This window comes from Fundulus heteroclitus, chromosome 1, assembly GCF_011125445.2.
Source record: "Fundulus heteroclitus isolate FHET01 chromosome 1, MU-UCD_Fhet_4.1, whole genome shotgun sequence".
Lineage (NCBI taxonomy): Eukaryota > Metazoa > Chordata > Actinopteri > Cyprinodontiformes > Fundulidae > Fundulus > Fundulus heteroclitus.
In genome coordinates this window covers 28,676,032-28,964,389 of record NC_046361.1, presented here as the reverse complement: position 1 = coordinate 28,964,389, position 288,358 = coordinate 28,676,032, and the positions used below count along the sequence as shown (strand labels likewise).

At 40.5% G+C, this 288,358-nt stretch overlaps 11 protein-coding genes and 2 non-coding genes across 54 annotated transcripts in view; 8 read left to right on the top strand and 5 right to left on the bottom strand.

The window, feature by feature from the left end:
* The window catches only part of LOC105928564 (acid-sensing ion channel 1), a gene marked incomplete at its 5' end in the record, with an annotated part of 80,733 nt that extends 40,257 nt beyond the window's left edge, over positions 1–40,476 (top strand). Inside the window, 8 exon segments of the mRNA XM_036140032.1 lie at positions 33,266–33,416; positions 33,532–33,659; positions 36,204–36,354; positions 36,481–36,537; positions 38,302–38,455; positions 38,610–38,701; positions 38,796–38,875; positions 39,610–40,476. Of these exon segments, the coding sequence (XP_035995925.1) occupies positions 33,266–33,416; positions 33,532–33,659; positions 36,204–36,354; positions 36,481–36,537; positions 38,302–38,455; positions 38,610–38,701; positions 38,796–38,875; positions 39,610–39,726 (930 nt within the window).
* Positions 40,477–48,195: 7,719 nt separating this feature from the next.
* Positions 48,196–57,723, top strand: LOC105928565 (glycerol-3-phosphate dehydrogenase [NAD(+)], cytoplasmic). Of its 2 annotated transcripts, none has more exons than XM_012865881.3 (8): positions 48,196–48,333; positions 50,586–50,763; positions 52,179–52,319; positions 52,475–52,613; positions 52,873–52,985; positions 54,869–55,105; positions 57,108–57,214; positions 57,306–57,723. In XM_012865881.3, the coding sequence occupies exons 1-8, from the start codon at positions 48,290–48,292 to the stop codon at positions 57,400–57,402; spliced, it is 1,056 nt and encodes a 351-aa protein (XP_012721335.2). In that variant the 5' UTR covers positions 48,196–48,289; the 3' UTR covers positions 57,403–57,723. The 2 variants fall into 2 exon arrangements, with proteins under 2 accessions (XP_012721335.2, XP_021173883.2); XM_021318208.2 differs by lacking the exon at positions 48,196–48,333 and adding an exon at positions 48,384–48,572.
* A 1,436-nt stretch (positions 57,724–59,159) lies between these two features.
* On the bottom strand, positions 59,160–82,136 carry g6pd (glucose-6-phosphate dehydrogenase). Of its 2 annotated transcripts, none has more exons than XM_036140011.1 (14): positions 82,071–82,136; positions 70,999–71,079; positions 70,505–70,623; positions 68,031–68,068; positions 67,801–67,909; positions 67,482–67,699; positions 65,208–65,366; positions 64,659–64,784; positions 62,581–62,674; positions 62,314–62,500; positions 62,000–62,235; positions 60,850–60,926; positions 60,124–60,216; positions 59,160–60,015 (listed from the first exon to the last, which is right to left on the bottom strand). In XM_036140011.1, exons 1-14 carry the CDS (start codon positions 82,093–82,095, stop codon positions 59,925–59,927), a joined length of 1,653 nt encoding a protein of 550 aa, XP_035995904.1. In that variant the 5' UTR covers positions 82,096–82,136; the 3' UTR covers positions 59,160–59,924. The 2 variants fall into 2 exon arrangements, with proteins under 2 accessions (XP_035995904.1, XP_012721378.2); XM_012865924.3 differs by lacking the exon at positions 82,071–82,136 and adding an exon at positions 81,874–82,034.
* Positions 82,137–85,310: 3,174 nt separating this feature from the next.
* Positions 85,311–98,418, bottom strand: LOC105928587 (polypeptide N-acetylgalactosaminyltransferase 6). The gene is made up of 10 exons (XM_036140003.1): positions 97,888–98,418; positions 97,594–97,766; positions 94,384–94,533; positions 93,972–94,206; positions 90,858–90,975; positions 88,316–88,516; positions 88,098–88,229; positions 87,856–87,957; positions 85,941–86,090; positions 85,311–85,762 (listed from the first exon to the last, which is right to left on the bottom strand). The coding sequence occupies exons 1-10, from the start codon at positions 98,307–98,309 to the stop codon at positions 85,640–85,642; spliced, it is 1,806 nt and encodes a 601-aa protein (XP_035995896.1). The 5' UTR covers positions 98,310–98,418; the 3' UTR covers positions 85,311–85,639.
* A 1,903-nt stretch (positions 98,419–100,321) lies between these two features.
* Positions 100,322–103,084, top strand: LOC118563195 (testis-expressed protein 49-like). Its single transcript, XM_036137361.1, has 4 exons — positions 100,322–100,520; positions 102,496–102,633; positions 102,716–102,839; positions 102,921–103,084. The coding sequence occupies exons 1-4, from the start codon at positions 100,430–100,432 to the stop codon at positions 102,967–102,969; spliced, it is 402 nt and encodes a 133-aa protein (XP_035993254.1). The 5' UTR covers positions 100,322–100,429; the 3' UTR covers positions 102,970–103,084.
* A 4,093-nt stretch (positions 103,085–107,177) lies between these two features.
* Positions 107,178–176,403, bottom strand: LOC105928589 (adenylate cyclase type 6). Its single transcript, XM_012865926.3, has 24 exons — positions 176,156–176,403; positions 169,803–170,045; positions 168,764–169,703; positions 133,618–133,767; positions 129,564–129,685; positions 128,890–129,001; positions 126,464–126,591; positions 126,221–126,379; positions 124,673–124,814; positions 120,181–120,309; positions 120,055–120,083; positions 119,809–119,956; positions 119,250–119,347; positions 117,339–117,426; positions 115,669–115,785; positions 115,421–115,579; positions 115,096–115,271; positions 113,332–113,352; positions 112,855–112,884; positions 112,612–112,744; positions 112,191–112,454; positions 111,882–112,086; positions 111,660–111,784; positions 107,178–109,996 (listed from the first exon to the last, which is right to left on the bottom strand). The coding sequence occupies exons 2-24, from the start codon at positions 169,820–169,822 to the stop codon at positions 109,868–109,870; spliced, it is 3,624 nt and encodes a 1,207-aa protein (XP_012721380.2). The 5' UTR covers positions 169,823–170,045; positions 176,156–176,403; the 3' UTR covers positions 107,178–109,867.
* Positions 176,404–188,176: 11,773 nt separating this feature from the next.
* cacnb3a (calcium channel, voltage-dependent, beta 3a) lies at positions 188,177–217,135 on the top strand. Its single transcript, XM_012865955.3, has 14 exons — positions 188,177–188,265; positions 191,498–191,590; positions 203,980–204,099; positions 206,380–206,502; positions 206,588–206,703; positions 206,792–206,871; positions 206,994–207,013; positions 207,554–207,631; positions 208,400–208,458; positions 208,546–208,646; positions 208,730–208,881; positions 208,974–209,069; positions 210,435–210,605; positions 216,667–217,135. The coding sequence occupies exons 1-14, from the start codon at positions 188,185–188,187 to the stop codon at positions 217,084–217,086; spliced, it is 1,710 nt and encodes a 569-aa protein (XP_012721409.2). The 5' UTR covers positions 188,177–188,184; the 3' UTR covers positions 217,087–217,135.
* A 7,740-nt stretch (positions 217,136–224,875) lies between these two features.
* On the bottom strand, positions 224,876–236,447 carry ddx23 (DEAD (Asp-Glu-Ala-Asp) box polypeptide 23). Of its 2 annotated transcripts, none has more exons than XM_012865936.3 (17): positions 236,295–236,447; positions 235,109–235,263; positions 234,858–234,977; positions 234,265–234,358; positions 233,949–234,014; positions 233,729–233,867; positions 233,505–233,638; positions 230,576–230,688; positions 230,348–230,491; positions 230,035–230,260; positions 229,786–229,931; positions 229,502–229,679; positions 227,346–227,588; positions 227,117–227,268; positions 226,924–227,032; positions 225,565–225,739; positions 224,876–225,467 (listed from the first exon to the last, which is right to left on the bottom strand). In XM_012865936.3, exons 2-17 carry the CDS (start codon positions 235,258–235,260, stop codon positions 225,244–225,246), a joined length of 2,415 nt encoding a protein of 804 aa, XP_012721390.2. In that variant the 5' UTR covers positions 235,261–235,263; positions 236,295–236,447; the 3' UTR covers positions 224,876–225,243. The 2 variants fall into 2 exon arrangements, with proteins under 2 accessions (XP_012721390.2, XP_012721391.2); XM_012865937.3 differs by having other exon boundaries at positions 235,109–235,260.
* A 16,585-nt stretch (positions 236,448–253,032) lies between these two features.
* Positions 253,033–261,543, bottom strand: rnd1a (Rho family GTPase 1a). The gene is made up of 6 exons (XM_012865942.3): positions 261,434–261,543; positions 261,219–261,343; positions 260,453–260,540; positions 254,748–254,857; positions 254,518–254,652; positions 253,033–254,399 (listed from the first exon to the last, which is right to left on the bottom strand). The coding sequence occupies exons 2-6, from the start codon at positions 261,336–261,338 to the stop codon at positions 254,154–254,156; spliced, it is 699 nt and encodes a 232-aa protein (XP_012721396.2). The 5' UTR covers positions 261,339–261,343; positions 261,434–261,543; the 3' UTR covers positions 253,033–254,153.
* Positions 261,544–266,712: 5,169 nt separating this feature from the next.
* prim1 (DNA primase subunit 1) lies at positions 266,713–275,485 on the top strand. The gene is made up of 13 exons (XM_012865842.3): positions 266,713–266,932; positions 268,671–268,828; positions 268,929–269,035; positions 269,139–269,212; positions 269,310–269,446; positions 271,740–271,798; positions 271,900–272,009; positions 272,161–272,252; positions 273,809–273,938; positions 274,029–274,098; positions 274,176–274,288; positions 275,002–275,100; positions 275,196–275,485. Exons 1-13 carry the CDS (start codon positions 266,824–266,826, stop codon positions 275,213–275,215), a joined length of 1,278 nt encoding a protein of 425 aa, XP_012721296.2. The 5' UTR covers positions 266,713–266,823; the 3' UTR covers positions 275,216–275,485.
* Positions 275,486–276,604: 1,119 nt separating this feature from the next.
* naca (nascent polypeptide associated complex subunit alpha) lies at positions 276,605–287,204 on the top strand. 39 transcript variants are annotated; one of them, XM_036139914.1, is made up of 12 exons: positions 276,605–276,708; positions 277,251–277,325; positions 281,035–282,365; positions 282,399–282,479; positions 282,627–282,662; positions 282,729–283,263; positions 283,678–283,763; positions 283,998–284,075; positions 284,157–284,303; positions 286,046–286,174; positions 286,269–286,391; positions 286,607–287,204. In XM_036139914.1, exons 2-12 carry the CDS (start codon positions 277,256–277,258, stop codon positions 286,619–286,621), a joined length of 2,631 nt encoding a protein of 876 aa, XP_035995807.1. In that variant the 5' UTR covers positions 276,605–276,708; positions 277,251–277,255; the 3' UTR covers positions 286,622–287,204. The 39 variants fall into 39 exon arrangements, with proteins under 39 accessions (XP_035995807.1, XP_035995801.1, XP_035995735.1 ...); XM_036139908.1 differs by having other exon boundaries at positions 282,399–282,519; positions 282,634–282,662; XM_036139842.1 differs by having other exon boundaries at positions 282,399–282,557; positions 282,639–282,662; positions 282,696–283,263.
* LOC118564846 lies at positions 283,842–283,914 on the top strand. The gene has a single exon (XR_004932065.1). It is a non-coding gene; the product is annotated as a small nucleolar RNA SNORD59 (small nucleolar RNA).
* LOC118564844 lies at positions 286,455–286,527 on the top strand. Its single transcript, XR_004932064.1, has one exon. It is a non-coding gene; the product is annotated as a small nucleolar RNA SNORD59 (small nucleolar RNA).
* Positions 287,205–288,358: the final 1,154 nt, after the last annotated feature.

Sequence of the window (288,358 nt, the reverse complement as noted above, 5' to 3'; positions counted from 1 at the left end):
ACAGAGAGAAAGTCTTACTCCCTACAAGTTTTATGTGCAGCAGAAAATTTCCCCAGAGCTTTACCGAACCATGTTTCTGAATATTTCCAACTGTTGCCAAGTGCCTCGTTTGTGTGATTTATTTACGGATAAAAATGCTCCTCCACAGAGAGATTATAAAAACACACAAATCGGTGCAATTGGTTCTCTTTATGAGAATAAATAATGTAAAATATTTCAATTTCAAAACATGTTTGTGTAGCAATCTTCTGCTATTTTAACTCCATTTAATATGCGACAGCAACCATATTGAACCTCTGACTTCCTGGTTTAGGGGACGTTCTTTATCTTTTTCCTGATTTGCAACTTGGGCTTCAGACTTTGAAGAACAAGAAAAAAACGCAGCAGTGAGATCTTACTTTGGACAGTGTTTGGGTCTTTATTTGGTAAAATTAAGACACCCACGGATGGATGGATGGATGGATGGATGGATGGATGGATGGATGGATGGATGGATGGATGGATGGATGGATGGATGGATGGATGGATGGATGCATGGATGGATGGATGGATGCATGCATGGATGCATGGATGGATGGATGGATGCATGCATGGATGCATGGATGCATGGATGCATGGATTGATGGATGGATGCACAGACGGATGGATGGATGGATGGATGGATGGATGGATGGATGGATGGATGGATGGATGGATGGATGGATGGATGGATGCACAGACGGATGGATGGATGGATGGATGCACAGACGGATGGATGGATGGATGGATGGATGGATGGATGGATGGATGGATGGATGGACGGACGGACGGACGGACGGACGGACGGACGGACAGATGGATGGATGGATGGATGGATGGATGCACAGACGGATGGATGGATGCACGGATGGGTGGATGGATGGATGCATGGATGGATGGATGGATGGATGGATGGATGGATGGGTGGATGCACGGATGGACGGACGGACGGACGGACGGACGGATGGACGGACGGATGGATGGATGGATGGATGGATGGATGGATGGATGGACGGATTGATGGATGGATGGATGGATGGATGCACGGATGGATGGATGGATGGATGGATGTGACTGTGAAATGCAGTCTAAGAACAGACCAAGACTAGAGTTTCGCTTCAGCCTGTGGGACCACCTTACAGGGATTTTTGCAGAGTTATCATGCTAACCATAAAGTTCTGGCTCTGGCTCATTGCAGAGGGGAATGGGAATCACTGCAGAAAGAAGGTCCAACAGCTGGGAGCGTGCAGTTCAGCCAAAAATCTCAGGATAACCAAGGAGCATATAAAATATTTCTGACAGCCTGGAGAGGAACATGTTACATAAACCAACAGGAATCATGACAAAAGTGGCCTTAAAAACCAAGGCAGTGACACAAAAGACCCAGTGGTGACTGCTTATCCCGAGAATCCGAACTAGGCCTTTATAACCTGACAATATGGAATCTGCTATTAAATTACTGCTGTACGGCTGTATCTCTACAGTGGATAGGAAGTATTACGGTGGGAAATAAATACGGCCTAAAGATCTGACCTTTGCTGCCTTCTGCTGCTAAAAGGACCTGCAACTCAAATAGGCAAGATCAAAGAACCCTCACATCATACATAACCTGTTTGACAAGATGCATATAACTTTATAGTTTTATACAATTACAGTTATATATTTATCTTTATTTCAATGAGCACATCCCAAAATGTGCTGCTGGAAAACTGCTAGCATCAACAAAACCACTTTAGCTTAATACAACGCACACTTCTAATATTTATCTAACAATTTCCCTTCATTTGGTAGCAAATAAATATTGATACATTTCAAAATAATGTCTTTGTCCCAGTGGACGGGGAAAAGGAGATCTGATTTTCATTGGATTTCCAAAGCGTGTGTGCTGCCGAGATTCTCTGTGATGTTTCTGTGGTCGCCTGCTGTCCTTTTGTCTCTGACAGCGCGCTGCAGGGAAGCCGAGTCTGCTGTCACAGTAAACACAAAACTCTTTCCTCCCCGCTGGCTTAAGCACACAAAGAAACATGCATAAAACGTGGCGGATGAAAGAGAATTGATTCTCTGAAAACTCTGCACAAGACAAAAAAACAAAAAAGAAAACAACAACTCAAGCTCCTTTTTTCCATAGAGTGCCACTGTGAAACTCTCTCTCTCTCTCTCTCTATCTCTCTCTCTCCCTCTCAAATCACAAATTATAGCTTTTTAGGTGGTATGAACATTTTGGAAACAAAATAAATCATTTCCTGAAAAAAAGCATTTCCAACTTTAATATATGTCATGGTTTGTGGTGAAGGACCAAAGATGCAGCAAAGCATATTGGAGACAATAGTAGTTAATGGAACTGAATCACAGAATCACACCAAACTTAGGAACTGGGATGGAAAACAGACCACGCAACCAGGAAGGAACAAAAACCCAGAACTTAAATACAACTGGGAATCATTGGAATAAACAGGTGAGTGGGATTGTTAAGTAATTAACACAAACACCCAAAGGTCATGACGATATAATTCATTCTGAATTCTGCTCAGGCTCTGCGTTGGTAAAAAGCACAGCAGAATGAAATAGGGTGAACCTGGACCCACATAAAGCAGTAATTCCCCTCGTCTCCTTATTGTTGAATCCATTTTAATTAAATTCGTGGGTTTTTTTTGGAAAGTTTAAATTTTTCCAGCCATGTCCGGACCTGATTACTGCCAATAACTGTAAAGTCAATCCCCTGCTTTAATAGAACCTGTTTGGCAACACGAAGTAGGCTAAAATATCATAAGGAGCAACACATGCTCCCAACTAACGGAATTCAAAAGCAGATAAGAAACAAAGTTTCTTATATCTATGTCTTGAAAGGATTTCAATACCTTTCTGAGGCGTTGGGACTTATTCCGAAATTGTTTGGTTGTTCATCACAGAACAACCTCTGAAGTGCTGTTGTCGCTTTATGCTGTGGTAATGTAATGGTCTGGGGCTAATTTTGTCACGATCTGCACCTGTTTGTGTCTTTGTTACGTCACCTGTCTTCTAAGTCCTTTCATCTTGGTCGTATTCGTGTCTGTTCCTGTTGTCGTCCCTGACTTCTGTGCTCCTGTGCTTCTCATTAAAAATACATCCACCTAACATGCGCCTGCTGATGTCCTGTCGCCGCCCTGGTCCCTCATGTCCACAAAATGCGACAGCTTTGCTTTAATTGGTGGCTGAAGTGAAGCAACTTCGAGAGGAAGAGCGGGCCAAAATTCCTCCACAGGGAAAGCGAACGACAGATTGCAAAGTTATTGCAAAAGCGTGAAGGCCGAGCGCAGCACAAGCAGGTATTCGCTTTAGGGGACAATTACCTTTTCATGGCTATGTCCGTCGGGAAAGCTCTTTTCCCTTAATAGATAAAATCATCAAGAAAGAAAAACATATGTGGAATACAAAAGACACAGATAATGACGCTCTTAATAATCCTCCTGCTTAATGTTCATTGTAAGCGTTTTAAAGTCGTACGGGTGACACATTTAAGGGCTTTCGATGATTAAAAACATGGCGACAGGATTATCTTGACAGTGTACAACACCTGTGTCAGTCTTAGAACCGGGTATTTCCTGCCACAGTTCGAACGCCGTGTGCTGCCTGTTATCTTTCCTCCCAGCCTGAACTTTCCACGCTGCTGTGGAATCGGGCAGGTGAGCAACGTTAGTTGTTAGTTTTGCGGGTGGGGTGCGGGTGGGCTGGAGTTGCTTACATGCATTATCTGCTAAACGGATTTATCTCTCAGTATTCGGCGAAAGCATGCGACAAGCCGAGATATCCAAAGTCTCGGCGGATTTCTCTCGGCAGAGTGTGAAATTTGTCACGCGGAGGAGGCACACTCCAGGGGTTAGAGCCGCGGGGCCTGTTTTCCCTCCTGACAGTTTCCCCGCCCTCTAAACTGCACCAAAGAAAGTAAAAAGAAAAAAAGTGTCAGGATTTCCCCCCCTCTACAATACAGGCGGCGTTTATTAATTGTGGTTCGTCCCACCTTTGGCTGGGTGGTATTTTAGGAAAGGCAAAAAAAGAAGAAAGATGTTTGATGAAAGGAGGGTTTGTCAGCTGCACGGAAGCGGAAAGGTGCTCTTCTCCAGCGCAGGGAGAAAAATGCTCCGGGAGCGCCTCTCTGTCTGTTGATGTTTTCTTATTAATGAGGGTGATGGCTTCTTCCTCCGCTGCTGGGGTACAGCAGTCCCAGGTGATCAGTTTCTCCGGTAAACAGGCGCTTGAGACGCTGCTCTGTCCGGCTCCTAGTTCAGTGCAGATCCACTGTACGAGCTGGTCACAGCCCATCTCCCCCCCCCAACGGGAGGTCATCTACTTCTTATTACAGCCACTCACATGTTGAGTCATCATGTTTTTCCTAAAATAGGTCTACGAGTGCAGCTGCACTGTGTGTTATGAGCGGTTTTCTGTCAGAGATGAGAGTTGCATACATATAAACCCTGTAATTCGTTCCTTAATATATGGTTTCCTTTTTCTTTTTTCTTTTTTTTTTACAAATAAAAAGCTGAAAATTGTGATCTTTGTTTGATACCCCAAATAAAATCCAAGAAATTGTTGTCAGCAAAGTTTAGTTTATTTCTCCTTTATTTAACCAGGTGGAACCCCATTGAGATCCAGATCTCATTTGCAAGAGAGACCTGGATAGATCTGCAACACAACAACCTGATTGCACAAAAATAAAACAACTCAAGAAATATACACAAGGTTAAAACAAGTTACAAAACAGTTTAAAAGCAATGACAGATTAATTGAATCATGTAGCTTTTTATAGCTAATCTCAGTATGAATACAGTTGTTCTCTAAAGGCCTGAGAGGTTATTTTTTTAGTGATTAGTGAACAATAAAAAAAATGGAAACCAAGAAACACAGCAGACGAGTTAGGGATAAAACTGTGGAGAAGTTTAAATCATGAAAAAACATCGCAAGCTCTAAACATCTCATGTGCCGCTCTATTAATCTTGAGGAAAGGAGAGGGAGTAACACACCTGCAAACATAACAAGACCATCCACCTGAACAAAGGGGAGGACAAGCAGAGTATTAACCAGAGACACAGTCAGGAGATTAATGGTAACTCTGAAAAAACAGCAGAGATCGACACCTCGGATGGAAGAATCTACCAGTGGGAAAGTTATTAGTCTTAGCAAGAATAAAGCTGTTGTTCAGGGACAGTCCTAATAAGTGCTGAAAAATAATCAACACGTGGAGAACAGTAAATGTAACTTTTTGACTACATCAACCAATAGCTATGTGAGAAAACGAATCTGTGTGTCACCCAGAACACAATACTTCTGGGTTAAACATGGTGGGGGCAGCATTATGCTGTGGGGATGCATTTCCCAGAACACCTGTTCAGAGTTAATAGGAATATAGAAGGAGCGAAACACAGAGAAATCCTGGTTAAACCTGTTAAAGGCTGCAAAAGACCTGAGAGCAGCACAGATTTTTGCTTTCCAGCAGGTCAACAACTATAAATATACAGCCAGAGCCTAATAGAATGGGTTTTATCAAAGTATGTTCATGTACTGCAATGGCCCAGTCAAAGTCCGGATCTGGATCCCTTTGAAAGTGTGTGACAACATATTAAATCAGATGTTCACTCTCTCCATCTAACCGACTGAATTTCGTCTGTGTTGCCGGATGTGCAGAGCTGGTGGAGGCATTCCCCAAAACACCTGCAGCTGCAGAGGGTGTTGAAAAGAAATGACTCAGGGGGGCTGAATTCAAATGCATGCCACATTTTAGATTTTATTTGAAAGGGGAGAAAAAAACATGCATTATTTTTCTTTCTCTTCACATTTATGCAGCTCTTTCTGCTGGCCTAACACATAAAATCTTAATAGAACAAACTGAAGTGGCAAAATCTGAGAAGGTTCAAGGGGTGTGAATAATGGCGTCATGCATGATCCTTCTTCAAGTTGCAACTATCTGTGCCCACAGCACTAAATGGCCATACTTACCTGGAGCCCTCTTCTCACTGGAGTGCTTTGTTTGACTTATTTATGTGGCTTTGCTTTACCATTTTGTTTGGCTCCGGGTTGCACATCATGTGCAGATTCTGTCCTGTCTGCACAGCATTTGATTCGGAGTGGCGTTGATACTCGTCCACAATGACATTAAAGGGCATGGATTGCTTTTATTTTATGACCCTTGAATAATTTTTTAAAACGACATGAAAGATTTTATGAGGCAAAAAAAATACACGGGGCTGCGTATGCAAATGGAAACTTGTGATTGCAACAGCCGCCCCGTGGACCATGAGGGGTTAGCGTCAGCTGTCAGGTGAAATACGACGTGACAGCCTTCTGCAAAATGAATTTTCACCCGTGCTGCTGAAATAGGATCAAGGCTCATCATTACACCGCATATAATTGAACACGCATAAACAGGATGGGAACACACATTTGGAAGATTCCAAAACATGCAGGCATAACATACAATATCTATCAATTCAGAATATATATATATATATATATATATATATATATATATATATATATATATATATGGCATATACTGTATCCAGTTCAGGTTAGACATCTACCTCCGCTTATGATCAGTGTAAATGTTTTAATTGTGCAGTTTAAATTTTGCTTAGAGAACTTTACAGTTTGCATCGTTTAGACTTTCAAAGTATAGTTTATAGATTATCATCATAAAAACCAAAAGACAATGTACTTGATTAAGAGAGTAACTTCGATATTACTAATGGCACTAAAGCTGTTCTTTAGTAACAACTATGCTGCACTTTCAAAATTAGACCTAAACGTATTCTGCTAAATAAAAGCCTTGATTTTGCCGCTTTGGGCTTCTCACTAATGCGGGAACTCAACCAATATTGGAGACGGGACTGCTTTTGCCTTTCAAAAAGAAAGCTAAGTAAAATTTTCAGAATAAAAGCCTCGGTTTTAAGCTTGATTTGGGGATAACAAGTAGGTTCCATATTACTAATGGGACTAAGCCTCTCCTGTAATGACGACAATGCAAGACTTTCAAAATAAGACCTCAACATACTCAACAAAATAAAAGTGTTTATATTTCACAAAGTTTTTAGAGAATAAAGTTTGACAATACTGCTGGAACTCAAACAATGTTGGTCTTTAGAAAATAAACCTACTGATATTTCAAAAATAAAAGCATCAATATTTCATAATCAGTATTTCAACTAAGGGTGGTAATAGAGAATGTGGTTAAGTAGGTTCAAAATTACTAATTAAACTTAATGTCACAATCTCCAGGTGTTTGATTTATTAGTTTTAGTTCCTGGGATAGTGGATCTTCTACATAACAACAATAAAAGTTTACACCTTTTATTGTTGATAATTAGTCTGTAGATTTTGTTTATTTCTTCTTTTTGTTGTTTAGATTTCTGCATATTATGGATTTAGTTATTTCTGTTTTCTGTTGGATCTTTGTTTCCCTCTCTGCCTGTTTTCAGTTCACTTACTAGCGGGATTATTTAGTAAAGCTTTCATATTTTGCAAAGCAGATTATTGCAGAATTAGGATATACAGTTCATCTGGAACCCAACTATTGATGGAAAGAAATTAAATTTTTCCCTTCAAAATAAAGTTTATATATATCATTGTTACTATTTGCACTCTAAGCTTATAATAGCAAGTAAAGTGATTTTAGCATAGTTCTTACATTTAACCTTATGCAATTTGTGAAACAAGACCAGTTCTAGGGGGAGGAACCATGGAAGTTTTCTAATTCACATTCAGAAACAAATGTGGATGATATTTGCCTTGCATTAACAGACAGCTAAATCAGACTAAAACAGACAGTTATTCATATACAGGGGACCTCTGACACACACCAGATGGTATAGCAGACAGATGGGCTTTCATGACGAGCTTATATGACACAAGAATAGCTTTTTTGGTGATTTTGATAGAACTGACAGACACGTACACAAACTCTGTGTTAATTTAAGCTCTTCAAGCATTTAAGGTTAAACCTGACGCACACTGGGACTAACTCAGCCACACAACCTTTGGCTCTAAACCCGGGAACAATGCACCAAACAGCAGCCACAATCAAAAATGTCTTCAGGATTTTTTTCTAGTTTATTTATTTAATCCAAACAGGGTCAACATTTTAAACACAGTCTCAAATACAAACACGACTAGTTAAATGCCCCTCGGCAGGTTACAGGTAAATCTCACACCTTTTGTAGCCATGTAAAAGCTCCTTGCATAATCATGACAGGATCTTTCTTTTCATGAGAAATGGTTGTTCATTTAACTTTAACTTAAGGTATTTGTTCTAAAAGTAGCTCTAATGGTTGGCAGCAGATTGCTAAGGGACATTTATCCACTTATTGGAACCTTTATGTATAACTTTAACCTTGTGTGGATCACTATAAGTTCAAACTTGTGCAGCCAGTTCTTTTATTTTTTTCCCCCAAATCATTACAAATGTGCAGCAGATTATATAATCGTTCAGGCTTGGGGGGGCGGGGGGAAAGGCAGCTGAGAGCCATCGTCAAAACCCCCAAAACTGAGCGGTTGCCCATTGGTGAACGAACGTCTGACCAGAATGAACCCCCATCCATAACAGAGAGTCGTGTTTTACACAAAGGTAGCGCTCTGTTTTGATCTCAACAGCCAGGCGGTCACGCAATCATCTGACTATGTGGACTATTTTGAACGCCGCAGAAATAACCCGTCATTATCGGACTCTTTCTGGCCGATCGTGTGCTGCAGCGTTGTGCAGAACAGAGTTTGTTCTGACAGCAAAGCGATAAAACCGGCAGGAGCACAAAATCAACCAGCGTCGCACAAATCGACAGGGTTTCGTTCCCATAAGTAGCATAATGTATTATTCAATGTCCGCTTGAGGCCAAATATTTTGAGGAAGCGGTGTGGTAGCGTTGAAACAAAACAAACACTTAGTTTCAACTCCCTTAAGGAACCTTGCAAAAAACATAAGCATGTATCTGTGTTCGTTTTCCCCCGTGGATGCGTGGGATTTTTCTCCTGCGGTTCACAAACGTGCATGTTGGCCCATCAGTGAACTGGCAACCTGCCTGGGGTGTTCGCCTCCTCTAACCTGGTGGCAGCTGGGATAAGCTCTAACAACACCCCCACGCACCCCGACCCTGAGCAGGACTGAGAGGGCATGTGGGGGAAAAAAACGGATAGCTGGAAGATCTTAGTGCGCCTTACATATCTCTGCACAAACATTAAACACCTCGATGGGAGTTATTGAAAGCATTTTGATTACTAACATAAACACGGGATACAGACTGATGGTTTCAAGGCCTTTATGTCCTTAACTATGATGATTTTCTGCTTACAGCTAATGGAAACCATACATTTAAGACCAAAGTATTATAGCAGACCAATAATGAAAACATTTTAACACAGAAATGTGAGGAAATGTTTGTTCAATACCTGCTTAAAGGTTTTTTTTAAAAGGTACTTTTAATCTGAGCCTCATCAGGATACGGTGTGTAAATTTAAAACCCGTCGGCAGAAATGCGGTTTGCACTTTACAGCAAAAATGGTCACTTCTCTCTGTAGAAACCAAACAGCAAGACAATAAACTCCCGTGAATGGAGATGCAAGAAAATGGTCGTCACTGTGTTTCCTTCGACATGGAACAAACAATTTCTTCCCCGTCCTCCGCCGTCCGCATGTTTGCTCAGACGACCGGTAGACGCAAACCAAACAGTGGCTCCGAGGCAAGCGTTTTCACAGCCAGCGGAGCCTAACAACTACGTAAGGGGACGTTTACAGTTGGCCGCGGTCTGCATCTGCTGCACCAAAAAGAATAATTTACACTTCTCCTAAATGTAAGCACAACAAGTTGGCTATTATGTAAAAACTGTGACAGTTCAAGAGCTACAAAGTCTAAAACAGCAAAATGTTGCTGCCCGCATTTATTAGCATCTCTTTTGAGAAATATATGAAAAAAACGTACATTTTCTTTCATTATCATTATTGCTGAAGCAAAATTTCACACGGACACATTTAGAAAAATCTGACTTATAAAATTAGGACATTTATTCATAAAAGAGAAACACATTTTTCTAGTGTATTTTACTTTTAAGTTAGTCAAAGTGTCTAGGAACTAATTAGTAATTTAAGACTCTGTTTCTCCCAGTTTAAATATAGTGTGACACAAAGCCCCTTTTCTTTCAAGCCACTGTCCATTAAACTCGGTAAGGACCCACATTTATTTTGCCACTGTGCACAGTGAGGAAGATGGTGAGGGAAATAAATCTGTCGAGGAACTGCTGCAGAGAGCGGCATCTTGGGGTCATCAAGTTGCCAAAATAACTCCAAGATGCTATCTACCTACTTTTTGGAACAGATGGTGGGAAACAGGCTTTTTTTTGTCCTAACCTCACAAACATAAATGTGAGGAGGTAGGAAACTCGTGCAGGACTTTAACTGGAACCAGCCGTTATGGTCAAATAGGAGTAAGATTGAGTCTTTTAAGTGACAAACACTCTAGGCGGGTGTAGTGCTGAATATGTATATTAGTAATTTGTGTCCACCGTTAAGCAAAGGGGGAAATCTGTGATGCTGTGGGCCTGTTTCTCTTCCAACGGTCCTGGGAACCCTGCTTGAAGAGTCCAAGTTGCTACAATAGGAGGTTTTAAAAAAACAATTTAGTGGCCTCTGGGGGGGAAACTGAAAATGCTTCACCAGACATTAAAGGGGGCCTATTATTCTTCCTTTTAAACATGTTAGGATAGCTCTATGGGCTACACAGCACATGCTCATTACATTTTTGCACAAAATCATTCTCAGATAATGGGAATTCACAATTTTGCATAATAGGTCCCCTTTAAATTAGCCTTCTTCTTAGTCTTCAGACATAAATCCTATAGGCATCATGTGGGGAAGAGAGGAGAGCATTAGAGAGGGTCCATGATTGAGGATAATTTAGGTAGCCTGTGCAGACACAAATGGTCAAAGAAGACCCTCTCCTCTTTATGCACCTATGTTAGAGGAGAGGCCTAAGTGCTTTCCTGTTGACAAAGAGGCATTGTAGAAAATATCGACAGCACGGATACTAATAATTGCGCTACTAGTAATCATTTGAACACTATTATTTCTTCAAAAAGGATTTTTTTCCTCATTGAATCAATGTACTCATCAGACCTAGGACTTTCCATGAATGATTATACTACTGTAATAAAGGATGCATTTAGTCTTTGTTGACTATTTTAAAAAACTGCTAAGACGTTCTCGTTTCAGCAAGGCGTTCTGTTGAATGTTTCTCTCTGTGGTGGGTTTTATTGAGTTATTTTATCGTTTTTATGGGTACTTAATTGTAATAGTGATTTCATTGGGTTTCGGTAGTGTTTGTGATAATTGGATCTGTGAATCGGGGCTTAAAAAATAAACTTTACTTACTTGCTTTTATGGCTATTTGCACATCTTCGCCAAGGATGCCCATAGGTGCATGCAGTGCAAACTATGCAAACTAGACGCAAAAAAACAAATAAACAATGAATTCCTGGTACTCCAAGATAAACTAGTCATAAATCAAATATGAAATCCGGATTATGTCGTAGCAAGAGAATGTGAAGTTGTTGTTTTTTTTGGGTTTTTTTTACATGAAATGCGTTTGAGCTCCTTTGTCATCTAAGTAGATGTAAGCAGGCTGATAAGTTAGACTTAAGGAGTGAATGAGAAATCAAGACACATATATAATTATAACTTGAAAAGTCTTATGATTGAAGGTGTAGTGTCTTCCAGGATTTACTCTCTTATTGTAATAAAATAAATGTTACCGCACAATTTGTCTACATCTAGTGTTGCAGCAGACAATTTTTTTTCTCTCACTTCTCAGCCTGAAACAGGCTAAACTTCGGTATCCATCACTCATCTGATTATGCCGATTTCAAACTTCACAGGGGAGTTTTCTTCGCGCGTGGCGGCTGTCAGGGATGCAGAGAAGACATGAGTGGGCTGAGGATATTAGCAGAGTGGACTGTGTGTGCCTGGGAAATGGGAAACCCCCTGAGGTGTGATGGGGAGGCTCTCACAAATCTAACGCTGTTTTTCTTCTACTCTCACTGCATTTTTGCACTTATGTTATTTGAAAAGCCTGAAAGGGGTTTATTCAGACCGATAACTGACATTACCATTTATTCATTTAATTTTTTTTTAAAGTGAAAAGCTAAATCCTATTTTAAAAATACTGGCTTCACTTAATGCACAGTTAATTGAGTAAAGTTGGCACATCTCCAGTCAGCCACAGCCGCCTTAAAATGTTGCAAGTTTAAACTCTCATTCTCTTTCATCTTTTGAAGAATTTTATTTTTTCCCAAATATCTAGATGCGTTCAAAAGGAACGAAGGGCCGCACGCCAGCCACCTTCACAGAGTCATCTTTGCTCTGCCTCTGCGGGGGAAGAAGCCCTGGTGGCGCCCAGAGGGAAGCTTAGTGGTGAAAGCGACTGGTGAAGGCGGCGGTCCTCCTTCCCGCTTCCCTGCCATTTCTCTCGCTGCAGCTTGTGCGCGTGGGATGCGTCGCATGGCTGGCTCGAGCAGGCTGACAGGAGATTTGTAGGCAGTTGTAGTGATGATTGAGACGTGCAGCCCGGAGACAGGCAGGGGAGGTTTCAGCATCCCATATGGATCGGCTCATCGAGACACGCTGATTGGGGCCGGGGTGGGAAGTTCCTGACCAGGATTAGCATTTGCGTGTCACAATTATCTCCGGTAGGCCGTGGCTGTTTAATTCAGCAAAAAACAGTGCGTCTTTTTATTCCACTGACGGGAGGGGGACAGGTAAATGTCTCAGCACTTTGGTTCCATTCTTGACGGCCATTTTTAAACAAGTCGGAAATGAAAGGATGACTTCTAAATAAAAGATCTTTAACTTCTCCGGGTGAATGTGAGCAACATTCCCAAGATCATAGTTTATCTTCATCTCATCGTCGGTCCTCTGGAGATGTGTCAAAGTAACATTTTAACACCTTTCAGCGAAGATCTAAAAGAAAACAATTGTTTCATTTAACAATAGAAAATGATGGAGAAAAAAAAGTATGGGACTCTTACCTCTGGGCTTTACTTCCTCACAGGTGTTGGGTTTGTGCTGCTGCACTCCATCTACCATGATTGCTTTAAAACATCAATTAGTTCTCCTCAGAGACTGGTAAAAGTCTGCAGGCTCCGCTCGATCGGTTATGTTGGTCTGTTGCAAATTTCCTGTTTTGTTTTAATCTCTCTTTAATTACTCCCTGACTTATACGCCATCTTTTATTTTCACTGTAAAGAAACTTTTTTTAAATTGTCTTAACAGAAGTACTGTAGATCAGAAAAGAAGAAAACGAATAGAATTACCCTTTAGTGGTCCTCAGTGCGGAAAAGCAAGTGTACCAGCAGTAAAGTGACAGGGAAGTCGAAGTATGCAGATTCAATGCAATTAAATTTTACTAATACAGCCCCAATTCACATCACATGTCATCTGAAGGCACTTTACAAAGTCAAATTCAATCATATCATCCATGCAGATTGGTCAAAAAGTTTTCTATCTAAGGAAACTTCTATTTCTGTGTTTTTATCTTTGTGTGAATGCATGTTCAGTATGAGGGATTGCTGCAAAGCCATTGAAAATGCAAAGTTAGATTAAATACAATCAGGGCAAATGTGCTGTATAAATGGTCAATGGCTTGCACTTTTATAGCGCTTTATTGAGTCCAAAAACCCCTTAACACTACATTCACACCCTGACGGTAGTGAGCTAGTAGCCACAGCTGCCCTGGGGCAGACTGACAGAAGCGAGGTTACAGGACAACCTCTGTGACGTTTACGCCATCGTCGCCCACGATATAAGAACAAAATAGTGTGGACATTTTAAAAATAGCATATTCAGGTATATTCAGATTTTTAAAAAAGTGCAGCTGAGTGGGATCATTTAAAAATGGACAACATGTCCATGTATATTTGCCAATGTTATGTCATGTTTTAGCTTTATTCAACTTGTTTATCGTGTGGTTGTTTGTATTGTTTATAACTATTTATGTGTTTTACACTGTTATTTTCATGGCTACTACCTTGGCCAGGTTCCCTTTGTGTGTCAGCTTTTAATCTTAATGGGACATCCTGGTTAAAGGTAAATAAGTGAGATAAACAACAACAGACAATTTACAAGACGTGAAAAAACTGGGAAAAACAGCAGGGATGTCGACACTTATTGAGATTCTTGGGAGCAGTGATGGTGATAAAGTCCAACAGCTGCTGGGAGGAGGATAGCTTAATGAGCCAAGCTATTATTTTTGAATTAAAGCTTTATTTGGATACTTAATTGGAAGAAGCGCTCATCCCTGCTTCCCGGTTACAAAGATGAGACGTGGATGCCGTGTTTTTCCGTGCCCATAATCACATTTGTTAGGTGTGAAATATTGTGAAAGCATGACGAAAAATAAATGTCTCTATCTTAGATGCCTATAGACTCTTTATAGGTTACAGAGTCGTACCATTCTTATTTATCAGCCTGTCAGTTTTAAACGCACTGGAGGAAAACCTCAAACTATTGCTACGTTCACTAAGGTCTATTTTATTGTATCTACCGCATTAATTTGACATATCAAGTTATTTTGACTCCAGAGGAAGTATTTTCATCTGGATTGCTAACAATTTTTTTTATTAACATTTTCTAAAGTCATTTATTGTTGTGCACAAAAACAATTTTACGCAAAACGAAAAGCTGAAATACATTTTTGCTCTCCGGTCATTTGAATAATTGCTTAACAAGCTGAAAATATAAAATGATGACTGAATGCTGAATTAAAGAAAAGCACCATATTGGCTCATTGCTGTATCACAAGGTTTACACAGTGACTCTATCTGTAACTTTTCTTTTTTTGTTTAGGGTGTATACTTTGTCTTGAGGAGAAATATAAAGAATAAACATTCACAAAATGTAGGGCCTTTTTCAAGTATTGAGCAATCTTATTGAAAGGACATGAAACTGTGGGAACTGTATGAAAGAAGCATTCAGCAGTTTTGGCATTTTGAACCCATGATGCAGAAAACCTGCCTGTGTTTAGTTGATTATTCTGTTGCTTGGCTTTGATTTGATGAGTACAAATTGTTGTACAGACATCCATCATGTTTTCTCCATCCTAGTGAAAGGTTATTAAAACAGTCTTTCCCTGTGTGACAAGTCGTTGGAGCTGTACGGTAAGTATACTGATGCAGAAGCCTACATGCATTTAAGCGCAATAGAAAATGAAATAATCTTCTTCACATAATCTTTTTTTTCTGATGCATATGTAATGCATTTATTTATGTTAATAAATCCCTTTCTTTGCAGAACTACTGACTTTATATTTTTTACTATCATATTTCTATTTTTTGTCGCGAATGTGCTGCACCACGCCTTTGTCGATTCGTAGGGATTATAAAGGTTTGCTCACCTCTTCTAACGGACTTGGTGTTGTTTTCTCGTTCTACAGTGTAGGGCTGATTTTATATTCGCTCTGTCATGCTCAAATAAAGCTAAGGTCAGCACAGTCCTGACTTTGAGATCAGGCCTTCGCTGACAGCCAGATATAACTTAAGTGAACACATAGTTCGCTCCTTTTCTTCCTTTTTTATTGTGCTTTTTGGCTTCCTGCGGTCTCCCGGGATGCCCCCCCCCCCCCCCCCCCACTCGGCACTATGATTCTATCGCCTCCGAAGGTGATAGGTACCGAGAGCCGGACAGGTTTTCTGGGAAAAGGATGAGAGAGGAGGCGGCCCGTCTTTACTGGCCTGTGAAATATTCATCAAATGAGGCAGGGGTGGGCGGGGAAGTGGGACACGAGCAGGAGCGGAGTCCACTGGGAAAAGAACATCATAGTTCAGGCAGCGCATGGGGAACCAAGGGAGAACAGTGTTAGCCAGGGAGGAAGGAAGAGTCTAGGGAGAAGAATTACTTTTATTGTGCAGGAGCCGGTTGCTTTAATCCCACATAACGAAAAACAATCCTATAGTTGGGAAGGCTTTACGATATTCATTTATAAAGAAGAGACTGATGTCGGTGTTCTCGGGCACCGGCATTTTGACATTTAGCAATTTTCTTCAAGTGATGAAGAAGTCGGCTTCTTTTAGATTTCTCATTACTGCTCGGTTGTCAATAAACATCAGGTGGGCTGGTTAAGTGATAAATAACGCAGCGCTGCCCTTCACCCCGTGCAGCAGCAAACGTGCGATCCACAAGTCAATGCACTGAACCGCTTGATTTACATTATCAATTCTCATTTGTTATTCTGACTCAGAAAAGAAGAGGAAAACTGTTCATTCTCTTTTGACTTTTGCACCTAAAATAATTTCTCTGTACAACTGCTGCCTTAAAAGGCCAAACCTACACTACCAGTCAAACCTTTGGAGACACCTTCTGTGGATCAGTGGGTAAAGTAGCTGTCTTGCAAATTGGAAGGTTGTGGGCTTGAATCCAGCTTCCTCCTCCACATGTCAATGTGTATCTGGGTGAGGTAATTAACCCCAAGTTGCCTCCAGATCTGTGTGACTAGAAAAGTGCTTACATAACTTCAGTCCACATTTGGACCGGTAGAGTATTCCAGTTAATTAACCATTTAACTTTTTGTTTTCAGTAGATTCCTTTTCACTTTTTAACATAAACTGGACTGGGCATGCACTATCCCAGTCTTTGGTCGATGCTCAGTTCTGTTGATTTTCCTAATATGAGAACCACTGGTTCAGGCGGCGTTTTATTCAAAAGCACTTTTTTTTTTTTTTTTACAAATACAAATCTGAAAAGTGTAGAGTGCTTATTTATTTATCGCTATTTACTCAGGTGTCTCCAAATAAAATCTGCATTAAACTGAAGTGCATTAAACTGAAGATGAAACCGCAGGGTATAAAAGTTCACCGCTCACGATATCTGTTCTTACACTGTGCGGCCCGACGCTCCTAATGCGACTGGGCTGCTCACACTGTACATTCAGGACGCACGATCAAGCTGAAACTCGGCCCGCTCAAAAAGATTCTCACATGACTAAAGAAAGTTTTTCCAAATTTTGCTGTTTCCATCAACCTTTTCAAATGCAATACTCCAAAATGTGCACACAGAAGAAAAAAACATTGATGGAAACACGGCTAGTGAGAGGATGGATAGAGATAAATGCAAGATAATGCTGGAAGACAACCTGTTTCAGAAGGGTTGAAGCTGGGGCAGAGATTCATCATCATGCAAGACAAAATGAAGCTGGGATGAAATGATTGAGATCAAAACATGTTTATGTGTCATAAAAGGCTATGTCAAAACCCAGACCCTAAATCCAAATGAAGATTTGTGACGGGACTTCTAATGCAATGCTCAGAAAGTCTATCCAATCTGATGGAACCTGAACTATTCTGACAGGCTGAATGGACTGGGATCTAGATGAACAAAAAATGGTTTTATTATGTAATGATTCAGCAGACTGAGTACAAATATATGCCATATTGTTAAGATTTTTATTTGTATTAAAAAACAGGAATCCACCAATCTTCTCACTTTACAATTACTACATAAAATCTCATTAAACTACATTTGAAGTCCTTTAGGGCATATGAATGTATTTGCAACAAGGCACAACATTTGCCCATCTAACTAATATGGATGATTTTAGACAGTATGTACTACTAAGTGTGATTGCAATGCAACAAGGGCGTCTTCATGAATAAACTCTTTCACTGAACTGAATATGTTTTGTTCCTGGCTGTGCGTTTACCAGCAATTGATTGCTGGTGATTATTTTCTCTGTGTGGCACATTTGTCTTCTACACGATTAATGGCACGATAAACCTTGATCACTTTGACAAATGGCTATACTAAGGTGATGGCTCTTCCTGCTGGCAAAAACAAGGGAGCATTAGTAATGCACCAGTGATGGGGACGATGCCTGTCTGGTTAAATTGTGCACATAGTTTTTGCTTTTTCAAACGCTTTATGTTTGTATTTCTCTGGCTCAATGCGCAAAGCATTTGATATAAAACTTCTGTTCTCAGCCCATTTGAAACCAGAGATTTTGTGCATCCTGGATGAGAGTCGACTCCTCAGGGACTTTGGTTTTCGACCAAAAAACACAGATTACTCCTCCAGACAGAAGTCTCTCCAAAGGCTGTGGTTGTTGAAGATTTTTTTATAATTAAACACTCTGTTGAATAATCCCCCAGATAAGTGACTAAAATGTTTTACATTTACTACAACAGACTTCCACAATATTGTTTTCTCGAGAGCTCCGACTTAAAGTAGCTTTCATAGTGTGCACACCCCTGTTAAAAAGTCTGTTAAAAAAAAAAGATTACTAAAAAAGATCATTCCAAATCCGGTTCTGTTAAGAGGAAAATATATATAAAAAAATAAACATGCAATAACATGGTTTTCATAAGTGTACAAACCATTAAACTAATACTTTGAGCCACTTTTGAATTTAGTTTTAATTTCAATTGTAGTACATCAGATTAACGCGAAATAAAGCTCAGCTGCTGTACTTGAATTTTCCTAACCTTTCCATTATTTGCATCCTTTACCCAAAGCCATAGTTTGCAGACTGGTTACAAACAATCTAAAGGATTGGAGAGTAGAACAAGGTACAAAGAAGACAGTCATCAGTGACTGGAGAAAATAAAAACAAACATAGGAATACTGCTGCAATAACAATACCAAAACGTATGTTTGACACAAACACAACACTGCATGCGACCAAAAGAACACAATACCCACAGTAAAACATGACAATGGCAGCATCGTGCTATTCAAATGGACCAACAGAAACATTTGGATAAAATTATAGACGGTTCCAAATATCACAACATCCTCAGGTACCAGCAGAAAAAGTGGAATATAAAGATGTGTTTTACTTCTCAGCATCGCTGTGAGTCCAAGCATACATTCAGATGCACAGAATAATGACTACATGAAAGTTTTCAATTAGCCTGGCCAGAATTCAGAGCTAAATCTGATAGAAGCTCTTCTTGGTCACCTGAAGCAGGAACTTTGCAAAGCCGAGCGGGCAAATGTTGTCATGCCAAGAGGTGGGATGCTGATAGACTTCACCCAGAGAAAAGTGTACGCTGATATTAAACCAAAAGTGACTTTCAGAAAGCATTCGTTTAAGGATGATCACACTTATTTTTTTGCAGTTTTGTTTTTCCTAACAAAGGATTTGCAAGATTTTGGTCACATCATTTAGATTTAGGTGTAAAAATGAAGGAATAATTTATCCTGTTTTATTTTTTTTAACATCATAAAAACCTGGAGGTCTGTAGAAGACGCTTACCTGAGAGCTTTAACAACAGCCTATTGTTCCCATTGCCACCCTCAGGCCCCAGCCTCTCCCCCTTCCTTCAGATTTTATGTTTTAATTTTGCTCTCCACAAAGCCATCAAAGTATTTCGGGAAAAAAAACATACAGATGTGCTTTGTCTATTGGTAATATAGCTAATTTGTGAAAACACCTTCCTATTTTCTTTGATCTCACTTCAAAGAACACCACGGTTATCATAAAATGTACCATATTGGATCACAGCAGTTTTTCAGTCCATTAGTCTCGTACGTAAAACGCACATCTGAATAAAACCTCTTCTCACAACACTTTTAGTCCGACCCCCCCCCCCCCGACGCGGCTCTTCTCGCTGCCCATCTGTGAAAGGAGAGAAACATGAACGAGGTCTGCAAACATGGAGCAGCAAATAAAGACATGCCGCCTGTTTGGCATGTTTGTGTGAGGTGCGGTATGTCCTCCTCATCAACCCCAGTCTTTTTTGAACACTCACTGATTCACCTCGGAGTTACCTTTGTTGGAGGAGGAGAGGCAGCCTATTAGGAAGTTTCTTTTCATGTCACGATAATGCAGCTGATATTTTATTCTTTGATATAATCAAATCCCCCCTGTCCTTGGTCTCTACCCACTCCTTCATGGTTTATCTTCTTTATTTTGACACACGGTGACTCAGGGTTACTCAGACACTGGAAATATTCCACGGTCTCGTCATTACTAATACACAACAGCGCACACAAACATCCGGCCCCTGGCTTCCGATTCTCTGCCAGTATTTTATTTTCTCTTTAGAGCAGCTTTCGGTTCCACCTGGTTATTAGTGTGGTGAGTCAGCTATTCATTCAGGGCCTGTTGGGGGAGGAGTGTGTGCTTTGGCTCCGAGGTTGTTGTTTTTTTTGTTTTTTTTATCATTTTATTTCTAGCTTTGTTCTGATAACACAAGCGATCAGAATGAGGCGGCCTTCAACAGTGCCTGATGAATACCACAACCAAGTCAGAACGCTGTGTTTACTACACCTTGTTTTCCACCTTGTTTTTAAAAGTAATATAAAAAAAAATAGATATATTTTTTTACATTGAGCATAGGCCGCCTGATGGAGTTGTGTGCTCTATAGAGAAAAATACAAATTTGAAGGATTGTCCCAATGACGTCTTTGCTGATTAGGATGATGTAGGAGTTTTATTTTGTTGGTGAAGATTCTCAGTCATCCAGGTCATGATCAATCCAAAAAAGGTTAAAAAAAAAATAAAACAACTGGACTTCCATTCTGAAAATAAATCTCTATTCTGAAGCAGAAAAGATGTTTCGCTTCCCCTCCAGGAAGCTTTCTCAATGCAAACAAATAAAAAATTGAGAAAGCTTCCTAGATGGGAAGCGAAACGTCTTTTCCGCTTCAGAATAAAGATTTATCATGCACACAAACAAAAGCAGATTAATACGTAAATATTCCTACGGATCGACTTGAAGGTGTCTAAAATTGCTCCACTGGGCACCTCTAAGAAGTCTCATTGACATTATTTTCAGAAGGTGGTCCATCAACTAGCCCCATGACACTTCTTACTGCCGCTGTCGTTTTGCCCCTTTATGTCCCTATTTGAGATTTGTTAGAGAACATAAGAGAACAAACAGCATAACTGTATACAGACAGCTCGGGGATAAAGTTGTGAAGAAGTTTAAAGTTTACCAAACAACAATGAACTTTACTTGAACAAAAAGTAATCTGAGCCGCCAGGGATGTGACTTTGGTTGATAGGCATTCTGATTTAATCTGATTGGATAAAGAATGATAGGCCACAGGCACAGGAGAGCTGAGGAGAATCTTTAAGTAACCAATTAGAGACCAGCATGAAGTCACATGGACGCTAAAAGGTTACACAGACACAACACCCTCCATCCTTAGCCTGGTGTTAACTTAGCCATTATTTAGACAAAAAGCCACCTTGTTTGATTCATTTGGAAATTCAACATTTAATCTTTTTCTTTTATATTTCTTAGACCATAAATGCCTATTTATATTTCTAAAAGGGTAAATATATCATTTGATCAATTTTCAAAATAATATTAAACCAGCCTTAAGCAGATCTTTGGATGTTAAACTGAATGTTAAATGATCAAAAAATAATTGTTCATACATATTAAAAGACTGAAAGATCGTTATTCAATGTTCATTCAGTAAGTTAGTCCTAAGGACAAAGAGTACACGTTACGGCTCCAAACTTGCAGTGAATTTGTGGATTTGATGAGAAAAATGTTTATTTTGTCAGTACACTTGAGGCTTCACTCTTAACTGGGGCAAAAGACTTGCAGACTTGACTTGGAAAAAATAACTTGTAAAAATCAGCAAAGTTTGTTAAAATAAATCCAAAAGCCAGAGCAAACACAAGGTCATCCTAGAGTAGAATTCAGATAAGCGTAGAATTGTACATTTTTTGCCTACATGTTAAGCGCTTGTTTGGTGGCAAACTAACAATGTGCATCGTTCAGAGCACATCACCCCCATAGCAAAAACATGGTGGCAGCATCATGCAGTGGAGATGCTTTTTTTCAAAGAAAAAAAGGGAAACTGGTCAGACTCGATGAGGAGTTGGCTGGAGATAAATGCAGGACAACATCAAGATCAAGATTTTATCAAGATATCAAGATTTTTATAAACAATATTCAACACCATTTTCCTTCCACTTCCCAATTATTGATTACTTTGTGTTGGTCCCTCCAAATAAAATCAGAAGTAAAAAAAAATAGTTTGTGGTTACAAGCACAAACACATGGATATGTGTGTGGTGATTAAAATGTGAAAAACATAGATACTTTTGCAAGGCACTAAAACCAAATTGTAACTTTTTTGCTCAATTACCTTTTGAAGGATGAAAGCGAAAACTAATGAGTGCTGATAAGAATGTGCCTGTGACAAGAAAAGCAGGAATATACTTAGAAAGTAGGGAAAATGCAGCTTGAAAGGGAGTTTAAAATGACTCCGGATCAAAACAAAGAAGAAAAGGTCGGACAAAGCCTTGCGGGCCCAGAAAAATTGTTTTCCCAAAGAGACAGCAACGAAAATATTGCACTAATTCAATTTCTGTCACATTCATTGCAAATAGAGGCTGTTTTTGTTTCTGGAAATCCTTTTTTTCACCAGCCAGATACCGTCTAACAAACAGCAAAGTAAAAAGTGAGACAAGCATGTTTGCATATTTTATACTAAACAAGAGAACAATTATCTCAGAGTCTCTGATTTATGATGCCCCTGTAAATATTTTATTGTAGTGTGCAACCAAATACCGCAGACATGGTCCCATTAGCAGTCAGTGCTAACTAGCATAAATACATTGAAGTGAATAGACCTACTGTGCATAAACATACAGACATTCTATGCAAAAGTGTGTTTGCACCATAATATTAGGATATAGCTTGGCTATTTTACGAGTTTTGATATAGATGAAGAAAAGCAGAAAAGCTTTATTCTTTTCCAGGCTTTGTGCAACTTACGTTCTGTTTTGCTTCCTTAAAGCTCTTTTTTTATAGTTGCTTTGGTCACTGCTGACTGCTCTTTGCTTACCTTTCCCAGCAGTGGGTGTTTAAACATACAGCTTAATAACAGGGAAAGTGTTTGCACTTCACAGAGCCAGCTTTCAAGTCTTTAAAACCATCCCTATTAAACAGGGAGAACACTAATGGACTGAACGTAGCCTTCTGAGACATCTTTTAGCCAGTCACAGATTGCAAGGCTGTATTAAGACCTTGCTAAATGGATGGCAAAGTGCATGGATTAGCCTTTTAGAGATTCTTTCAAAGCTTGACGTGGGTACATAAAACAGATATGCATAATTATGTGCATAATGATTTATTACTGCTCAGCTCTGTTGAGAGCTTTTCAATGCATGAAAAATTACGCGTGAGTGACAGTTTTATAGCGCACAGAAGTCTGTTTAAAGTATAGTAGGCAGTTAATTAAAGTATGTCTGAAAGGATTGATTTGAAGCCTATACTTTCTTCAGGTTGAAACGGATAACACATAATCAGACTTTCTCTGTTGTAAAACATGGACTCTCTTATTTTGCCGATCCTAAAAAAAAAAAAACATTCTGCAGAATTGAAGCTGCGCGGACTTTGTTTGATGTCGGCCTGCCCGCTCTTAGCGCACAGCTGAGACCGAGTGTTATCTGAAATAAACTCACATCTGTGGATCGATCACGCTGCCGGAGAACGTTCTGCACCTCTCATATACACCATTTAACATTTATGCAGTGATTGATTTGTTTATGCTGTGCAGCCACAGGACCGGTCAACACATTTTTCCTCCGATTGTAGGAAAAAAGGGCAGAGTCCTTCCTCTCTTACAGATGTTCAGCCCGCCATCAGGCTGTGCGGGATCAATAGGTGAAAATGAGTGTGTAGAGGGTGCCAACTCCAGCAGAGTGTAGAGGAAACGGAGACGAAGACTGTTTTTCTTGGATTTAAAACTGAGAAGACAGCAGTGTTAAGTCCGTCAATCCTCCACTTATATCCAGACTGAAATGTCTCAGCAAGCGACAGAGCTATTAAAAATATTACCTTTGCATTTTGTGCTTGGCCCTGTGGGGCATTAGATCAGGTAAATGAATCCATTAATTTTCATTTTGTGTCATTTATTTCCCCTCTCTTTGTGTATTGTGTGTGCAGTTAACGCCTTTTTGAGTAGTTTCAACAGGACACAATGACTAGCGTGTGAAATCCCACCTGAGTGCATAATTCATATGACTGCTGGGAATGTATGGGACTAATAACTAACCTGGAGTATTTATGTTGTGGCTTCCTTCCTCTAGGTGGATTTGTGATGTAAATGCAAACTGCACATACCTGGCTGAAAAATATTTTTTGTCCATTTACAACACTTTTATTTCTGTCAGTTCATAAATGCAGGAGAGAAACCCGTTCATACTGAGTTATGGCGTCTACTGACAATGCTCTCCGTTTTCTGGTCTTTTTTGAGGCGCCCGTCATCTCAGACTTTTAACACCTACATTTTTCCACAACACCAAACCAGTGTCACTGTAAAAAAGCACGCTTTCAAACTGTCAACATTTTATTTTGCATTTTCGTTTTTTCTTTCGAGGGCGTTCAGATGGGAATCCAAAGCAATTTTTTAAAAGTTAATATTTCTAACTATATGCTATGTGTGCATTTTACTGTCTTTATAGAAGAAATAAATATTAGTTTACTGAGTAAATAATTGATTGAATCATTTCTGGCCATTTCTTTAAACAGTTTTCATTCCTGTCTGTGTGTGCTGTCCATTTTAATGAAACAAAGGCATGCGTTGAATCTTAAATTTGTCAATACAAATTTTTATAAAACTGTTTTATTTTCACTTTAAGGCTATGTTGGGTTTTTTCAGTTTAATAGAGCATGAGTTGTTTAACAAAAATATTTCAGCAATTTTGCTTGCCCTGAAAAATTTAAATTGTCAATTTTGATTCTGGATTTTTCAAATTTTCTCGATAGTCTCAGCTGTTTTTTGAACAACGTTAAACTTTTTAAACATTCCACATAAGGTTTTTATTTGGATACTAATGGACATATTTACCAATCTGTTTGCATGTACGAAATGTGCACCAACATGAGTTTGCACATTTTTCTAAATCTAAATCCAATTCTTTTCATAAAATAACCGTCAATAAATGGCAGTTGTTTGCACTAATGCAGTTTACCCACATTTAAAAGTATTATGCACGCATTTAGAGAAAGGTCTGCCTATATTTTGTACTTTTACATCAACTACTGCTAGAGCAAATAGTATTGCATTCTCAAAGGCCAGTTATTTGTGTTATGCAGATTGTACAAAAAGGTTGCTTCTTTTCCTAAAGGTGGTTCTTATTGTTCTACAAGAGAAGACGAGGAGAAAACAGTGAGCTGTTTTATTTTTATTAAACCCTTATTTTACCAGGAAGATCCTATTGAGGTTAAAAACCTGTTTTTCCTGGCCAACCTGGCCAAGATAGGCAGCACCGTAAAATAAAGTTACATAGTTACACATAAAAAAAACCCATAAGAATCATAAGAATATGAAATACATTTAAAGGACATAACTCAGAAAAACAGACATATTAAGTAGAATTAAGCTGAAATCTCCTCGGTATTAATTTTAAAAATGTCAGAGGTTTTGAAATCTCTTAATTTCCAGTCATTCTGCAACATGCTCCTTGCAAAAAGTTCAAAATAAACAAAAGCCTTTTTTACCTATTTCAGTACAGGCAAATTGAACTGAAAGCAACATAAAATCACTTGAACAGAAAGGGCAGGGAACTATAACTTTTCTGTGCTATTAGGTTAAATCTGTACAGCACAGTATAAAGGCAGTAAACCAAGTGTTACTTTACGTATACAAAGTTGTCCATCCCACATGTGAGTATAACTCACAATGATGTGGTTTACAGTTGGCGATGAACCGAGGCGCAGCATGATCAGCAGAGTTAGCCATGAACACCGTGAGCAGAAGCATTCATATATAAAAGAGCTGCGTAATTCAAGACAAGTTTTTTAAATTAAGACAATAACCCAAATTAAGCGTACTCACAAGTTTCCCCAAATTGGGTTAAAAGGGAGGGAGTCGTCAATCGAGACACCGAGGTATTTATACTGTTGAACCACTTGATTGTATTTCCATACAGAGTGATCACTGAAGTACATGGTTTATTCGTAATAATGATTTTTTTATCACTTCAAAGGCTTTCTGCATTGTATCAGTAGCCTGAACAAGAATTGATGCAACAGCCAATAACTGTGTCATCAGCACAAAGATGTAAATTGGTATCCGACACATTCAGATCTTGTTAGAATTAATTGCATCCAGTCGAGCTCCCCCCAGGTTCTTTACCCTGAAAGAAGTGAGAGCAGCGGAGGTACAACGAACGGCTAACACCAAAACTATCTGAAGCTAATCGAAGCTAATGTATTGACTACTGTCAGGATGCAAGGACCATTTCACCCAGTATAACAAAAAATCTTTCTAAACAGGATTACCAACTATAGCTTTAATGCATGGACTACAAAAAACTAACACCGGGCAGAAAAATATGTTTGTCACCTTCCAACACTTTTTATTTCTCTCATTTTATACACACATTGTGACACAGTGGGACTGCCTGAAATGTTCCTATCTTTCTCATCTTTTCAGACATCGTGTCAGCACACAGTCAGAAGAAAATCTAAAAAGCTATTTGCAAGTATACTAAATCAGTGCAAATGCGGGTTTGCACATCTTCTAATCCAGAAACAAGATGCAAAGGCAGGTCTGGCTCAAAAATAGCATCACTGAGTATATTACGCCATTATGCAATAATATAGTTTGCAAGAAAAACTTAAAATCAATTAAATAATTAAAATGCCATCTGTTTTATTCCATGTTTTAGAAGTTAAGAAGCTGCCTATTGAGCATCTTCATACCTTATGTTTTTTTTATATATATTTTTTTTTTATTTTCAGGGATGTCTACTGTGTAGAGCTGCAGCAAAAATTTCCCAACAGGTACTAATAAAGAAACCTGAACCTGAGATTTAAATAGGGTATTACATATTTAGAGGAAAGTTTGCTCACATTTATGTAAACATATTGTTTTCTCAGAGACAAATGCATTATGCGGCCTTATTCATTTCTGTTTAACCAAGAACTTGACATGAGGAGGCATTCTTCAAAACTTTAAACCTCTTAAGACCAGCCCCCGCCCCCTTTAATTAGAATATTTGCTCAAAATAACATGCTTAAATCTAATCATGTTAAATCTAATCATAAAGCATTTTCAAACTCCATTTAAATAATCTTGGTTTAATCTTAGACAATCTGTTGATACTAAATTAGCCAGTTTTAAACAAAAGGGAACTTACAGTAATGAACATGGGAAAGAAAGGAAGAAAAAGAAGGTTTCAATTCCTCCCCCAGAACTGGGGGCTGCTGAAACATCTGACAGGAGGCATTATGTTCAGCAAGGAGTTTCTTAATCAATAAGTGATGCTGCAGATTGTGTGGTATATTTGAAGGATGCATCATAGCGTAAAGTGGTTCATCTGGATATTAAAAGCATTGATTGAACTTGAAATAATATTGCAAAAGCATCGCTCACTAGTTCTGTGATTTCTTTTGCTGTTGTGGTGGCAACAGAAAACGTGAATTGACACAGAAATATCTGAAAATTTCTCCCTTTGGCAAGACCAATGGGTATATTTGTGTCTGTGTGTGTTTTGTGCAATCTGCCTAAATTTGCAAAAACTGGGGGAGTTTGTATTGTTTTAGGGATATCCCTTCTGGGTATTTTAATTTGGAGGTTGCATGAATATTTTAAATTTTCTTGGTCATTTCCCTTATCACCATCCAACCAGCGTCTCCTTGAAGTGCCTGTGAGATAAATGGTAAAAAAAAAAAAAACACTGAATGGAAAGATTATATTGACAAAACTGTTTTGATATAAATATTATACAATTAAATAAAGGGTTGTTGAGATATATGCTCATACATCTCTCTAAAAATAACTTTTTGTGATTCTGTTGCGCTCCTTTGTGACGTAAAAGTGGAATCCTGGCTTTAAACTGACCGCTGCTACAAAGGCTGACAACGTAGAAAGTCGCACTCACTTGTGCAGATTCTGAGGCAGCTGATTTGCATCTGCATGATGTTTATTTGCGCACTGTACGCAATGTGCAGGTCCCAAATGTCCTAAAACACGTGCATTGAAGCATCCAGAGAGAAAGTGGGGCCCTGACTGGATTACACACAAAATGTCATCACTTCCAGTGAGTTTAACCCTCTTAGGGGGTCCATGAAGCAGCGGCGGGCCGGGGCGGGTCGTGAAGCTGTGCTCAATGCTGATTGCTGCAGCGTCGCTGGCGTGATAAGTTAAGTGGGGCACAAAAACTCAAAACCTATTAGCAGGTTGATTGGCAGAACATGCTAAAAGATTTTTGACTGGGTGGTCAAACAGAAGGGAGGTATTCCTCATGAGACTCAGACGAGAAAGGTAAAGGAGATTGTTCAGTCAGAAGAGTTAAGGCTGTGCTGAAGTCTTCTGACTTTTTTTATTTATTTATTTTCACAACAAAACATAAAAACAGAATCATGTTTCACTAAGAAAGAAGAAAATGTGATGGACAACTGCTGTAAAACCCTCAAGGGGCTTAGTGAGTGGCAGTCTCCATAATAACAAATATATTTCAAAAACAAGAATATTTCAATATATAAAACAATTTAAAATATCATTTAGACCACAAATCCATATGGAAAATTCAGACAACTAAGTAGCAGCAATTTTACTCTCCGTTTAAATTGTTCTTCAGAAAGATCTGTCAATGATGTGGGAAGACTGCTCCATATCTTTGACCCTCTGTATAATACACTAAACTGTGTTTGAGTTGTGTGAGAGTAAGGAGGCCTGATAAGACAACTACTATGAGTTGGATACTGGTGAAATTCATTATTAAAAGTAAAAATATTACAAAAGTGCTCAGGAAGTAACTTTTTTATAGAGCTATAAACAAATAAAGCTATTTTGAAGTCGATTCACTTGGTAAACACTAAGAATACTTGTCTGAGCAAACAGTGGTTGCGAGGGGTGTCTACGATTTACACAAAATATTAGCCTTAAAGCTCGCTTCTGAAGTCGAACAACAGATTCCAGTTTAGTTGGGTGGGTGCTAGCCCAAGCAACATTACAGTAATAAATATATGGATATAACATTGAATAATATAACATAATTGCAACTTTTTTGTTAATCAGGTGGCAGATTTTTCCCAGTATACCGACCACTTTGGCTAGTTTTGTACCCCTAATGTGGGGTTTCCAGGATAAAGAATCATCTAGATAACACCAAGGAAACGAGCAGATCTAACATTATTGATGGAAGTGTTGTCAATTTGAATTTTCATTGGAGGTTTAAACGTATTAAACTTATAACCAAAAAATATATAACTTGTTTTTTTTATTATTTTAGGTGACAGTTTGTTGGTTTATTGCTGTGGTTTCTGGAGTTTATTATTTTTAGAGCGCTTCACAACAGCTATTTTTACCCGTTGTACCGACAACATTGTAAATAAATTACAAAATCCCAGCTTCATTGCATCATCTTGTTAAGGTTTTGGTCGTCCTCGTAGGGAAGCTACTTGCGAGCTAGCTTGTTGTTAGCCCAGCCACGACGGAAGCAGACAGTGTTGCTGCTAACATTGTGGACACGCTTTTAGGAAAGACACTTGATAGTCTTCCTTATTGAGGAGAAACTTAGAATTAAAGAGCAGGGCAGACCAGCACCAAATATTAGCTTAGTTCCAAAGGAGGGAAAAGGAAACAAGTCATTTCATCTCTTCTGGTACAATAAGGTTAATTTCAACAGACTGTGGCTTGATGGGTTGCGTAGTCATCTGGCAATCAGGTATTGCTGACCATGTCTTTTGATGAGACCATCTCAGAGGTGTTTTGTTTGGTCAAAGATGGGTTTTTCAGATCTGAATAATTTTGAAAGAGGATACAAAAAACACGAGCAGAACAAAGAACTTGAGGTTTCATGTGCAAGGTTAAGTTGTTTGGGGAAGGTCGGGTTTGAACATGCTATCAATGAAGGTGTATGCATTCAGGTAGCATCAACTTATTGGTGTTATTCAAGAGCTGGCATTCAGGGGGGCATGATGAGGGCAGTGAATCAGCCAATAAATGGGGATTACAGAGAATTTACAGGAACAGCTAAATATGACTCTGTCGGCCTCACAATTCCAATCACTAGCTGTGTTTTCTGGTCATTCCACCCAAAATGATTTCTGAATTATCTGATGTCTGCTATTGGTGCTGCTGTTTCTGATGAGATCAAAAGTGAAATCCAAAGTGCCCCATTTTTTTTGGATGGCAGGTGGATGAAACTACAGATTTATCATGCCATGCACAGATGTCTGTCATTGTTCGTTATGTGGATAGTGCAGGCAAAATACAGGAACGTTTCATTGGATTCTTTGATGTGTCAGAAGGACGAGATGCTCAGTCTGTGTTTGAAGTTTTAAGCCACAACATGGTCGAAGCTACAATTTCAGAGAAAAACTAGTGGCCCAAACCCATGATGGGGTCATTGATTCTTCACTCTATGTCCTGCAGGCCAAGGTTAAAGAAATAGCCCCCAGTGCCACATTTGTGCATCGTTATGCACACAGGCTGAACCTAGTGTTGATTCAGGGGGCTAAATACTTGCCTCCGTCAAGAGTATTTTTTTGCAACTCTCACTGGGTTTGCCTCTTTTTTTCTAAGTCTACAAAGAAAATGTCATTTCTTAAGTCTGTAGGGTGTTTAGAAATTATACCCTGCTGCAGGTTTTTAAAAAGCTTGTATCTGGAAGACAAAAAAAACATTTAATGATAAGCAGGGGCGGTTCTAGACAGGGGCCAACAGGGGCCCATGCCCCTGTAGAAATGGTCCCGGCCCCTGTTATGGCCCCTGTACTAAAGACATAACATTAAATACACTTCTCATAATTATTTGCAATGGCAAAGAAACCATAACTGATTGGTTACTTTGACCAATTTTATTTTTTACCTATACAGTTTTACTCTTAGAAGGATTTAAAAATTAAGATGTTTCACGTTTAGCTTTAGCCGTATTGAGCTGGGGGACAAAGTTTTCAACTGCTACATCAGGGGTCCGAAACCTGCAGTTCCAAAACCACAAGTGGCTCACTTAATATTATTACACAGTTAGATATTGCCATTTTATTGTTTAATTTTGTTGTTCTGTGCCCCTGTAAAAAAAAAAAAAACACCGGCCCCACCTTGGCCCCCCTGGTAAGTTTGGTCTAGAACCGCCACTGATGATAAGACAACAGATTGTGCCAAAGGATAGATAATGAAGATGGACTTTGAGTTTGTTTTCCTTTGGTACACATACAACCCAATCTTTAGTGGAACTGATGTTGTTTTTGACATCGTCCAGCAGAGGGCTTTGGATGCGGGGTTTTGCCAAACTAAAATTTAATATCTCCTGGCCTTTGTGAAGGAGAAAAGGTCAGAAGAGGCTTTTCAAATTCAAAAGCAGCAAATCTCTCAACAGACCTTTGAGATGAGCACATGAGAACAAATGCATGACCCTCAGGATCACTACAGAAAGCTGGACATGGTTATCGCTGACAATCTGACAGAACAGGTTTCAAGACGTTTGTCAAACTTACAAAAGTCTGCAGATTCTGGAACTGGTCAATCCAGGGAAGTTTGATGAAATTAAACAAGTGTTTCCAGAACAGGCATTCCCAAAGCGTCCTGAAACTATATGGTCATTTATTTGATTCAGGGAGACTAAAATCTCAACTTCAAGTTCTATATTCAAACTGTGACTTACAAGGGAAGAGAGGAAAACGGTGATACTTCTTGGTAGTTTTTTAAAGACATGGAATTAGATGGTGCAATGTCATAGCTGTACAAGCCTCTGTTTTGTTGCTTAAAAAGAGTCAAGTCATACACACGCAACACAATGGGCCAAGAGCATTTTAAGCAACCTTGTTCTACTGGTCATTGAGAGAAAACTGGTCAAATCAATGGAGAAGACAGTCAGTTGGTCTGACAGGGCCATAGACCATTTCCTGGAAAAGTAGAGGAGTGCTGATTGTGTTCATAAGTGCCGTAATGTGTTTTCTGTGTTTCAACATTTGTTGATGCAATACCTTACGTTTGGATTTAATTAACGCCATCGAACCTTCCCCGTTTCAGAGACCAGCAGCTGCTACTGCACCTTTTAGAGGAGATATAATTTTCCACTTAGATTTGACTTTGTTTTATCCACGACTGCAACTCAGAGCATAAAAAACTATAAATGTGCTACAAACTAAACGCTTTAAGCTCTAACACCGAGCGTGGTGCATTTACAGGATCATTTTGGAGACGTGCACATTATGTATTTTGTAATCGCCGTGAAAATTGCTGCACTCAGCTGTTTGAATCCAGCGTGAGCTCGGCGTGAACACTGAGATGTTTTCTAAAAAGACACAGAAAACAGATAAACTCCAACAGCCTCCAGTCCTGCCCTAAAGCTCCTTTCGCATTTTAATTATCGCCTGTCCTCACTCTGACACGCAAGAAAAGTACATATAGGAGCCTAACGTGTGCACAACTTTTATCCTCCGTGCCTTCCTATTGCCTCGTGCAAAGCTGAATGTGTTCCTCCGCCACAGATTGATGTCAGCGCCTGCTGCAACCAGCAGCAGTCCCTTGCTGACTTTTCGTGATAGATGGCCCCGAATGTTTAAAATGCCTGCAGCGAGATCCAAACTCTTTCTCGGCAATTACTTGTTTGGCTTGCCGACTCTAAACATAGATATGTCAGCCTGTGCCAAGATGCCGAAACAAAAGCTCGCTCGGAGCGATGAAGGCTAAATTCCTTCTTTACTTTGCATCCCGACTCTTCGTCACTCCATGCCTGGGTGTGTGTGTGTGTGTGTGTGTGTGTGTGTGTGTGTGTGTGTGTGTGTGTGGTTCTCCCGGCACTTAACGGTCCAATTCAAGAGTCCTGTAAAGCTTTATATTGTTTGGTTTCTGTGACGCCGGTCGTTGTTCTTATTTCACAGAGGTTCAATTTCCACATCTGTGTCTCAGCTTCCCGTGGAAAATTAAGGCAGCGTTCTTTCCGGCTGGGATGCTTGGTCTCCATGGTAACATCAGGTCCATTATAAGTGCCATAAAAAGCGAGCGAGGGAATGTTAAATCACCAGACCGCCAGTCTCCATCACCTCACTGGGTTGATTGTGTAACGTACACACCTACGGGGAGAACGCCGCCCGTTTTAGCGTCTTCTCCACCGCTCTCGCTCGTGCTCTTCTTTCTGCAACACCTTTTCCCTCCCTCTGTTTCTGTCATGCTTTATCTGTCACATGCATATACATGTCATCCCCAACACCCAAACACATACAAACATAAACCTCAGAAAGTGAGTCCAACACTGACACCCAGTGGGGGAAAAAATGACAGAGTCGTGTAAGAGAAGTAAACTCTGAACATCCTTTGTCACTTAGGTCTTCACTCGCTACGGGAAGTGCTACACCTTCAACGCCGGTGGAGATGGACGCCCCCCGCTCATCACCACCAAAGGGGGCATGGGCAACGGGCTGGAGCTCATGCTGGACATTCAGCAGGATGAATACCTGCCAGTCTGGGGAGAAACGGGTGAGAGTTACCTTTCTTTTGGTGTGCGCGCAGGAAAAGGTGTTTGGTGTCAGCGTTCGTGCCTTTTTCTTATCCGTTATCTCACGCTCGCTTCACCTTTGTCTCCCCCCCTCAGATGAGACTTCATTTGAAGCTGGGATCAAAGTTCAGATCCACAGTCAGGAAGAGCCATCCTTCATCGACCAGCTCGGATTCGGTGTTTCGCCCGGATTCCAGACATTTGTGTCCTGCCAGGAACAGCGGGTACAGGCTCTAGATAAGAATGTGGAACCTGGAATTTAGTTACATTTGCCTCCTTTTCTCAAAGTTCTCCAATACTTTATCATGTACATTTTTTGTGGGGTAAATCACCAGCTTTATGACGATACGATAATAAATCGTTATGTTTGGGTGATGGTACAATATTTGCCGATATAACAAAGTCTGTTACGATCGATATGATGCGATATCATCTGCCCGTCTAACACCATTATTTACAGTGATATCAATGCATGACAAAAACAAACAAATATGATTTGATTTGATTTCTAAGCAGGCATTTAATTGAAAAGCAGTATCACCTGGCGTACATTTTATTTTGAAATTCATACCTTGTGAATTTCAAAATAAAGGTGCTTCTTAAAAAATGACGACATGGATCGATATTTTCATTTTGCATTGATGTAATGGGATTGTTAATCCTTCAATTAATATCTATCGATGTGGATCAATGTATTGTTATGCCCCTAGTAAATGTATGTTGTATGCACCAGAGGAGACATGAGGCGGCATCGCTGATTACCAAAGGGTTTCGGATATTACAGTTTGTAAAACGCTAATAATTTCCAATCCTACGGTTTAGAATCTCTTTTAATGACACGTCAGAGAAAGTATTGTAGTGGTCTAAATTATTTCCAGGTTTATTCAGAACAGCGTGAGACAGTGCTGCCCCCCACCCCATCTGTTACTGTGCACTGCTAGTCAGCTGGTTGATAGTATAATGCTAAACTTTTCTGATACATACAAGGAAGAGAAATTTATTTACTTTCTTTTCTCAGCTATCACATTATACATGTCAGTTTAAATAATAATACATATAATTTAGCAATGGAATGAAGGAGTTACTTTATTGTATCTGCTTTACTATATCCGTTGGTTGTGCTGTTCTTTTTACATCTCTCTTTCCAGGTGATGAAGCAGACTAAAGACGTTTTATCATTCTTTCCCTTTTATCTCCCCTTTCTTTCACCTCTTTTCTTTCTTTTTTTCCCCTTCTTGTTCTTCCTTTACTCTCCTACTTTTCCATTGTAGTGTCCACATAATTTGAAATTCTCCCCGCAGGAATCACAATAAAACTAACTACATGCATAAATCAAGCGGAGCACTATGGCGAAGGCTGATTGCTCCACTTGGGAAAGTAAAATCTGTCGAGCTCTATTTGGCATTAAGACGTCAATTCTTATTGCCACATTGCTAGACAGGACACTGGAAAAACAGAAAAAAAAAGAAATTTGGAGTCAGTGTGTGGTGCAATGTGTGACCCACAAACATGGAGGCTGTCAGTCCTCCGTCTCAGCCGTCTGATGATTCGATTCCCAACCTTCAGACCTTTACTCTCTGCCCATTTTCTGTTATATTACAGTAGAGAAGGACAACTAGTGCCACAAACATGTCTAAGAAGACCCAAATTTGGCTGTTTGTAATTAATTCTGGCAAATTTGGACTGTCAAGGTGTGGCTGCTAATGGATCGTCACTCATAACTCTTATTTAGGTAATATTTAATGTATTAAAAGTACAGTTTGTAAGCTACAAACTGGTTGGAAATATTTTTTTTCTTTAAAATTTTCTAGTTATTACTATAAAACTTTTTTTCATGAAGATTACTATACCTTAGTCTCATTCTGGCCCCATGGTGACACCAGATAAATTGAAGAGACCCAAGACTTTTGTATCTCAAACACAATCCTAAATTAAAGATAACTCGTATTTACTTCTCTTTTAGTATAATCATATTCTTTAATACTGATTTGAAAAATAATAACCAATAAGGTGTTACTTGTTTGACAAAATCCTAATATTCATATTTTGTCAGATGTTTTATTCTTGCTCCATAAACTGGTAAATACTGTCTGGAAAATTCAGTTTTCAAATGTCAGCGTTTTCAACAATAGTAAACATTACCCATTATTTCCTGTCAGTTTATGTTTGGAGGTCCCAATTACAGACATTGTTTGACTGTGAGAATAAGAAATAGAGGCAAAATGCTGCAAAACTGGTTTCTGCTCCTCTGCTTTGGGGGGTTTCATCATGAGTTAAGATTTAAAATTTGATGAATAAGCAAAGCATCTCATGTTTTTTTTTTTTCCTGCTCAGACTAAATCATCAAATGAATTTATAGCATTTAAGGGGATTTTCTTTGAAAAATAGAAAGTTTATTTTCTTTAAATTATTAATGTATTTTTTTTTTATTTGTCCAACAGTTTCTTTTTTATTTCATTTTATTTTTTATTATGAGATTGTAGATTCACAAATTCACAAATTTAACAAACAACAGTACTTAAAGAACATAAAAATAAACATTTTAAATCTTGTATTTCTAAAGAAAACACAGCACAGTTTGTATTGCTGTCGCACTTTCTTGATTTTTCATTTTAATGGATTTCTGTAACCTGCTATAAATTCATACCCCATTTTTCTTTATATGCTATTTAATCTTCCCCATATATCAAATCTAACAGCACTTTATTTTCAGCTCTTGAAGGTTTTATTCTGCTTATGACAACTTGGCGTGCTTGCTGTCATTGCAGCTCATCTATCTGCCCCCGCCCTGGGGAGACTGTAAGGTGACGCCCATGGATTCGGACTTCTTTGACACTTACAGCATCACAGCCTGCCGCATAGACTGTGAGACCCGCTACCTGGTGGACAACTGCAACTGCCGCATGGTGCACATGCCCGGTAGGACACAAATATCTGCTGCCTTAGAGTCATATCAATCAGGCTGAAGCCAATGCACGGCTAAAGACACTCAGAGCTGGGGAAGGAAAGCGGAATGCATTTATGTGTGTTCTGCTTGTGCTGCAGGCGACGCTCCTTACTGCACCCCCCAGATGTACAAAGACTGTGCTGACCCAGCTCTCGGTAAGAAAGGCTACCTTCCTCCAGAAATATATCAAAACAAGCTCGCATCCTAAGATGTAGGGTATTAAAATGCATTTCAGATGCAGATTTTCTTCTATTATTAACTCTAATTCTATTTTATTAGACTTTTATAAGATAGACACACACAAAAAAACTAGTTTATGCATTTATCGGGATGTTTACTTGATTTGTTATTACAAAAAAAACAGTATTTGCATTCAGGCCTGATGAGTCAATACTTTTTAGAGCTTCTTTTTGCTGCAAATTTAACTTTAAATCTGTTGAGGTATGCCTCATTTAGAAACTGAAATAGTTTAAGGTCAGTCCGGTTGGAGGGGATGATGGGTCTTGCATCAGCTTCCTGATTGGATTTGGGAGTTGATTCTATCTGGGTCGTTCAAACAAAAACTTCATTGAAATATCGTCTTGTATGTCTGGATAGTAGGTTTAGGGTGTTTGTCCTGTCTCTAGTTAAACCTCCATCTCTAGTCCTTTCAGCCTCTAACAGGTTTTCTTTCAGGATAGCCTTGGTTTCTTTCTCTGTACTTCTTCCCAATAACTCTAATCAGCTTCACTGTCCCTGCTAAAGAAAAATGCCCCCACAGCATCATTCTGCCACCACCATGTTTCACCTTAGTGAGAACAGGTAATGAGCAGTGTTGCGTTTTTGCCATACACACAGTGTTTTACATGCAGGACAAAATGTTAAACTTTGGTCTCGTTTGATCAGACCACCTTCTCCTTCATGTTTGCTGAGTTAGGAGTTCCCAAAGTGGGGGTCGGGGGCCCCCTGGGGGGTCGCGGGACACAATGTGGGGGTCACGAGAGGATCCAAATGATGATCCAAAATTTGTGACTCTACAATGTCGGAGATAAACTTGCTTTAATATAGCAAATGTATGCCTTTAATCGTGGGGAGAAAAAAATTGCGAAAATGTACGACTTTTCGACATCAGAAAGCATCCAAGTTTCTTCTTGCAAATATGGGAAATAAATCTCAAAACTTCTGAGTTTTTGTGGGGACATTTCTTTCTCAGTGGACAATCATTTAATCTGCAATGACTGTAATACAAAATCATTGATTTTTTTGTAATTTACATATTAGGTGTAGGAGAATAAAGAATATTATGACAATAAAGTTAACCAACCATTGTTTCAAAGGCCTGACACTAATAATCAAGTGATGCTGATTTGCTATCCTTCATTGTGAAACCGATACAAATCCCCTCCTCTCTGCTGCTGTTATTTTGGGGGTCACAGGTTCAGAGGTTTGGGAACCCCTTCTGTATGTGGCCACTGCTTTCTTTTAACAATCATTTTCTTCTTCTTCTTTAACAATGACTCAACTGAGCTGTGGATCTCTGCAGGTCCTCCAGAATTACGACGGCCCTTTAGGCTCCTTTTTCTGATTAATGTTCCCACGGCCATTAATTTAGGTGGACAGCCATGTCTTACTAGATATACAACTGTGATATATTTTTCTATATTTGAATAATAAGTTGAACTTTGTTGCTGCTTTAAACCTTTCCGAAACTATTGTTTTTGGAATATAACAAAATAGGAGAAATCCCAAGAGGTGAGATGCCGAGGTCTGTATTGAGGATTTGCTTTCTGCCACAAGAATGTGGGACGCCCCGCCAATTGTAGTGCTTAAGAGCAGGAATTTCACCAGTACACCCACACGACTCGCACAACGTATCTTTAAGTCCCAGCTGCACTGGTCTAAAGGTCAAGCTGAGCTGTGCCTTCCTTCCCCCTCCCCAGATTTCTTGGTGGAACAAGACAACGATTTCTGTGTGTGCGAGACGCCGTGCAACATGACCAGGTACAGCAAGGAGCTGTCCTTCGTCAAGATCCCCAGCAAGGCCTCAGCCAAGTACCTCGCTAAGAAATACAACAAAACAGAGCAGTACATAAAGTAAGCCTAAACTACAAATACTGCTTTGGATTTCTGAGTTCCCCTTTTAATGTCAGACTGCTGAAACCGATTCAATGATATTCTGATATTTCAAGGTGTATCAGCGTATTCCAAAGATGATTAATGTCTGCACTTGTTCGTCTCGTCTCAACAGGGACAACATCTTGGTTTTAGACATCTTCTTTGAGGCTCTCAACTATGAAACCATTGAACAGAAGAAAGCTTACGAAGTGGCCGGACTTTTAGGTATTTCTGTGTCCTGTCGTAGTGTACGTGTTGCATGTTTTATGTGCAGTCTTGGTATTAGTACGGCGAACGATCCCCTTTTCTCTTGTTACAGGCGACATCGGTGGTCAGATGGGCCTCTTTATCGGGGCAAGCATACTGAGCATTCTGGAGATTTTTGACTACTTGTACGAGGTGAGAAAGCGTTTACAGAAGCATGCGAGCCTCTGATGCTCAGTGGGAATGCTGGTTGTAACAAACGAAAGCAAACTGCGTAAACTATAAAGTTTGCTAAAGTAGAGAAAAAGGTCTGCTCTTATTACACTGCAAAAATAGAACTAAAAATAAGAAATTATTTCTTGAAACGAGAGAATGTTTCCTTGATTTGAGTAGGTAAATAAGATTATTTAGCAATGCAATAAGATTTTTGCACTTAAAATAGGAACAATTCATCTCCATCATCTTATTTCAAGTGCAGTATATCTAATTATTCCAAAAAAAGTAAAAAAAACAAAGCAACTGGACTTGTTTTCTGTAGTTGAAGACGTTTCGCTTCCTCTCTAGGAAGCTTTCTCAATTCAAAAGGTCTAGAGTAATGATGAGTACCAAGCTTTATACTACTGCCCAAAACAAAAGCCTTGTAATGGCTTAGATAACATGCAAATTCAATCCAATATCTAATTATCTTTTTTTAGGGGTAAATATGCTCATTCCATTGACAAATAATCTTATTTACCTGCTCAAATCAAGGACAAATACATTTACTTCAAGACAATTTTACTTATGTTTAGTTCTCTTTTTGCAGTGTAGCATTAAAAACCCCTTGAAATAAAACAGATAAAAATAGCATAAATATTGAAAAATATTCAAATGTTTGAAAGCTCTGCTGGTGCCCCCGTTGAGACTGTTCTTCGTTTTGTTCCTTTCAGGTGATTAAGTACAAGCTGTGTCGCTGCTCTGATAAAAAGCACAAGCACAACAGCGGCGACCAGAGAACGGTGCTGAGCTTAGACGACGTCAAGTGTCACGTCAGTAACTTTCATTAAGCCTCTGCCGTCCGGAGGAAGGGAGCCTCTGCCTGGACTTTGCTGCTGCAGCCGCAGAGGATGTGTGAGGATGAATGAACCGTAGCTGCTTAGGCGTAACTTTCTCTCAACATGGTTCCTGCGGCCAAAGGACGCGGACGGTCACACACGCGGTCAGCGAGCTGCAGAAGCCAGAGAGAACCCTGACCTGATGACAGATCAACTGCATGGTCATCTGTAAACATCTTTTAAAGACATAGAAGGAGATACAGCGAGATGGGCACCAGCTACATGAAGGTTTTTAACGTGTGCTGCGCTGTTTATCCGCCGCCGTGATTAGGCTTCGTGTAAACTGATTGTTCCTTTGCAAGAGTTCTGCACTGGCCCTGTTGCCTTTGTTCTCCTATTTATTTCTCCTGTTTTTCACCGGGATGAGAAATCACTTTTAGATTCCTGTCCTCCATCCTCAGCTTAAGCACGTCTGCCCTCGTTAAACTCGGTGCGTTCTGCCAAAAACACTGGACTACCTCAGCCTTCAGTGCAACAGCACCACTGAGAATTTATAGACCAAGCTAAACTGACCGTAAGTAAGGAAATTTTAAAATCAACTTAAAAATGGGTAAAACATATGTGGCTATAAATCTGAGAGGAGGTGCAGAAGACACGTGTTAATGTCCTTCAGTTTCATAGTTTATCGCTGTCCTGGAACTTAGTTTGATTCAAACCTTTAGATGTTGGGTTATGTTTTTTTTTCTTGCCTCTAAAGTCAGGTAGTAAGCATTTTTTTCCCACTTTTGTGATTATTATAAAACAAATAAACAATATTAACATAGTCTTAGTGTTGATAAATTGCATTTTTGACCCAGAGAACTAAAAAGCAGAGGCGTAAACTTGGGTTCGATTTCTCTATGAATGTAATTGAAATAATGTCCCTCAGCCTAAAATTAGCTCAAAAGATCTAATTGTGAAATAAATGTGTGAAATGCAACACAAACATCCAGTAACAAGTCACTATTTTCTTGCAGCCGTTTCACAGTTATCAAGATCAACACACCTCTGCCTCTTTTGTAGGGCAAGTTCTCTTGGGTTTCCCATTTTGAGGAGTGGCTAAACCAATTGGTGCCATATTTATAGGGAGTGTCAAGAAAGTGAACTATTGCTTACAAATATGCTTAAGTTAAAATTATTTTTATTAGAATTGTTAAGGACGCCAATAATAGTTGCCTCGGGGATTTGTTTAAAACAACTAGCTGTTAATGTGAGCGCTTTTTCTCCCCCTCACTATACATGTAATCAAATGAAAGGTCGGATTTTTTCTCATATTTTCAGTTTGTAGATTATGCTACTGCAATCAAAGAGTAATTTATTTAAAGGCTTTTTACACAACTTTACCAGAGAGCCAACAGTTGCGTGGTAGGATGTACAGAAAAAGAAGTCATTAAATGCATTCATCTAATACTTTTGAGCTGTGGTTCTCACACTTCTGACAAGCAACCCCTCAGCGCAAAAGGACTGGACTTTTCCATTTTGCTTTGCTTTTTAGAAAAGAAGAGGAAGAAAAAAATGCAGCTCTTATCAACAACCGTTGTATGTTTGGAAGCAGATCAGTGGTGCGTAAAATTTTTACTCAAATGTCAAACATTTCAATTTTCCAGCAAGGTATTATAGCCAGGATGTCAACATTCTAAGTAGGGAAGAGGAAAATTTCTCACTAATCCGCCTCATAATCCAGTATGGCTGCTGCCTCGTCAAAACAGAGTAATAGCTGCTGTGACAGACAGTTTACCTGCATGTCTGACAGTTTGCATCTCATCAGATCTGTCACACGTATAGTACTATAGCCCACCTGCGTTAGTTGGTGTGTTCCTTTAGTGTTTGAATAAATAAAAAGGAAAGAAGTATTCTGTTGTTAACCTTTGTTGCTAACAGTAGTGAGCTTGTTAATGACCGTAGCAGTTATCATATCCAGACTCGCAGCTGGAACATGTTTAAAATGGGTTTCAGACGTCAATAAGTAGCTACTAGTAGTTGCTGGTAGTTCAGCATAGACGGCAGTCAGCTTTGTGTTTGTAAACAGTTGATACCAAAATCTATTGAGTATTTGTTTATCTATTCATTTATTTCAGCCTCAATGCTCGTAAATCAAGGTATGCATTTAAATCCAGGTCCAAATTTTAATACCACATATTGCTATACACTGTTTGGCTGCAGGAATGAGGAGCCAGGACTGGCTAAAAGTTTCCAGATTAGCAGCTTATATTTTTTTGTCAAGGGAAGCCTCAAAGCAATCAGCCTTCTATTGAAAGAGGTCAAATATGCCCTCAGTTTAAAAGACAACTTCCAATTATACCCCAGGACTTTTCTAACTGCAGGTTGTAAGGGCACCTGCGATCTCAGCGCTCATTTATTAGCACAGGGTTGTCCCAGAGATTGTTTTTTTTTTTGCAACATGGCCTCTGTTGAAGACAAACTGGTTGCTTTCACATATAAAGCCACATATCATTGGCATCTTACCAATACAGCACCTATAAAATATCCTAACTGTACCCTTAATTAATCAAACTGCATCGGCAAATTAAATTCACAATAAACCGTATAAAGGATAGGATATTATTTAGACGTCTGCCAATTTTAGTCATTTTATAAACGTCTTTATTGTACAAATACAATATCAAATATGAATCACATCTCCAAAATTCAGCAAAAAGAGATTTGCCATTCATGGCACTAAACATTCAGAAAACGAGCCGAATTAAGCCCGGTTAGTTTGAGGTTGCCACATATTGTGAGAATTCCCGTCAAACCCGAGTGTAACTCTGAAGCTCCAAACAACAACGAAGCATCTTATTTGGGAAGGTTGAGATTCCCCATGCTTGTATTTGTCATATTACTCCTCCTTCAGTCAACGTAGCACAGAGCCATCACGTCGACGGGGATGAGTAAACTGAATGTGCTTTTCCATCTTCTAGGGCTCTGACTTGCATGTATCCGTGCATAGCAGCAGGTGTCTTAAAAAAAAACAAAAAAAAAAAGCGTTGTCCTCGTCTATCTTTTGTGTCCTTTTGTCTGCTTGCAGCGTGCTCGGCGACGTTTGTACAGCGCGTGCTGACATTGTTTTAGGCCATGTAAAGGGAGGCGGGTAGACGCTGCCCTCTGTCAGCCTGTAAACACGGCAGCTCTGCGGGTGCATGCTTTCTGTTCGCTTCACATCTTAAAGGTTGCATCTCTGCCGAGCTCTCTGTTGGCGTGAGCAGGAGAAGGGAGTGTGCTGTGGTAGCATCCAGCACAAACATTACCATCGGCTGTAACTTGATGTAAATACTGCGGTGACCATGGTTAATAGCCCTGTTCTAGTGTTGTTTGCGCTGGGTTTATTTGGCACAGGCTAGCTCTGCGGCTCAGATTTCTGTACATATGAGTCTTGCTGATTTATTTCTCTAAAAAGTATATATGGAATAGAGAAGCTGTGCTTTTTTTTTTTTTTTTTTGTATTTGCTTTGTAACGATCGAAACAGCTCTTTTCATCGGTGTATGTAAATATATTGACTTTTTTTGAGCTGCATGAAGTCTTGAATCTCGATGCGAGTTCACAGGTTGACACGTTTACTGCTTTTCTTCCAGCCTTTTACTGTAAACTTTAGGTTTTCTTGTTTGCCAAGTGAAGGAATGTCGTTTTCCGTTTGTAGATCTATGGGTGAAAAACAGATTTGCAGCAGTAGATTTATTAAAGATGATATGCTAACTTTATATACCTGTTTTGTCATTTCTTGCGTCCCATTTTGCACAGTTATTTTTCCACGCTCGTGTATTATATTGCGATTGTATGTAATGGATCACCACAAAGCAGCACTTTGTTGTAAAGAGGAAGAAGGATTATGGTTTTATTTTTATTTTATTTCGGGGGGTTTTTGCCAAATAAAATCCTGAAAAGTGTGGCATGCATTTATATTCAGCCACCTGACTCAATACTTTGTCAAATCAAAAGGTTGCAGGTATTTTCAGTCGTGTCTTTACCAGCTTTGCACATTTAAAGACATTTCTGAACATTTTTGCACAATCAGCCACATTGGATATATGTCTTTTTTAAGTCTTTCTAAGGATTCACAAATGGATTTAGGTCTGGACTTTGACTAGACGCATGATTTTACCCGTTACAGCGCTGGCTGGATGTTCAGTCTCTTTGTCCGGCCGGATGGTGAACCTCCACCCAAGTCCCAGGTCTTTTCCTGCTTTCAACAGGTTTCCTTACAGGACTACACCGTATTTAGCTTCATTCATCATCCCAAAAACTCTGACCAGCATCGCTGTCCTTGTTGAAAAACAAACAAACATTCCCTCTGGATGGTGCTGCCACCACCGTGGTTAACCATGTCTATTTAGCGTGATGGGAAATGTTGGATTTTACTTCACACAGCATTTTCCACAGACACAGAAAAGTTCAACATTGGTCTAATCTGACCAGAGCAACCTCTTCCACATGTTGGCTGTGTGCTCTACATGGCTTATGGGGAACTGAAAGCAGGAAAGTTTTTTTTCTCTCTCTCTCTCCAAACAATGACTCCCTTCTTGTGTTAGTCTGTCATAAAGGTATAAGACATAATGAGAGATCATAAACCCTTCTATGAAGGCTAGATTTATGGAGTGCTCTGCTGATAGTGGTTATGTCTACAGGTCCTCCCACCTGAGTTGTGGATCTCTGCAGCTCCTCTGAAGCTACCGTGTGCCTCTTGGCTGCTTTCCTGATCGGCTTGTCAGTCTATATAGAGAGGCACATCTTAGCAGGTTCGCTGTTGTGTCATATTCTTTCCTTTTTCAGATTAAGGGTTGAACAGAACCAAATTAGATGCTCAAAGCTTGGGATGTTGTTTCAGAACCTGACTGGGTTTTAAATTCCTCCAGAACTGTATCCCTGGCCTGTCTGCTGTGTTCCTCGCTCTTTATATTGTTTGTTCATTATTGTTCTGCAGCAAACCTGACGTCTTGACAGAACTGCCGCGTTTATGAAGTGTTTAAAATAGAAACATGTAGACTCTTTTACCTGGATGAGCTTAGAAGGCAGTTGGTTCCATCATGTTTTATTTAGGGGTATCGGAGTTAAGGTATAGCTGAACACCAATGTAGTGCATTTTTATTTCCTTGCATCTATAACTAACATAACATATATAACTATATAATATTTTATCTTGGCTTACCACATACAATCCTAATAAAGGACATAGAGCTTTATAGCTGCACTGTTAAAAAAGATAAATGTATATCAATACCTTTACAAGGCACTGTATGCCTTAAAAATTACACTTTTAGTCTCGTATGGTTGTTTAGTTACATTTTTTTTGAATAACCTTATACAAATTTTCTTTTCCAAGAAAACTACATCCAAATAGATTTAAAAAAGCCTGGGTAAAGTTGAACCAAACTTCTCCAAATGACTGTAAAGAGGAAGTACTTTGACATATTAAAATGTGACTGGGTTTGTGGTGCTCTGATCAGCAAAGTCAGCTGGGTTTTTGTTACTTTGCTGCTGTTCTCAGGAGCCAGACTGCTGAGTTCAGTTCCTTCCTCTGTGGCCTCCTCTGTTTGCTGTCCAGACCTTATGCAACAAGGTCCTCTTTTGTTTGAAGCCACTGGACCAAGTATTTCATCCCACAGAGACGTTTCTGACTTCAAATGGGCTCGCTATGTTTTATTTAGGTATAAGGTCAACAAATGCTGGAAGTCCCGAAGAAAGGTCCGTTGTTCAGTGAACGCACGTTGGAGAATTGAATGAATACTGAGATGCACTTTCAACAACCACTTCAAAATTATATCTCACCAAGACTTGTTTACCACAGGTTTTTATAATGGGTTCGAACAAGGAATTTGCTGAAAATATTTTGGTTTAAAATAAGTCTGTTGGTGCTCTTACGAGTCACGCTTTTACTGCTGCTGTAACACAAGCCCGAATGTTTCCCACAGAGTTTGGCTTTCAACAACACCAAACCGTAGTTACACTCATATATTCATTTCTGACAAACACTCAACACAGGCAAATGTTTCTAGTTTTTATCAAAAATGCCAAACTCTGGCATATCATTTGATGTTTTTGTTCAGCAACATACATGTTATGTGACTTTAGGGCTCTCTAGGTACCAAAACACCGTATTTTCATCATGCCAATATGTTAAGAAGAAGAAGGAGAAATCTTTATTTGTCATTGCAATTGTACATTCCAATGAAATTTGTCTTCCCTTAGGGAGCAGTGGGCATTAATCACAGCGCCAGGGGAGCAATCTGGGGCTAAGGGTCTTGCTCAGGGATCCACAGTGGCAGTCTGCGGGAATCGAACCGGGTACTTGCAACCTTCTCAGAGTGCAAACACGCTGTACTAGGCCACCACCCCCACATTGAAGTGAGAGAAAATTCATTCAAATCCAGGTAAACTGGTAGTAAGATACCACAGATGTTTGGTGGGAGCAAAGGGTAGAGCCAAGAGGGTAAAAACATCCATTTTTTTTAATGGGAAACAGGTAATCAATACAATTAAAATGGATAAAAGTCAAAGAGAGGACATGATAAAAAGAAGGACTTTGGTTGATGGCAGATAAAGCCAAATCTAAATGATCTAATTGATGCATTCCATTAAGAATCAGGAACTGAAAGAGGATTCCAAGATGACCACAGTCTCACTGTTTAGTCACAGCGCTCCTGCATCTGCTGCACAGCTTATACCATCATCTTCATCATTCCTGTTCAATTTTAAACAAAAGTAAGAAAAATAATAGGATCACAACCGTTAAGTCGGGATTTATTATGGTTTAGTTCTGAATTAATTCACGGTGGACCAGGATTCAGTCGTTCGTGGCTCACAAAGAGATTGTGTCCGTTCTGCATACTTTGTTGGCTTTCACTGCACTATAAGACTTTGCTGGCACCGTATTGGAACATCATGTAAGTAGTCGAGGCTGTACGACGAGGAAAACATGGCATTTAAGGGTTGTGGACACGCACAGAAACAACAAAACGGGAAAAAACCCGAACAGGAATATAAAAAATATTCGGCACGAAAAGGAAGAAGATTTGTGTTTGGACGCTCTTCTGTGAAGGCCAGATGTCATGTAGTCCTACAAAGTGCAGCTCCTCCAGAGACACCACGGCTGTCTTTTGTCTGCTCCTGCGATTTCTGCCCTCCTTGCCTGAAACCTTTCCACCGCTTCAGCCCTGATCTGTCTTGTTTGTTCACTAATGTCCTGATAACCTCTGAATCCATCGCCGAACGGCTGCCTTTATGCTAAATTACTTTTTGGGTTACTTCTGAAGGCGGCTGGTTGCCCTGCATGTTTATTTTCCACAGTTACCAATGTACCATCTAATATAGAACAGATTACTGGATCAAAATGGGCTTCTGTGCTAGTTTGTCTCTCTTTTTGCCTCTGCTCTGTCTTTTCTAACCCCCAGTCGGTCGAGGCAGATGACCGTTCACACTGACCCTAGTTCTGCTGGAGATTTTTCCTTCCCGTTAAAGGGGAGTTTTTTCTTTCCACTGTCGCTTCATGCTTGCTCAGTATGAGAGATTGCTGCAAAGCCATGGACAATGCAGACGACTGTTCCTGTGGCTCTACGCTTCTCCAGGAGGAGTGAATGCTGCTTGTCAAGACTTGATGCAATCAACTGGGTTCCCTAAAATAGGATTTTTATTTTCAACCAATCTGTATAATCTCATTGAATTTGACTTTGGAAACAATGGCGCCACCAGTGGGGTGGCCACCCTGTGTCATGTCCTGGCCACCCCACTGGCCAGTGTAAATTGCAGTAGCGTCAGTTTAAGATTTCATCCCATCATGCACAGCCAGCCAGGCAGCCGCTCTTCCTGACCTTCTGTCGCGCTTTTATTTGTATCTGCCAGCATCTACTTTCCTCAACTAATTGTTTTGTTTTTTTAATAAATGAATAAATGTACACCTTATTCCTAATATAATTACACAATGAAAAAGAATTGTTGTGCAACTCAAAATGTTAACTGTACTGTTACTAGTCTATGCAGATTAGATCATTAGTAACATAAAAAAATCAAGCAATTGACCAAAAGATATTAGTAGGCGTTTGCTTAAGTCTTTGAGAAAGTTTTCTACAGGCAGCTTTACTACAACAGTAGAATGAAATCCTGAAATGATGGCTTTTAGTTTCAGTGTGCCACCCCCCATGAAACATTTCTGGAGGCGCCACTGTTTGGAAAGTGCCTAGAGATGACATGTTTTATTAATTGGTGCTATATAAATAAAATTTAATTGAATTAAATTAAGGGGGGGGGGGTGCATATTTTTATTTGCAAGAAAAAAAATTACATTCCTTTATTCTAAACCCTCACACTGAAAACATTTGCGCAGAGGAGTTTAATATAATAAATAATCAGAGTCGGGACCTTTCATCTGGTGACCTCTGCTCCCGAAATGAAGGAGCAGGCTCAGCCTGGGCATGAACGGGGCGGGCCGGCGTCTCTCCCCCCGAGAACAGGCCAATAAAAGCGGAGTGTTGTTTCATAACAGGACTGCAGTCAGGGCAGCTCTCACCTCCTGCGACTCGCCGCCGCCGCCGCATCTCCTCGCAAATGGCAGCTCCGAAGAAAGTCTGCATCGTGGGCTCCGGGAACTGGCAAGTTGACGCGTTTATGTGGCGAGCTGTCAGGACGCGTCAGGTTTCACGCGGGCACGTCACAGCCGACCCACGCGCCCGTGGCGGCGTTGAGTGGCAGGACTCCGCAGCCGTGGAGGTGCACGGAGTTGGAGCCTCCTCTGCAGGAACCTGCCGCCGCAAACCGCTTCATTAGCGGGACACAAACGGGGCAGCTTTACGCTGATGAACCGGCCGAGGGTTCAGAAAACTGATCACACGTCGGTAGCGATTCCTGAGTTCTGTTTTTTTTTTGTTGTCCGCCCTTGAAGTTAGCCATAACAAGTGTGCTTTAGCTTAGCTTGTCCTCAGCGCCGGAGCTCTATTCATAAATCCTGGAGATTAAAGTCGCCGCGCAAATTTGGCTGTTTTAAAGCGATAAAACACAATTTAAAGCAGAGGCTGCAAATGTCTGGAATTAACCGAGAAAATCGGCTCGGACGTTTAGTGAATTTTGTAAGGCGAATTAATTTTATTATTAAATTATTTCTGGAAATGTAGCACACTTTTTTTTTTAAACGAGCCCAATTTAAAATAAAACGTCATGCCGAATTCTGATGTTCATCCAGATCCAGATAAGTAGAATAAATGTTGCTTTAGTACAATTAATCTGTTATTAATGAAAAAGAAAAAAAATCTCTTGAATTGGAATTAGTGGTCCAGAGTAGTAGCTTTTACCTTGCAACAGAAAGGTCCTGGGTTCAAATCCCAGTTTGGGGTCTCTCTGCATGGAGTTTACATGTTCTCCATGTGCATGCTTAGGTTCTCTCCGGGTACTCCGGCTTCCTCTCAAACATGACATGAGAGTCATGACTGTTATTCGGTCTCTCATGTTAGGTGTGATTGTGTGTGTGTGTGTGCGCACATTTGTTGTCTTGCCCGGTGTGCCTCAATGTTGCCCTGTGTTGAATTGGCAACCTGTCCAGGGTGTACCCAGCCTCTCCCTCAATGGACGCTGTAGATAGGCACCAGCCCATGTCCCTGCACAGATGAACGCATAGTATAGACAATGGAGGTTTGAATTAGACCTAATGAATATCAAGTTTTCCAAGTGTGACAATTTGAATCATATTCATATTTAAAAAAAATAAAAATTAAACCAAATCTTTGCCTGATCAGTTGGCGGACCCTGTTTTAATTATGGATTCAGTGTTTCTGAAATTTGCCAGTTAGAAGTGAAGCCTTAACGGGTTAGAAGTTGAAGTCGAAGGCTTTTCATAAAGCCTGACGTCAAAATCCAACATAGCTGCATTGCAAATAAAAGTTAGTTATAAATGAAGTAAAGATTCTTATGTAAAAAAAATAAAAACAATCTTTCTTATTCATTGGCACTGAATTAATAGTTGGAGGATGTGGTTTTAATTGTAAGGTCAGTTTTTACTCAGAGAATTAGAACTTTAGAACAATTCCTAGAAGTTAAAATCAGTGGGAAATTCAGAGGTTTCTTCCCAATCTTGACCTAAAAATCCAATATGGCAGCCTTGTGTATAAAACTGTGAGTTTGCATTAGGGCTGGACGATACAGGGGGGGAAAAAAGCATATTGATAAAATAGAAATCATATTGCTTGATATCGATAATTATAAAAAAAAAAAAAGAGTGGAAGATTGGGTTGGAAAAATTTGGGATTTCTCACCAATTTTAGCCCCAGCTGACTTGAAACTTTATGATATCCCAAATTAACAATATACATTTGTATTTCTGAAAAGTTGTATCTCATTTAATGCTTTCCACTCAGAAACATACAACTCTTTTTGTAAACATGTTGCTACAATCTTTGAAAGAGCAAAACTTTATATTTTTGCTCATTTTGGACAGGGAACAAGGTTAGATTGGGTGTGATGTTCCCAGATCTGAGTGCTGACTTAAGAGCTAAATGAAACACGGCACAGGTAGACATACGGGTCACCCACTTCAGTTAATACCAGGTGTTCCTTAAAGTTTCTGTTAATTTGCATAACGGGTTATGCCTTCATATTTACCTGGCAAAAGATTAATGCCAGAGTTTATACTGAGAACCACCAAAGGCAGGCCAAGTACAACCAGAGGTACTTGTACCACATTTTGAGAACCATGGGACTAGAACAAAAATCGTTTAATCTTTTGGTCCGCCTGCAAGTCTGTGCAGGTCAGAGAACATCAAAGTGAAGTCCAAAGAGAAGCCATAAATGTTTTATCTGGAATTTAAAACACCATCCACATCAAACACTAACTTGTAATTGTTTAACCGCACAGGGGCTCTGCCATTGCCAAGATTGTAGGTGCCAATGTTGCTCAGAATCCCAAATTTGACAACACAGTAAAGATGTGGGTGTTTGAGGAGATGGTGAATGGGCGAAAGCTGACCGAAATAATCAACACCAGCCACGAGAATGTGAAGTACCTCCCTGGGCACAAGCTGCCGACAAATGTGGTAAGAAACTGTCAGTTTATAACGTCTTTGTGTTAGAGGGCCAAAAGTGCCACACTCCCTAACATGAATGGATTATTACATGATTATATACATGGCAAAGTAAACACATATACGACCATAATTAATTAATGATATTTTTTCAACACTTTACCCTGAAACTGTCACTGTAACTCACCTGAATGGCTCTAAGATATGATTGGTTGCCCCTACGCAGCAATTCTACCTTGGACCAATCATCTTGGCTGGAGCAAAAGCGTTGTCCGCTCATTCACTTAGATGGGTAAAGCTGCCAGATGTAATTAACCCATGATTTGCTGCAGCATTGGACCAAAACATGATTTCACACTGAGACTTAGGCTCTTTTTTTTTTTAAATAAGATGCATGTTAATTTCAAAGTAACATAGCATTGTATTAAATTCCATAAACATTTAGATATATATATGGCTTTATTTCTGTAATATCTACATTTGTATGTAAAGGGGGGGCAGGGGGGGGGGGACTGGGGTTGTGACTTAAGTGAATCATTTTTTGTTTTATTTTTGACATTAGATCCAGCAGTGATGATCATGCAAAATAGCATTTGTGATTGTTTTATAGTCATTCGAGCTGCAGGGACTTTTTTTTTTTTCCTGTGTCAAACAAGTCGTTGACGAGATTAACATTTAGCTGTGTTCATGCTCCATACGCGCCACAGACACATTGACTTTAAGCTAAATTAAAATAAGAAAATAAATGATTAGCTTTTGTCGAAGAAACAACAGCACACGTTTGATTGTGAAGTTATTTGTGCACAAAAATATGGAACCACAATCGTCATCTTTATGTATCATCATTATTTGCAATGCTGGAATCACAAAGGACTGTTTGCAATGCAATAGTTGAATATTATATTTTAGCCGCCATGTATTCTCTCGTTGCATGTCAGTAATATATTTGGTTAGTTAGAGGGTCTCTAACCCCTCTTGGCCCACACTGGGTATATTTCCATAAAAATGTTGGAAGTTTTAAAGATGGAAAAGAAAGCTGGGGGGGGGGACTGTAAAATATGGGTTTGTCACAGTCAACGTCATCAATGCAATATTGACCAATAGTATTGCAGTTTAATGTTTCCTGATATTCCTAACTTTAATATACATGGTCACTGATATTTATTCACTATATTTGTGGCTGTGTTAGATGTTTAATGCAATTAAAGCTAACATGGATATGCTTGATGTTAGTTTGAAGGCCCACAGATCATATTTTGATCAGGCCCCCATAAAGCCTTGGACTGGCTCTGGTTATCAGTTATATAATTTGTCGTATCGAGTTTACTGCTGCCTCATGTATGCTTGTGTCTGATCTTAAGCGTGTCTGTCATTTTACATGTGCACGTCTGTTTAATGTAAAACGCTCTACTTCCACTGCCTCTCAGCTGGCGGTGCCGGACCTGGTGGAGGCGTCCAGCGGCGCGGACATCTTGGTGTTTGTGATCCCGCACCAGTTTATCGGCAAAGTGTGTGACACGATAAAGGGCAAGGTTAAAAGCGACGCTCTCGGAATATCCCTCATCAAGGTTTGACTTTGCTCGCTGTGCACGGATTTTTAGAATCAGATATACATGTTTCACCCTTGATCGCAGCACTCCGGCTTGGCGACGCCCCTTTGTTGTTGTGCAATGGCATCTTTGACCCAGATACAAACTCTCTTGCACGTTTTTCATTCCTCTAGGGCGTGGACGAGGGGCCCGATGGACTGAAACTCATCTCTGATGTAATCCAGGAGAAGCTCGGCATCACGATGAGCGTGCTGATGGGGGCCAACATTGCCAATGAGGTCGCCGACGAGAAGTTCTGTGAGACCACCATCGGTGAGCACGACAGGCGGCTGGCAACAAGGCTGTGTAGTCTCAGCTCAAGCCTTTCCGAAGTTTTTTCTTTGTTGCTTTGTCATTTCCTCTCTTTGTGGGCTGGAATTCCTAATAGGATTTACTGTCAGCAAACCTCTTTAGGCAGAATTAGTGCTTGTGGGAATATTCAGTCTGGGGTGGTTAAGTTCAGCTCATGTTGTCGCATTTTAACATAGCCAGTTGTTGTTGTTTTTTTTTTCTTTTTCTTTCATACTTGCAGGCTGTAAGAACAAAAATCACGGTACCCTCCTGAAGGAGCTCATGCAGACCAACAACTTCAGAGTTACTGTAGTGGAGGAGTACGACGTGGTGGAAATCTGTGGAGCTCTGAAGGTGAGCTCTTGGAACAGGCACACTGAGTCAAGCTGAGGTCTCACTATGTAATATGAACTTTATATTAAACACAGAGTCTTCCTTCTTAATCTATTCTGTTACTTTGAGAAGAAGGCATTCACGATGTCTTGCAAAACTGCTCAATATTTACCGCATTTACTGGATCAGAATCCGAATCAAGTTTAATCGGCAAGTAAGTTTGCACTTACAAGGAAATTGACTTGGTATTGATGGTGCAGACAAAAAATAAGAATACAGTAAATAAGAATTAAAAAGGATATATACATGGAAGCTGTATACACTCAGCAGACTTTACCCAACCAAAGTTACCGAAGCTTTTTGCTGTATAGTAGTTCAATAATATTATATTTATATAGCGCCAATTCATGATATATGTCATCTCAAGGCACTTTACAAAGCTGTTTCAGTCAAATCATCCAGAAAGATTGGTACATTGAATCAAGTCTTGACAAGCAGCAGTTTGTACTCGTAAACGACTCTGCTTTTTCCAAATCTAAGACCAATGGTTTTTAAACATTGAATTCTAATGGAACGTGCAACAGCGACTCGAGTTACGCTGATCGGCCGCATATGAAGGATGTTTTCTTCAAGACTGCCAAGGAGAAATGTGTGCGCTGGGTTCACCGGGGCGGTCGGCCTACACATGCAGCAAGCATTTTGTCGGAGGAAAGGGCACAACCGAAGAACATCCTGACCCAATTCCAGCGACATCAAGTCAAGGTAAGAGTATTTTGGTGGCCGACATGTTAATAAAGTAGCGCCTGCTACCATGACAGCATATAGGCTGTCATGGTAGCAGGCGCTAACATGATACCCTGCTACCAGGAAAGCCTACTCAAAAACATTTCAAATGAGACAAACATTAAACATATACCCATTCCTGGACGGTGATTGCAAACAACAACAAAAAAAACGGCCGACGCTGCCATGATCGCCGCGCAGGAAAAAAAAACAAAGCTTACCGTTCATCAACTCGGCCAGTTTTCCAGTCTTTTTAAGCCCTCGAACCTCAAGCCATCGTTTGAGCTGAAGGTTGGTGTGTTCTTCGACAGCCACTCCTCATGAAAGAGCGTAGAGCCACAGGGAGAATCGTCTGCATTGTCCATGGCTTTGCAGCAATCCCTCATACTGAGCAAGCATGAAGCAACAGTGGAGAGGAAAACTCCCCGTTAACACGGAGGAAAACTTCCAGCAGAACCATCTGCCTCGACTGACTGGGGGTTCAGGAAGACAGAGCAGGGACACAAAAAGCACAGAAGCACACATTGATCCATAGTAACAAAGTGTAGAGATCCAAAGGCTTCTGGCACAACTTCACCAACTTCCAAGGTGCATGGAGGAGGTCAAAGATCCGGTGAAGTGACGACTGCAGCAACGCTTGAAGTACTGGGAAACAACTTTATTTGCTGACCAATTCTTGGCCTGCCTTCATCAGCGTGACCCTAATGGGGGCGACGAGCGCATGTGTGAGCTCTGCTTGCTTAGCAAATATTTCTAAAGACAGTCGGTAGGTTCTAACAATGTCTGTGTCTACAGGGCCCAAACAGTCATGCACAGCTTTTGTTGGAGGAGGGGAAAAAAAGTGTAGGTTTGCGTGTGGATAAGAGGAGAGGAGAAACCCATTTAGCAAGAGCGAGGTTATAATCTCTAAAAAAGCTCAGAGGAATAAAGGGATGTGATTAATGCTCTGAATTTAATGAGAAAGATGATGGAGCTCGTTCATTCACTGATGGGACGGATTAGTTGAATGTCATTAATTCTCCAGATTGTCTGCGAGGTTTGCAGGTGTGTCTCCAGCTTTTTATTTCCACCTGCGGTGTTTGCTTACGCTCCCCCCCCCCCCCTCTCCCTTTGTTGTGCAGAACATCGTTGCGGTGGGCGCGGGTTTCTGCGACGGTCTGGGCTTCGGGGACAACACGAAGGCAGCGGTGATCAGGCTGGGGCTGATGGAGATGATTGCTTTCGCGAGGATTTTCTGCAAAGTGGGGCCCGTTTCCTCGGCGACCTTCCTGGAGAGCTGCGGCGTGGCCGACCTCATCACAACCTGCTACGGCGGCCGCAACCGCAAAGTAGCTGAAGCTTTCGTGAAGACGGGGAAAGTGAGAGCCTTCTTTTTTCTTTTTCTTTTTTTTTTTTTTATTAGGTTATTGAAATCACCTTTTTTGAAGCAGAAAAACATTTACTCAGAAAAATAACTGTATTGAAAAGGTGCACATAGCTGCCGCTACTATAATGGACATTTGCACATTTAAACTGCATATATTTAGTCATATTTTGATATTTTTTCTTAAGAAAGGTAATAACTATACATCATAATCTTAAATCAAATCCGGATTCTAATCCAATTTTAGTTTTTAGGAAGTTCGAATTCAAAATTTCAAAATGCTGGAGAAAATATTAACGTATAGACTACACCACTGCGATAATTACTCCTAACTTGACAGTTGTACATCATACAATTATTGACATCCTCTATGATTAGGATTAGCCATAAAAGGTCATTGCTCAAGATATTTAGTGTTATATCCAAGCAAATTAAAGGTGTATAGCCACGTTTTATGCTTATAAAAAAAATACCAAAACCCGTTTGATCGTGATAAAGCAAAGCTATATACACCTAGCCTACATCTTGATGGTCCTTTTTGAGGTTATTTAGAATCCAGTGCTGGGCACCATGAACAGATGTAAGCAGACGTGGCACCATCTACTGGCAGTATCACAGAACTGTCACAATGCTGGTTTGCTTAAACAATAATCACTTGGAAATAATGCCAGACCTAGCCTGACCCTCTGCAATGCCTCGCAATAAAGCGGCAGCTCAGCGTGATTGGAGACCAACCATTATTAATTAAATGCACCGATCTACAGCCTTGTATCAGAACACTTACTCTTGGCAATCAACTCTGCTGTCACATCTTAGCAATTGGCAGGTTTAGCGTCCGCTTCAGTGAACACAAACGTTCATAGTGTATTCCCAGTGACATTCCAGTCTTTTCCCTCTTGGAGTCATATTTTTTATTTTATTTTTTTGTGGAACTGGGACCATTCTGCATTGTTTGCCTGGGAGATGCTAATAGCCGTTAGCTGCTTCCTTGTTTTATCCCCTGCTGCACAGACGCAGTGTTGTACTACCTATGTTATTATAAATAAACACAAACTGCTTTATTTACAAATAAATTGAGCAAAAACGAAGCTTAAAATGTGATAATCTTTCATAAAAACTGTATACAACCAGAGTAAGCTACTGACGTATAAAGTCAAATAACATGGCTAAGCACCTTTTAAATGGAAAGTCCCTGAGGAGATTGCAAAGCCCATTCAAGGAGATTTAATAATGCTACACGTCTCCATCTGCTGATGAACTTTGAGGTCTATTTATACTCAACAAAAACAAAGTTACATTCTCACAGCTTGTCTCTGACATATTCTCAAGGTAGAACCTCTTTCTTGTGTGTTGTCTAATAACAAATACATACCAATGTTGTAGCAGGAGGCAACTTTCAGGAAATCTTGCTAACTGAACTGATCTGCCAGGAAGGAATTTTGGCCTTTATGGCGATACTAACTTAATTTTCCTGCAGTACTTGGTCACACTGCCAAATGAATGCTTTAATGACCAATCTGCTTGATAGATATTTATATATATTTAATTTATTTTATGTTTTTTTAAATAAAAACCTAAAATAAATGCATTTCTATCCATTTCTTCCATCCATTTTCTATACCGCTTAGTCCCTCATGGGGTCGCGGGGGTTGCTGGTGCCTATCTCCAGCATTCACTGGGCGAGAGGCAGGGTACATATTAAAAATAATTTTTTATGGTTCTTACATAATACAAAAAAATGTCCCAATAAACAGGATTTTGGGTTTTCTTTAGTTATGGGCCATAGTCATTCAAATAAATGATTGAAAATGTTATTATATAATGTAGATATACAACTTTAAATTTTGCAATACTAGTATGTTTTGATAATATTAATTTGTTGAGGTGCACCTGCAGCCGACACTTTATTTCATATTGACTACCATAATGTAGGTTGATGCAGCGTAGGTCTCGTTGCTCTTTTTAAACAAACATTTCCTGTTGTATGTTTTGCTCAGTCCATCGAGGAGCTGGAGAAAGAGATGCTGAACGGGCAGAAGCTGCAGGGACCAGCAACAGCTGCTGAGGTTTACCTCATCCTCAAGCACAAAAACCTGGTTGATAAGTAAGTCAGGAAGCCCGGCGGCATGAACCCCCGGCAGCGTCTGCTGAAGGCTCGGTAGAGATGAGCACTAAAAGCCTTTGTCCGTTGACAGGTTCCCTCTCTTCAACGCGGTGTATCAGATCTGCTTCCAGGGCCACCCGGTCTCAGAGTTCATCAGCTGCCTGCAGAACCACCCGGAACACATGTGACGAGCTGAACCTGGCAGGGTGCCTTCTCAGCGGGAACACGGCCACTTTTCTGTTCAAACTCAACGGAGCATGACCCGTCGCTTCCTGGTCGTCGTGTTGACTCCACTCGGCGAATCCACGTTGAAGCCGCACAAGTGTTTAAAAGTCTATTTCAGACATATCATTTAGGGATGTCATCCCATTTCCAGATGTGTGGTGAAACTTGAAGGATAACTTTTGTCCCCACATGGTGGTCAGACAACCGTTTGTTTTGTTTTGTACGCTTGATTTTAATCGGATTTTACGGCGTCCGTTTAAAAAAAAAAATTACTACCGACTGAAATCCACAATTTGTATGACATCTACAAAAAAAATGTGACATTAACTCAGTGTTTATATGCTATTATATAATGAATCCGCTGTTATTAACAATCTTTATAATAGTTTTAATGTTTCCGTCCAGTGAACCACAATTAATTATTAGATTATATATGTAATACCTCACTTTAATTTTTATTTTATTTTTTAAGTGATTCTAAAAGTACTGTAATTGAAAGATGCTTTTAACTTACAAAGCTAATGTGCCTTATACTGCAGGGTTGGCCTTCCTTAGTGAAATATGTGAAGGTGAAAAACAAACTCCCTGCAAGAGAGACCTTTGATTTAAAACAGAAGCGGAAACATGTTCAGTAATTTGGGTAAATTACTCTTCGAGGCAGCCAATGATCTATTTGTCAGAAGCCAGAATAAGATTTATTTAGGTAAAAAGAGTAAGTTAGTTTGTGAAAATGTACAGATGTGGTATTAGTTGCTGCTCTATACTTTTAGATCCATAATGAGGGACTTTATTTTAAAGCGCTGTATTTTATTGCCAGTTAACATCCATCCACTCTGTCATTTGTTACTGTGATCCTGCCTCAACATGCTTTTGCTTTGAGATGATATGTTAAGAAATACCTTCATCTGTCACTAATAAATCACTATTGGTGTCAAGTCCTGTTTGAGGCCATTTCTTTTAGCGCAGCATTAAAATACACAACCTATGCATCTTTGACCTTAAGGCACAAACTAACAGGCTGGATATTCTTCAGGATTTACAGAGAGCAGAATCGACGTGTCCATTTTACTTTTTCATTTAACCTTTTTTGTTTTTTTTAATACATGCATTATTGATATCCATGATTTAATTTAAGAGTCGAACCATCATCCTTTCTTCTTTCCATTCATTCTTTTCTCCCAGCATCCAGCCATCTTTTCTTCCTTTAATCCTTTCCTCCTCATTTTCATTTAGCCATCCATAGTGTATTTTGGCGTATTTTTGGCCGGGCTAGGGCTTATCTCTAGCCGTTATTGGGTGAGAGGTGGAGGTACACCCTGGACAGGTCCCCAGGACAAACATGGTGGCTCATAGCTGTCCAAACAAGCAGCCCCTACATCCAATCAGCACTTAAAGAAGGAATTTTGTACCATTTTCTTAAATTTGACTTTGAATCAGTTAAATGTGATTTTTGAAACAAGCTAAAAGAAGAATTCTGTACCTTTTCACAGCAGTAAAGGCTCTAAAAAACACTTTTAGTCCTATTTTTAAAAACAGTCATGTACAGAAAGCTCAGTGGGCTGATTTGTGATGTGGATCGCTCAAGATCTCAAATTTCAGGATATATTTCATCCTGTGAGAATGTTTTTTATGTTAATAACATTAATATAAAATCATTCAATTTGAAATTTGTCCAACTGTATTTGGTTTTGAATACATCAAGAAACCACCGGCACAGCAATAGAAGCAAAACTAGTTTATTGAACGTAATGGAAGTGTAGCTACCTTTACATAAAGTGAGCAGCAGCAGCAGCGTTCAGTCTGACATTCAGCTGATTTGTAGCCAACGCACCTGCTGCCTGGATATGTTAAAATATGGAATCAATAAAGGTTAAAAAATCAAAAATGTAAACACAAAATGGAATGAAGCTCTGAGTTGGCCCAATAAAGCCTCCGCTGGTATTCCTTGTCCTGGACAAAAGTTAAGACTCCTGCTAACTTAAAGCATTTATCCCAGACAGGAAAAGCAAAATAAAACAACAATCCTATGTATGTCACTATCTTTGCAGTGCAAGCATAATAGCATTTATAGAGAGTATAAGACTAACAGCTGGTGTGCACGCCGTTCCTCGGCTCTTGTGACCATCCCGTTCCTTTTACTTTTCAGTCTTAATTCTAACAGACGGGGAAATGTAACTAATTCAGCTTTCATTGCTCTTATCTAAAAAAGGAACTTTGTCTCGCCATAAAATAAGACTAAATTGTTCTGTGTGTATAAAAAGTACCAACCAGCGCAGCTGTGGCACCTAATATTAACTCATAATCCTCATGCGGGTGTTTCTGAAAGCTCCTCGGAATAATAACGATACCTGAGAAATGGTTTTCAATTTGTTTCTTGCTCGCGTCCCTCTGAGACTCTTCCCTGCCGGGATGGCTCGCTTTTTTCTGCAGCACCCCTCCTACTCCTTTACGTCTACTCCTCCCTAAGCCCGCATCTCATTACTATTCAGAGTTTGTGAGGGTTGACCCATTTGTAAGTGCCTTCATAACGAAATCCAACTTTCTGAACCAGGTCATCTGCTTCTGAGGGCCCACGACTGAGAAGAAAAAAGGAAAAAACAAAACAAAACAATTTTTTTTTACAAATTTTGGTTTATGGTAAAGAAAACTTTCCTCCTATTGAGGGCAGATTTAGTATTTATTACCTTCCATATTTATAAGGAATAGGCTTTGGCTTCTCTTTGTCTATCTGATGAAGAAGAGGTGTGAAGATCCTCCAAGCTTCTCTCAGTTCATCACTGCAGATAACAATAAAAGTCACAGCAGTTAAAAACAGTGCCATTAACTTACATAGGGTACTTTTTTTTCTTTTCTTTTTTAAATCAGAAATGTGGTCAGATGAAAAAAGAGAGATACCTACACTGATAGCATAAAAGAGATTGTTTTACTAAAGTGTAAAAAGGTGCTCTTAGGCAAAAGCTTTGAAATTATTATTTATATATATGAATAAAACTTAAGCTCCTCCTCCTGCTACTTTCTTGATATTTTACCCGCAGCTTTCTTTAAGAACGTTTGGTGTGTCACAAGTTTGTCAGGAGTTTCCCCTCAGGCATTAAAAACAGCAAGTATCAAACCAATGGTTCAAAAGGACAATCTGGACCAGCTTCTGTTGCAAAGTTACAGGCCCATTTGAAATCTTTTCCTTTGCGGATCTTATTATACCACTGCAACATACTTTTATGTGTTCTTCATCTAAAGCACTTGTCTTGTTGCAGAAATAACTTTCCCTTGCCTCATTTGCAACTCAGATTTCTCTAGTGATCAGGAAGAGCGCTAATGCACTTTGGTGCCATCTAGTGGAGCTCGTGCAGGACACCAGCTTTAACAGGCTTGTGTGGTTTGGAAGCAGTGAGTTGAGACTGGAAACAGACCTGCGTACAAAATGCATTTGGCTACCGCAGAACACATCCAGGATGAGTCGTTCATAAGCATCTGGGAGCTTCACATCCTGGAAACAAGAAGAACATGTTGGCTTCATTTTCCATGCAGTTGTTTAAAAGACCTTTAAAAGACACCAGTAAAATACAGTTGATGCTGGATAGTTACGTAAATTGCACACAAAAGAAAAGCCTCATAACCTTATTCCTTTCTTATGGTGTGACGTTAAATCAGATAAAAAGCATTTTAGGTCAGTTAAGATGAAGAAAATTAAGTGCCAGACTCAGGATTGTAGGCGGTTTGTTTCAAACACCTTTTCAGCAATGCCTGCTTCAATATTTCCACATATTGTTCTTTTCTCATGATGAAAATGATTTTGTGAAGTGCACCAGTCTGTCCTGCAGCAAAACACCCCCACAACATGATGTAGCTGACATCATATTTCACGGATGGCGTTCTCCGGCTTGCAATCTCTGCCCGTTATCTTCAGAAAATATCATTTTGGTTTAATCAGACTACATGCTAAAACTTAAGGTCTTTGTCCTCGGGTGCATTTACCTTAAAACTAAACGAAGGCAAGCCTCTAATTCAGATTGTGTGAATGATTACAATTCCATGACATCATATAGGTTTTCCCCAAATTGTTTAAAGGCACAGTAATCATAGTGAATGTAAACTTCTGTAATGACAGACAGCGGGGAAGAAAAATGTTATGTCTTTTTATAAAGCGTGTGTAAATATTTAGTTTTAACTGCACTGCAAAAAGAGAATGAAAAATAAGTAAAATTGTCTTGAAGTGAGTGTATTTGCCCTTGATTTGAGTAGGTAAATAAGATTATTTGCCAATGGAATGATATAAGATTATTAGATATACTGCACTTGAAATGAGATGATGGAGATTAGTTGTTCCAGTTCTAAGTGCAAAAATCTTATTCCATTGGCAAATACTCTTATTTACCTCCTCAAATCAAGGAAAAATACTTTCATTTCAAGAAAAAATTTCTTATTTTTAGTTCTATTTTTGCAGTGGTATTGACAGCTAACATTACAGACTTAATAATCTTTAACGGAGCAGCGGATGGGTGGTGACCGAATCGTTGCAAACTTTAAAATTAAAAGACAAATAAATTAACTGGAGCCTGCCTTGTATCTACTCTTGTAGGTGAGGTCCAGCTCTGTTTCTTCAGGGCTGAAGTAAACTCCGGGTTTCTTGCTCATCATCTTGGCGTAGATGGCCTCGTTGGGCTGCACCCGAACAACCAGCTCGTTCCTCTGACACTTGGTCTCAAAAATGTCTCCCGGCACATCCGTGAACTGCAGCCGCACCTCGGCTTTCCTCTCATTCAGAGCTTTACCGCAGCGCAGGATGAAAGGGACACCTGTGCGGGGACATTTTCGAGGCTTTACCAAAGAGAGGACTCAAGTGTTGCATTGTTGACATTTTCAATTCTCTTTACCATCCCAGCGTTCGTTGTGCACATAGAGCACGGCGGTGGCAAAGGTTGCCTGAGTCGATCCTTTGGGTACAGTCGGATCATCAAGGTAACCCAGCTTAGCTTCTCCTTCCCCCTCAGGATTCCCCACGTACTGGCCCAGCACCACATCGGACATGGTCACTGGAGCAATACACTTCAGCACCTTCACCTGCAAGACCAACATATATTTCACTGAATGACGTGGTGATGAATGTGAAACTTTTTGTTTGCGGCAGACGAATCCAGCACCTTTTCATCCCTGACGTCGTCAGAGCTGGTGGAAGCTGGCTTCTCCATGGCCACCAGGCAGAGCATCTGCAGCAGGTGGTTCTGCATCACGTCTCTGATCGGGACACAGGCAACAAACGGGTTGTCACACAAAAGACACAATGACGCCTTTGATCACAGGGGAAATTAGCATTGAGCATTCGGTAGGATGAATGTTACTTTAGATCTGGATACTCATTAAGCACATCAATGCAACTTTATTTTATGTTTCCCAATAAAATAAAGTAAATGCTGAAAATTGTAAAAAAAAAAAAATCCCCAGTAGCAGATTAGGATACCCAGGCAAAGTAGAAAAGTATCACCCTTAATTTTAGTGCATCTATTCATCAGAAAATAGATTAACATAAAAATAAAAATAAAAAAATCATAAAAATATGGGCCCAACAACTATTGGTAGCCTCATAATTCAAAGCATTTGCTTTACTTTTTAGATCAGAGTCTCTTTTAATAAGTAATGGATGTATTTCCCTTTCTCTGGGTTAAAAATCTTAAATGCTAGTCACTCTTCCAAATGGGAAAGAGAAGAGAAAATGTCAATTAAGTGAGGTAAATCTGCTTTATAAAGGAAACGGTGACAGGAAAATACCTTGCATATCATCAAAATGAGCCCCCATCTACAGTTTGTATGAGATTGACTGCAGATAAGAAGAGTAGATTCCTGTGGTCACCAAGTCATACCAATATTATATCTACATGCCAACCAGTTTTTTTGGAGGCATATAAAAAGTCTTACATATGACAAACTGTGGAGTTTGTTAATTGCTAGAGACGTTTCCTGGGACAGGGTGGTTTGGTCAGATGAAGCTAAGATTGAGCTTTCTCCACCAGGCAAGTCTGATGTGAAACAAAGAATAGATATGTGGAAAAGCAAGTCCCGTCTACTGTAAAGTCAGAGTTAACGTCTGAAATATCAGAAATCCTCAATACAGATTTGTGGCATTTGCCAGAAAACGGAGTCAAAAAAAAAAAAAAAAAAAAAAAGGGAAATCTTTGCATCTTTTAGCAGGATAATGACCTGAACAATATGGCGAAATCAACAACAACAAAAAATGCTCGGCAAAACAAAAAGAATGTGAATTAATAAAAAAACAACCTTCTTAAATGACAATTTCAGTCCCAAGATCTAAAATCTAAAGAAAACATGTGGAGTGATCTAAAGAGAAGTGTATCCACCCTGGTTTCTGGATGAGCTACAGCAGGGATGTCAAACTTATTTCTATATTAGGCCACTTTGGCAACATGAAGTCATAAGGGCTGGTTGCATCTGTTTAGATAATACTTTTGATTGCTTGATTGATTTTGATATTTTAATTTCAGTTCACACAACAATATAAAAATTGTCAGTTAACATAAAACTAGCACCCCTAGGCTCAGTTTATACAGTTTATACAGTTTAGTAGCAAAAAAAAAAAAAAGTTCATATTGGGGTTAGTTACACTTTAAACTCATCATTCTGCATTACTTTTTCTCTTTTTGGACCTTTCTGGGTTGTGGAAAAACTGACATCTAGTGGCAGGATGCTGTTACTACACCAAATAAAATAAAAAAACAATTTGTTACAGGAGGCCCAGTTTTAACCATTTTATATACTTTGAAAGAATATATGCTTCTACTTTATGACACGATAAGCCTTTTTATTGCTCAAGGGCCGGATAAATTGCCACGACGGGCCGGATTCGGCCCACAGACCTCGAGTTTGACATGGGTGACCTACAGAGATTGTTCTAAGAGGAATTGTTAAAGGTCCCTAAATGAATCCTTGTAAAATGGCAGAAGTGAGTGTTTACACAGTATTAGCAGTAGAGGGGGTGATATTTGTGGTGCCACTGTTTTTCTTAAAAATGAAAACTAAATGTACTAAAATTGAAACATTAGATTATTCTAAATTGTCTATATCGGCAAAAGGTTTAGTCAACATTGTATATCAATTATTCCTTAGTATAGTATGTTTTGTTTGAATTAAACATAAAACAAGATTATTCCAAGACAGTCATAAGGAAATATTTGTGCATTGGAGGGATTTTTTTTTTTTGCTTTACCGAATGATGCCAAAATCATCAAAGTATCCTCCTCGTCCCTGAGTGCCGAAGGGTTCTTTAAAGGTGAGCACAACACAGGCAACGCTGTCTCTGTTCCAGATGGGCCCAAAGATTCGGTTCCCAAACCTGCAGGGGAAACACCGCCTTAATATTCCAAGCTCAGCAGCAACACAAAGCAAGCAGACAGCTGTTCGTGGCAACACGCACAAACATTTATATTCAGCTTAGTTCTTGGTCGCAAGCCAGTTTCAGTTCAGACGAATCACAGAAAGCTTTTATTAAACACAAGCCCATCGGAAAATGTCGAGTAACTCGATTCGACCCTGCTTTTAATCAGATAGTTGTTTCAGCATCAAATTAAAAAACACAGAAACTCTGTGACCGTATTGAGTTCTACTGAAAGGCTGCAGGTCGGTCAGACTCTTTTGCTCCAAAAGCAAACTAATAACAAGAGCAGAATAAACTTCATGGTTATTTATGTACAGTTTTGGATAACAGAAAAGAAAATGAAGCAATAAAACAGGACTATACGCAGATGGGTGTTCCTACCTGAGGACCATGAGGTTCTGCACCATCTCTTTGCCCAGATAGTGATCGATACGGTAGATCTGGTCCTCGGTGAAGAGAGAGGAGAGGTGTGTGGACAGCTCCTCTGAGCTCTGAAGGTCGTGTCCAAACGGCTTCTCAACAATCACTCTGGTCCAGCCCCTGACCAAGAAACATAGAGAGATGACGAACAGATCTACATTTACTGAACCCGGCGTCGTGGTGCCTCAACAATTACGTTTAGAAGTAAAAATAAACTACAATTCCCCTTTTGTGCCTTGAAAAGTCACATTTCCAAACACTTCCCTTTATTTGTTTTCATGTTCAGGGTCACTGGCAAGCTAGAGACTTTCCCACAGACACTAAAGCAGACTAAATATCACGCGGAAAGCTGTGCTTAGCTGAGATTAAGAGCAGAGGCCTTATTGGTGTCATCTGTCAGTGCTAGCCACACAACTACGCTACTCCTGAGAAATAAATAGATCGAATTAAATAGGATTTAATGACAAAGAAAAAGTGGAAGGGAAGCTGAAACCAGAACACAGCGATTATTTTTCTTTCCTTCGTTTTTGCTTGAAATTTAAAATGATCAGGAGCTTCTACTGAGATAAAAAAAAAGAAGAAATCCTTGTCTGCTCACTTTAGCTTTACTTGAATACAAAACAAAACACTAATATTTAGCATATAAAACTTGATACGTGTGTCTTGAATTTGTATTCAATGTCCTTTACTCTGAGACCCCTAAATTAAATTTGTTGCAATCACTTCAGAAGTCAAGTAGTAAGTTAATAGAGACCAACTACGTGGGATTTAATCTCAATATTAACAGAGGGAGTGGAGGCCTAGTGGTTAGAGCAGAAAAGGGACCCATGGTAACTCTGGAGGAGCTGCAGAGACCCACAACTCAGGTGGGAGAATCTGTCGAAAGGGCTTTTTGGCACTGCATCTTTTTCAGGGTAAAACGTTGGGGTGGTAGCATCATGCTATGGGGACGCCTTTCTTCATGGTCACATTTAATAGAATGGAGATAAATTCAGGGTAATTAAAAGCTGCTTTCGATGCATGACTGCAAGGATAGCCGTGACTTTTTTTTTGTCTCTAGAAAACAGAGCAGGTGTTACAAAGTTTAAACGGCATAGATAAATCCTGCTGAATGTGACAACGCCACCATCTGCTGTTTAGTCTGTACCTGCAGTGAGTACTATGAATAGCAAGGGATTCTGGGTAATCCTTAGGGCAAGGGCTTCACTGTGAGATCTGTGGTCCACTAATATTATTATATCCTGAAGTTTTAAACTTCATGTAAATGTTTCTTATAGTGTCTAGACATTATTTTTGCCTTATTTTCAGCGAGTCTATTTTAGGTCTTTTTATTTATTTTTAAATACGATGAGGTTCATGGCTACTTAAAAAAATAACATGTGCTGTACTTCCACAGAGAGGCCATGCTGTATCAGACTAAAATAGTTTTATACTGACGTTAAAAGTATGTAGCTTATAAAATGTGGCAATGTCTGAAAATGTTGTTAGAAACAATTATAAACTGTATTTCACTGTTATAAAAACGCCAAAAGGGATTCTGGGTAATCCTCAGAGCAACAGCTTCACTGCATTAAGAGAAAGAACAATAAAAGTAAAAATCTTAATCCATTTCGTTGGGAGGGGCTGAACATTTTTTGCATTCCTCAAGGGCGGGGGAAGATGGGGCAACAGAAAATGATTAAGAACCACCGCCTTATACCTACGACCAGAACAATAAGATGGCTTAGATCCATGTGTTAAAACGGCCCAGCTAAAGTCCAGACATTAATAATTTGTGGTGAAATCCATTCATTGTTGTTCTTTACCTGTACATCTAATCTGGCTGAACTTTTTTGCAAAGTGGAATTAACCAAAAACAACAAAAAATCTAAAATAAATCAAATGGGTCTGTAGGTCTGCAAAGATGGTAAAGACATACCTGAAGAAATTCTAGCTATAGTCATAGCAAAACGTGGTATAACACAGAACTGACCCAGGCCGGTTGAATACAAGTGCATGCCACTCTTTTTAGATTTTAATTTGCAGAAGAAACGTACATAATTTAATTTTGACTCATAATTCATGATTGAATGCTTCATAATCACAACTAAGCCTTTGTGTTGGTCTATCACGTAAAATCCAAATAAAATACGTCAAAGTTTGTGGTTTTAATTTACCACTTATTTAAACTGTGTTTTAGAAACCATCCAGTGAAAACAGCAAGAGAAGCCAGTCCTGAGGCACGTTTATACTGACTTTGTGCTCATGCATCGAAGCCTGATGTTCTTGGTGACATCGTGGTAGACGGTCGGCGGCAGGGCCAGGTAAAAGAGACGGTTAGCCTCAGGCCCCCCCGGCAGAGACTCCATGTGCTCGTTGAGTTTGGAGAAGGAGGCGTCGTCTCCGTATTTCCCGCTGATGTAAGAGTTTCTGGCAAAGAAGGCCGCCAACCGCTCCACTTCCGTCTCCGTCACCTGGGTCAGACGGCACAAACATGAACGCACGTATGAGTAGGAAATGTTTAAATAAATGTGAAGATTTTGTGCAGCTAGATTTCAAAAAGGCCGAGTTCCACCTTCATGTGCGGCATGCAAGCAGTCTTGATGGCGTCGACTGTGAGGTCGGAGCGAGCGAAGCCTACAAAATACGTCCGCTCAGGAAGGAGGCCATCTTTGAACAACCACCTGGAAGAGAAGCAGGAGAACAGTTTTCATTATAACCCGCCTCTAAGATTAGATTACAGTTTAAGGAGCTTTTTTTTTTTCTTCCAATCAGGCTCTGTTATACAACAAAAGCATCACTTACCACAAAGTTGGGTAGATCTTTTTCTTTGCCAGATCCCCCTGCAGGCCCAAACGCATCATTAGAAATATTGTCAGGTTGAATCATGCGATTTAAAGCCTTTAGCTGGCAGAATTGATCCGAGACGGATTTTCCACTACACCGAGATCTCAGAATGCTTTAGCATTACGGGTAATCCCATACCCGATAAATACACGGCTTTGTCTTGTTCAAGAATTGCGCAACCTTGACAATCCGACCAGAACAAAGACAAAACAGACTAAAGGCGACAGCCTGCTGCTTCCCGGTGTGATCCTGAAGAACCTGTTGCTTTAGTTGTCAAAAGTAAAAGGCATTTGCACAACAAATGCTTTGTCTATCAATGCCAGCTAATCAGTGCAGAGCTCGGAAACCAGGGATGAGTTAAAGCAATTCTGGTCAATAAATTGACATCATCAAAAAGGCGGATTTATTTCAATTATTCTATTCAAAAAAGTAAAACTCGTAGATTATATAAATTGAGATAGTTCAAACTTTTGTTTCAGATAATCCAAAATGCAGATTCTTAGAACATGAATCTGAATGAATTTTGCATGAATTACTGCTCAAATGCAGCGTAGCATGGAGCGAATCAGCCTGTGGCTCCACTGAGGAAACCCCGAGTTTCTTTTGATAGCCACCGTCAGCTCCTCTCATTGTCAGTTCTCCCATCTCTGATCACCCTCCAAAGATTTTCTGTGGGGTTTAGGTGCGTTTCCTGGCCAATCGACTGCAGTGATAGTTTAATGTCAGGTATTGGTACTTTTGGCAGTGTGGGCAGGTCTAAAGTCCTGCTGGAAAACGAAATTCCCATCTCTATGGAGCTTATCAGCAGAGGGAAGCAATAAGTGCTTCTGACATGTAATGGTAGATAGCCGCACTGACGTTGGACTCGATCGAACACCAGAACATGACTCAGCACCTCAAATCATCACCGACTGTTCAAACACTGGACCAGAAAGAAACTTAGAATCTCTGCCTCTCGACACTCTGGGATGGCAGTCTCTTTCTCTGTAGAAATGCTTTTTCTGAATTCACACAATATTCTAATTCCATTAGAAAAATATTTTAGCTTTTTAATTAGCTGTACGCAATAATAATAATAATATCAATCAAAATTAACTGAAATAAATGCATGAAATATATGGTGTTATACGAGTTAAACTAAATGTCTGATTCTAGTTTATTAAAATGCAACTTTCATTAAAGTGCAAGGTGTGTCCCATGCATGGTTGTAAGAAGTCAACTTAATTAAAAAGCAATTCCCATAACCACGCACTTCTGACCTCAAATGCAATCTAATAAGCTTAAGCGTTCCTCGTTGCTCTTTAAAACGCTAATCCTCATCTGGGAGCTCCCCAACTTCTAACCCCGCCACTTTGTTTAAGGTTGTGCGCTTCCAGAGAGAATCCACACTCTGATCAACAGTCTGTAACGCAACACTTCGAGTCTCCAACACGCCACGAACAAGCAGGAGGCAGTCAGAGGAACATAATCGTGCATCCTGGCTCACTGAAAGACAAGGAATCCCTCACGTTGGGAACAAACATTTGGAGATAAAGAATGTGTTAAATGTCAAACTCGCCATTTGACCTAGTAGTTTACAACACATCCACAAACGCACATCCATAAAAACTGGCACAACCAGAGTCCAGCTGAACACAGCCCAGCCCTGTGCTGTCCTTGATCTGCCTGCGGATCACGCTGAAAGAAAAACGCTGACAGACAGTGACGATGCAAAAAAAAAAAAAAAAAAAAAAAAGCAAAAAGGGCCGCTCTGTTGTACAAAGAGCAAATACTGCGGGAGAAAAAGAGGCACACAATGGGTTAACAGCTGAATAGAAAAACGCCTCTTTAAAGAAATTATTTCCCATCTTTGTGTATTGACCTGCTTTTATTTAACATAAACAGCTAATAGAGAAGGAGAACCTGATAAAAAGGAGAAAAAACCCCACAAGGAAGATGAAGCAAATTATTATGTAAGAAAAAAGAAGGAAATGCACGCTATTAGATTGCATGATATGAAGCAGTTCCTTAAACTACATTTGAAAAGCAGGAGGAAGCTCACAGGTGAAAATACAACCTCAGTCGATGTGGTGGCCAGGAAATTTACTGACAGCAAGATGTTTGTGAGGAACAGCAAAGACAAAAAAAAAAAAAAACTAAAGAATGAATTTCATTTGTGAAAATAAAAGAAAAAAAGAAAAAGAAAATCACCAACTGTGTTCGAAAACGTTTGTGCCAAAACACAAAAGAGGAACCGTGAGGTTTCCCTAAGCGGGGGTCAAGCTTGTTGAAATCACCTTCCGACACTTCACCAAATCTCACACTGCGCAATTATTGCGCTCAGACCAATTTCAAAACACTTTCCTCGAAACAGTGGCCAAAGGTCCAAGCCCAGAAGCGGAACTACACCGCAAACGGACACGGCGGGACAGAGAGAAGAGCCGAACGCTCACCGACGCGCCCATGATGATGAAGATGTGCACGTCGGACTGATGGAACTCTACATCGTCGTAGAGCTCCTGGCGCAGCTCCCCAAACACCTCCGAACGGGACAGAGGAAGGCTCATTTTCTCTGAAAAGCAGAGCAAAAAAAAAAGTTTAGTGCAATCTTTCTGCGCGCACCAATGCCAATCTTTAGATGATGCACATCTGAGGTGGAATAACAGGTATTTAAAGCTCCCAAATCAAACCTGGTATTTAACAACACGTGTTATTATTAAAATATGATATAGTTGCAGCACTATGCAAAAAACACTAGTCGCTAAAAATAAAGAGCAAGCCAAAAATGATGCCAAGGTTTTATGTTTTCAGATTCCTTGATAGCTTTGCTTTTTTTTCCTAGAAGTATGAAGGAAATAAAACAGATCCCCTCCAGCCTGGTTCCTACATGTAACAAGAGAGCGACCCCGCCACATGGAGGTCAGCACTTCATGAAGGCCATACATACCGTCTGCTGCTGTGCTCCTCGTTCTGGAGTCTGAAGGCGGTTCTTGATCAGCTGCTTTCTCCTGGCGGCGACGTCGGCGCTCTGCAGAATGACAGAGTCAATACGTACCCAGAAATATACAAGCATATCCATCCGATCAAGCAGACATGTTAAAATTATATTAGATACATTCTTATTATACCCTAGTTACAATACAATGTGGGCAGCTTCCGCTTATAATAGCACCGTGTCATGGCTTGTCCTGGAGAAGGACGCTGAATTGGGAAGCAATGATTCTCGTATTAAAGAAGAGGCTATTCTAAATTATTTGGAAAGAACTGCTTTACCCACAATTCCCTGATGATTCTATATACTGGAGTTGGAGATGTATTTTCTCTTATTCCAGGTATGGATGTCAGTACTGCTGACATTAAATTGAATCTGAACAAATTAAAAAAAAAAATGTAATCCTGTTGCCGACATGTGCCAATCCAGCGTTTCTTCCGTTTACCACCACACCTGAAAGGTTTCAGATTATGGGACAAATTTAAATATGAGACAAAGATTGCCTCAGCAAATAGCACTTTTCAAATGAGGATCCAAGTCATGAAAACCAGTGTGAAAATGTAGTTTTCCCTCGTTAAACTGTGATTAGCCAAACAGAAAAAAAAAAAAAAAGTCACTGAAGTCAACCTCTCAGGGCTGCCGTAACGACATGTAAGCTTCTGACGAGGACACGTAGTGAGACACGAAACAAATGCTATGAAAGAGAACTGTATAAGTCCTGATAAGGGTAGAAATCCAGGAGGGTGTGGACAAAATGACTCCAAAGCTAAAGCACTGCAGACCTCACTTCAGGTCGGTGTACAAGGGTGAACAACACGACGGAGACTGGGCAACAGTGGCGTCAATGGGAGAGCTGAGCAAAAACAATACATTAGCTACAAAACATCCTGATGACTGAAGACGGTTGAGAAAATATTCTGTGGACTGCCACGAGGTGCGCGTCCCGTTCGGTCTGGCCTAAAACTAGCAGCGTCACAGTAAAGGAAGATTCTGCCCACAGTTTGACGTGGCAGAGGTAGCTTGGTGGTCTGAGGCTGCTTTACCATTATGGAACCAAGGCAAGGCAAAAATTATTTATAAAGCACATTTCAGTACAAAGACAATGCAAAGTGCTTTACATGATTAAAATATAGGACAATAAAACACAATAAAAGCAAGTTGGAATAAAATGTAGAAACAAAATAAAAAAAAATGGGAGAATAGAAACTAAAAGCAAATATTAAAAAACAGTTTGACTACAAAGTTGAACTAATTATGTTTAAAAGCAGCTTAACTAGAACAGTCGAAGGCAATCCTAGACAAATGTGTTTTTAATCTCAATTTAAAAAAGGAACTCGGGTTTTCAACACTTTTACAGTTTTCTAGAAGTTTGTTCCATCATTTATCGACATCTCACCATAACTGATGGAACCGTGAAGTGAACGCTGAACCAGAAACAATTATAGGATCGTTTCTGGCCATCAGTTCACAACATAAAGCCAGAACCCAATTAGGTTATACATGCAGAGTATGTCACAGAATTGCTTAAAAAAAAAAAAAAAAAAAAAAAGGTTTCGAGGACGAAGGTTTTGGAGTGGTCTTCTCACATTCCAGACTGTGATATGCTGGTAAAGATTTTCAGTCATCCAGGTCATGATCATTCCAAAAAAAAGTTTAAAAAAAACAAAACAAAAAAACAACTGGACTTTTTCTGCAGTTTGAAGACGTTTCACTTCCCATCCAGAAAGCTTTCTCAATTTAAATGTCTGGAGTAGTGTGGAAATCCAACCTTTATATTATTCACCAAAAAGGCCTTGTTATGGCTTAGATAACATCCAAATTACGTTTCGGTTTAATTTGCATGTTATCTAAGCCATAACACGGCCTTTTTGGGCTATAATATAAAGCTTGGATTTCCACACTACTCCAGGCATTTAAATTGAGAAAGCTTTCTGGATGGGAAGTGAAACATCTTCAAACTTCAGAAAAAGTCCAGTAGTCTTGTTCTTTAACTTTTTTGGAATCCAGACCGTAATCCAACTGAGATGACCTTTAACCCCTTAAAACCTTGCAAAACACAGCCAAATCAAAGCAATTCTGCAAAGAAAACGGGGCTGAAAATCCCCCCAAAGCGATGTAAAAGACGTGTTACTAGTTAATGCAAACGTTTGCTGGCAGGAGTTGCTGTGAAGGGGAGGGCACAACGAGCTGTTGGGTTGGGTGAGCATTTACTCTATAACATAGGGTTGGTCTGGATAACTTTTTCCCCGCATAATAAATGAAATGATAATTTTGGATTAACTCAGGTTGTCTTTGTCTGATATTCAAATGTCTTTGATGATCTCAAAACATTCAAGAGAGGGGAAAAAGAAAAAAAAAAACATTTGTAAGAGAGTAAACACCTTTTTCCCCAGCACTGTTGTAAAAAGGAAACTAAGAAATGACTATAATGAAGATTTTCTTTCATTTATGAAGGTTAAAGAAATCTGTTGCTGAGAGAATCCACAATAGTAAAGGATCCCATCCACAGCCATGTCTCATAGTAGAACTGACGCTTTTAACAGTATGCAAAGCAAACAGAGACTTTTTATAGACGCCTGAACAGCAAAGAAATTATTCTCCTTTCCTGATAATTTCCCTGTCGCTACACGCTACAGATCTATATTAAGTCCACGCTTAAACGTGTCATCTATTCCTCTACATTACTGAATAAGTAATGCAGCTAAATGAAAACTGTTATGATATATTTTTCTGGGATGAACCCGGACACAGCACGCACACACAGAGTCAGTTCTTATGAGTGAGTTTTATTGAATAGTTTGGAAGATGGAGGATGAGACCAGAGTCTTTCAACGGACGGAGGTGAAGGGTGTAGAAGCTGGCTGGCAGGAGGAGTGTGGAGAGACTGACCGGGAGGAACTCTGGAGCCGAGCACTGGAGAGCAGGACATCTGAGCAGAGCCGTGGAGCGCAGAGCATCAGAGCCGAGCAGAGCAGTGGCGAGCAGAACGTCAGAGCCGAGCAGAGGCGAGCAGAGCATCGGAGCCGAGCAGAGCATCAGAGCCGAGCAGAGGCGAGGCAGAACGTCAGAGTCGAGCAGAGGCGAGCAGAGCATCGGAGCCGAGCAGAGGCGAGCAGAGCATCGGAGCCGAGCAGAGCATCAGAGCCGAGCAGAGCCGAGCTGATCATCAGAGCCGAGTAGAGGCGAGCAGAACATCAGAGCTGAGCAGAGGCGAGCAGAACCTCAGAGCCGAGTAGTGGAGCACAGGACGTCCGAGCCGTGCAGTGGAGGGCTGAACGTCCCAGCCGAGCGGTGGAGGTCTGAACGTCTGAGCCGAGCGGTGGAGGTCTGAACGTCTGAGCCGAGCGGTGGAGGTCTGAACATCTGAGCCGAACGATGGAGGTCTGAACGTCTGAGCTGAATACTGGAGGAAACAAAACTGTCGGAAAGTCTATGGGCTGACTGTAACAAGACCAGGTGAACGGAATCTTCAGGCTGACGGGTACAAACGGAGCTGACAAGAAAAACTGGCAGGGACTGAGCGGGAGTGAACGCTATGGACCGGCGACGGGAACAGAAAGAGGTGAGTCTGATAAAGCGGTGGGAACAGGTGGAAGCAGTTGTGGGTTAATTGCAGCCTGCCAGGTGAAACTGATCAGGCTGCGCAGGAACAAGAGAGAGGGAGAGAGGCTCAGCATGCAGCCAATAAGCTGCATCCTGACAGTACCCCCCCCCCCCCAAGGCCGGACACCGGACGGCCCAGAATCCCCACGCCGGGCGGGTGGAGGGGGCCCAGGAAGGCGGGCAAGAGTCGAAACCGAACACTGAGGGACCAAAGAGCCTGCAAACACAAAAGGGGCCAGAGAATACGGGGAACCAAAGGGGCCAGAGAACACGGGGAACCAAGGAGCAAGAGAACACTGATGTGCCAAAGCACAATCAGGGGGCGGCACATCAGGGAAAGGCACGAACGCTTGACTGCGCCGGGGGAAAAAGCGAGTGCTTGACAGCGCTGGGGAAAGAGCGAGCGCAACACAGCGCCAAAGGGAAGGAACGGGCGCAACACAGCGCCAAAGGGAAGGAACGGGCGCAACACAGCGCCAAACGGGATGGAACGGGCGCAACACAGCGCCAAAAGGGAAGGAACGGGCGCAACACAGCGCCAAAAGGGAAAGAACGGGCGTACACAACGCCAAAAGGGAAGGATCGGGCGTACACAACGCCAAAAGGGAAGGATCGGGCGTATGGAAACGCCAAAAGGGAAGGAACGGGCGTATGGAAACGCCAAGGGGAAGGAACGGGCGTATGGAAACGCCAAGGGCAAGGAACGGGCGTGTGGAAACGGCAAGGAGAAACAACGCCGAAGCGTGAGAGGAGCGCTGGGGCCCAAGGGGCGAGATCGCCGGGGCGTGAGGGAAACGCCGAGGCGAAACGGACGCATGACAGCGTCAAGGGGAAAATATAGGCGTACGAAAACGCCAAGAGGGAAGAACGGACGTACTTAACGCCAAAGGAAAAGAACGGGCGTACAAAACGCCAAGGGGAAAGAACGGGCGTACTTAACGCCAAAGGGAAGGAACGGGCGTACTAAACGCCAAAGGGAAGGAACGGGCGTACTCAACGCCAAAGGGAAGGAACGGGCGTACTCAACGCCAAAGGGAAGGAACGGGCGTACTTAACGCCAAAGGGAAGGAACGGGCGTACTTAACGCCAAAGGGAAGGAACGGGCGTACTTAACGCCTAAGGGAAGGAACGGGCGTACTTAACGCCTAAGGGAAGGAACGGGCGTACTAAACGCCTAAGGGAAGGAACGGGCGTACTTAACGCCAAAGGGAAGGAACGGGCGTACTTAACGCCAAAGGGAAGGAACGGGCGTACTCAACGCCAAAGGGAAGGAACGGGCGTACTCAACGCCAAAGGGAAGGAACGGGCGTACTTAACGCCAAAGGGAAGGAACGGGCGTACTTAACGCCAAAGGGAAGGAACGGGCGTACTTAACGCCTAAGGGAAGGAACGGGCGTACTTAACGCCTAAGGGAAGGAACGGGCGTACTAAACGCCTAAGGGAAGGAACGGGCGTACTTAACGCCAAAGGGAAGGAACGGGCGTACTTAACGCCAAGGGGAAGGAACGGGCGTACTTAACGCCAAAGGGAAGGAACGGGCGTACGACAACGCCAGAGGGAAGAATAAGCGTACGACAACGCCAGAGGGAAGAATAAGCGTACGACAACGCCAGAGGGAAGAACAAGCGTACGACAACGCCAGAGGGAAGAACAAGCGTACGACAACGCCAGAGGGAAGAACAAGCGTACGACAACGCCAGAGGGAAGAACAAGCGTACGACAACGCCAGAGGGAAGAACAGGCGTACGAAAACACCAAGGCTCAACAACTCCTGCTGGAACACGACTGGTGTACAGAAACGCCAGGGGAAAACCCGCCGGGGCGTGAGGGAAACACCGGGGCTTGGGGAAGAGAACGCCGGGGCGTGGGGAGAACGCCGGGGCGCCAGGAAGAAGAATGCCGGGGCGCAAAAGGAACGCCGGGGCACAAGGGAAACAGGAATATCTAAAACACCAGGGAACAAGAACGGAGGGCGTACTAACACGCCGAGGAACCGAGAAAAGAGGGCGTCCTAACACGCTGGGGAACCGAGAATCAGAGGGCGTCCTAACACGCCGGGGAACACTAAATCTAAACGCCAGGAAAACAAGACCTAAACACCAGGGAACTAGAGGGTGTGCTAGGCAGCAACAGGCCAAGTGCGCCAGAGGGCACAGACAGCGACTAAAGCACTGGAGGGCTCTGGCGGCGACCTGCGTGCGCTGGACAGCGACAGGTTGGCGCACCAGAGGGCTCAGCCGGCGACATAGGGGCGCCGGAGGGCTCTGGCAGCGCCTAAACAAGGGAATAACAACAAGAGGGTGAGCTAGGCAGCAACAGGCCAGGCGCGCCAGAGGGCACAGACAGCGACATAAGCACCGGAGGGCTCTGGCGGCGACCTGCGTGCACTGGGTGGTGACAGGCTGGCACACCAGAGGGCTCAGCCGGCGTCATAGGAGCGCCGGAGGGCTCTGGCGGCTACCTGCATGCACAGGGCAGCGACAGTCTGGCCCACCAGAGGGCTCAGCCGGCGACATGGGTGCGCCGGAGGGCTCTGACAGCGACCTGCATGCGCCTAAACAGGGGAACAACACAGAGACACTAGGGCAAGACAGAACAAAACAACTACGGAAGGGAACTAAACTAACCTAAACAGGGCAAAACATACAACGAAAACAGGAGAAGGGTGTAGGGACCTAGAAAGCGCAGGGCCCAAGAGAGCGCAGGGACCTTAAAGAGCGCTGGACACCATCCAACGCAGGAACCCATACAGCGCAGGAACCCATAAGGCGCAGGAACCCAGACACCTAAATACTAAGGGGGGAAAAAAAAAAACAACAAAACAAACAAAACTAAAATAAAGAAAAAACAAATACAGAACAAGACTAGAACTACCGGGCTAGGACAGAAACTACAGAGGCTAGACTGGAATTACAGGGGCTAGACAGGGACTAAAGAGCTAACGAAACTACAGGGCTGACGAAACTACAGGGTCTCAAACTGAAAAATCAAAACAAGACTGGTAAACTAGGAAAGGAACCAAAAGCTAAAGCGAAACTATGAAACAAAGCAGAACCGGGAGATGAGGGCAAATACAGCTGAACTGATGAAAAACTAGATAACTAGAGCTAGAAATAACACAAACCAAAACAGGAAGTCTAAGGTAAAAAACTGGAACTCAAAAACAAAACTCAGAAGACTAACCTAAAAAATAGAACCGAACTGGATAAACAAAAGCTAAATAAAACTCTAATTCTCAAAAGCAACCTAAATCCCAAAAAGTTCTAAGTAAACCAAAATCTAAGGTTGAGCCAAAACAAAAGAACAGAAGGTGGAAATAATTCTTCTAAAACAATAAAAAATATACAAAAAGACTAGAAATAAAGCAGAACTAGAACACAACAAAACCTGAATAACCTTAAGAAATCTAAGAAACGTTAAGTAAATAAAAAATAACTCAAAAACCAGGACCCAAAAATAACTTTAAACAAAACAGAAACCAGGACGTGCTGGACAGCAAAGTCTTAGTATGCTGGGCAGCGGCAAAAGTCAACGCTGGGCAGCGACGACGAGGAGCGCCGTCTTTAACGGCTGCGCAGCGTAGGAGGCGGAACTTGCAAAAGACGAACCAGGAAACAGAGTCAGAAGCGGGGCGTCGCGGATGCGACCCCGGCAGACGAACCAGAAGCGTAACGTCGCAATCCAGCGACCATGGCGAAACAGAGGCAAGGCGTCGCCGCACGGCGACCCAGGCGAGGCGAGACGGAAGCGTGGCGTCGCAACTTTGCGACCCAGGCGAGACGAACCGGAGGCGAGGCAGATCCTACCAGCTTCTACACCAGGCTCTGTGCGTGCTCGGGTTCATCCCTTGGCCGGTCCATAATGTTATGATATATTTTTCTGGGATGAACCCGGACACAGCACGCACACACAGAGTCAGTTCTTATGAGTGAGTTTTATTGAATAGTTTGGAAGATGGAGGATGAGACCAGAGTCTTTCAACGGACGGAGGTGAAGGGTGTAGAAGCTGGCTGGCAGGAGGAGTGTGGAGAGACTGACCGGGAGGAACTCTGGAGCCGAGCACTGGAGAGCAGGACATCTGAGCAGAGCCGTGGAGCGCAGAGCATCAGAGCCGAGCAGAGCAGTGGCGAGCAGAACGTCAGAGCCGAGCAGAGGCGAGCAGAGCATCAGAGCCGAGCAGAGGCGAGGCAGAACGTCAGAGTCGAGCAGAGGCGAGCAGAGCATCGGAGCCGAGCAGAGGCGAGCAGAGCATCGGAGCCGAGCAGAGCATCAGAGCCGAGCAGAGCCGAGCTGATCATCAGAGCCGAGTAGAGGCGAGCAGAACATCGGAGCTGAGCAGAGGCGAGCAGAGCATCGGAGCCGAGCAGAGGCGAGCAGAGCATCGGAGCCGAGCAGAGCATCAGAGCCGAGCAGAGCCGAGCTGATCATCAGAGCCGAGTAGAGGCGAGCAGAACATCAGAGCTGAGCAGAGGCGAGCAGAACCTCAGAGCCGAGTAGTGGAGCACAGGACGTCCGAGCCGTGCAGTGGAGGGCTGAACGTCCCAGCCGAGCGGTGGAGGTCTGAACGTCTGAGCCGAGCGGTGGAGGTCTGAACATCTGAGCCGAACGATGGAGGTCTGAACGTCTGAGCTGAATACTGGAGGAAACAAAACTGTCGGAAAGTCTATGGGCTGACTGTAACAAGACCAGGTGAACGGAATCTTCAGGCTGACGGGTACAAACGGAGCTGACAAGAAAAACTGGCAGGGACTGAGCGGGAGTGAACGCTATGGACCGGCGACGGGAACAGAAAGAGGTGAGTCTGATAAAGCGGTGGGAACAGGTGGAAGCAGTTGTGGGTTAATTGCAGCCTGCCAGGTGAAACTGATCAGGCTGCGCAGGAACAAGAGAGAGGGAGAGAGGCTCAGCATGCAGCCAATAAGCTGCATCCTGACAAAAACCTTTGAAGGAGCAGGCGTCTGGCCCTACCTTTGTTTTCAGTAGGAAACCATTTAAAATGCAACCAGGAAACACTTTTTGCATCAGCTTCACCAAAATGTTGCTTTACTGTTGATGTGGTCTGCACTGCAAAACTGAAAGCAGAATTTAAATAAAGATCCTGCAATCTCTTTATGTCCCTGAAGTTTCAGGCAAACAAAACCATAAACTCTGGACATCATGTTTAACATTTTTTATTTTTTTTAAAGATAGAAAAAAAAGCCATTGATCCAGCTTAATCCTGTTCCTCGGGTGGGGCGATGGTTGAGCCCATCCCAGGAGTCACTGGGTGAGAGGTTGGGTAAGTCGCTGGCGGGACAGCCGGTGGACCTGACATTTTTGGAATGTGAAAGAAAACTGGAGCGCCTGCGATACTAGGACTTCCTAACTCAACACAGGGTGCAAAGCAGGAATGTGAATCTAGATCTTTTCTGAGCGTCCTACAGTCGACACCCAGGATCCAACCGAAGAGGGAAGACGTGGCTTTTTGTTACTTTGACCCAAACCTCCTGAATACTCAAGCAATGCTTTAAGAGCGGCTACCTTGTTTAACATTTTTAACAAGTCTTTAAACCCACTTTTTGATTGCTTTTAATTAGATAAGATTGTATTTTTATATAGTATCTTTGCTCTTATCTTTACTGTCATCTTGTCTATCTGAAGCACTTACATGCAGGGTCCGAAATTAACACTCGCCACTCGTGTTTTTCAGTCATCATTCGGGTGAATGCTTCTTTATGTTCCTCTGCTGTCAGCTTGTACGACAACAAACACTCGCAAATGTGACGCAAGAACCACAGCAACTACGTCAAATCTGTTTGCTAACAACTAGCGTTTAGTTTAGGCTAATTACGTAGCGGGATTACATGGAGATATTTAGCAGGAGTCAGTGAGAATTAATATTTTGGCCTGCAAAAAATATGCTTTTACATTAACTGGCCAACTTGGCCGGTGAATAAGGAAGTTAATGTCGGACACTGCTTACACGTGTACGGCGGCCGTGAGGTGATTTTAATAGTTAAATTTTACTTGGTGGTTTGTTTCTATGTATTTATCTATATTTCTGTAAAAGAAGTCGACATCACTAATGGGGCGACTGGCTACAGGCTCAGTGGGTAGACCAGTCGTCTTACAATCGGAAGGTTGTGTGTTAGATTTCAGCCGCCTCCATCACATGCCAATGTGCCCCTGGGCAAGAAATTTAACCCTAAGTTGCCTACCAATGTGTGGACCAGTGTACACATTAGTGAATGTGGCTACAGCATAAAGCACTGAGTGCTCAGCATGAATAGACAATACATTCTGTACAATTATTTATGTGTATTATTATTACGACTAGTGCCAAGATAAATAATTAGAGCATTAAAAGGCATTTCCACCTAAAAGAAAAATGCCTTTTTGCCATTTCTGTAGATCGTTTTTTTTTAAGTTTACTTTCACTCTGATAACTGCAGTTTTGTTTTCACACAAAGAAAAACAATGACTGAATAAATCGCCTCAAGGTTTGGGGGGGGGGAATAAAAATCAGCACAACATCTTAAGCAAATCATCCAAATATTGAAGAGCAAATAAAAAAACTGAGTCATAAACATGGCAGTGGGAGTAAAAACAATTACTTAAATGTGCGTCAAGCTAAGAAACAGGTTATTACATATCTTTCAGCATTACTAAAGTTAAATCACGTAAGAAGCAGCACATTTGGGCAATGGATCCTTTACTCTGCAAACCTTTAAGTAAGTACTAGATTGATTGATTAATTAAATTACTGCGTGTGGTTGTTGCAGGTTTACACTCATCTGCTCTGCCCACGCCCCTCGGCTTTATGTCTCCTTGTCTCCCAAAAAGGCTGTACACACACCACCACCACCAACAACAACAAACCGTAATGATATTAGTCAAATCCTCCCCAAATCCTTTATTCAGAGGGTTAAACCTTGCAGCGCCACAGCGTGATAAAGCAGAATGACAGCAGCCGACATTACCTTTATATATATATATAGCCTGTTGTCGACAACCGAGCGGTTGTTTTCGTGGGCAGCATCTGGGCTAAAGCCCGACAGCAAAGCTTTCATCCCGCAGCCCTACCACCAGCCACCGCTTCTTACAGATTGTTGTGACAAGAAACAAACCCCCTCCATTCCCCAAAACCGACGCCCGCCGCAAGCTAGCAGCCTCTAGCTTAACGGGAGCTAACGGCAGCAACAAGCGGGAAAGTTGACACCCGGCGGTGCGAAGAGTCCTGCTACTTACAGGCTGGTTAAGGAGGCGATAACCTGGCTGTTAATTCCTGAACGGAACCCCACGGACGGGACGCAGGGTGTGCTCTGCAAACTCCCTGCGACGACAGCCGAGCCTCGGCGATGCGGGAGTTTGTAAGTGCTGCCTACTTCCCTGTTGTGGTGACAAGGCAAAATTCAGCGATTTTATTGGTTTAAAGGCAAACTCACCAGCGCTCGCTCCGGATCCCATCATTGAAAGAAGCCTGTGACGTCATCGAGTCGGTATGTAGGCGGGGCGTGGAGCGGACAAGCCCCGCCCCCAAAACGCCTGCTACTGAGAGACGGCTCTGCTCGTGTAGAATAGAGTAAAATAGAAACACTTTTGTCCCACAAATGGGGAAATTCAGGCTACACCGGAGCTACACACTAGATTAACATATGAATAAAAAGCTGATTTAAAGTTAAGTTGAGATAATGTACTTGTCAGAAAGGGGAGAGAAAGGAAAAAATGTGCAATTATTAGTTGATAATACAGCATATTCAGGTGAAAACTGCATACATTACATAAAAATTACGCAATATTCAAGTTATTAATAGAGGAAGGTAGCAGATTTATGTGAGAAAAAAATAATATACTGTATGCACAATTGAACAAGCAAACAGCTCAGAGTAGCTAAATAAAGTGTTTGCAAATAGACATTTGTTACTCAGAGACGCTGTGTGACCATCAGTATTTTTGCAACATAAAATTAAATAAATAAATAAAAATTAAAAAAGAAGATTTTTATATTTACACTTTTATGTCTAAATGACTTGATCAGACACAGCAAAATATCAGGTTATGTAAAGATTTTAATGTTTTCTGGGAATTTGCCAAAATGCCTTTCAAGTAAATATAGCAAAGTAGATGTAACCAAAAAGTAACCCAAATCAAATATTTTTTTTAGGTGTTCCAGAAAGTTCCCTCTAAGTCTACTTCCTTCCTGACACCTTTACTTTAGTTTTCTCCTTCCTGTTCCTAGTTTGTCTTTCAAGTTTTTCTCTTACTCTATAACTTAATCACTTGCCATTGTACTTTTTTTTCTGTAATAAACACAGTCCTTTATAATTGCATGGGATTTATTCTTAGCTGTGTAATAATAGTTTTCTTTATTCAGGTTGGTTCCTTATTTAGTTTTTTATAGGCTACTAAACCTAATTTATTTATTTTGTTAAATGCTCTATCTTGCAAATCCCCACTCACATATTTTGTGCCGCAACTCAAATTATTTTACTGCATTTTATTTGCTTTTCTATTCCACATGGAACTGGTATTATTTCCACATTTCCTTGGACCACATCAGGAAGTTTTAACCATATGCTCCAAGGGTCATTGTTGCATTGTTCGAGGTCCCTTTCTATGAGTACAGAGACATTTCTAAAAATGACACCATGTTTATAAGGTAATGTTTTTAGAAAGGACAAATACAAAGGATGTTAAAGAAAAAAATCTCTCCTGTGGACACAAGAAACTTTCGCCCCCATAGATCTGCTAAGACCTATATACTAAAGTAACACAAGTCCCAGATATCAGTTCCAAAAGTTTCTTCAGTGTGACGGTAGAACAAAATGATTAATTTCTTTCGGAAAACCCCTGTGGCATTTGTAAATTTATATGGTCCTTTCTCTCCATTTTATGTTTTCAAACACTACAAAAAAAAAATTCACAAACAGAACAACATATTATACTACACTTTGTGTCCCACTGGTTGAATAAAAACAAACCCACAGAAGTGTGAATAAACTATGCGTGCATGCTTGCAACCTTTCCAACCATGTTGGAAGCGAAACTCCAAGCTGCTCAGACGTGTGTTATCTTTGGGCTCGGAAGTCAGATTTCCTGAGCTCCCAATCAGAAAAACAACAGGAGGGAATATTTGATGGAGAAAGTTGGAGCTTACCGAGAATCCCCGAGATCTGTTCCTACATCGCTGCCATGCACACCAAATATAGTTAAAGTTGCATGTATAAACTACTTATTGCTGCTGATTTGTATCACATTAAATTGGAGGCATTCATATCACTCTGCAACCTCTTTGTGAGAGCTGCTCCAGTGCTTCAGCTGCTTGGAGAAAAACACCTTGCCTCCCTATCAGCTTGTATTTCTACCAACATTTAGCACCAAAACAAAAAGCTCACTGGTTACAGACTTGTAACAATAACCTGCCCAATTCAGCTGTGAGGTTATTCCCACGCCCGAGCTTCATTTTCTCCGACAAACCGAATGCACCGAAATACCTGCAGCTCTCCTAGTTTTAATTCTGAACTTAGAGGGTGTTGCTGTTTAATTCACAGGGATTAACTGAGAAAATCCAACATGCGATAGCGCACTCAAACCACATTAATGTCAGGACGACAAAAGCTAAAAGTATCCAAACAACAGTACGCTCTTTAAGAAAAAAAAAAAAAAAAAAACATGAATCAATGCAAAATACAAATGTATGACTTTTTTATTTAGAGCAAAAGTGGTTCCAATGACTTACAAATGTATTTATTACTTTAAATATTTTAAGACTTCACATATACCCATTTGCCATGAGAACATTTTTTTAAATATTCAGTGCTGCACCTTCAGTTTATCTTCACATCCACAATCTCGTATTGAACATGCTGAAAAGTAAGTAAAACTAACGTTACCCCACCTGTACTCACCCTCCTGTAAATACTTTCAACCATCTACAGGGGTGACAATGAGAAGACAAACATTTTTGCTGATCATGTTAATGCAGAGTCTGCAACCCAAACAGGTTAAACCACGAGGCTTTCTTTTGTTTATTCTGGCTATGAAATACTATGGCTGTGAATCACACAACGAGATATTTAGGAGACCCGGCTCACAACCAACATGTAGTGCATAATGGTCTCTCGTGTCCATGCTGAAGCGGGAGTAGGAATTCAGGAGCAAGACTCGTTAAAGTTGTTAGATTATTACTGAGTTAATTTCATTGATATGGCGATTTTTAGAGATAAAAATCACAAAGTGCTTCACGAAGACATTGCATAAATATTCAAACATAAAAAATCTCTACATATTTATCGCAATTAACCGACCCGGTCCAATGCATAAACGAACTAAGCTGCTTGTTATGGGCTCCCAGACAAGAAGATTGTGGCTCCAGGCGGTTCTTCACCTCTAACACAGATTATAGATCTCAAAATTTTACATTTGGTGACATGTTTCACAGCCATTCATTTAAAAACAAGAAAAAGATTTAATAACAGAAAGCTTAAAAGAATTTAAGCTTCCTAAGTATTTAAAATAAAATGCATTGTTTATTTGACGTTAGTCTGCATTGATTTGCTGCAGCTCAGACATGACTGCCAGACAAAATGAGTGGGCAAGAGAAATAACCTTCATTTTTCAACCTTCACCGTCATTTTTTATCTATATCTTCTCAGTGGATAAAATAACCTGGACTAATAAATTGGACTCTAAATCATATTCTGCTTTAGGTCCTGTGCAATGTTCGGCTGCCTGGCACTGATAACCACAGCTCACTTTTTGCGCCTGCAATAATCTCCTGTCTGAGCCACAAGGAGGAAAAGTAAACAGAAAAAAAACATTTTACGTATAGATAACACTCTCTGGGCTTTTATGAACTGGATAAGTATCAAAAGGTTGTTTTTCACAGCACATAGATTGGATTCATTTGCACTATCTTCCTTGTTCATTTATATTTAAACAGTGTTCAGGACACAGTGTCAGTTTTAATGTGGATAACAGCGTATGAGCGGAGCTGAAGCAGGCAACATGCCTTTTACTTCGCCCGGATGAAGACCCAGCTCTGACTCTCTGAGGTGGATTTGCACCTGGACAAAATCACGTTGCCACCGGCGACTGACACACACTTGCCCGATGAAGGGTTCTTCATTTGGTTTGTCTGCAAAGAACAACAGTAAAAACAACAACAAAAAATGGTCAAATGCCTATTTGAATATTTAAGAAGATCACAGTTGAGGAGCAAGAATGAGGAAATGGAAATCTGACTTCTTCCCTTTGCAGCGGGGCCAGTGTCGTAACAGCAAAACGTTAAGATGATGCGGAAATGCATGTTTTACCCTTGTGAAGATCCAGACTTGCTCTGCAGCTGCTTTTCCCTTCGATTTGCATGACTCAAGAAAAACCAAAGTCATTTCAGGGTTTGCATGTAAGCACAACTCAATGCCAGCACTGAGTCGAATCTCTTTCTGGGAGGTGTACTCAAAATACTGAAAAGGAGACAAAATGACATTTACAGTAAGGAATTTAATGTCCAATCTCTTTGTTATTAATATGTTCCAAATTGTTTTGGAAGTTTATGGATTTATTTAACATATTGTAGCAGCTATAAAGTGCGGATCTCACTTAAAATCCACTCTGCCGCTCTTACCACAGAGCCATTTTACATGCAAGTTCATATACAGTTTGTTGATTTGTAAAAGGATATTGTTAAAATTAACAAAAAGCATAAATCAAAGTCGTAACAAAGTAAAGCAGATGTATAAAAGTTACTTTCTATATGACAGTATACCGTACTTGTCGTACGCTACTAATTTTGTCGTCTTAGCTAAATCCAAATATTGTGATTCCTTGAGTATAAAGATTATTTTTGCGAAGTTAGAAGTCCTTCATTCCTCTAAAGTCCAGGGTCTCTTCACCGTATTTGTGGTGCTGGATGTTAAGTTGCAGTTTGTGGCGCAAATAACAACAGGAGGGGGAAGGGAACTGTTTTGTAATGAATGGAGGGGCTGCTCACCGAATAGAGGAAAGATAAAGTAAGGTAACTTGATTAGTACCCAATTGGTAGATTTGTCTCTCAGACAAGAGACCAACATCCATTTAAGATTTTTTAAGAATCACAATTGAGACGTGTACCCTTTTGTACAGTTTAGTTTGAAATAGAAAAGCACCTTATGTGTACTAAGAAGTATGGATGATGATCTTTTGGTCTTATTCCATTCCACAGGCACTGTGAACCTTGTGAGTGCATTTCAACAAAACTCTTTGAAATACCAAGGACTTTCAACTAAAAATCCTGTGGCCTCTGCCAGTAAACTGAAAATGGATCATCACTGGGTCTTTCAACAGGATATTGATCCAAAGGAAATGACTAAATCAACACAGACATGGTTATTCAGATACAAATCAATCTTCGTCCATGGCCATCCAAGTACCCAGACCTCAATCCTATACAACACCTCAAGGGCTAACTGAACATAGTTAGAGTTCATAATAGAGGACACTGGATCAAGAGACATTGTTCATTGAGGAATGTTCAAAGATCCCTCATTCCAGCCTTGTTAAGTGTCATTTTGGTTTTATTTATTGCTACTGCAATAAAAGCTTGATTAATTTATGGTGTTTTCTAACATCTCCATCGTAACTAGTCATTTTTACCTTGTCACAGGTGACCAAATCAATGGGAGTTCACCATGAAAGTGTGGAAATCCAGTGACAGTGACTTGATTTGGTGGTTACACATTGAGTTTAAATTAGATTGATGGTTAATAAAGTGTGAAATAACTTTTACAGATCTAAAATGATCAATTCACACCATAAAAAGGTCATATCAGTTTACATTAGATTAATGCTTGAACTTTGATCACTCTCCAGTAACTGTCCACCATCAATAATACACCAACGGAGGGCAATGAAAGAATCTGCCTAATTACTTACTGAAAAGTGTGGAAGAAGTGTATAAGAACTATTTCATTATCGATAGGCACTGCTCATTACAAAAGCTTGATTATTACTTTTTGCTTTTAATGATAAATCGCATTTAATAAACTGACAAAAAAACAATGTGACCATTATTAATAGTGGTTAGTAGTATAAAATGCAAAATGAAATAAATATGACTCCTTTGACAAATACTCAAAGCAGCACAAAATCTAAATTAACTTTTTAAAGTCTCAAAAAAGCAAATGTGGAATATTGCCCTAAATGTTCTTTGATGCCATGTTAGTACAGCTGTTTTAACCAAAGATGTAATACCTGCGCTTCTTGTCGGTTGTTACATTTGAGTATTTGGCCCGCCTCCCAGCGCTTTTTGGTCTTTTCCACATCCAGCCGGCAGCCATATCCGGTGTTGTTTAACTTCATTACAGTAAAGGACAAAATTATACACAGTCAGGCTCGTAAATCTGCATCTCTGAAAATCATATGGGACGAAATCCTAACAATACATTCAAATGTTAGGGAACAAGCATGTTTTGTGAAACACTAAAATAACTTACTTGTCCATAGATTATGGGCCTGATGTCAGGGCGATATGCCTCTGGGTAAATATTGTTTAGGTACCAGGAAAAGTTTTTGCAGTTCAGTTTTTCTCTGAGTTTACGGCGTTCGGAAACATCCCCGTAGGAATCCTAGAAAATTAATAAAAACATTAAATAAATAAAAAAAATTAAATGCTTCAATTTCAAGATACATCCAACATGTGGTTTTTCCTTACTGCCCGAAAAATGGAAGCAGCCTTTCTGTTGGTACGATAGAAGACCCATCTGTACTCATCCATCCAGACCTCAGCCAGGCGTACCAGGTTGCGGAGGATTGTTGCACTACCGTTTGGAAAGCTGTGGGGGCTCTTCTTGCGGAAAATATGGCCGACGACAGAACAAGGAATGATCTCTAAGAGGCCTCCACACATCCAAACCTGCAGTATTAAAAAAAAAAACATGACAAGAGAACAGTTTAACTCAAAAACCTTCTATCCGGTATGCAGTGCCTTGCAAACGTATTTGGAACGCTTGAACTCTTTCAGATGGTCACATCATAAACCTTAATGTTATACAGGACTGTCTCAGAAAATTAGAATATTGTGATAAAGTTCTTTATTTTCTGTAATGCAATTAAAAAACATGAAATGTCATACATTCTGGATTCATTACAAATCAACTGAAATATCGCAAGCCTTTTATTGTTTTGATATCGCTGATTATGGCTTACAGCTTAAGAAACCCAAAGATCCTATCTCAAAATATTAGAATATCGTGAAAAAGTATACTAGTAGGCTATTCAACTAATCACTTGAATCGTCTAATTAACTCGAAACACTGCAGGGTTTCCTGAGCCTTGAAAAACACTCAGCTTGGTTCAGTAAACTAAATCACAAGTATGGTAGTGGTTAAGAGACGACATAAGATTCTCACAGTAACTGGTGTACTGACCATGGCATTACTGTCCTTGATTGGCCTGCCAATTCCCCTGACCTGAACCCCATAGAGAATTTGTGGGGTATTGTGAAGAAGAAGCTGAAAGACACCAGACCCAACAATGCAAATGAGCTAAAGGCCGCTATTGAAGCATCCTGGGCATCCATAACACCTCAGCAATGCCACAGGCTGATTGCCTCCATGCCACGCCGCATTGATGCAGTAATCTGTGCAAAAGGATTCCCAACCAAGTACTGAGTGCATTAATGGACATTTTCAAATGTTTGATTTTGTTTTGCTGTTATAATTTTTTTTTTTACTTGGTCTGAGGAAATATTCTAATATTTTGAGATAGGATTTTTGAGTTTTCTTCAGCTGTACGCCATAATCAGCGATATTAAAACAATAAAAGGCTTACGATATTTCAGCTGATTTGTAATGAATCCAGAATGTATGACATTTCATGTTTTTTAATTGCATTACAGAAAATAAAGAACTTTATCACAATGTTCTAATTTTCTGAGACAGTCCTGTACATTAGACATATAAACAGAAAGTAATGCATAATTCTGAGATGGAGGGAAAAGAAACATGGTTTAAAACATCATTTCCTTGTGAGTATCTGTAAAGTGTGACATTTAATTGCATTAGGCTCCCCTGAGTTTTCATTCTGTACAACCTTCTTTTTCCAATTATAGCTGCGAGTCCTTTCAGGTAAGTGTCAAGACGCTTAACGCTAATGGAGATAGAAAATGTAATAATTCGTTGTAAAATATTCTAAGCTCAGTCAGATTGAACAGAGAGTGTTATTGAGCATTGATTTTCAAATTTGTCAACTTATTCTGGACTTTGTGTTTTTCTAACATAATACGTTTTGGTTTACACCGTCCCACTGTTGCTCTGGCTGATGTTTAGGGTTTGTATGGCGATTGGCCAACAGGTCTTAGAGCACGGTCTTATATTTAGCTCCATGCATCTTCCCATCAAATCTGTCCCTGTCCCTGCTGAACAAAAGCATCCCCACAGCATAATGCTGCTTCTACTATGTTTCACCACTGGGACCGTGTGCAGGCGCAGTGTGCCATTTTCCACAGATAATTTTTTGCATGTAGGCCAAAAAAGTTCAGTTCTGGTCTCATCTGAGCAGAGCATCGGGTTCCGTGTTTGTTTTGTCCCTCTGCTTGTCTGCAGACTCTCTGCAGACTGAAAACATTGTTGGCTTTGTTTCAACAATGTCTAACTCAATGCCACTCTGCCATAATTCTCTGCTCACTCACTACTTATTGCTCAGTCAGTCCTCGCCCCTGTCAGTCAGTTTAGGTTGACGGCCTTGGTAGGTTTTTCAATACAGAAGAGAGTTGTGTGAGATAATCCAAACTTAAAATATTATTTAAAAGCTTACCCTGCTTGAATATTGTCTACAAGTCTATCCCTGACCTGTCTGCCATCTTTCTTGGTCTTGTTTTTTTTCACTAATGTTTGCCAACACAGAACCGTTATATTGATGCTGATATTAAATGTCACACAGGTGTAATCTAAAGCACATTTTACAGATAAAAATCAGCACTCCAAAAAGTACAAAATAAAACATATGCACAGAACAGTTTTAAGATTTTTTTCAATGTTTATGTTAAAATTTTTGAAACCAATGCAAAACTTTCCTTCTACTTATCAAATATGTATTTGTGTGTTCATCTGTTGACACACAAATTGCATTACCTTACATTGAAGCTTTGTTTTCTAACATAACAAAATGTGAACACGCTCAAAGGGTATGATTACCTTTTACAATTCACTGTAGCCTTTGTGTTTTCAAAAAAACATAAAGTGTAAATATCTTACCCTAAAAGACATCTCTAGATTCTCTCCTCCCCAGAACTCCATCTGGTCATCATAGGTTCCAATGTGCTCAAAGTAGGTTTTCGAAACAGAGAAAAGACCACCAGCAAAGGTAGGAGTTCTGTAAAATATGACAATGTAAAGTAAGCAATGCTATATTTATTTAAGATTTAAGTAAATCTAACTTTTACAGTTTTTACTGGTTGCTGTGACACAGCAGTCAACTCAAAACCCACATTTTTTCAAAACAGTTAACGCAGAGGCCTAAACAGTGGCACCAATGGTCAAAATTAAACATTTTGTTTGCAAAAGGCTCCAACTCTGCCAAAACATTTAACATATGATCCAAAAGCACATTTTGCCCTCAAACAACACAACCTGCACACAAATGTTTGAGCCCTTCCAATCATTTGTTACACAAGGGGCAACAAAATACAAAACACCACTCTCAATGTGAATCAGTGCAGCATTGCTGGTTCATTGTAGCCAAAGACTGAACGCAGCTTACATGAAAGCGTCATTTGTAATCAAACTTGCCTTTTTGCAACAAAAAAAAAAGGGATCCAGAAGCAAATATGTTGTAATGCAAATTTTATTGATTCTTCATTCTTTTTTTCCAGATAAACAAATATAATACAGTTTTTATTGGTTGCTTTGACACAGCAGTCAACTCAAAACCCACATTTTTCAAAACAGTTAACGCAGAGGTCTAAACAGTGGCACCAATGGTCAAAATTGCAAATTTTGTTTGCAAAAGGCTCCAACTCTGCCAAAACATTTAACATATGATCCAAAAGCACATTTTGCCTTCAAACAACACAACTTGCACACAAATGTTTGAGCCCTTCCAATCATTCGTTACACAAGGGGCAACAAAATACAAAACACCACACTCAATGTGAATCAGTGGAGCATTGCTGGTCATCGTAGCCAAAGACTGTACGGAGCTTACATGGCAGTGCCATTTGTAATCAAATTTGCCTTTTTGCAAAAAATGGATCCAGAAGCAAATATGTTGTGACACAAATTTTATTGATTCTTCATTCTTTTTTTCCAGATAAACAAATGAAATATTCCAAAAAATGAAAGATTCCAACAGAAGATACTAGGGCTGTTTGTTCCTTCTAGTCCATTCTGTCCTGACGAATAGGCCACATGGCCTCATCTACGTCACATTCAATATTTTCCCTTGTGATGCACCTGGGGGAAAAATCTTCTTGCATGCCTAATCCATCCTTGACATGCCTCTGCATAGCTACATCTTGAGCAGCAGCAGACATTGCATTGAGCAAGGGCATCTGCTCATAGGAGCAGTGATCATATACCTTCCATCTCCATGCACTGAAGAATTCCTCTATAGGAATAGATAGAGATGTATATACTGTATAGCAGCAACACCTGCTATCCTGTCGAAAAACTCTTACCATGGATGCAACCTTGTTTCTATTGAGAAAAGGTTGGACTCTTTGTCCAGCATCTCTAAGTGAAAGCCATGATTTACCACATGATCAATCATAGTTGCCCAAATTTCATCTGTAACTTCAGCCCTTCTAGCTACCCTGCCACCTCACACATGGATTCCTCTTCCTCATAATCTTCTTCCCCTGATCCATCTACCACTTACTCTGATTCTCATCTGCCTTAGAACATCCATGCTGGCAAAGAACAACACACAACATGGCACCTTTTACTTACAGTAAAGCCTGCAAACTGACTGCAATTTGAAAAATTGTGCAAAGAGGTGTCAATCAGGTACTTCAGTGATTTCATTCTGAGCAAGAAGTTTCTAAGAGCTTGGAACATATGGTTTCTGTTTTGCTACCACAGCTAAAGCAATGGAGTTTGGACTGCATGAATGACATCTGCGTTAACTGTTTTGCAAAAGGGTGGGGAAAATGTGTCAAACCAATGAAAATGGGTTAACTCATTTGCAAGAGGTGTCTTTTGCTCTGCTGAGATGGTGATGCTGAAAACTGAGAGGTTGCAAGTTTCTTCAAACAGGTCAAAGCAACCAATAAAAACTGTAAAATATTCCAAAAAATGAAAGATTCCAACAGAAAATACTAGGGCTGTTTGTTCCTTCTAGTCCATTCTGTCCTGACGAATAGGCCACATGGCCTCATCTACGTCACATTCAATATTTTTGCTTGCACCTAGGGAAAAATCTTCTTGCATGCCTGATCCATCCTTGACATGCCTCTGCATCTATATCATGGGCAGCAGCAGTCATTGCATTAAGCAAGGACATCTGCTCATAGGAGCAGTGATCATATACTTTCCATCTCCATGCACTGAAGAATTCCTCTATAGGAATAGATAGAGATGTATATACTGTATATACCGTATAGCAGCAATACCTGCTGTCCCGTCGAAAAACTCGTACAATGGATGCAACCTTGTTTCTATTGAGAAAAGTTTGGACTCTTTGTCCCGCCCCTCTAAGTGAAATGCCATAATTTACCACATGATCAATCACAGTTGCCTGAATTTCATCTGTAACTTCAGCCCTTCCAGCTACACCTCCACCTCATACACAGATTCCTCTTCCTCATAATCTTCTTCCCCTCACCCATCTACCTCTTACTCTGACTCTCATCTGCCGTAGACCATCCATGCTTGCAAAGAACAACACACAACATGGCACCTTTTATGTAAAGCCTGCAAACTGACTGCAAATTGAAAAATTGTGTAAAGAGGTGTCAATCAGGTGCTTCAGTGATTTGATTCTGATCAAGAAGTTTCTAAGAGCTTGGAACATATGGTTTCTGTTTTGCTACCACAGCTAAAGCAATGGAGTTTGGACTGCAATCAATAAAAACTGTATTTGGACAATTCATTTTAGTAGAAGCTTTCTGTTTCACTCCTGCCAAAGATAAAACACAATCTATAATCTGGAAGCTTTCAAACTCCCTTTCAGAGACAGACCTTGAATCTAGTCAGAACAGGTGTAAATTGATCAGTTGAAATTTTTTGTAAAATCAGAAACAGATGTTCTGATAGGTAGTCAGTGGTTATGTATATTTATTGTTCTTTCTATTAAAAAGGTAACAAGCTGACAGAACCAGAATTACAAAGCCTTATAAATCATTTTCTATGTCTAGACTTATTTGTATTCACCTTATAGGGCTCGTCTCGTTCTTCCTGCGCTTCTTCTCCTCCCCTGGAACACGCTCCCACCCAAACTTGAGCCTCCAGTTAAAATTTCCTCGGCTGTAGCTTTGCGGTGCAGGGTTCGGTTTGTGAAACTTTAGGCTTTTGTAGTCGATGTTGTTGATCTTTGGGCTCACCACGGCTGTGGGCTCTTGAGCGATTCGAGCCAGAAGAGGCTCCAGCCAGCCAGGGAAACATTCACCTGTAAAGACATGAAAGGAGAATTAAAACATTTCTTCACTGCTAAGGTGGAGCTGGAAGCCTTTATATTAAATGCTGCTGCAAATAAATACTATTATAATAGCAAGACACACTGTTAAAATAACCACCTCTGTCTTCCCTGTAAAAGAATATCATCTCAACATTACCACATACTCACAGTGGGAATCTAGGAAGGTGAGGACCTCCCCTTGAGCAGCCTGGGCCCCCATCAGCCTGGCTGTAATCAGGCCTTTTCTCTCCTTCTGACGTAGAACACGCACCGTATGCAGATTCCGCAAGTACTCATCCAAGGGAGCTTTTAAGTGATCTAAAGACACAAGTATAACCGCAAAATTAGAGCTGAGGGCAAATATTAATAATGAAATTTGGCTTTTTTTTGTTTAAACTGAAGTTGTGTAGCTAAGGCTGCAACGGGTAAAACAGGTTTTATAGCTATCAGACTTATATTAACTGTATTTCAACACCAAAGACAGAGAAAATATACTATAAACACTTCAGTTAAACACATATTGAAATGTTTGATTGAAGTGTTTAAATTTGACTGATGTGTTTGAAATTGTATTCCTAATGTTCACAATTCTGGAGAAACACACAGAAACACACATCTGTTCCAAGGTTTCTGCTTTGACAGAATGGGTGAATGGATCATGGATGTTGTGTTCCCACAGCACCGCATTCAGCTATTTGAGTCTAACTTTCACATTCAGATGGTCGATGATGTCTTTCTCTGACGTTTGTCTTACCAGCTCCTCGGCAATACCACTGTAGGGTGTAAACATTACATTCAGGACTGTAACAGCTTCAGTTAGCATGGCTTTCAGCAAATAACAACAAAAACGATAAGTTGGCAAGAACTATGATTCTATGATTTCATTATTTTCAGTCACTAAAATTAGGAAACAGACCCTCGGTTTTGTCGACTATGAGAAATCTGAGAAGTTTCCTCAGCAAAACATGTTGCGTCTCAAAATTATGGATCATCAACATTTGTCTTGCTGAAAAATATGTAAACTGAATTTTCAACTATCTATCTATCTATCTATCTATCTTTTTCATATCTTTTTATATATTTTTATATCTATCTATCTATCTATCTATATATATATATATATATATATATATATATATATATATATAGATATAGATATAGATATAGATATATGTACTGTATATATACACATACATACATTGGTAGATATAAAAAGTGAACATAGGGCATTAAGTAAATGACACAGGTTCTTTGTTAACAACAGGATGCTTACGCACTTTATCATTTGTTAAAGATTAGCTTTTATGTCTTATAATAAACAGAGCATAATTTTTCATATAATCTTTATCATCATGGTGGTTATCAGCATGACAAGAAAACTAACACTGTAATTAACTGTATGGTGTAAAAGCCGAACACTTCCTGAGGACTCATTCTTTTCCAGCCTACTGTACACTAAGCCAGTATTGAAGGACTTTAAGTTTTCATCAGATTGTGCTATTTTTTCTGCAATTAAATATCATAATACTTCCTGAACAACTGATCTATACAGTACCTCGCCAAAATATCAATGCCACTTGAATGCTTTCTCATTTTGCCACGGTGCAACTACAAACACAGATTTTAACTTCAGCCCACTCCTTTTAAATATGTGTAAAACATACTCCTGTTTCCATTGTAATCAATTATTGTTGATACTCTCATATTGTCAAATAAACAATGTTGCTAAAATAATGATAGTTAGGAGTATAAAATATCAAAGGAATCATCAAAACAAATCATTCTAAAGAGATGTTCGATTAAGGAGTGGGAAGGAGTTTACATGTTTTTATACTCCCTTCCCTTTATCCTTTTTGTCTTTATACAGCATTTACAATAATATCAACAGGCTATATGATATATCAAAAAATTTAAATAATAAAATAAGTATCCATATCAACATAAACTTAATCCATTTCAAAACAAACAAAATCTTAAGCAATATAAATACCCAGATCTTGTTACAATGTTTACATATTTTCTATTTATCCTTCTTCTATAGACCTATTAAGACATTGATTTTTATACCTGCTTTTCAATATATTTATGCTTGTACTTTGCTTAAGCTCTAAATCCAAACTCTTCCACAAAGTCACTCCACGGTTAGATATAAACATACTATGCACATTTGTCTTTGCAAATTAGCTAAAACTCTCTGTGATTGTCAATTTTCAAATAATTTTTTTATTTGGATTTAGGTCTGAACTGAACTCTCCCCTTTTCCGGTTCAAGACCATGGTCTCGGATTTGGAGGCACTGATTCTCATCCCGGCCGCTTCGCACTCGGCTGCGGATCCCCTCAACACCTTGGCTGCGCCTAGAAATTCTGTCCATAAAAGTTATGAACAGAATCGGTGACAAAGGGCAACCTTGGCGGAGTCCAACTCTCACCGGAAACGAGTCCGACTTACTGCCGGCAATGCGGACCAGACTCTGACACCGGTCGTACAGAGACCTGACAGCCCTTATTAAAGGGTCCGGTACTCCATACTCCCGGAGTACCCCCCACAGGATCCCCCGGGGGACACGGTCGAATGCCTTCTCCAGATCCACAAAGCACATGTAGACTGGTTGGGCAAACTCCCCTCAAGAATCCTGCTGAGGGTATAGAGCTGGTCCAGTGTTCCACGGCCAGGACAAAAACCACTTTGCAATTCAAAAACACAAATATGCTTCAACACAATCCATCCTACTTCATCTCTGGCTATAAATAGTTTGTTGTCCTGCTGTAGCGCTAACCTCTACTCAGCCTCAAATCTTTTTCATTCTATGACAGATTTCCTTCTAACATCGCCCTTTTTTTTAGCTCTACACATCTTTTCATCTTACTTAGGAAAGGCGATCCCACAGCATGATGCTGCCAGCCCCATGCTTCACAACTGGAATGATGTGTCAGGGAGATGTGATTATTTTCTTTTACACAGTGCATCCTGCATCTGGACAAGATGTTCAGTTTTGCTCCCACCTGACCAAAGCATCTTATTCCACATATTTGTTGTGTTGCAACATGACTCGTTGGACACTAATCATTCACTAAGTGATTTCTGGAGGCAATTAATTACACTTTTACGTAAGGGTATCTTGAAAAGAGAAGAATCTTAACGAACATGCATAATTTTCCTTCCACTTCAGTTATCACTCTTCTCATATTTCACATGAAATCCCTTATAAACATATAGAGGTTTTGGTTCGGCACATGGAAAGGGAAAGTCGAGGAGCTGTGACTGCTCTCTGCAAGGCGCAGTAACATTTGTGTGTATGTCCTGCCGTGTTAACAGAATGTGACATTGGCCAGTTTGTCTGCGCTTTTTTTTTTTTTTTTTTAGGGAGCACACTCACCATCTGTGCTGGCGTCGTCTACCAGTAAGATCTCTGCGAGCAGAGCAGCAGGCGCTGTGTGCAGGACGCTGTAGACGGTCCTGAGCAGGGTGGACCAGGCCTCGTTGTGAAACACTATAATCACGCTGGTGGTGGGAAGGCCGGGGCACCTCAAAAACTTCTGCTTCAAGCAGCTGTCAGAGCCAGACTGGAAGTTAAGAGGCAGCTTTTTAACGACGTGTAAATGCATCTCTTGCCTGAAGCGTTGGCGTCGGCAATGACCGAGACAGCGAGCCGCTGTGGGGGGAAACTCACTCCGGAGGCCGCGTGTCTTCTCCCAGATTCCGGTGCAGAGAGATACGATCGCTGGCGAACTGGTTGAACTGGTTTTTCTTGTAACCTCTCGATTCCTCTTTCTCTTCCTCTGCAGTCATGCCACGCCACACGAAGGGTTTACCACCTGCTCCCGGTTCCCAGGGATCTTGGAAGGGCCTCCGGAGGTGAGGCCTGAGCTCCTGTTGGCTGTAAAACCCAGGAGGACATTTGGGAACAGAGGAATGCGTAAACATGCCTGACTGGATTGATCCTCTGAGATTCTTCCCGTTTCCCGAGGGAAGGTCTGGGTGTTGAGGCGTCGCTGTGTAGCTGAAGTAGAAGTGTATGATGAAGGACAAACAGAGGAAACTGGAAACTGCTATCTTCACTGAGCGTTTGTGCCGAAAAGAATATAGATGCATGATATTCGGGGGGAGGAGGGGACCTAAGTGGAGGAAAATAAACAAAATCTATCAATATAGACAGAATAAAAACAGTTTAAATGGAAACATAGTTGTCTCACCTCATCCTCAACTTAAAGTCTGAAAAAATGTGATGCTTGAAGAACAATGAATTATTTTATTGGAACATAAATAACTGTAACATAAAAGCAAATTATTGTTTCATTTGAACTGGAGATCTGCCCCATAGTCAATTCAGATCACAGCTATAATCAAAAATCATTACAAAGACCCAAGATTAAGCATATGAAGCTCTAAAATAACATTTTGTGTAGATGTGGATGGCTTTGCTTCAGTTGCAAAGTAAATTGTTTTTCAAAAGTGAAACTTCTAACCTTAACAAATCCCCGTGTGTCTGATCTCGATAACAACAGCACTCTCTTCAAATGAGAAATGTACTTACCTAGGTAACCGCCTGGGTTCTCCTGTTTGCGCCCGACGTTTTGCAGAGACGCTCACAGTGAAGTGCACAGGTGCTCAGTCGGGTCGGTGCGTATAAAGGAGAGGACTTAACTGCTCAAACTGGTTAAAAAACGTCTGACTCAGTCATGCAACTGCGGTGAGACTGCCAGGAAACATGTTCTTTATTCCTGGTTTCACTTCGGCTCGGCTATTTTTAACTTCCATTTTACTTTTAAATCCCATTTCCTATAACCTCACGTTTATCTGTTTCTGATTCACATGACCGAGAGAGTAAGAAATCAACCAATCCATCGTTAATTAGTGTGCTTGTGATGATTAATTACAACCTGCAATGTTTAATGCTTAATTTTGTTTTTATATATACACCTTGTCCTAGAACCAGCTCAGAGTCACAGTGACTTCAATCATTTCTAGTTTACATTCCTGGGAATTTACTCTGTTGTGTCTGATCAACGACCGCAAGAAGGAGCCCAGCACATGATTAAAGGCAACCATTCCATCCCTAGGCTGAAAATAATGTTCTTTAGAGTAAAAACAATCTATTTTGATTCAAACAATATGACAGGAACGTTGTATTTTCACTTCTTCTTGAGAACTAGCTTTTATTGGTGTTCTGTCTTATAACTGTTCATATTCTGTTGATATTTCATAAAACATTATTTTAAAAATAACTTTTTCTACTTGTTGAGAACCATATTATTGTTATGCTCTTACAACAAGAAGGTCCCGTGTTTACATCTCCTCTGTGGGAGCATATTCTGCCCGAGCATGAGTGGCTCTTCTCCGCCGCTGCATCCCACGGTTGAAAAATAAACACATGTTGACCTCTCAGGATTGTCCTTGGGTGTGTGTGTGTGTGTGTGTGTGTGTGTGCGTGCGTGCGTGCGTGCGTGTGTTCATTACAATAGAGTGAAAACCTGTCCAGGTCAGGATACACTGCATCTCTTTTCCCAGTGACAGCAGGAATAAGATCTGGACTCTTTCAATTCTAATAATAATAATAATAATAATAATAATAATAATATGCATAACAGACCTAAAGGTTGGAAGCAACACCAACAAACACAGCATTTGAATGCAACTTCAATTATGATTTCATAGTGGCATCTTAAAAAATCAGTATAGACTTTTGGGGAGTTTTTGGGACGTATTTAATTTAATGCATGACCAAGCTTTGCTTTGATGTGCACCAGTTTACGTAATTTTCCACTAAACAAAATAATTTTAAAAAGATTAATTTTAGGGTTTAAAGGATTTGCAAGTAACATTATGCATGCTAAATATATATATGGCCTACAGTTTTTAAGCCAGTTACCTTGAAAAAAGCCAAAGCCTAAGCAAGAACACTCCAGACACTCCATAGTTATTGGGAAATATTAATCTTTTTGACTCTTTATATACTAATCAGGTTGATTCAGTTGAAAACTATTAAGCCCGTACTGTGTGAAGCTGTTGTCATTACTATTGGTAATGTAATTATTCCAGATAAATAGATAAATGTTTACATTTCATTCTCCATTCCTTCCTGACGGGATGGGTGGGGGCTGTTGCCACGGTAACATGTAAACAACAAGGTTGGGATTATTTTTGAAAGCTAGGGGTGTTGGAGACTGTGTTAAAGGACTTTTACCAACGGGATAAGCCCACAGTGGAACACTATGGCCTTCTTCGGCTTGACGCAGCTGGGTTATCAAAACCCAATCGGCGATAAGATGATTGTAAATCCCCGGGGACAGCCTCCACCTCAGGGTAAGAGGAAGCTACTACTACTAGTTAATCATGTCTGCATCCTCAGTGAAAACAGACCTGACAGAGTTTGAGTGCAACTTTTTATAATTTAGTCTAATATGACAACTATTAAATTTCAGTCATACGTTGATATGTTAAAACTGATGTCAAACCCCAGTGCATTCAAGAGATCCCAATTACAGTGGCTCTCCTGTCTGCACAGACAGAACTTACCAATCATGGACATGTGAGCATTAAAACTTTTGGAAAAACAGAATTTCTTTAAAAAAAGTTAAGTTTTATGTATATATATATATATATATATATATATATATATATATATATATATATATATATATATATAAAATGTTTTAGTGTGAAAAACATTAAACTCCTATATACCATGAGAACACCCCCCACCCCCAAGAAAATTGATTCATTAATTTCAGCTAAATGTGCTTTCAGTTTATTTATACTCCTTGATTTCAGAATCTATGTATGTGTTTAGCAATCTTTAATGATTTTCTTATTGACTTAGGTTGATACAGGTCTATTGGTAATCCTGTTGTAATGAGCAAGTTTAACCTTTATGGAAAGCATGGATATATAAATATATAAATATTTGATGTATTATCTTTCGTAACCACAGCAGAAAGTGACATTCTGTTATTCTCACTTGAAACCATTACCTTATAAATTTAAGCCGAGTAAGGCAATGTCATAATACGCTTCCCCACTACCTTCAGGTCAGTGCTACAGGACAGAAATATATCTAGTCACCTTCTTTCTGTTATTATTGTACCTAAAATGTCTTTGCTGTGAGCAAATAACCCAAGTCAAATTCCTTGTTGTATGAAGCAACTTATTGATGATCAAAACTGATTCTGATAGCTTTCTTAACGCCATATTCTTTAAAGGCCAGATTTGTGGAGTGCACAGCTAATAGTTGTGCTGTCAGATTATTGCATCTGAGCTGTAGATCTCTGCAGCTCCTCCAGAGTAATCATGGGCCTCTTGGCAGCCTCCGTGATTAATGCTCACCTTGCCTGGCCTGTCAGGTTAGGTGGACATCAGGTTGGTAACTGTGCCGTCGTGCCACACTCTTCCCATTTTCAGATGACGGATGGAACAGTGCTTAATGAGATAATCAAAATTAAATTCAGTTTTATTTATATAGCTCCAATTCACAACACGTGTTCTCTCAAGGCACTTTACAAAGTCAAATTCAATCAAATCATCCAGACAGACAAAAAGTTTCCTATTTAGGGAAACCCAGAAGATTGCTTCAAGTCTTGACAAGTGGCATTTACTCCTCTTAAAAGAGCGTAGAGCCACAGAGGACAGTCGTCTGCATTGTCCATGGCTTTGCAGCAATCCCTCATACTGAGCATGCATAAAGTGACAGTGGGGAGGAAAACTCCCCTTTAAAAGGAAGAAAAACCTCCAGCAGAACCAGGCTCAGTGTGAACCCACTGGGGTTAGAGAGGACAGAGCAGAGACACAAAAAGCACAGAAGCACACATTGATCCAGGAATCCTTTCTACATTATATGGTAATAACAGATGATCAATAATCTAGCTCTGATTTAAACTTCTGAACGTGTTATGTGTTTCTTGGTCTTCATGATGCTATTTGTTCACAAATGTTTTCAAGGAAACGTCTGGTACTTCACAGAACACTTTATTTATATACTTTATATACTTTATTTATACTTTGGTGAAATTACACACACTTGGAGCAGGGTATAAGGCACTGAGTGCCAATAAATAGCATTTCTTTCTATTTTATTTGTAAAACAATTGAAAAGCTATGTATATGTAACTTTCTTTCCACATCAGAAATATGCTTTGTTTTGTGTTGACATATCTGATAAAATCCCATTGAAAAACACAGGAGTTGTTGGTCCTAACATGACAAAATGTGAAAAATGGCAACAGATACTACAAAAAGTCACCTTAATGATTAGCTTCATCTGTTGTAACATATCTGCTCCCAGATGGCCGCATGAACGCTGGAGGAGGATCGGCTCCATCGTTCCAAGAGCTACTCCAGCCTCCTTCCTACAGCACTGGCGAGCATCACGGGAGCCATGAACTGCACAACGAAATGGTGAAAAAGGCTCAAACAAGCAGATGTGAGCAGACCTAAGCACACTTGGTATGGAACGCTTTTAGACGTGAGTTTGTAGCAAACTAAACGTCTCTTCTGTCCTCAAGCTCCTGATCAGCTGTACATAATGCCTCTGACGGACAACCAGCAGTATGGATGGATGTTATCCAAGAGTTCTGAACCGTGGGCCAGAGTCCGACGGTTTCCTCGAAGAATCAGTGAGATGACAAAGTGAGTGCCATATACATACTACACATATTTTCTCTATCTGTCCAGGATGTTGTCTATATAACTCAACTGTTGTGTTCCCAGGTTTGTTAATGACATGTCCAGGACGGACCCAGAGTTCAGCCTGTTCTGATTGCCCTCATGTTTTGTCTTCATGACAAAGAAGCCTGCACACACTCCCTCCTACATGTCCTCCATATCAGTGTTGTTACGAAAATCCTAAATAAATAAAGGCCCACAGTTCTGGACATTTTCAAGGTTCATTTATTGAATCAATTCTTACTGATCTTTGTAAGCTGTGCTAAAGCAGTACTATAGTATTCTGTTAAAGCTCTGGTAAATACAAAAAATCTATCAAGGTCAGTATTTTAAAAAGTGTTGCCACATCTCAATGAGAACTGGCCTGGTTTTAATCATTTTAATGATGGGAGCTGTCAAGATCAAGAATATACAGAGTTGGAACTAGATCCTTGTCCACTCTTTGAAGAAACTTGCCTAATATCAGGGACTACAACATGTGTTTTCCCTTTTGAATTAATGAAGCTTTTTTATTTCCATACACTATAAAAAGACACACAACCATTTTTTTTTCTCACTGTTATAAACCAGACCATACCTCTCCTGTTTTAGGTCAGTTAGGTTTAACAAATTAGTTTCTATTTGCTTAATGACAGAGTAAGCACAGAGAGAATATTAGTTTGCAAAACTTTTCTTGGTTTATTTAAATTCTACGGTTTACAAACACTAACATGTCCACTGTCTGGTGACGATGTCATGCTGTGTAAGCTTCTGATAGGTCAATTCACAACAACTGAGTTAAATCAAAGCACACCTCTGGACTTACTTTAAGGCTTTCTTGTGTGACTTCAAGCAAGACTGAAAAATCAATCAGGCAAAAACATGAGGAATGGAGTTGTTGACCTCCACATACCTGGTTCATCCTTGGGTACAAATTCCACATGCCCTGAAGGTGTGACATTAACCTGGAGAAACATTTATACGCAGGCACAAACACAATGTGAATGTCTCATAGCTGCAGTTCAGGGAGTAAACAGGTTCCTCGTTTCAGAGAAGAATATCATGTCAATAAAAAGACCATGTGGAGATGCTTTCTGAAGATGGAAAGAAATGTCATTATTCACAGCCCTGACATGGACCGAAACGCCCCTCAGAGAAGAAGAAGCCACCACACCAGAAGCAATATGAAAAGCCAGATTAAAGTTTGCAAATGCACACAAGGTCAGAGACCTTACATTTTTGAGACACGTCCGGGGGTCTCAGTAAAACTAATATTTGAGTGTATGACCATCATTACGTTTGGAGAAAAAGGGGGGAAGCTTGCAAGCCTGCAAACACCAACCAAACTGAGATGTACAGTGGTTCATCAGGTTGCTCAAGTGAGTGCGAGCCACCAGAATTGACGAAGATTCCTGGATAGGTGTCGAAACGTTTTCAGAAAGAACTGAGCAAAAGTCTGGTTGCCTCTCCGCTTTAAGCCTGTTTGCTGCTGCAATGAACCAGATAACTGAGAGTTTGCATAGGCGTAGTCAGATGTTCTGGTTCTGCATTGCGTTCGAATCCACCAAAAGGTATTCAAGGTAGGAATGGTGTTGAATGGGCACCAATGACACAATGACGCTTTGTTTTAAGCAGGTAACAAAGGTGTCGTCCGGGTCACGTGGTCCGACCCAATGGATGTGTTACGATAGCTGGCGTTCCCTGATGGCAGTGGCCTCTTTCTGTGGGACAGAGCTCCCTGCGACAAAGCAAAAAGTGCAGCAGGAATGGCTTGAAGAGCACCAAAAGTTTCAGTTGTTGACGTGTCCTACAGATCCTTTACATCTCAAATAAATCAGGCATCAGTGGGGTATGCTGGACAAAGACGTCCGATTCATAGAGACCCTACTTCGAAGGAATCTGCTGCTAACGTCTCGATGTCAGTCACCACCATCTTAAGGGATTTAGTGGCGTCCATGTCTGGATGGATCAGGACCAAAACATTATTAGGCAGGTGGCCATAATATGACAACTGATCGCTGTATGTTTGTTTGTATATATATTCTTAATGTTGTCAGTTCCTGTCCGCTGTGGGCCTGACACTGACTTTCCTCACCTCTCTCGAGGGAAATCCTGTAATTAAAACTTTTTTTTTTTTTTTTGTCGAGCTTCCTTGCCAATGAGCAGTCTTGAGATTTAGAGCATTAACAACCTTGTCAGTGTTTCTAGTTTAATTAAGCATAACAGAAATTTAGAGGCCCCTTGATCTGGGGGACATACAGTATATTAAATATCATTCAGAATGCCTGCTTCAGATTTGTTTTCAAAATATAAAATCTACACTTAAATGGTGCAACGAGGGTGTCCTTCAGGCAAGCTGAAAGAGTTTTAATCATTTGCAGCAGCTACATTTAACAACAGATACCTACTCATTATGCTCCACAATGTCCATAAATGGTGCAGCCTATTTATCAGATCAGTGTCCACTTCAGGAAGGCTCAGAAGACATTTTTTACAAATGTACTTGGGTTTTCTTTTTAAAATGCATGATTATCATTGAACAGGAATAAAAAATCTTTACATTTAGATTGATTTGCTAACTTCTTGGGGGGTTTTTTTAGCCTTGAAATAACATTGTAAAAAAAAAAATAGAAAACATGAACAGGGAGAAAATACTTTTTTTAAAGTTTTTATTAATTTTTTTTCTTCAAGGGGAAATGTTATTTTTCTCTTTGTCGTAGTCCTCAACTCTTCTTTTCAACTGAGCAAAACACTCCCCTTTCAACTCCTCCAACTCAGGGAAAATACAAACAAAACAAAACAAAAAAAAAGAATAAAAAACAAAAGAAAAGAAAAAACTGAAGGATTCATCGGGCCTGAGCAAAAACACTGTTTCAGTAGTGTGGGGAACACATTCCTCCCAGCTCCTGTTTCCACTGAAAGGATCCCAAGAGTTAACAATCAACACAAGTCCATGGACAGCCAGTAGAATTAGAAGAAGCACAATGAACATCTTTATGAACTCGTGTCCATTCTCTAGACTCTCTGCGTTGGCGACTCACTCATCATTGGTCACAGTTATGTGTGAAAGTTGGTGATCTCGGTTACGTCGCTGTCTTCTGATGCTCCGACCACGCCCAGGCCTCTCATGCCTCTCGCACAGGAGAGACCAGTAGCACAAGACTGCTCGAGCTGGCTTTGGTACAAACGTGATCAACTGTTTGCTGCTGGAGACAACGAGATTGATCAGATGACGGACAACAAGCCCATTTTCTACGCATCCCAGCATCCTCTTTGGTCTCAGGCCTACAACCAGGCATAGGCCGGTAACTGACTTCAAGCTACGCCAAGGTTTTGAAAAGCTAAATACTGCTCAAAATTCAGATTCCAAAGTTTTAGATGAGATGTTAAAGAAAGAATGGGGAACCAGAGCTGTACCCCCACCCCCACCTGTTGTTGTACACTGTCTGTCAGCTGGCTGAACGGAGGCTATAACCACTTTTTTTCCCCCCCTTGGATTGGAAAAAAAGTTCTGGTCGTGAAAAACATGAACAGCGGCGATGTGGCAACTAAAGATGCGGCACATATCGCTCTCATTAAGGCAACACTGATCTGAAAGTACAACTGGAAAACTAAAAGTGCAGGCTCGCAGAGAGCCACAATAATTAGCCAGCTAATATCAGCGGGTTATGCGAAAGAGCAGGACAGTAAAAATACTGCTAAATTCTGCATGTGTTTGTTGGCTATTTCAACTTTTTCAGTCTATTTGGTGATGTAATGTTCTGGATAACATTATTACAACTGGAATAATCAGTGCGTGATATTAATTGAGGAGCAGTGGGGGGAAAAAAAACAGAAATTCTGTTGTAGTTTTGAATTTTTGTGAAATTACCATGGTACTGTGAAATTGTGGCATCTTGACTGAAGGTTTTGATACTTGCCCATGCCCAGCTAGTCTCTTGTGAAGATACAGAGGAGTGAAGTGGGTTGTTTTTACGTCGAGGCAAACAAACAAAATACAGATATGACACAAACCCATTACAGTTAACTGATCAACACTCTGGCCCTGTTGAAAAAAAAAATACATGGAATTACAATGAGTTATTTTGCTTCTTTCTTTTCATGGCAAGTAAAAAAGAGCAACAAAAAATGATCAACTGAGCGTCTCGATCAGCAAACTCCCAGGATCTGAATCCTTTTAACGTTTTTGATGCATTTGGAGGAAATAAAGGCATTTGTGCATGACGAGAATGTTGATGAAGAGTTTTCATTTTTTGTTGAAGTTATTGCCTCAGATTATTCATGTTGTAAAATAAAAGTCAGAGGAGCCACTAATTATCTAGATTTTTTTTTTTTGCTTCATGATATTAATTTCTTCAACCTTAAGTGATTCCATATTTTTTCACTGAATTTAATCTGAAATATAGGCATGCCATGTCACCTTTATTAAGGCATATTTTAACAACCCAGATCGTTCAGCCGTTTACCAGGATATTTTTACTGCAATGGGGAGAGAAAGCCGAGAGTTGCCCACTGATCTGTATATTGGTGCTTGAACGTGTGCACATTTGTGAGTGTGATTGGGTGAACGGGGCTCTAGTCTAAAGCCCTCTCAGTGGTCCGGATGACTAGAGAAGTGAATAAATTGAGTCCATTTAGTTTAGTTTTACTTCTACACGTTTTAAAAACCTGATTCTTGCTGCATTGGGTCATATCTGAGATTATCTTTTTAAAGAATGCACAATTAAGATGTCCAATCGTTGCCAGAATGTTCAGCGCTTTCCTAAAACACTTTTGTCATGTCTGCTATTGTTGTTACAAAGTAAAAAGCCTCAAGAGGTGGAAAAAAATTACTAATTGTTTTGTTTTTATGCCACATATATTTTTTTCCCCCCTAGCTCTGCGTAATTCCACATATTATATTTTGTCCGGAGCATAATTTGAAAAACAAATGTGCAATTAAATTAAATCCGTCACCTATTTATAATTATCATTTAAGAAACGAGCCAGAAAAAGCCAGAAAGTTCAGCCGTTAACTGAAATAATGTCATGTCCATGATTTAAAAGAAAATGTACTTATTTATTGCTGAAAGGCAATAAAAACTGACGGCACGTCCTTTGAGAATAGTGATTCAACGCTTTCGGCCAAACGTTTCATACGCTTCAAATTTTTTTGCTAAAGGGTCATTATCTTTCATAACGATATGAATAAAAATGCCGCCCTGCCGTTCCTGCATTCGTGCAGGGCAACACATTGATGGAGTGGATCAAATAAAACACCCAGTGACTCACATGTCTCTGTGCGTGTGCTAACTGCTATAACATTCAGAACCACGCACCAGTTCGGCTCAGTGGTTATGACTTCTCGCAGACCCGGAACCGAACAGCAGAACCCAGCAGAACCCAGCAGAACCCATCGGCCGCAGTTGATCAGTTGGTACCAGTGAGCTCAAACCATTGAATTTTACAATAAAGCGTGCTGTTCTTCATCGGTATGGAATCATCATATTAAGTATAATAATTAACCAGAATCATCATAATAATAACAACACTAAGAATATACAAATGATGGGTACAGAATTTATACAAAATACCCTTTGTTGAAACAAACTGAAAGCCCCCTCCCAAATAAAGAAATAAAACAAGAAACCACAGTAAGACATGCTCAAAGCAGTTATGTTTGGCAAAAAAAAAAAAAAAAAAAAAAAAGCAGTTTAGTTGTATCATAAAAACCTCACAGTGAAAATAGTTATGCCCCTTCAGGATTACAAAGCACAGTATTCAGTCGAAATCGGCGGATATTTCTTTCCTTCGTCTACTTCTTCTTCTTCATAGAAGAATCGGGCTGCATGACGCAACTGCGTTGAAATCCAAAGTTTCTGCTCCTTCCTACCTGGAGGTTCTGGAACAACTCACTGATTTATGTTCCTTCATTTCCACCCATAAAAAAAATAAAAAAAATAAAAAGGACTGTTCTGAAAGGGACGGAGCAGTCGGCTCAAACGAGCGGCGCGTCCTCTAATCTAGCAGGAAACGAGGATAAAGGAGATCCCAATTTGAGCTTGATCTTCTCTGTTTTCAGATAAAAAATATATAATCCCCATACGCATATTTAGTCATCTTTAGTCACTTTTAATTTGACTGAGGGTAATTTTATTATTTAGAGTTAAAAATCTGCTCTCTGCTGCCTAAATGACAGGAAAAAAATAAATAAACTCTGTGTATTTTATGAAAATGAGCCTTCACTGCCAGATGTCGGACGAAACAGGCAGAAGTCAAACCCTCTGCCAAAAAAAAAAAAAAAAAAAAAAAAAACACAGGCGATGATCTTTGCTGACTGCAGTGAGAACATATCAACATCTGCCTTGCTTTTAGTAAATACTTTAGTCTTTGGTCAATATATTCCTCCTCAATTTATACATATAGTCATACACACACAAATATGCATGTACATACACACTTATAAACGTGTAATAAACTGGATATTTGTGCACGTATGTGTTCACACTTTTTTTTTTTCATAAAGGACCTTTAGCACAAAACATCAAGACTGAAATAAATAATTTAAAGCGGGAACAAAAGTACCTGTCCATAAATTGTGTCAAACAAACAAAACGAACGAACAAACGAACGAAATAATTACCGAACAAAAGAACAACAAAGTCAAATGAAAAAGTAGCCTTATGTACAGCGATAATCTTCTTTTGACACAGGCTAAAAGGCGTTGTTTTAAATAAACAGACTTTGCATCTTTCAAGAAGCCTGAGAGAGAGGCTAGACATGAGAAAAACACGTTGTCCTCCGACATGTACGCGGGCCGAGATGGCTGTCAAACAAGAGCTTCCTCCTCTCGTCGAGAACACCTTCCCCTTTTTCCCCGAGTCTTAAAAGTTCACCTTTTCCTCTTTGCTTGGGATTCAAGTGATGGCGATTGTAGTTCTCAGCTGTTTTCGCTCGCGCTGTGAGTGCTCGCTCAGTGGTGCCGTGTCCTTGCAGTGGGTACCGTCCCCCAGCGTCCGCTGCTGTCACGGCTGCTAGCTGTTGGGGGGCCCATCATTTAGGAAGTAGGTCGTCATTTCCCCTTTGCCTTTGACCTTGACGACCCCACGGCACTCCAGCACGTATCCTTTGTTATCGAGCACCTGGTGGAGGTCTGTGGTCACCTGGGGAGTTTAGAAGATATTCCACAGGGGTTTAGCTGACAAAAGCTAAAACTGACAATATGCCACATCACGTCAGTGGCATGTGTAATAAAAGCAGTAATAGTGACAATCCTGAATACTGTGGGCAGGTCGGCAAAAGTACAGAACGTAGAAAATAAAATGGAGCATGGAAAATATTTAGATTTCCAGATGAAGTGCTCTGTGCAACAGTCTGAAAGATCCTTCCTTCCTTCCTTTCCTTATTTCTTCCTCCCTTCTTTTCTTCCTTCCTTCCTTCCTTTCTTACTTCCCCCATTTCTTCCTTTCTTTATTCCTTCCTTCATTCCTTCCTGACTAGAGAACAACTAAGGGGTCCTCTTTCCTTCTTTCTTTCTTCCTTCCTTCCTTCTTTCCTTCCTTTCTCTCTTCCTTCCTTCCCTCCCTTCCTTTAATTCTTTTTCTGCCTTCCCTCCCTTCATTCCTGACTAAATAACAACTAAGAGGTCCTCTTTCCTTCTATCTATCTTTCTTCCTTCCTTTCTTACTTCCCCCACTTCTTCCTTTCTTTATTCCTTCCGTCCTTCATTCCTTCCTGACTAAACAACAACTAAGGGGTCCTCTTTCCTTCTTTCTTTCTTCCTTCCTTTCTTCTTTTCCTCCTTCCTCCCTTTCTTTTTTTTATTTTTCTGCCCTCCCTCCCTTCATTCCTGACTAAACAACAACTAACAGGTCCTCTTTCCTTCTATCTATCTATCTATCTATCTATCTATCTATCTATCTATCTATCTATCTATCTATCTATCTATCTATCTATCTATCTATCTATCTATCTATCTTTCTTTCCTTCCTTTGTTCCTTTCTTCTTTCCTTTCTTCTCTCCTTCCTTCCTTCCATCTTCTCTTCCTTCCTTCTTTTATTCCTTCATTCCTACCTTCCTTCCTTCCATCCATCCTTCCTTCCTGACTAAACAACAACTAAGGGGTCCTCTTTCTTTCTTTCTTTCTTTCTTTCTTTCTTTCTTCCTTCCGTCATTCCTTCCTTCCTTTCTTACTTCTCCCACATCTTCCTTTCTTTATTCCTTCCTTCCTTCATTCCTTCCTGTCTAAACAACAACTAAGGGGACCTCTTTCCTTCTTTTGTCCTTTCTTTCTTCTTTCCTTTCTTCCTTCCTTTCTTGTTTTCTTCCTTCCTCTCTTCCTTCCTTCCCTCCTTCCTCCCTTCCTTCCTTTCTTTTTCTGCCCTCCCTCCCTTCATTCCTGACTAAACAACTAAGAGGTCCTATTTATTTCTATCTATCTATATCTATCTATCTATCTATCTATCTATCTATCTATCTATCTATCTATCTTTCTTTCTTTCCTTTCTTCCTTCCTTCCTTCCTTCCTTCCTTTCTTCTTTCCATCCTTCCTTCCTCTCTTCCTTCCCCCATTTCTTCCTTTCTTTATTCCTTCCATCTTTCCTGCCTCTCTTCTTTCCTTCTTTTATTCCTTCCTTCTTTCTTTCCTTTCTTCCTTCCTACCTTCCTTCCTTCTTTCCTTCCATCCATCCTTCCTTCCTGACTAAACAACAACTATGAGGTCCTATTTTAAGGGTTCTTACTGCATCAATGTATAGATACCACTCTACAGGCATCGACATTCCAACACCAGCTTAAATTCACTTTTCCCTGTCCGTTAAAACCTACCTGTATGCGGTCAGGTACACCTGTGCTGTCCATACGACTGGCCACGTTTACTGTGTTTCCCCAAATATCATACTGAGGCTTGCGGGCCCCTATAACTCCCGCTACCACTGGCCCAATGTTCAGACCTGGGGATCAAATACAAACATCAAGATGAAATATTAAAAAAAATATATAAGCTGTTGTGGAGCAGGTTTACTATTCTTTCCTCAATGTTTTCTTCACCTATCTTCATCTGGAAGTTGTTGAAGGAATGCTCGTTGATATATTTCATCTGCTCTCTCAGTCTCATAGCATAGTCTGCTAGTGCAGTAATATGAGAACGGCCCTCTTTGTCATAAGTAGAGTCATTGAGACCGGAGGCCGCCATGTAGGTTGAACCAATGGTCTTGATCTTCTCCAGCTGCCTGTACTTCTCCTCACTGATGATCTGAGGCACAACAAAAAAAAACACAGATGTTGCACTTGTGCAGTTTCCACGTCACTATCGTGCACAAAGTGGTCTGAGTTTTAGAAGGAGGACATTTTTTTTACCTCATCGAAGTCCGCGATGATCTCATTGAGCAGCCGGAGACACTCCACCCCCTCGTTGTTGGCCTCCAGCTCCACGTAGAACTCCGAGAAATTGCTGATGGAGGCGAACATGACGGCTACGCACTCGCAGGACTGGTAGTACAGCTCGTCGTTGCGCCGCTCGCGAGCCAAGAAGTGAGCGGCCACGTCCTTCGGCAGGATGTTGTGAAGGAGGCGACGGTTGTAGGCTTGCAGCTCCTCCATCTCTTCCTTCTCCTCGGTGGCCTGGCAGGGATGGTTAGGAGAAACAAATAGCTTTAATAAAGACCGCCATAACCCCAAGAGAGACATAATCATAAGAGCATTAGGAGTCACAGAGGCACAGATCTACTGGAGAAACTTTGAGCAAAGGTGAAGAGACGTCGCCCTCTAGTGGCTGTACCTGTAGTTTCCAAAGGAAGTCGAGGCGTGCAGTAGACTCGACCTGCTGTGCGTGCAGGTACAGTGCCAGGACGAATACTGTGAGGATCACTGGAGTCATGACCCGCAGGGACACTTTGGTCACAATGTATGGGCTGCAGAGTGATCAGAACGTACGCTGAATAAAGGAAACTTACGAGACAGATTACATAGTTAAACAATAAGTAGCACATGCAGTCTCCAAAAAGTAACTGCAGCGACGTACCACTCAACTGTAGTTTCATTGAAACTGGACCTAGAATTACAAACAAAAAAATCAGTTTTGTATGTTGGAATTAGGATAACTATCAACAGGTTTTCACATTAATATTTACTTCTGACAAAAATTTGAAAACAAGCACAAGTATAAACTGTCTTTAGTTTTTTTTATGTTCTTAATATAAACATGCAGTGAGTCTCCCTAGATCAGGAATCGAACCCCAGACAGCTGCATTGAGGGCAAAAAGCATCTGTGGGGTGAAAATCTCTAGCGCTATACCACATGCCGCCCCATCCATATACAATTATTAACAAATGTTCCCACCTTAGACTAGATAAATAACAATAACAACCAAAATTTTTATCTATGCTGACAGAAAGAGAGAAAACGAAGATAAAACATAAACAAGACTCTGTCAACCCCAGGATGGTTGAGGCAAAGAAAAATTTAAGCATTTCATGAATGTAAATAAACACAACTTACCAACTGGTTTCATTTAAATCACTATAAAGAAAAACAAGAAGAAAGAAGAGTTAAACACAAAGCAAATACAAATTATTTAAACAGTTATTTAGAAAATTAGGACACCCTAAGTGTCACCCTGTCATATTTCAACATAGGAATATTTAATACCGGTTTTCCAGTAATAATAATAATTATTATTATTAGTCTTCAAAAACCTTAGAAGATTATCAACAGACCTTCAGCAACTGGTATTGATAGAAAAAGGGTCTACCTGTACAATCAGAAAGACACTGCACAAGTTTAACATTGACCTTCCTAAAGCAACCGGGATGCAAACCTGGGTCCACTGTATCAAAGACACGGTCTTAGCCAACTACAGCCCTACAGACAGACTCATAACTAAATAAAGCATTCAAGGAAAACAACCTCACACACCAGCTGTGAAGCATGGAGGTGGAAGTGTCAGGCTGTGGGGATGCTTTGCTCCAGCAGGGTCTAGCCCCCCCCCCCCTGCACCATAAAACCCACCATCAGTCCCACCAAACACCTTACACAGTAGGTCAGGGACTGGTTACGAGTCCTACTGAAGTTATTTCAACAAAAAGGGGTAACTCTTTTTTTCCAGCTAGAAAACACATCTTTGTTTTGTTATTTTTAATGATTGAAACAAGGTTAATTTTTGGTGTTTAGCTGTAATTAAATCATTTCCTTTTCTACATTGCTTTGGCCATTAACTTGGGATTTTGAAAGCTCTCCGAGTGACTACGGTTTCCCAGGTCCACACAGACAAAAAGGTCCTGGTGCGTGGGAAGGGCTTTAAGATTACCTCGGGATTGTGGAGGGGCGAGCAGCAAAAACTGTGAGTAAAGTTTGATGTATTACACTTTCTGTAATACAAAGTAAACTTTTACATATGTTTAGGCAAGAATGTAGCTTTTTAAATATCTGCTCGGTTTATCAAGATATCACCTAATTGTAAAAGTGCTGCGACATTTTTGGAGATGTCTGTCCGTTCTGCCAGCCAACCGGCCGGTCGAGGCTTCGCTAAACCCGGATGGAATGCCTGACTCCCGACACAATTGCTCTCCTGCTGGCTTTCACAAGGGAGTGGAAGTCAAACACAGATATAATTCAGTCAGATGATATCTAACGGCTAATGTTTGGTTTATTTCAGCGTTTTATTTGCCATTGAGCAAACCAGTTTGTCTGAGAATATAGTCATGTTTCAAAATGGGATAGCTTTATTTAACTTTACTGTTGTGCTGAAGAGGAGGAGAGTAGATTGGGAAATTAATAATTTGCTAATCTATAACAACAGCGCGAGTTCTTCCAGGGTTAAAAAAACAACGAACAAAACAGCGCAAAACTTCATTTTTATTGTTTTAGAGCTCTTTTGTTTCATGCTGTAATGGCAGCTAGACAACAAATTTTATTGCTGAAGTAAGGGCGGTAACAACTGGTGATGCCTTTGGTTTCTTATTACTGCCACCTGCTGGACTGGAGATGTAGTGCAGTTTACTTCACGATGTCCGTATACGTCAGTAAGAAAATTTTAATAAATTTCCCCGCGTCTTTTCAGAGCAGTGGACACAGATAACACACAAATTACATGTATTTAAATCCAGAGTCTTTGGTTGTAAACAGAGCTATTGCTTAACTTTAGAACTGAATCGGTGCTACATAATTCTATGTAAATTATTTTTAGTGACAAAAGACATGCACCTCCTAAATAATCAGTTATGTACCAATCTGTAGGTAGATGAGTTGAAGGTCATGACTTACATGGCATTGGAGGTGACAAAGAGGTCTGCATTGTCAAATAGTGCTACTTGTGGCCACTCCACGAGCAGCAGGAAGGTGAGCTGGATGAGCAGCATGAGGGCCAGCTTCCCTATGCTGCTGATTTGCAGGAACACAGAGCAGGCCAGCAGCGTCAGCAGCACGCTGTAGCTGAAATACTGGCACAAACAGGAGACAGCCGCAACGCGCATCAGCAACCGCAAGTCACACAAAAAAAATGGCACGAATGCAGACGGGATTTTTGTTTGTCCTTTCGGAACGGCCTCAAGCAGTTCCAGAGCAAAGCGGTGACGCATGGCGAACTCACCTCGGGAAAGGGGCAGGAGGGGCCCTGGCTCGGACAGATCTCCAGGCCCCCTTCGACGGACACATTCAAGCTGCGGATCACACAGGGCGTCACCAGGGCTGCGGAGGTGTTCAGCTGCTCAGCGACGCATTCCGTCAAGCTCTGGGTGTCGCAGGCAAACTGAAGACGATCATACAGAAACGCATTCAGAATCCCTTCCTTTATATGAAAAATTAAATAAAATGGGCTTCCAACAACACTGATCTTACCATATTAACAAAGGCAGAGATGAAGACAAGGATAATGGAGAACACTCCAACCAGGGTGCTGTTGGTGCGAGACTGGACAATCTTCTTCGAAACGGTTTGCATTGCAGCTGGGAAAAGCTGCAAACACAAATAATTTACATGTCAAACATTGTCCAAGCACAGTGCCTTGTTAAATTTTTTGTTATACGCCTTGAACTTTTTTCCATTTTGTTATTTTACAACCACAAATGTCAGTGTATGCTGTAAGGGCTTTATAGGATAGAAGTGGAAATAAAAGGACCCACACTTAAAGATAGTAACGCATTTCCGGATATGTCTCTACCACCTTTGCAAATCAAGAGACTGACATTTTTTTTGCCAGTAGGTCAAGCTCGGTCAGATTGCATGCAGAGATAAACGGCTGTATCCAAATCTGGCCTCAAATTCTCCCCAGGCCAGATTTTAGGCCTGGCCCTTAACTAGGCCATTTTCACACATTATATGCTTTGATCTGAACAATTTTGTCTGGCTGAATTAATGTTTAGGCTTAGTCTCTTACAGGTTTTCTTCCAGGATCGTATTGCTTTTAGCTCCATCCATTTTTCCATCAGCCAGGACCACTGAGCTATATAATACACTGGAGTGCTAATCACCGTCTGTTTGAATGAGTCACTTTGAAGCCACCAGCCGCCATATTGGTACTCCTTATTTCCCCCCAGTAACTAGGGAATATGTGCGCTACAGCATCAAATAACGAGGATTTTCTCATGTTCAATGGGGACTTAAGACTTTTAAAATGTCAAATGCCATATAGTTTTATGTTATGTTCTAAAAATATCAAGTACTGAGAAAGTCATGTGCTGAAATATTTTGCATTTTATTCATTTAAATATATATGTTTAACATTTATAAATATATAAATAACAATGTACAAAAACATATATTTACATATGTGTATACATATATACATATACACATACTTATATATACATACATATATATTTAATATGAATAACATGTGAAATATTTCAGCACCTAATTTCCGAGTAGTTGATAGTGTTAGTACATCCACTGACTGTAGAATTACCTGTGAAACGTTTTCACACAGCCAGAAAACTGCTTGTTGTTGCAACCAAATCCTGTGGGATTCTGTGAGAGTAGGGAGTAGCAAGATGGCGGCCAGTGACTTCAGTTTGTCGGCAAAATCAGCACTCCAGTGTATTATATAGCTCAGTGGCCAAGACCAGCTTCACAATGCTGCCGCCACCGTGTTACACCATGAGGCACTGTTAAACACAACTTTATCCCTAACCTGTCTGCCGTCCTTAGGCTTCATGATGTTCCCTTAAATATCTCTGAGGCATAAAATACAAGTGGACTATTTATTAATTATGTGACTTCTGAAGGCAATTGTTTACGATAGATTTTATTTAGGGGTATCAGATTATAGGGAGATGACTACAAATGGGAGACACACTTCAAAATCCAATTTCATCTACTTCACAATCATGCTCTTCTTTGGCGTTACAGCCTACTGTTCAAAACGCTAATAAGCTACGCTGCAGTTTGTGGTTGTAACCACACAAAATGTGCAAGAATTTAAGGAGTAAGAATCCTTTAGCAAGGCACTGTAGAGAAAATAAAAACGAGCAACACTTTTTTTCTAATCGTTGCCAGATGAGCTCTGCTACCTTGATGCAGGAGTATATGGCACAGATGAAGAGAATGTTGGCGAGAATAATGAAGATACTGATGTAGATTCCCAGCATTACTGGGGTGCTGCGGGAATAGGAAAGACAACAACACATAAACAGTTTCAGAGGGACATTTAGGATCTGGTTCAACAAATGTTGGCATCGCTGTAGTCGGGTGATTCAGTTACATCTCCTGTTTAATTCCTCAAACAGTGCATTCATTTCTTTGTTGTTGTTTTTTTGCTTGTTTATTGTTACTTGCTCTAGAATCCAAATAAATCCCTAAAACAGCCCAGAGAGATAATTTGCCATGCGACTGTGAAAGTGATTTTTTACTCTCAGGTGAGATTATAAGAGAACATCTACAGCTTCTAACATGATTTTTAATACTGAGATCTTTTTTGCGGACACTACCCTGATTTGGCTTTTCAGAGCAGTGAAGGCAGTGAGTGTTGTATGTAGAAATAAGGCTATTGTTTACAATTTTAATAACATTAAACTTGTTGACAACCTACTAGAATATGTGCCAAACATTATCAGAGGGGATGTGCTGGGTCTTTATTCCACCTCCTGTTGTTTTAATTAGATTTCACCACATATAAAGTCCTTTAATGAGTCCGTTTAATGAATTTTGTAAAATCTTGGCAAGGAAGAAGCAAACAGTCATGTCTTTCTTACAATTACAAAAATAAGAGCACCCAGATTGTCTCAAACTTTTCTTGTCAAGCACTCCCGTAAATAACTACCACATTTTCCAGGTTTTATTCACTATTTTAAAATAGTTGTACGACAGGATTTGTATCTCTTTTGTGTTGCATCATAAAAATAAATTCAATTTAGGAAAAATCCTCTCCATTGATGCTAACATCGCCCTTTTAAAAACTCTTTTAACTTTTTTGTTCTTGTTGCGTCTCAAAGGCATTGTTGTTTCATTCACTACCTGGCAAATAATTAAAACCAACATGCCTTAACTGTACCATTAAAGGCAGCTCAAGTAACAATGTGGTTTAGTTTGAGACCAATGGTTTTATTGTGCCTTATACAGCATATAGCATAATATTCCACAAGGATATAAATAAGAAAGGTCAACAGTACCCACAAATTCCCTTGTGTAAAACAAAGGGTGGGCTGATACCACATTAACCTAATAGATAAGGAACGTCTTTCAACTTAATATGTGTGCAAACCCAGAGGAGCAAATACTTTGAGAAAGGATATCTGCAGATTGTAAGAGGGAGGTCCTGAAGCGTAATCATCCAATCACGTGATTACCTTCACTCAGGTTATACCTTCCCCTTTTGCAGATGTAGCCACTTGGAGAACTGAATACTTTTGGCAATATGGTGTATTTTTATCTACAGCCCTAAACAGCTAGCATGTTTTCTGTTAAATTGTACAAAATTAAAAAGCCGGTTTCCACTGCCGATTAAAACAAAGTAAGTCGCACTGTGAACGTACTTTACCAATAGATTTGGCTCTTTTTTGAGATTAACTCGTCAAAGTAATCATGAGTATTGCATCTCCAGATTTACAGCTTTAACTATGCAAAAAGAAGAGTCAGATCTCAAACCTTCTCAGCATAGCAAATTTCTGGATAGTTAATACGAAAAGGTTTGAGTCTCAAATGATGCCCAGCAGTCCAGAACAGTTTTTCTTACAATTCTCTGATTATTAGCAAATAAGTTCACAAAAAAAGCAAAACTAAAGCTTCAATGTCTGCAGCTAATATATACGTTTAAAGCTTTAAAACCCTTAAAGATGCTTCGCTATAATTATGGATTCTGTCAAATCTGATCCAGAAACACAGCCGATTCAATGAAAGCACATCAGAAAACTGTGTTACACACAATAAAAGCTGAAATGTCTTGACATATAACATACGAAGGCTGTGTGACGGGAGGTACTCACTGTGGAAAGATAACAATCTGGATGAAAGAAATGAAGCAGAATACTAGCAGAGTACAGGCAACATAGCCTCCAAAACGGTCATCGACTTTCTTGGAATACTGCAAAAACAAAAGACAAAAGAAATGAAAGTTTTTCGATTTGTTAGAAATAAAAACATTGTCTGATGCAGGCACAGAGCGTATTTTGGTATCACGGTATACAGTGGCAGGGATTTTAAAAGCTCCGGTTTTAAAACCAGGCAAACTTCCTGTCAAAGCCCTCCTGTGGTTTAACATCCTTTCATTGAGATACTAAAGAAAGTGTTCTCTGTTTGTATGGAGCAGTCACTGCCCCTTCCCAACCTGTTTCTGCACACTGGTAATCAGCTGGTTAACAGAAGGCTCATTTTTTGTCAGAGAGGCAAAGTGGACTTTTGGCTGTTCACAAAAAAAAAAAATACACCTGTGGTTCGGAAACTAAAGAAGTGCCACTCACTAATCCGGGTAAGGAAAATATGGTCTAAACTGCAGTTGGTTTAATACCAGAGTAAAGAAAACTTAGCGTCTGTGTCTGCATGCACCTTTTTTTCCAGGCTGGACGTCTGAAAGGTGAGAAGGAACTTCTTGACGTGGTCTTTTCTGAGCTGGTCAATACTCCGAGCATCGATGGCTCGCCCCAGGAATTCATCTACCTCATCCTCTGGGTTCATGGCCTCCTGAACGCCACGGCTGTTGTGAGAAGAATATATATATACATATATAAACGTGCAGGTTGAGCAGGAGGCAGAAGTGCAAAGAGAATCCAACAAAGTAGTGCGTGCACTCACTTGTCTTTACTGGAGGACTCATCTATCCCCTAAGAAAAGGAAGGAGAGGAGAGAAAATGTTGGCTCGTGCAAAAAAAAAAGCTCCAGCCTGACTCTTTTCATCAGCGTATGGATTCTCAGCCTCACCATTTGTCTGAAGACTTTGGAGTCTTTGGTCCTGGGGAAGGTTCTGTCGGGCACCCAGCGCGGCATCAGCCCCTCGTTAGAGTTGGCCCTTGTCCGCTGCATCTTCGCCATCATCGCCTTCTCCTCCTTCTGCTCGGAGAAAACAACACGGAGGCTTGACCAACTGTTCTCGTGCAACACAACACACAGCCAACGACAAAACAAGTGACTAAGGGCACTTTCTGTATCTGGCTTCTTTCCTGCCGACTGGAGAAGCAGACAGGCGAGTTGGAGAGCCTTATTTCTAAGTTTGTCGGTGGCAGAGAAAATACACATTTGTGGCTTTCCATCTTCAAAAAACAGCTCCCTAACCCAGCCAAAAACAAAAAGATGATCGTCTAGCTCTAAACACTTGTTTTTATTCACATTGCCAAATCTGTTTTTAGCAAAAAACCAGGACAGGAAGAAATAAATACAACTTGGAATTGAACTGAGAAAGCAGCTGATGACTGGCTGGTTTTGATTTTAATTGGCCGTGGACACACCAATCAAAATAAAACTCAACAACCTTCCTTCAATCAGTTAACACGGCATCATGAGTGCTGCAGGTCTGGATGCCCAATTCCGTTTTTTTGCTGAAATCAGATTTTCTTTTTTTCATGGTTGTTTAAACTACTATTTAAACGTGCTCACCATCAGACGTCTGTCTGAAAGGTTCAAAACCTCAAAGCAACTCTCATGCGCAGATAGCAGAAGATACACACACGCTGCTTACAGAAGTAATGTAATTGTTACTAGAAGTGTTCAATAAAGCTTCAGTCAAACATAAATAAAGAAATAAACGAGGATACCAGCTTCCCTGTGTTATTATGAAATTGTTGAGTAATGGGAGCCGACGATATATATAAATACATACTTCACGCATCAGTTTGGTGATTATAAAGGAAGTCAGAGAAAGCAATGAGCTCTAAGAAGCTGTTTATAGAAAACGGTATTTTCTAAGACATGCTCAGCCATCTCTACGGTACATTCAGGCTGCGAGAGGGTGAGAGAGAGCAAGACTTTAAGGAGTTGACAAGAAGGCTGAGCAGAGTTGCTGTTTTATCCTCCATGTCTCTCTGTTATCGAACGTGGTGGATCTGCAAGTTTTGGCAGCTTTCAGCTAATCTAAAATGCTAAAGTCAGTTTGAAAAGTGCGCCCTAATTAGTTTGTTTTTTGGTTTGAAAATAACATTAAAATCCTGTAGTCACAGTGTTATGGGAGTTTTGGGTGGAATATTAAACAATAGTAACTGAGTTCCCATCTTTACTAAATGACGAGATGGTGGTAATGACGTTCCAGCACTTTTATTGAGAAACAGAGCAGAGATTCACATAGTTGGAAAGTAATAGCACCCCACGGTTCCGCTGCAGTCTCTGTCTGTCTCACTTTCCGGCTTCCCCTGATACTGCACCGTGGCCTTGGTTTGAGACATAACAAAGACAGTCTATCCTAGACAATAATCATTCTACGCAGCATTCAGCCTTGCACTCGGCAAACAGTGGAACTTATACACAGGCATCAGGTCTCCAGGCCTCCTATGTCCGAGTGGTGTGAGGCCATAGTGACTTTAGAATAATAATTCTTATAACACACAGCTACTTAGGGATGGGTACCAAATTTGGTACTTTTATAGGTACCAACCGAATCCCGGATACCGATTCACGTACGGTACGGTACGGTACGGTACGGTACGGTACCGAGTTTCGGTACCCAAACACATCACTGTGACACTGAGGAAGTAGAAAAGTGGGCTATTTTCCATGTTGAACATGAACACAGCATCGCACACACAAGAGAGTAATGACGTCAGTAGCCGCTGGTCCAGTCAACAAAGCATGGCTGATAGAAAGCGCTATCTCCTCTTCTCAAAATGCGCAGCAGATTACACCAGCGTGGGGAAAACTTCTAATCTGAGGAAGCACCTGGTCACTGCTGCCAATTTTGGAAACTTTTCGCAATACTGAGCAACTTTTCAGACCAATCCAGTTACCTTTTCTAAAACAAGCAACTAGTGAAAAATCTAACAACTTTCTTGTTATTTGATGACTTTACATGAAAGAAATCGTTCTGGAGTTATTGTCTTTTTTGAGCGGCAAATCCCAAGCACTTCTACAAACTTCTCCAAGCCCTGTCACACAAATCTTCAATCCCTTATTCACCTCGCTCACTCTGTGCCTCTGATAACTGTTGTTTGGATAAAACTGCCATTTATTACTACATAAACACACAAAAGTACCAAACATAGGTACCGTTATCGATTCCCAGGTACCAGGTATCGGTTCCGTATCGGTTCAAATGTGAAAGGTACCCATCCCTACAGCTACTCCTCTCTCACACAAATCCAGAGTGGGTGCTTCTAACGCAAATCATTAATGACCACTTAGGGCAGGAAGGCTGGAATAAAAAGAAAACACGCTTTTATATTTCCTTATACTTCTTAAAGAGAATCTGCTGGCATAAATAATGGACGCTCACCTTCACAAAAACATCGGAAATTCTGACTCTGGTTCTAACTCTGGAGGTGATTTGAAATACAATTGTAGACAGAGTTACACAGGTCCTATCAGTGTAGACACTCAGGTTGGTCAGAACTGGGCTTCATGTCACTGAGGCACACATATCAAAGACTATACACTCCCATCCAAGGCAGAACTAAGCTGCACAAGTGCTGCGCTGACAGTGAAATAAACTGTCTGACAAAGACCAACTGGACTTCACTCAGACATGAAGGGGATAATTAGTCGCCCCAGGAACAGCTAGACAAACAAAAAACCCATTATCATCTTCTTGGACTGCAGAGATCTTTTCTAACATAAAGGCAAGACTTACTAATCTCTGTGGGACTTTCATAAATACCCTAAGAAACAACAATAAACACATATAATCATGTACACTGTTTATGTGTCAATAAAGGTCATAACCTAACGACATGTAAGCACTCGTTAACCCGCCACATTGTGTACAGGTGTAAAATTCCTGGACAAAAACAAATTTGAAAAAATGTAGTTGGTTGATTTCTTAAACTAGTTAAATGTGTACAAACAACCCAGTTGGACATAAATGCTCACACAGTTCTCTGCACAGACAACAGGTATATATAACACCCTTCACAATAATAGATGTGTAAATAGCATTAAAGTTGTTCTTATTTTAGTACAGTAGTTTAGTCACACACTGAAATATTTAGTAAAATTCCAGAAATATTAGTTTCTAACTAAATCTTAGTGCCACGATTCCTTCAAATGTAACTCAAACATTTTTTTTTTATGTGTACTGTGCTATTTCATTGAATAATAAAGACTTTTAATTAATCCATGACTTCCTGTTTTTTGGGGGGGTAAAAACATGATGTGACCTAACATCTCTTCAGAGTTGGAAACCCAACAATCAAAGCAATTTAAAGACAAATGTACTTATTGTCATAAGTCTTGAAATATCAACAAAAAATGACTACTAGCCTAAAGTTAGAAATTTCTGTATCCAGACAAATAAAACGCGGCACACTTGGCCCTGTCTTTCAGTGGCTAACCCCGTCTCTCTGCTAGACACAGCTATTGACTGAGCCTTTACTGTGACTAGCTCTAAAGGAGCTAGTACTGCCATTACCATTTTATTTTTCTCTCACATAGAAAGTACTCCTGGATCAGTGCTTCTGTGTTCAACTGGTTTCTCTGCTCCGTCTTCTCAAACCTCCAGTCAGTCGTGGCAGATAGCCGTTCACACTGAGCCTGCTTCTGCTGGAGGTTTTTCTTCCTGTTAAAGGAGAGTTTTTCTCTCCACTGTCACCACATGCATGCTCGGTATGAGGGATTGCTGCAAGGTAAAGGGCATATTGCAGGCGACTGTCCACTGTGCTCTTCCAGGAAGTCAAGGACTCGGTGCAATCTGCTGGGTTTCCTTAGACAGAAAACTTTCTAACCAATCCGTCTGTATGACTCAATAGAATTGACTTTGAAAAGGGCCTTCAGATGACATGTGTTGTCTATTGACGCTATATTAACAAACTGAAAGTTTTAAAACAAGTGAAAGTGTGACAAAGGGAGGGCTTGTCTGACAGTTCGGAAGGCAAAAGTGAAAATCCTCTAAGATTGCTAAAACGTCTTCATTCAGAGCAAAATCAAAATTAAGTCAAATTCCTTGTTGGTGTGCACAAACTTGCCAAAAAAAGTTGTTTTGGTTCTGAATCTTACAAAACTGTCACAATTTTTCCTACTTGAGATTTGTTTAATGCAACAGAAAATAATATGGATTTTTACACATCTCCGATGAGTGTGAAGGAAACTATACTGTGGCTATTGCCCATTTGTTCCATAATAAACATGTTTTTTTTTTATCTACAACCTTTAACTTACCATTATTGCCTCATCCACAAAGCCCACAACAATTTAATTTCTGTCATGCTTCTGCCTTCAATGGAAAATATAAAGGTCTGATTGTTCTGTACAAAAGTCTCTGTGTTTGTGCACTGACCCGTTTCTGGCTGCAGCCCAGGACCAGGAAGGTCTCGATGCTGTTCTCCTTCAGATACGCATTCCTCTCACCGCCATAACCAGGCTCCACCTCATAGTCCCCATTCAGGTACTGCAGCGTGGCCTTGGTGATGTGGATCCGCCTGGTATAAGCAAAGGGATGATTTTATTTACCCTTGCTTAATCTTTGTTTTGCTTTGTTTGTTTTATATAATTTTATTTTGTTTCTTTTCTCTTATATTTTTTGTTAATGCTTTTTTATTTGGGCTGTTTTAATTGTGTAGTTTTGTGTTCTGTGTTATGGATTTATATTGTTTACTTTTTCTATTTTGTTTAATTATCTATATTATCTAATTTATGTTCATTTTATTTATACTTCTTTACTTTTTTTCATTTTGTTTTGCTACATCTTTGTGTAGTTTCTCGTTTTATTCCATTTATTTTTTATTTTGCTTAGATTTTTTCTGCTTTTATTGTATTTTTTTGCTTTACTTTCATTTATTTATTTATTTTTGCTTTCTTTTGTTTTGGTTTTTTGTTGCATCTAATTTAACAGAATTTTATTTCATTTTAATTTCTTAGAAACGGCTGTTACCCAACCAAAAGACCTGTCGCAAAACAACAATGACTTGCCACAACTAATGTTTAAAGGCACATAGAGTCATTTCCAATAAATTAGAATAATTACACTGATAAGGCTAGTTTGTCAATTTGAAAAATACATTTTGAAACCTTTAAGCAGGTATTAAATATATTTTACACACTCATTGAGCCCACATTTTAAATGTTTTTATATTGGTCTGCTGTAATATTATAATATAAACAGTCAGGTTTTCTTTAGCTGTAAGCAGAAAGTCATTAAAATTTACAGAAATAAAGGCTTGGAAACAGCTGTATGTGTATAATTAATCAATATAATATGGTTCCCTTATTGAAGTGAGTTGCTGAGACAGACGAACTAATTTATTGAATGGGTCTGCAGATCATACCACAACCTCCTGAGAGTCTAGAGATGAAGTTTGATCCTCATTAAGACCGGATGTGATTTAACAACTAAGCTTAATGCTTTCACTGCGTAGGAGACGTAAAGAACTGAGCAAATGTACAGTAGGTCATCATAAATGCTTATGATACCACTAAAACAAAACAAACTGTTACATGGATGTAAATATGGGCTTACTTTGTCTTTGGAACAAAGAGTTTAGTTGTGCAAACTTGAATCAATGCCAATAATGTTGATATTTCTACAGTTATAATTCAATGTAGTCCCAGAAATAGGCCTATTACTCCAAAACTTTAATAGTTTGAGGCCATTTTTTAACAGAATGTGATCATTTTGATGATCAGGATGAATTTAAATACTTTAATCATGACACATTTCCATATCATTCTAATCCAGTGAGAGGCTAATGTGTTTTTCTCACTAGAGACATGACATTTAAATAACAAAGTCAATAAAAATATACCTCCATATAATTTATTATTGACGGATTACTCAGCAACCTAACTGATTATAACACACAAGCTGTAAACGTGATTTCCCCCTCACCCTGCTTTGCCCCCCGCCTCCATGTGATTGGCCAGCGTGACGTCATTCGACCACACGTCAAACTGCCACTTCCTGAGTCCCAGCACGCCACAGTGGACACGCCCGCTGTGAATGCCGACCCGCATGTTTACGTTGACCCCCGTCACCTCACGCACCAACCTGCAGACACGGGCACATCAGCGAGCTGCGCAGAGTAAAGCCAAACCAACTTAGGTCCTTAGGTTTTTTTTTTCTTTTACATACGAGATGGCCTCGATCATGTCGACGCCCATCTCCACACAGCAGTGGGCGTGGTCGGCGCGGGGCTCCGGCAGCCCTGACACGCAGTAGTAACAATCCCCCAAAATTTTGATGCGCAGACAGTGGTTCTCCTAAGAGACAAGAAGTGCCACAAAGAGAAAATAAATGCAAAAAATATAGAGAGAAATGTTTCCAGGGCGTAAAAAAATTTTTTATACGTTAAACAGTTTTAAATCTGTGTTTCATCAGCACAGCGATTAAGAAAGCGAGGGCCCTAAATCATGACAGATGGGGCACCAGACGCTTCCTTATATTTATTTGTTTGATTTTATTTAATTATTTGCAAGTGGAACTAATGCGTAGTACTCCAGTGTTGCCACCCATACTCCTTTCCACTTTACACCATGAAAAAAATCAGCATTTTCACAGTGAAGGGACAATGCGCGACAAGACAGCCTGTCCAGCTAACAGTTTAGCCTGCCGACATATGGCCATCAGGGGACAAGAAGTTTATTATGTCTGTAGAGAAAAGTTCTTCTGACGTGAGACGGTCTTGCCTGAAATCGAATACAGAACCAGTTTGTGCAGTAATGAAGCAAGCATCGGTACTCTGGTGTGTTTCTACGTTTGACGCCGCACGAATGTGAACCTCATAAGGAGGAGGACATAAAGAGACGAGGACAGATGACTGGATGTTAAAGTTAGCACGAAGGGTAACAAAAAACAAAAAAAAATGTTTGTCTCTTGTATCTGACAGCTGAAAGCCTAAGATTTTTATTTAGATTTTATTATCTATGTTTGAATACGTGTCAACATATACACAATGTTAAAAACTGAAGTAGAAAGGAAGAAAAAAAAGGGCAATATAAGACAAAAAGGGCAATGTTGTAAAAAAAAGAAAAGGTGTACATATTCACGGGTATCAACTTATAGTGACCCGGCCTTTTACCAGACACAACTTTCACACTGATCTGTTACCGGTTACATGAAGAAATGCCTTAGCAATATCCAACAAGTTATAAACTATCTCCCAACATGGTTTACATATGTGCAAATACTATATGATACGTTATATTTACATATAAGCAACAGTACCATTACCAATAGAAGCAGCAATAATGAGAAGAAATGTTTTAGTAATGATTTTTATACCATAATTTAATTAAATAATAATGTCTGGACATTGCTTGAGCTCAGCATTCAGCCTGATCCAAAGCTTCACGCAGAAATACAGAAAGCTTTCCTTGTTCTTCTGATGATGGATGTTTGACAATTTATTCAAACCTCTTAACTCACCAGCTCCTTCTCTTTTGTTAAAACAATTCTGTAAGACTGTTTTAACCCCTTTTAGGTCCCTTCTTATTTAAAAAAAAACACCTTTTTGAATTAAGCAACAAGTCCAGAAACATTAATAGAGTGACATCAGCAGCTAATTTATGATGGAAAATATATTTCTGCCAATAATCCGCACTTTAAAAAGAGCTCAGGGCAGTTAAATAAAAATTAAGATAAAAAGAAATATCCATGTTTCTTTCTAATTAGGGTAAAGAAATCTTTCAATTCAGCAAACATGTTTCTTCCTACTGGAAGTAATATTAATATTTTATAGTAGGTCAGCCAGAGTACTGACTATTCGATGTTCTACAGAGGGAGCTAATGATTAGGGTGATGGAAAAGAGATGTTCAACCTGAATTTCGGCGGAAACACGCACAAAGCTGATCAGCAAATGTTTTCGTTTTGTTTTGTTTTTTCAAAACGAGAGATATTTCCTTTCTTATAACGAAGGACCTTCTTGGTTGCATAAAAGTCATCTTAAGTCTAAATCAGCCAAGAGTGTGAAGACGCTGGGCTTAATTGTTCACACAGCGAAACGTGTTTCACCGCTGAAAAAAAAGAATGACTTGCCATTCAAACTGTTGGGTGTTTTGCAGAAATAAAATGTGGGGCACTTAAACGATAGCAAGCAGGACCATTGGTAGCGCTGTTGCTTTGCAAAAAACAAGGTTCTGGGTTCAAATCCCAACCTTGTTTGCTTGTTCTCCCTGTGTATGTGTGGGTTCTCTCTGGGTACTCCGACTTTCAACAAAATCTTGACTCTCAGGTTAATTCGTCTCTCTAAATTGTGTGTTTGCAGTGTTGGATCAAAGGTTAATATGTTTGACTTAACTTCTATTTTTGAACAATTAAAAGGAAGATATTTTAGTTCTTTAGTAAATTGCTACAACTCAATTGTTTCTTTTTTTTAAAAAAAACATATAAGATGTAAAAATGGCAGAAAATTTTGTTTTCATTTTTGTACAAAAAAAAAAAAAAAAGAAACAGCTGAGCCCCTTCCCTTCGCCTGAAAAGTTTGAGGATCGCAACCTTAGCATGCAAATGGAAAAACGAGAAACCTAAAGAGGTGCTTCCCAACGCTCCGCCTCCTTACCGATGCCAGCTTGTCGAAACGGGCAAAGAGCTCGTTGAGTGTCATGACCAGCTCCTGGGCTGTGCACTGCGACGCCAGGCTGGTGAAACCCTCGATATCTGCAAACAGAATACTGGAGCAGAGGGAAGACAAAGAGAAGCAGAGTTAAAGCGGTCTTACACCACCATAATAAGCGACACCACAACTTTTAGCTCGAATTACAGTTAGTTGTCAGCGGGACCACTGACCTCGGCCGAGCCGTGAAGTCTGACCTTAAAGTCAGCTGAAGGACTTCTGTGTGACTGTAACGTGTGTGTGCGTGTGTGTGTGTGTGTGCGTGCGCTCAGGGCTGTAATTGAATGTGTGCTGAAGCTCTCCATCTTTGGGGATTATCTTATCTTGGCCGCGGGTGATTAAGTATTCCCTCTCTAGTGTTAATTAGCCTCCACTCTGCCAAGCCACTCTACTCTCCTCTGACGCTGTGAGCGCGCCTGCATATGTGTGAGTGTGTTTGCATCGACAAGTGACAGCCCCGGTCGAAATTTTGGAGAAGATTTTGTCTTGCAAGTTTCCTTTTTTTTGTTTGTTTGGTTTTTTTTGGTGCAAATAAATGAAATCTCGCAATGATTTTTAGGTTTCATAAACTCTTCCAAGCTTGCATCACTTTTAACGAGGGACAAAACAGGCTGGCCGACCTGACATTGTCGTGTTTCTGGATGTAGATCTTATGAAACATCATGTCTTCCTTCTTGGCATTGATGTCAGCCTTCATCTCCATGGCAACATGCCTTGGCAACACTGAAAGCAGCAGACGTTCCTGGAAAAAAACACGCACACAAGAAATAGAAAATGCAGATTGTATCATTCACAAGATCACTGTCTGGATGTTAATCTACGCCTCTGAGCGCTCTCGTGTGTCCGAATGTCTTCCGAGATTTAGTTTCTCACAATAGTTTAAGCGGAGCTCCTTTACTTAACACGACCAGAGAAGGTAAAGAATCTAGTTTGGCTGTTTTTAGGTAATATTTGCTACAAAACACAGCCCAGTGTGACACTGGGCTGTGTTTTGCTGTATAAAAAAGAAACCAGTGGGTTCAGGACCTCCACCGGAGACATTCAACAGCAACATTATGAAAAAGAGATTAGTACAAAAAAAATCTCCTTAGTTGCTGCATTTCTATTTTTCATGAACGAAACAAAGACAAACTTTGCAAAGTTTTAACAAACTGGCTGCTTTGTCCAAGTTTGAAGTTAAAAGCTTAATTTTTTGAAATGCATATCTCAAATGATATCACAGTATACCGAGACGTTCGAAAGTTTGGGTTTCAAAAGCGCTAAAATATCCTTTTTTATGGGATGCCAAGGAAAATGCTGGACTGACTGTAGTTTTCTCCTAGTTTGTAGAGTAACACAGTACTGACCCTCCCCCACCTGTTGCTGTGCACTGCTGGAAAGCAGATTAAAACACTTGGCCTTCCCTTATATAAAGAAAAATTCAGCTGTTTTGAAAAAATTCCATTCAAAAAATATACATATATAGAAATATTTTAGCTGTACTTTTTAAAAACATATGTGAAAGAGTAACAGTACAAATTGTGTTTATTTTTGCTCAAATTGACTGGTGCTCGACCCAGCTGTCCCGGACTCTTTGCTACATTTCTCTCGCTTTTCTCTCGCTACGCCTTTCCTGCCAGAAAATTGGCAAGTAAAGGCAGCTAATGCCTCAAAATCCTAAAACAAACAAAAATATGTTAAACTTTTAGACATTGTGATTTTATTTTTTTAGCTGGTGATTGTTTCACCCCTTTTGCCATTTTTAAGCTTTGCAGTTTTTGTTTTGTTTTTCAGCAGCAGGGCATTTTGTACCTACCATGCGTCAATACTTACATTCAGTACATCCTGTAGTTCCCTTGTGCCACCCTAAATTCTCACATTTAGCCCACTATTCACAATAAAATGATTTTAAATGTAAAGTTTGAAAACTATCCTTCAACTAATGTTTATTATCATCTATATCATACGGTTTGGCATGGAGAGTTAAACATGTCCAGGTGAAAGGCCTAGGGAGGGAGGGGGGATTACCACTAATGTATAGGTACAAATTGGAATAGTGCCCATTTTCTATTCAAGGTTATGATCCTGTGAGTCTTAAACTGCCCCATCCTAAATGCAGAAACATCAAATTATGATTTAATTTGAAAAAGGAAAAAAAAGATATCTAAATCAACCTTTCTCGTTATGAAAAAGTAAATTGTTCCCAGGATTTATGGATTTATTGTAGATAACCACACTTTGTGGGAGTTCATTTTAGCAAATCCAGCAGGTCACAGAACAACCCTGAAAAACACAACTAAAGTGCTGCAGACCTCGCTTGTTGTTGTTGTTAAGATTAGTGTTCATGACTGGGAGACCAAGAGAGAGAGAGAGAGAGACTATCCATCCGATCAAATATGCTATAAAAATCCCCCGATGTGGCTTAATTAAAATGCTTCTGCAAAGAAGAGAGGGACAAAATATCTCCACAGCAATCTAAAAGACTCACCGCCGAATTTTACAAACCCTTGATGGCTGCTCTTGCTGTCAAAGTGTGGCACAGCCAGCCATGAACTAGGCTAGGGGGTAATTACTTTTTAACACAGAGGGCAGGTTTCATTTGATATTGCTTTTCCTAAATAAATGCATTTTTTTATTTACTCAGGTTAACCCGGTCTGATTAAAACTTGGCTACGTTTGTGTCAGGTGGGATTATGATGAAGAATGACAGGGGGACTTTCTCATGACATGTTTATTGTTGCTACATCGAGCCCTCACCAACCCATGAACGGTTTGTGACATCACCGTCTCTCTTGACTCTTCATCCTTAAAAACATATATTTATTTTTTTAAGATAAATATTACATGTATCATCGTCACTCAGAGCAGGAAACCAAATCCATCTATTCCCCAAGCAACTTGAGGATATTGCGGGACGGGTAAAGAAATTACAACATTTGATCAAATAAACAAGACAGATGATTATGTCATCTTATCTTATCTTATATGATATTATATTATTATTTTATCAGGTAGCACTTGGGGGATGCCACCATTATTTAGGCATTTTTGCAAGATGTAGATGAGTTTGGAACCAGTTGACCAGATTTACAGTATTTATGCTTTTACTATAACATATCTGCACTCTTCAAAGTACGGCAAATGGGCTTTGTACATAAACATATTGCTAGATGAGAAATTGCTAGATGTAATTGTTTTAAAATGTTCACTTGAACCACGTATGGTTTATGGCATTTTTGAAAATACATTTCTTTTTGGATCTAACAATGTTTTTATTATTATTATTATTTATGCTTTCAGTGAGTATCAGAACAAAACTGGACTGTTTATTTGCAATTTTGATGTGATAAATTCCCATACTGAAAATTTTTGAAAGATTTTGAATCTAATTTGATCACGGTGTTATTATGGACACCTTTAACTCTTCCTATAAAATAAATATTATGCTTGATTTTTTTAGTTGTTTCACTGTTTGGTAACTTTCAGTTGGTAATCCCTCACTTTCTGCTTTTCGGCTAATGTCTAAAAACCCATTTATGCTCAAAGTTTAATTTGCAGACGCACACAGAAGAAGTCCTCTGTGGTCGTTTTGTGCACATTTCAGTCCGTCATCAGTAAGCTGGTGGATGTGCACCAAAACGGTAACCTGACTCTCGCCAGATGGATTTCGTTCAGCAGAGCTCCACACATCCATCTGGGATTGCTCCATTGGAGATGTATTTCAGAAGGAGGGGCCTTATCAAAAATCCTTGCATATGATTGGATAAACCACTTGTCTGTCACCTTTACTGACAGACAGGTGGAGCCAGCAGAGCCATTTGGAAGATCAAGCTTTTGCCAAACTCGGTCAGGAGAAGGGTGAAAACATCGTTTCCACTAACAACAGCTTTCAAAGTCGTGTTCTTTTAAAGAATTAATATTTGGTAGATTGTAGATGAAATAGCAGCATCAATGTTACCGCTTGCTTCCTCGCTGTGAGCCGCCATTGTCGTCTGAATCCAAACAGTTGCTTCTCTGATACGACTCATCTACGAAACTCCCGCCCTCCGATCCTAATTGGCTCGTCCATTTTATGCGGTATTGAAATCCCTCCCAATGGCAGCAATTCTAGATGGATGTGTGGAGCTGTGCGGAGCCGTGTGGAACGACATCCATCTGGCTACCAAAATGGAGCAACACCACCAGTAATTGGGGGGTGGGTGGCGAGGCGCAGTATAACTCACGTGCGATCTTGAAGAGGAAGGAAGAAGAACAGTACCATTACAGAACTTCTCCATCCACGTGATGCGCTGTATTTTAATGGCCGCACGCACAGACCACCTCAGTCTAATGCGGCTTTCTGAGAATGTATTTTGTGTCTGGATGTCCTCCACCATCGTCACTGTGCTATTTTTCTCTGAATTTGGAAGCTGGCTCAGAACTGCCCTCTGGTGATTACCATACCTAACAACAACTTAATAAACGCACAAAAAAACACGAGAGCCTGACATTGTTAGAAACAGTCGGACAAGACAGGAGCATAAATGGGTCTTAAAAATGCACACTGTTACACTGATGCCCCTTTTCCACTCTTTAAAATGAAAAAAATAAACACATTGATCTTCATAAATTAGGAAATAAAGGCCACAATAAGCTTGAACTGATTCATGGTGCATGTAATGCGTTGGGGAAGAAGGTGTCCTGATGGAGTTGTACCTGCTGCTGATTCTCCCTCTGCAGGTGGAGCCTGGCCTGAATGTACCCTCTGGTCTCCTGAAAAGCTTGTCTCTGGGAAACCTCCGCCGGGTAGTGGGTACAGATGCCGATGATGTTGGTGCAAAGGAAGATGAGGACATTAGCACTCACCTGGAGAGAGCAGAGGAAGAAGGATGAGGATTTTGCAGGTTCTCTTTTCACAATTTTATATATATTTGTATGTAGTTTCCTGTGAGATATATATACAGGAGTGTCTCAGAAAATTAGAATATTGTGATATAGTTCTTTATTTTCTGTAATGTAATTAAAAAACAGGAAATGTCATACATTCTGGATTCATTACATTACATATGACATTTCATGTTTTTTAATTGCATTACAGAAAATAAATAACTTTATCACAATATTCTAATTTTCTGAGACAGGCCTGTATATATATATATATATATATATATATATATATATATATATATATATATATATATATATATATATATATATATATATATATATACATACATATTAAACATTAGGAATGTTAACATTGAGACAAGCCTAATGTTATCAATGCAGATAGGATTTACCAATTCTCATTTCATATTATAGCATAGTCATAAACTCATGAGGTTTGTTCTGCCCTGTCATTCAGGGTTAATTTACAACAAAGATTTATTAAGTTATTTATGGGCTAACACATTAAATAAATTTCCAGAATTTATTCCATAAATCTCCTTTAAATGAATCAGTTGTTGGCCGTTGGTCATAAGTCAGCAGTCACATTCTGTAAGATCTGATTATGATTCGATCAAATGTAATAAGAGCAGATCAGTCAGCATGTGCAGCCTGCAATAACTGTTAAAATAGCTTAACTAATTATGGGGGCCCTTTAGTTTGTCTGATCCTCATTGACATTTATCCGTCTTATTAACCAAATATATCACTGGGAAAAAAGTATTTACGCTTCTCCATTTGCTGCGCCTAATAAACGTTAAATCTCATCAAAGTTGATTGCAGTTTAAGGCTTAAATTACAACAATCTATAAAACTCATGACCATAAAGCTAGTGGGAGGTTGGGAAGATTAAAATACTTGGAAAATGTGTCAAATATGTTTTTTTCTTTTTGTTTTTTGTTTTTTTTCTTCAGCAAAATACCAAATACAGTCACAAGTGCCAGTTCTCACACTCTTTGTATCAGCTTGAGAGCTAAATTTCACACTTCTTTGTGGCCAAAAACAATGTTAGAGCTCATGCAAGGAGTTCCTTTATTGTTGCAAGGTGTGCACATTTACTGTAAATTGTTCAGAAGAGAGGTCCTTGGGGTTTCCTTTTCTCCAATTTTTGTTTGAGCTGTTTTCGTCAAATTAAGAAATATAAAGGCCACCACACAAAAAACACTTATTTTGCATCTCCATTGCTTTGTTTTTAATTCTTTATTTAGCCAGGAAGGTCTCTGTGAAACATAATTCCTGCATGTCTGCATGCAGATGGAGTCTGAACCAAATTTGTCAGGATTTCTGTGCACACACATGCAATTGCATCGACAAGTGACAGCCCCGGTCACAAAAAAATATAAAGTACAAAAGTTCTATTCTCTTCTATGGGAAGAGGTTGTTGTTCTATAAAGAATCTATTCAAAGTTGCCTGTGTAGTTTTTTTTTATTGTTTTATTATGATGTTAACCAGAAGACTTTGGAGAATATCTGTATTTCAAAATATCTTTAATGTGCACTAAATGGACATTCATGGTGTAGCTCTTAGGTAAAATACAGTGTCTTTCCAAAACTATTGAAAAGTACAAACATTTTCCAAAATTTGACAATTTACCACAAACATTGTGTGTATTTTATTGGGTTTTTAGTAGACAGACCAACAGAAATCTGAAAACTACGGGTGGCATACGCATTCATTGACTCCCTGAGTCGAAACATTCTCTAGCTCCACCGTTGGTTGTGATTACAGATGCAAATCTTTATGGTGCTTCTCTACCACTTGTACACATCTACAGACTGGAGCTTTGTCTCAATCCACTTTGCAGCTCAAACTCTGTCAACAATTTTCAGGTCCTGCCACAGATTCTCAACTTGATTCAGATCTAGAGTTCAGATCCTGTAACACATGAATGAACCTTTGCTCTAAACTACTCCCATCCAGCTTTCGCCGCGTGTTTAGACTTATTGTGCTTCTTAACCCCTTTCTTCCTTAACTTCTGCTGCCTCTAGCTAGTTTTCTTCCAGGATTGCCCTCTATGTCTGTGTATGGCTAATAATGTGATTGCCCTCCAGCGAGCGCCATCCATCCATCTTCTAATGGAGGCTGATAAGCTTCCTTGTTCCAGCTGAAGAACCAAATTCCCAGAGTATGACGCTGCCTCTATCTTGTATCATTGTATGTTCGGAGTGATAGACAGTGTTAGCATTTCCCATGTTTTCCATTGTAAAACATAATGTATTTTAATTTCACTCTACGTCATTAATTGGCCAATTACATTAACTACAACAAATTACAATAAAGTTTGTCTTTGTAATGTGAAAAAAGTAAAAGGTTATGAATATATATATATATATATATATATATATATATATATATATATATATATATATATATATATATATATATATGAATACTTTTGCAAGGCACTGTATATCAGCATATCTGCATAAGATTAGTTTTCCAGCACACACAATGTACTTTGTTACATACTCCTCTCCTTATCGCTGCAATTCCTTTCAACTCGCATGCAGGAATATCTGAGGCATCCTTCACTTGTATCACTCTTGTGTTTGTGGCTCACACACACACACGCTCCTTTTAAGAAGAAACGGAGCCCGTTTGTGGGCTCCGGTCCGCTAAGCCCATACTCATTTTTATAGCAAGCGTCCACGCTGCAGTCTGCTTGGAAGCGTCTGCGGGTTTTTAATATGATAACGAGACAGGGCAACCTCCAGCGTACAATAAAAACCTTCAGCTCGCATCGTGGGAACAGCTGCCGACCCCTCGCAGGGCCACTTCCTTTAAAAGACAAGCCCTTGTTTCCACGCTGTACGTGACGCTCCTCACTGCGGAGGCCACATGTGGACACTGGGGGAGGCTGAGAGGGCGGCAGAGGGGGGGGACAGCCCGGATTAAACTCTAACAGGAGCAACGACAAGGTTGTCAGCTGTCAGGGGCCTCTGATGTTTCACCCTGGAGACTCTGCTTCTACTTTTTCTTGCAGCTCCTGTCAGCTAAGAGCGTCACGATGACCTCTACTGGGTGAAAAGGGGAATGCACACAGGTGAGGACACTATACAGTAGACTATAATGCAGCTGCAAAGATAAGATACAACATATAAACCTAAAAAAAAAAAACATTGGTCGGCTCTCACTAAACGGTAGATTACATTCTGACGTATTATTCCATCCAGCAAAGGCGTCTTTAAAGTTAATTGGCAAACGTTTCTGTAACTCGGTTTAGATATGGTCTGTCATTCATGGAACCGAATGGCCCGGCCAGTTTTAAATTTTGTTTTGTTATTTTGTAGCTAAAAGTTATTTAACCAACATAGATACCCACCCAAAATAACAAGCTTGCACGTGCACATGCCTTTGATGACATATTACTGTTACTTATTATCACAAAAGGCCTAACTGATGAGAGGCGTCTGGAGTGCATGCATTTGGATTTTCCTTGCGTTGTCCTCTTTAGTCTCGTGTTTGCTCCATCCAAGGTGTTGGTCTGTATTCTGTTACAGCTAAAGCAAAACGTTTGAGTCAGACACAAAACCACCGCATGGATTTGAGGAAATTTAATAAATTATTGATGTTGATAATAAACGTGAGAGCAGTTCGTGAAGAGGAGCAACGCAATTATGTTTTCTTTTTATGGTCAAAATACATGACTGGGTCCCTTCAAGGCTTTTTGCTCATTTTTGCATGGCCAATAAATGTATTTTCTTAAAAAAATGAAATTGGTTTCTAAATTGCAAAGGTTACATTTTCACGAGGCAGACAATATTGCAGTGAAAACCACAATCTTCCACTGAGGAAAAAGAGTTGCATACAGTAATGGTGCCATAAAACAACGACGGTGCGTGGTTTTCTACGTGTTTTACAAACAAAATCCTGAAACGTTTGATGTGCATTTAATTTCAGCAGCCCCCTGCTCTCTGATGCTGCTAAATAAAAATCAGCCCAAACTAAACATTTGCTTTCAGAAGTCATCTAGCAAGTAGAGTCTATCAGCGTCTGATTTCTTATCATTCCAACAGGCCATATAGGGGATGCAGCAAATATGCAAGGGAAGGTCTTCTGGTCAGAAGAAACCAAACTGGAGCTTTATTGTCTACATGCAAAACATTGTTTCTGACAAAAACGAACACTCTGCATCACCCTGAACCCAATATCCAGAACATGTTACATGGTGGTAGCAGCATCATGCCTTTCTTCAGCAAAGACAAGAAATCTGATCTGACATGATGGAAATGCGGAAATGTGGACAGAGATAGATACAGGGCAATCATGGAAGACAAACCTGCTCCACACTGTAAATGGATTACGACTGGGCGGAGGTGCAGGAGCGGTGAACATCAAAGCGTCAACTCTAACTGAGCCGGGTGTGAAAAGTGATATTTACATTCCACCATCCATTTAAACTAACCTTGGCCTTTTTTTTTCCTTTTTTTTTTTTTTTGCAAAGAAAAACAGGAAAACAATTTAGTTTCTAGATGCGAAAAGCTGGTACAGACATACCGTAAAAGACTCACAGTTGTTTTTTGCAGTAAAAGAAAAGAAACAAAGAACTAGTGAGGCTCACTAATAACATAAAATGGCAGTTTTAACGTTCTCTTTTAAAAAAATGTTAAAACCATGTATCACTTTTCCTTCTACTTCACAGTTCTTCTATGTTGGTCTTTTGTGTAAATCCTCAATTAAACACGTGGACGTTTTGTGGTTTTAATGAGACAAAATATGAAAACGTTTAAGTTCTCCTATTTTGCAAGGCCCTTTATAAATACAGCATTTTTTGCATTATCAGAAACTTATTTGTAAAACTGCTAAGTGTTTTTATTTATTTTTTTATTTAACTCGTCAAACCGTACACTTTACACTAGAGTTGGGAAAGTTTTACTCAACTAGCTGACATCATGGGAAGAGGTTGTTATGTTTTATGAAACAAAACACGTATAATATGGTTCTGTTCTTGAATTAAAACATTTTCTTCTGTACAATGCACTCAACCTATAACCTCTCATTACTCTTTTTTCATTTTTACAGGAATGTTTTCCATGACCAAGTCTGGAGTCTAAAATTACACATGCTTCAGATTATTAAGCCCACTTTGGAAATGCATCTCTAAACATAGTGTCTGTCCTTCAGCCTGTGAATATCCTGCTCCTTTATTCTCTTTCGCAGACGTTGTTGTAGGAAAGAACAAAGGTAAACACAAAAGACAACGATATCAAATCAAATCAAATGAAAAAAACTGCTTACGGGGGAGTAAAAAAGTGGCATGGACGTATGAATCTGAAGAATAGCAGCGGTGTGGAACAGAAGCAAAAATAGAAACAGATGGCCGATGCAGAAACAAGTTTACAAGGAAAGTAAACAAAAAGTGGATTATAAAAGGAAAAACTACTGCAGCATGATGGACAAGGCAGATAAAACTGAAGAACGACAGCTGTCGAGGGTAGGAAGGAAATAAGTGGTACGAACAGAAGCGGGACGAGGAAGGAAAAAACACAAGGATGACAAGGGTAGGAAGAGTGTGAGTGTGTGTGTGTGGGGGGGGGGGGCTGATATGGGCCACAGCGACATTAGGCAGATGGCTCAGAGCGCTCAGCACTGTTTACTTTACTCTTACTGTTCAAGCAAAAAGCAGCCACGACACTAAAGCGAAACCTGCAGCGCCGCAGGCCGATTCCAGGTGGACGTTTGTGCGTGCGGACAGCCGAGCGACGGCTTCTTCGTGCAGAGATGGCTTTTATTATTTCCATATGCAAAATCCTGCAGCGACAGCAAGCATGCATCAGCATGGACTGGTGCCACGAGCCTGCGTGCAATTTTTCCCGGCCTCAAAGTAATTGCTTGCTTTCCTTAAGAGGGCACGGACGAGTGGGTTTGCCGAGCACACAGCCGCGTCCTGTGTTTATGCAGCAGCACTCCACCTCTTCAGGAGCTCAGGCTTTGGCAGCGCTTACCTGCTACCTGCCCGGCGCTGGCCAGCACACCTGCTCACTTCCTCTGCGCTCAACAGCACACTCATTAATCTTGACTTCTGTCCGCCTTTTTCCTCCGCGCCATTAAAACCTCTCGTCTGTCCGGCGTGTCGTCTACGTCAAGCTGGTGATCGCTTTGTGAGCATGAGAACGAATCGTGTATCAATGTTTTTTGTTTTGTTTTTTTTTTCCTGCGGTGGAAGAAGCAGTTGTCGTTTCGCCCAGGGGGTGACGCGGGTGGAAGTGGCCAACCGGCTGGTCTGTGGAGAGGCCCTAATCCCTGGATATCAAAATGGTCTTACGTAAGAGCTGCTCTAAACTCCAAAAAGGACAGGAGAAGCAGCGGTAATACTGGCTATTCTGCAGCATAGATTAAAGTGCATTTTGTCACAAAGAAGCCCCCCCCCCCCCCCCTCAACAGTTTAGAGAGGATATGCCAGCTTAATCGATAAATGATCTGCACGGCCGTATTGATGAGTTGCAGAATCAATAACCACCTCTTCTCACAACAAGTCCTGCAAAGCTGCTGTACGCGCAAACAAACCCACGAACAGTGTGTCTGTGTAGGGGGTCTCTTATTTCTCTCTTGGTTTTTATTCTACATTCCTGTCACTTTTTTATCATCCCATTATATTGATTTCTCCTAAACCTTTTTATGTGTTTTATTTTGTTCTGTTTTGATTTCCTAAAAACAATTTGCTTCCTGTTTCCTTTTATAGGTTCTAAATTTTTTTTTTTTTTTTGAATCAGCACATTTAATTTTTATTTGTGATTAGTCCCCTTTCTGCTTGACTGCCCATCATTGCTTGGATTGTTTCAAATCCCAGTTTACATTAATGAAACGTAATTGAACCCTCGAACCTGCCTGCGTTTGGATCTTTCTACTACAAGCTCTGCCGTTTCCACAGGTTCTTCCACAGAACCGCCATGCAGAAGTGTTTTCCCCCTTCTTGCGTGGTAATTCCTTTTTGTCACACTTGAGGTGCTGCACAGTGACACAGTTGGTAGAACCGTTGCCTTGCACCAAGAAGGTCCTGGGTTTGAATCCTGTAAAGATGCGGAAAGCCTGAGTTTATTTAAATCAAGATTAAAAACACATTTGTTTCGGATTGCCTTTGACTGTTCTACTTAAACTGAATCACCACTTTTTTTTGTTCTATTTTCTATCTGCATTTTATTCCTACTTGCTTTTATTCTGTTTTAATTTGCTATATTTTAATCATGTAAAGCACTTTGCATTGCCTTTGTACTGAATTGTGCTATATAAATAAATTTGCCTTGCCTTGCCTTGCCTTGGGGTCTTTCTGCATGGATATTGCACGTTCTCTTGCATGCGTGTGTCCTCTCTGGGTACTCCTGCCTCTTCCCACAGTCCAAAATCAGGACTGTCAGGCTAGTTGGGTTTCTCCAGATTGTCTTTATGTATCCGTGTATATGTACATGGTTTTCTCTGAAAATAATCCAGCCATGACTCAATGATTTCTGTTGTTTCTTTTTAAAGCAACGAGGGTGAGGGTGTTTCTGTCTGGCACCCAGTCCAGGGTGTACCCCGCCACCGGAGATAGGCACCAGCCCCCCCGCAACCCTGCAAGGATAAGCGGCGATTGACAATAGATGGACAATGAACAAAGGTAACCTTAGTAAATAGAAAATGCTCTTTTGTAATGATGATTTCATTAATTAACATAAAAAAATCTATCCAAATAAACCTGATCCTCTGTGACTCTTGGAGTCATTTGGTAGGCTGGCCATTCCTGGGAACATCCTCCAGTGTTTCATATTTAGTCTATTTGTGCATAATGACCAAGTTGGTTTGGATAGTTTTTTTTAAAATCATCATTGGAATCTTCTTTTGTTTTTACTAAGGCTACCTTTGTCTGACATAAAAATCCATTTGCTGATCAGTTAACAAATGTAAATGAAGCAACAAAAAAAGGCAGAAATAGATAGGGAAAATATTATTGACAGAATGGTAAGTATGCAAAAAATAAATAAATAAAAGTGAGGAAGAGGTTCAGAACCTGGTATTTAGACAATTTCCCACAGTGTTATTCAAATAATCACTATATTTGTGACTGTAATTGTTGCTAAACCGAGACTGAAAAAAATGAAGGAAGCTATGATTTTTAGCTCCAGGTTCATTGCAAGGGAGGAGACCACAGATCGGAAAACAAAAACCCTTTATGGTTTCAACCAAACATCCAGCACGGTGATAATACAACTAGAAATCTAGATTAGAAGTAAGACTTCCTTCATTTGTGTCTCGTACAGATGTAGGGCTTTTTGTTCTATTTTTTGTAACCCAACACTCTCATGACCTTCTACGCCTAAATCTGGCCACGTGAAGCAAGAGCACCAGAGCAGTGCAATCAGGTGAGCCTGACAGAGAGCAAATGGAAGATTTTAATAATATATTTATAATTTTTCTCCCCTCCTCGTGATGAATTTAACACAGCGCTCATGTATTTCACCATGAAGTCCACAATCCTGACAGTGAGTCTATAAACATGGACTTTTAAGGCCATCCGGCCCCTATTCAAAGTTGGGGAGTGAGTGGGAGAGCTTGGGCAAGTGACAATGTTCAGCTCTTTCAAAGGAGACAAAAAAGAACCTAAACTAATGTGCTGCATCAGAATGCCATTATTTAGCGCCGCTATAATCAATGTTTTCACGTCAGGAATGGGTCACAGGCAGGGAAGGAGTGACAAACCCACCGCTATTTTCCACAACTCTGATTCTACCATCAGGACCATTGAGCGCTTTCTCCCCTCAGCATTTCTGTTTTTATGAGTTTTGGTTTTGTACGGCAGTATTTAAAACTATATTCAAATAGAAGGAAAAGGTCAGAATAAATAGATGCTAATCAGGGATGGGCTGATCAGGTCGTTTTGTCCCCTATACCGCTCATTTGAGGTCAGGTATTTCCGCAAACTGATACTACATTAAAGTTAAAGCCGGGTATTTGCCAGAAAAGTCATTAACTTTAAAGTGCATTGAATAAACCAAAGACATAGTCCGAACCAGCAAAAGCCTTTGTCTGAAAGTAGGATCTGAACGATTGTTGTTCATCTTGACCCAGTTTCATCTCAATTTTCATCTAAAATGACCCAATCTCAAGACGATAAAAAGGTTTTCGCTTCGTTTCTGCGTGTTAACGTCGCACAAGAGCAGGTTTTCCCTTTTATCCCACCGGCTCTCGTTTATGTGCAGCGCCACAGGTGTCAGAAGGGAAAAAAGAGGTGAGAGGAATATGTTTCCTTAGCTCAGGAGACACCGTGCAGGGATTAGCGGCCTGTTCTTCAGTTTAGTTCCATTATTCTGCCTGAGAACATGCACGACATGAATGGTTGTCAAACATTTCCATTGTTTGTGCATTATCAGAAAAAAATAGACATCCATAAACATTTCCACTGCTTGATAGAAGTAGATCTCAAAGTTCTAAGTTGGGAAAAGAATAAAGAAGTCTGGATTCAGGCGAGAAAAAAGTGGGTTTCTCTGAAATCCCTAAGCCCAATATCCAAAATGGCTGCCGTGAGTTTAACAGCTGAAATACTGAGCTGTTTATTTGGACTTCTGGGAGTTTATATCATCAAGTCTAGACAACTGCATGTGAACCATCTTGTTCCTTTAGTGTTTGAAGACAATGCAGAGACATTGTATTCAAACAATACATGCTAGCAATTCACAGTATTAGCATCTGTTGCTAATAGTGATTAGCCGGGCCATCGAGAACAGCAACGGGCAGATCCTTCTGGTTTTCTGACTCACATTTACAACATGATTATATTGTGCTTGCGATTATTGTCTGGTCCAAGTCCTGCCTGAAAAACTCCATAGATTCACACAAACATGCTGGTTTCTAATTTATCTGCTGGAATAAAAATAATAGGAGATAAATGTCTGATTGATAAGGTCTAATTGACCTTTATTTTTACTTCACCTCCAGTTCACACTATACATTTGCATTTAACAAAACTAATATTTTACACAGCACATGCAAATACATGGGAAATCCTTAAAAGCTAAGCGCAATTAAACTCTTTTATTTCTATTTTTTTTTTCGTTAAGTGTCACACCTTCACCTTGTGCAGGGATGATGGATAAACATTGTTCTGAATTAAAGTGCGCACGTTCATATCCACATGCTTTCCAATAAATAAACTGCCAAGCTATAAATGAACTTGAAGTGAACCTGAAACCCCATCAGAGAGATGGAAGAAACCATGACTCCATTAAAATCCAAACAAATATCTGCCTTAAACTCTTCCATAAATCCTCAATATTACTGCTCAAAGATCACTTTTGGAGTCCAGCGGACATCACGGGCATCTCAGGCCCGACGTGACGATGACTCCATTAGACTGATGCTACTAAAGGATCGCTCCTGCTTCGTGTGTTTGCGTGAGCTTCTTTCTCGGCCTTGTGAAAGGTTCCGCTTGGTGTTGGCCTCAAACTGACACCCACGGAGGCTGCGAATTATCAGAGATGCCAGACCAGCTTTCACTTAGCAACTCTCACCCACATTCCTCAGTCTCCCTCCAAAGACCCAGAGTCCCCTCCTCAAGGTTCAGGGAGGATGCAGCGACCAGCTGAAGGGGGGATGTGGAGGCAGTTAAAACCGAAACATATCAGCCTGTGTTGTTGGATAACTGCTTTATAGATACCTATAATATTTCTATTTCCCTTTTTCTTTTCTTCACATGAAAAAACATGTGAAGAAACATAAACGTTTTTTTTATGTATGCATAGTATACCAAATGTCAGTACACTGCGAGTGCTGAAACCAAAGTCAAAGTCCTTGATTGCGCTCACATATTCATGGCCGGATAAAGATAAAGGTTGTTCTGTTTCTGCCATTTGAAAGAATACATTCAGGATTGGAGGTATGGAAATCTCATGGATGACTTTGAACATATTGCCCCTTTCAACCTTCACAAAATGGCTGTGTGCATCCATTGTGCTTGTCAATATGTGAATGTAGTCAACAAATCCATTCCATAGATCATCCCCAAACTGCAGCGTGGGTGGGGGGGGGCAGCCCCTGCATGCAGCGAATACAGTAAAGGGTATGTTTACCGGTTTCATTTTAAGAGGAGGGATTTTTAGAGCAAACATAGAAAAAAAAAACACACTTAAGCAGGTTATTTTTGAATGAAAAAAGGATTTTAGCAGCTATAGTTCAATAGTTCATTAAGATTACATGGACTCACTGAGATAATTGAAATTGCAGTTTATGGAAGCCTAGCAGCGACTTGTCTGTCAAAAACTAAAGCATATTCATCACTGGAGATTTGAACGTATTTACTTTCAATTTTATTGAAAGCAATTTTTTATTGTTATTGTTTTATTCTGTTCCGTACAATGTTTTGATTTAAAGTACTAATAAAATGAAAATATTATTAGTATTAATATTTTTAACGGATCATAAATCCACTGCAAACCATTTTCTGAGAAATCATCAGAGAAAAGTCAATCGTCTTAAAGGCCTTTTGAATCTAAGATCTTCTACTCCTCACCTGTTGGATATGTCGAATAAACATTTAAATTTGAACATGTAATTTTGATCTGAATATGCCATATGATCAATGATTGTGCAATACTTACTCCGTTTTTATTTTTACTTTTATTTTAGCCTTGCTAATATTTTCATTCCCTGTTGCTTTAGAACTAACTTTAGCTAAGATTAGCTTGTTTTTTCATGACTGATTTAGTGTGTATTGAGTTGTTTTGATTTGAGATTCTTTAGATTGATTTTTATTATTAGCAGTTTGTGTATTACCTGCGGAGTATTTCCTCTCTTGATCATGAAGTTAAAAGAATGCCTACAAGAAAGTAGCTACTCATCTAAACCTGCTTATATTTACAGTCAGAGCAATAATGACAAGGTTTCAGATCAGGGAAAGTATCACAAGAACCTTTGTTCCCACTTGGTTTTTGACAATCGTTCTGGTTCATCGGGATGTAAGCAGACGAGGGTAACACTACTGGTGTTAAAATATCTCTGACCGGATCACAGTTATCCGCTTCACTTGCAAATAAACCAGCTAAGCAACAAACATCAACATTTCCTGCGGATGTCTCCGTAGCGCCACAGATGCATTTAATGACTTCAGAAATCAGCATGACTGAGATCTGCGTTATTTCGGCCACAAACCTTGTATAAGGCCGTCTGCTGCTTAACAGACATGATATGAATGCAACGTGAATGAAAAAAGGGACTTTACAAAGTCCAGTGTGAACCGCTCAGACAGAAAATGAAAACCTACAAAAAAAAGCAACGAAGCGAAACATCCGGCAGCACCCTAGTACACGCCTTTATTAGTTTATGTACACTGTGCTGCACAAAAAGGATTGGACATCCAACATTTAGCGAGCTTTTGGGATTTGCATTGGACTGCAGTGTGTTCAGCCAAACCATAATTAGAAAATTCATCAGAGTGAAATTTATTCATTCATACAGCGTCCACTGATCACTAAAAATCCAACTGGTGGAGAAATCTTTCTTTTTTTTTTTATGAGGAGAAATCAAAATTAAACATTCATCTGAAAGCATCTTATCTTTAGGGTATTATGATTATGACAGAAGTGCTGATTTTGGCAACGCTCTTTGAATAAGATTTGTCTTTATTGCGATTGCCAGGTGAGGATGCCGCCTAAGGGGAGCCCTGTCATGTCTGTGGGTCGTCCTTCAACGTGTCCCTGGACAGACTCAGGCTGGAAAAGCAGTGCAGATACTAATGTTCCACCTCTGACAGCTGCAGTTCTGTATCCCACTGTTAGACTAGTGATGGAGCAGCAGAGACAGCCATCTTGGGGGGAGGGTCAATAAATATGCTTTACAAGAGATTAGTTTAAGGGTTTCCTGCACATCTTTAGCAGCACTCCATAATGTTCATTTTGCTCAAGGTTAATCTACTTGAAGAACCTCTGACCCATGTCAGTCCTCAAGAAAGACTTAATGCTTTAAATAAGTTGTTATGACTCAAAAGTAAGGCACTGGTTGTTTGTGAAAGAATTCATCTACGAATTCTTTCATCACTCCTCAAATTTACCTGCCTTGAAGCTCTAGTCAGAGAGGCAGCACAGAGACCAAAGGTTGCCCTAAAGGACTTGCAGAGTTCCACAGCAGAGACTGGAGGATCTGTCCGTAGGACCACAATAAGCTGTACACTCCATAGAGCTGGATGGAACGGGGCCAAAAAAAAAAGCCATTACTTAGTGTTAAAGATTATAAGATATGTTTTGAGTTTGCCAAAAAGCCTATGGGTGACTCCACAAATGTAAGGAGGAGGTTTGCTCAGGTCAGATCAGACTCCAATTTAACTTTTCGTCCACCAAGGAAAACATTTGCATTACATGGTGGTTGCAGCATCATGATGTGGGATTGTTTTTCAACGTCACAGACTGGAAAACTGGTTTGAGCTCAGGGAAAGATGGATTCTGCTAAATACTGGGACATTCTTGAGCAAAACCTGTCAACCTGCTTCTGAGTTGAGACCGTCAACCTTCAGGACGATGACCCAAAACTTACTGCTAAAGCAGCACTTGACTGGTTTAAGGGGAAAAATGTAAATCTGTTGGAATCGGTGGTTCCATCTGTGGTTAGACCTGAAGATCGCTGTTCACAAGTATCCAAAGCCACTTACACCTTTAATTGCCGCAAAAGGTGGCTCTAAAAAGTGGAAGAAGATGGATGGATGGATGGATGGATTGATGGATGGATGGATGGATGGATGGATGGATGGATGGATGGATGGATGGATGGATGGATGGATGGATGGATGGATGGATGGATGGATGGATCTAAAAAGTCCGGACATTAGGGGGTGAGTAGTTGTGCACGCTGAGGTTTTCTTATAATTGTGTCCTAGTTGTTATTTGCTTGACAAAAGTTGTAAGCATGTTCTGTAAATTAAACGGTGCAAACTCTAAAAAATATGCATTTTAATTCCAGGTTGTGAGGCAACACAACATGAAACGTGCCGAGGAGGACGAATACGCCTGAAAGACGCTGCAGATTGGCTTCTCGAGAGAGAGTTTGTCATTTCATTTGACATTATTATTATTATTTCATTAATTCATTCCTGCGAAATTGTGCTCCCTGTCACGTTTGGCCTTTCTCACAGGGGATCTGTGTGTGTTTGGTGCCAGGCCGTTGCTGGGTTTGTGTACCCAGACTGAGCGTCATGTCTGTACACAGCTTTGCACTGCCCTTATCTAAAATGACCAGAACCCCGGCCACAGATAAAGAGTCATACCCCTCCTTCTCTTCCTGCTCCCCTAACTCGGCCGGGGCGGTCTTTCGCGCCATCCATCTGGAGCTGAGCGTCAGCTGACCCCGATGCCGCACAGGCAGACATTTGTGTTTCACGGTGGATAAAGCACAATCAAAGTGGCAGAGCAGGGGGAAAAAAAATATATCTTGAAGACCAACCCCCTGTGGAGCCAACTTGTGATGAACGGCAGAGGAAGGTTTCTCAGGAAACTAGTTTCCAGGATGTTCCAAGACGGCATAAATCTCTGTGACAGAAGCTATTCTTATTCTGTCGTGTTCTTAGTCTCCAAACTCAGTCAACACTGTGACGGACATGAAGAAGTGCCATTTAAACAGAGAGGACCATTCTGCTTTGCCTGTTTAATCGCACTGGTCCCACGTGGCTCTTCTTTATATTCCTATGACACATTTTTACCCTACAGTCATACTGCAGAAGGGCTAGCCCGCCTGTATTTTTTTTTTTTTATTAAACAAACAACATAATCAACTTTTTTTAAATGTGAATGCAGGCAACCTTTGTTGTGCAGTGCACAAGATAAAAGCTTCGTCATCCAGGCCTCAGCAGACATGATGGATCAGAAAGCAGGAGTCGATCAAAACTCGCCGCAGTTCAACAACATTTCAGAAAAAGGACTCGCGCATACAGGGGCAGGGCTTGTTACAGTGACGCAACAATATCTTCTCAGACATTATGCAGCAGGGCGATCCAACCCCAGACCTCAGCGGACAATGTCCTACAAAGTTTTAGACACCGTCCTGTTTTTAACGCAGTTGATTTCAACAGATTTCAGCAGAAACCAATGAAAAAGCAGTGGCAGGAATTTAACCATCTAAATCAGAAGTGCGGGAAACCTCTAAAACTATAAGGGCTGGGGCCTCGAAGGACACACTGCAAAAACTGAACTAAAAATAAGTAAAATGTTCTTAAAATTAGTGTATTTTTCCTTGATTTGAGCAGGTATATACAATGATCTGCCAATAGAATAAGATTTTTGATCCTATTTCAAGTGCAGTATATCCAATTATCTTATTTTAAGGGTCAAAATACTCATTATATTGGCAAATAATCTTATTTACCTGCCCACATCTAGGACAAAAACACTAATTTTAAGCACATTTACTTATTTTTAAATCTGTTTGTGCAGTGCAGGAGTCAGAGTAGACATGTCCTCAAGTCAGTTGTCCTAAGACCAAGTCAAGTCTTTGAGGCACAATTTACAGTCTGAAGTCTGAAATTAACATTGTCCCATTTGATTTACGTAGTCTGCCTAAAACAACAGAATTTAGTAGTAGTTAAGAATTAAAACAACTCCTTCTTTACTAAATTCAACATTAGCATGAGCTGTTTTGAAAACGAACGCAATATAATATCCACCCCACTAAACATAGAAACATGCCTTTATTTTGTCAGAGGAATGTTAGAAACATCCTGCTAGTGTCAGATTTCTCAATAATTTCAACAGGAAGTGGTTTTATTTTGAAGTTTGCGATGTCGCCGAAGGAACAAGACGTTCAAGCTAAGTTGACTCTGCTTTCTTCTAAAATGACGTGAAGTCATTTAAAACAGAGTTCAGTTTGAGAGGGTTGGTCTAACCCAGGGGTGTCAAACTCATTTTGGTTGAGGGGCCGCATACAGCTTAATCTGATCTCAAGAGGGCCACATGAGTAAACTCATTGCAAGATTAAATAGAACTAATAAATGTGGACTTGTTGATTTTTATATTAAGTTAATTTCACTTTTACACAATATATTATGAATAACCTCAGCGTTTTTAAGAAAAGTATGTGCAATTTCAACAATACTTTTACTCAGTTAAACATTTACTTGTGCATTATGCATAAGAACTGATCACAGTGATTATACAATGTTGAAAAACATTTATTCACATTTTTTGGAACTTAAAAACACTTTCTTGCATGACAAAATACATCAAACAGATAAAAATTAAGAAATGATTTGAATTTTTCCACACCTGAAGCTAAATCTGCTAATTAAAACACAGCGCCCCTCGTGGACAATATAGGAACTGCATATTTTCAATTAAACGAAGTACATGTTTTTTTCAATAATTGTTTTATCATTCTCTTCCTTTTATCTTGTCCACTTGTGAAAGTCAAATCTGATGAGCTCTTTGTGGCAACTTATTGCCACACTGCCAGACAGGACACTGGAGAAAAAAGGAAAAAAAAAACATTTTTTTTTTTTTTTTTTTTTTTTTTTTTATAATGATAATGCATTTAGCCACAGGGCCGGACTAAATTGTTCGGCGGGCCGGATCCGGCCGGATGTAACCCATTAATAGCCCACAGTTCACCGACGTTGGAGGATATGTGCATCTTCATCAGAGCTGTGGTCTATGTGTTATATTCTGTAATCATCAACTCATTTATTAATCACTGCAACTTTGTACACTCTAATCTTTTTTTTTTCCCCATGCATTTTAAGGCTGCTCCATTTTAAGGAGCAGTCGACTGCCACTGTGCAGCACCCAGGGAGCAATCTGGGGCTAAGGATCTTGCTCAGGGACCCAGGGTAGCAGTATGTAGGATTCGAACTGGGGAACTTGCAGCCTTTGCAATGCAAATGCTGCTTAATGGTAGCAATAAGTAAAAAGAAAATAATTTAAAGGCTCGCAGTAACTTTTTTTATGGTAAATAATGTTTAGAAACGTCACAGAGAACCCTTAAAGCTGTCCTTACATGTTTTAGGGTTAATTTGAGTCTAAATCAAGTCTAAAGTTTCTTTAGTCTAAGCATCAAACTCTAGTCGCCATCTCTGAGTTGAAGACCTCCAAAAGGGGCTTCTAAAGCTAAATAAGACCTGGTTCCTAATTGGTTTCTTTGAAACCTAAGATTTAGTTTTCCACGACTGAGGAGCGAGGTCAGTTAGAAGTCATTATGTCAGTAAAAACATATCTTCCAGTGAAATGTTGTTTCTTCCTATGTTGTAATTTGATTTTCTGTGAAGGATCACTGAACTGGATGACAACATCACAGTATTTAGCCCTTAATCCTCACAAGTAGGTATTTTAACATCACCAGATTAATTCATTAATCCCGTTTTGAACAACAGTCAGTGGCTGAGAGCACCCGGTCGAATCCTGACTGGTTGTACACACAATTTTAAGCAGATTTATTAACACCACCTGGCAATATTAAAAGACTAACCATGTTTGTGAAAGTTTTCAAACATGAGTTGCGAGATTTGACTGAAAGTAGTAATTCCAAGCGCAGATCTGTGTAGCGCATTGAATTAGAATAACTATATAATGAGCAATATTAAATCAAACAAGGCCTGACTTTTTAATTAAAGTCTGCCTTTTTGTTCATGTCATCCTGAGTTACTGAAAGTCAAACTGACAAAGCATCTTTAAACGTGATGCTCTCAACATTTTGACTGACTGTTGCCTCTATTATCCTGCCTCCAGAAAAGGTGCTGAGTTAGAACCAGTTTTACAGCGCTCACATCAGCGATTTTAGCATTGGAAACAGTCACAAATGGAGCTTAACAACCACAAGTACCAGTTTTGGTACAGTTTGTTGGGGAAAAAAAACCCTAAGACATCAACAGGAAATAGGTAATAACCCTCCAGACCACATAGGTCTTCTATCTTAAATCTACTCTGATCAAAATCAGATCAAAATTGCGATATATTTTAACCACAATTGCGATTTCATTTCGACTTTTCTCTGCATTAACCACAAGCAACAAAAATGGCCTGTAGATAAAGATTTTTGTAAACAAGGACTATTTAAAACAAGAAATGCGACTGTTTTTATTAATCAGAATATTATTATTCAAGAGAATATATATAAAACGTGCCTTGCCTAAAAAGTCTAATGTCGACATTGTTTTTTAGATCCTGAATCTTCTATTAAACATATTTATTTGTTTTTTGAGGTTTTTACAGCACTAGTGGTTCATTTTTTGTATAGTGGTCTGACAGGAAAGGGGTACGAGAGGGGGGGGGAAGACATGCACCAAAGGACCACAGGTTGGACCTTTATTACAGGTTAAATTGTTGTTACCCAATTTAACCTGTAATAAACGAATATCAACAGGTACGATGAAGTTGAAGAAAAAAATACTGAAAGCTAATTCACCCTAACATTCAGAAATTATTGCCAATTGTTATTGGCCATGTATACCGTATTTGATGTTTAATTCAGAGCCACAGACTTTTCAAACATAACTAACAAGACAAACTATTCTAACTTTTTTATGCAGAACGTTGATGAGCTATAGGTTAAGCTTTTGGAAACTTTGCCCTAAAGTGCAATTTTGTCTTAAAAAAAAGACTTTCCAAATGGCAGTGGTGCACTTTATAGTAAACTATACAGAGTATTTAGGGACAGCCTGAGTTTAACAGAGATTCAACACAAAAATTACAATAGTACTTGCTGCTCCAGCAAATGATAAACAAATGCAGCCATTTATTTAATGTAGTTTACTGTGGACTCCATTAGCAGCTGATGTATTGGAATTTATGGGGACAATTGTGATTATGTATGGGGACAAGCTAAAATAAATGGAGTGCCTGGGATACATCTTCAAAGAGCAAATAATAAAAAAAAGGATCTTCTAAGCCAAGATATGTTTAAGATTTGTTCCTGCTGCTCCATTTTTATAGCACTCATACTGTTAAGAAAAAAAAAACATTTTGAAACACTTTTCTAGACTCAATAAATCATCCTTGAGGAGTGGAAACATTTTCACAATCAGAATATTTATGCATTGCAACACAAGTCTATCTCTTTAGCTCTGGCTGGTGATTTTTTTTTTTTTTTTGTGTGTGTTGTATATTTTCTGCTGTAGATGTTTAACAGCTCATGCTTTTCTGAGATGTACCAGTGAAACACGAGACCCTACCACACATTACATAATTAATGTTCAGCTGAGTCACCATCAGTCCCCTTGTAATGTAAAGACAGTTAAACCCAATACTGCTAAAGGTCACCATTCCTCAGTCATATTCCTGCAGGCGAGGAGCGGGGACAAGCTGCGGGGTCTTAACACTGAAAAACCACACACCACACATTTCTTTTGGCAAGTGGGCGGGTGTGACTTCTGTGGAGAGAGTGCGACTATTGAGGCTTTCTGGTGCTGGAGTTGCCAAAATGTGTTTTTTTTTTTTTTATATATTTTTATCATTATGATTATTGTTGGAAAGAAAACAAAATTTGCACATAACCAAGGACCTTTTTCACATGTTTTCTTTTCTGTTGTTGTGAGACACATGGAGCTCCCACGGGGCTGCCCAGTTTCATACACTGTGAACGGATAACACATTGAGAGACAGCTTGGACCACAAAAAAACTATCCTCAAGTACTGTCAAATGAATTTAAAGTAGTTGCAAAGAAGACAAAACCAACTACAGAAAAAAATAAAATCAATTTACCTATAAATGCTATGTGGATGTTGAACGTTAATTCAGTGGGCTGATTTGTCCATTAGCAGAAATATGACAGGAGCAAACTGTCATGGTTTGTTTATGTCTCTGTTCCTTCCCTGTTCATTATTTCTCGTTGTTACCATTTTAGTTTATACTTGTGTTCTATGTTAATTTTGTAATTTTCTGTAAGATTTCTTCCCTGCGGGTGTCTCTGTTCAGGTTCTGCTCAATAAACTCCTACTCTGAGCTCCTCTGTCTTGATTAGTATCAGCTTATCCTCATTCCCACCTGACTTCTCACACCTGTAGTCCAGGTAATTTACCACATCTCCCTTCAGTAAATAGGCGTGCTGGTTTTCTTAGTTCCTTGCTGGTTTCCTCCATTGATTTCATGCTCCCTGTTGCTTCAATGTCTGTGTGGTATCCTGCTGGTCTTCCTCATGGTTAAACGTGTTTAATTCTTCAATATCTGGCTTAAAACTGCCGCCGTGCTGACCTCTATGGGTTGGAACGTGGGTAGTGCAGTTTAATAATCCTATTGGTTAAAATAGCTGAGCTTGGTACACTTCACCGCCCCCACGTTCGGGTAAAAATCCATTTCACCCAGACACACGCCCCCGAAGTTTGTCAGGAGTTGGATTTACGAGCATTGTGAGCTTTTCAGGTTATCTTTACTTGAGATACTTTAAATGTTTATATAAATATATAAAACTTTCTGACAGTTTGTCACTGCTTTGAACGTTAGTCCTTGTTAGCGATGATGCAGCTAACATCACTTTACCAGTCAGAAACTGGGCCCATCCTGTTCTCCACTGCTTTTGCAGCGCCGGCTTTGGGCATCGCTGAGTCAGCGCCTAGAGCCTGCGCCTTGGATTGATAACGCTTAGCCCCACTAGGCTCCACAAAGACTCCAAGAGGACGATCTGTGACGCAACCATCAGCATCGCTCTGGTCACTCTCCATGTTTCAATATGTCAAATTTCCTTTGGCACCGCTTAACCCCCACCGCTTATCGGCACGCTTTGCCGTGCCCCCCCCCCAGAGTCTCTTGGCACCACCCACTTTGGTGGCATTTTTGAACATTTGTCTGGGGATACTGGTTATACTTTTACATCGGCTTTAGTTCCACTTTAAAAAAAAAAACGTTTTCAAACATCTTTAATCTAGTTTGAAAATAAGTTCATCTGAAGTTAATTTCAAGTTCAAACAGAAACCTAATTAAATTCTTTGAAAAGTTAGCATTAGCCAATATGCTAATAAAACCTAAATGTAGAAGCAAACATTTGCATGTTATTTAAAGTTAACAGCTACTCTACTAAAAGCAGTGTCTGTGCTGGCTAAAGTGCTAACTTAAAATTAACAAAAGAAAAAATTAACATGTTACTATGGAATATATATATATATATAGATAGATAGATAGATAGATAGATAGATAGATAGATAGATAGATAGATAGATAGATAGATAGATAGATAGATAGATAGATAGATAGATAGATAGATAGATAGATAGATAGATAGATAGATAGATAGATAGATAGATAGATAGATAGATAGATAGATAGATAGATAGATAGATAGATAGATGTGTGTGTGTGCACTTCCACTAACCATAATCGGAGATATGAATTTAAATATCATGAAATATTACAATTTACCTTATTTTGAAAAACCAACACTGTCTGCTCCTTCCTGTCTGGCTGTGAAGCCGGCTAATGGCTATTGTGCTGCGCTGCTGTCAGGAGGGAAGGAAAACTAGACAGGACAGTCCGGTGTTCCCATTTAGTGTCTTTGTTGCTATATTTAGCGACAAGTCAGACCCCTCTAGCGTCTTTCTTTCAAACAGCGACTAGCTAGCGACTTTTTTGGTGTTAATAGCAATTTTACCTTAGCTTGGTTTCACATAGGTATCTTCTAATTGTCACAGTTCTCCAAAAGTAAATGTCAACCGTCTTTGCTGATTATTGGTTGAGTCTTTAGTGATTTGGCAATTAGGCTATCTCTATTAATATGCTGGTTTTTTTATTTCTTGTTTTGGTTTCCATTTTGGAACAATTCTGTTGATTTTTAGCTGATTTCTGTTTTGCTTTTTCTATTTTCTACTGTCCAATCAACTTCTTAATCAAAGTACGCATTTCTTCTGGACATCTAGTAGGACCCGTGTTAATAAGCTTCTCAGAGAGGAATCCAATATTACTAGCATATAACCACCATGTAAATAACCACTTGTTTGACACCTGAGCCTTTTATCATAATTAATTACATTACTTACAAAATGCCATACTGCTATTATCTTGAACATGGCACTTTTAATAATGATTTACTTTTTTATTTTAGTAAAGGATTTAGGTTTTGCACAAAACCAAAGCATTTATTGTTCCGGTTAGTAATATTGGACTGCTAATATTTCGAACGCTACTGTATTATTCGCATTATTATTCAGAGAAGAAAAATCATAGGTCGACAAAGAGGCATACAGTCTGTAGAGCAAACATTTATTCCTGGAAACGTGTTACTTTATATCCCAAAGCACATGAATTCTAAAGCAGCGACCACACAAAGCTGCACTGTCACAGCAAGCCGACCACAGATAAGCTCCTCTGAAACAGACAACTGACAAACATCTTCCAGCAATCCCCCCCACCACCACCACCTCCACCCGCTTACCACCTCCTCACATGTGACCTCTTCCTCGTCACTGCCATGTTTAATAATGGACTGTCTCATTTGGACCGGAGGGAGGGAGGAAAACAGAGCAGAAATCCATCCAAAACAGCAACACATCTCCACGGCTCACACCAACACCTGCCCCGTAGTTCTTGCTTTCTCGGTGGGGAAAATGAAACATAACAAATCAATTTTGACCTGATTTCTACAATTTTCCTCTCCGTTTTTTTTTTTTTTTCCTCTTTCTTTTTGAATTTTACTTCAGTCAACAGGGAACAAACTGGGTCTCGGCTGCTTGAGTCGTAGCTGTTTCCATGGCAGCCGCTGGACCAACTCGACACGAGCGCTGACGGAGACACTTAGCGATGCTGTTTTTTCCCTGTCAGTCTCAGAAGTGATGCTAAACTAATAACTGCTTTCCCAGAGCAGATTGGCTGATAGGTGTTGGTGGTATGTGTGCCTGTTTGCATACAATAATGTGTCTCTGTAACAATAAAATGCTGTGCACAATAATGAGATATGCAAGATGTTTTTGTTTTTTTTTTATGTCTTGGTGTAAATTTTGATTCCCTCTTATGTGGACTGCATTTCTCTGTCGCTGCATGTATGAGGAATCCCATCCATCTGCGCCCAATCCGAGGCCTGAGCGAAGCGCGCATGTGGCAGGTGTGCTCGTTAAAATGCCGCGGCCGAGTTAAACACACAAATTATTTATCAAGGAGGCAGTGGAAGGAGCGCGTGGGGAGAATATCAGATTCTCGTCCCAATGCGCCGCCTCGCCTGCATCTTCCTTCCTCCGCTGTTACAGCCGTGCGTTGTTCTACAACAGCGGCTTTGCACAGGTGATCGTCACAGGCCGGCACTTCCTCCTCCGCTGAGCTCCAAGTCTATCATCTAGATGGAGAAAGCACGCGAGGTTGCTCCTGCAGTCAGGGCCGCTGCAAAGGTTGGAACAGCTGAAAGATTTGCTACGACACAGACCCACAACTTCTCTGCATTCATTTTCTAGGATATTTAATGGCTGGTGTAGGTTATACTGTACATACCAACTGCTTTTTCACATTCTGTCAAATTGCAACTAGAAACCCCACAACGTAGTGCTTTGGGATTTGATGTGATAGATCAACAAACTAATGTGACGGGAAAGGAAAAAGATTATAAATAAAGTGCAGTGAGCATTTGTGTTCAACCCTTTTACTCTGATTCCCCTAAAAAAAAAAAAGTACAACTAGTTACCTTCAAAAGTCCCCTAATAAAAAATGGAATGCACCTGTGTATAACTCAAAACAAATATAAAAAGAGCTGTTTTGTCAATATTAGATAAAAGCATCGTGAACACCACAAAAGTTCATAGCAGAGTGAGATAATAAAACAAAACCCCAAGCTTTGGACATCTGACAAAGGGAGTATTAATCAGAAATTGTTACCAAGAGACCTACAGTGACTCTAGAGGAGCTGTAGGAATCCATAGCTCAGGTGGGAGAATATGTGGGCAAACAAACCATTAATTGAGCACTCCACAAACTTTATGAAAGAGCGGTAAGAACAAAGCCGTTGTTAAAAGAAATCTATAAGAAGTCCATAAATACTGTTGTTTTGTTTCATCAAACAGGTCTCTCTCATAAATGAGATTTTGGATCCCAATGAGAATACATGTAGAAATAAAGATTAAATGAAAAAGAAATTATAATTGTAAAAAAAATAAAACGAGCCCGCTTTGCAATTTGCCACAAACCATGTAGGAGACAAAGTGACCATGTTGTAGAAGAAGGTGCTCTGGTCAAATTAGACTAAAATCAAGCTCTTTAGGCTACATGTAAGACATGTAGCCTAATCCCCATGATAGCCCGTTAGTGGGAGCATCATGCTGCGGGGACGCCCTACTTCAAGAGTTGATGGGAAAATGGATGGAGCTAAACACAGGACAATCCTGAAAGAAAACCTATTAGAGGCAGCCAGATACTTCAGACTGAGGTAGAGGCTCACCTTGAAACAGGACAACATCAACAAACAACAGGAGCCCCACTGAAATAGTTTAGGCAACACGTGCATCTGTTAGATAAGCCTAGTCAAAGTCTACACCTAAATCTAACTGAGAATCAATGGCAACATTTTAAAATGTATGGTCACAGACATTGTCCAAAGACTTGGACTGAGCTTGAGCTATTTTGAATAGAACAATCTAAATACACAACAAACATTTTACATTTTTATTTGATGAACCCACTTGAAACCAGAGGTACACCTTCATTTTTTACTTTTTTTTATTTTAGTTTGTAGCCCAACAATTTTACCGTGGTCAGAGCTCGAAGATGCATTAGGCAACACTTCATTAACACACACAGATGGAATTTTTTTTTATAACATAACAAAAATGTTGGCCTGGCTGTGAAAATACAGGCCTGTGTGTATCCAGTGAAAAAAACGGGGCTGGATGGAGCGGCACTGCCTGTTGCTCTGACGCAAGCTCTGATAAGACTGCTCCCAGTGACGCAACGATTCAGAGAGACACAGAGGGCCTGATATTTTTAGGAGCCAGTCTTGACCTCTCGCAGCAGCCGTGTCAACAGCGCTCACAAAGCAAGGCTGACCATTGTCGGGGGGGCCACAAAGCAAATAACTCCGGGGTGAAGAATGTGACAAAATCCAAAGAACTTATTGACAAGCTTATCTGCAGAGACCAGTGTGCAACTTCTGAGTGCCTGAAATGTGCCTGCTGCAGTTGTCTGATCGAACACCGGGGAGAAGAACATGCAGTACATGTCAGCTTGCACGCCCCAATGGACACCCACACGTGAAGGCAGGACCGCCGTTTTTTTGTGATGTAACTTCCCAGAGAATAACAAACAGCAGCAGTTCTGACAAACATTTGACAGCGACAAAAAGGGAAGGCGTCAACCATAACAAAGGACGGGGGAGCTTGTGAGTTCGGAACGATGGGTGGAACGAGTGTGTGCTCTAATGTCTAAACTACACAGTTACAGCTAATTGATTTAAGCTGCAGATCACGACAACAAAAGACTTTGAGATGGGAGAAGCTTGCATGCAACAGGACATCTCCATCAGAGAAGGTTTATGTGCACAATCCCTGCACATCAAGGTGCTGCAGGATGCTACACATTGAATCGCATTGTGTAAGCATGAGGAAAAGCACACAATAAGATCCTGGAACGGCCACACGCTTCTTCTGCAAGCAGCTGTAAAAACACACATGCGGTACAGTTAAGGAAACAATCATTCAGCCTGAATGGCTTATTATTGACTTGTCGGGACAAAATGCCGTTCATTTCCAAGAGTGGAACATAAAGTAGTCCACATTTAGAGACCAGATACGCTCAAGATTGAGTGCGAGAGTCGCCGCAGGTCTGACGTGACGGATTCAGCTGGCAACAACAGTGAAGAAAGAGAACCCGGGCAATCCTGTTCAGGGTAAATGCTCATTTACATGCATGAATGCACTGTAATCATGTTCAACATTTTGTAACAAGATTTGTCTGATTGCATTAGCCAATATTCTGCACAATAAATTGGTCTCATGACTAAATTACAGCCTTTTTTTGCTCCTGTCTGATAAAGTTTGTCTTTTAAATGCTGCGAAACTCTAGAATAGAAGTTTTAATCTGAGGGTCAAATTTACCTGGTTAATAGTTTCTGCATTAAAGGAATACGTTGGCCTTGTCAGTCTCAAAAGCAGAAACTATTGTTATTTAGTTTGTACAATTTGTCTTTAAACTGACTAAAAGTATATAATCTAAAAGTAATTGTCTTGAAAACCGGAATATCACAAAGAATAAACAATAAAACTAACAATAAAACCATTAAGAAATAGACAAGAAAGGAAAGATTTCCTATAAAATGCTAAATTCATAAACAATTGTCAGAGCATAAAGCAAGCTTGTTTTGCAAAGGATCCAAGACTTGTTCGGTGACCAGAAAGAGTCTGAGCCTTTATGTCACTGTCGACGCTTTTTAAACAAGCTCAGAGACTGTTTTGAATTTTTGTGGCCCTGTTCACATGTGGCTTTGACTTACATCCGGGCTGATTGAGATGCAAGCAGACAGCACGTAACAAACACTAAAATCCAACCTGTACGATCCGATCTTTTACTTGTCTTACAGGCAAAATGAATAAATAATGTCACACAGATCCATTCATTCACCCGCATTATTATTCAGACATTTACGTTCATATTTAGCTGAATCCAACAAGTAAAGGAAGATAACCCATGACTTCTGTGTAAGCACAAAAACAGTCATTCAATCATTTTAACCCCAAAACTCAAATGTGTTAAAAGGGGACAGACAAATCCTACATTTTCAGTTCTTCCTTTTCACATTGGCATCATTCAGTTGTGGTCAAGCATGAAGCCAGACCTTAAAAACAAGCACTACAGAGCCAACCAGCAGATTGAACAGCTGACATTAGAAAGACTTGTCCCATAAAGCCCGTCCAACAAAAACAAAAACATTCTGTGGCGCTTATAACTCAGCAGTCACGAATCTAAAAGCTGAGTCCCTATTAAACCTCCAAGCTTAGCCCTCTCATTTAACAGAGATGTGTGATTCTGTGGCTCTAGGTCATCGTGTCATTTCTCTGTGGCGCATTACCTGTCGAACATTGATGCTATGAGCAACATTAAATAGGTCCGCATTAAGCCTGGTTTATGCTTGACGCATTCGCAACGTCATTTTGGCTACCATGCCCCAAATAGTTTCGCTCTGCGCACGTAGCAAAATTCCTAACCACGTGGACAGTCCCGCGCGGAAAAACATGGCGGACGGGCAAGCGCTCTTTCTGGCAGAGGTTTCTAAATATAGACATTGTTATGATTTGGCCCAAAATGATCACCGTGATCAACAAATTGCTAACAATTCCTGGACAGAGATCTCAGTTCGGATTATTGGATCCCGGATTCCAGGGTGGTTAGTGGCTCAATTTCAGTATCTTCCCACTGATCCACACGCAGCCACTACTAACCTGACTCTCTCCCCCAAAGTGTTTACCATGAGAGATCTTGGCTGTCTAAATAAAACTTTTAATCCATTCCTGCTGTCAGACTGAATTACCATGGTCCTGTAAACAGTATAACAGTTTTCATTCTGCTGAGAAAAAGCCAAATAAATGTAGCCTACCTGCACAGACATTGCAGTCGCTGGTATTAGGTCTGGACATTCGAGTGTTGGCACGTTTCCACCGAGGAAATGTAGAACGCACATAGGTGGTTCAATAGTAAAGTCCTCTTGGTTACAATCCTTCGGGGTTTTGGAAAATCAATGGAAAAAATTGCAAGTCACTCTGGCAGAAACCAATGCAGCAGTGTTTTGTCATTTCCATATTATCTCTGTTGAGGCGATATTCAGGATAGATCTGTTCACTATTTGACTCATAGAAGTAAACTATTCAAGCTTTACCATTTGTATGACTCCAACACGGCTGCACGCGCTATGCTGTTCTAAATTTAGGACTTTGACCTCATTTGAGAAATGTCCTATTATAAACGTCTAGTGCTTCTATGGGCTTGCGCCGAGTCCGCACAGACCTGCGCGACAACCCAACGCGACCTTTAGTCGTGAGGTGCAGCGTTGCCAAGTCCGCTTATTATAAGCCATTTTGGGCTTGCTTTTTTTTTTCTAAAGGCACTTGTAAATTTCATGAGTTGAGTGTTGTGGTTTTTTGGGCCTTGTTTTTGAACGTGAAGTCATTTATTTGATCTTGTTTTTCTTTTGTTTTTTCAATATATACCTATGTTTTTCATTAAACTTTCAACCCAGAAATTGGGCCAGTCTGTAACTCCCAGGCCACTTTTTTTGTCCCAAGCCCAGCACTCAGCTAGTGTAATAACTTTTTTAAACTTTTGCTCCCCATATTCATCTCAAGCATTACTGGATGACGAGGAATAACACCGGCAATAGTTTGTGGACTAATTTTAACAGAGAAAAAACATTACAAAAACAAAAAGGTGTTGATGGAACAGGGGCTCTACATCTGCTACACTATGACATGGATGTGAGTTGTGTTTATTATGGTTTTCCCTCATCGCGCTTTCTGATTGGCTACACGTCACATTCAACAGGGTGAGTCCTCATTTGTCTTTGAGGGATAACACACAACCCTAAATCTAACCCTGCTGTGAACCCGCCATTAGGCAATGAACAGTTTCCTTACCAGCTGTTTATGCTCTGTGTTGTTTTTTTTAGAACACTTCTTTGTGTAATACTGTATATGTTTTGCTGTTTCAGGGACTGCAGATGGAAATTAGAGCTGAGAGCTAAAATCTGGTATAAAGCATATTTTCCCATGAGATTAATGTTCCTATACACGGTCACTGATCAATGAACTAAATAAACAAACAAATGATCGGTTGAGAAAGTATGTCTGGAAAAAGGCAGTTAAAAAAACTACAAAATAGACTAAATAAAAAGCACAAGAAGGCTGTTTCTTTCTGTTAGAGAAAGTACGTCATCAATTTACCTTCATTGACGAGGGCCTATTCCCAAACTTGCTGTATATTGTTCTTGAACATTTTAGATCAATCAGAGTCAGATTTTAATAATACTTTTTAGACGTTTTCTTATCACATAAATGTCTAATAGTTAAAACTGCTGCTTGAGGAAAGCCATTTATGTTCAGTGGGTGGTCCTTGAGTGTATACAGGAAGCAATGGACCGCTAATCCAATGTAGATAAAAGACAACCCGATTTCAGTGTTCATGTCTGTACTCGGTTAGATCATGTAACATGGATGTTAGTGGCACATATGAATGGAGCATGTATGTTTTATTCTGATTTTCATATTATTCATACTAAAAACAGGGGGGGGAAACGCCTCTTTTCCAATTAAAGATGTTAGATCATGTACCATTTAAATGGACTGATAACCTGCTAAAGGGCACATGTTATGTATTGCAGTTCTATTCTCTACCTTGGATCCAAGAGTTATTTTTTATTCTTTTTTTCTATCAGCTTCAAAAAAACTCGCTTTAATGTAGCTCTTAGTTTAGGACTAATCTTAGTATTACCCTCTTAAAATGAAATTCCCATTAAAACTGTGTTCTTTTAACACAGAAATAAAACAAACACTGTTTATCTTATTGTAAAAAAGGAGACCGGAAGTGAAATCAAACATCCTGAATCCAAAAGATGCCTGGCTTCGGTTGTGTGGAGTCATCCACGCCATCATCAGCACTACAGCGCCCCTGAGGTTAATGAGTTATTGGAGAAAGAGGAAATACTTGCAGAAAAGCATGAAGCAGTGATTGATGGCGGTGTAATAACCATGTCACACAATACAGAGAAGAGCTCAGAGATATGCTGTTCTCGCTGGGCTGCAGCTATCTCATGACATTAATTCGCTCAATGATGGCAAACAACTCTGGATCTGTGATGGATAACGCTACGGTATATCATGCAGGATGCTAGGCGGCACACTGTAAATACTAAGTTCCCATCGAGCCCTGATGTTTGTCCCTTCATTTGTATTGAATTTATAATTAACAGTCCCAATGTGAACTGAGTTGTTTACCGAGAACGGATTCGGCAGCAGAGCAAACATGTTAAAAGGATATCGTAATGAATGCATACCTCAAACAATCAGTGATCATTAAGTCTGATATCCTCCCATTGTTTTCACCTAATGGCCCTCCCGTTATGCTTTACATAACTCGTCCCCGAGGAGATGACAGTCGTAACACAGCCAAGATAGTAAAAGAGCCAAACGGCCGCAACAACTCCGACCCCCCCTTGTCCCGCTGCGGCTCCCTCCGTCCTCCCTTTTGGCTTCACCCCCGTCACCCCACCAGTGCAGAAAAGTACAAAGTGTCCCTTGTGAAAGAGCACAGAGATCTGAGTGTTGCTGCTTTATATCATGGTATTCTCCCATTGTCACAGAGCAGCGCACAGACACACACTGCTGCCCAGCCGGCGTGGTTCACTCAGCCCACTGACCTTCAGCGAGCCCCCAGGTCCTTGGCATGACGTACAAGCGGCACACTGTGCGGCGAGACCCTGCAAGCCCCGAATACGCAGCCGCAGCACGGCGAAGAATCACAGCCGAGCAGTTCACAACCGCGGCGGTCGCCCCGCCGGTTCACACACTATCACCCCGTCGTAAATATCAAGTCGGCGTTTCAGAGCAGCCAGACGTGGAGCCACACGGTCAGGAGTCCACTAATGTTTGAGTGATAACTTTTAATAACCAGACATCTTTAAATCAAATGTGTCAAAATTTGTTTTTGTGGGGTTTTTTTTTAGAAATGTTCACCTCGTTTAGCTCACTGTTTTTGTTATTTGTAAGCATAAACTTGCAAGTTTCTGCTCTAACCAAAAAAAACAAAAAAAAAAAGAAAAACCCATGGATAAATATAGCAGCCTGTGTGGAAGACGCTTTCCTTCACTGTCTGGTTTATACTAAAACTAATCTGAAATTGGCATTGAGCTTCGGACAGCGATCCAGGAAGCGGTCGCTTGAAATGAGTGCCATTTTTGTTCCATGCAGACCGAATCCGAAAAAAAAGTATCTACCTGGAGGTTTGGCATTTGCCACGTATTTTTTAAAGCGAGATGTGATCACAACCGTTAACGTGTGTACAGCTTGTTCCCACTAACAGCCAAAAAGCTAAATATTTAAAGGATCTTTGTAATTTAATGTAACATGAAACTATAAGCAAGCGTTATCAATAGATGCACAAAAACTTGTATTGTAAATATAAATGACGTAAGATTACTAGATGGACCATGTCGTCAAAATTCACTATTTTTGAGGCTTCGCTGTGTCGTCACACATAGACATAATATAAGTGTAGACGCGTCATTGGGCGGGTTCTGCCTATGCTGCGATGCGTCAGAGCGTCCGCCATCTTAAATGTGGCAAATCTGCAGTTACTCAGTCACTTAAACAGTATCAGAGGGACTTTAATCTCTGAATATACTTTGTATTCGTAGTATTTTTTTTGTAATATTACAAGTTTATTTTCGTATCCCTTTAGCTTCATTCTCCTGAATTTATTCTCCTAAAGAATAAAAGTATTTAAAATAATCTAACCTGGCCCTATTATTCCAGGAGTGAAATAATTCTGCAAACTGTGATTATTCTGGAAATGTTCCCCCTTAATTCTCATATTATGACGTTTTTATCATAACAATATCACTTTTGTGTTTGTTTGTTTATTTTTACTTTATTGACCTAGGACTTTTTTTCTCATATTATTAATTTTACCTCTTTAATACTCACCCAAAAAGTCTGTTCCTAAAGGTTCAAATGTGACACGGTTTTATGAAATAATGAAGACCACAATGTTTAGATTTAACAATCCTTATATTCATAACACAACATAGCCTGTGTTACCACTCTGCAGCTTTAGTGTGTCCAGTTTTGCAACATGGTGCAGCCTTAGTTTATAGAAGGCAGATACAAGTAGTGAAATGAGCCAGAATACATTTCCATGCAGCACAGGAATGAGGCATCTTCTCTGATCCACGTTCACTACAACAGAACTCAACTTTTTTCTGCCACATACAATATGGCGGTGACGTTGACGTGCGAACCTGCGCCCTATGACGCGTCTACGTATATATGTCTGTGTCGTCACACGTTCATCTAGAAACACAGATAACTTCCTGTTTGCGGAGAATTCTGGGTTATTTACACACATGGAAACGTCGAAGCCTGCTACTGTTTTCCTTTTAAGCACAACAAACATTTACATCAATTTACATTTTAATCATACAAAGGTATATAAAGCAATTTCAGGACCGTTTTTACAATGGGTTTTCTTTTGCCAGACAAAGTACCTGTTCACACAACCTCAGGTGAACAGCAGTAGTGAGGAGCACATGTGGGTGGTGACTTTGGGGGTATATCTGTCCTGGATTTACAAACAGCTGATCAGACACACAGGATGGTATAACAGACTGAACGACTTTCACGAAAAAGTCTGTGCGATACAGGAATACCTATTTGGTCAGTTTCAAGGAACTGACAGAGACACACGAACTGAATATGAAGCAAGTTACATCTAACTCAGCCACAGAACCTTTGGTTCTTGTCCGAGAATAAAACACCAAGCAGCAGGGTCCATCAGAACTTCATGAGGAATTTTTCTAGTTATTGTGTATATTTTTTTAAATATGACGCATGCAGTTCTCTGTGTGTTGAACCATGTCTGTGAAAAAAGATTATTCAGTAGTGCTATAACTGATCATTGCCCCTATAGACAAAGAAAAATCTTGAAACGTGTTGTTTTAAATGTAACCTACTGATTGCTGTTCAGTATCCTGAATAGTTTTACCTCCTTCAATTCAGCATACGTTACTTAAAATACCCAGACCACTGCACATCCCGAACAAATGGAGAACTGTTCCAAAGCAATATTGAGTCAATTTTTTTTTCTGTTTAAAAGTAAGATTTCAAATGGATTTTCACAAATTATCTCCTTATTCTCAGTCTTTGTTAACCAATACAGGTCTGTGTTTAAAATGATGTTCAGAATAAGGGCTGTACAATATAAGGTGATTGTGGGACTGCCTTGATTGAATATGTTAAATTGTGATGACAATATAAGCTGCAAACAATATTCAGTCATTACGATGTTTTCAGCACTGCGTCAGATGTGAGTCTCTGCTGTGTTGTCTGTCCCAACAGGCTGAAAATACAATTTGCATTCAAAGCGGTAATTTATGACATTTGTCAAATAAAAGCTAAGTATTGCCATTTGAACAGTCCTTTGCAATATTAGTATCCCGCACACTGAAATTGCAATGTTGATATACAGTTGATATACAAAATCGGTAGGCACAGTCAGCACCTTTTGTGCGGAAACACAAGCATAAAAAATTATCAAGTCTTATATAAATTTTGTAACACTAGCATGGAATACTACACCGAGATATTAACTGGTGACTGGAATCAACTCATTATCGGCTTAATCAGCCTTCGAAAATAAATTTCTGATCAGTGACCAAACTTAATAATTACCAGGTTGCACATTATCTTCGGTGTGGATAATGGTACAGAGTTAAGAACCTGTCTTCAGTATCCAGGACTTTAAAATGAGGTTGAAGGACAGAGATCAACAAGAAAATTTCACACAACGACATGTTGGCTTCATTCATCAGACCGCTACTTAAAGAGAGATTGAGGCTTTTAGCAGATAACAGGGAAGCTGAACAAAGTACAGAAAAGTTATGTTTTATCCTTTTGGACTTTCAACCTTTGTCATGGAGCATGCTGTGTTTGGAAACGTTGGCAGGCTTTTGAAAATCTCAACTTGAAGGTGAAGTTTATTCTCTAGCAAATAGACACAGAAACAGCTAGCCCCAGTTAGCAATGCTAACCGTGGTATTAAAAGATGCTAAGGTGCTTGGTTTAGAAATAAATGTTAAACAATTTTAACAAAACTGCATTCTCACACACACACACACAACAATGACCGATCAGCAGGAAAGATGAACAAAAATGTTTTGTGTTCAATACAAGCGGTTTCATCAAGTCAAAGATTTAAGAAAGCGGGAAACACTACAAATTTTAGCCATTTAATCTCTTTAAAAATATATTTATATAGATTTTTAAGGGCATTTCAAGTATCCATTAAAAATACTTGTTGACTATTGCGCAAAGGGAACACTACTTTGGGTTCAACAAAAACTTATGAAACTGGAAAGATGGTGAAATAACTTTTTAATTACTCATGAATTGTCAAGAAGACCATTGTTGATAGAAAATAATGCTGATGCGTCCAGCTCGAAAAATAAAAATAGCAAATTGAGTAGGTCCTCTAACGATCGCTTACTTATTTATCTGTAGAGGGAGGTAAAGATTAGGGTGATGGCAAAGAGGCTTTTGAAACCTCAAAGACATGGAGCTTACAACCAACCAGAAACCTCCAATAAACCAGTGGAAACATGCAAAACACTGCTCTGCAATTATGAAAATGGTTTGATTTCTGTAGAAGCAATAAACGTTTATTTACTGACTGTGGATAACAGTATGCAATCATTTTTGATATACCAGTTTTAATAAAATGTCAATAAAGAAAACTAAATGTCAAATTTTCCAACAGAAACAAAGTTCTTGGTTGAATGAACATGATTTTAGATCTAAATTTGCCAGAGGTGTGAACAATTTTTGAGCTTTATTGTACAACTGAAAGACCATATAGGCTTGTTGCTGATCTATCGTTTTGTTGGTGGCATCAGTGAAATCAACAGTCTTTGATTTCAAACTCTATGCTGCGTGTTTAATCTTATTTCGAAAGCCCTTCAGAGTACAGAGATTTTGTTTTAAAAAAAAAAAAAAGCTCCCAACCAACCAAGAGATTGACAACTAAACAGTTGAGTTGTCAACTGTTTAGTAATCTGCCAAATAAAATGCAGTGGGTTTTTGTTTTTGTTTTATCTTGTGGGTGTTGGGAGGAGAAAAGTGTCCAACTGTTACAGCGCTTTGCTAGACATGCATCTGCACAAGGTTTAGGCAGATGGGGTATCCTCAAGTTCTTAATTCACCTTGCTACAGAAAAACCTCTCAAATAAGCAGCTGACGAAGTAGCGTCTTATCTTTTCAGCTCAAATTTGATAACCAAAGAGAAATAGCACCAGACAAGAAGAAATCAAACGGGTCGTACCTGTTTCCAGAGGAACTTGTCTTCCTGGTTCATCTGCCAGGTGGTCACCACGTGAATGATGGACAGCACCGCCCCGCTCAGCACCGCCGCCCTCATCCTCACGGGAAGCAGAGTGTAGATGATGTAGATGAAGAAAACAGACCACCAGATCCCCTCCGAAGCACTCCTGGGCGCCACCATGAACACGCCGAACACCTGCACTGACACCAGGACTCCGATCACCAGGTAACTGACCATCCACATGTAGTCCTGGTGGAAGCCATTGCGGTTGCAAACCACCATGAGAGCCATGAAGAGAGCCATCGCAACGGACAGGGCTGAGGAGTAGGCCACGTCAGGAGCGGCGTGGACACAGTGGAAGGTCAGCATGATGCCGCACACGATCACCAGCACCCCCATGAGCATGGTCAAGGAGCTCTGGTTCAGCCTAAAGAAGTAGCGCTGGTAAAGGCGTTCCAGTTTGCGGGACTGGAATTTTTTCGACTGGAATACTCGCACCACCCTGAGCCAGCAGTCCGCCGCCGTCACCACGCCTCCTGCGCCGTTGGGACTCTCGTCCCCCATGTCGCCGCTTCCTCCGTTGCATCCGCCTTTCCTGCCTTTCAATTCACCATCCTCGAAGCCCAAGTCAACTGATTTCAGCCCCACCCCTTCCCCAGAAGCCCCTCCCCTCTTGCCATAGTGATCCTCCTGCCATCCGCAGCGAACGCCGAAGTTCCCCCCGCCTCCGATAGCCCCGGCCACCCCTCCGCGGTGGTGCTGAGGGAGGGGGGCTCCGGAGGGGGGCTCCATAGCATCTGGGTCCCGCAGACAGCTCATGTAACGCGGGCTGCAGAGAGAAGAGCCTCCCTTCCGTTTGGACTTCTTGCCATTGCGTTCCCCCCACGCAGTCTTGCGGTCATCCACTCGGGCAACTAGGAGACCACTGAACCAGGACATTCTGTGTGAGCAAACAAACAACAGTCAGCGCCGAAGCTACGCGGGTCAACTTGACACCTTTTCCCACTCCTGTGACTCCCCGCAGGAGCTGTTTGTTTACCTGTCAGGGTTCTGGTACATGTTCCAGCCCTTTCCCTTACGACCGGTTCACTCATTTATCCCCTTAGTCGAAATTATGACGAAGAGAGGAGATGTTCGTAGGAGCCGCGTTGCACGGCCGGAGGCTGGGAGTAAACCGACAGGCACACCAAACTCCAGATGTCGGTCGTGCCACACCCAATAAGTGGAGCCTAATTTCAATACGACTCAAGCGCCAGGCCTATCTCCACGGCTTCTGCTGGCTCTGGAGGAGAGAAACATACAGAAGAGTTCAAGGTGAGAAAAAGAAGTCTGAGACATTTTTGGGGTAACAGCTTATCTGAGCCCTGATTTATACACTACGTATTTCTTATATAGGCTATTTATCCCTCTCAATCCCTGCTAAATCAAAATAGCATTGAAATGTCATGCACAAACTGTCTGCAAGATTCTCATAGACTGTATTTTAATTCAATTCAATTTTCAATTTTATTTATATAGCGCCAAATCATGAAACATGTCATCTCAAGGCACTTTACAAAATCAAGTTCAATCATATTATACAGATTGGGTCAGATTATACAGATTGGTCAAAAATGTCCTATATAAGGAAACCAGTTGATTGCATCAAAGACCCGACAAGCAGCATTCACTCCTGGAGAAGCGTAGAGCCACAGGAAGAGTCGTCTGCATTGTCCATGGCTTTGCTGCAATCCCTCATACTGAGCAAGCATGAAGCGACAGTGGGAAGAAAAACTCCCCATTAAATGAAAGGAAAACCTCCGGCAGAACCGGGCTCAGTATGAACGGTCATCTGCCTCGACCGACTGGGGTTACAGAAGACAGAGCAGAGACACAACAAGAGAGACAAAAAAGCACAGAAGCACACATTGATCCAGTAATCTGTTCTACATTAGATGGTAATAGCGGTAATCCAACACAAGTAATCTGTACTTGTGTTGGAAAACTAAGACGGTTTTATTGGAGAACAGCCTCCAAACCTGAATAACAGTGCAGAGTTTTGTTTTTCAGGGTGGGCAGGAGTTCATGCTTTTTGACTCCAGTATAACCCATTGTCTGAATTAACCGCTCCTGGTGCGTTGGTGGTCCTTTCGGGCATCTGGGGTTTTGGTTCCCCTGGAGTCTGTCTCTGTGCTTTGGGGGGCGGGTCTTTGGCTCCTCACAACCACTATTGAGCATTTTTCTTATGGAAAAACCTTACATACACAATCACACTCTCACCAACACCTACAGGTGCTTGGATTCAGCTACACACAGATTCACTTCTATACAGAAAACCCCTATTATTATCTTTAGCTGTCACTTTATACATGTATTAATTAATACTGTATATTCCTCAGCGATATATCAAGGCTTTGGTTGTTTGTACCTGTAATACTCTATCGGTTGGTTTTGCTGTTCTTTCTATATCTCTCTTTGCAGGTGTAGAAGCAGACTCAGAGGATGTTGTATTGCTCTCTCTCTTTCCTCTCCTCTTTCTCTTTCACCTTTTCCCCCTTTTAACGTTTTGTCTAATCTGTTTCTCTCCTTTTTTTTCCTCTTTTACCCCCCATTTTAGTGTCCATTGAATACGAAACAGTCCCAGCATAAAATCTAATAAAGTTTCTTGCATGTATAAATCAAGCGGAGCACTATGGCAAAAGCTGTAAGGCTCCGCTTGTGAAAGTAAAATCTGCTGGGCTCTTTTTTTTTTAGCATTAAGACAACAATTTATATTGCCACATTGCCAGACAGGACACACAAAAAAGAAACAACCCCTCCCAAAAAAAAAAAAAAAAAAGCATTTTGCAGTCGGCCAGGCAAAGGGAACAGATGGAATACCCGAAGCTCTGTTTATAATCTCAATCAATGATAAATAGACAAGTAAAAACATCCAGATAAGAGCTGCCAGACAGAAGGACATTGTCAAAACTATAATGTTTTATTCAAAGTGACAGACTCTGGAGGCCTGTGGAACAAATAGAAAAAGTACAAATAAAAAAGTTTAGAGTCAGGATGTCTGTGTTTTCTTTTATGGGATATCACCCCTATCAAAGGTTATGGCAGAGGTTTTCTGCGCTGTGTAGTTTGTTTTTGTTTTTTACTATTGCTATTTTTAAAAATGTGTTTTGCTATATTTGTGTCTCGTTCAGGGGGAGGACAAAGAACAAGATGGATGGTCAGAAGGATTATAACTTCATTTGTAGCAATGTGGGTGTCTGCTATGTTGAGGTGAAGGAAGAGCTGGCCCAAAAAGAAAAGCTCCCAATGTCTATCTTTAAACTCTAACCTAAGGTCATAGGATATGGCTCACGGCCAAAACAATAAGATCATAACCATAAGCAGTAAAGGTTTTCTTTTCCAATAGGTTAGTGAAGTCTTTCAGAAAGGATAAGAAATAGAGTCAGTTAAGGTGTTTTCTACTGAGTAGAGTCTCTGGGGAAGACTCAGACCTCAGTGGAGAGGACATGATTACTTTCTGGTGTGGCAACACCTTTAGTTCCCCAGAACGAGGTGGAGACTATCACTTGGAGGAGGGATAGAAGAAAGGATGAATGGACACAGGAATGGGCACGGACAGATATTCAGAGTAACACTGTGGATTTTTTTTTAATACAGGTTGATAAGCCCCCTATTCCATTCCAGGGACTTTCAGCCTTTACTGAGGATTTTGAAAGCCCTCCACAAGTTTTGATACAATTTTATTCAAGTAAATTCCATTTCCCAGCTCCACACTTTCCCGGATAAAAAGATTCCGGTGCGGGGGGTAGGACTTTCAGATTACTCCGGGATTGTTGAGGGGCGGGGTCGAAGCGAATCATTCAAACGGAAGCACAATAGTGGAAAAAAGCAGCAAAAACTGATTAAAGTTGGCTACCGAGACACAATGGAAACGTTTACAATGCTTTCGGGTGAGAACGTAGCTGTGTAAAACTCATTCATCTGAAAAGATGGAAAATGTTAGGAACAACAACTTGGCTAAATAAGGCAAACGTTACTGTATCTGTAATAAGCAGAAACATTAAAACCAGTCACGTGCAAACCGCATGAGTTCTTTAAATAAGGCAAATCTACAGGAAACTGTTTATACGTTGGATCCACAATGATTTAAAGATCCCTGTCTTCATAAATTACACTTTGTTTCATGTTGCATCTGTGGAGCAGGGAAATATATATATATATATATATATATATATATATATATATATATATATATATATATATCCAACAAGCACTTTTTAGTTGACAATTCTGACCCATATAGCAAAAATTTGCACACCACTGGTGTACATGCTCTAGGAAGGTGTTGCGTGTCAAAGCAGAGTATTGTAAGAAGCCTCTCACTGTCTCCGTCAGCTCGCCATCTTCCCATTGTAAAATTCTGGTACTATGTGTTCCTCAGGACACCGACTCAAAAGCATCCTGCCGGTCACATAACACAAAAGAAGACCATCAGACGAGTCCACCCTTATCCCTCGCTGATGCTCACAAGACCATTGTTGGTGCCTTTACCCGACATGTGCATGGGCACCCCGACATACGCAACAAACTGTGACGCATTGAGTATTGAGACTTTTTAGAAGAACCAACATCAATGTCATTGGCAATGTGAGCTTATCTATTGTATCTTTCCACATAGGCCAGCCTCTACTCCCATCATGCATCATGACCCTGTCCCTATTTTGATTTCCTAATTGGTCTTCTTTTAACTTTGATTTGGGCTGCAACATATTGGGGAAATATGTAATTACATCCTAACTATGAAATGTTATGACGAAGTCATTGGTTCATCATCTTCTTTTTTTTTATTGGAATGATAGAAAGGGAACCTTTAACCCTACTCTCACCAAGCATCTCAGTAAGTAAAATCTATGTCAGGTCAACTTGTCAAGTATATTATTATATTCATTAGAAGATTTTAAACTTGTCTCTCTAGTAAATGAGAACTCGTGTCTCCATACGGAATAAATAATAAAAATATTATATTATCAGTATGCAAAACCTGTCTGCATTACAATTCAGATAGATTAACATACCAGAGACTGCACTCAAACTGTCTTTTGCACAGATTTGATATTTTTTATGATAAGATAGACTTTGTTGATCTCACAGTGGAGAAATTCACGTGTCACATTGACTCAATAATCAAAAGAAGGCGCCAAAAAGAGGGAAAAGGTGCATGAGGTACATACAGTACATCCACATATATACAGTGGATCGAGGAGAAAAAAAGAAATAAAGCAGAGATTTAAGATGACTTATGTACATTTAAGGTGACTTGTATACATATGGATTTGACGTTGTACATTAAAGTGGTACCAGGTAAAGAACAACAGTGAGGTAGTGAGATAACTATAACAGCTGAAGTCTCTTATTTAACAGGATTATTGCACAGGTTATTGAACAGGGTATTAAATAGTAATTGCACATTAGTTATTGCAATTCTTATGTCATTGGACATGCTGTGCTGCTCCAATACTGACCAATGCCGACTAGGAAGACACCAAAAGACCTATAGTTTAGGAGACCCAGTTGCCTAGTCCAGAAACTCCTTTAAATTCTTAGGCGTGTCAATTTTCCCTTCAACTCATCAACTTTGAGGACAAAGTGTTCACTTCCTTCCTGATATATTACAGGTGTCTTGATTTAAAAATATATATATAAATATATATATACTACATCAGGCTTATCACTTCACCTGACAGGGGTCATAATGTTATGCCTGATCAGTGAAGATAATAATGAAAAGGTGGCGGTGCAGATTTCTGATTGGAGCATGCAAAAGGCCGCATCTTTGGCTCAGCATGCAGCAACGGATGTTCCCAGGCCACCAGACGACCGGATCCTTCCACGGCTGCAGAGGGACAGGCAGGAGCTCCCCTGCCTAGTTGCGAAGAAGAGAAAACCGCTGCTTCTCACCGCTTTTTATTTTATTTATTTATTTGTGGGGGGGGGGGGTTTCTTCTTTTTTTCTTCTTTTTTTTCTTCTTCTTTTTTTTCTTTCTTTCGTCCAGTACCCCTCCTCCTTTCGCTGGATCGACAAGATTCAAAGGGGGAACCAGCCCTCCCCCCCCCAGCACAAGGTCGACCAGCTCATATACCCATTTGCCAACGTCCCGCCGCGGCGCTGCCACTCGCTCGGTTTGTGCTTGCATTGTGCCTGGCTGAGCTCCCCCCCCCCCCCCCCCCCCCTGCACTTCCCTCTGCTGAAGGGGAGCGGTGGGGCAGCGAGGAAGGCAGTGGACGGTGGGTAGGTAGGTGGGTGGGTGCCCATGGCTCTAAGGGGGCATTTTCAACCGGACGCGCTGGTCTCCAAACGACACGCACTGACTCATTCATTCCGCGGCTTTGGAGATGTCCGAGGCCGCGCATGCACTCCCCTGTTCCCTGGGTCAGTTCTCATCCAGACGGTGCAGATGCAAACCCATTGAAAGGAAATTTAAACCGCAATTTCATTTTATTATTATTATCATTATTATTATAGTTTTCCAGTCCCTGCATGCTGCCGTGATCATGCATCTACGGCTCTGGTGTCCTGGTGCCGTGCAACACGGGCAAGGCCGTGTGCGTACATGTGTGTGTGAGAGAGAGGGAGAGGGCCCGCATTCAAACAGCGTAGGATTCCTGTTACATAACACCGTGGCCTATGTGACAACCACAGCGGGGACCAGAAAACCCATTCCCAAGTCAGGACACAAGCCCGCCTCTGTCAGCCAAGAGATGCACGCATTGTATATTAGCTGCAGTCGGTGTCCTTCAGTCTGCAGCAAAAGCGACGCACTCCCAGGTTTGGGTGCACAGACAAACATAAAGTACAAGCAAATTAGCAAGTTATCACAATGCTGCACATTCCTCTGCATCAGTCAGGAGATATGGGGGGGGGGGAAACAAGCGTGCACTAAAAAGAAAAGAAAAAAATCCAACCCATTTGGGGGATGCTTCAGTTCAAAGTAGCCCGTTTTAACAGCCTCCAGGAACCGTCAGCTGCACCAAGAAGCGCAACCGCACAGCGATGCGTCGCGTCCACCTCTACCTTCCCCGCAACGCACAGGCGCAGATATGTTGTCGCTGGCCGCCAGCGGAGAACACGCAGGCTACTGACCGTGAATCCTTCTTGGCCACCACCGTCCGCACAGCACCAGCGCGAAAAGAGGCCTCGCAGGGTCTGTCGCCAGCTATGTCATTCTGTTCTCTGGCACAAACCAAGCGCTCGGCGGAGAGGTGGCGGGACGCGCAACACGGCCCCCGGAGAGAAACGGCGCATGTATGACATGCATCGGGTTTATTTCGGCCTGCAGCGTGCGGCAGTCATTCAAGAAGAAGGAAAAAAAAAACAGATAAGGGGGGGGGGGGGGAGAGAGAGAACGGACTCACTGTGATCATCTTCGGTTTCTATTCCCGGACACGACTGCAGCTGACAATCCGATTCTCCGTGCTGGTCGGGCGGAGCGGCCGGGGTGGAGGAGCATTTGGAGCCAGGCTGGTCAAGGATGGTTGGGTTAAATTGGTCACCCTGTGGAGGATCTCCTCCTGCCGTATTCTCGCTCCACACTATCTTGCCTCTCCTCCCCCTGACCCTCTCGGCTTCAAGCGCCACTGTCAAGGCAGAGCAAACGTCAGCACCGCGCTTCCGGAAACGCCTTTCAAAATAAAATCATCAAACCCCCGCGATTAAGGTCTCGTGAGTCGTGAATAATGCTTATAATAATCATGCCTCATTCTGTTGGCTGATTATTTACTTTCATGGTTAATTATGCCTCGCAAGTTAAAACAACGATTTTGCAGTGTATCATAATTATAAGATACAATGTTTCAAATCTTCTCGAAATACAGTAAGGTCTACAATTTTTCTATTTAAGTTTACTGGCACCCTTCTATTGTTAGGATTTTTAATTTTCAGGATAAAGCTTTTTGTCACCAAGCATTTTTGCAGAGACTTGGAGTTTTCCTTGGCCACTGCACTTACAGCATTTACATGAATTTCACAATACAAATACCAGGAAGGAGAATGTTGTGCAATAATAGGCTGGTCGGTAGGATATGGGAGAGCAGTTATTTGGACAGTCCTGCTGTGAAAATTGGTTATAAACTGTGCAGTCGTATTCAATGTGGACTGTCCAGTTAATGCAATTTGTAGTAAATATATAAGGATGTTTCCACTGCAATCTCAAAATAATAGAAGTCCTCATGACAGCAGACATAAAGATGCAGCCTTTGTCCTTATTGATATCAATGTATAAATCAAGCTAAGCAAAGGTGGTTTTAGAAACACGTATTTGTCTGTAAAGTAAATTAATGTACTAGGTTGCATGTTAGATTTGTACTATTGACGTTTCAGTTGTAAATTGTAGTAATGGTCATGACAGACAATGAGCAAATGTTTAAACATGGATTTGTCATGATTAGGTTATTTTGTTTGGACTTTTTTGGACTAATTAGTTTCCACTCCCCACTCCCCTCTGCCTTCAGCCATCTGTCACCACCCAGTCAGCTCAGTCCACTCCTCGGTTGCCAGTCAATTAGCCCAGATCAGCTCCACCTGCTGCCATTAATTACTGCTCACCTGCCAACTCTGCTCACCTGTTCTCCTGTCTATGTACACCTGTCTCAGCCAACTCATCCCTTTTTGTGCACTACCACTTTGACTCTACCAGTTCCTGTGTGCTCAGCCAGCTGGACTCTTCTGCTTCCCCTCTCTGAGGAAAGTTGCCTGTGTCTGCATGCCGCAGTTCTGCCTGTCTACCTGTGAGTTCCAGCCGCTCGCTCTGCCCGTTCTGGTGGATCCCCGGTCCACATGGCCTGTTCTGGTGTGCCACAACCTGCATCTTCTGGTCCCCTGTTCATCCCTCCCTGCCTGCTCCATAAGCCATTATTCATCTGTCGAGTCTGGTTCTGGTTGCCTGCCTCAGGTGCCACAACTCATCCTCACAATTAACCTTCATAAAACTTAACTCTGTGTTTGGCTGACTATCGGGTTCACCAACATTAATCATTACAGGATTATAGAAAGATTATCTTAGCAGGTACTAAGTGAAGATAATTGGAAGGTCAAAAATCAACATCTGTTTAGGTGTGTTTAAAGGGAATCACAAAAATAGTGTTATTTAAGACACCTATGATGTACACAAAACTGAAAAATAAGGAAGTTGCAAAAGTGTAGAGGTTGTGAGAACTTTCATTATAAGATGAAATATTGCACTTCAGTGAATGCAGATACAATAAACGAGATAAAAAAATTTACACATGACATCTTTCCATTATGTTGCATCGGAAAACATAAGGCTGAGATTAGCTGAGATAAAATTCAAAACTGCAAGAAAGGCGCCCAAATCTCACTAAGACGACATTTACAGTGTTTACACTCTTTGAACACAGTTTAACATTTTGTTTCTCTTTCCCTCCCCCTTTTTTTACGTTCCCTACCATTACGTTCACTGCTGTAATATTTGGATGAAAATGCGCTTAGTTCCGGTGTGACGCTCGCTAATTTTGGCTGCATTGACGCAGCTCGGTTCAGCCCAGGCGCGCTGCTGCTGCTCTGCTCTGCTCTCACCACACTCATTCCCACTCGGCACTCCCTCTAGAGGCGAAGTAGCATGGCCCAGCTGTGAGCTCCAGCAAGATCCACATGGAAAAACTTGCAATAAGTGATCAGATGAAGGGATGATGCTTTTCATTTCACAAACATCTGTGATCAATTTGGCCCCACTTTTTTTTCTGTGCTCACAAAGATGTAGGCTTGGCTTTACTGGAAAAGGAGTTTCAATTTTCCCTCAAGCAAAAGTTAGTACAACATAAGCAATGCATGTGTATGTACTTTCTATATATAACATATATCAATGTATAAAGTGATTCATTTTGTTTTGTAATTTTACTGAGCAACAATGGTTAAAAGGTTGTGTAGCACATACTGTGCATACATACATACATACATACATACATACATACATACATACATACATACATACATACATACATACATACATACAAGTACAATAATGTCATAGTTTTCCAAAACATAAAAATAAACTGTAATGACTGTAATGGGCTGATTAAAATGCTTGTGTTAGACAGTTTTTTACATATATATGTCTCATCTAAGGCTTGTTCTAATGCAATGCTTGAAAGCAGAAAATTTGTAACAAAAATATTTCAGATTAATTATTTGAGTGATCATTGCCTTTGTCGAATATTAAAGTAGGATTAAAACCAGTCACGCAGCATTTTGTGAATTAAGGTGCAATATGGCAGCAACTGAAATACAGTAACAGTGCTGTGAACTGTAACTGTGTTATAACTGCATATATTTAGTAATTTTACTCGCTACAAGTAATTTACTGTGCTAAAAATATCTCTACTGTTGCTGAACCACAAATTACTCTCTAGCATGCTACTGTACAATCTTCAAGCATTTTACAGTGTATTAATTGTGTAAAAATAATGTTCTAAAAAAATGCATGACAAAGTGGAGGAGTATGATGTTGCTGGACATAAGCAATAAACAAATTTGATAAGTATTGACAGTTTTTAGGTGCTGCAGATCTATGCAGTAGCTACTTTGGTTGTTAATTTCTTGATATTGTGATCTTTGCTTGAGTTTTTTGTCTGTTTGTTTTGTTACAACACAAAACACTTGACTGTGTTAACCTCCAACCCCGTGCTTTTTTTTCTTTCTTTCTTTCTTTTTTGCCAAATTGCGTTTTATAATATTGTACAATTCATGATAGCCAACATCTAGGATCAAAGATAAATAAAAAAAAAAAAAAGACAGACAAGAACCTAAATAAAGAACTAGCACCAAAAGGAAAACACATACTGCATTTGAATAAATTCAGGGAAAGTTAGTCTATAAATAGAGCAAGCCGACCAAACTGGTTAAGCAAGTTTAAGTAGACAATATTTCTACGTCGGTGCAATTATCTTTAAATCAACAATGGATGCGTTCTGTTCCTTATGTACGCTCTAGGGCAACATTTCAGTGCGGTTATGTACTGATGAAGCAGGAGAGTTTGTTTTTAGGACACTATTCAAAAAGCCGCGTTAAAACTGAGAGAATAACTGCTGCTATTTGCGAGGTGTGACTGGCGTTAGAAAAATGACCAACAGAGGTCGCAGTTGTGCCTTGATGTGTAAAATTGTGGGTAGAATGACCAAATATGTTGTGAAATGTATACACGTACTTCAGCTGTATCTTCACGTTTGCATTCAAATGCAGAAAAGTATTTAAAAATCGCTATACTTTATCATTTAGCACTTCACTGTAAATTAATCCAATTTAATTTTTGTTTGCTTTCCCAATTCCATCAGTTGCTAGTATAAAGGTTAACCTTTGGTTGCTAAAAGTGACATGCAATAGTATTTATACCACAAACTATAATGTGTTTTTTTTTTGTTGTTTTTTTTTTTTTTTTTTTAGGATTTTATATCACTTTGAGAAACATTCTTTCACTGCAATTAAAGCTACAAATCTCTAGGGATATGTTTCTACCATCTTTGCACATCCAGAGACAGAAATGGTGTTCTTTAAAAGAACAGCTCAAGCTCAGTCTGATTGGACGGAGGGCATCTTTGAGCAGAGATAAGATTGTAAAATGGATTTAGGTCTGGACTTTGACTAGGTTATTCTAGTATTCTAGGCTCATTTTCAGGATAAAGAGTCCTGCACATAAGGGGGGAAAAATGTTGTTGTTGTTTATTTTATTTAAAAAAAAAATTGGGGGGGGGGGGGGGTAGTTTAATTTGACTAGAGCACTTTTTCCACTTGTTAGCTGTTTGCTCTGCACTTGTGGTGAACTCCAAACTGGACTTTGTTTGGCTCTCTTTCAAAAAAGCACTTTCTTATAATTATTCTCATATAAATTGCAAATTTGTTTAGTGCACATTTTTCCACCTGATCTGTAGATCTATGCAGCTTCTCCAGAGTTACAAAGGGAGTCTTAGCTGCTTCTTTTTTTTTCTTAATTGTCCTCTTGTCTGGGCACAGGGCTTTGTTTTTGATATGTTTGTAGTTGTCAATAAAATCTGCATTTATTTTTCTTAAATGGCTTGAAGACTGCTATGTGAGTTTTTCCCGAGTTTGGGATGTTGTCTTATAACCCGGCCTTGCTTTAATAATCTCCACAGCTGTCTCACCGACGTGTCTGCTGTTTTCCTCGGTCCGCGTGACGCTGTTTGTTCCCGATTGTTCTCTAACAAACCTCCGAAGCTTTCACAGTAAATCTAGATTTATGATGAAAATAAACCACTCAGATGGACCCCAACTGATCAGGCGACTCCCCATGTTACACTTTAACATGAAATACTCTGAAGTTTGTGATCACAGCTTGAAAAAATGTTGTTGTTTTTTTTTTAAAGTACAGGTGGGATAAAAACTTTCACAAGGCCCTTTGAAAAACAACCCAGATCATATTTCTTACACAAAGTGTCAAAGGAGGATAAGATTCCCAGGACAGCAGTAGAGATGAGCTTGTCTGTGCAGAACTGTGAAGGACAGCACCGATCAGGAAAACACAACGATCCAAGATGTTTAAAACCTTCAGTGTGTGTGTGTGTGTGTGTGTGTGTGTGTGTGTGTGTGTGTGTGTGTGTGTGTGTGTGTGTGTGTGTGTGTGTGTGTGTGTGTGTGTGTGTGCACGCCGCTCTTTCTTTAGCTGCGATGCATTTCTGAAAATCCCTGGTACTGAAAAATAACCATCAAGTTCTCTGAAAAAAAGAGACAAAATGTTGCCACAGTGAATTCTTGGAAGCTGATGGTTTGGTTTCTAAGAAGCATCTTGTCATTGACTGTTAGATATGATAAGGCTGTTTACGAAAGCTGACAGGTGATAAAAATGGAAGCACTGAACAAACAGAAATGAGCAGGTTACAGTGTGGACCAGGCCAACATACGCTTAGATCAATAAACCCGCCTGAGCAGCCAAAGGATGAGCTTTGTTTTGCATCTGAACCACGTGATCATATTTTCAACTCTGAGCATATTTTCTCTGTGACAAATCATGTAAGACAAGAGTTTGATGCAGAAAGGTGATGTAAGACTGTTGTGTGGTATTTAAAATTTTAAACCTTGAATTCTATGTTCTTGATTTAAAAAAAAAAAAAAAAAATCCAAACAACAAGCTGGATAACATACTTAAGTTATAGTTATGGGACTTTGGCAGAACCACCGTTAGATTTGTGAATTTATAAAACATGTTTTTAGAAAAGGAATAACTGGATCCGGTTCCCTTCTCGTGTTCGGTTTTGGAATTAACTTTAAGATTTTCATTTTCTCATCAGCAAGCTGCAGGGAGTCAGAGAGAGAAAGAGAGAAAAACGAGTCAGGACACAGCAGAAAGGCTTTTGATTGCAAATGATTTAGCTGAGAACAGAGTGAGAATGGAGACCTCAGAGAAAGCCCTGTTTCTGTCGCAAGCTAACGTCCTTCTGAGGATTTTAGCATCTATATCCTGATGACTTGGTGCGTTTCTGATGTAAAAACAGTGTTAGGGGTAATAAAGACCAGAAACACCCACCTGTCTGCCTGAACGCAGACAGGTGGACACACGTTGCTGACCAGGGAGTCATTCTCATTGGTCTATGCAGGTCCCGCTTGACTCAAAAGTGATGTTCGATCTCCAACATCTGAAGGAAGTTCTGTGTCCTCCAGACACAAGGAATTAAATTTTGCTTCATCGTATCTTTTATATTAAAAAGATATGATGGATAAACTACCAGTCACGTGTGAAATATTGCTAGAAACACAGAACTTGCCGGCAGAATCTTCTGAAACCTGAAATCCGTCTAAAGAGCTGAACATCAAAGGGTCATTTTAAAAGGGTTTCACGTTAGATTTAACCTGATTCTGCTTGCTGCTTATTTAGCAACACCAGTAATCACTTAGAAATCCCATATGATTGAAGAAACCAAAATGGACCAATGCAATGCTATATTTCTTTGATGGGAGAGGGTGGCCGACGTTTTTAAAAAAAAATTTATTTAATGTACAAGGCGACATCTATAAATTAGTTTGTGCAGTCAGCTCAAAGACAACGCCTCAAGTTAGGCAGTCTTTTTACCTTAAACTACAATATTCCTGCATCCTTCTGCAGATTACGGCAGATTATGAAGACAAAACCTGGATACCGAACCCAATCTTATTCCATAGTCTTGAATTAAAGATCTATAGTCAAACGATTACACATGAGTTGTCTAACTGAACTAACATGACTCATAATTCAGTCTATATTCCATACATGTTTCTCTGTTCTTTATGTTTGTCAATATCCTTCAAACTTGCGACCTTTAAAGGCGGGAAAGACAAGAGAACATGTAATCAGATGATTATGATTATGGCTTAAAGCTAAAGAAACCCCAACGAGCCCAAATTTTGCTATCAGCAGCTCGTGGGTCACAGCACAGGGATACCATGGTCATTACAGCAGGGTTTGTGTGTTTTTTGGCAGTGTAGGAAGGTGCCAAGTCCTGCTGGAAAATAAAACCGAGCCTGAGTAATAAAAGTCTGATGCTAGCTCTGGTTCTGGAATGGCTTAACACAAGGAATGCAACTTTAGTAGCCCATGTTGGATACATCTGTGTGTGGTGGCTTTTTAACCACTGGCTGCAGCTGCCATCCATGCTTCATGTTGGATAGTTTATTGCAATTTGTTTGCACAATTAAAAACAAGAACTTGTTAAAATGCGACAGACGCCCTGAGACAGCAACCTATCATCATGGAAAATTAACAACGTTAAACCGTAATTGTATCACTATGGCAGCATGACATTCCTCATAATATTGTTTTGTTTTTTTACAATCTAGTGAAGATGAACACGATGTTGGTTGTAGTCGAGTAACGTTACGCCTTTTGCTGTGATCTGTAGCTGTAATGTTGGGCAAATTTATCCTCCAATGAGTGAACGAATTCACTCTTAAAACACTTCAAAGAAGAAGGAGAGGAGAGGAGCCACACTTCTCGGTGAGGTCAAGATGGCGAAGCTGCAAGAATACTTGCTCAGAGGAAGTGAGACGGATGAGAGTGAGAATCAGGAGGAAGATGAGGAGCAATGATGGTGAAAGTACAGCGACAGGTATCTCAAGTGCGCTTTAGATTAGATGGGCGGTGTAGTTTTTACCCCACTTGTCCTCAAAGAGGCATGAAGAGAAGAACGATTTGTTCAGGAAATGGAGGTAAATGTGTAGAATAAAGTTCTCTATTAATAATAGACTGTGGATATCCTGAACTTTACAACTGTCAAATGTATCTTTGCAGTGTTATAAAGATCAAATCAAAATTCTGATGATGGACACTTTATGAATTCCAATTGTAAGAGTGAAGTGAAAAAAACATTTTAAGGTTCCTCTTGCAATGCTTTTACTCTTAACATGGCCACTTTTATAACTCATTGAAGCTATTTCATATTTTACCCAATGGGGAACACATAATGTTCAAATGAAAAGAAAACAATAAAATCATTTTTACCCACATGTTGCCAAGAAACCTGGACGTAAACCGAACAATAACATTTCTGTAGATAGTGTTGATTTTATCCGTGTTAAGCCATTAAAACACTTTTTCCCTCCTGTGTACCGCGCAAATTTAAGCAGGATCTCCTTTTTCTTCCATAATCTGCGTGTTTACAGACAACCTGATGAATATAATATTCCTCTGCTGTAGCCTTTGGTTTAACATGACTTTGGGGGTTCAGGGCTTTGAAGGTTCTGCCTATTTCAATCATATTTTTATAAGTAAATGATATGCACCACATGACCTAATAGTACTTAAATATGTTTGTTGGACAAATATGTAAACAGTGAGCCTGGGTGGTGCGGCTATGAATTGGTGCTGTGTGTGTTTGTGCAGCCGGACACCCCCAGCAGGACCGGAACACTTAGTATGGACCCGATGGCGCAGAAGTTGGTATCAGCATGGTATTTTCAGTAAAGGGCTATTTTAACACTTTTTAGGCAAGGCAAGGCAATACAAAATTTGTATAGCACATTTCAGTACAGAGACAATTCAAAGTGCTTTACATAATTAGAATATAGAAAAAATAAAACAGAATAAAAGCAAGTAGGAATAAAATGTAGAAAGAAAATAGAGCATGGGAGAATAGAAACTAAAGGCAAACATTAAAAACAGTCGGACTACAAAGTTGAACTAATGATGTTTCAGTAAAACAGTTTAACTAGAACAGTCGAAGGCAATCCTAAATAAATGTGTTTTTAATCTTGATTTAAAGGAACTCAGGCTTTCTTCACTTTTACAGTTTTCTGGAAGTTTGTTCCAGATAAGTGGAGCATAGGAACTAAATACTGCTTCTCCATGTTTGGTTCTGGTTCTAGGTATGCAGAGTAGGCTGGAACCAGATGACCTTAGTGGTCTGGAGGGTTGATACTCTGATAAGTCTGTGATGTATTTAGGTGATAAGCCATTTAGGAATTTATAGACTAACAGAAGGATTTTAAAGTCTATTCTCTGAGATACAGGGAGCCGGTTTAAGGACTTTAGAACTGGGGTGATGTGCTCTACTTTCTTAGTCTTAATGAGGACGCAGCGTTCTGGATCAGCTGCAGCTGTCTAATCCACTTTTTAGGAACCTGAATCGCTTTTGATCGGGTTCAAGTTCAAACTTTAAATTACACTGCTCAAAAAGGTAAATAAAATAAAATAATTAAACACATCCTTCATCAAAGTGGGTTAAAATGTCTGAAACGTCGATGTGCTCAGATAAGAAAGGGGAAAGGTTCTTCAGTTTCTGCTGCTTTGGTGTTGATACAGATAATATGTGCACTGTGGAGGCAACAATGAGAAGCAGAAGCATGGGGGCCATTCAGCATGGACCTCAGGGAGGATGGATGCAGAGGTGGTCCAGCTCCTCCAGGAGGTTTTCAATAAGCACCGTCTCAGCGGCCTAATGGAGACAGGCAGTGACTCTTAGAGAGGTGGACAGGGCTGTAGAAGGTTCAAAAGCCTTCAATAGGACCGGCATCTGATCCTTTTTGCTGGGAGGAACATGATGAGGACTGCCACACCCCTCCAAAATGACCTCTATGAGGCCACCGGTTGAAAGTCTAATCCAACGGTCCGTAGCAGACTAAGCGAGGCTGGCTGAAGGCCCTTTCCACTATAAACTTGATGCGTTGACCAGCAGTTGACCAACAGCCGCATGAAGACTTCTGTTGTCTAGTCACGTGTATGTTGTGGTCCTTCTGAGGCTGCCAGGTCAGTCCTCAGACTGTCCAGGGTGTCAGTAATGCCCCTGATACAGATCTAGGAGCATCTCCCACAACATGTCGTCTAATTCGGAGCATGCCTCCTGAATTTGAAATGCACGGTTTTGAGTTGCTTCAATGGAGGCTGACCATCTGGTGACCTGGTGCAGGGAGAACAACCAGGAGCTCAACGCTGTAAAAACAGTGGAGATGGTTGCGGACTTCAGGAAGAACTCAGCCCCGGGCCCCAATCACCCTCTGTGACTCCACCATGGACACTGTGGAGTCTTTCCACTTCCCAGGAACTATCATCTTCCAGGACCTAAAGTGGGAGCTGAACATCAACTCCCTCACCAAGGAAGCCCAGCAGAGGATGTACTTCCTGAAGAAGGCAGCTGATGAAATTCAACCTGCCCAGGACAATGATGGTGCTGTTCTACTCCTCCATCATTGAGTCCATCCTCACCTCCTCCATCACCGTCTGGTACGCTGGTGCCACCGCTAAGGACAAGGGCAGACTGCAGTGTGTTATCCGGTCTGCAGAGAAGGTGATTGGCTGCAATCTTCCATCTCTCCAGGACCTGTACGCCTCCAGGACTCTGAGGCGTGCAGGAAAGATTGTGGCTGATCCCTTGCACCCCAGTCACAGACTGTTTCAGTCACTTCCCTCTGGCAGGAGGCTGCGGTCCATCAGGACCACAACCTCACGCCACAAGAACAGTTTTTTCCCATCTGCTACCAGCCTTATGAACAAGGCCAAGAGACGCCTGTGACACTGGACACTGTCTCTCTCCCCCGCTCAGGACTTACAAGCTTCTGCGTTACATTAACGCACAGTTTACTGAGTGTGTATAGCTTCTGTATATATATCCATTTTATTTTATTGCATTTTTATTTTATTTTTTTGTCTGCACCATAAATACCAAGTCAAATTCCTTCTAAGTGCAAACCTACTTGATTCAACTTGATTCTGATTCTGATGACATTTTGTCAAGCTGCAGTTTACTTTTACATTTGTGGCGCCTTTAAATTCAGCCCATCTGCTGGTTGATCATTTTCATTCCTATCATATGATGGGTTTTTTTTTCACACATCATAAATTATTTGTTAAGACTAATTTGTGAACCATGGGACAACTCGGTCCTGATTTGACTAATCGGTCCTTCGATTTTTAAGATGACCCTGAGCTAATGTGGTCCAACCAGAGGTCAGCGATCTTTACAGTCCAGTAAGCCATTTATGTCGTTATTTCACTATATGAAATTTGTCCACAGAGGCAAAACCTACTCTAAAAAAGATAGCTTATCAACTTTTATGCATATTTAGGCAGTTAAAGAATCTGTGCCAAGATGCAGTAAAGAATTTGCTTCAAAACTTGAACTACATGCCAGAAAACTGGATGTTTGTTTTATGCTCTCACAAACAGAATAAACGTCTCACAAATAAAAAAACTTATCCAAAAAGAATTTTTTTAGCCTTGTCGAGTAATTTAATCCAAGTTTGACTCATCTGGGAACTGTGGTTTTCTTGAGCAAAACCCCATTGTTTTTGTTTGAAGAAGGAGCCAAGAGCAGACAGACTGGTAAGTGATTATTATATAAAAACTATATAATAATAATAAAAACATAAGCATAAGGAGTAAAACACAACTTAAGTAACATCAAGAAATATTCAAAATACATACACAAAAGGAAATCAAAACCTAAACAACTGGAAATTGTGACACGTCTTCGGTAACAGAAATGCCACCTTTAAAACAGCTCCGTTATGAGTTTTCAACAACAAAATAAAGACGTTTTTTAATCCCAAACTGTGTTTTTAAGACAGCTTTGGCCATTGTAGAAACGCAAGCCTTGCGGAGCCCCAAAAAACGGTGGAACAGCCCTTTACTGGAGCGCTCCGAGTCGGACACCAGCTTCACCGACGCACGGACCTGTAAGGACTGACGCCTCGGCGTTGAAGGTTCAATCTGGCTCCAATATTTCTGCCGCTCGCCGGAGGATGTAACGCTTATTTTTATTCCACCGTAGGGCGGAAAATAGCTTTCCACCCCTTCCCTCAGCTTTGCATGGATGTTACGGGTCGCTTCATGCCTTCCTCCAGTCTTGCTCCCTGTGTTTTCCTTCGTGCATATAGATGTATTCTGTGCCTCTCGTTTCCTCCTCCAGTAACGCATGCCCGTGTGCCGCCCGCCTCCCTGCGCTCTCAATAGATGGTGCAAGTCAAAATGTCCAAATCGCCCGTAGAGCCTCTGTCTGCTGTGGAAACCGGCTCCCAGTCGCATTACTTCCAGGTAAAACCCACTCACTGCAGCTCGGTCCTCCTCACGCAGCAGGTTGCGTGGAGAGACGGGAAGAGATCCGTCTCAGATGCTACTTGTTGTTCCGTTCCAGGCGTCGCGGTTTGGCAGCCAGTTACTTCTTCTTGTCCCTCTCCTCCTCATCCTCATCCTCATCCTCATCCCCATCCTTCAGTCAGAGCGCAAACTGATGCCGGGGCCACGGCAGGCTCAGACATGGTGGCTTTAATCCACCCACGCACAAGGGGGGGAAAAAAAGGACCAAACCTGCTGCTTTTGGTCCAAACTCACAGATCAGGCCTCTCTCTTTTTGCCTTCATCTTTTATTAATTATTTCAGTGCGTTTTGCTGCCACGCATCGTTTACGGGAGCGCACAGACGCCGAGCAGCAACACGATGGGGTTGCTTTTTTTTTTTTTTTTTTTTTTTTTTGTAGGTGTTGACTCGGATCGTGGCTCCAACTCCTCCAACCTGTAGCCCCGAAACCAAAGGCGCTTCGTGTGCTCCTCGGAGTAATCCTCTGCATCTTCGGCAAGAATGACCTAAAAAAAACAACAACAAAAAAACGCGATGCACCTCGACTGAGAAAGACACAAAAGAACCACAGAAGATGCAGGAAAATTCGCATTTTACAGACGGTAGAGCTTTTCAGTGCCGGTCCCAAGGTTGGATTGGGGCCCAGAGCAGAATCTGATTTTGGGCCCCAGCTCAGACCCATAACTTCTCAAGAATTATTCGGAAACTGTTACGTTTTGCATAAAATGTGTTCCCCATGCAGCTCACACAAGCCTTTTTATGCTGGTCGGTATTATTTTCCTTATGTCTTGGGACAGCTAAGGTTGTTATAATAATAATAATGATAATAATAATAATAACAAAAGGCAACTTTTGAGTAATTTGGTAGTATTCAACTAAAGTGTGATTTTTGTACAATTGTATGACTTTATATGTGCCATTTGTGTCTCACTTTGGAGTAATTTAGACTCAATAAGTATCCTAATTAATTTTGACATTTAGTTCCTTTGTGCACATGATGTGACCCCAGCGCACACACAAGCTGTAGAAATTATAAAATTCTTACAGTTGAACTATGACCTATAACCATTAGATTATGAAAATGTTCATATGTGTGATTACAAATGATACCTTAGATCATTTAAATTTCAATACAATGTAATAAGGTTTTGTTTTTTTAAATCACTACTCTGAAAACATCAGGGGTCCGTTCTTCGTACGTTGCTTAAAACATCCGAGATCAAATGAGACATCCAAGATGATTTCATCCGGCTAATCATGATCCGGCTAATTGGGTTCTTGGAACACACCTGTTGTTTATGATTAGTATGGCTGGATTGAGTTATCTGAGATAACTGCGCGTTCATGCGTTTGCTTAAAAGGGGAAATGTATCGATAGTAGAAACAATGATCAGCAACGCTGCTATTGGCTGTTCAGCATGGCCAAAGAACACCCACAGTTTTTCTCCAAGCAGAACAAGAGCTTTTAATGGAAGGTTATGATGAATTTGAGTCATTAATTAAAACACCTCAAAATCTGTTAAAGCCAGGAGAGAGGGCTGGCAAAAAACAGCAGACAAATTAATGTGTGAATACTGTCCATGGTAGATGTTTCTATCACTTTCTACAGTATTAATTTTTGCATTTTAATAATTTGATATTTACTTTGTTCTTTTATATCAGAGCCTCCACGGGACCCACTAGAACATGGGAACTAGTAAAAGTGAAATACAAGAATATTCTACAAAATGGTAGCCTTTAATTATTACACTTTATTTTAAAACGGCACTTGTTATGTCAAGAGATCCAAATTTCAGTGTCATTCCTTAGACACGGGAAGTAAAGGACGCATGCAAACTGGGAATTTTAACACAAAAAAAATCTTTATCCATAAAAAATAAAAATTTTCCTTTTCCAAGTCATACACAGTTTACACGGTAAAACTGTATTGCTCCGTGTCTAGATAATCCATCCATAGTTTTTTCTAATACAATATACGGCTCGACAGGAAGCAAGCCTTTCAAAGTAAACTAAACTTCACAATAAAATGGCCCGAACAAATCTTCTTACTGAATATGATAAAAATAAAAAGCAAACCATCATACAAATAACTTAAATATTTTAGATTTATGGCTCCAACACCACTTTTTCCTCTTTAAAAGCCACTGTTAAATGATGTGTTTGTCTGTTTATAACAGCCACCAAGAAAATCTCTCTACAATTACACTGTCGCGCTGCGCTAAAGGATCCTGTCTATTGCGCAATACGCAATTAATTTAAAAAACTCTGCAAATTATTCTTGCACCTTCCGCAACAGGTTGCTGTCGTAAAAATGGACATGGCTACGACAGACTTCCCATCTCCTCCGCTTATACAGCCGCGATCTAATCCTGTTTACATGAAATAAGCCTGCTCTCAAGCAGGCTTAAGCTGGCGCACATGTTGCTATGACAACAAGTGCAGGAAGTCTTTCGAAGAACCAAACGATCCAAGATCATGCCAAATCGTCAACAATGAAATCCTGCTAACTGAGTTAGCGACGTACGAAGAACGGACCCCAGGGCTAGACATTGTGTCTATTTATCTCTAATGGAAATCATTGGACATGATAACGCATCACTTCCTCCTGGCCCCACACCCCTTCATATGACAACACCATAATAAAACTATGGTTAGTACATTTATGAGACTTTGGTGATATACAGTGCTTTTATAACCAATCAGAATAAATTGTTTGCGTATTATATTTTAGGAATTGCTAAAGGGAAACAAATATAGATAGATGAAGCCTTGGCCCTGTCTTTCAGCAGCTAACCTTTTCTCTCTCCTAGACATATTGGCTGACAGCTATTCTATTGCTATTCTTCTAAATCAACCAGTCGGTCTAACAGGTTTCTTCCTGTGAAAGGTTTTTCTCCCCACTGTCGCTACATGCATGCTCGGTATGAAGAATTAAATAGGAGTGACTGTCCATTGTGGCGATATACTCATCCAGGAGGAGTGAAGGCTCCAATCTGTTGGGTTTCCATAGAGAGAAAACTTTTTAACCAATCCGTCTGTATGATTTGGTCAGCATGGCTTTATAAGGTGCATAAAGGTATTATGTGCTGTGACTATAAATAAACTGAATGAAGTTGAAATGCACATCTGTCTGTTTAACGCTCTTGTACTTAATGTTTCCTCACCTGTACTTGTATTTGTTTCCACACAGCTCCCCAGGAAGTTGCCTAAACGCAAGAGTCGCTTCAAACGCTCAGATGGCAGCACGTCCTCAGACACGACGTCCAGCTTCATCAAACGGCAGGTAGACGTTTCCTTTATGTCAGAACTGATTTCTGCATGTGTCTGACTGTCGGTGAGTGGTTATTAACAGCAAGAGGGAGCGAGTTTCTTCTATAAACACAGCGAAGGCCAGCTTGTGTGAGAACGTTTGAAGGGTTTTGTCCTGTGTTGAGACTAGTTATACGTTTACTTCAGAACAAAGCTAACACCGCGTAAGTCTCTGGTTGAGGATTAATTGTCTGGATTTGAAATGTCGGACGGTTTTCTGTTCATGCACACTGCTGATGCAGATGTTGCAGGTGCAGGCTGTGTCCAGTGGAGGGCAGCAGAGCGCTTGGAGAGGGAAGTGTGCGCCACTGAAATCCCAACACAGCAGAGAATTTGTAATTAGTCATTTCAGGTCAGACACTTTTGGAAGACTGATTGGGTTATTTAAGATCACTGCTGTGATTAAAATTATTTTTAAAAAGATTTCCCTCAGGCTGAAACTGTTGGATTGATTCAGAAGAAGTGTGTGTCCACGTCTTGCTTCTGAAGAAGCGTTTGAAATGAGCGTGTAAAGCAAAGGAAACTGCAGTTACAGTTACAAAGAGGGTAACGATTCAAGTTTAGACGTTTGACAACGAAAGAGGAAAAAAGTCAGGGCGTCGAAGGGTTTCAGCTGCGTATTGGAATCAGTAAAAATACCAATGGGTAAATTAGAAAACAGTCTTCAGTATGGTTTTATTTTAGTAAGAAAACTAGACTCTAAACAACTAGTGTAAGCCCAAACATTCTGTTTATTCTTCTTATTCTTTAGACTTAACAAGCAATTTATTTAAATAGGGTTATGTTGCATTCAGCTTCCTTTGGCCTCTTCCTCAGGTCTAGGGGTGTCCAAACTTTTCTTCACGTGGGCCAAAATTTTTAAGTCAAAAGTACTGGGGGGGGGCAAAAAATGCACTTTAAAAACAAACTAAAATTACCCAAACAGTATACTGTGATTTTAATTACACAAGTTAGTCAGATTTTCTGTAGAAAGGGTATGTGTGAATCGTTGTAAACCCAAAACTTAAAAAGGGTTTTTCACGTTTGCCTCATTAAAAGATTGTCATACAGTTTGCAAATTCTTTTTGACTCAATTGAAAAAAAAATTCAGCAACAGAAACAGCATTTGGGTCAGTCTTAAAAAAAAAACAAAACAAAAAAAAAACGCTTCCTGTATTTAGCCAAATTTTATAAATTAGATTTCAATGCAGGTTTTGATGCACCAAAGTCTGCATTTGAGTAAAAGTCATTGGACAGATGTGGTCTTATTTACTATAAAATTGAAGAGAATGTATAAAAAATTTGGTTAGTAAAAGACATACACTTTATGTTGTACATGACATTTTCAATTTGGAGATTTTTAACTAGTTTGTAATAATTTGGCCCTATTTAAAAGGAAAAAAGAGTCTTCATCTGCATCAAACCACTTTTGCCGGTGGACCAAATCAATCTTGAATTGCAGTTGGTGCACAAAATCGATCCAAGGGCCGCAAAATGGCCCCCGGGCCCCACTTTGGACACCCCTGCTCTAGTCACAGCTTCCCATCGGAACAGGAGTCCGATCTCTTCGTTGGGTGGATCCTCACTGTTTAAAATATCCTAGAACTATATAAGCACTGTTCAGATTCTGTAACAGCCAAGAAACTGTCCTTCTACCTTTTCATTGCTATACCCAAAGAAAGGATTATTTAACTCTCCACCTCGTTGCGTTCACAACACAAAACATTTAAAAGGAATGTAGGAGAATTCAATGTTTTCATATATTCAGAAACTGTGGCTGTGAAGTAAACATCCAGTAGCTAAAATGAATTTATTTTTTGTTTATAGGCGATTGACCAACCCAAAGCAGGGCATTAATCTGAAGCTACATAGTTTTCAATTTTCCTTTCAAGTTAAAAGTCTGAAAAGTTTAATGTGTGGACATATTCAGCCTCTTTTACTCCAAAACCTTTATAAAATCCTGTACTAAACACAGCACACCTGTGTGTAAGTTAATCTAAAAGCTCCTGCTCTTCCGTCAGAGCATTAGTGAGTATCATGAAGACCAAGGAACACAACAAACAGCTCGTGGATAAAGTTGTCAAGCGGTCAAAAGGTTAGGCCATAAAACAACAAATATATAAATCATCATCATAGCAATATACATTCGAATGAAAATTTTCCTCTGCGTTTATCTCATCCCTTACGGAGCAGTGGGCTGCTACTGTGTGGCGCCCCAGGAGCATTCTGGGGGCATAGGGACCCAGAGTAGCAGTCTGTGGGAGTCGAACCAGGAACTCCCAAGTACGCAAGCACCCTGCCGTCTAACCACTAGGCCACCACTAACCCTATCATAGTATCACAAGCTTCACAGCTACGCACTGTTTTATGAAGATCTCTCACATAAAATAATAATTCAAGGTCGCTAATGTGCCGTGACACATAAAAGTTTCTATTATGCTATAATATTAGTTTTTCCAACATTAAGTTTTTGGAAAGGAGGAATAATAAAGGATTCTTACATATGATTATGGATAGAGGCCAACAGGCTGTAGCCTTGCCTGGGCAGACACAGCTGAAGATAAATGATAAATTCAGCTCTACACCAGGCTCTGCACGCCTCACCGTGAGTTAAAAGTGATTATTAAATCAACTGCAGCATAAGCTGAAACCACAATACAAGATTTTATTTTCAAGATTTCTCTCTCTCTTACACACACACACACACACGGATGACAAAACAAGTGAGCGATACCTGGATTTTTAGTATTATATGGTAGATTACCAAGAGCCTCATTAAATACAACCAAACAATTCGGATGTTGCACATAAATGGGGCTTGATTTATTTATTTATTCAGTTTGATGATGATCGGTTGACTTTAGTCTGTTGTGTTCACATCTCTTGCCTTCAGAGGTTGTGTGTGAGGAGAAGCAGATGTGTTCACATGAAGGACGTGGGAAGCCTTAAATGTCTCCACCACCAGATCTATAGAAGCATTAAAGGAGCTGCTTTACTGCGCTCTTTTCAGCCAACTATACATGTTTCATCCCCAAAGAGAAATCCCAACCCTAAATAAGGGAAATAACAACGCATCATCAGAAAAAAGCTATAAAATATCAGCCGTCAGCCTCTGTTTATGGATGTGTGTGGTTGATTCTTTATTGTGGTTGTTTCAGTTGCTTTTTGTCCTGCCGTTATGTTTGTAGCAAGTTCTGTTCAGACTCTTTAAATGAAGTAATAGATTCAAACAAGCATTTCAGGAAATATCCGGTGATTTATGCTGGGTTTTTTTTTCCTCCATTCAACTTACTTTTTATTTGTAAGCACATTCCACATTATGTTGACACGGTGAGGCGTAATACCGGACTGAAATTAAGTGAAAAGGCAGCAAAAATATGTAGAAAACCTCGAAAGACCTTCAGAAAGCCTGGAGAACTGTTCATGAAACCGCAGGAAGAGAGATTACAAGGAAGATCTGCTCAGATGTTTTTAGAGATTAGGGTTCATTTGAAAGTTTTGCACAACACTTGAGTTGCACAGAATTATCCCCCGAATGTCAATAAAAGCTTATCTTCTGATTGCAAAGCTAAACGCACCCAGAACCAGATTTCGTAGTTAAAACGTACCCATTAACACCTCCCTGAAGTTATTTTAGAGACGAAAATTGCGAATACTTTTTTTTTTCTGAGATTGAATGATCAGCAGAAACGGAGTTAAAAAAAAAAAAACTCAATTTCATACAAGACCCCGTTATTATTGTTATAGGGCATGTGGAGCTGTGTAACAATGAAGTGTCGGGTAGAATAGGAAAAAATGCTGAGCGGGCATTTTCTTCACCAGGGGGGGCATTAGTTATCCCGATTTGAGGGGGAGCTTAATGAAAATCTCCAGATTTCCAGGGAATGTCGTGCATCTTAAAATATTCATGGTGCTCGTTTTGAAGGCCGGTGTGAGGATGACGGGTGGGTTCAGTGTTCAAGCCAAGCACCTCCGGTCTCTTTTCAATCATTACCTCCACACACAAACGCGCACAGGCGCCCACACCACCTCCTGCTCCCACTGACGAAGCCTTTCACACAGAGGGAGTAAAATCCACACACAGAGCAGATAGTTTCTTGCCTGTGATAGGGGTGGGGTGTGACTATGGAGGAGCAGCGGAGTATGACTCATTTCTGCAGCAGGGCTACTGTATGGATACATGCGTTTAGATGTAGGACATGAGCGGGAGGAGGAATCTTGAGGGAGACATCGATTTCAAAAACAGCAGCTTCATCCGTTCCTTTCGCTCGGGCCGCCGCACGTTCAGTCGGACCTAATAAGTGAGAGTGATGTAAATTTGAGGAGGTGGGTTTTATCGAGTGACGCAAATGCCGCGTTGGTTGTTGTGATGTGATGTGAGGATGTGGGGTAAGAATAGAAAAAGAAGGTGTTGCCAGTTTCTGCTCCAGTGCAGGTTGTCCCTTTTTTAGGGAATGGGACACAGCGTAGGCCGTCTGCATACAGCAGGTAATAAATGCAGAGGGAGGGACCGGCGGCAGCAGCCTCGCCACGTTAGCTGAGTAAGTATGAAGTATTCCTGTCAAAGATTCCTGTGTTGTCTTCCATCACCTGGTCTCCCTGCTCCCCCCCCCCCCCCCCTCCAGTGGGGGCTTTTGTTTCCCTCTTGCCTGCACCTGTTTTGCTGTCTGGTTGCGATCAGCCTGCATGCACTCTGCACAGTTCGTGGCAGAATGTGTTTTTGATCGATTTTTACATGCGAGCGCGCCTGATACTAACGGAACGATTTATTGCACGGCGTTCACGAGACCCACGGCTTGTCTACACAAAACCTGATGGTTTCGTTTTTTTTGTTTGTTTGTTTTTTTTCCCGGTTAGTGAATTTTTGGAACGCGACAAATCTGATTGTGTTTTACTCGCTTATCATAAAGGTTGCGTAACCTGCAACCTTTGCGTGACTGGGGGAATTATTTCTGCAGGATCATGCCGTTCATTGGCGTAACCTCTCTGTGGTTAATCATATCATAACATTTCTACATTTTAATCCGCTAACTTCCATGACTGCAGCAGACGTTTGAGCTCTGGTTTTCACTGCTGTGGGACTATAGAGATAACAGTCACACTGTTGATCTTGAGTGACAGACTAACCAACTATTGTGTGGCATGTATTGTATTTAGCCCCCATTACTCTGATGCTCCTAAATAAATAATGAGCGGCGCAACTAGCGCCATTCAGTATATGAAAATGGGAAAAATACAGCCTAAATTGCAAACCTACAGAGCTGTCGATCTAAACTGAGAAGCTGGCCAAGGAGGGCGTTGATAAAAGAAGCAGTCAAAAGGCCAGTGGTAACTCTGGATGAGCTGCAACATCCACAGCTCAGGTGGTGGATTCGGCCACCAGGACAGTTAGTGTTAGTAGTAGTCATTCCCTTTTGGAAGAGGAGCGAAAAGGAAGCTGCCAGAAGACGCCATGTGGGGCAAACAGCATCGATGTGAAAGAACATGCTCTGGTCAAATGAAACCAGAGTAACTTTTTGGCCAAAAGATTACATGTTGCAGAAAACTAACATTACACATCCCCAACAAGCCGCACAATAAACGCGGTGGTGGTTGCGTGATGCTATGGGATTCCTTTTCTTCAACAGGGACAGGGAAACCAGGAACAGTTGTTAGGAAGAGGGGTGGAGCTAAATAGAGGGAATCCGGGAGGAAAACCTGTTAGAAGCTGCAAACAAGCTGAGAGAAGGTTAACCTTCTGGCAGAACAAGGAGCCTAAATACGCAAAGCATATCTATGTGCTGGACTTGCCTAGTCAGACTCCAGACTAAATCCAGTTGAGAATCGGTGGCGAGACTCAAACGTTGTTGTTCACAGATGCTCTTCAGCTGATTTTGACCGAGTTTGAGTTTGTTTGCAAAGAGCAGTAGGCTTTGTCTCCCGTAGAACCCGCCTTTTGTAATTATTTTTTTTTAAAAAGACATAACTTTGTGTTGGATGTACCACATAAAATCCGTGGGATTGTAATGTGACACAATGAGAACCAATTTAAGAGTCATGAATACTGTCTATTAAGTGCAGCAGAAACAGTGAAAAGTTGGCCTGAATCAGCGAATAATACAGGGATTGTTTTTTCTTGTCACAACACACACCATATTGATGTGAACTGTGAACTGTTCAGTTAAAGTGTCTTATCTCTCCAGAGCTTCTGGGTTAGGCTACTTGATTTCCCATTGCCCTACTGGTAGAGTATACGTTTTCACTCTTGGTGGATGTTGTTTCCTATTTTCCTAAGTTATCAAAATTTCCTTTCAAGTTGTGATCACTTGAAAATATTGTGAGTCCAAATAACAATTATGATTTTGAGGAGCTAAACATGTTAAATTAGGGGAAAAATAGGTCAGACTTCTGGGCTGAGTCAGCCTCTTCAAGCATTCTGCATGCTGAGGTGAGTAAATCTTCATCAGCGCAGATAGAGTGTCAGTATTGATAAAGAAAGCTATTAGTGGAAAATCGCATTGACATCCGTGTTACATGTGCAAACATTTTCCAGCAGTGGTGCTTATATATGCAGTATATTTTGGGTCTTTGAATAGGAATGCAGCCTGGATTAGCTGGAAAATAAATAGCAAATGTTGCGGTATTAGAAATGCAAGAATGTAAACGACTTAAAACCATGTATCTTTACACAGTCTCGCCTAAGCAGATGTACGATACTGTCCCAGGAGTATCTGCGTCAGGAAAGTTCATCACATATGGCAAACAAAGGGCTTCATCTTGCAAACGTCTGCGAAGAGAAGACAGTTATTAGAAGAAACCTTCAGGGTCTCTGTGGTCTTACCGCTTGTGCTCAGGATTTCAGAAGTGGCTCCACCTCTTGATGATTCACGTCTACCTTTTCAAAGCTTTTTATTAAGACTGTAGATTGCTCAGAGAAATGGTTGTGGCAAATCTGAAAACACGACAGGAAAATGTTGAGGAGCGGGTTTTAAAGAGCAACATTTAGGCACTGCTCATAGTCATAGAGATGATGGAGATGTGATGATGCAGGGTTTCTCCTCACGGCATTTTATAGCGACGCATTCAGCATGTTATAGGGATACAGGCCCTTTACATGTCGCTCAAATCTTCCCATGCCAAATATACTTTTCTCAAATATAAAGTCAATAGCTATTGAGTTTGCATGCAGGATTGCTTAACATTGAGTTGCTGTAATAAATGATTTGTGTACTACCAAAGTGTTTAATTCAAAATTAACCCACAGATAATGACCACAGGTTCATAGGTCCGTCCAGGATAGGTCACCAGTCCATCGCATGCCAGCACAGACAAATAACCATTCACAAGCAGTCGCTAAGAGCTAAGGACAGTTTAGATTTTTTATCAAAATAATGACAAAAATAATTCACAGTGAATCTACATACAGCAGCAGAGTTATGCACTGCAAAAGCTGACCTAAAAATAAGCAAGATTTTCTTAAAATCAGTGTGTTTTTTCCTTGATTTGAGCAGGTAAATAAGATTATCTGCCAATGGAATAAGATTTTTGCACCTAAAATAGGAACAACTCATCTCCGCCATCTTATTTCAAGTGTAATTTATCTAATTATCTTATTTTAGGGGTCAAAATTCTCATTCCATTGGCAGATCATCTTATTTACCTGCTCAAATCAAGGACAAATACATACATTTCAAGAAAATTTCCCTTATTTTTAGTTCTCTTTTTGTAGTGTGCAGAAACGAGCCAGTGAACAAAAGTGAGATTTTTGTTGCTCTATAGGGCAGGACAGTTGAAGCTGAAGTGGACCATGGATGGATAGATGCTGCTACTTATGGAACAGGTTTCAGGCTATTAATATTCAATATTTTTATGCAAGTTTTTAGAGCAAAATGTGGTTATCTCTGTTTTTGCCAGAGCTCAGATTTTCTTTTTTTTTAATCCTGGAAATTCTGGACTTTATGTCTGCAGGACAAACTCCAAATTTTAGTACTGGCTTTTTTTTATTTTTCTGCCTCATGGTCTTTGGACCAATCACCAAACAGTGAAACTGTACTTGTACAAGTTTTCTAATGTTTCCCCCGGTAAAGCCCATACAGAGTGATTATAGGCCCAAGTACAGCACCCTGTGTAACGCCATAGCTTGGTGTTTACAGGTGATTCATTGTGTGGATGCACAAACTGAACTCTTTCCGGAAATCGGTCAAGGATCCAAAGTAAGGTTCTGAGCAACCCCAAACCAGATCAACCATGTTGAGCACAGGGCCACTGGTGAAGGATAAAACCTCCTTTAACAACCGGCCAATCGTGGTTTGCACTGCTTATCTCTGTAAACTCTGTTAAATGTTTTTTTTTCAGCGCTCTGTTTGTGAAAACTCTGTAACTTAACAGCATCAAGAGAAAACCTTAATCTAATTAGCGTTGAACTCCCTCGCCGAGGGGCCCCTGGGCTGATGATTTAGGCCTCTCAGGGCTCAACATGAGCGCAGGGGGACGCACTTCTTTCCCACACGGCCCCCACCCTGCGGAGTCCAGGGCCATCAGTGTTGCAGCGTGTGAAGAATAATCACAGGAGCAGAGGAGGAAGGAGCAGAGTTAAATTTAGCCTGCAGACGGAGATGTTAGCCCGTACAAAACAAGACACCCTAAAAAAAAAAAGGAAGATAAAGATGCTGCCTTCATTGTGGCAATCTGCACTGCAGTGAAGCTTTTCTTAGATAAGACCCTGTTTTTTGTTTTTTTTTTGTCCCGCTACACTTAATGGTAAAGCAGTTTTTTTGTTGTTGTCGTAATAAACGGGTGGCTGGGCCAAAGAGCGGGCTGGAGTGGTTTACGGTGTCATCTCAAAACACAAAGAACACCAATCACCCCCCCCCCCCCCCCCCCGCTTTGTAATGAACGTTAAATGTAACGCCTCTACTCTGCGCCCACCACCACATTTATTCTGCTTTTATGTCTGTGAGGGTTTGGTGAGCATTCCCAGTGAAGACAGGGACGAATTCACATTCATGTCTTTATCAGGTTCTAGCGCCGTCCTCTTAATCAGCCAGGTATGCTCCGTTTTTCCTCATATCTCCGTCTTATGTTGCCGTTTTTTTCTCGTTTGTCCCTCCGTAGTGTCTCAGACCTCATTCTGTCCCTCTAACCCCTCTTCTCTCAGTGTATCTCCAGCTGTACCCATCGCTCTCTCTATCTCTCTCTCTCTCTCTCTCTCTCTCTCTCTCTCTCTCTCTCTCTCCCCCTTCTGTTTCCACTCGTTCCCGCTCAGCCTCCTTTTCCCTCTGTCAGCGCTGCTCCAGCTCTGGTGCAGTGGTGCCTCGCAGAGCTGGCGAGTGCTAAAAATCACACCTAGTTATCTAACATAGATGCCAAACGAAAAAAAAAAAAGGGAAAGTAGGAGAGGTGTTTGCTCTCAGAGCTGCTGTCAGTGAGCTTTAAATCCGGGTTCCATGTATGTATGTGTGTTTCGGCAAAGGTGTTGGTGGTTATGGTCTTTATTTTGGGGACTTCTCTGTTTGTTTTGTTGCGTTGGTAATTGGTCCTCCGGAGGAGGCGTTTGCGTATGTCAGCAAGATGGATGACCAGGACTGAAAGCCAGCGGAAATAGTACCGTATGCTGTTCAGATTTGATAAAAAAAAACGTGCCTCCTCTTTACAAGAACACTGTTACTATTTTTTTTTCCCCGAGTCCACCTGTAAAGTCTTCTGTGTTCATTCTTTGTTTTATTTTTGACTGATTTCATTTGGCTTTAGTTGTTCTCTCTGATAGACACCGGACTTTCGGACACAGTGTTATAAAAATGTATTTTCCCCCTTACAGATTGTTTTCAGTTCTTGCGTCTTTTTCACACTAACCTAAGCAGATACAAAATGCAATTTTCAGGTAATAATTAAATGAATAAGTGTAAAAGCTATGCAGACTGACCTCTATCCTATGTCAGAAATACAAAACGCCTCCTAAAAAATTAGCTTAAAGTGTAGCTCGCCTCAAAACTAACAGTTTCTTTTTGCGGATAAACTGTATAAATTTTTTTTTTTTTGCTTTTTCATGTGAACTTGCTCAGGATTTGCTCAATATTTGTCTTAAAATCATCTTAGTGCTGCCCTGTTAGAGTTGAAGGATGGCTATTGCAGTTGAATCTTCTTACTGGTTCAGACGGGACACGCTTTAGTCTTCACAGCCCCACGTTCGAGTATAAAAGCAGTCAGACACGCGCCCCGTGGCGAGTCACGAGCCACTGGGAGCATTGATTGATAGCGTTTATCACTGATTTCAACGTTAGCCCGTGTTAGCAAAGATGCCGCTAACAGCACTTTACCACTCAGAAACTGCACCCATCCTGTCCTCCACTGCGTCGGTAGCGGCGGCTCGAACTGAGAAGTCGGTCCAAAATTACTCCAGGAGCACGTAGTAAATTCATCCAGGAGGCCACAAAAGAACCCAGAGCAGCATCTAAATCGCTGCAGGCCTCAATTGCTTCTGTTCAATTAAAATTTAATTCAATTAAATTTTATTTATATAGCACCAATTCATGAAACATGTCATCTCGAGGCACTTTACAAAGTCAAATCAATCATATTATACAGATTGGTCAAAAATTTCCTATATCAGGGAACCAGTTGATTGCTTCAAAGTCCCGATATAAATATATAAATATACGTTATTAATCCCAAAGGGAAATTAAATGCGGTTGTCATTGGGTTCCTTCACGGAGTTGTTGTAAATACTGATGGGTGCAGGCAGGAAGGATCTCCTGCAGGAGTCTGCATTACAGCGGTTCTGACTGAACACGCTCCGCTGTTGTACCACAGTGGGATGAAGACGATGCTCAGGTTTGTTCAGAACGTTTTTCATTTTACGAAGAATCCGAGTTAAGGGGATACAAGAATAAAAATTCAAAGTGCGGACGAGGGATAGTGACGCGTTGAAACATGGAGCCTGACCAGGGCAACACTTGTACTTTAGTCCCGGACGGTCTTTTCAGGCGGCGGATTTTTCACCCCCCTCGTCTTCGGAGGTTGTGGGAGGCTTTGTGGAGCCCAGCGGGCCAGAATCTTATCCTGGAAAGGTTCTCTACTCTTCCTTGATTTCTCCAATTGTGGACAACGGCTCTCACTATGGTTTGGCTGTGTAACCCTGGCCAGACTGATATATGTCAGTAATGTAGTTTCTATTTTTTTTTCTTCAATATCTGTAGATGTGGGGATGATGTGCGGCTTTTTGTAAGTTGTTCACCTACTCTGTACTGTCAGGCAGGTCCTACTTAAGTGATTTCTCGCGGTACGTCTGGCAGTAATCACATCTGGGTGTGGCTAATAAAACTGAACCAAAATAATCTAAGTTAATTCATGAAATAACAATAAGAAAAGTAAAAAAAAAATCCATAGGGCCATGTTGGTTTAATTCAATTCAATTCAATTTTATTTATATAGCGCCAAATCATGAAACATGTCATCTCAAGGCACTTTACAAAGTCAAGTTCAATCAGATTATACAGATTGGGTCAGATTATACAGATTGGTCAAAAATGTTTCTATATAAGGAACCCAGTTGATTGCATCAAAGTCCCGACAAGCAGCATTCACTCCTGGGGAAGCGTAGAGCCACAGGGAGAGTCGTCTGCATTGTCCATGGCTTTGCTGCAATCCCTCATACTGAGCAAGCATAAAGCGACAGTGGGAAGAAAAACTCCCCATTAGCAGGAAGAAAAACCTCCAGCAGAACACCGGTTTAGTTTTTCTTTTCTAATGAATGAAATCGTCATGTGAAAACTGCTTATTTTACTCTGGTTATCTGTCTCTATTATTAAAATGTCTTCTAAAACATGTAAGTGTGACAAAAAAGCAAAAACAGAAGAAATCCGTAAGGGGCCAAACACCTTTTCACACCGTCTGAAAGCACTCTTGCATCTTTTGCTTTCATTTTTAAGTGCTAGCCATTCCTGGAACGGGTACCTAAACCGCTTGCACTGGGAAAATGATAACCAGCCCGCATTTCTCTAATGAGAAGAAGTCTCTGGAGGACAAACAGGGGAATAAAGGATGTATGTGCTGCACTGAGGGGGATGCTGGAATGGATTGGGGCCAAAGCAGGAGAGAAGAGGAAGCATTGCTTCCTTTGTGCTATATTTGGTCTGTCATAAGATAGCTGGTGTGGGAGAGCGGTGCATTGTTTTGTAGATCCCCACATGAATTCGGTCATGAATGCACACACTTATTTACATGCACAGCTGCATGTAGACAGACTGCGGAGGAGAACACAGATGAGGGAGCTTTCCAGCACAACCAGCAGGTGTGTTTCTGTTCTCATTTTCTGTCTTTTAGAGGTCTTAGCAGAAATATTCTGCATCCCGCGAAACGAAACTCCTCCACACCGACTATAATCTCTATGCGATTCTGTCCTGACAGGGGTCGGCTGATTCGTATACCAGTAGACCGTCGGATTCAGACCTGTCAGCCGAGGAGGACCGCGAGGCGTATCGGCGTGAAGCCGAACGCCAGGCACAGCAACAGCTCGACAGAGCTAAGGTACAAAGCCAGGGGCGGTTCAAAGGGTGGTCAGGAGGGGGCTAACCATCTCGGTGTAAAACAGAAAAAACAAAAGCCCATAACAGAATTTTGTTGTTGCTTATAAATGTATCTTTATATAATTGTCTAGCCAAGAGGCTGCTTTATTGATATAATTTATTTATTTTTGTTATTTTTACCTTGCATTGGTTACCTCTTCTTTGTAGTTCTTCTTTTCAATCTTCTCTGCCAACTAATCTCATCTTGGCAGAGGAAAGGTAAGAGTTATAGGATACAAGCTGAACAGGGCTAGTGAAATATTATCAGAGGTGGGTAGCAACTACCTACATTTACTTGAGTAACTTTTTGAACAAAATTGCGCTGTAGTCTTCTTTATTTTCATGACTATGAAAATTGTAGATTCACACTGAAGGCATCAAAACTATCAATTAACACATGTGGGATTATATACTTAACAAAAAAGTGTGAAACAACTGAAAAGATGTCTTGCATTCTAGGTTCTTCAAAGTAGCCACCTTTTGCTTTGATTACTGCTTCACTCACTCTTGGCATTCTCTTGATGAGATTCAAGAGGTCGTCACCAGAAACGGTTTTCACTTCACAGGTGTCCCCTGTCAGGTTTGATAAGTGGGATTTCTTGCCTTATAAATGGGGTTGGGACCATCAGTTGTGTTGTGCAGAAGTCAGGTGGATACACAGCTGATAGTCCTACTGAATAGACTGTTAGAATTTGTATTATGGCAAGAAAAAAAGCAGCTTAGTAAATAAAAATGAGTGGCCATCACTACTTTAAGAAATGAAGGTCAGTCAGTCTGAAAAATTGATAAAACTTTGAAAGTGTCCCCAAGTCCAGTTGCAAAAACATCAAGCTCTACAAAGAAACTGTCTCACATGAGGAGCGCCTCAGGAAAGGAAGACCATGAGTCACCTCTGCTGCGGAGGATAACTTCATCCGAGTCACCAACCTCAGAAATGGCAGGTTAACAGCAGCTCAGATTAGAGAGCAGGTCAATGCCACACAGAGTTCTAGCAGCAGACACATCTATAGAACAACTGTTAAGAGGAGACGGTGTGAATCAGGCCTTCATGGTAAACCAGCTGCTAGGAAGACACTGCTAAGGACAGGCAACAAGCAGAAGAGACTTGCTTGGGCTAAACAACACAAGGAATGGACATCAGACCAGTGGAAATCTGTGCTTTGGTCCGATGAGTCCAAATTTGAGATCTTTGGTTCCAACCATCGTGTCTTTGTGCGACGTAGAAAAGGTGAACGGATGGACTCTACATGCCTGGTTCCCACCTTGAAGCATGGAGGAGGAGGAGGTGTGATGGTGTGGGGGTGCTTTGCTGGTGACACTGTTGGGAATTTATTCAAAATTGAAGGCATACTGAATCAGCATGGCTACCACAGCATCTTGCAGCGGCATGCTAGTCCATCCGGTTTGCGTTTAGTTGGACCATCGTTTATTTTTTAACAGGACAATGAGCCCAAACACACCTCCTCATAGTTTTGATGCCTTCAGTGTGAATCTACAATTTTCATAGCCATGAAAATAAAGAAAACTCTTTGAATGAGAAGGTGTGTCCAAACTTTTGGTCTGTATTGTGTATATATATATTATTTATTTTTTTAGTTGTATCCCTGTTTGCAGCTACAGACATGCAAACAGCCATACTCTCTGTTCTACTAAATGCATCTAATCACAGAAATTAATTTTCCTGTAGTCATATATGTCCCCTGAACTTGACGTCACACATCTTTTGTTTTAAAATGTTCTAAATTTGGTATTTTCTTTAGCAAACTGACAACTTGGCAGGGACCCTTACCTATTCAGACAGACTGAAATCCACTTTGTTCGATGGAGTTTGGTAATATGCAATTATAAATAAGTTTATTTTAGATATTTATTGATAGCCACCATAAATCTAACTTTTCCAAAAGCCAAATAATATATATATACTATTTTTATCTCTCAGTATACTGTGTTAAATGCACAGGGTTCCTGATAACAAACCCAAAAATACTTAGACATTGAGTTAACTTGAGTTGTAGCCATCTTTTGAGCCAATCTCATAGCGTTTATATGTTTTTGAGGAAGAAAGGTTTTTCCCATGTCTTTAAAGTCTAAATTGCAGTATTTGAGTTGGGAAAGTCAACACAGTCCAAGTTAGGATATTTATCTACATCTGAATATTTGAAGCCCAAAAGCCAAGTCTACAAACCTCTGAATGTATTTCAGATCGCTGTCAATTATTCTTGTCTTTCTGGTTGCTCCACAGTCCAAACCTGTAGCGTTTGCTGTGAAGACAAATGTGAGTTACTGTGGGGCTCTGGATGAGGACTGTCCAGTCCAAGGAGCTGCAGTTAATTTTGATGCCAAAGACTTTCTGCACATCAAAGAAGTGAGTCATGGCTGTCTGCTAGAGACTATAAACCCTCTACACGGGTAGGTTTAACACAGAGCCGTTGATCTCCTGGATTTAACAGAAGTACAACAATGACTGGTGGATCGGGCGGTTAGTGAAGGAAGGAGCAGACATCGCCTTCATCCCCAGCCCGCTACGACTGGAGGCCATGAGGCTCAAACAGGAGCAGAAACAGAGGTCGGACATCACACGTGTGCTTTGTCTTCCCACAACATGAGATTTTACGATGTGAGTGTTACGAGCCAACGTGTTGCTGCTGTTGCAGGAAAACAGGAGGCAGCTCCTCAGGTTTAGGTGACATGGTGACTGGAAGCTGGAGGACCACACCGCCATCTGCAGGTGAATGTAAGTAATTACAACCCGTCCTCTCGGTGCTGGAAGATGGCCAGAGGCAAGTTTCTGTAGCTCCTCTCTGGTTTGGTATCATTGATTGTCATTTTTTTTGTTGTTGTTGTTGTTTTCACAAGCTAAACAGAAGCAAAAACAGGTATGCTTTGCCTCTTTTCAATGACAATTAAAGGTTTTTGATTATGCGCAGTTAATTTTGAAGTTAGGCAACGTTCAAAGCTACGAAAGAGATGTTGTTTGTCAAATTGGATTGTGGCCAAATGGGAGAGTAGAGGAAATTTAAATATTAATGAGTTTACATCTATGTGTTGTAAGTACTACTGGAGTGTTATTGCCGTAACAGCAAACAGGCTTAATTCGAGGGCGATTTCACTTTCGCTCAATTCTTTCAGAAAGTACTGAGCGAAAGTCCGATTGCCTCCGATTTAAGCCTGTTTGCTGTAGCGATGACCCGGATAACTGAGAATTTGCACAGGCTTATTGCTGTCCTTAAACTTTAAGGATTATAAAATCATGGCTTATTGTCTTTGTTGGTGCTCTCATAATCAGAGTGCGCTAATAAAAAAAAAATTGGTATTTTATTGTGTTTGTCCTGCAACATCAAATAAATCATGACAACTAATCTCTTTTCTCCTTGTCCCTTCATCTCTTTATCTCTGCCCGTACCCATTTCTGGCAGGAACATGTCCCTCCCTATGACGTGGTGCCGTCTATGAGGCCGGTGGTCCTCGTGGGACCATCACTGAAGGGCTATGAGGTCAGCCTCTCTTTGTTTTACCTGCAAGTTCAGTTTGTTACATTGAGACTCATACGTGATGTTTTTGTTGTTTTGTTTTTTGATGAAGCAAAAAAAATCCTTTTTTTTTTCATTTAAATTGATATTTTTTAAAGGCGGAATGCACAAAATACTCCTGGAATATGGGGGAAATATTCTTTCAGAATATCCTTTCAATTTACGAGCAAGAGTCTTTATTTGCATTATCAAATCTGCTCTGAGATTTAAAGCCAATTGTCCTGCTGGCATCCTTTTGCTTTGTCCTCTCAGTGTAGATTAATCCTGCTCACCTAATTCTGTCCTCTCTGCTTGCAAATTAAATAGAAAATGTACAAATATTGTTTTAAATGAGTGCAACACTTAACTGTTGGTAGTTAGCAGACCACTATCTGAAGCATGGTTAAATCCAGTAATTTTGCCATCGTCTGGAGTAGGCACTGTGCCACAAGGGGGCGCCACCTCCTCAAAAATAAAATAATAAATATGCAAATAGAAGTTTTTGGAAGGGCGAACTGGGCAGCTGACCGGGGCAGCACTTTTTTCAATGTGACATAGAAAGAAAGAAAAGATAAAAAAAAGTAATATAAAATAATCTGCACGTCAAAGACGAGTTTCACTGTGTGAGGAGTTGGCGCCCCTTCCAGCTGCAGGCGCCCTGTTCTACACGCTGACCACATCTGATACATACTGAACAATCCTTCTTGGCATCACAATTTGCGTTTGAACAGATGCGATTTTTGTCTCCTCCAGGTGACAGACATGATGCAGAAAGCTCTTTTCGACTTTCTCAAACACAGATTTGAAGGAAGGTCAGTATAACTTGCAGTGTTTTGAGTCACGTAGTTAACGAGCGTTTCCAAATCCTTGCGTTTACTTTTATTTGATCACATTTACAGGATCTCGATCACCCGTGTAACTGCCGACCTGTCCTTAGCCAAGAGATCCGTGCTGAACAAAAGACCCATAATGGAGAGATCCAACACCCGCTCCAGCCTCGGTAACAGAGCCGGCGTCTGCTCAAAGATGCTTTCGCTGTAGTGATGAAGGACGTTTTTAGCAAAGTGTGTCTCATCTGTGCAGCGGAGGTTCAGAGTGAGATTGAGAGGATATTTGAGCTTGCCAAAACCTTGCAGCTGGTGGTTCTGGACGCCGACACCATCAACCACCCAGCCCAGCTCGCTAAAACGTCCCTCGCTCCCATCATCGTCTACGTTAAAGTTTCTTCGCCAAAGGTGCGTGCTGCTCTGGCTCGTCGTCTTCGGGCTGTCTCATCCTTGCGGTTTTCCGACTACGTTGTTTGTTTTTTGTTTTTTTTGTCTCTCAGGTGCTGCAGAGGCTGGTCAAATCCAGGGGGAAGTCTCAGAGCAAGCACCTGAATGTGCAGATGATGGCTGCAGACAAACTCTCTCAGTGCCCCCCTGTGAGTGCTCCACTCTTTGCTTGCCCAGGAGCTTTATATTCACAACGAGCAACTGCTTATTGTTCATCCCGCATGAGCTAGGTTTCTAATTTAATAATCACCGCTAACAACTGTGTATTAATCCATACCTACCCCTGTTTAAGTCAGAGCTGCTGCATCTGACAGACCTCACTGTTTAATTTATTCATATTAGGTGTCTGGAGTTTTCTGTCTCTTACATGAAAGTATGACAATTGCTCACATGGAAGCTCATAACTCTGGCTTCAGTGTGTAACACAATGGTCACCCAAAACAAAAGAAGTAAAAGCAAGTTCTCCATCTCAAATTTAAGCCCATAAAGCTAATATGTAGCATATATGAAAGGTGTTTTAAAACAACTTTCAATCACGCCCCGTTTTTCCAAATTGCACGTCTTCATCCATATGAGGTAGTTGTGTTTTTGTTTAAGGGTTTTTTTTCTGTCAGAAAAGTGCATTTTAAAATTATTTACCAGCTGTGAAAAACAATGTAAAAGTCAAGTGTGATTTATTTAAGTCCATATTTTCAAATCCAATTGACTCTCTTCCCTCCAGGAAAACAGTGTTTGAACTGCGCTTTCCATAGTGACATTTAACCATTTTCACCGGTGTTTTTTAACAAAGTCCCTCTCACCACGATGCTTTCCTAATGCAAAATGACCGACAATGCTGTTAGGTAAAAGGCCTGCAGCTTAGGGTAAAGGGCGTTTCACTTTGGGAACAAATTGCGGTCGCTGATTGGTCAGTTACTAACGAGCGTCCAGGATTTACTGACAGGTGGCATCTCATCAATTGCTGACCCACGGTTCCCCTTTTTAACCCTGCTTTGAGGTTTGTCTGAGAGCAACTCAGTTTGGTGCCGTCTCTTTAAATGCACCCCCCCCCCCATCCCCCTCCAGGTTGCATAGCATTCCACTTCACCCCGTTTGTCCATTTTTGTCGTCTGCAGGGGGCCAGTGCAATGAATTGTATGGGTTAATATGCCCAACAACCAATCATTTTCAACTATCCAATTGTCATTTTGCCATCCTAGTTGTTGGACTACAAAATTGCGGGCAAAAAAAAAATATACAAATTTACAATATAGGTGTAATTGTTAAAAAAATAAATAAAACATAGTAGAAAACGGATTAAAAAAAAACTGAACCGCTGGAAAGATATGACCCTAACAGATTATATAGATATAGCAAAGCAGCATCTGCACAGACTAACTTAAAACGTTCTGCTCTGCTAGAGACTACAAGTGTCCAATGAAATGTATGGGCTAAAAAATGGATATGTCTCCTTTTTAAAGTATATTTCTTTTTCTTTTTTTTTAATATGACAGTATTAATGTGTTCTATTGCAGGATATGTTTGATGTCATTTTGGATGAGAACCAGTTAGAAGATGCTTGTGAGCATTTGGCGGAGTACCTGGAGATCTACTGGCGTGCCACTCACCTGCCTGGAAACACCCCTCTGAACCCCTTACTGGAGCAGAGTCTCATGACCCCGCCCTCAGCCATCTCCAGCCTGCAGGTAGGTTCATGCACCCAAATTCACAGCTTGTAATGCTTGTTAAAGGCTCTTGTTCTTCTCAAGGTAAATGTTGCCACTGTTTCTACCCACTGTTGCCATCTCAGACTCGCTCACGTGTTTTGATTTGTCTCAAGTTGTCCCGTCTGTCCTCTCGCTCATCGCCTGCTTGACACTTTTGCAGTTTTCTGAAACACAGGGATTAATTGAATGATCGCTTACAAAAACGGGGTGAGTAGTGGGGTTTATATGTTATGTATGTGCACCCACCCCCCTCTTCCTTTTCACACACCATCCTGACGGCGGCCGAGACAGTGAATGAACCGTGCTTTATTCACTCAGGTCTCGCCAGAGAAAAATGGTTTTGTTTGTTTGTTTTATTAATTGCACCATGCATTTTGTACTTTGTTTGATGGTTTTAGGCAAATCCCTGTTTTACAAGCTTTTAGGGGGGGGGATTCATAATGCAGTAAAGCACCATTTCTGATGCAAAACGTGAGACAAAAAGCTGGTGAAACAACAGAATGTCCCTGTCATTTCATTTTTGTTTCACTAGTGTTCGTCCTCTCCAAGCATGCTTTCTGTATGCTGTTCCTGCACTGCAAAAACGGAACTAAAAATAAGTAAAATGTTCTTAAAATGTATTTGTCCTTTATTTGAGCCGGTAAATAAGATGATTTGCCAATGGAATCAGATTTTTGCACTTAAAACAGGAACAATTAATCTCCATCATCTTATTTCAACTGCAGTATATCCAATTATCTTATTTTAGGGGTATAAATACTCATTCCATTGGCAGATAATCTTATTTACCTGCTGAAATCAAGGACAAATACACTAACTTTAAGAACATTTTATTTATTTTTAGATTAGTTTTTGCGGTGTGCTTACCATGGCACATACAGCAGTACCTATAAAAATAAATCTGATCAGCGTTTAATCCAGGGGTTTGAAACCGGCGGCTCCACAACCACGTGTTGCCCCTTGGCCCCTCCACTGTGGCTCTTTTAAAACCTAATGAGAAAGGTTTTAATTATAAACGAAATAAGACAGGGTGGATTTAGGAAGTATTTTGTATTTTTATGCAAAAGCAGCATAGAATGTCTGCAACAGAAGGGCTCCAATGGTAAAAGGCTTTTAAAAGTATGTTAAAGTTTATATGTTTAACTCTGCTACCTATCTTTCTTTATTTTCCATATTTATGGAAAGGGATCACTCAGCAGGCCTCATTCTACAAAATCCAAAGTTTTTTTTTCTTCTTTGTAAAAGTTAAATGGCTCGTTTTAGTTTGATTCCCTCAGCCTTCAAAATAAAACATCTAATTTATAAAATTTAGCTTTTTTGGCAAATTGTATGTTGTAGCAGTGGAGTCAAAAGTGGCTTTTTGAATTAAAAAGGTTGCTGACTCCTGGCTTAACGTGTGTATTTACCGGGAAACTAAGAAACTCAATGCACTGAGCTTATTCTATCTCTATCCCCGTCCTGGGACCAACAGTACGTGGTTAGAGAATCTGTTCAGCTGCTTCACTTGTTTTTTAGTACGGATAAATGATACGGCAAGGTATTAGTTAAAAATATTGCCACTTTCCAGGCTGTCTGGTAAAGAAATGTTGCAAAAATCACTATTAACTTAGTCAGACTCAGGACACTGTACATCTTATATCTTACGCCAGCCAGCTTTGTTTTGAACACCTCGTTCTGAGCAGAGAAAAACATTGTGCAGTTGTGTTTTTCACCTGTCAATGACTAGTGGAAAAAGATACTTATCTATTCAATGAACTCCACTGTTACTGCCACTCAGAGACAGCTATAACGGCGTTAAAAATTAAATGATATGAAATTATGCAGGGTTTTCTCATCCACTAAATTTAAAAAATACCCCCCTATAAACAGTAGAAGGGCAGAGCCCATGAAATCGTCACATAATCAGTGTTTTAATAGTTTAAAGTGACATATAATTGAATAGTGTTTATGGTTAGTGTTATGGTTAAAATATTTCAGATAATGAAGCAGCTATAAAAATATTATTTTTAATTTTTGTCGGTTAAAGTCAACATTGATGTATATCCTAACCCTGATCATTGCCAAATCCAATGCACATTTGTGTTTAAACTAAATCTGAGCTGCATGGATTTTACTTCTTTTGTTTTCAGTCATCCATTATTTACCATTCTATGTTTATGTTCACTCCTTAAAGAGAAACCGATCTGTCCCTGTTGGTTAGCAGCATTTATGCAGCAACATCTTGCAAAAACAGAAAGAAAGAAAAAATTCATTACTGTTGGAGGATATTCATTCAGTTGCTTTACTTTGCAGCAAAACGAAAAGTAATCACAGATGAGACAAAAAATTTTATTTAACAGACAAACATAACGGCTTCATAAAAGCAAATACCTTCTTATAATCTTCTAACCAAATATATTAAACATATGGAATTCCCTTGTACTTTGAATCTACGTACCAAGTACCTGTTCAACTAAAAGGCTTAAAATTCCCACAGTGGTATTTTTTTATTTTTTATTTTTTTCGGGCCATATTGGTAGTTTCCTAGGGTGCCATTCGAAAGGCACGCAGGTACTACATAATAAAACATAGCTTATCTGTCAGCTGTGCCCTAAATAGATTTTCTATAGCTTTTTTTTTTTTGCATATGTCATTAATTGGAACTCGGCATCGCAGGCTTACTGCTGACAACTTTGCTATGTTAAGTGCTTTCTGTGGGACTGCACTGGGTTGTATCCCACTCATCTGCTCATTTCTCGCATTTTTATTGGTTTTGGGGTGAGGCAGAAGAAGCGGCTTGCCAAGGGTCCCATTTCTACGTGAACTGCCACCGAACCACTACAGAGGTGTGAAAAAGTGTTTGCCTCCATCCTGATTTCTTATGCTTTTGCATGTTTGTCACCCGCGCGTGTTTCAGGACATGAAACTAATTTAAATATAAGTTAGAGACAATACAAGTAAACGCAAAATCCGGTATTTAAATTAAGGTTTTTATTATTAAAGGAAAACAAAATCCATACCTACATGGCCCTGTGTGAAAAAGGGGAGTGGCCTAGTCAAAGCACTGAATCTTATGGAGATAATGTGGCGTGACCTTAAAAAGGCTGTTCATGCTGGAAAACTCTCCAATGTGGCTAAATTACAGCGATTCTGTAAAGATGGGTGTGCTGAGATTTCTCCACACCGCTGGAAAAGACTTGATAGCAGTTGTTGCTGCTAAGCGGCCCAAACAATTATTAGGTTTAGGGAACAATCACCTTTTCACACACAGGAACATGTAGGTTTAGATTTTTTTTACTCCCTTAATAATAGAAACCTATGTTTCAAAACTGCATTTTGTGTTTACTTGTGTTGTCTTTGACTTATATTTAAATTTGTTTGACGCAAACATGCAAAGGAAAACAATAAATCAGGAGTGGGCAAAAACTTTTTTACAACACCTTTTGTACATTTTTGGGAATCTTTAAAATCCTGTATTTTTAGCTGTTAAATCTACAACCTCTCTCTTATTTCTCCAGTATTTTTTTTGCCAAAAACAGGAAATAACTGATTAAATATCCTCTAGTAGTAATTATTTCATACTTTTTTGCCAGAGTTTGTGAAATAGTTTATTCTTTTTAGTCCTGATTATAAAGGCCTATCTTTTTATTTTATTTTATTTTATTTTTTTTGCTTTTCTGGGTTATTTTTTCCAGAATAATCTGGTTGAAGAGCTACTGACCTCATCCAGTTGATCCTCCTGGTTAAGCTTTGTAGTTTTTAGCGATAATCAATGTATTTAGTTAAGCTCATGGTGATTTGATTCAAATCACTGTGAAATCATGAAGACAATGACGTCATATTTTGTCTTCATCGTTTTTATTTGAATTCATGACAGAAAATTGGAGTTATCTGACTTAAAGTACAATTATTAAGAAAGCATAAACCAAAAGCACTATCTGAAATGATTGAATATGTATTTTCAAATATCTGTGCATCAACCATAACATTATGACCACTGGCAGCCTTCTCACAGGCTAGATATTGAAATGTCTTTGCAAGGTTCCTTCTCTAAGGAGATGATCAGTCTTGACGGCTGGTCATTCTGATTAAACTGGGGGGAAAAAAGTAAATCTTTACTGGATTTTTAGTCATTAGCGTTATTGTTATTAATAATACAGCCTTATTGTTCACCATCTTCAGATAAGCCTGTTAATCTGCCATTAAGTATCCCAGCAAAGCAGACGTTGGTCTGAATCTCTTTAGTTTTGGGTTTCTGTGTTGGGTGTGGAGAGGAGAAACAACTGCAGCAAAATGTTGCTCTTTCAAAGTGACATTTTGGCTTGTCAGACTGGTTTTAATGGGTAATTTTGCTTTTATTTTACCTGTCATATTTCTCATTAGTGTGACTATTGTGGCACCACGTGTCATGCAAGCATGGGCCCTCTACAGATTCGTAAAAAAAAATAATTGGGGAGTAAAAAATAAATCACAAAAACCTGAATTGCAGTATTTAAGAAACGTGTTTCCAAATCTAACAAATCTTTGAGCAAAAGCATATTGATCCACTGTATTTCCAAGTCAGTGATCTAACTGAGTTCAATGCTTGCATGACCTATGACCAGGATAAATACTTAAAGGAATCATGCACCAAGGTAAAATTAAAAGCAGTTCTTATCCTTTAAGATTGACTTCTTCAGGTTCCTTTTCACATCCAGTGTTTGTAGTTTTTTTTTCAGCCTGCCTTCTGCCTGATGTTGAAGTCTCAAAGGGTAATTTTAAGGTTCTGTGAAGCTGTCATCTGTGATGTTTTCCCTGTTGTGTTGTAGAACGGTCATGAGTTTTTAGAAAAGCGTAAGAATGGTCAGAGCAGGGAAACGCTAACCGTTATTCAGATGGACCCTGTCTTAGTTGATTATTGCAATTTAAAGCTACTAAAAACTGATGTTTTTTCCTGTCCATGGGATACAACAGTAGCAGATCTGAAGATAATCCACACCTTCATAAGAGGCTGTAAGTTTGTTGCTGCTTTTTTTTAATGTAACTGAACAACATCCGTCTCACTAAAGCTAAAGATACTGGCAGTAGCAATTCACCTGATCAGCCGATCATTGTTGCCTCATTGTTTTATTTGACATACTAAGCCGATTGGCTAAATCAAAAAAAAAAAAAAAAAACACTTGATGAATAACTGTGACATGTTCCTACTTGTCAGCATCAAAAAGGCTCACGGATCAGAGGCGCAGTAATAAACGAGGACAGGAGGGCCAAACAAAATGACTTTCTGCTCATCTTTGGTCTTTGATCGTTCACATGATGTGTGTGGCGTCTTTATGCTTTAGGTTATGCATAAACTATGTTTAATTAAGACACAGTACTTTATGCAATTACAAAAACATCTAGCTGTAGATATGCACATCAGCCTTTTGCACAACTCGCAGTTAATTTAAACAGTTTTAATGGTGTGCCGTTTATGCATAAAATGAGTTTGTCCCTCTCGGCTTTCCGTACATGAACAGAACAGACTGACATCGCTATGTGGAGGGCCAGGGGAGCAATAAACCCTTTTTATATTATTTATTTGCATCTTTGATGCATTGTTGGCGAGTAATTTCTACAGGTTTTTTGTTTTCACGTGAACCATGCTAAGATAGCACATACTTGATGTGTTTACCAAAAAAAAAACTATCAGATTAGCTTTTACAATTTGCAGCCTTTCACAACAGTTTAATATCTTACAAATGTAGCATCTATCCTACAGATCTAACCATTTTGAACGTTTTATGTTTGAAGTTCAACAAAATCAGCTACAATGGGTTGTTTTAAGAGAGTGGCGGTGGAGGCAGGTTCCATCTGATTACCTGTAAGGTTTCCACCTCCTGTTTGCTCACAGATCCGTCTACTTTTGTACAAATTCACAAATGCCCACGGCAGGTCAGGGAACTGGTATCGATTACAACTTCATAGGACCTAAATCCCTAAAAATCTGAACTATTCCTTTGAGATACTCTAAAAGTTTTTTGTTTTTTTTGGTGTATTCTTTACCTTCGTTCCTTTCTTCATGACAATCTCAATTCTGCAGAACAAGAACCAGACGCAGCCCCGAGCGGCAGTGGGCCTGGAGGGCGAGGAGGAGGAGGCTGGTGAGGAGGCCCACTCTCCGCTGGAGCAGGACAGTCTCATGCCATCTGATGAGGCCAGCGACTCCTTGTCCCATGGCCAGAGGGGAAGCCCGTGCCACACGGGGGTCGAGGAGGACGAAGAGGAGGAGGAGGAGGAGGAAGAAGAGGAGGAGGAGGAGGAAGAGGATGGTTACGCCTCCCCCTGTCATAGCCGCTCATACAGGGACAGGTACCCCGCTCACCGAGGGCATCCCGGCAGCGACCACAGCACCAACGGCCACGAGTCACAGGACAGGCTGCTCCAGCGCGAAGCCCAGCAAGGTCACAACCAGAGGAACAACCGCCAGCGCAGCCGCCCCTGGCCCCGAGACAACTACTGAGACAGGCCCCCCTCTGGCCTCCAGGTTACTAATAAGGTCCCCCCCCCCCCCCCCCCCTTTCTCTCCCTAAGCCCACTGACTGATGCACAGATCAAAACTTAATTATTTAAACTTTGGAAGAAAAAAAAACCTTATCAAACTCTATACTTTACAGCCAGTGATTGTTAATCAGTGATCTAGTTCTTATTCCTGCAGCCTCCTATTTTATTTAATTGAGGTGAACACTCATCTCTCTGGGGTTAAACAATTACAGTTAAATTTCAACAGGGCTATCCACCTCTGCAAACAGACCGGTTTCAGGCTACCAGCTGAATGCAGACTCAGACGTTAGCTGCTTCGCCGGAGGTCTCTCTATCGTAGGATGTCGCATATACTGGCCTTAAAATTCCTAAGACTTTTAACTATCTTTACTATTGCATGTGTAATTATTTCAAGACGATTTGCACATTACGGCAGTACAGGAAGTGAATGACCTTTACGGAATAAACCAACGTAGGAATGTCCCGTGTTTTAATCCACTTGGGGTTAATGGTAATGCATTTGAATTCAATGTATATACTGAATGGGCGCCTGTTTTATTTTCCATTGCTGATTTATTTGTTCTTAGCGGTTAGGGGCAGATATTGCTTTGCCATCCATTTGTATACACAGCACCTCATGTCACCAACAGGGATGTACCTTCTGGACATCCCTTGTCTTTGCTGTTGCACAATCACTAGCACCTCTAAAAAAAAAATAATAATAATTATTATATATATATATATATATATATATATATATATATATATATATATATATATATATATATATATATATATATATATATATATAAATAAAAACAAAATGGGAAAACAGAATGTAAATACAACCAGGGAAGGGAGGGTTCCATGTAACCAATTCTTTGCCAAAATCTTTGTTTACATCAAGTCATTCACATGTATCAAGCACAAGCTGCTCAGCCGCAGCTCCTTTTCGAATCAGTGCTTCATCGAATGTACGCTCGCATGCCTTTTGCACCTCCAGCACCACCCGGTTTCCTCTGACCCGACCAATCGCAACGTAATTCGATTGTAGCACGTTTACTGATTGTAGCATCCACAGTTTGCGCACAGATCGCACCCTCTGTGGAAAACAGGGCATCACTTCTGTGAATTCTGCAGTTTTAAAGGCTGGTTCGTACAAAGGCGGATCCTCAGGTGTCAAGTCCTCAACTCCACGTTACGAACGCGTCGGGCTTCTTAAGGACCCGTAGCACCCCGTGACGCCGTGTCAGTCCGTTCCTGTGTGGGAGGCCAGGAGTGCCAATAACCCGTGACCTTTTTGAGTGTGAATGCGATAGAGTGTGAAGATGTGTTGTCTGCGCGTTGCTGATACGCATCAGTGCAGACGTTGAGGCGGTTCGGGCATCTCATCAGGATGCCCCTTGAGCGCCTCCCTTGAGGAGGTTTTCCAGGCACGTCCCACTGAGAGGAGACACCAGGGAAGGCCCAGAACACGCCGGATGGACGTTTTGTCCTGTCTGGCCTGGGGATGCTGGGGAATCCCCCAGAATGAGCCGGAGGAGGTCGCTGTGGGAGAGGGATGTCTGGGTTTCTAGCCTGGACCTGTTCTCCCTGCGACCTGATCTCAGAGAAATGGAAGCCAAGGGATGGATGGACGCACGCATTAATGGTTTTTAATGCGAAAAGATGTCAGCCACTCAACAACTTTAAAAAAAAAAAGTGTTTGTGGCTCTACTTGCCTTCCATAAACAGGTCAGTCTGTTCGAGTATGGAAAGCCAGGGAGGCCAGAAAAAAAAAAAAGAAAAAAAAAAAAAAAAAAAAAAAAATATATATATATATATATATATATATATATATATATATATATATATAAAACAAAATGGGAAAACAGAATGTAAATACAAAAAAGGCCAGAAAAAAAAAAAAAAAAAAAAAAAAAAAAAAATATATATATATATATATATATATATATATATATATATATATATATATATATATATATATATATATATATATATATATATATATATATAGCAGGGCCACCAACATGTGACCACTGAAGTGTTTTTCTGTGCGTTAGGTACGTACTATATATAATATATATATATATATATATATATATATATATATATATATATATATATATATATATATATATATATATATATATATATGTGTATATATACACACACCTATACACACACATATGTGTATATGTGTGTGTATATATGTGGTTAAAGTACGTACCTAACGCACAGAAAAACACTTCAGTGGTATCCAAGATGTGAAAAGTCACATGTTGGTGGCCCTGCTGGCCTTCCATGCAGAAACTGACTGACAGCTTAGGGAAACCCAGGAGGGACACAAACACTTGACTTTGTTCATTTTTAAAGGCTTTAAGCACTTCATGTTGTTTGTGCATTGGCACATTGCTAACTTGTTGTATTCACAACGGTTTTCCTTTACACCATCAACGCACAGAGACTGTGCAAACAACGGCTTGTTTACACGCAAACATTCCAGCAACAGAGCAAAGATGTGGAAAAAGTCACACATTTTGGCTGCCCTGGCCTTCCTAAAACCGCCGCGCCGTTTTCAGTCCACGAGCCAACGTCGGGTTGGACGTGACGCCGGCGAGCAACGACCCATCTCTGTTCCTACACAGGGTCAATGTTTACTCGTTCACTGCTTCCATGTGTCACAGGTATTTATCTAGTGTTCTGTATATTTAAAGAGACAAAAAAAAAAATCAGCATGGTTTAAAAAAGTAAAAGAAAAAAATCTATGCAAGTGTTGCATGAACTTCTGATTGTTTCTTTTAACAGTTAAGTATTTCAGTAACGCTTTGGTTCTGACTCTACTTGTCGTCTTGTAGTGATGATAGTCTTGTCTTTGGGGCTACTCACTCCTCACTACAATAACAAATCCCTGATAATTAGTTTCTCCCTCCAAACGCCTCAATATGAGGAGATTTCACCACGGTACTTGCTCACCGCACCTTTAATTTGTCTTCAACAGAAAACGGTCCCAGATCAAGACTGTGACAAAAATCAGTGGATCCTGCATGTCTTAGCCCAACAATTAGCTACTTTCCTTATATTTTGGCGGACTATGTTTTTTTTGAAGCGGACCAATTTAGGAACTGATAACGCAGTTGAGGTTTTTCAATTTTGAAGCACAATTTTTACAAGGGTTCTGATTTAATTTTCTCTGTCTTATTCTGTATGCAATATGAAGCCTAACATTGAAAAACTCTAAACGCCTTAGACCATCTGGACTTCCTTTTTTGTGTGAGTAGAAAAAAAAATTGCACTACTTTGTTTTTTGGGATGGTTGCTTTGTAATGCAATAACTGCACTAAATATAACCATATATCCACCAGACTACCACAGCGTGCTAGCGTGACCCCAACACGCCTCTTCCCTTCTGTTCCTCAAGAGACAGATAAAGATGTAAAAAGTGAGACCTTTTCTTGCCTGAAGCTGTATAGAATGCTTTCTATTGGAAAATAGATTTACGATGCTACGTGAAATATGACTTAAACTAAATAAACATGACATTTTATGTACTTTTAATTGTTTGAGTTGTCTGTATTTTATAAGATCATTGGTTGTATATATATATATATATATATATATATATATATATATATATATATATATATATATATATATATATATATATATATATATAAACGTCTCCTGTCTGGCAGCGTAGCACTAAATAAACTTTCTTAATGCCAAAGTGAGCCCAACAGATTTACTTTCACAAGTGGAGCATTACTGCTTTCGCTATAGAGCTCCGCTTGAGATATATATGCAAAAAACTTTATTGCATAATATTTTGGTATCATTTCAAATTCAATGGACACAGAAACGGAAAGGTAAACCAGGAAAAAAAAATAGTTGGTAAATTGTTCTTATTGAAGACGGAGACTTAAGATTAGCTACGGCTACAAACCTACAAACATGAAGCTGAATGTCACTGGCAGCTTTGAATAATGTTTTTGAAAATGTAGTTTGCTCTTTTCATTGGCCTGCATAAAACGACCAATCAGAGAAGAGAGGGGCTGTTAGTGATGGACATCTTAAAGGCACAGGAGCCCCTTGTTCAAAGTTGAGGGGCTGCAAATAAATGCCAGTGTAAGGCAAACAGGGACATTTTAAATGGCAGATTATGTGATGCCAACTGCAAAGGAGGCCAATAATATATTCACAAAAAGTCTGTATTTTACAGACATTCAAAGACAAATAATGATACTTTTGCATTTCATCTCTTCAACCTTTTGGTTTTTGGTTTTTAGAAACTTTGGTTTAACTCAGAATGTTAAACAGCCAACACACAAGCAGGGGCATATTTTAGACTTAATTATCACTAAAGGTCTAAACATTTCACAGGTCAATGTAACTGATGTTGCCTTATCCGATCACTTCTCCGTTACCTTTGAATGTATCATTACCAGTGACTCATTTAGCCAAAGGGACATAGTAAGAAAACGCACCTTTAAGGACAATGCCACAGAAAATTTTATTCAAGCTTACTCTGCTACTTCAACCTTGGGCTGCAACTCAGTAGATGAGCTAGTAGATAACTTTCAGTCTAAAGTCTCAGACATCATTAACAGCATTGCTCCAGTTAAAGTGAAAGTTGTTTCCGGGAAGAATAAATCTCCTTGGAGAAATGCTCCAGCTGTTAGAAGTGAAAAAAGGGAATGTCGAAAAGCAGAACGCAGGTGGAGAAAGAATAGACTCCAGGTTCACTATAACATCTATAAAGAGAGACTTTACAGATATAACTTACAACTGAAAAATGCAAGAGAATCTTTCTTCTCTGAGATCATTAAGAAAAACATTAATAACGCTCGTGTCTTATTTGCCACAGTCGACAGGTTAACAAATCCTCCTGTGTCCGTGGCTTCAGAACTCCACTCCACCAGGGCCTGCAATGAATTTGCAAACTTCTTTACTGAAAAAATCCAAAAGATTAGAGGATCTGTTTGTACATCCATACTAAGTTCAGTACCAACGTTGTCTCCTACCAGAATTGATTTTGACCAAATGTCCCAATTCAGCCAAATAAACTCCAAAAGCTTAGAGCAGATCATTCAGCAGCTAAGTTCCTCTTCATGCTGTCTTGATGTTCTACCCACAGCTTTCTTTAAAAAAGTTTTACCTGTCATAGCGTCTGATTTGACTCAGATAATAAACGCGTCCCTTCTGTCAGGTGTTTTCCCCCAGTCCCTAAAAACAGCAATTATCAAACCACTGCTGAAAAAGAACAATTTAGACAAACTTCTACTCCAGAACTACAGGCCCATCTCAAACCTCCCCTTTATCAGTAAGATCATTGAAAAAGTTGTATTTCAACAATTAAACACCTTCTTAACAACAACCAGCCGCTTTGACGTTTTCCAGTCAGGTTTCCGTGCTCACCACAGTACAGAGACCGCCCTGATCAAGGTGTTTAATGACATCCATATAAATACAGATTGTGGAAGAACCACCGTGCTGGTACTATTGGACCTCAGTGCAGCATTTGATACTGTCGATCACTCCATTCTGTTAGAACGCCTGGAAAACTGGGTCGGTCTCTCTGGTACAGCTCTCCACTGGTTTAAATCCTACTTAAAGAACAGGGACTTTTTTGTATCAGTAGGTAACTTTACATCAGAGATGACAAAAATCACATGTGAGGTTCCCCAAGGGTCCATCCTGGGTCCCCTCCTTTTCAATATCTACATGCTCCCTCTAGCTCAGATAATAAAAAATAACAACATCAGCTACCATAACTATGCAGACGACACACAGCTCTACATCACCATGTCACCAGGTGACTATGAACCAGTTCAGGCACTGAGTAAATGCCTAGAAGAAATCAATGCATGGATGTGCCAAAATTTTCTCCAATTGAATAAAAACAAAACTGAAGTAATAATATTTGGACCAATAGAGGAGAGATCAAAAGTTAGCACACAGCTTCAGTCGCTTCAGCTAAAAACCACTAATCAGGCCCGAAATCTGGGTGTAGTAATGGACTCAGACCTGAACCTTCAAAAGCATCTAAAGACAATTACAAGGTCGGCTTTAAACCACCTGAAGAACATTTCTAGGATTAAAGGACTGATGTCTCAGCAGGATCTGGAAAAACTAATCCATGCGTTTATTTTTAGTAGAATTGATTACTGTAACGGTGTTTTCACAGGTCTGCCTAAAAAGTGGATCAGACAGCTGCAGCTGATCCAGAACGCTGCTGCCCGCGTCCTCACTAAGACTAAGAAAGTAGAGCACATCACCCCAGTTCTAAAGTCCTTACACTGGCTCCCTGTATCTCAGAGAATAGACTTTAAAATACTTCTGTTAGTCTATAAATCCTTAAATGGCTTAGCACCTAAATACATTACAGACTTGTTATCAGTGTATCAACCCTCCAGACCACTAAGGTCTTCTGGCTCCAGCCTACTCCACATACCTAGAACCAGAACTAAACAAGGAGAAGCAGCATTTAGTTCCAATGCTCCACTTATCTGGAACAAACTTCCAGAAAACTGTAAAAGTGCGGAAAGCCTGAGTTCTTTTAAATCAAGATTAAAAACACATCTGTTTAAAATTGCCTTTGACTGTTCTAGTTAAACAGTTTTACTGTTTTTAATGTTCTTTTTTGTTACTACATTCTATCCCTACTTGCTTTTATTCTATTTTCTATCTACATTTTATTATTTTGGTATATCTTAATCATGTAAAGCACTTTGTATTGTCTTGTACTGAATTGTGCTATATAAATAAATTTGCCTTGCCTTGCCTTTAAGGGGACATAACTAAACAAAAAAGTGACTGCATTATGTGGTGATAAAAATGTCTAATAGAAATGTGGCAAATCTTTTGACCTCCCTTACAACCCTCTTCACAATATATTACAAATACGAGATGTCAGTTTCATATAAATTTCCCCCCCAATTTTTTTTTTTAAATAAAACGACTGGACTTTTATTCTTCAGCTTCAGAAGAAAAGTCCAGGCGTTTTATTTTTTAACCTTTTTTTGATTGATCATGACCTGGATAACTGAGAATCCTCATCAACATAGATTTATTTTGTAAGATCAACATTTCTGCCTTATGTTAATATGTTCTCATGTCTTTCCTCTTTTGAATTATATTTGTTTTCCAGTAAAACAGAAGGTTATGGATTACTTATCAAGTTTCTGGACAGCCCCACCTAAGAATTATCTGAAACAAGTATATATGCTCACTTTTTTCACAAGACATGTTAAGGATGCTATCAATTGTGGTGGCAGCCATTTATAAAAAAAATGGAAAAAAAAATAAAAAAAACTTTGTTGCATTCTTTTCACATTGAAATAATGTTTAAAACATTACAAAATCCGATTTCTGGGTTTTTACACATCTTTGCAAGGTGTGCCAAAAAGAGCAAAAGGTGCTGTTTGTGGCTTTGATGTTACCATGTTTACCTGGTAGCAGAATTACTTTAGAATCAGAAAAATTTTAACTTGCAAAATCTACTTTACCCCTTAAATACATTTTGCTGTGTGCTTAGAGTCTCTAGGAATGCATAAAAGCTGAATGTAGTCTCTCCAGGTGCTGCGTAGGAATATTTATATTCTTTTTGGGTTATATTTTTCAATTATGTTATGTTTGCGGTGTTTGGATTGTATGTGTTTGTTTTTCAGATATTATGGACATTTAACCTTTTATGAACTGTAACTCTTCACTACATTCAAGTGAGAATATGTAAAAAATTAGACTCCTGAGAGACAAACACCACTCAAATCTGCTGTGACATCATAAAAATGTTTATATTTAAATCAGCTTACAGTATTGAACTGAGGGGACGCGCCCAAAACATAAGCTGACGTTTTAATCTGTTATTGGTCTTACAAGAATCCAGACTATGGTGACAAATATTTTCTAAAAACGGCACCTAATACTCAAAATTTCTCACCACTGTCTGTTATTAATCACTACTTCTATTTATACAGTGCTCCTGGGTCCACGTCATTGATGTTTTGGAGATTCAAAACAGATCAAGTACAAAGTAATCTTTTTCCTTTACAGATGAGCTGAATACAGGAAACTGGATATACATGACAGAAACTTGCAGCGTCCTGCGTTAAGGAAATAAAAATCAAAACTAGTAAAATCAGGCGAAGATGGTCTCCTCGCGCCTCTTCTTAGTCAGGATTGTTCCAGGTTTGTGTTGAGCGTCTGGGTGGTTTGAGAGCTCTGGCGGGCAGGTGGAGACGGGGCTCTCCAGGATGGCCTGCTTCAGGTCATAAAACACCGCAGAGTCCTCTTTGGTGAGGAACGTCATGGCCACACCGCTCTTACCGGCACGACCAGTACGACCAATACGATGGATGTAGTCTTTGGGAGAAACAAGGAAGACTCTGTTACTTTTTCTGTTGCTTTTAAATGTAAAAAAAAAAAAATGTTTCCTTTAGAAAACAAAGAGGCCTCTCACCTTCGATGTTCTTTGCCATGTCGTAGTTGACGACCATGGAGACGTCATGGATATCGATACCTCGACCAGCGACGTCTGTGGCCACCAGGATGTCTTTGGCTCCAGCCTTGAGGTTGGAGAGGGCAAACTCTCTCTGCTCCTGGCCTTTGCCGCCGTGCAGCGTGCACGCATTGTACTGAAGAGAACAACAGATGAGCCGTCATGTGTTATATTACACTGCTTATATTTTCTAGTGAGGGTTCCCGACATTTTATTGTTCACATTAAGCCGGGCATACGCTGTACGATTTATTTATTTATTTTTTTGCCTTTTTTGAGCCGATTCTTCAGTCGTACGAGGATCGGGCCGAGTTTCAGCAGCATTGCGCATCATGCGTCGTATACAGGGGGTAATGAGCGGCGATTAGCCTCTTATGACCACCTCCTGATCAGGAATGGGACGGTCGGATGAAAATTAAACATGTTTGAAATTAGGTCGGCCCTCATGAGCGCGTCCTGCTGTTGAAGCGGAGCTACGAGCTGATTTTCCCCAACCTCGCGCACTGCACTTGTGCAAACAAGAGAATTCTTCTTCTTCTCAGACGAAAACTAGGAGTGGAGAGAAGCATGGTGGAGGTACGTGTGACATGGAGTCAAACTCTGGAGGAGAAACTCGTAGAATTGCCAAGGCAGAGCGTTTTATTCTAGCGAGCCTCATATTTAAAAGTGAGCATCGACACTTCTGCTTTTTTCTTCTTCTACCGTTTACATTTGGCTTCCGGGTAGACAAGTCAGAGTAGCGCTATCTCTCTATGATGCTGAGTCCGACGTGTGTTTTTTTTTAAATTACAGTGTGAGCAGTCAGGTCGGGCCGCACAGTAAGAACAGATACTGTGAGCAGTGAACTTTTATACCCTGCGGTTTCGTCGTGCAGTTTGAGCTGTATCTGAGTACAACCATTGAAAACATTGTACAGTGCATGCCCGGCATTACAGACTCTTAATTTCTAGTCCTTTCTTCCCATTTTTAAATGTCCTACAGATCTTTCTACATCTGGTCAGACTTTATGTTAGGAATCAGCAAAAACCACCGTTTGTCAGGAGATGGTCAGAAAAATTGGGCAGAATTAGAAGAAAAGATGGTGGTCAGGGATGAACGGATGAATAAACGGAGGAAGGATTTATGAATAAAAACAGACAAACGGACGGATGTGCAGACGCATAAATGGACGTATGGACGAACACAGGTGGATTTATAAACTATTACAGTGACAGGATGATGGATGGATAAGCGTGAAAATAGATTTAATTCCCGGCTCTCTGTGTTTTTCATCCATACTTTGGGTATCCGTAGGAACCTCGGCTGTTTTACAGTAACTCACCCCCATCTTCTCCAGGGACTTCGCCAGAACATCGCAACCCTTCTTCTGGTTGACGAAGATGATGATGGGAGGCTCGAAGCCGTGCGACAACACCTCCAACAGCTTTTTCCTGCACAGCACATGGCGTTAAAAAGGGAACGTCAGCATACTGAGGCGACAGAGAGCTCCGGCGGGGCGTCTTTCACTTTCTCACCTCTTCTCTCCCTCTGACATGAGCATGACTTTCTGCTCCACTCTCTCGTGGGGCTTCCCTGCAGAGCCGATGTACACCACAGCGGGACGCCTCAGGTAGCTCCTCGCCAGCCTCTCCACAGCCGCGGGCATGGTGGCGGTGAACATGACCGTCTGCCAGAGTCAAACAGGGAGTTAAAAGAACACGCCCACAGAGAACGGCCAGGTGTGGATCAGAGAGATTCACGTACTTGTCTGTATTTATGTTTCCCCGACTCAAAGTTCATCAGCATTTTCTCGGGGTCCTCGGCCTCCTCCGTGTCTGGCTTCTGATTGGTCACCGGGATGTACTCCAGGATCTTTTGGACGTCGGGCTCGAAGCCCATGTCGATCATGCGATCTGCCTCGTCCAGGACCACGTAGGTGCAGCGGCCGAGGACCAGGTAGCGGTTCTCCAGCACGTCTATCAGACGGCCGGGCGTGGCGATGACGATCTGTTGGAGGAGGAGAGAAAAGTACGTGAACCTGACGGTACAATAAGCAGCTTTGAACAAATGTTGTTTACAACTAGGGCTGAACGATTTTGTAAAATAATCTAATTGCGATTTTTTTTCTTAATATTGTGATTTAATACGATTTTTTTCCCAGTTTAATTTATCATGCGTTTCAAAATATATACAAACAACAAATCACATTTGTTTCCTCGCCATGTGCAGATTAGTTGCTAAAAGACCCGCAGCATCTAAACTCAGAGCAGTAATGATTGCATTCTGCCTACAATATATTTCAATCAAAATTGCAATTTTGACTACTCTCCACATTAACCACAAGCAACAAAAATGGCCTCTAAATAAAGATGTTTGTAAACAAGGACTATTTTAAATATGAACTTTTAATGTTTCTATTGATCAGAATATTATTCAAGAGAACAGCTTTTAATTTAATTGGACATCAATCCTAGTTCAACATAAAGTGCAACCAACAAGCAAGTCTATGTATTAAACTGATTGACCTGTACTTAATGCTATGTATGATTATACGTACTCTAAAACAAGTAATAAAATTAGATTATCTTACTGCTGCAACTGTCTTCCCTTCCATGTGGAGACAAACCCACTTTAAACATTTTACCAACACCTAATGGACGTGTCTAATTCCCTGATTGTTACATAGCCAAAAATTGCAGACTCTGCGATTTGGAAATTGCGTTATTTTAAATCACGATTATATTGAAAATGCGATTAATTGTTCAGCCCTATTTACAACTATTAAAAAAAAACGGTTTGTACAAGGCAGGAAAACTGATTTGTTACTGGAAGACATTTTAATTGGATATCAACATAGAATATCACCACATTCTATTATTTAAGTTTTCCATTTTCTCAATGGTTTACAGCAGTCAAACGATAACAAAGAAAACTATTTCATCTTTCTTTCAAGCTTCTTTTTTCAGTGAAAGAAAAAGATCCAACACACCTGTCCTCCTGAGTCCACTCTAAAAAAATTAATAAAAAAAAATAAATGTGTCTCTTCAGCTCAACCCACGGTTGTTCTACATTAATTAGCTCTGAGAAATGAACCGACAATGTAAGAACGGTTGATTTTGTCTGTCGGACAGAGCTGGGCAATATAGAGATTTTAAAAACGTAGTGATTTTTAAAAAAATAAATATAATTTATACTGAGATGGTTTATGTTGCATTAGAATTTTACTTTTATGTATCCCAGCAGGTTATTTTTCAGCTGTTTCTCATATTTATCTACAGCTGTTTCTTAAAAAATGTTTTGCCTGTGAGACATTTGGGATAAAGCTTTGATTCAGAGATGCCTTTTTTAATTACTTGATGAAAAGAAAAACATATCGAGATAAATATCGTGATGTTATTTCTGGTCCGTATCGCCGAGTCCTACTGTCGGACAATATTGTGTTAATTCAGCCAAACGTTCTGAATCATTATTCTAAAATGACCCAACGGGTCAGCATCTAGCCGTTTCATAGGGGGCGTTTCTTAAATTATGAAGAGACAACTCCCTTACTTAAATGACGTTTGCCTGTCTTTCCCATTGTGGTCAAAGTGCTGACTGGTAAAGAGAATTTTCTAAAAATGCTCAAGTTACGTTTATTGTATCGGAGTTGTTAGAGGTGCCACTGATTGTTATGGCGCTGGTTATTTTCTGCTCCACTGGATAAATGTATTTAAAGTTATATTTTTGAGTTTCCAGAGTGAGAATATGTTTCTGCCATACAAAAATTTTTTTTTTTCCAAACATCCCTATCAGGAGTGCACATAAATGGGAATCACGCTGACTTCTGGTCTAAACCCAATTTATTTCACCCAGGCCTGACTTTAATCATAGATTTAGTTTTAATATTTTTGGTGCTTAGTATTAAAGCCTGAATGTTTCACCTCACAGCCCATCCTGAGTTTGAAGCCTTGGTCCTCCCTGGAGATACCTCCGATCACCGCCACTGTTCGGATGCCCAGGGGTTTGCCAAACTTGATGGTCTCTTCCTCGATCTGCTGAGCCAACTCACGAGTCGGTGCCAGAATCACGGCATAAGGACCCTGGTCGGAGTCTTCAATCCTGCAACGCAGAGCAGACGGCTGAGACGGGCAGCGATGACTCAACGCCGTGAGAGACGGATTACATGGTTTACTGAAAACTGGGGAGAAGGTTCATCAGCCCCTACCTCTCGATTTTCGGCAGAGTGGTAATCCAGACCAGCAGTGGAATGAGGAAAGCCGCCGTTTTACCGCTACCCGTCTCAGCCACGCCGATGATGTCACGGTTCTGTAGGCCAATGGGAATGGCTTGCCTCTGAATGGGTGTTGGGTCCTAAAAGTTTGAATCAGAAAAGCATAAAAAGACAACATGAGGCAGGGTTCTAGAAATTAACTGTACATCTCCAAGCAGGCTCAGGACGGGCACTTGAGCAAACCTTATAGCCACACTTGTCGATGACTTCCAGGATGTGTGCAGGCAGAGAGTACTCCTTCCAGTTCCTGATGGGGTTGGGGATCTTTCCTCCCTTGGTGGTGATGCTGTAGTCCTCCCTGAAGATTCGCCAGTCTCTGTCCGTCATCTCATCCAGCTTCTTCTGGGACCAGTGCCTGTCGTCCCAGCGCTGCTTAGCTTCCTTCTTACGCACCTTCTTCAACCTCGTCCTGTGGGGAAAAACGATGTCAGATTCCCATAAAAAGCTCTTCCGTTGAGCCCAGAGAGCTTATATCAGTTCACAGCGTTATCCTTACTCTTCCTGCTCCTTCTCTTCCAGCGTACGTCTCTTCTCCATCAGGTCACCATAGAAGCGGGACTGCTCCCTTTTCTGCTGCTTCAAATCGATACCAGCGATGAAGCCTCGTCCGTAAAGCTGCACCTGATGCTTCTCCTTGTAGCTGCAGGGAGACATTTAAATCTAGTAGTTAAACTTTGGGGGGGGAGGCAAAGACCCGTTTGAAATAACTTCATAATCCACTCACATCGGGTTGTAGTCGACTGAGGTGTCTTCAGACGCATCCCACTCGAATACAAACTTCCTGTCGTTCAGGTGACGAGTTCTCCGCCGTTTTTTGATTCCACCCAGATATCGTTCCTGTAATTAAGTCAATTTAGCTGTGTTAAAACACCGTCATGCGTGCCGTCTATCATACGTTTGGTGACAGACTGGAAATATAATCCATTTTTAGTTGAAAATGTGAGAGCTTAACGAGTAAATAAACATGTTCTAGACCCAGAAATCCTTAACATGTTTAAAGTGGGGAAACATAACTAAATCACAAAGCTCCCTCATTTTCCACAGCAGAAATTCAAAAAAATGCCATTTTATTTCGATACTAGACTTAGACAAACTTTGTCGTTTTGTAGGCACAGAGTGCGTACAGAACGAAATTTCGTTTGCATACAGCTTGAGAATGTCAGTGAATTGCAGTGGATTTCAGAATAAAGTAACTTTGCAGGATAATAAAGTAACTTTGCAGGATAAATAAAGTAACTTTGCAGGATAAATAAAGTAACTTTGCAGGATAGTTCCAGGATAAAGTGCAGCAGTGATTTCACAGTACAGCAATTGAGATGTAATGCAGGACACATGTGATACAGAGTCCAGTTTTAGCTTCAGCAGTTCAACAGGCTGATGGCAGCGGGGAAAAAGCTTTTACATCGTCTCACTAAACAGGATAGGCTTAAAAAGTCTTATTGAACCAGTGAGAGCAACTCTGTGGGAAACATGTTGCTCCAGGATTATTAAACAATCAGAAATTTGGCTTCAAGGAGACAAACAATCCAAGGCTGAGAGACGAAGACGCAACACTGTGTCTGACAACCAAAACAATGAGTCAAGCAGTCGTAACCCCGATACAGATATTATTAGGCCAAAAAAATGTGTTGTTTTACTTTGGATGTGGGTTTTTCTCAATGTTGGAGGATTAAATTTTAATCTAAATGCTGCCAGAATCACATTTTAGTTATAAATAAGTCATTAACTGTAAGGGATGTCAAACTAATCTAAATCTCGATACAATTGATACTAATAGAATAGGACTATTCACAGATACTCATTAGTATCTAACTGATATAAACTGGCTCGTTCACAATAGGGGGTTTTCAGCTGACGTCACGCTCAGGTGACTACTCAGCGCGTCCGCCATATTGGGTGGCAGTCGTTTCGCACCGTTGACCTGCATTGTATGACGCCTTAGGCAGTATTGGAAGTGAACAATGGGGAAAACGTGTTTAATGGTTGGTTGCACGGCCCGTGGAGGTGGAGATCAACGCTCTTTCTATCGCCTACCAGCCGTAATAGTGAATCAGTGTGAAAAAAAAAAAACAGCTGTCTGAACAACGCCGTCACCTATGGCTGACACGGATATCCAGGTCCGATTTGGACGGTGTTAAGCTGGAATACGCCAGAGTCTGCGGTGCTCACTTTGTCACAGGTAATTAACTGTTAAGTATTTAAAACATATAAGAAGAATATATTAATAATAGGGCTTGGGCGTTATGACTTATTACTTTCCGCGGCTGTCGTGTTGACTGCCTCCGCCGCCTCTACTGCCTATTACTACCGTGTACTATACTCCCTCTCTCAGCCGTGTTTTAATTTGATTAATTTCACCTTAACTTGATTTCAACCATGGTAAACCGTTGCTGTATTGTGGGCTGTAACAGCGCAACACATGATCGCCATGGGAAAAACATAGAAACAGATTAATTTTCCACCGCTTTCCTGCCTGGAGGCGCAACCACGGAGAACAACTGTTAGTGATAACAAAGAGTCGTCGGCTCGCTTGGATCGCGGCTGTAAGACCGAACATAACTTTCCACAGTATCCCGATGTCAATGAGAGTGTGTTCTAAACCTTTGAAACACATAGCAGCAAGTTAAAAGTACATTACATGCGCGAGTGGTTGTTAGCACTGGCGGTTAGCAGCTACTAAACTAGCATGTGCTAACCCGTCCGAGCGCAGCTTACCTTTGAACGAGTTGCTGTGTTCCCACTGTTTGCTGGCTTTATGATCTGCAGCTCCTACCGGCGCCAATACGGTAAATACAACTTAATTTTGCACTGGTCGTTGTTCTGCTTAAATAATTAAAGCCGCGAGCGGCGTCGATCGGCCTTGCAGCCAAGCGCCTTCGCGCACCGCCCGCCGCCGGCGGGCGGTGCAACACATTTGCGTCGGATTGTTTACATTTTTACCATCTTATTAAAACTCACCCGTCCACGTATGATGGCGATTTCCTTGATGTACATAACCAGATATGAACTGGTTGTGAGCCTCTAGATCCTTGTAAGCTCTCATTTCCCCAAGAGTGTGCAGAGGGTTTTCACTGAACACCAGGTAATGCACTATGTCGCCGTGCTCTACATTTGGCCAATCATCTGGATTACGGCTAAACAAGGCACCGTGGAGGGCAAACGGGTCCATATGGTCGATCACGGAACATTTCCTCAGATATACGTCCTTATCTGGTCGCTCTAGCGTGCTGGCGTACTTATCCATTCGCGATACGATAATACGTGTAAGACAACTAGAGATAAGGAAGTGTGCCACCCAATATGGCGGACCGGAAGTTGGCCAGTGACGTCAGTGAAAACACCCTATTGTTGCACTTCAACCGCAGCGCTGCAGTAACAGGGACTCTTTGCCTCCCTGCAGCCGCTCATCCCAACAATCGTTAGGAACCCATTTGGGTTGTTTTTTTCTTTTACTATCAGCCAATCACAGCTCTTAAAAGACAGCGTCACACCTAGCAACGGGTAACCTCCTCACGAAGATAAACATTTCTGTCATTTCCGTACTCAGAGTCGCTCTCAGCAGCGATCTGAATCCCTCTTTAGCCAAGACTCAGAGGCAGGACTTTTTAGGCTGATATATGAGCTCTCTCGTCTTTAGGTCTCCTGAAACTAACCTTGATGGCATGGAGCTCTTTGCTTTTGTCTTTCTCCTCCCTGAGCTTTTGCCGGCCATCATCTTCGTCATTCCCGTTGTTCTCACGGTCCATTCGCTCTCTGCGCTCCCGTCTCTCCCTTTCTTGGGGGTCCTCTGCAGGAAACAAATCACAAGCGTCACATACCCGTCTGTACATTTTAGCACAGGAGCATAATATGTTCAAGCTAATGCATGAACACACACCCATCATTTTCCTGCCAAGGTCCTGAAACATCCTCCTCTTCTTTCTTTCCTCTTCCATCAGCCTCTTCCTTTCCTCCACCTGCTGCTCTCGGCGCTTTATAGCCTCAGCCTCCCGCTCTGCTCGGGACAGAAACTTTGGCTAAAAACAAAAAAGGTACAATAAAAACGATTAAAAACTGAGTCTTTCAAAAGAAAGTAAATACGTAAGATGACTGCTCACTTTTGCCTCTGCTTCCTCCTCTGCCTTTTTCTTGGCCAGAAGCTCCTCCAAAGAGAGTGGCTGGGCCTGAAACACACAACACCATGCATATCATGCAACTTAAAAAAAAATAAAAGAGCACTAAGGGAATATATGATCAGTTGGTAACAATGTTCCTACATCAAAATGTTATGAAAAATGTTTTTTAAAAGATGTTTTTCCATAGTTTTGCAAACACAGAGATATGATTTGTGATCCATTACAATGATAAAAGATTAGAAGAAGGTGAGATCTACAGGACAATTAAATTAAATGAAAATATGAGCCCAAATCGTACCTTCTCTTTCTTCTTTTTGTCATCTTCTTCTTCCTCTGTTTTTATGTCCTTTTCCCTCTTTAGCTTGTTTTCCCTAGACTTTGGTGACAGGCTTCTAAAAGAGAAGGAGACAAAATAAAGTTCAACATATTGTAAATGGACAACAGAAAACTAGCTTTTATCATATGTTCATCACATTCTATACATCTGGGGAGTCGATTTTTGTTTTTAATCAAGTGACGCACCAGTTAATTGGCTGGTGATCAAAATTGGCCAAATTTCACTTGGTAAGTACTGACCAGTGATCAGCAGGTCTAACAATGAAACATGTCACTTGTTTTCTTGTTCACTCAGTGCGTACAAACTAAAAACTCACATTTTACGGTCCGTAAACACCTCAGCTACACAACAACAACTCCTATGCAGTTAGTTTCTAATTTATTAGAAGAAAAATAAAGATGTAGTACATATATATGGAATCTGATGAATCGTCACTTGCTCTTACTGTGCCACATGCTGAGCCAACATTCTGGTATCCTTACAGTTTAGTGGTCAGATTTTTAAAGCTGAGTAGCATCGTGATGTCTCACATTAGTGTTTGGAGTTTTTAGTACCTTGATCTCTTGCTGCGATCTTTGTCACGCCGATGGCTGTCTCTTTCCTTACGGCTCCTCTCTCTGTCTTTGTCTCTGTCCCGGTCCTTGTCTCGGTCCTTATCTTTCATGCGGCGATCCCTTTTTGCAGTCACATAAATTAGAAGGAAACACAAATTTAAAGTTTGGACAGACAGACAGAAACCATGGCGCAGAGAGGTTTTACCCAATAATCCCACAGAGTTAAGTTTGTGTGCTTCACTTTAAGCCACCTTTCTGGAGATTTGGAGCGGTTCCGTTCACGGGAACGATGCCGTTTGCGTGGTGATGCTCTGCGTTCCCGATCTCGTGAACGGCTGCGCTTCCTCTCCCGGTCTTTGTTCCCTGATGAGTCGGCATCCTTCTTGTCTGTGTCAGCTGCCATCTGCTAATATAAAAAATTTACAAGTATGACCAAAGCTTTTTTTTTTTTTTTTTAAGCCAAGACGACTTTATTCATAAACACATTAAAAACAGCACAGCTAACCAAAGTCCTGAACAGATATCTATAGCATGCATAAAAACACATTAAGGATGCTATAACTCACTAGAGTAAAACACAAAATAAAACGAGATTTTATAAGTAACTTGAATAAAATGAATAAAGTGAGCCCTGTCATGCTGCGTCAAAAGCTAATGAGAAAAGGTCTGATGTGTAATGGCAGCAAGTTCCAAAGCCTTGGAGCAAACACAGAAAAAACTCTGAGCAGGCAACCAGTGTAATGAGGCTAAAAAAGGAGTTATGGGCTCTCTCTCCTGTACCGGGGAAGCAGACCTGTAAACATTCAATATGCAGTAGGGCTCTGAAATCATCAAAGGGTCTCAGGGTTCCTTCTTAGTTTTTGTTTTGTTTTTTTGCGGGTTTTTTTTTTCTATTTCAGAAATCCAAACATTTAAAGTTTTACATTTCAGGATTTCTCCTTCAATTCTTGACCACTATTTAAATTGTAATCTCCAAAGATTAAACAAAAAGTCTGCAACCCTTCTGGCAACTGACCGTGTAACAATTTAAAACAAAATCCTTACTTAAACATATAGATAAAGAGTAATTTACAAAAAGAAATGTATAAAATACATCCAGTACAGCATACCAGGAAATAAAACTGACAACAAAAAATATATTTCCTAGAATTACGTCTCCTGTAGGATACAGGTAGTAAATGTTTTAAACCTCGTTTTGTATTCAGACATTTTTTGTGCAAAAAGTAAAATAAATTGGTATAGAATTAGCTGCATTATGAAGTTATTTTCTAAATCTAAACAAAAGGAAAATCGTCATGGTAAGAATTTGGTAGTTTTGCTTCTGCAGAAAGAAAGCTAACCATCAGAGGTTAGCTAGCTAAAGGCTAAACGAAAATCCCGTTTATTCTTCCACATAAACCACGTAACTGAACAAAACTGATAATGCGTTACCCCTACCTGTGAGCAGAGTGCTAAAACCAGCCGGAAAGGTTTTTTCTTGCTATCTTCAGACTGTCGTTTTTCAGCTTGTCAACAAAACTGTAGCGACTTGTGAACGATTCAGGCAGACGCCATAATGCTCAACACGAGCATAACGAGCAAAGGTTTGTGGGATGTGAAGTCCCAAATGTTGTGTTACGAGTCGAAAAATACCCTGTGAAAACTACATCGCCCACCACGAAGCAAAAGCTCTGCGAGGACCCCAGTTGTTTAAGCACAGGACGCCTAAATGCCTTCTTAAAAAAAACTGTGGCGCGTTAAGATGCGCTTGAAAGTCGGATTTTGCAGCTTCGTGATGCCCGAAGAGACTAACAAGAGGAAAAACTGAACTATATCTTCAAATCTACATGAAAAAGTACAAATACTACGATGCGCTGGTGTTTTGTAAGTAAGAATTGACACAAAATTATATTTAAAGGTTGATGTGAAACTCTTTAAGAATCTGTTCTTTAGACGTAATTTTTTACATTAAGTAAAAACAACAACAATTATTATTATTATTATTATTATTATTATTATTATTATTATTATTATTATTATTATTATTATTATTATTATTATTATTATTAATAATAATAATAATAATAATAATAATAATAATAATAATAATAATAATAATAATAATAATAACGCTTTTTGATGGGGCGCTCCTGGGACAACCATGTGTACGTCATTCGCTGATTTCCGAGGTAAATTCAAGTTCGTAAAAAAAAAAAAAAAAACAGTTCTTGGAAATGTAAATCTGAGTCTCCTTCTTTATTGTTGTTGTTATTGTATTAATTTTTGTTCTGCTTATTTTTGGTAATGTAAAACTGAGTTTATGTTATAAAGCTTCTATAATAAAAATAAATAAACACACGTTAAACGGGGTGCGCCAGTTTAAGCGCCAGATGGCGACAATAGGTTGAAATTGGCGCATCAGAAATGCCAGATTGATCTACGGCGTAGACCCATATATGGATTTCTTACCTCAGAATCGGCTTTATTTGCTGAGATTGACATCAGTTTCCTGCATTCAAAGCATTTAGAGTTTAAATATAACCCGGTGTATATATAGTTGAAGCCAGAAGTTTACATACACTATATTAAAAAAAAGACACATAAGCTTTTTTCACTCGCTGTCAGACATGAAATCTGAATAATCTTTTCCTATTTTAGGTCTGTTAAAAATGCCAAAAGTATTTCTATTTCCCAAATGCCAGAATGATCAGAAAAGGATTGTTTTTGACAATAATTTATTACGTTCTTCATATTCAGAAGTTTATATACGCTAAGATCTGTGATCACTATGCCTTTAAACAATTTGGGAGCACCGAAACGATGATGTCATGTTGTTGGAAGCTTCTTATAGGTTTAATGACAATTTCTGCATTAATGTGAGACACACCTGTGGATGTTTTAAAGGCACACCTAAAACACTTTTCATCTTTTATGTAACAAAATGGGAAAGTCAAAAGAAATGAGCCAAGACATCAGGAAGAGAATTGTGGACTTGCACAAGTCTGGTACATCCTTCAGTTCCATTTCTAAATCCCCGAAGGTGCTAAATTCATCTGTTCAAAGAACTTTCTGCAAGTATAAACACCATGGGGCTGTCAGGTCATCATACCGCTCAGGAAGGAGACGGGTCATACGTCCCAGAGATGAACGTGCTTTGGTCCGAAATGTGCATACCAACCCAAAAGCAAAAAACACGCCTGTGCAAATTCTCAGTTATCCGGGTCATCGCAACAACAAACTGAAGGTAAAAGTCTAAACTGTTTGCTTCCAGGGTGCATCTGCAGAGATTTTGACTCCTCCTTTCCTGATCCTAGACCTGCATAAACCCTGGATGGAAGAAAGGTCAGCCTTGGTGATGCTCTCTGAAGAACTGAAGAACCAGTTGTTCGTTACAGTTTGGACATGTCCTACTTTATGCCTGAGCCAAACCACACGGCGATGGACGAACACAGGAAAGACTGAACAAAAGCCGTGTAGAAGATGACCAACAGCTGCTGTGTAAGGTTGAACTCCTTAAGGTGCCGCAGGAAGTACAGTCTCGGTTGTGCCTTCCTCCAAACAGTATGTATGTTTGAGTACCATCTCAGGTAACGTCCAGAGAAGGGGTGGTTCCCAGGACCCAGAAGTGGTCCACATTAGATAGTGTTGTTGAGGATGGTGAGGAGAGACAGTGTCTGAATTCAGGGGCTACATGTATTGATGGTAAATCGAAGGTAAATGGAATGCAGCAAAAGCTCCAGGTGGTTCTGAACACAACAGTGGACCAGCTGATCCGCCACCTGTCTGCATGCAGACTCATTACTATCCAGGATCAGATCAATGACAAACTTCTGGAATTTCCCAGCTGGGGCCACTGAGGTGAAGTTATTTGCATACAGAAAGAAGAGGATTGGAGGGAGACGCTACTTTCCATTTATTTTGGAAGTCGGAACTAGGAGCTGGGAACGCGTAACACCCATTCCCATTCCAACGGTGTTAACAGTTTTCCAGTTAACACACTGGGACAAGTCTGGATTACAAACTAAATACAAAAGGGTAAAATGGGACTGCCAGGAAAGCTGTTGTTTTGTTCATAGTACGTCTTATGAGCGCCATTTAAAGCCGTGCTTTCCACATAAAAACCCCACTTTTAATTTGTTTGGTTCAGAGTTGCAGCCGCTACATGTAACACTGATGCAAGGAGTCTGATGTTGGATCAGACAATTGGCCTTAAGCAGTTTCTCCGACTTTTCCAAGTGGAAGTCCGACTTTAGTGGAAATCAGAATTCCCCAGTTCTGACTGCAACTGGAACACACCTCTGGTGTGGTGGTGCCGCTGTTTTTTTATGTGTGGGGAGACGCTCCCCAGTCTCAGCTGTTGTTCCTGCCCAGTCAGAAAGCTGATGGAGGCTGAGCCACTGAACTGAGTCAGCTTCTGGTGGAGGATGTCTGGGTTGGTGGTGTTTGAGGCAGTGCTAAACTCCACAAATATGATCTTTATGTATATCTTTGAGGTGGTGTAGTATGAAGTGTAGTCTCAGTTTGACCGCATCCTCTGGCAATCTGTTTGTCAGGCAAGCTAACTGCAGGGCAGAGGGGCCTGTGATGTTGTTAAGATGCTTCAACACCAGTTTCTCAAAGGATTTCATGACCGCTGGTGTCATTTAATCCTGTGATGGTGCATTTTTTTTGGAGACTGGGATTTTGGTGAAACACTTGAAGTGGGAGGGAACCTCTTGCAGCTCCAGAGACTTGTCCTCTCATGGAGATTTCCTGGTTTTGTGACACCAAAAGAGCCTGTTCACATTATCTTTAATGCAGGCAGAGGGGACAGGTGACGGGGATGTAGAGTTGTTGTTTGGTATGGGGGGTAGCCTCAATTCCTCTCGACAAGATAACTAAGTTGTGACATTTAATAAGCATAATAAAAATGGGAAATAAAAAAAAAACAATTTCTGCCAACACTGCCTGGATTCAGTGTTTGAAAAAAAAAAAAAGCCAACTAGAAAATATTGTAATGCAGACCAGCAGCCATGATGATGAAATATCCCGGTCTGCTCAGAAGCACATTCAAACACCATCCGAGCAACATATTAAAATTCAAGAGCGCCTGTCTTCACAAGAATGTGTCTTTTTTTTTTTTTTTTCTCTTGTAATATAAAGCAGCGTCTTCTCGGTGTGTCTATGTGCGCGAGTTACTGCTTGTAGATAAAAGACATGTTAGATGGTGCTGTGCATGAGTCGGGATTGGCTCGATTACTGATTCATATTCTGGACCTTCCTTTCCTTCCACCCTCAGATCAAAGGAGATTTATGGAGCCCTTCTGAAAGTGAACTGTTTCAGTGGAGAAAGATCAAACCTAATTGTAAGAAGAAGAAGAAAAAACTAGCATTAAAAGCGCATAAAAAATGGAAAGATCCTTTGACTTTGTTTGCTAAATGTTCCAAAAGCAAAGGAGTTTAATCAGAAAGCGCCTCGCCATGCTTTGTGTTTATATACAGCTATCTATCTAGTGACACTAGCTCATTGTGGTGTGTATTGAAGTTATGTGTAATACAAGTTTTGGGTATGCCCTGGGGTCTCCTCTCAGTGGGATTGGCAGTGGAAACTAATTTCTCTGACGGTTCTTGTCCAGGAGAAGAAGCGCCACAGTCTTTTCTGTTAAAATTATTATTACTGGTCTTAAATTATTTCTTTTCATCAGTGGAAAATCATCATAGGTAACAAAAATAAAGGCTGGAAAGCACTGATCTGTGTTTAATTAATCTATATAACGTGTTTGTGAATCGAGTCTTTGAAATAAAAAAATTATTCAGTAATATTCTAATGCGTTAAATAGGTCTTTATGCCACAAAAGTCTTGTTTTTTTTATTTATTTTTCCTTTTTTCTTTTTTTTTCTTTTTTTCCTTTTTTCTTTTTTCCTCTTTTTTCCCCTTTTTTTCTTTTTTCTTTTTTTCTTTTTCTTCTTTTTTTTCCTTTTTTCAGTTTTTCCCTTTTTTTCTTTTTTTTCTTTTTTTTTCCTTTTTTTCCTTTTTTTCTTTTTTTCCTTTTTTTCTTCTTTTTTTAATTTTTTTTCTTCTTTTTTTTCCCAACAAGTCTCTTCCCATGTTGTTGTTTTTTCTTCGGGTTGGGAAGCTAAAAACATCTTGGGTTTAAACCTTTGCATCATCCTACACTGAGAAACGTAATTTTAAAATAAAGCAACAACAAAAATCAGCCTGATTGCTTATCCCAGTGTCACAGTCTGTACGTGATTCCCTCTTGGCCGGAGGCTGACATGTTTTATCTGGCGTTGCTTTGTATCGACTGTTGCATCACTCCGATCACTAACAGCTGACCATTGATTAAAGACGGGCTTGTGTAAGCAAGGAATCAATATCCAAGGGATATATACAGTAATTCCGCTCTTTCAGGGTCAACCGCTGTGGCTGTAACCTTTTTTTTTTAATAACATAGAATAGTGAAAGTTCAAGCCCCAGAAACATGCTTCAGCTGGATTCAGACCACTGGCTAACATAGATATGATTGGGCTTAACTGTTCCCCAGCTGTACGCACTTTATCTCCAGCATATCCCTTAGATCCTAACTAAAGTCGACCCATAATACCGAGGTACCTCAGCTGCCCCCAGGATTGGAACCCCCCCTTCCTCCATACTGCTGGATGCCAGACATGGTTGCCTAATTAAACTGCTGGAAGAGCGCTCTCTCCTGACATGCCCTCAGGGTGTGCCAAGCAGGGCCCATGTGCAAGATGAGGGAAGGGGCGGAGGTTAGCTCTGTAGAAGGTGAGCAGAGCCATAAAATAGGGATTTCTGGCAGAGAGGTTGAATGGGGGGGGAGAAGATCCCTACCAGGGGAATGTGTTTAACTCTGGCAAGGACATGGGGCACACGTGAAGGGGGTCTACCATATGATCCCAGTAGACGTCTTCTTAGCATGTAAGAACCTGGCTCCCCTTGCTGCGCTTAAAACTAAGACAACCTGCAGAGCATATGAAACAAGCTGCTTAGCATGCACGGGGCGCGCCATACTGGAAACAAAAAAAAAATAATCATACACCGAATCACTTGTACATATTCACGCATGGGTGCCTCTAGCTGCAAAACACAGTCTTCACACATGCACACATGAAGTGATAATTAGATCGCGTCAGCAAACTGACCCAGTGACACATATTACTCACACACTCATTGACTTCTGGCACATTTTTTCACTGCAGGGTGATGCTAATAAAGCATAATTTAGTTAGTATTACCGTGAGTTAGTCCTCGGGCTGCAGGGCTGTGGAAGGGCTATCAACAGTCTGCCAGCTGTCTGATGCTCTCACATCCAAAGCAACTTTGAAATAAAAAAATAAATAAAACATTCTGTAAGAGGCGAATGGATTTTATGAAACAAAACTTCAGCTTCAATAAGTCCTGTGAAATCGCAGAGGGTCAGCTCTGATTTTCCTCATTTTTCTGGCAGTTGTGGGGCAGCCAGTCTGGCCTTGTTTTTCCTTTTTCAGTCCGGCCCTTTTTGACGAAAGAAGCGAGAGATAAACTGTGACACGACTTGACTTTGACAGGTTGTATTTTGAAAAAATACCTTCGCTGACCTTTTTTTGAACAACATTTGCTTTTTGGTTTCTTATTCTGGAGCTGGAAGATTAATCACGCTCTCATATCCTTCATTGAAAACACAAAATGCTTTGTAAATGTATTCATACCCATTAAACTTTCTCACATTTTGTCGTGTTACAACTACAATTATTCTATTGGGTTTTTATCTGATAGACCAACACAAAGTAGTTCAGAATTCTGAATCTGAAGGAAAATGAAAAGGTTTAGATATTTTTTTCTTTTGCCAAAGAAATCCATAAATTTTGGTGGGGATTTATTTGCCTTTCTGACTCATTAGTAGTTTACAGAAAAATGTTTTGTTGCGATTTTCTTACTGCAAACCTTTTTGGGGCATGTCTCTGCCAGCTTTGAACATTTAAAATAACTGAGACTGAATGTAAATCCCCACCACAATTTTGATCAACATCAGAATTACCTTTATTTTGAAAGGTTTGTTGGTACAAACAAAGATTTTGACTTTGGATTCCAATCTTTGCATTTTTTACATAAAATATAATCTAAACATTCAATTGTTTGTTTCAGCTTCACTATTATATAAAATGTGTATGTTGGTTTATCACATAAAGCCAAACCCTAACACACCAGAGTTTATGGATGTTGTATGACAGAATAGGAAAAATGTAAAGAACACTTTTGCGGAACAGAGAGCGAGCTAGTGTCCTTTAAAGTACATCCAAGGCAAACAATGTAAGACATGCCATCATCGTTTTAACAAAAATATCTTTTTATCTTTTGCAAATAATACCTGGAATTCTCAGCAATACAACGAGCTGAATAATCTGAATGAAAAAAACATGGAAAGACACGGGTAGAGTCGATTTCTTCTTGACTGAGCCCCAGAGAGAATTAGATACCCAAAGAGGACGCTCATTTTCTCTTCCCCTCGCCTGAGCTGAGACTTTGACACGCGGTCCTGTTTCCCGCCCAGAGACAGGAGTTACAACACTGTCTGAGCAGCTGTGACAGAGCTCGCAGTATGAAGGAATGTTACCCATATGTCAGTCTGCAGATTGCTCATCATCAGCAGCCAGGCGGCAAAAGCTTTTTCAAGCCCTCCACCCCCTCATCATCTTCCATTTTGCTCCTTCTGCTGCTGCTGCTGCTGCTGCAGTGCTTGGCAGGTCTAAGGAGCTGGATTGTGGGAAAGTGCGTGTGTGCGTGTGTGTGTGTGTGTGTGTGTGTGTACCTGTCTGATAGATTAGGGGCTTATGTGGCAATGGGGAATGCCAAAAAAGCAAGCATTTCTCCAAGTTTCACGGTGAGGTTTCAGACGGCATAAGTCTTTTCTCAGTCACGTCTGTCATCATGAGCCTCAGCAGTACCAGCATCTCCTGAGAGAGGGGGGGGGGGGTGCATACGTCAGGTCAGCGCAGATCAATCCTGAACAATATTCGTTAGTTCACATCAAACATGTCCGTGTCACTCACGTTTCCGTGTTTCAAGCTTCAACTGATTGTCAAGCCCTATTGTAAATGTCAAATTTGACTTTTTGTCAACAAAAAAAATGTTACTGCTACTTTTATGGGATACGAATTACTTCGTATTGTCTTAAGCAAAGAAGTTGTTGTCCCTCTCCTCAGATAACAGACTGACCTGTTCTGTTTGCATAATGTTTAGTTAATTCATTATCTGTGCCAGCCGTTGTCCGACACGCTTTGCTGTCCAAAACTAACCTTAGTGGGTTTCTCATCCAAACACAGAACAAGCCTGTCTGCGGGTTAACAAAACAAACCTTTGTCTCCGCAGCTTGAGATTGAGATCTAATCTATTGAAGGCTCGTAATAAATTCTCATTCTGATGATTAGTTTTAAAATCACAATTCTCAGGTTTTTATTTATTGTTTTTGCATTACTTTACACTATTTTGAGGACTTGGTCCTGTCAGTTTCTACTTACTTTCTCAGTCATCTTTTCTCTATCATGCTGTAATCATCGCCACCATACACAAAGGTCAATCTAGATGTTTGCGTAGACTGAAGAAAAGGGACAAAGCATTTTTTGTTCCTCTCTGTCTCACATCAGATCAGACTGAACTTTTCCCGTTTTAGGCCAGTTAGTATTACCAGTTGTTTCTATATCCTTAATGACAGAATAATGATCTTTTTTTTTTTTTGTATTGATAAGGAGACTTAGTGGTGGAATGAGGAAATGTAGGAGTACGTTCAGAGGGAGAGATCAGCTTAGAAGAGGTGGGACACTTAGGAGTACCAGGAGTCCAGAGAGATGCAGCGCAAAGTGAAGCAGGGATAGCTAAGGCCAAACAAAGGGTGCACGCCAACTTGTATGATAGAAAGATAGGAACAAGGGAGATGTGCAGAGTTGTGACAACTACAGAGGAATAAAGTTGACCAGCCTCCTTTATGGAAGTTAATTTGTGTCGCTGGGATTTGAATTAAAAATGCCACTGAAATTTAAATGTTGTCAGAAGGTGAGAAGTGAGCATCTGTAATCAGCGGTATGGTTTCATGCTAAAAAATCTTTTACTAAAGATGCAGTATGAAGAGCAACTGTGCTTTACTGGGCAATAAACAGACGCTTGGTGTTCTCAGAATTCAGTTGAGCATTTTTATCCACTTTGTAATTTCTTTTAGGCACTCAAATTACTCAGACTGTTTAAAGATCTGTCGATGTTTGAATTGCAATACATTTGAATGTCATCTGCATAAAAGTAATAGGAGATACTATTGAATGTATTATGAAGCGCTCCAAGGTTGTGTTTATAGTTAAAAAGGTGATAATAAAAAAGCCTTGGTTTATCCCACATATTAGATCAAACAGAATCTAACATGATGTGGTTTTTACAGACACTAAAGCTTCTGTTTGAACTGCTCTAAAAGAGATCCAGAGATCCCCGCCACACTTAGAAATCTGTGCGTTAAGATATACAGAGCAACACTATTAATTTCAACCCTGAGAACAACAAAGCATTTTTACAATTCTGTAAAAGAGTCTTAGACTGGCCATAGTATTCCTGGCATGCACAAGACATCCATATATTTATATTTATGATTTTTGTTGTCTGAGTTACATATAAAAACTCTTTAAACCCATTTATTTAACATAAGCAAACCAGTTAGGTTTTCATTTACATTGTATGTGCTGTGACATGTTTTTCCTATAATATCTCAGCACCGACATACTGAGAAAAAAATACATCAAGCAAATCTTAAAAAAGTAGAAGCTTTTGTAAAAAAAAGACCATGGCAGCACTTGAGCCACGTCCAACTGTATAATCATGCCTTGGAGCGTCCCGCCAGAAACGACAGGCTCAGCACGCTTTTTGTCATGGGAAATCTGATCTGATGAGACATGTAATGTGCATGAGACAATGTTTTGGGAAATGTGGTTGAGAGAAATAGGGGAAACCTAAACGGCAGAGAGATAGGAGAGAGGGGTACATGTCAAAGAGAGAAAACCCCCCAGCTCATCCAAATGATGATCAAACTGCTATTCAGCGCCAGCTTTACAAAATCAGCATTGCAGCAGTAAGATGAAATGTATGAGCGGTTGCTGGTAAAGAGCAGATTTCCTCCATTGGCCCGTCTGTTGTTGTGTAAAGGTAGCAGATAAGCCTTATCCGGTGTGATAGCTCAGGAATGGCAAACATTCAGGGCACTTCGTTTATATGGTTTCATCAGGGAGCCGGCAGAGACAAGCTGATAACAGCAAAGATCAGGCCAGTCAAGTGAAAGACTGAGCAAACATTGTGATGGAGGCCATGGGGGGGATGGCTGTTAAAGGAAAAGGAAAGACAACGGAAATACATTACCGAAACAATTTATTGCAGAAAGAAAAAGTAACATTCTTGATGAAATAGTTAAGGTTTTACTGTAACACCCAAAGCAGGCAGCTGCAGAAAAATTCTGTTGTCTTGTCCTTCTTTTCACAAACCATAAGAGAAACTACTGTGTTGTTACTGCATAAAACAGCTAATGATTTTCTTTTCTTTTAGTGGTAGATGAAGGTTTTATTTCAAAACTCCCCACATCTCGACCTAAAGAGCTGTGATGTTGGACTTTTCTTTTTTCTTCTATTTTATTATTTGTGAAAATCTGCAGGTTCTCTTCATGTTTTCATGATTTTTGACATAGCCTTTTCTGTCTCATCTCCAACTCAGTAATCAAAGGCTTAATTATTCATGTCTTATCCCAGAAAGATACATGCATTGCATGGGAATAAATTCACATAAAAGGGTTTTTGCAAAACAAAACAACTCACACTCAACTGTAAAGGGTTTTGCAAAAGTGGTCACAACCTCTTCCAGATTCTGTTGCTTCAATACACCCAGCTTCAGAATGCTTTTCCCCCTGATTTTATGTAATAGACAAATGCAAAGTAGTTCACATTTGGCATAGTGGAAGGAAATGGATGCAGAGATAATAATGGAGTAAACATTTGTATTTTTCATGTGAATAGTTTTTCAAGTCTTCTGAGGTAGGTCTCCACTACCTTTGCACATCTAAGGACTGACACGTGGTCCCATTCTTATTTCTAAAAAAGCTCAAACTTAGTAATATTGAATGGAAAATATCTGTGAACATCAGTGTTCAAGCCTTTCCACAGATTTTTAGTCGGATAAAGGTGACTTGACATTGACTAGGTTATTCTCACACATGAATATGTAACCATACCGTTGGGTCTCTGGATGCATTTTTAGGGTAGTTTCCCTCCTGATAGGTGAACCTTCACCCCAGTGTAAAGCTTCTGTCAGCTTCCAATAACTTTTATTTCAGGATTCCTCTACATTTAGCTCCACCCATCTTAACAGTAACTCTGACCAGCCTCCCTGTCCCTACTGAGGAAGCGTGATCCTGCCGCAGCCACCAAGTTTCACTGTGGGTTAGGTGTTCCACACTTAGCATTCTGAATGGAGGTCAGAAAGTTGGATTCTAGTCTCATCTCATCAGAGCACCATCTTCCATGTGTTTGCTCTGTCCCCAACATGACTTGTGGCTAACTTCAAACAGGACTTCTTATGACTTTCTTTTCAACAACAGCTTTCTTTGCGCCACTGATCAAATAGACAGAATTTGTGGAGTTCTGTCCTGTCAATAGATTCTCTAAACTCCAGATCTCTGTTGCTTCCCCACAGTTACCATAGTCTTCTTTTGTGATTCACAGTGTGTCATAATGTTGCAGTTGTTATCTATTCTTTTCATTCTCTGATGATAGACTGAACAGTGCTCCCTGAGATGTTTGAACTCTGGTGTATTGCTTCTTTTTTTCACCTAACTCTGCTTTAAACTTAATCCCTGACCTGTCTGCTGTGTCCTTTAGTCTTCATAATGCTGTTTGTTCACTAATGTGTTCTAACAAATTTCTTTTGCCTTCGTGTAACATCTTTATTTATACGAAGATTCCATTCTCAGCTCTGTTAACTCATTGGGTGATCTCTGAAGGTCATTCATCACACTCATTGTCAAATGGGTGCATTAGGGTTGAGCTGCATAACGATCCAGACAAGAATGTTGAGATTTTTATATTTTATATTTATTTTATATTTTGTGCACTCTTGCACAAATCATTTCTGCACATACAAATGGTTTTTAAGAAATACTCACCTGTACACTTTGATCGCACACCGTCTCTTTCTCCTGCATTGTTTACATTTCAATTGTTGTGCTGTTAAATCACTGCTGCACTTTATCCTGTAAACTTTATCCTGTAAATTCTATCCTGTAAATTTTATCCTGTAATTTACTTTATTCTGTAATCTACTGCAATTCACTGTGATTTTCAAGCTGTATGCAAACGAAATTTGGTTCTGTACGCACTCTGTGCATACAAAATGACAAATAAAGTTGTCTAAGTCTAAAATCTTTTGAAAAGCATGTTTCATTTACTTTCGCCTTTACAGATACTCACTACTTTGTGTTGATCCCACAAAATGCAGCAAAATACATTTAAGAATAACGTGGAAAAAATATAAAGAGGTTCAAGGAGTATGACCTTGTTTAGAGTGCACTGTATTATCAGTATCTTGCTACTTCCTAAAGACGTGGACTACTTTGCCCTTGACCGGAACACCAAAGATTATCAGTCATCCTGAAGACAACACAGACAACGTGCTGCCAAGCTATCAGTCCTACTCTCTCTATAAGAGCCTTGAATTCAATTAAATCTCCAAAATACCCCTTTGTTCCACTTCGATATGGTTTTTGCAAAGTTTCTAATCTAGTTTGAACTTACAGAAGAATTTCTCGATCGGAGATACCCTTTAAAGTCTCAATCAGCCATATATGAATTTGTGTTGAATTTGGCAAGAATTTCGAAACGTTGGTCTTTTTGAGCTCATCCTTCCTCTCTTTAAAAAAAAAAAAATTCAGGACATTGGCTAAATGAAATAAAAACTTCACAGCATGTTCGTCAAAGATTTATGTTTAATTGATTTGTCACAGACGTAAACACTTGTAAATGAAATTCAGGCATATTTTACTTAAATAAAACTTTTTAAAGACAATAACAAATACAGAAAACTTGTCAATAATTTAAGCCACGCGAGGCGACGTCACACGAGCATGTTGTTTCGCTTCCGTTACATTCCTCCGTGGGCGTGAACAGCTTCATGAAGAAGAAATATGTACAAAACAAATCTGGAAAAAACAAGCGAGCGGAATAGGGTGTTTTCACTGACGTCACTGGCCAACTTCCGGTCCGCCATATTGGGTGGCACACTTCCTTATCTCTAGTTGTCTTACACGTATTATCGTATCGCGAATGGATAAGTACGCCAGCGGGCTAGAGCGACCAGATAAGGACGTATATCTGAGGAAATGTTCCGTGATCGACCATATGGACCCGTATGCCCTCCACGGTGCCTTGTTAAGCCGTAATCCAGATGATTGGCCAAATGTAGAGCACGGCGACATAGTGCATTACCTGGTGTTCGGTGAAAACCCTCTGCACACTCTTGAGGAAATGAGAGCTTACAAGGATCTAGAGGCTCACAACCAGTTCACATCTGGTTATGTACATCAAGGAAATCGCCATCATACGTGGACGGGTGAGTTTTAATAAGATGGTAAAAATGTAAACAATCCGACGCAAATGTGTTGCACCGCCCGCCGGCGGCGGGCGGTGCGCGAAGGCGCTTGGCTGCAAGGCCGATCGACGCCGCTCGCGGCTTTAATTATTTAAGCAGAACAATGACCAGTGCAAAATTAAGTTGTATTTACCGTATTGGCGCCGGTAGGAGCTGCAGATCATAAAGCCAGCAAACAGTGGGAACACAGCAACTCGTTCAAAGGTAAGCTGCGTACAGACGGGTTAGCACATGCTAACCGTTAGCGCTAACAACCACTCGCGCATGTAATGTACTTTTAACTTGCTGCTATGTGTTTCAAACGTTTAGAACACACTCTCATTGACATCGGGATACTGTGGAAAGTTATGTTCGGTCTTACAGCCGCGATCCAAGCGAGCCGACGATCTCTTTATCTCTGTAACTCGTTCAAAGGTAAGCTGCGCTCAGCCGGGTTAGCACATGCTAACCGTTAGCGCTAACAACCACTCGCGCATGTAATGTACTTTTAACTTGCTACTATGTGTTTCAAACGTTTAGAACACACTCTCATTGACATCGGGATACTGTGGAAAGTTATGTTCGGTCTTACAGCCGCGATCCAAGCGAGCCGACGATCTCTTTATCTCTGTAACTCGTTCAAAGGTAAGCTGCGCTCAGCCGGGTTAGCACATGCTAACCGTTAGCGCTAACAACCACTCGCGCATGTAATGTACTTTTAACTTGCTACTATGTGTTTCAAACGTTTAGAACACACTCTCATTGACATCGGGATACTGTGGAAAGTTATGTTCGGTCGACTTACAGCCGCGATCCAAGCGAGCCGACGACTCTTTGTTATCGCTAACAGTTGTTCTCCGTGGTTGCGCCTCCAGGCAGGAAAGCGGTGGAAAATTAATCTGTTTCTATGTTTTTCCCATGGCGATCATGTGTTGCGCTGTTACAGCCCACAATACAGCAACGGTTTACCATGGTTGAAATTAAGTTATGGTAAAATTAATCAAATTAAAACACGGCTGAGAGAGGGAGTACAGTACGCGGTAGTAATAGGCAGTAGGGGCGGCGGAGGCAGTCAACACGGCAGCCGCGGAAAGTAATAAGTCATGACGCCCAAGCCCTATTATTAATATATTCTTCTTACATGTTTTAAATACTTAACAGTTAATTACCTGTGACAAAGTGAGCACCGCAGACTCTGGCGTATTCCAGCTTAACACCGTCCAAATCGGACCTGGATATCCGTGTCAGCCATAGGTGACGGCGTTGTTCAGACAGCTGTTTTTTTTTTTTTTCACACTGATTCACTATTACGGCTGGTAGGCGATAGAAAGCGTTGATCTCCACCTCCACGGGCCGTGCAACCAACCATTAAACACGTTTTCCCCATTGTTCACTTCCAATACTGCCTAAGGCGTCATACAATGCAGGTCAACGGTGCGAAACGACTGCCACCCAATATGGCGGACGCGCTGAGTAGTCACGTGAGCGTGACGTCAGCTGAAAACACCCTATTATATTTAACAAACTGCGACTAGTTTGGGATGTTAGGACGCGGCAGACGGCACAGATACATTAAATAAGCACAGCAGCGGATCTGAAGATTCACATTTAAAAAAACTTGATGTTGCTTCCAGTGCAAAGCAGAGGACTGCTACCAGTTTGGGAGGCCTTTCAACCCAGAAAAGCACGTGTGGAGCAGTCTGCTGCTCCCTGATAAGTCCAGCCGCCACCTTGAGGCTTCAGCCTAATGCTACAAAAGAAAAGGTGAGGCACGCTCTATGGGAGTCATCACCCTCTCCCCGCCTCCCCGTCAGAGATACAGGCAAGGCCTCCGGCTCGCGCTGTTACTAGGCAACGCGCTAAATTCCACCGTCGTGCACATTGCCGCGCTTCCCGGTGCGGACCTACAAATCATCAAGTCCTCCATTAGCCGAGCTGTCAACAGCTGAACGCCGGGAGACTCCGGTGAGCACGACACCAGAGAAAACAACAACAACAACAACGAGCAAAACATCCAGCAGATCTTCTGCTTTTTTAGAATGATTGGAATCAAAAAAAAAAAAAATAACAAACTGACAGGACCAGCCTGTTTGTGGGATTCAATTCATATTTGGTTTCCAGGGGATTTAGCCTGATTTGCACATATAGATTAGTCCTGTTAACAAAGAATTTTAGCTTTATTATAGAGTTTGTATAAATTTGTGTTCTAAGAAGCATTTATTAGGCGCTTGGGGTGACAAAAATTGTAGTTGTCAACTCCTGTGCGTAATAGAGCTTAATATGGTGCTGGTAAATGTTCCCCAGAGTTCATAAAACCTAAAGAAAAAAAATGGATATCTGAGAAAGTTATTTTTTAAAAAGGTCTGTGAAATGCTAAATGGAAGCCTCCCTTATTTAATTTTAATCTGTTGAGATTTAATCTTATTTGCATCCAGAAAGGTGCTTTTTATCATGAATTGAAAATAAATGTCACGAGGAGGGACCAGGCAAGATTTCCCTCTTCTCAGAAACATGCAGCACATTTGAGGGAATTCAAAAGTGATAGTCTGGATTGTTGAAGTGGGGTTCTGTAGAAGGATATAAATAATTTATATTTCTCCTGCAGTATATAAATCTCTTACCATACAACAATGGCCACCATTGAGACTACAGCAAACAGTTAATCAAAGTAGGGCCCTCATAATCTCAAAAAAAAATCATTGTTGTTTATTTAACACTAGGTTATGAATCTTTGAACTCTTGTCCTATATATTTTGCCTAAAAGTTGAGAAGATTATTTACGGAACAACCTATGATTATATCAATTGAATGGCACTAATAATCTTCCTCAGAGTAATTGTTCTATAGAAAATCAGTTTGGACAAAAAATGTGTTGCTCACTTAAACCGCTATTAATAATTTAATTATTATGCACTGCATTACTTTTATGAGTTACTCTGACTGGAAACATGTTCTCAGTATCTGTTTCATTAGGAAGTTCAATGATGGCACATCAGATTTCCTCTGTAAATAACATTAAGCTCATCAGTGCATGACCACCCAGTCCAGATTTGGCTACAGCTTACAAAAATGGTCCGGTAAAAATATAGTATAACACTGTTCTGAGGAGAGGTTTTAGGACAGCAGAAGTCCGTTTTGGTAATGGCCCAGGTTATGCTAGTTAGCTTCAGCGTCTTGGACCAACCAGGGAAAGAAGACTGAACATTTTCAGTGTCACTGAGGTGTTTCAAATGATGTTGGAGCATAAAAGCACAGGGAGGAAAGAGGCTAACAGAAAACAACAGTTTCTGAAATAAATAGGGACACGTCTGCAATTCATTAAAGCCACGAGTGAGAGCAACACTTTCAGTGGATAATAGAAAGGCCAAACAAAGTAAGGGGCTAAGTTTTGTCTTTTAGAGATTTTGACAACAGGGTATTGGGAGGATTTATTTTTAACACAATCCCACTTCAGAAATTTCAAACTATCCCTATAAGGTTAAGTGAATTTTGGATTCAGGATTGTGTTCGCTGTTGTACTGGCTACAGGACTCTACATTCTGAGGAGCACGAAAGGTAAAAATCATATAGAAAAACATACACCAGGTTTTGTTTTTATTTTGGGGGAATTAACTAATTATTCACTAGTGTAAAATCGTCCTTTGGCCAAGCTTTGGTAGACTGTACTGTAAGCAACAATGAGGAACTTTTTTGCAGAACCAAGCGGATAAATTGTCCATGAGGATGGGTGTTTCCGAAACGGTTAGTTCAGACTTTTCTTTGCTTTCTTGGTCTCATCAATAAAAAAAAAGACTAAAAAAATAAACAGAAACAAAATTAAATTGTTGTTTCAAAAATTAAACTATCCAGAAATACCCTTCCTCAATGTAACACCACTAAAATCAAGGCCTATGGTTACTGAACACATAAGGCTGCTGGGGTGATGGGACGATGGAGGGAACCTCCTAAAGACATGTTGGAAGTATTTAAGACCAAGCAGCCACCTGCTCATGGTAGTGCTGAGTCACATTTCACTCCTTCAGACGGACTCACGCTTTGTCCTCCCACTGCCTTCTGCAGATGAGCGCACCACTCGCCATATTCCTCCTTTTTTGCCATCTCCTTTTGTTCTGCTGTCAGTTTTAACATCAAACTATATTACAGTCAGGGCTCAGGTAGGGGGATCATTTCTTCAAGAGCCAGTTTTTAAAAAAAAAAAGATTTCTTCAGCTAGGTTTCTGCAGATACAGCGTCATGCTCAGATTTTAACGCTCCCGTCGCACAGCCCATGCTTTGACCTTTAACGGACATCCAGACAGAGAGATGGATGGGATACGGCACCGCTGTCAGAGATTTAAATGGATTTCATCACTTTAATGGAGAGGATACGACTACTTCCCTCATGGACAAGCTAAGGTACAGACCATCGTAAAAAGCTGATTCTCAAAACCTTTATGCGGAGCTGCAACACAAAGTGCATGTTATTCTCTCCGTTTGTACAGGATTATTATACGCCACTTCAAATAGCTTCTCTCTGACGAAACTGTGGTACACAGGAGTTAGAGGAGGATGATGCAAAAGATTAAAAAGGTATGTGAAAATCCAGACGATTGCTCCGTATCCCCCCCCAGCACCCCCTGAACCCCGGCTGAACCAGCTACAAGACTGTTCTCCTGTCCTCTCCTTCCATACTCCGAGCACGCTCCTTGCTGTTTTCACATGATGGAACAGCTTTTGGACTTGTCTTTGCTGAAAGTGGAGGAGAGGAGATCCGTCTTGTTGGGAAGGTGTAGCAGTCTTTTGGAGAGGCGGCGGACCGGGCTGGGTTTGTCGGCAGGCTGCAGTTTATTCATGCAGGCCAGAGCTGCCGTACGGAAAACACTGTGGATGCTCTTTTCCGAAGTGAAGGCCGAGCACTCCAGATACGCTTCGGCTCCAAGCTGCTTAGCCATAGATGAACCCTACGAAAAACAATATTTTTAAAAAGAAATTCAAGTTTCTTTAAAAAAATAAATCCTTCAAAAGTTGTAGAGTAGCATAAAACAGACAGAAAAGAGGAAAGGGAACCAAAAGGCACACCTGTTCCTGGGAGACCGGAGCCTGTTTCTGATTGGACAGCTCCATGCGCGTGCACACATCCGTTCTCAGGTCTGTCTTGCAACCTATGAGCAGGATTCGAGTGTTGGGACAGAAGTCTTGAATCTCGGCTTTCCACTGCAAATAAAACAAACAGGGTTAATACAACAGAGAGGCATCAGCTTGATAGGAAAGCAAGGATGCCGCCTCACTGGACCTTTAGCCGCTCATACCTTCTTCAGAGCGCCGTCTACTGTGTCTGGTCTGCTAATGTCAAAGCATAACAACACTGCGTCGGAGTCGCTGTAGCAGAGAGGCCTGACGTTGTCGTAATACGGAGAGCCTGAAAACACAGGAAGGAGTCATTTTAAAGCTTTATTTAATTGAATAGGAGGTTTTCCATGTAGGCTTGCAATTTTTTTTTCTCCCTTAATAACAAAAACCTTCATTGAAATACTGCCTTTTGTGTTTGCTTGCGTTGTCTTTTGGCTAATATTTACATTTATTTGATGTTCCGAAACGCTTAAATTTGACAAACATCCAAGAAAAGAAAAAAAAGAAATGAGGAAGGTGTTTCCTGTCTTCGCTATCAAGGATAAACTATGTAATATTCCACAGGATTTAATGGAATGACCTTGGGATACCAACTCAGGTATTGTGAAATATGAAGGAAACAGATTCGGCTTGCATTTCTATAAACAGAATAGGTTCCAGGGCTAAAAACGGATTGGCAGGATGTCCGCACTCTATTGTCTTCCCTCTGCCACCTAATCACTAGCTACACGACCACAGTAAGCTTCAATTTCCTCGTCCTGTCCTAGGGGGGCCAAATGTGCATAAGAAGCAAGTGTAAGAAGATGTAATTAGGACAAGAATAGATGCTTCCATTAGCAAGACCAACCAACTATCAGGACGTCTTGACGAAATCCGCAGTCTGCTGATGTTTTATACCCAAGGTTTTATTTAGCCAGTCTTTCTTAACTTAACTGTGCAAAGTAAGATGTGTTACACAAGTTGTATCCATCGATATATACATATTTTTATGTGTTCTGTTTATGGAAATCAAAGTCCACATCCCATATAAGCATCCGAGGTGATGTAAGACTTGAGGAAGAGGCAGACAGATTTAAAGAGGACACAACTTCTAGCTCCTACCGCCTCCCACACATTAGCACCTCCACCTCGCCTGAACACACACAGATACGCTCAGTCGCACAAAGACGCGCAGCGCTTTCAGCTGAACAAACAGAAGCCGATCTGTTGAAACTGTGTGGTTTACTGTGAAAGAGAAAAGGAAAGTGAATGGAGCAACTCGTCAGCGCGTCTTGGCGAGAGAGCAAAATTCGGAACACGACCAGCTGGACTAGAAGTTTGGTGTTTTCACATAGAAAAATGTCCCATTCTTGCCTCTTTCTGTGTGAGAATCGTTATTTAATACTGTCAATGGCAAACAGCTTTTTGAGGATGCCGAGTAGCGGTGTTTGGGAACCGTCTCCCTCGCTATGGAAAACGGGTCATCATTGTAGGCAATCTCAGTGCAAACAGATATCAAGATGACATCACAGAACCGGTGCCAATGGCATTTCTCCACTTTTATGGATCGAACTCTATCATCCAAGATGAGTTCACCCCTCAGAGACTACCTCCAAGCATTTGGGAGTGGACAGTAGGGCTGAACAATTAATCGCATTTTCAATATAATCGCGATTTTAAAAAATGCAATTTCCAAATCGCAGAGTCTGCAATTTTTGGGGAATTAGACACGTCCATTAGGTGTTGGTAAAATGTTTAAAAATGTTTAAAGTGGGTTTGCCTCCACATGGAAGGGAAGACAGTTGCAGCAGTCAGATAATCTAATTTTATTACTTGTTTTAGAGTTTAAATAATCATACATAGCATTAAGTACAGGTCAATCAGTTTAATACATAGACTTGCTTGTTGGTTGGACTTTATGTTCAACAAGGATTGATGTCCAAATCAACTAAAAGCTGTTCTCTTGAATAATATTCTGATTATTAGAAACATTAACAGTTCTTGTTTTGAATAGTCCTTGTTTACAAACGTCTTTATTTAGACGCCATTTTTGTTGCTTGTGGTTAATACAGAGAAAAGTCAAAATTGCAATTTTGGTTGAAATATTTCATAGGCAGAACGCAATCATTTCTGCTCTGAGTTTAGATGCTGCGGGTCTTTTAGCAACTAATCTGCACAGCGAGGAAACAAAATGATTTGTTGTTTGTATATGTTTAAAAAGACATGATAAATTAAACTGGAAAAAAAAAAAATCGCATTGAATCGCAAAATTAAGAGAGAAAAAAATCGCAATTAGATTATTTTCCAAAATCGTTCAGCCCTAGTGGACAGGAGTGGGATGGCCTGCCAGCAGTCCCAACCTCAACCTCTTCAAACCCTTGTGGACTCTGCTTGGGCGTGCTGTTCTTACCAGAGTGACCAACACAGCCACACTGGTTTACTTGCCCCAACCCCCGCTTGAGGAATGGAATGTCATTCCCCAGCAGTATGTGACCGAGCTGGTGCCCAGCATCAGGAGCATGCACTAATACCGTCCCTTTTAATTACATGAATAAAATTTAAAAATCTCAGAATGTCTTGTTTCATCAAACAAGTGAATCCAATAAATGACACCAAGTAAGAGTGAATATCATAATAAGTGGCTTAGCTTTTTAAGGGAGGATTTTATTTGTTTAGGTTTTAAATGGGCACACCCCGCATACTCAACTCTGCAGCTCAACCCACCAATTCACTTCCTGAAATATTTGAAACCTTTTAGGAGAATAAAAATTATCTGATTTGTTTGTTAGGAAAAAAAGGAAAAAAATTGAGTGACAAGTTTCCATAATTTTTATTTTTTAATAATCAGCCTCTCTATGATCGATCTAGAGGAGCAGACGCAACATCACACGTGTGACAGAGCTGCGGGTGTTACACAGCTCCGCAGTAAAACAGGGTTTCACAATCCTTTCAAAAGAAAATCAGGATTATTACAGAGTTTCAACTGTTTTAGCATCTTAACATTAGGATCTAGCATGATTAGTGTGGTTAGCATTAGAGGTCATCTTCGGTTTTTGTGTGTATTCCTCAAACATTCAGAGGACCCTTACCTCAACAATAAGACTTCCAGAATAGCGCTAACATTGTCTATTCCAGGGTGTCCTTTAACATATCAGGAGAATTGGAATGTTAAAACTGATTTTTTTAAAAATATGAACATTGCGGCAATAGATACGTCTAATGCTCCGTTTTAAAGTAGCAGCCTGAATGAACAGCTGGAACGCACTTGTAGAAAATATGGGTTCCTTTTTGGAAGCTTCTTCCTGCTTTTATGCTTCTTCTTCTTACTTCACGGTTATGTTGATGCTTGGTGATGTTGAAAATAGCTAACCTTTAGTCCTCTTCCCACAGAAACAACTTCCACACTAAAGGGTGTTGCAGTCAGTGCGACCTGTAAACGTTTAAGTATGTTGCATTTGCTGATCTGAAAAACATCTATTTTTTTGTTTCCAACCGGTCGTTACAGATTAGGGTCCATTACAAAGTCTCTCTGTAACCAGCTGGTTTTTGTTGTATCTCTGTAGTTTACAACACACAGACCACCGGAAGTTTTCTTGCAGAACTATGAGTTGATTACTCATGTTTCTGATAACAAGAAGCTGACAGCAGCTTACCTGCAGACTCTTGGTTCGGCCAAAAGAAACATGTAGCTTTGGCATTATCCGTTATTATTAACTTATGAAAGTAAGAAATGCTGTGTTCATTAAATATTTAAAGTGGTATTTAGTTAAAACAATAAAACATACACATAAATAGAATACACCATAATGGAACAAAGTGGATATCAACGCACAGCGCAGTGAAGGTATGTTTAGATTTATCTCTACAAATGGAAATCAGTCTTATGCAACATTTCCTCCAGAAGGGGTGACTGTCAAGAAAGTTTTTCCTTCGTGGGAGACAAACGTACAAACCTAAATTATCTCAGTGCTGCCTTTGTCTTACATAAGCATGGAGGTCAAGCACATATTTTTCTCTCAGTATCCCTCGCCTGTGCCTTCTGTTCACAGCAACACACGCGCACACACAAGAACCATGGTTGGCTTCGCTCTTGCAGACTTCCACCCCCTGCATGGACGAGGCATCCCCCCCTCTCCCCTGTGAAACAACCACTCTAGCAAGGCCAACTGGCACCACTCGACTTCCTCTGAACACCAAACAAGCCTCAGCCTCCAACGTCGGCCAGCGATGTTACAAAAGAGGTCCGCTGCTGCACTTAGTGGCTTTTCTTATTGATTTCATTTACATAATGTCTTCAGCCTGTTTAGGTCACTGGGCGGCCGCACGCAGTTTATCTGTTCTCACACCGAACCAGAAACCTGGAAGCCTTTCTGACTGACTGCTTATTATCGGTTAATCTGCAGGTTAATCTTTGCTCCTGATTTTGACTATCCAAGAACACATGTAGTCATATGAGGGAATTGTTTCACCAACAACCTGCGTTCTTTTTTAGTTTAACCCCAGATAGAACGGATGTTTTGCACTTCATTTAGGACCGCAGAGGATAATCTTTGTGTAAACTGAACAGAAAGAAAAACTTTTTTTTTTTTTGACAAGGATAACAGGTTGGGATCAGAAAAATTTGGTACATATGAAAGTTTTGACCAATTCAGAAGGCTGAGCGATGAATCTGGTATTGATCAATGAATATAAAATAGCTACAGTCAGGGTTCAAGTGCTCCACTCACAACGGGACAAAACATAAATAACTCTGTTGTAGAAATTCTCCAATCCAATAAATATGTGTCTGAAGCCAATAAATATTCAGATCCCGTAAGGACTATAATACATGAGAAGGGAAAAAAACATAGTTAGGTTCTCAGTTAGAGGTAGAACTTTTTACAAGATTATACTGATTAGTTCCTAATCTTTATGTGTATGCTTTTGGATGATGCATTTATAGACAGAAAACAGTAAAAGGTCTTTTGTTCTGATGAATGAACAAACAGGAAACAAGTAAGAAAGTAAATCTGATTCTTCCACGTGTGACCAGCAGATCTGAGCCGATAAAGAAAAAAAAAATGGCGGCTATTTTATTAATTGCTTGTTTGTTTCGGTTCTGTTTTTTTTACATAATAACAACACGTGGAGACTAAAAGTCAACACTGTAAAGAACAGCATAAATGTAATGTCTGGGAAATAAAACAAAGACAAAGAACAACTGACCTATTCCTATTTCTGGCACACTTGTTATTGACACTTTATACTCTAAATCTAAAATATATGCTTTAGATAGTTCATTTATCATGTGAAGTATAATCGTACATTATATTATTATTTCTTTTGAGATTTTATGAAATGATGAAAGAAATGGAAGTTTTGTGTAATTTATTACACGATTATGTTTTAGTTTGTTTGTGTAACCAGGGATTTACCCACAAATTGACATCGTAGTGCTTTGTGAAATTTTCAAGCGAGCAGTAAGACATTTCGGTCATTAATAGCATAAAAGAGTGCCTTCAGCAATCACGCAGGTAAGATTCCTCAGCAGATGTCCCGCTGAGAAAAGGCCGCTGCATCCAATCAGGACAAACAAACAGGCAGATAGTGATGTTTGGGCAAACAGCACACATAACACTGCAAGCTAAACAAAAGAATGAGACCTCGCTTTATTTACGCTCGTAATCGTTACCCGGCTCCTGGCCGGCTGATCTTACTGGAAGGGCAAACATGCTGCCGACATCAACCAATCAATACGAGTCACCACTTCAAATTATTGCTCAACCTTGGCACATACAAAACTGGGGAGAATTTCAAACAAACAGTGACTCAAACGTGGAGAAGAGATCCCAGCCTTGCACAACATCCAGTTTCAGAAAATTTGGCACAAAAAAAAGAAAAAAACAGCAGAGGTTGTAATTCTCACCTGATGTGTCCCAAAGACTGAGCTCCACACGCTGGTCTTCAAGCTCCAGACAAGCCGTGTAGTTCTCAAACACAGTGGGGACGTAAGTCTGGATGTGGAGGATGGGAGAACGGGATTAGGGAAAATTCTCCTCACACTACCCAGTGTTGAAGGTTTCCATCATACATGAACTCTAATACAATGTATGGATTATGCGCTAAACTGATCATCGCTGTGATATTGTTAACATTATCATTTGCAATATTATCATATGCAATATTACACTGATTTATCTACGCACTACAAACTCATACTTACACAACTGCACATGTACTACTGTATGCACATTACAAAAAATATTGTTTAATACTGTTTTTTTTCAAGGATTTGTCTCTGTTTTTTCATTCATTACTTTTCTTTTTTCTTCTTTTTATTAATTTCAGTGCAATAAGGAAGCCGCCTATGATTATGTTGTATGGGACACACTGAAAATAAAAAGCTATTAGTATTTCTTTCATTTTTGTTTATTGTATGAAGACATCTTTATTCCCAGTGCGAACAGCCTATCTTCTATAAGCTTGACATCATACTTAAGTGGTCTTCACCACACTCTGAAATCCAACAATTTTATTGGTTAGAAGGAATCAATAAAGAAATGTTGGGATATTCAACTTGAAACTAAAAGCGCATAATGACTTACGGGCAGTATATTCTACCGTAAAATCACAAACAAGCTTTTTTCCCCCCCTATATCACAAAGATTCAGGTATGAGCAGCAGCGTCTTACCTCTGGATAGCAATCCTTCACCAAGACTTGCAGCATCGCTGTTTTACCGCATTGAACGTCTCCAACCAGCACCAGTTTACACCTCGCCACAAAAGGCTGCGGGAGTCTTCTCTCCTTCATTATGACTGTGGGAAATAAATGAAATAAAACTCGTTCTTACGGAGAAGAAAAGGTCGGAGAGAACCGGGTAAAGTGCGCGGAATGCTGTCGTTAACCTGTTAGGTTCTGCTGACTCTGCGGCGGGTGATGCTGAGCAGCTGCAGTTAGTGAAGTCAGTGAAGGAGCCTCGGACGCAGCAGGACTTTATGTCGTCGCGCCAGCCAATCAGAGCAGCGCAAGTGCGTGCACGAGGACCGCGCACGAGAAGGAGTCCGCCACAGCCTTAGTTACTTTTTCCATCTCGCCCATCGCGTGCTTCCCGTAGCCTAGTTGTCTTTTTGGGTAAATTAGATATTACAAAATAATGGATATTCCAAATTATTTCTGAAGCAAAATTGGTAAATAATTCCATAAAGTTGATTTGTAGTTTAATCACTTTTTGTCCTACCAACATTGATATTCCTTCTCTTTCCCACAGTCTGGATCACAAGTACATGACCAAATATGCAAATTAGCTGATTATGTCATCTAGCCACTTCTAGCGCAACACAGTCTCGCTGAAAAACGCGTAACGTCTCCCTCTGTTGACTAACGTGGATGTTACACGTTTTTCAGTGAGACTGGATTGTGTTTTTTTGCGGGAGAAAAAAATCCAGCTGGTGCATAATGCCCCAAATGATATGCTATGGTGGGAAATTAAGAGAGCTCTTTGCAAAAGCCTAAAGAATGAAAGCCATGTTGTAAAGAATGGGCCTCTTCCACAATGACTCTAAAACAGAACATTTAAACGAATTGCTTCAACTGTTAACAAGTAATTGAATTAAGTTTATCCAACTTGTTTTATTTAGTTTATAAATTGTAATTTTAAACCATTGTAAATAAAATAGGTAATTCCATCAGTTGTTACCGACTGAAGCAATACTCTTTTTTTTAACATTGTCTTTTAGAGTGTATGGTAAAAAGTAAAACATTTTGCCGACAATTTTCCAAATGTAAAAACTAACAAAAAAAAGTGTACACAGACTGACGTAAAACTACAAATCTCTGGGGTATTACTGCTGGTGCCTTCCTTTAAATCTGTATTTTATTGTGAAGTTGACACAGAAAATGTGGCAGGCTCCTTCTGTCTCTGTTGTTGTGTCCTTGGGCAAGACACTTCATCCTCTTTGCCTGCCGGGGGTGGTCTGAGGTGGTGGCGCCCATTGTGTGGCAGTCTCGCTCCTGTCAATCTGCCCCAGGGCAGCTGTAGCTATGTAGCTCACCACCATCAGCGTGTGAATGTGAGAAAGAATGGGTGAATAACTGACTGTAGCGTGAAGTGCTATAATAGTGCAGGCCAGCTACAATTTTTAGCATTTAATAAAATCCAAAAATCAGTGACTCAGGAAATTAGAAGATTACTTACAATTTAGTCATCACATGATGATTGGAATGAAAAGGTGCACCAGCAACCAGGATGACCGAAACCATGAGAGGATTTTCAAGTAAAACTCACTAAAGAATTTGGGGAAACTTGACAATGAGTTGATTGAGCCTGGAATCAGTGCATCAAGAACCATTACGCACCTTACTGAGATAATAATAATCCAAAAATAAAGCAGCGTGAGAATATTTCATAAAATCAATTAAAAATCAGAAATGTCCGGCTTATGAGAAATCTGGGGAATGCGTATGAGGGGTAATCATCTGCCTTGTTAGGTCTGGTGTCTCATCATCCTCCTGAAAATAACTTGTGGAGTCTCTGTGGGATTCAGACCCGACCAGATTGCCGGACAATCAAGTGCAGTAACTCCATGGTCACTGAACCAGCTTTTGGTACTTTTGGGAGTGTGTGCAGGTGCGAAGTCTTGCTGCTAAAAGAAATAAGCATCTCCACAATTGTCAATAGAAGGAAGCATGAAGTGCTCTAAAACTTCCTGGTAGATGTTTGCGTCGATTCATTGGACTCAGTGGACCAACACCATGCAGACGACGTGACATCCAAAAACCATCACTAACGGCGGAAACTTCACACTGAACCTATAGCAACATAGATTCTGTACAACTCCACTATTCCTCCAGACTCTGGGACCTTGATTTGAAAATGAAAGACAAACTTTACTTTCATTTGAAAAGGGGACTTTGCACTGGTGAGCAAAGCAATGGCCCAGTTCTTTTTCTTCTAAACTCAGTTAAGAAGCTTCAGTCTCCGGTTGAGGAGTGGCTTGACATTTGTAGCCCAAGTGTAGAATTGATCTGTCATATTGGCACCTGATGCGCTGACTCCAGCGCATCAGGTAATGATAAAAAAAAGGACATGAAGGCTTTACATATTCACTCTGTGTGTGTTAAATTTACATAATACACGAATTTCCCTTCCTGAAATGAGAAACAAAAGATATCTGAAACATTTTAGCCGTACATTACTGAAGTTGTTAATTGCAAATCACCTGAACTAATTAGGAAACACTGGACTAGTGGGAGAAAGAGAAAAACAGGTTGTGTTATTTCAGCACTTTGCATTCATCCACCCACGTTGTGCTGAGTCGACAGTACAGCTTCAAATCTCAAACGTTAGAAATCCGAAGACAGAAAAAAGACAGACCGTCTTTCTCATCCTTTTGAGTCTCAGAGTTTATTGATTAGAAGTTAGACCAAGCTACATGACCTGGCGTCATGTAAATCTGGAAATTATGAAAGAGAATACACTGGTGCAAGTGGAAATATGCTGCAAATAGGTCTGGTTTTAATCCGCTTGAATGTGGATGTGAACCACTGATCCATAGAAGAAACACTTCAAACAATATCTGCCGTTACACATTATGTTGATGGGCGTACGACTGCAGCAAAGGCAGGTAGTCCCAAGTCTTCAGCTATGAAATTGTACTTCTCTCCAACAGAGTTCTTTTGTTTTTCCTTTTTTGTCATAATTAAGTATTTCAGACAATCAAACTAATTTTAATACCACACAAAGATAACTTGAGCAAATGCAGAATTCTGTTTTAAAATTAGGATTGTATAGTAAAACATTGCTATACTATAGTAATGACGTTCTTTATCTGAAATGCTGTATTATTTTACATCTTCCGAAAAGTTCCACTTTTTTTCTCGTCAGTCAACAGAATATTGTCGGGTATCATTAAGGTTTTGTTGGTAAATGTGAAATGGACCTTTATTCGTCTTTTTTGTCAGCAGTGGTTTTAGCCTTGAAACTCAATGGTGATGAAACACATGCTGTTCTGGATTTTTGTCGTCACTGGGTTCTCTGAGCAAGTTTGGTAGGCTGGCCACTCCTGGGAAGGTTCACAACTGTTCCATGGTGTCTGAAAAAGAGATTTTATTATCAAAAACCTGTCAAAACAGCCAGGCTAGTTTGGACCCCCCCCCCCCTTTTCCTTTAATCAATAAAATCATCATTTAGAAACAGATTTTTATTTTTAATTTGAATGTGTCTTATGATAAACATTGAAATTTTCCCCAAGGTTTTCCTTAAAGAGGAACATAGCTTACAATTTACATTACCCAATAATAAAACTGTAATACTGTGGATAAAAAGCGATAACATGTTTGTGTTTCATTTTTCTTTTCAATGTCAAAGGCAAAAATACAGATAAATATGCATGCCATGGGATAAAATGGAATGAATACATTCCAACAGCTTCATCTAGAGTGTGCAACGGCACAAAGAAAAGGTGGAGCTGTTTAATATTACAGCTACAATAACCAACAAGTTCTCGCCGCTGCGCAGCTCTCAGTCTTCACAGCGAGCAGTGTCACTTCATTAAAAAATAAAAACAGTGAAGAAGACATAATAATGTGAAGCTATCAGCTATCACGGCAGAAAAAGGGGTTAGGGTGGGGGCTTATTTGGTCTAGATGCAGAAAGCTGGATTTCTCTAGTTCTCTTGCACCAAGTAATGTGTTGCTGCATCTGTTCAGTGTCCCACAACTGTGAGCTGGAGAAGAAAAACAGATTGATTGGATCAGATCTACATTAGATCTACCAGGACAAAAAACATGTTAACATGTGGTTCAGTATAGCAATAGCTAAAATATTGTTGTAAAGCTTCCCTGACATCTGAAGGTGTGGAGTGCAAAGTGCAGGATTAAAAGAAAGAGCAGAGGGCACCATCTGATCTGATGTCCCTAGCCAACAAGCAACAAATGCAATTTCCTTCAAATGTGGCACCATTTCATGAAAATAAGCATGCTTTACAACGCAATGCGTTTTTTTGCCAAAAAGCATCGTTGCACAGAAATAATCAACAGAACACAGGTTTCCTTACTTGTTGTGCCAACTTATTTTTATTTATTTATTGTCACACTTCAGTCATAACATCAAGAGTCAGAAATGGTTGTTTTATTGGATTAACATGGATGCCGTTTTATAAGATGAATAAGTTCCTCAAGAATTGCTTCTGCAAATACGCAAGAAGTTCATTTTGATTGAGAATATGTCTTCTTAGCCAGACTGAAGAAGTTAACTGTCTATGAAATCCAAGTCTTCGAGAACATGTTGAACTTGTGTCACCAACCTTTTTGAAACTAAGAGCTACTTCATTGATGTTGTGAAGGGCTACCAGTACTGACCTGTGAACTAAAAGAGTCAGAGTTTATCTTAACTTTATGTAAAATAAACATATTTTGTTATAGATATTGTCTTGTCGTTTTTAAATCTATATAAATGCAAGTGTGAATAAACAGGAAGAGTAACGGAATAAAATAAAGTTTTAGTTGCAGCTCACTGGAGGGTTGTGCTGTTTTAGAACGGGCTTGTGGGCACCACATGTGGTATTGTTTAAGTGACTGAGTCTAACAGTAGATTTGCCACATTCAACATGGCGGACGATCTGACGCATCCGCAGCATAGGCAGAACCTGCCCAACGAGGCGTCTAGACTCTAGTATAATGTCTATGGTTTTAATAGTCTGAATGTATCGTTCGACCTAATTTTGAAAAGCATGGTTTATTTACGTCACTTCCGTCTTTTATTTAGGTCTGCACCATTTAAACACTGCTGCTACGAAGCGTGAACTAAATAGACCTTGTATATAATGTCTATAATGAAACCCTTCGAGAAGAGAACGGGCTGGTGGGCCGGCAAGCGGCCAGCGGCTGCGCCGAGACAACAAAACGAGCGCACCAGGCAGTGTCGGCCGCGTTAAAAAAAAATCTTCATCGCCTTTAATCGGTGACGTCACTGTCTGTGGTTTGGGATTAAGGTTTTAACTTAATCGCACTTTTGATTTTTTTTTTCTGTTCAGTTTAACATCAAGCAAGATAATAATTATGAACACAGATGTCATTTCTATGGAGTAAGAGATGTCAGTAAAGAGCTGTCATATCAACACATTTCCTTGTTCCGGTGACGTCATCGACCGAACCTTGCGTTATTGGTCCACTCTGTTGTTTCGTAGTTTTCCCGCGCTGTTCTCCACAAACTGCACTGTTGCCACTCGGCGTTGAGAAGTGGAACCCCGGGCTTATTTTTGACACAACCGACTGCAGACTGGTTTCAGGTCTTAGAATGTCGTCCTCAGACTATGACCCGGCGTGTTTGCCGGACTTACTGCCGCTCTATTATCGCCGCCTCTTCCCCTTCGCGCAGTATTACCGCTGGCTGAGCTACGGGGGTGGTAAGTGTCCTCGAACAGGCCGGGAACGGGTGCAGAAACCCGGCGTGGGGAGCAGGGGGGGTCTCCGTGGACGTGTGAATGAAGTCGCAGATCTGTGCTCAGAACGACCACCAGTATACATAAAACTTTAACCAGACAATCTGAGATGTAACAATGTACTTGATTTTAGTTATTAACATAAAAGCAACATTTTACTTGCAATTTATTACTGCCAACTTAATAAAACTGTAAACTAGATGCATATATTAATATATGCATATTTCTGTAGAATATATTTCTATATATACTATTTGATTTATTTTGTAATCAGACACAACATGTATATTTAAAACATAGACACTATGAACCTTGTTGGAATCTATATTGCCACATGTTTAACATTAGGCCTATTTGGCTGATTTTAGTTTTAAGTTACATTTGGCTTCTGAAGGATTCTTTCGAGTTTATTTTTGATATGTTCACAGAAGGAGATTCCTTCACTTTTAACATCTTTAGTGCCTATAATTGGGACTGACAATGACCAGTAATCATAAAACGTTACACTTTAACCAGACAGTCTCAGATGTAACAATGTACTCGATTTTAGTTGACATTAACATAAAGCAATATTTTACTTAAGTTATTACTGCCAACTTAATAAAACTGTAAACTATTAATATATGCATATTTTTGTAGAATATATTTCTATTTATACCATTTAGTTTATTTTGTTGTCAAACACAGTGTGTATATTTAAAACATAGACACTATGAACCTTGTTGGAACGTATATTGCTATTGTTTAACATTAGGCCTGTTTGGCTGATTTTAGTTTTAAGTCACATCTGGCTTCTAAAGGATTCTTTCAAGTTTGTTTTTGACGTACTAACAGAAGGAGATTCCTTCACTTTCAACATCTTTAGTGCTGATAGTTGGGACTGACATTTTTAATCCATCGTTCCTCCTCCACTCATCCAAGATTGGTTTGTGGAGGTAACGGATCCGAGAGGGAAGGTCAGGTATCCCTCTCCCCGGGGACAGACTCCAGTTTATTCTGGGGAGTCCCAAGGCAGTCCCACACTAGAATGGATATATGGTGGCTCCAGTGAGCTCTGGCTTTCTGGACAGGGTCTCCATCAAGAAGGACAAACAGTGGAAGATGTCCACAGGGTTGCAGGCCCGGAGGAACCGTGATCAGATGAACCAAGTAACCTCACCTGACTTCTTTAAATGCCAGGAGAAGAGACTCTCCATCTCCTCCTATCTCCCCTGGTCTTCAGCCACCGGTAGTTTCATCCGAGTCGCCGCTGCGTTTGAATAGAACAGGATTGCTGGAGGACACACCTGGGAGTGTCAGCCACCAACCATGTGATGCTGCTGTGGGTTGTGTGATGAAAAAATAGTAGCGGTATATTTCTGTGACGAGGAATCGGTCCATCTGTTCGTCTCCTGTCGCATCGTCACTCGTTGACAACTTGGTCGCCGGGAAACTTGAGCCTCGAGCTTTTCAAGAACCAGTGACATGGGGAAGGTCCACTGTTTGTGTTCAGCGACATAAATACCCACAGATTTACTTTTACAAACCTTATGGTGACGCCGCATCCGTTACTGTTTGATGGACACTTCAGGAGATCCAAAGATAAATGTTTTATAGCAATCACCAATTTTTTCCCTCTTTTCTGACACAAAGAGCTGTTTAGTATTAATAAAAGCTGCCGCTTTGTTAACCATAGTTTTTTTTTTTTCTCCGCCATCCTCAGTGCAGAAAAGCTACTTTCAGAACCGGGAGTTCTCCTTCACGCTCAAAGACGACATCTACGTGCGCTACCAGTCGTTCAGCACGCAGAACGAGCTGGAGAAGGAGATGCAGAAGATGAACCCGTACAAGATCGACATCGGAGCGGTGTACAGCCACAGGGTAACGTTTTTTTTTTGAGTCGCACGCGGGGCCGCCGCCTGGCTGGTGAGTTGTTGCGCGTGTGTAAAAGACGGTTTGTGTTGCTGTTTGTCGTCGGCAGCCTAATCAACACAACACGGTGAAGTCCGGCAGCTTCCAGGCTCTGGAGAAGGAGCTGGTGTTTGACATCGACATGACGGATTACGACGACGTTCGGAGCTGCTGCAGGTAAAACGAGCGATCCGTGTTGGTTTACCTCCTTTATGGTTGTCTGCTCTTGTTCACAATACGCTGTCAGTCAAATTAATGATGATTATTTCAACTTTTTTAGTGCTGCGGATATTTGCTCCAAGTGCTGGACTCTGATGACCATCGCGATCCGTATATTGGACAGAGCTCTTCGAGGTTCGCAGCTGAAATCATTTCAGGCCTTTTTCTTTTATTGATTTTCATCCCAATCGGCTGTAAGTGCATGTTTTTTTTTGTTCTGCCTTCTCTGCAGATGACTTTGGTTTCCAGCACTTGCTGTGGGTGTATTCTGGCAGAAGAGGGGTGCATTGCTGGGTGTGTGACGAAGCCGCCCGGAAGCTCTCTGCAGCGGCGCGATCCGCTGTGGCCGAGTACCTCAGCCTGGTCAAGGTGACGCGCCTTCATCTTTCTTTTAACATAAAAACGCACAAGGAACCCGCCAAAACGACTGAAACCCAATACAGAGAAGAAATAAATCGTTATAATTTCGGTAATGTAAATAAAACAAGTAAGGCTGCACGGTGTCAACACTACAGGAGTTTCAATGTCACAGGGCTCCTAGGCAATCTAGAAGAGTGGAACATCTGATTCAAAGTTATCTCTGGGTCTGGTTAAGGATGGACAAAATCGATTTTGGAACAATATTTGCATTTCTAAATGTTATGCCCTGTCTGATCGACTCAGTTGTCTAAACCGGTGGTTCCCAACACGGACCGGTTTAATATTTTTGCGGATAAATCCTACAAAATAATAAAATGATATGACCGTCATAAAAGCTGTGGTATTTTCTAAATATGATGATGATGATAATAATAATAATAATAATAATAATAATAATAATAATAATAATAATAATAATAATAATAATAATAATAATAATAATAATAATAATAAAAAACATTTACAGGGCAGTCAAACTTTTTTACAGTAGCAGGGCACACACTATCAGGAGGGTGCACTCATGCTGGTGCCCGAGCCCCAAAGGGAAGAATTTTGAAAAATAGAGTCTCCCTGATGTATTTTGGAAGCTTTCAAGACAGGTGATTATTTAAAAAATAGAGTCAGAGTGCATGTTTTAAATTGAATAAAAAGCAAAAAAAAAGTGAATGATCAATTCTTCAAAAACAACCTTTTTTTATTATTATTATTCTTAAAACATTTTTTCACATGTTATCATCATGTTTTAACAAGGTTTTGAACAAGTTTGCATAAAATTTGTTGAATTTGAATTACTAGCACCATATAAAACAGATCAGATTAGGTGAATATATGACAATTTACTAACTTCCGAGCACGCAGTGAGAGAACACACGCGCGCTCAGTTCCTTCTCTGCTCTTGTGCTCGACATGCTCATTCCATGCTCAACACCAGCTGTGCGCTCGCTTGGCTGTTTCTCTGCGAGCGTCGCGCGAGAAGAGTTTTTCAGAGTTGAGCTCGGATTGGTTCTGGATTGGCGCTCAACCAGAAGGCACAAATATCGCTCCATCATATAATCGGGGAAATGTAGGCGGCAGCAAGTGCTGCTATAGACGGCGATTTGCCGCCATTGACCGGCTACTTTTGACTGCCCTGCATTTAAATACAACTCACCATAACGCCAAATCAGTGGGAGCCCTGAGCTTGGTTCTGCAGCAGGACGGTCTCATCTAGAGGTTAATGGGAGACACTGACAGCCGAAGTGCGTTGCAGACGGACGTGACGAAGAGTATCCGTCCATTTTCCAACATAACATCCGTTCAGGCTCGGATAATAAATAAAACATAGGTAATGTAAGTTATTTATTCTGTGTTGCCCGGTCCCAAATGGCCCAGAGTTGGAGACCACTGGTCTAAATGTTGTCCCTCTGTGTCGTCTGTCTGTCCATCAATGCATGAATCCATCCATCAATCTGTTGGTCGATCCATAGTCTGTCTGTGTTTTGAGTCTTTTTTTTTCTTTCCATCATTTTCTTTTATTGATCTATTTTCATCCATTATCCATAATTCTGTCCGTCCATCTATCAGTTCTCCCCTTCTGTGGTTTCGCCTATTTAAAGGCTGAGCCCTGTAGAAATGTGTGTCATACATCCACAGTGAAGTTTTCCATTCATACGTCAAGTTTTGACTAAAGAAAGTACTGAACTGGACATGAAAAACTATGTAGGAGCCAAGGATGGGTATTATAACTCAAAATACTGATCACCAGTTATTTCTGAGTTTGAACTTCTTATAAACATGTCCTGGATGACTATTTGAAACTTGGCCCGTACCCCAGTTAGGATGCCAGTGATCCTGAAGCTTTTAAAAAATGATTTCTGCCTCCGGGGAGAGTTTAGTGAGTAAATACTGAGACCTTTTAGATCATCGTACGCCTGTATATTGCCGACTTGTGGAGACGTTATAAGCAAAGCCGTGTGCAGAAACTTAAAGTGGCATATAATCACGCAAAAAAGGAGGCTGTTTAGGATGCTGATGAACTATTAAGTCACTTATTTGCTGGTGTTTCCATCATCCTCGCGCTGACGAACCCTCTTAGCCTTTTTGTAAGTTTGTGACTATTTTAATTGATATTTTTTGTATTTTTTTTTTAACCTACTGGTTTTCTCATTGGTTTTGTTTTTTCTAATATGCTAATATGGACCCATTTATTTCTTTAAGAAAGTAATGATGATGATGTTCACTGTTTTTTTGTTTGTTTTTTTAGGGCGGGGAAGAGAATGTGAAGAAAATCGTGCTGACGGATCCAATTCACCCCTTCATCGGGTAAATGTTTTTGATGGTTATTTTTTTTTATTTGACTGTTTTCTTATTGTTTGGTCCTGTTTCTTTGTCTGTTTAAAAGTCTGCCATTATCATCTTAACAGAGAGTCCTTGTCAGTGGTGGAGCACTACTTTCCACAATATGCTCTACAGGAACAAGACATACTGGGACGCAGGGAGTCTGTAGACAAAGTCCTGGCTCTCGTACCTGAAGATATCCTTTTCTTTTCCCCTTTTTTTTTTCTTGGTGGGACTGTTTCAATTGTATGATAAATAATTAAAAATGAAGACTGCTTTTATGTGGTGATTATCATTTGGTTAAAATCAGAAAATGAGAATGATCTGACCTTAATGTAAACGGTTACATGTGAGAAGAGAATTACAGCAGTTCTTTCAGAACGAGAGGAACCCAGAGAAACGCTGGAAACTGATCAAAGACCAGGCCAGAGCGAAACAGGTTGGTTGATATGCTTGTCTTATATGAAAATAGCCTTACTGCTCACCTTACTGAAGTGTCTGTTATGAATGCAAACGCTGGAAGTCCTTTAATCGTCCTGCTTGAGAAACCACCACACCACCGTGAGCGGTGTAGCGGCTGGTGTTGCACCGAGCAAGAAAGAAACAAGGTGGTGGCAGCATCATGCTGTGGGGATGCAACACATCCTATCTATCCATTCAATGTCTATACCTGCTTATCTGCGTGGGTGGTGCCTGTGCCTCTCTCCAGCAGTCGTTGGGCGAGACGCAAGAAGGGTCATGTTTACGGACAGTGGGAGGAAGCTGGAGTACCTGGAGGGAACCCACGCATGCACAGGGAGAACATGCAGACAGTTTGAACCCAGGACCTTCCAACTGTGCTTCTGTGCACCGTTTATTACTAATTTATTACAGCTGGGAAGCTCTGAGCTGCACTTGTGTTATTCTCTCTTTTTTTTTTTTCCCTCTAAAATGTAGATCAGGGGTCTCCGACCTTTTTCAGTTCAGGGCTGAAAATGTTGTTATGCTGCTTTATGGCAGCAGAGCGTTCACCGCAGCTTCTCGGGGCCCTTTCAGGTCTGTCACATGAGCCCAGATGGAACCTGCTGTTGTCTGTGTCCTACAGCTTTTAGAAGTGTCCCTGGTCCAACACACCCGAATGAAACAGCTGAATTATCTCCTCGGCATGCGGTCAAGCTCCCCAGAGTCCTGCTAATGACCTGATTATTTGATTCAGGTGCGTTGGACCAGGGACATATATAAAGGTTGCAGGACACCGGATCTCGAGGCCTGGAATTGAAGACCCTCGGGAAGTCTGGTTTAGTCAGGGACATTCATGCCGGTGGCCCATTAGAGCTGTGGCAGCCCTCACCCTGCTTCCGCTTGGAAAAAGGCGCAGATACTGGTCTTGCTGATGGGTTAAGGACCTTTGACGGCCCCATCCAGCTTTCCCAGAATAACTTCCTGTCTCCAAGAATCTCCTCCATGCTCTTGAGTCTGTTCTGGGAGACACAGCCAACCTGGTAATGGCATGCATTGATGAGCCATCCCGGTGGAGTTGGGCTGCCTTTGGAGCCTCTCTATAGGGTCCAGGTATCACCTCATGGCACCAGTAGTGATACTGACCCTGGACAAATGCAAAACCACTGAGAAGCAGTCAAAAAAAAAACACAAGGAGGGGAAACCGTTTGTGATCTCCACCTGCAGAACCCTTCTTGTCTTTGTGGTTGCCTCATTGTTGCTCCCTTAGTGCACCTGCTGATAATTTCATTAACGCCAAAAATTACTGACACTGATTAACACATACACTCGCATACACACACCACTGAACTGATGAGATCAACCATCCACACGTTGAACTGATTTGATATTAAAACTCTGATTAAATAGCGTTCCCTTTTCTTGTGAAGTGTATTTTGTTTTTTACCCAAGTACAAAACTTCCCAACTTTTCTGGAATTAGACTCTCTTCATCTTAAGTTTCTTTTGTCGTGTGTTTTTTGCTCATTACGGCCGATTATTACCTCTCTTCCTCCAGACCACTGCCAAAAAGAGGCACTTTGACAAGGAGATCATGCTGCAGTACTGCTACCCTCGACTCGACATCAACGTCAGTAAAGGCGTCAACCACTTGCTGAAGAGCCCGTTCAGCGTTCATCCCAAAACAGGTGAGCAGGCCTCACAAATTCTCACTCAGAGCGTTTGTTCTCACATGGAAATGTTTTTTTTGCGTAACGCCGCCTCTCCGCTCGGCCCAGGGCGCATCTCGGTTCCGATAGACCTCAAAGATCTGGACAAGTTTGATCCTTTTGCTGTGCCCACAATTAGGTGAGTGTTACAATGAGGCGATGCACTGCTTCATGTGCGGTTGGTGTCACTTTTATTCTTTTTCGGGTTTTTTTAAGCCTGATCTGTGAGGAGTTGGACCAACTGAAGCCAGAAGAAGAACAGACAAAGTCAGAGGACTCAAAGGAGAAGGAAAATGAAAAAGACACAGCCGAGAAGAGGAAGAACAGAGGTTAGCAAGGGGGAGGGGGGGGGGATTAGTCTGATATAGATTTTGTTTATTTATTTATTTATTTATTTATTTTTATTTAAAAGGGGACAGTGCACATTAATCAACATTAAAACAATGTAAATGTACCCGAGTTAGCTAAAGAGTGCTAATTTTCATCGGTAGTCCCCCAGCCAGGTGTAAAAAAGGCAACCTTAAAAATAATCACACGTATAAAATCACAATGCCAATTACATAAAAAATATTATGGTTAAGAAATACAATTCGTGTATAATAATTATAAATTATTTAAATACACACAGAAAACATTTTACATGAAATGTGTAGGAAAATGGGCTGTATCTGCTGTATTAAATAGGCCTGGCAGTTTTGTTTTACCTAAAATGCAAATGGCCCTTTGTGCCTCTGTAAGAGGGAAGCTGCCGAAATCACAAACCGCTGAAGGGGTAATTTAAGTCTACTCAGTGATCATCAACCTTTGAAAACACTCAACTAAATGCAACCTATTGTAGTGCTTACAGCACTTAGAGGTGCTCTGAGCCAAACATCCGTGAATTACTGCCTCACCTTTTATTGGGAAAACCAGTTTGTAGACCACAGTGAGTAGCCCTACGTTTTACACGTTACTTCTTTAGGTGAAACGTGTCTTGATGTTAAAGCACAGGCTAATCTATAGCCTGCACATGAAGTACATTCTGTCTATTTTCTCCTTACAGATTACAAGCGAACCAGTTTGGCAAAGTATGTGAAGCACTTTGATCAGTTTCTGGATGGGCTGGCTCGCTCGTGGAAAGGAGAACTTCTCAGAAAGAGCGGTGAGTTCAACAAGGACAAAGCACATTTAGAGACATCTTTTTTTTTTTTTTTTTACCTGATTTGTATTTATTTTTATTCGTTTTTCTTCCTTTAGATCTTCAGAAAGAATTCTGAACAGGATCGCCGATCAGAAAACGACAGCTGAAATCACAGCTTCTGGATCTTTGCTTAGTGTTACTGGTGATCCATCCTTATGGTGCAGTTTGTGGAGATAATGCATTTTTGACAACAACAGCTGATCACACCAGTTTTGATATGTTTTGCGTCGTATTACGTTTGTGTATTAAACAGCCCAATAAAGTAGAGTTCTTCGGTGAAAACGCGTGTCAAATGACAGCGAGTTTCAGCTGTGCAGGGAAAATAAACATTATATCTTGTTGTAAACCTTGTATGTGATTTTTTTTTTCTTCATGTTTAATTATAATTAAATATATTTCATTTAACCATCAACAGTTGTTCAATTGGGTCCAATTTACATCTTATACATCATCTGATGTATGTGATCATATTTACAATTGTGTTCAGAATAATAGCAGTTCACCACTTACCAGTTAAACAATTTAGTATAGTTGCAAGTAATTAGAAGTGCAGCAAAGTAATAGAAAAAGTCACAATGTGAGTGCTCTAGAATAGAGCAAGGGTCTGCAACATGCAGCTCTGGGGCCACGCATTAATTTTTTTTTTTTTTTTTTTTTATTTTTTAAGGCTAGTTCTGGAAAATGTACAGTGCTTTTAAACTATTTGCATAAAACTTCCACAACATAACACTATTAATACAAGTTTTTTTTCGTCATTAGCTGCAAACTGTGTTCTTTAAGTGTTCAGTGTTGAATGATTCATTAAGATGGATTTAACTATAACAAATTATATGGTAACCCCCCATGAGGGAAAGGCGAGTCAGAAAATGGATGGAAATTATACGGTAGATTTTTAGAAAGACCGCAAAAGGGGGTCACGTACGTTTTATAGCTCTGGACAACGAATAAGGGCAATAAAGGCTCTTTGGATTGGAAATGTTGCTGACCTCTGCTCTAGATTCTGTGTAATTGACTCATAAAATCAAAATAAGTGCAGTGTTGAGTTCCATCAGTGAGTCTGTTCATTTTGTGAATGAACAAGATGGCCCATTTATGAGAATTAAGTCATCATCAGGGGTTTCTGGTGTGTCTATTACCAAAAAATTTGTAAGACAGTTTGTTCAGAACAACATCGTACTTTGGAGAGATAAATATTACAAAGAGCAAACCAAAAAATAAAAAAAATAAAATACAGGCTATTCGTGGAAAAAGATCTGAAATGGCAACAAAGCCAGGAGTAATTAATCAATAGCTACTCTAAAGCTTAGAAGTGATTGTTGTAAATCTCGTTTCACAAGAAGATATATTTGGGAATTGCATAATTAGTTTATTGTTCAATAATAAAAAAAAATAGAAATGAATGGTAGGTGTAAATCCCTTTAAAACTCGGTTTTATTTCATTATTATTATTATTAGGCGGCTTGCTTTAGCTGACCCGGATGCAGAAGCCGTTTCTCCACCGGATATTGCCGCGAATCTGAGGTCAGGAGTTCTCTCTCACAGCCATCTTGGAAATAGCGTCCTGAGTCGGTGAGTGTCTCCGCTGACAATCCGTCAACATCTGACCCTTTCTCACACATTTCGCTCTTTGCGGTTCGTTTTATCCGCACAGTAACAGCCTGCCCGTCAGACCTTTACAAGAATTACTCTCCAAGAGCTCCCGGTTGGACGGAAATCTGCCTCTGTTAGCGCCGATTACCGGCGCAAAATGGGGGAGCATGATGTAAAACACATTGCTAGCTAGTCTGCCACGGCCGCAGAATAATATTCACTCCAGGGTGTTAGTTTAATATCAATGACAACCGCCTGGTTAGCCAGAAACACGACTAACAGTAGAGAAAATGTAAATAAACTGCTGTTAGCCGCTAGCATCTTTAGCTTCAGGCTAGCTGGAGCTAATGGCAGCCTGATGCTGCTTCATGCTTTTACAAACAGCTCACAGGGGGGAAGCATGTGCCCCGTCCCCGACAGTTACGAGTCTGTGTTTAGACTTTTTTGGTTTCAGAAAGCTGGAAGTGAATGTATGACCTTTTTGTTTTTATTTTCATTTATTTTTTTCTTCTCCCTACCAGCGACCATGCCCGGCGAAGCAACAGAAACGGTCCCAGTCACCGAGCAGGAGATGCAGCAGCCTCAAGCAGAGACTGGTTCGTATAGTCGTACGGCTTCTCCGTGTGGTTTGCACGCTGCTCTTTCTGCATTTAGTGAAGCGGGGTGTTGGATGTTAAAAAAGGGTCTGCATCGGTCAGCGAGTGACTGCTGCTTGGATGTGAAATGTCTGTTTGCTGGATATGGTGTGGATGCAACAGCTGACTGCTTTCTTTTGTCATCATGTCGAAAGTTGGTGACCTTGTAAAGGATTTGGAGTGGTGTTTTTTTATTATTTTCAAAGCATAATCCAGGACCCCTCTTTCATTCACACCACCTCACAATAGTGTGTGGCAACTGACCGGATTTGGCACACAATGCATGTTGTGTTTGTGTGTGTATGCACAGTATGTCTAACATCGAGGTGTGTTGTTGGAAGCCTCTCTGGTCTGATGTGTGGGTGTTTTTTTTTTTGGCTAATTTTGTTGCCTGGATCTTAGGTTTATTAGGTGTAGCTGGATCTGTTCTAAAGTCTTGTGCACTAGAGTTTTTTTCTAACAAGTAAGCAGGAACTTGAATGTGGTATTACATCTGCTGCACTTTAATTTAGAACATGGTGGTTAAAAAAAAAAAGGAAGAAACAGTCTTAGCCAATGTAAACAACCCCACTACTGATACTTGGTTACACCTTAACTGCAATGCATAGCAACTGTAATGAACATGGTACATAATACAACTCCTCTTGAAAGTAAGCTTTGAAAGTAAACTAACAAGACTCAAAAAAAAAAAAAAAAAGTAGATCTATAGTAAAATGGTTCAAATACAAGCACAAAACACAACAAATTTCCCTCGAAAATAAACCAATAGTCTGGCAATTTAGGAAAAATATTACGCTGTCTTTAATGTCTGTGCTTGCATCTACAACACAATGGCATGGGCCTGTTGTACAGTGACTCCTCAGTTGAGCCTGTGATCATTGTTTCAGTAGCAGTGGCACAGAAAGTGTATCTGCCGCAATGCCGTTTGCTGTGAATTTGACCCTAAAACAAGCTCTTAATAAAGTTACTTGCTTCATAAATCTTTCAATATAACTTAATCCAGCAAAGTTATAACCTGTGAATAAAATTGGTGTTTTTGATATAAGAATCATTACAAATAAAAGAAGCTTGTTACTGAGCTTAGTAATTTTGAGGCTAAATCAACTCTTAACATCAGGACAGCGTTGCTGTCAGCAATGCGTAGGTTCGGCCTGCGCATTTGATTGGATCAGTGCTTCTCTGTTAAATACAGCTTGGTATTAAAAATCACACTCGCCTATGTTACTAGAGTCCAGATGAAACATATTTAGAATTTTGTTATCTTGCGTATTTAAATGTTTTTGTCTTTTTAAGGACAGTATTTGTGCTCATCGGGCAATGACTGATATGCATTCACAGCCACACGGTTACATGAAAAGGACTGCAAAGAAGCTGTCAATAATCAATATATTGTGCTAAATTTTAAAGTCCATATCGCTCAGCTCTGGCGTCGTCTCGGTGACTTTATTTGTTTGACCGTTAAAATAATTTTCTTTTAATCATGAATCAAGGTTGTAAAGCTCCTCTTTTGTTTGGTTATGTTTCCAGACATTTTTAGCAAAGAATTAAAATTTGGAGTGTTGTCAGGGAAGAGAAAGTGTTGAGAAATAAAGCATCCTTATCTTTTTTTATTCGTCATGTTTAATAACATAAACCATATATAATAGTGACTGCTACAGTGATCAGCCTTTGTATTTCCTACTCATCAAAACAACAGTTTTTTTATCTTCACTGCTGTCAAATCTGATCACTGCATGGCGTTTGGGACACCATCACTGTTTGATCACCATCATTATCCACCCTCTAGTTTTTCCAACCACAAACCAGCTCATGTATTTTCCTCACATCATCTGCTCACTTGGGAAGCACATTTTCCCCTCTGTGCTTTTTGTGAGGTCTGAAGGCTTACTTCTCGTACCTCCTGTCACTTGTGTCGCTCTTTCTCGTCAGCTGCTGGCGTTTTGAGCGCTCCTCTTCCTTCCACGCTGACTAAAAGTCCTCCAGAAACCTCTGTACCTGCTCAGGAGAAAGGGTTGGCAGAAGAAACGCCGACTAAGGCTTTCTGTGATCAAGCGCCCTGTGTAGCTGCAGATCAAGACGCCAGTGGCTCTCAGGCAGCAGCTGTCCCCGAGCAAGCGCTGGCTGCTCTCTCAGCAGAAGCTTCAGCTGCTCCGGCAGCTCATGAAGAATGTGGCCCTCCTGTTGAGGCCCCCGTGGCTTTCCCGGGGCCGCACACGGTTACTGCCAACGGCCAGCAGAGCGCTTCCTTTGCTGCGGTTGAAGAGTTATCTACGCAAGAGCTCGGCCCAGTTTCTGTTGACGCCGAGGCGTTTGGAGAAGCTTCAGCTGTTGGTGCAGGACATGAAGATGGGATGAGTGCTTCACCCCAGACCTCGCTTGATGGGTTAATGACTCCAAGGAGGGAAGAAGAGGAGAATGATATGTATCCTGATGTGGCCCTTGAGGATAATACTTGTGAGAAGAACGCATCTCCTATCCATCTTTCAAAGACCTTTGAGTCAAAGGGGACTGACAAATATGAAACCACAGCGCTTCCCACCTGTCACCCCTCAGGTTGGTTTATCCTCCACCAGAACCAGGCCCCTTTCCCCTTTGTCCGTCTGTTTTCTTAGTCTGAAATTGTTCTCTTACATGATGGGGACTACTTTCATCAGATATTGTTCAGGTAGACGTATTACAATACAAATTTTCTTTTTGACTTAGCTGTAGTTGCATTAATTTCTTTGTGATGAATCATTAACTTTATTTCCCATTGAAACATGATTTTTTTTTTTTATTGTTATAAGATGCTGATTTAATCAGGGATTAGTTTCTCAAATTTGGTATATTATGGTTCTCATTATTATTCATTGAGTTTAAAAACACATCACCTTTACTGTACTTAAAACAATAGTTTTATACTTAAAAGTGTATATTTGTTTCTATTAATCCAAATGCCATGTAAGGGGGGAAAAAAACATGTTTTCCACCTAAATGCATGTTGTCATAGTTAAGCTTTCATCAACTCGGTCGTGAAATAGACCATGTCTTATAAACCATGTATTTCAATAAAAAACATGGTTTTGGGTCAATTAAATAAGTAAAAATAAAATTGAGTAAAAACATAAGTAATTGTTTAAAAAGTTCTCAGATATTGAAACATGTTTTTTGTAGAAGTAGCGCAGATGCTTATCTGGAGCCAGCAGATGCAGCTAAACTTAAAAAGCTTTAATAGTGGGGGATTTGCATTGGAATGACTTGAAAGGCCGTGATCCAAAACTAGACGTGGTCCTCCACGGATAATTCAGCTCATAACATTTTCAGCGAGCTAAGTCGACTGACTGTGCCCCAACTTGAGAAAAAGGTGTTTCTCCCGCTTTAGAAATGTAGTGCTTTGTTTTATCTTTGTTTTAAATTAGGGGAATGTTAGGATAGAAATTAGTGAGTTAGGATATGTGTTGTTGGTGCAGTTTTACTTTCCCAAACTCAATCCTAATAGCATTGGTTTTCTGTGTGGTAACGTTTGGTTAGTGTTTTGTGCACACGTTTGCGTCTAAAATTAAAGGAAGCGTGTTCCTTTGTTTTCTAACCTAAGCACGACGAGTGCTTTTTGGTTTGAGAATGTTCAACCCGCATGTCAAAGCTTTAAGCCATTGGGATACAATTTTAAAAGAATTTTTTTCCCGTTCAGCTCCACCTCCTGCCCCAGCTTCCGCCCAGCACCCTCAGGTAGCCTCTGGCTCCGCCAAAGGCAAAGGTGCCAAGAGTGGGCAGGGTTCTTCTGCCCCAAAGGCTGTTCCTGGCAGAAGAAAGCGTTCTTCTATGTCTGCCTCTTCCGCTTCGCCCACTTCACCTAAATCTACTCCCTCCTCTACTCCCCGGTCACCTGTGGTGTCGCCTCTGGCTTCCTCGGCTGGTAGCTCCGCCCCAAAAGTAGTTAAGGCTGGCAAACAAGGAAAGGCCAAGAAAGGAGAGGCGTTTGAGCCTGCTCCTGTTCAGGTTGACCAGAAGGTCGCTGAGGTAAAGGAGAAGCCAAAGGAGCCTAGCCTGAAGAAATCTACTGAAGCCAAGGCTGTCCCAGATGAGTCTAAATCTCAGCCACCGCCTGCATTTAAAGTCACTCCAAAGCCTGCTGTTGCAGCACCAATTTCCTTTGCTGACACTATTGCTACCAGTCCCCCAAAATCAGGTGATGGGGTTGTTTCCTCAAAACCAGCTCCCCTTATGCTCGACGATGAGCTTCCTCCACTTATCCCACCTCAGAAGCCTGTTAAAGTGTTAGTCTCTACTCCTCCTGTTGCCAAAGAGAGTCCCAAACCTCAGGGTGATACGTCCGCCCCTGCAGACGTCACTAAAGCCAAGACGGGTACTGTGCCCAAACCTTTGCCTGTTGAAGCTCCTAAGTCACCAACCCCGGTGAAAGCTGTAGCTGAGGAGGCCATTAAGCCAGCTTCTAAGGCTGCGGCCGGGAAGACTGGCCAAAACAAACCTGCTGCTGGGTCTGCAAAGGCGTCTGATGAGACTAAATTGATCTCTAACGTGGCCCCTAAACAGGTCGAGGACAGTAAAGCTTCGACTCCTAAAGGTACAAAGCCAAATGCAGGTGTAAAATCAGCCCCGGCTGAGGCTGACAAGCCAGCAGCAGTGCACAAGAAAGCAGAGGTTAACAAACAAGCCCCCGAAAAGGGTGCCGTGGAAGTTCATGAGGCTAAACTGGTTGACTCAAAGGTAACAGCTGCTGAGGCACCCAAACAAGCCAAACCGGTGGCTGCCGATGCTCCTAAGGCAGCTTCTAAAACTCCAAACCAGGCCAAGTTGACTGATGCACCTAAGCAGGCCAAACCGGCGGCCAGCGAGTCCCCCAAGCAGGCCAAACCGGAGGCCCCCAAGCAGGCCAAACCGGAGGCCCCCAAGCAGGCCAAACCGGAGACCCCCAAGCAGGCCAAACCCGCGGCCACAGAGCCCCCCAAGCCGGCGGCCAGCGAGTCCCCCAAGCAGGCCAAACCAGAGACCCCCAAGCAGGCCAAACCGGCAGCCACGGAGTCTCCCAAGCAGGCCAAACCAGAGACCCCCAAGCAGGCCAAACCGGCAGCCACGGAGTCCCCCAAGCAGGCCAAACCAGAGGCCCCCAAGCAGGCCAAACCGGCGGCCACAGAGGCCCCCAAGCCGGCGGCCAGCGAGTCCCCCAAGCAGGCCAAACCGGTGTCCAGCGAGGCCCCCAAGCAGGCCAAACCAGAGGCCCCCAAGCAGGCCAAACAGGTGGCCAGCGAGTCCCCCAAGCAGGCCAAACCAGAGGCCCCCAAGCAGGCCAAACCAGAGGCCCCCAAGCAGGCCAAGCCGGTGGCCAGCGAGGCCCCCAAGCAGGCCAAGCCGGTGGCCAGCGAGGCCCCCAAGCAGGCCAAACCAGAGGCCCCCAAGCAAGCCAAACCAGAGGCCCCCAAGCAGGCCAAAACGGAGACCCCCAAGCAGGCCAAAGCGGAGGCCACGGAGGCGCCTAAACCAGCTTCTGGGACTCCTAAACAGCCCAAACCTGCGACTGTCGAGGCCCCCAAGCAGGCTAAACCAACGGCTTCTGAGGCCCCTAAAGCAACTGAGACTCAACAATCCAAAGCAACAGCCGTTGAAGCGCCCAAGCAGGCCAAACCTTCTGGTGCTGAGACTCCTAAAATGGCAAACCACACTGATGAGGCACCTAAACCAGTCCAAAAACCCACTGAGGCTCCCTCAAAACCAGCTCCAGTTGAGCCCATTGTTCCACCTCCGGCCCCCCGTAAACTCACTTTTGCCGAGGCGGTTGCAAAACCTGCACCCGTCAAGCCAGAGGCTGAGAAAATCAGTGCGGCTCCCTCTAATCAGGTGCTGTCGTCTAACGCTGCACAAACCCCAGCCAAGGCGGAGCCCGCGATCAAGATCGACAATGGTATTCTGTTCTTTCTCTCACTGTTGTGCCGTCTGTCTTTCCAGCCCCAGGGTCTGGAAATGTCTTGAGTTTACATTGACTTGGGATGAAACGGTCAGAAATGTATTGTGTGGGCAGTTTTGTTCCTAGTTTAGTGGAGTTGTTCTGTAGCGTTGTGTTTTGGCCTGTTGGTAGTGGAGGTGCATGGTGACAGCGTTTATGAACAGAGAATACATGTTGGCATGTTAGACTTGGTTTAGGAAGGGGATTTATTTCCTAACAGAAGCTCTCAGATAGCTTGGTCTACAATCTGATTATCTGTGGCAAAGATCAGACCCGCTGACATAGTTTTTTTTGCCTTATTTTTTCAGCTTATTTCCAAAACCGCTTGTTGGGTTACCCTGTAAATAATCTTGTTTTCGTTGGCCTCTGTAGGGTCTGGCACAGAGTCGGACAGTGATGACTCAGTTCCTGAGCTGGAAGAACAGGACTCAGCACAGACACAAACACAACAAGCTCAGGTGAGGATGCAGTCCATCATGCTTTTCTTTTTTTCTCCGTTGAAATCAGACATCCTGCCATGGTAGCATGTCTTTTACTCCTCAATGATGATCAACATAGTGACTTTCGTTCTTCTGAACTTACTGAAGCCACTTCTATGTCCTGAGAAGAGCTGTTTTTTCATCTTTAAACCTACCGTTCATTTCCTCTAAACTTTCCCGCTGCCCCTCATCCATAAAATGCCTTTCTTACAGCTTGCAGCAGCTGCTGAAATAGACGAGGAGCCTGTAAGCAAAGCCAAACAGAGCCGCAGCGAAAAGAAGGCCCGAAAGGTGATGAGCGCGCTCCTCCTGTTTTTAGATTTTCTGCTGGATTTCCGCCACACTTGTAACACTTCTCCACACGTTTTGCAGGCGATGTCAAAGCTCGGACTTAGGCAGGTAACAGGGGTCACTAGAGTCACCATTCGCAAGTCCAAGAACATCTTGTTCGTCATCACCAAACCAGACGTCTACAAGAGCCCTGCGTCAGATACATACATCGTCTTCGGCGAAGCTAAGGTAACCGGGCAGCAAGAGTGGCAAATGTGTTTATAGGGGCTCTAAATAACTGTTTTATTTATCTACAGCTGAACTCCGTCTTTTTATTGCATACTTTATGTGAAGTGTAAACAAAGATTTGTACCGTGTGAACTATATAGTAAGTAAAGTAAGCTTTATTTATATAGCACCTTTGACAGGATAAAACGACAATAAAATAAAACGACCATAAAACAACACAAGATAAACAGATAAAACGGCATAAATGCAACGTCATAGCATAAAACTAGTTGAAAACCAGTCGGAACAAGTGGGTCTTCAACTCCTTCTTAAAGGAATGAACCGAGTCGAGACGGCGTAGAGATAAAGTCAGCGCCTTCCACACGCAGGGGGCCACGGATTTAAAAAGACCGGTCCCCTCTGGTCCTGAAGTTAGTTCATGGAACCATAAACAGAATAAAGTTGTAAAAGGTTGGTAATATAAGTTAGAGCTTGGCCACTCAGGGTTCTATAAGTAAAGGATAACATTTTAACATGAACTTTAAATGTACCAGTAGCCAATTAAAAGGGGGGTAATGTGCTGTCTTTGGGTTGGTCAAGTCTTGCAGCAGCATTCAACATTAACTGCAGACGGCCAAGATCTTTCTTGTTCAAACATATAAAATGGCTGTTACAATAGTCAACACTATGATTATATAAAAGCATGAATCATCATCTCTAGTTCAGTTTTTGACACCAACTTTCGAACTTTGGCTTAAGGAAACCGTTTTTGATTAATCTGTAAAAATGACACTAGTGACATGGCAGAATCAAAGATTATGTTGAGGTTTGGTTTGGCAGAGGAGGCCAATACACCCAGAAATTGCTCAATTTCCGTTTCTTTGTTCTCATGGCAATGATTGTTTCTGTCTTATCAGAGTTTACCTGCAAGTAGTTGTCACACAGCCACCGTTTAATATAAGTGAGAACATGGTCTATGTATATCATGTTCTCACTAGAGCATGACAAAGCTAAGTAGAAACTAAATATTTCGAAATTAAAAGAAAGCAGGTGTTCAGAAAGTCAAATAAGAGATTTTACTGGAAATGAACAAAACTAGACCACTTCAGTCATAACTCCCTCTTAAAATATAATAATGAAGACAGTTACTCTCAGATGACATGTGCCTGTTTAAAAAAAAATATATATATATTTTTTTTTTGTCAAATTCAAAGTGAATTTATTTAGGGGTTATCAAATAGATGTTGAATACAGGACAAAGTAAAATGTACTTAGTCTGCATGTTTAAAGAAATGTCTAAACGTTTCCAGAAACCTTTTCTGGAGAAAGTAAAACAGACATGCGTGTTTAGGTTCAGTCTGCATTTAGCAGCTTTACAACAAAACCCACCCAGTGCTCCTCATTGTCTAATTTTAGCTGGTTCTGTCACGTCTGAACTTTTACTACTTTGCTTGACCAGTAATCAGGCGCTTTATCCGCCATGTTTGTTCAGTAACATCAGTACAGCCAGATGCTGCTGAGTGCAGCGACAGGATTTGACACAAATACTGATGTTTGGAGAATAGGTATTTAAAAAAAATACTTGAATAAGAATTCTTTCAAAAAGGTTGAAGCTGACAAATCATTATAGACCATTGATTATGTCGAGTGGCCGCTGCCCTGCTGCTTATAGATGCAGCTGATCGTACCATGTCGATGGTGAGTGCATTAAAGTCTACTGCCGTAACAGTTTTTTCCTCTCATTTTGTATTTTCGTGCCACAGATTGAAGATCTTTCTCAGCAAGCCCAGCTGGCTGCTGCAGAAAAGTTCAAGGTCCAGGGAGAAGCCACAGCAAAGATCCAGGACAACACGCAGACGCCCACAGTACAGGAGGAAAGCGAAGAGGAAGAGGTGAGATAATGATTTGCTCGCGTGACAAATAAATGCAGGTTTATATAAGAAGAAAATGGAAAAAAACATAACTTTGCTGTGATTTTATGTCCAGGTTGATGAGACCGGAGTTGAGGTGAAGGACATTGAACTCGTCATGTCACAAGCTAACGTCTCACGGGCAAAGGCTGTACGCGCCCTGAAAAACAACAACAACGACATTGTCAACGCTATTATGGTGAGCATTCAAAGCTTTATTGCTTCAAATGTCAGATCGGTTCAGTCGGCCGTCAAAGGTGGCTCTTCGGTGATGATTTAACAGTGACTTTCGTTCTTCTGAGTCTACTGAAGCCAACATTTCTGTCCTGAGAAGAGAGAAACTCTGGAAAAACCGGTAAACAGGCTTTAAGCTTTTGCTGACCTGTTGTTGTTTTTTTTTTTTTTGCTTTGCAGGAGTTGACGATGTAACGGGATCCGGTCAACAAAACTTTGAAGAAAGGTTGCTGATTAAATCAAAGCTCGTTTATACAATTTATACCAAGATGGAAATAAAGTTGTGGCTTGATGAAATTAAAATCTGGCATTTATTGAGATTCTTGGGGCAACCAGGGGGATTTCATCTTGACTGTAGGTATGATTGGCCTGAGAAGATGGACATGGAAGTCTACATCTGATGGAGTATAGTAACTTATTTTAGAAACCAACAGGTTTTCAAAGGTCTGGCATCTCTGTTGTCGCTCATCTGTCCAAAAAAAAAAGATTATGGCACTTTTCCTTTGTCCCCTGGCGAAGTCTCTCTCATCGTCCAATGAAAGAGTCCAAATTGTTTTCATAAAGGGCTTAGAAGTCCTATTCAGAGAAATGGACAGAGTTCCAGCTGAGATCATTAATGTAGTCCCTCTGTAACATTATCCGATCCTCCAGCTGAGAAATGATTGTTTCCTTTACTGTTCTAGTCACCTCTGTCTGTATTTGTCTGATTTTGTTAACGCTGTAAAGACCAAATGCCCCGACGTGTAAAACCCCGGTATTAAAAATTGCTGTACTTGCATTTTTTTTGCCTCGTCTCTACGCTCATGCATGAGTTAAAAATCACTAAATAAAGCCAGGATTGTGTCGTTCCCGTCACAGTTTGGTACCAGGCCTCAGAGCCTGCTCTTTCCCTCACAATCTTTTAAGATGGCGGAATAAAAAGCGAAGGGGAGTTACTGGTGAAGTAACTCAACTGGAACAACAAAAGAACTGCGGAGATGCTGACTCCTGGGTTCAAAGTGGGCGATTATATGGGAAGCAGTCACTTATTGGATAAATGTACGGTATTAGTATTCACTAATTTTCAATGAATAATACAGAAATGTAAATTCAAAGGAAACTTGGAATGAAAGTTCAGTCATAACAGATTAAAGGTCTGAACGTACCAAATGTTCACTTCTCTTTGAAACCCAAAGCAAGGTTTTTCCACATAATGTGAGGTTCTCAATACCTGTCAGTCATTTGAAGGGAAGGCTCCTAAGAGGCATAAAATAAAGCTCTGGTCAGTCAGAACAGGACCGTGACTGCTGTTAGGTCGGGAGGTTGTTTACCAAGAACCAATTTAGGTTTCTGCTCTGGGATTTGTTCTCTGCCCACTCTGATTTAAAGGATAGTCAGCCTCAGCTGCAGCAGCTGTTGAATATGCCAAGGGAAGCCACCCTAAAGTTGGTTCTGTGGTACAGTCTGGATGTTGGTTTTCTGGATTTAGATTTGAATTGTAAACATTTTGAAGACGTGTTGCTGGAAACCTCCAGCAGAACCTGACTGAGCAGCTTCTGCCCTGATCAACAGGTTTCATAAGACTGCAGATGCACAAAATACTTAAAAGAAAAAGCACTGGTCCAGGGGTACTTTCTATAAAGATATAGTTGAGGTGATAGTGGCTTCATAAAGGAGGGAAACACACCTAAACATGTTTTGAGCCATTAAAACTGTTCCACTTCAGAGAAAAATAAAACCTGCACATGATGCTGCCATCGCCATACATCACACAAGCGATAGTGTTATGCTTGCAACTTTCTCCATTTTACTTTAAATAAAACCTCAAGGTTGGTACACACATTTCACCCCAAAACACTAGCATTTTTTTTTATTATTGTGGCCTGCAAATATTACGCCAGGATTATTTTCCGGGGATCTTGCTTGATGTCCACATGTCACTTAAAGAGGGAA

Excerpts from the sequence above, each read along its gene's own strand:
- LOC118563195 (XM_036137361.1), top strand. The coding sequence starts at position 100,430 with ATGGCCTTCTTCGGCTTGACGCAGCTGGGTTATCAAAACCCAATCGGC. Across the intron at positions 102,634-102,715 it reads AAAGGCTCAAACAAGCAGAT|CTCCTGATCAGCTGTACATA; the intron begins GTGAGCAGACCT and ends TCTGTCCTCAAG. Across the intron at positions 102,840-102,920 it reads AGAATCAGTGAGATGACAAA|GTTTGTTAATGACATGTCCA; the intron begins GTGAGTGCCATA and ends TTGTGTTCCCAG.
- g6pd (XM_036140011.1), bottom strand. The coding sequence starts at position 82,095 with ATGATGGGATCCGGAGCGAGCGCTG. Across the intron at positions 71,080-82,070 it reads GGGATCCGGAGCGAGCGCTG|AGCGCCGACGTCGCCGCCAG; the intron begins GTGAGTTTGCCT and ends GTCATTCTGCAG. Across the intron at positions 60,016-60,123 it reads ATTCCTTATAAATATGGAAG|TCGTGGGCCCTCAGAAGCAG; the intron begins GTAATAAATACT and ends TTTTCTTCTCAG.
- ddx23 (XM_012865936.3), bottom strand. The coding sequence starts at position 235,260 with ATGGCAGCTGACACAGACAAGAAGGATGCCGACTCATCAGGGAACAAA. Across the intron at positions 227,269-227,345 it reads GGAAACATAAATACAGACAA|ACGGTCATGTTCACCGCCAC; the intron begins GTACGTGAATCT and ends TGACTCTGGCAG. Across the intron at positions 227,033-227,116 it reads ATGTCAGAGGGAGAGAAGAG|GAAAAAGCTGTTGGAGGTGT; the intron begins GTGAGAAAGTGA and ends TGTGCTGTGCAG.
- prim1 (XM_012865842.3), top strand. The coding sequence starts at position 266,824 with ATGTCGTCCTCAGACTATGACCCGGCGTGTTTGCCGGACTTACTGCCG. Across the intron at positions 273,939-274,028 it reads CAGCGTTCATCCCAAAACAG|GGCGCATCTCGGTTCCGATA; the intron begins GTGAGCAGGCCT and ends CGCTCGGCCCAG. Across the intron at positions 274,099-274,175 it reads TTTGCTGTGCCCACAATTAG|CCTGATCTGTGAGGAGTTGG; the intron begins GTGAGTGTTACA and ends GGTTTTTTTAAG.
- LOC105928565 (XM_012865881.3), top strand. The coding sequence starts at position 48,290 with ATGGCAGCTCCGAAGAAAGTCTGCATCGTGGGCTCCGGGAACTG. Across the intron at positions 50,764-52,178 it reads ACAAGCTGCCGACAAATGTG|CTGGCGGTGCCGGACCTGGT; the intron begins GTAAGAAACTGT and ends ACTGCCTCTCAG. Across the intron at positions 52,320-52,474 it reads TCGGAATATCCCTCATCAAG|GGCGTGGACGAGGGGCCCGA; the intron begins GTTTGACTTTGC and ends TCATTCCTCTAG.
- LOC105928587 (XM_036140003.1), bottom strand. The coding sequence starts at position 98,309 with ATGCATCTATATTCTTTTCGGCACAAACGCTCAGTGAAGATAGCAGTT. Across the intron at positions 94,207-94,383 it reads CACCTTCCTAGATTCCCACT|GTGAATGTTTCCCTGGCTGG; the intron begins GTGAGTATGTGG and ends ATGTCTTTACAG. Across the intron at positions 88,230-88,315 it reads CTGCTTCCATTTTTCGGGCA|GATTCCTACGGGGATGTTTC; the intron begins GTAAGGAAAAAC and ends TTAATTTTCTAG.
- LOC105928589 (XM_012865926.3), bottom strand. The coding sequence starts at position 169,822 with ATGTACCAGAACCCTGACAG. Across the intron at positions 129,002-129,563 it reads CAGAAACACGACAATGTCAG|TATTCTGTTTGCAGATATCG; the intron begins GTCGGCCAGCCT and ends CCTCTGCTCCAG. Across the intron at positions 112,087-112,190 it reads TCATCGCGGACTTCGATGAG|ATCATCAGTGAGGAGAAGTA; the intron begins GTAAAAAAAATG and ends GTTGTGCCTCAG.
- naca (XM_036139762.1), top strand. The coding sequence starts at position 277,256 with ATGCCCGGCGAAGCAACAGAAACGGTCCCAGTCACCGAGCAGGAGATG. Across the intron at positions 283,264-283,677 it reads CGCGATCAAGATCGACAATG|GGTCTGGCACAGAGTCGGAC; the intron begins GTATTCTGTTCT and ends TGGCCTCTGTAG. Across the intron at positions 284,304-286,045 it reads TCGTCTTCGGCGAAGCTAAG|ATTGAAGATCTTTCTCAGCA; the intron begins GTAACCGGGCAG and ends TTCGTGCCACAG.
- rnd1a (XM_012865942.3), bottom strand. The coding sequence starts at position 261,338 with ATGAAGGAGAGAAGACTCCCGCAGCCTTTTGTGGCGAGGTGTAAACTG. Across the intron at positions 254,858-260,452 it reads CAGTCTTTGGGACACATCAG|GCTCTCCGTATTACGACAAC; the intron begins GTGAGAATTACA and ends CTGTGTTTTCAG. Across the intron at positions 254,653-254,747 it reads TAGACGGCGCTCTGAAGAAG|TGGAAAGCCGAGATTCAAGA; the intron begins GTATGAGCGGCT and ends TTTTATTTGCAG.
- cacnb3a (XM_012865955.3), top strand. The coding sequence starts at position 188,185 with ATGGTGCAAGTCAAAATGTCCAAATCGCCCGTAGAGCCTCTGTCTGCT. Across the intron at positions 207,632-208,399 it reads CATCACTGAAGGGCTATGAG|GTGACAGACATGATGCAGAA; the intron begins GTCAGCCTCTCT and ends TGTCTCCTCCAG. Across the intron at positions 209,070-210,434 it reads AACTCTCTCAGTGCCCCCCT|GATATGTTTGATGTCATTTT; the intron begins GTGAGTGCTCCA and ends GTTCTATTGCAG.